Source organism: Myotis myotis, unplaced genomic scaffold, assembly GCF_014108235.1.
Source record: "Myotis myotis isolate mMyoMyo1 unplaced genomic scaffold, mMyoMyo1.p scaffold_m19_p_2, whole genome shotgun sequence".
Classification (NCBI taxonomy): domain Eukaryota; kingdom Metazoa; phylum Chordata; class Mammalia; order Chiroptera; family Vespertilionidae; genus Myotis; species Myotis myotis.
The window spans coordinates 12,499,153-12,745,217 of NW_023416324.1; the positions used below are offsets into that span (position 1 = coordinate 12,499,153).

Sequence of the window (246,065 nt, forward strand, 5' to 3'; positions counted from 1 at the left end):
CAGACATTCGTGCATTTATTTCTCCCCCGCCACACACACACACACACACACACACACACACACACGCATCGTCGCCCCGTTCAGAGGCGGGAGACTGAGGATGCAATAGAGAACTGAGGCCCAGAACCTGCAGACGCCCCTAGCGTGCAGGTCTGCATGACACATATTTTCTTGGCAGCCTCCTTCCTCACTTCCTGCCTCCCCACCTCGTTTCCTGTTGCCTCTCACAGATTCTTCTCTGTACCGTTTTGTCGTTTATTTGTCCCTATGAGCTCTTACCGCATCGGGGAGCAGGGAGAATGTAAACAAGCCAACAGCAGAAAGAGGGCAAAAGAAGCAACGTATGGTACACAGAACACCTACTGTGTGTCAGGCCCGGTGCCCGGTGCTGGGTGCACGATCCCTCATTGGCTTCTCACAAGAGCCCTCACCAGGTTCTTACCAGGTTCAAATCCAGCTTTGCCACGTTCTAGCTGGGTGACATTGACAGTGGAGTCACCTCCACTCGGAGCTGTTGTTTCCTCGGCTGTGAAATGAAGCGAAATTGGCTACTATTGGTATGAGCACTAAATGAGTGATGTATGTAAAGCGCCTGTCTGGGGCATAGTAGGACCACAAGCAAGAGTGGTTATTGAAAAGAACCACATGCCATACCCGACGCCTAGGAAGTCCCCAGCAATGTTAGCCTCCTCACCTATGAAATGAAGCTATTGGTCGCTGTGAGGGTCGTTCCATGAGCTATCAGAGACAAAATAGCTGACAAGCCCTGTGCCCATCCTGGGACAAATGTCCCCTTCTCCCTCCATGGGTTCGCAGCGGCGCCACGTGAACCCGTCTATGGGCTCCAGTCTCAGGGCAGCTCTCCCTGAGGGCGCGGGTATCGCAGGGGAGGCGGCTGGGCCCTCATTAGAACGTGTCTGCAGACCTTGTTTGGAGCACGTCAGCGAATGTGATTAAAGACAGGACGTAAATGTCAGCCTCCCTGGGACCCTCCCCAGCTGGTTTCCGGGGAAGGAGACCTGAAAAATATGTCTTCATTCCTTCCATGTTATGGCTCAGGGCATGGACAGCTTCAACAGAGGGGGTTCACCGGCTGGGAGCCTGCACAGGCCTGTGAGCAGGGGCGAGGGGGACAGTCTGCCCTCGACCTCGCAGACCACTGTGTGACCTGGAGTCACCTATCCCCTGTGAGCCTGTTTCCGCGTCTAGAAAATAGGGACAATAATCTAGGTGCCGTGGCCATTAGGAAGATAAAGGTAAGGTCTGTAAGGTATCAAGGGCAGTATCCTGCTCGAAGCAGGCGCCCACTGCCACCGGGAAAACAACGCAGACCCCGTGGGGAATTGAGCCACATAGGTGCTCAGTGGATGCCCCTTTAATTGGAGGCAAGCTAGTAGGGACTTGGAGATCCTCAGTGCAGGGACATTAAAAACAGGTAATGGGCAGCGTAAGGAGCAAGAGCACTGGTCCCAGAGTCATTGACTCACGGTGTGGCCTCGGGTAAGTGACTCTACTCTCTGGGGCTCAGTTTCCTCATCTGTGAAATGGGCCTCTCATCCCTGGTCTGTCCAGGCTCTTCCTTCAGGAGCACTGTAATGAGGTCGAAGACTGACCCTGCTGGACATGGCACGGTGCTTGCTCAGATCCCGGTGCTCCCAGGCCCGGGTTTGAATCCTGGCCCCCTCCATGGGCTGTGGGGCTGTGGGCCAGTCCCCTCACATCTCCGGGCCTCCCTATGTTCATCTGTGGGACTGGCCATTAGTTATGGCCAGGCCGCCCGAGGCAGCCTGGTGTAGAGACAGAGCACTGGACTAGGAGCCAGAAGACCTGGGTTCAAGTTGGGACCTGAGCATCCTCTTGCTGTGTGGCGTTGGGAACCACCCTTCCCCTCTTGAGCCTCAGTTTCCCTATCTGTAACAGGAGAAGAGGACCAGACAGTCTCCGGGTCACCTCAGCTCAGGCACATGGAATTTCTTTCAGGAAGTGAAAAGATGGCTGGGCTTTGGACCAAAGCGGTGGTTTCATGATTAACAAAGGGACAGAACCACATGGCGGGAGAAGCCCCGGGGTGCTGCTGGAGTCCCCCAGCCAGGTCAAAAGACGCAGGTGTGAGCTCACCGTGCTACAACCCCAAGCCCCAGATAAAGTGTCATGGGGAGACCTGCTCCCAGACCCAGGAATGGAGGGGTGAGTGCAGGGGAGGGGAGTGAAGGGGAGGGGAGGTTCCTTTTCACAAATTGCTCCTGAACCTCAGAGGAGAATAGTAGCAGCTAACATTGACTGAGGTCCTCCTTGGTTCCAGGTTCTGTCCTAAACACTTCATAGCCCAGCCAGTGTGGCTCAGTGGTTGAGCATCAACCTATGAACCAGGAGCTCATGGTTGGATTCCTGGTCAGAGCACATGCCTGGGTTGTGGGCTCGATCCCCAGTTGGGGGCATGCAGGAGACAGTCGATCAATGAATGATTCTCTGTCATCATTGATGTTTCTATCTCTCTTTCCCTCTCCTTTCCTCTCTGAAATCAATACAAATATATTTTTTAAAAATACTTTATATGTGTTAACTTGTCTAATTCTAATGATGCATGTACTACTTATGATACCCATTTCACAGATATGGAAACTGAGGTACAGGGAGGTTGTAACTTGGTCAGCCTCTCACAGCTGGTACATGGCAGAGCTGGGACATGGACTAAGACTGCGTGGTCCCTCAACTGCTCTCTTGAAATATCCACGATAGAGAATCATTTAATGAGCACCTACTGTGTGCCAGGCTCCGTGCTAGCTTCTTTATGGTAAACTCTTCATTAATGACAACAGCATCCTTATGAGGAAGGAGTCTCATTGTTCATATTTTGCAGATGAGGAAATGAAGGCCCGGAGGGATGAACTGCTTCCCTGGGCCCCACGCCTAGAACTGGCTGAGTTGGGATTCTGACCCAGGTCTGTCTCAGGCCAAGGCTGGGCAGGATCCTCCCCAGGACCCTTGGGTACAGAAGCAGGTGTCAGGAAGAGGCAGGACCATGGCTGATACAGAATGTGGCAACAGCGCCTCACGCGCACTCCAGGGCTAGAGAGGAAGGGTCCAGGCCATCGCAAGGTGGTGGGGACACCCCCACAACCGATGTTTGGGGTTTTTGAAAAGCTGTTGTGAAGTCCACAGAAGGGCAGGTCGCTTTACTGAGCTGTGTCCCAGGCGATCACACTAAATTCCTTCTATTTATGGTCACTGGATTCTTACTTATGATGTAGGCGCCATTATTATCATCACCATTTCTTGGGTAAGGAAACTGAGGCTCAGACAGGTGAAGTCAGGGCCACACACTTAGCAGGAGCTAAATGCAGGTCTATGTGTCTCAAAGTCAGGGCCTTTTCCAAAGGGCCACACCTCTCCTCCCTAATTAGTGCTCATCCCTCTAACACGCACTGCCTGGTAGCTGGTGCACAGCAGGTACACCAGCCCTGTTCCCTCCTGGCCCCCGCCCAGGGCCCCGAAAGCGTTAACCTCCCCGTGGGCCCGCTCATTCCCATCCTGTCCCCGGCATTGTGAGGACCAGACCAGCTCCTTGCTCCGGGCAGCTGAGGGTTCTCCGCTCAGTGGTTCGTGCTCCAGATATTAAATTACTCATAAAATATTTGGCCTGTCCCCAAGGCGGCCACTTCCTCCTCCCTGCGCCCACTGCTCACCTCCCACTACAAGGTCAAGTTCTTCAGTGGAGGGAGAGCTCAGCATACGAACCGAACTTCATCTGGAATCAGCCTGCCTTGGGGGAGCAGGGAGCCCGGAAAAGAGGCGGCTCTGAGAGGGTTGGGGTTTCCAGTGGAGGGGATCCTGTCTGTGACCCCCATTCTGGGGTCCCCACGCCTGTCCTGAACTAAGGACTGCTCCCCAGGGCCTATACTGCAGGGTATGGAGAGCCCGGAACTCCTGACCACACCAAGCCTTTTAGGACAAGGCCAAGGGTGACCTGGAATAAGTCTCCATTGTCTGAGGGGCAAGTGGTCTCTCCTCTCCTCCTCCCTCTCCCCAGCTCGGTTGTCATGGCAACCACAGTGGGGGGTGGGAGACTGGACCCATCAGCTCCTGGCCAGGCTACCCAGCATGCTATGCGTTCACCCAGTTTCTCCCTCACTGCCCTTTGGGCAGGCGGGGCAGGGGGGAGGGGGGTGGAGGGAGGGTGTGGGGGGGTATCTGATCCTGCCCTGTCACTAGCTTGCAGAGGGTTCACCTCCAAGGGTCACCACCTCCAGTCTCCTGCCTTCAGCCAGAGATTTCCCTGCATAGGTCTCAGGAACGGGACTTTCATGAATGTGGTTTGACGGAGAACGATTTGGGGGGGGTCTCTCTTGAGCCCCCTGGAGTTAATGAAGTCAGTTAAGCCCTGGGATTAGAAGGTCGGGGTCATGGGTATAGCCCATGTTTGCAGAGTAACACCCCACCCCAACCCTAGCTCCACCAGCTGTTTCAAAAATGCCTAACGCTGGTCGTCTGGGGAACTGGGGAAGAAGTGAGGACGGGGCCCGGCAACTCCATCCCGCGTCCCCAGCACCATCAGGGGCCCCTCAGTGCACATACCCTTCAGCCTGGGCCTCCAGCACCTCGCCTCCTCACTCCTGTCCTTACAGCAGCCCACGGAGGGAGACACCTCTTAGCATCTCCATTTTGCAGAGAAATGTTCATAATAGTAGTGCCCGTATCCGCAAGCTCTCACCACCCTGGCATGGGGTTTCATAAGTGCAATGCCCCCCAAAATGGGGCTTGGCCTGTGTCATGGCTGCTCCACTCGGGGTACACTGCCGCGGGGTGGCGGTAGGCACTGCCGGGTAGGGTTTCCCTGAGTTCCAGAAGATGATTTTTCAGTTTACATCCTTCTGCCACCATCTAGAAAATATAATGCCATTACTTCTTTCCCTTTCTGTTATCCCAGGGCTTTATAAATAGATGATGTTAAGCAGGCTTTAAACAAACGGCCTGTTTTTGGCAGAAGAAAGCGCAGCCTCCGGAACCAGACTGTCTGAGTTCGAATCCAGGCCCAGCCGCTGGAAACGTACTTTTTCTCTCTGTGCTGCTGCTTCTCTCTCTGCAAAACGGAGATGGTAAAAGGTATCCCCCTCACGGGTTGTGGTGAGGACTTGATGAGTTAATGCACACGACGTGCTCAGGAGAGCGCCTGACACAACATTAAGCCCTTAAACATCATTGCGTATTAATATTTAAAGATGAGGCATGAAAGCAAAGTGGCAAAAATAATTTGTATTCTGAGGTCCACAGGCCCATCTCCCTCTATCCGGTCTTTTGTCTGGGGTTTCTGATTTGGTGGTTCGTTTCGGGGCTGCACTGGCTCCGCCACCATCTGCCCAGATGCCGCTTCCAGCTCCCTCAGCCCCGGGCTCTCACCTCCTCGGGACCCACCCTCCCGCTCCGGCTCACCGCCACCCTGGTCTGTCCCCTGAACCTCGGCAAATCTTTCTTGCCTCTTGCCCTGCTCTCCTGAGACCCATCTCTTCACTGTAGTCACAGCCATTTTTCTAAAATAAAAATACTCCCTGCTCAAGTGCCCCCCGTGGCTCCCAATACCCCCAGGACTAAGTCCAGGCTCTTTTGCTGGTCCCCTCCCCCACCCAGCACTGCAGCCTCCTCTCCCTCCCTCTGCTGTCAGAATGCTGTGCTCCTGACGCAGCAGCCTCTTCGCCTTCCTCCGAAGCCTCGGGCCCTCTCGTGCTCTGTGGCCTGAGCAGGGGCTGTTCCCTCTGCCCGCCTCTCCCCCTCCCACCCCTGCTACCCGGGCTTCTGCCTGCTCAGCCTCAAGATGTGACTCCTGTCGCCCCTTCCCTGAGAAGGCCTTCCTGACGCCTCTACAACCCCCAGAGGGTGGAGACCCTTCTTTGCCGGCCTCAAACCCTCCGTGTGCTGGCAGGGGCCTGCCTGAGTCCCTCTCTATCCCCAGAGAAGCCCCCTGCACGCAACAGACCTCTGAGGAACACATCCAGGATGGCCATTCGGCCCTGTTCAGCCTAGAATGTTCTCTGCCCCACGTCCTCTGTCCCAGTACCTCCTACTTACCCTCCCAGGCCTGCCTAAGTGTCACCTCCTCCAGGAGCCCTTTGGGAACCCGGGCCCCCACTTCCTCCCGACATGGAATAGTTCACTTTCTCCTCCAGGTGTGAACTCACCCAACAGGCATGAGCTCAGCACCTGGAACGCCACAGCTGCAGCCCGAGGCCCGAGAACAGAGCCCAGCAAACACTCAGAGCTCGAGAACATGTGTCGAATGCACGAGCAGACGAATGACCAGGAGTATAGACTAGATCAGTGGTTCTCAATCGAGGTGATTTTATCCTCCCTCTCCCTCCAGACACTTGGCAATGTCTGGAGACATTCTTTTTTTAAAAAAATTGATTTCAGAGAGGAAGAAAGGGAGAGAGAGATAAAAACATCAATGATGCCCTCGCCAGTTTTCTCAGTGGATAGAGCATCAGCCTGCAGACCGGAGGGTCCCAGGTTCGATTCCAGTCAAGGGCACATGCTCTGGTTGTGGGCTCGATCCCCAGTAGGGGGCGTGCAGGAGGCAGCCGATCAATGATTCTCTCTCATCATTGATGTTTCTGTCTCTCTCTCTCTCTCCCTTCCTCTCTGAAATCAATAAAAATATTTTTTTAAAAAAATAAATACTTTTAGAAAAAGGAAAAAGAAACATCAATGATGAGAACAAATCATTGATCAGCAGCCTCCTGCACGCTCCCTACTGGGGACTGAGCCCACAACCCAGGCATGTGGCCTGACCAGGAATCAAACCGTGACCTCCTGGTTCATAGGTTGACACTCAGTCACTGAGCCACGCAGGCCGGGCCTGCAGACATTCTTGTTTGTCACAGCTGGTTGGGGGGAGCGGGGGTCTGATACTGAGGTCGAGTGGGGAGAGGCCACGGATCTTATTAAACAGACATCCTGCAATGTACAGGGCCCCACAATGAGAATTAGCCCCAATGTCAAGCGTGCCGAGGCTGAGAAACCCTGGTCTAGAGCTCATTCCCTGCAAAGCTGTCCCCCCAGCGCACGCAGGACCCTCGGGGGTGGAACCTGATCTTCCATCTCTGTCTCCTTGGCACCCACTGGAGAGCGGGCACTCAATCAGCAGTTTTTTAAAATAAACTCACTGGTGAGATAATTCCTGTCCTTCCCTCTCCCCAGCTGCCTCCTCTCCTTGGAGCTCTGCCTCAGTGTTGTCAGACGCTCCTTCTGGGGCTACTCTTGGGTCTCGAGCCTTCAGCTTGCCAAGCCCCTCCAGTTAGTTCCTGCCGGCCCCAGCCTCCCTTTCCTCAGATCCGCCCCATCCCACAGTCATGAGGAACAAACTGAGAAAGATCTAGAGAGCTTTGCTGGGTGTGGGAGCCCCGGTACACAGGAGGGGTTGCGGATCCTCTCTGGACCTGTCCCTCTGATAGGCTACCCTGGGTATCTCTCCTCTGCACCAAGCGCCCATGCATGACAGTGCTTCCGGCCAACCCCCGGGGTGTCGCAGGGACTGCACACACAGGGGGTGCCCGTCTCCAAGGGCGCCACTGTTGGCTGTGACCCCCACGCCCCCAGAGGCAGCCAAACAAGCGGCCTTTGTGGTCTGGGCGCAGGCGGCCCGAGCGCAGCACAAAGGGTGGGAAGAAAGGCGCCAATCCTCTTAGGACCGGCCGCCTCTCCCACCGCGGCCCATCTGCTCGCAGGGCGCAGGGACCCGGCAGAGCAGCCGCCCGGCTTCAGGGAAAGCAAGCAAAGCGGCTCCGAATGAAAGGCAGCCGGGCCAGCCCAGATCCCCACGGCAAACACAGGCCAGGCCCAGGGCCTGGGAGGGGGCAGGGCTTATCTGCGGGAGAACACGGTTAAAAGCGCCGCCCCAGGAGGGGGACCCGGGGCTAATCCCCGCCTGCCCTGCGCCTTCCCTTCCCACACCCCTGGGCCCAGCTGGGGCAAGGGGGTAGGGGAAGAGGCTGGGATCCAAGGTCCTCCCGCTACCGTCTCAGCAGGCCCTTATACGCATCCCTATCTTTTCCTAGCAGCACCCTATGTTACAAATGGGCTTAGCAAGGCTAAGGTCACTGGCCTGAGGTCACCCAGGAGAACAGGTTCACTGAGCTGGGGCTCTACAACCATCTCTGTTTCTTCCTGCACTTTGCCAGATGGGGAAACTGAGGCCCAGGGCCAGCAGGGGATTTCCCCAAGGTCATAGACCTGGTAAAGTCCTGGCTCTACCCTGCGTTCTGGTCCCAGCCCCCATAACTCGGTGTGGAACCGTGGGCAGGTTAGCATCCAGGAGCCGCAGGAGCCTCCCCGGTACACATTACATGCATTCTGTCATGAGTTGCTGTCACTTACAATGGTGCCAGGTCACGTGCAAGTGCCCCGACATGTTAGCTATTATCAGTTGTGGAACTGTTCACAGCAGCTTGGGGGAGTGGACAGATAATATTATTTATTCCATTTTGGTGACCAAAAAAACACTGAGGTTCAGAGTGAGGAGGTGGCTTACTTAAGGACAGAAGCAGAACTCGCCTCTCTGGCTGCTTGCCCAGCGCCCCTGTAATCCCGGAGTTGGGGTGGGGCCCGGGAGGAGCTCTGGCGTTTACACTCAGCAGGACTCGGGTCCCAGGCCCAGCCCTCCATCTTCTGGTCTCATCCCCAGGCTGGCCTCTCTTTCCTCATCTGCACAATGGGCGTCTGTGAAGAGTGTAATTCTGAGAGTCTGATGAGATGATCTACCACGGGCTTTAGATCTGGGCCTGGCACACAGTAGGTGCCCCCAAAGGGCAGCCCCTGTTGGTAGTAAATGGCCCAGAGCAGGATGGATCCCAGAACAGGAAGAAAAGGAAAAAGGAAACCATGGCTTTCCGTCCTTTAACGGCTGGCCCCAAACACTCATTTTTTCCATGGTTGGGTTTTGCCTGGCTGAGTGAGAAAGGAGCCGGGATGGAGGGGGAGGGAGGCACTGGATGAGCAGGGAGAGGCAGAAACTGGGAGGGGGCAGGCTGAACCCCTTCCAGGAAGGGGACTGTGGCCCAGCTGCCACAACCCCCATCCTGGGTGAGGCCCAGAGCCCAGAAATGGTGGAATCCAGAATATCAGAGCCCAGATGCTGCCTCTTACCCGCCCCTCCCCCCGACACACACACACTCACGGGGGGGGGGGGGGGGGGGGGAGAGTGCTCAACTCCAACCATTTTACAGATGCCTAGACTGAAGCTCAGAAAAAGGGCTGTAACTCCCTGCAGATCGCCCAGCTCCTGAGCACAGCCCAGGCCTGCACTCACCCCCTCCTGTCTCTTCAGGGGACCTGGCCCTGAACCCCACCAGCCTTGCCCACCAAGGAGAGCCCAGCAAGGCCCGGCAGGGGGCAAGGTGGCCCGTGTTTTTATGCTCCTGTCAACTCTGGCTGAGGAAGCCATCTGCTCCCGAATCCTCGTGGACGGGCTCTGTGCAGAAAACGCAACTGAATCCATGATCCCCTCCCCGCTCTCCTGCCCCTCCCTCCCTCCTTTCTATCTTTTTTCTCTGCTCTCTCTGTTTCTCTATCTCTTCTCTTAATGCCTCTTTCTATCTCTCTCACACTGTCTCTCCTCTGTCTGTGACTCTCCCCATCCCACCCCAGCCCATGACACACTCCCCCCAGGGAACCGGGCTGTGTCTTTGTCCAGGTACCAGGGGCTCTCCTGGGAGCGTCCCCCACCAATCGAGTCCCTCTGGGGTATGGGTGTGCGGTCAGTGCAAGGTCATGGCTTGGGACCAGTTCCAGCCCTGTCACCAGCCCCAGACAACTCTTTTCTCCTGTCTGAGCCTCCCTCTTCCTCTGTGCACATGGCCAGGTTCCAGGCTCCAAGAACCAGGGCCATGAGTGATTTGAGGAATTATATAAGAGCTTATTCACCTTCGAAAGTGGTCCCTCCTCCAAACCCTGGTGTCTCTTCCACTCCTCCCCAGACAAACCTCCCACGCCCTGGGCCTCCAGGGACCCCATCTCCATCATCCAGTCTGACCTCACGCCCGAAGTTCTCAGACGGCCCCCTCCCAGAGCAGAGTGGGCCTGGGGGTCCTTTTCCTGCTTCACCCCAAGGAGTCACCAGCTGGCCAGAGCATTGCCAGTTAACCCTGGCCTTGAGGGTCACAAGAATAGCAAGACCGGGAGTCGGGCAACCAGGGTTCAAATCTGGACCCTGACATACCTTGGACAAGCAACTTCACATCTCCTGGCCTCATTGCTCCTCATCAGTGAGCTGGGGCTGATTGCTGATGGAGAGTTGGCATTTAAGAAGAGGACACCACAGAAGAAACTGGGTCTAAGGTGACATTTCACTGAATTCATGGATTGGATCATTTACATACCATACGATGCCTGCTCTGCCTGGGCCCTTTATACCGGAGGGGAAACTGAGGCTGAAGAAGGGAGACCACCTGCCAAGGGTCTGACAGGTTAGCAGCAGCCGGCCCAGACTTGAATCCTGGCCTGGCTCTCCCCAGTTACTCGGTGCGGACTATCAAAGACAGTCAATTCCAGAAGGGGGATCAAAGGCCTGCTTCTTTATTCACAAAGAGAAATCCTCATTAAAACATGGCCAACGGCCGAGGCAGCCGGGGAGATGGACCGCGTCGGCACAAAAAGAGAATTAATGATCCCAGGCAGACTGCCGAGCGGCAAGGGAGCCAGTCAGTGGGCCTGAGCCGGGGCCAGCGGGGCCAGGGCAGGGGTGGTCCGGGAGGGCTTCCTGCAGGAGGAAGGGATGCAGGCCAGCCTCATCGGGAAGATAGGACATCCACGGAGAGTGGACTACAGCCACCCTTTATTGGGCACCTGTTGTATTCCAGGCATTGAAAGGGTTATAGGAGAAAACTAAGAAATAAGGGCCTTGTCTGAGTGGTGCCATAGGACACACCCGGGCCAGAATTTAAACCAGGTCTGGGGTCACCACTCCTCTAAGTGTGTCACCACCTGGCTGCGCCGCCTCTGTAGGGATGATGTGTGTGTCTAAGGGTGAGAGGGGATTGGAAGGGCTGAGGAAGGCCTGGCTAGAGTCACAGCCTGGCACCAGTCTGAGAAAAGAATGCTAGGCTGAGGCCTGGCCAGCGTGGCTCAGTGGTTGAGTGTCAACCTATGAACCAGGAGGTCACAGTTCAATTCCTGGCTGGGGCATGTGCCCAGGTTGCAAGGTCTATCCCCAGTAGGGGGCGTGCAGGAGGCAGCCAATCAATGATTCTCTCATCATTGATGTTTCTAGCTCTCTCTCCCTCTCTATTCCTCTCTGAAATCAATATAAAAAAATATTTTTTTTTAAAAAAATAAGAATCCTGGAGTGAGAGGCTCATGCATTCGCCCATTCTTTAATGGATCAAATATTTCATGAGCATCTACTGTGCAACAGGCACTGGTCCAGACACTAGGGACACAGCAGCGACTGAAACAGATGGCACATGGCCTCATGGAGCTGATCCCTTGGGGAGAAGGAAGGAGAATAAACACATAAATCAATAAAACCATTTCAGATGGTATGTTTGTCTCCTAGGGCTGCAGCAGCAAAATACCACACATTGGCCGACCTAACTCAACCGAAATGCATCATCTCCCGGTTCTGGGGGCTGGCAGTCTGAGTCGGTGTGGAGCTCAGGGAAGAATCCTATCTTGTTTCTTCCGGTTTCCAGGGACTCCTGGCATTTCTCGGCTGGTGCAGCATTTCTCCATCTCCTCTGTATCCTCTCCTCTTCTTATCAAGACTCACTCCATTTTACAGAGGAGGAAACTGAGGCTCAGAGAGGCGACATGATTCACTCAGTCACGCAGCCAGAGGTGGGGAGCCAAGCCTGACTGCTGTATGGGGATGGGTCCCCTGGCTCCACACTACGTGGAAGGGATGGAGGGCTAGGCGCTCCTTACCTCCTTCCAGGCAGGAAGGCAGTCATCCCCGAGGGTATCAGCCTGGAGGGAAGGGCTCAGGACCAGCCCTTTCTCCTAGCGGCAGCCTCCTGCTTTTCCTGTAGGGCCCGCCCATCCTCACTTGCTGTCTATGCAGTTTGGGCTGGGGGGGAGGGGGGGAGGAGGGGGAGGTGGCAACCATCCCACTTCCAGCTTCAAGAGTGGGCACACGTCCCAGGCCTGGCCAATTGGCAAAGTCCATTCTCCTCTGGCCGTGGTGACTGGTTCCACAATGGGCATGTGACTCATGTCAGGCCAACAATAATCCACCCAGGAATTTTCTGGGCAAATATTGAGAAAAGGGAGCCCTCTTTTTCTCTGGGTTTGCTACGCAGAAAGCCTTTACGCCAGCACACGGGCAGAGAATGCTTGGGGACAGAGCCCTTGCAGAGGAAAATAGAGGCAAGAGTGGGTGAGCGATGACATCATTTGAAGGCCTGGGTCCAGCCGTGCTGGCGTGGGGCTAGAGCATGGGCAGAGCTCCCCCAATTGCCTGGGGGAGGCCCAAGGCAGCCTGGGATTGGCACGTGTACAGCCCAAATCAAGCATAAGAGACGTCACAGGACAGTGCGAGGACACAGGGCTGAGATCGGGGCCCTGGCTTGATGCTGGAAGGGCCCACCTTGGAGTCACCTGGCCCAGCACCTGGCAAGGTGTCAGAATTTTCAAAACAGCAGAGATTCAAAGATGAGGAGAATCCCCTCTAGTCCCTTCTTACTGAAGCCCCTGGCATGCTCCTCCCCTAAATTTCCCCCACCCCTAGCTGGGCACCTTCTGCCCTGACACCACCACCACCCCCCCACCAGAACCCTCACTCAGCTCCTGGGCCTCCAGCCCCAGTTCCTCCCAGGGCCCCGTTCCCCTCTGGGCTGAGCGCTTGCTAAGCTTTCTCCTAGGACAGTGATGGCGAACCTATGACACGCGTGTCAGAGGTGACACGCAAACTCATTTTTTTGGTTGATTTTTCTTGGTTAAATGGCATTTAGATATATAAAATAAATATCAAAAATATAAGTCTTTGTTTTACTATGTTCGCAAAGATCAAAAAATTTCTATATGTGACACGGCACCACAGTTAAGTTAGGGCTTTTCAAAATGCTGACACGCTGAGCTCAAACGGTTCACCATCGCTGCCCTAGGAGCTGGTCTGGATTATGGCAGTGTTTGCTCAGCAGGTCTGGGAGGAGGCCGACCCTCACTCCTCCCCATGCCCGGCTGGTATGCAGCAACCAGGCCACACCCCCTTGTCCGTCCTCCTGATGGTCTCACCACAATGGTGAATGCCCCCATCCCGGCAGCTCTGTCCTCAGCAACACTCTCCGTCCCACAGGAATTCATCCCCTCCACAGCCCAGGCGCCCGTCTCTGGGCGCTGCACATGGGGGTTCACAACACTTTAAACCCAACAAGTTCTAAACATATTTATCATCTCTTCCCTTGGACGAGACCCCTGGCTCGGCAGCCAGCAGCCCGGCCTCTAAGCTGGAGCCCTGGGCCTGCTTCCCAGTCCTACAGTCAAAGCCTACCCCAAGCTCCACCTCCCACCCCACCAACGTCTCTCACCCCTGCCCCTCCTGTCCAGGCCCTGCTCACCTTCACCAGGCTGCTGCCTCAGCTCCCAGGAGGGGAGGGGCTGCAACGCTGCCTCCTCCCGGCCTCTCTGCCTCCAGGATCCCCTCATCCAATCCACCCGCTTCAGAGGGGTCTGGAGGTCCTCCAGACCCTGCGAGGACAACGTTTTTTCATGATAATAAGCGGGCATAAAAGAGATCAGCGAAAAGTGCAAAACAATTCCACTCTGCCCACTTCAATACTTGTACTTTGAAAAACGCAGTTATAGTTCATAAAAAGATATTTATTTTAACATGTAGTGGGTTTATTGTTGTTATTTTGAAATGAACTCATAAGTACATATTTGTAAGCTTTCTTCATCTAACTGAATTGAGTCCAAGCCCCGTGGCCTCTTTTAAAGTGCTCTGAAGGTGCTGTTCCCTTTCTTGTCTATAGCCTATTTCCTCTGCCTCATCATATACCCTCTTTGTCCTTCTTCGCCTGGCTATCATTTAATCCCCTTTTCAAGGTGAGAGTTGGGCGCCGCTTCCTCCAGGAAGCCTGCCCTGATTCCTCTCATCTGGCCTGATGCCAGCACCCTTGCTCCCACCGCTTTCACACTGCCCTCTTTCCAAGTACCGGCCACCTTCTATTGGAATGATCTGTTTTGGTGTGTCTCCTCCACCAGATTGCAAGTTCCATGCTCATCCCCGCATCCCCCGCCCCGGGTACAGGGCCTGGCACAGAATAGGTGCTCAGTGAATTCTGTAGCTGAAAGAATAGCCTGTGCCAGGGGAATAGATATTAATGGGCCCAGAGTTTCCATGCAGGAGGACCTGCCAGGCAGGGGCCTTGTTAGAAGGTGTTTGAGAGGATGGTGGGGGGTCTGCCTGAGGTTGTAGTGGTGCATGCAGGTTAAGCCATGTAACTCGGAGCTTCCCTTCGCTTCTTTGTGAGACGGCATGAATCACGATGCCTCTCCTCTCCACGTCACTGAAATGTTTTATAAACCATACGGGGCTGCGCACACGCAAGATTTTCATTCTAACAAGAGGAGCTGGGAAGGAGCTGGGAAATGGCAGAATAGCCCTGAGAAAGATCCGAACAACTGACTCATCCCACCTCTTGGTTTCACAGGTGACAAAGGGAGGCTCGAGCGGGAGGGATTGCTTATCAATGTCACATTGTGACGTGGAGCGCACGGGGGGCACTTTCTGGTCTCGATTCATAACACTGTGTCTCTCTCTGTTCACTCGAGGGGCCCCAGAATCCTGGGAAAACCTCCTCTCCTGGCATCAGAAAACCTGGTTCCTGTTCTGGTCCGTCCCTACCTCGCTTGCGAAAGACGCTCCACGCCTCTGAGCCTATTGTCACAGCTGGATGGATAAGCTCCAAAGTCCGTCTCAAAAATTGGCAAGTGCACATAAGGAAGACATGTCCAACCGCCGGCAAAGAAGTACAAATGTAAAAGCAGTGAAATAAAAAGTGATAATAGATAAAAAGTGCTAATAGCCGGTGTTGGCAGGCATGAGCTGAAACGGGCACTCTCAGTGCGTTAGACGGCAGTGTTAGTCCGTGCTGTCAAACCCTGAAGTCAAGGCCCTTCACATATAGTATGTACGGCCTCTGGCCTAGAAACTCCGCTTCTGGGATTTTATTCTAAGGAAATCATGGAAAAAGTTGACTGCAGGAATGTTGTTTATTGTTTATAATCGTGAGGGAACAATTGCCAAACATACCCAATGGAATACTCTGCAACTGCCCAAACGGATGATGCAGTAGTGCGTTTATAGAAGCAGAGAAATTACTGAATGGAAAAAACAGGTTATGAGCAAGACGAATAGAACATTACTATTAATACTGTGGTTGTTGCTCTAAAATGTATAGAATATTTACACAGTATTAAAGGTGGTTATCACTGGATTCTGCAATTATGGGTGTTCTTTTTTTTAAAATCCTCACCTGAGGGTATGTTTTTATTAATTTTGAGAGAGAGAGAGAGAGAGAGAGAGAGAGAGAGAGAGAGAAACATCAATGTGAGAGAAACATCTGAGAGAAATATTGATCAGTTGTTTCCCATACCCGCCCTGACCAGAGATCAAACCCGAAACCTTTTTGGTGTATGGGATGACACTCCAACCAACTGAGCCAGCTGGCCGGGTGGGATTATGGGTGATTTTTTAAAATATGTAATAACAGTGGGGTCTTGACTTATGAGTGTCCCGACTAATGAGTTTTTTGAGATATGAGCCATCTCTCAGCCAATTTTTTGCTTTGAGTTGCGAGCTAAAATTCGGGTTATGAGCCAGCTTCAGATACCCCACCGGTAGTTGGCGCAGCGAACGTCACAGTGAACGCCACAACATCAGCCCAGCATCACGTGTCTCACACGTTCACTGTTGATTTGACATACGAGTCATTTGAGTTACGAGCTCCGTCACGGAAAGAATTAAACTCGTAAGTCAAGGCCCCACTGTATATTGCCTTTGGGGTTGTTTTGCAGTGATTGTGTATTACTTGTGAAGTGTGAGAAAAAAACAGACTCAAGTCCCTTTCAGCTCTGAAATTTTAAAATGTAAAAAAACAAAAAAGACCAAAATTAGTAAACAAAATTTAAAAATAAATAAATAAAACGTGGGGTCCCACCTTGGTTTTGTCCTCGTTAGCGTCAACCCACTCCTCCTGGCGGCTGTAGCGTGGACCACGAACACAGGAGGGGCCGTCCACGGAGCGGAGTGTGGGTCTGACAGGACACGCGCTGAGCCTTTGTCCAGGCGTGAGCAGCAGGAGCCGCCCGCGTGTGTCACCCAGGAGAAGGCCCTCTGTGACTGCAGGGGCAGGAAACCAGGTGTCGGTGGGGACAAAGGAGTCCTGGGCCGTGAAGTGGGACTTGGAGCAGGGCCCACTGGGAGGGGACAGAGGGTGGCTGCCCAGCCAGACTCGGGGAATTCCGAAGGCCAGAGCATCCCGCGTGACTTGCCGGCAAAGCTCTCAGAGCATTTCTGCTCCATCACCCTTTTTACACTTGGGGAAACAGGTCCAGCAAAGTGAATCAGAAACGCCTTGCAAGCCCTGGCCGGTTTGCTCAGTGGATAGAGCATCCACCCTTGGACTGAAGGGTCCTGGGTTCAATTCTGGTCAAGGGCATGTACCTCGGTTGCAAGCTCAATCTTGGCTCCATGAGGGCACGTGCGGGGGCCAACCAATTGGTGTGTCTCTCTCACATCGATGTTCCACTCTGTCTCTCCCCCTCCCTTCCACTCTCTCTAAACAAAATAACAATTTTAAAAAATAAAATAAATGCCTTTCAACCTTCCTAGGCAAGAGGGGCCCTGTCCTAGGCCCTGACTTTGTGAGCAAACTATCTCAAACTATCTGTTACAAAGGACCTTTTTGTTCTTTAAATTTCCAAGGTGTGGCAGGCGGACACATTTGTAAAAGACAATACTATGAATACTATGAATAAAATGAATTACTAGTCAGGTGTCTAAAGTGGTCAAATTCATAGAAACAGAAAGTGGAATGGTGGTTACCAGAGGCTGTAGAAGTGGGGGATGGGGAGTTGTTCAAAGGGTATATAGTGTACATTTTGCAAGATGAAGAAGTTCCAAAGATCTGTGTCACAACATTGTGACTATATTTACTGGTAATACCACTGAAGTTGACCTTGAAAAATAGGTAAGAAGGGTCATGGGTTTAATTCCCAGTCAAGGGGCATGCGTAGGAGGCAACCAATCAATTGTTTTTCTCACATCAATGTCTCTCCCCGCCCCTCCCCTCTCTCTCTGTCCCCCACCCTCCCTTCCACTCTCTCTAAAAATCAATGGAAAAAATATTCTCGGGCGAGGGTTAACAAAATAAAACAAAAAGGGTAAGATGGTAAATTTTATGTCATTTTTTTTCCCACTGCAACAAAACAAAGTTTTATAACTCACATTGAGACAGATGCCAATATACGAAATGCAATTTTGAAATGACAGTCAATGTTTCATAAAACAATGGCAGGAACACTGTGCAGGAAATGAAACATTACATTTGTCTTAGGATATTTTAGAAAATAATTATAAGAAAGATGAATTACTAGAGCAAGGAGCTTGGGTATAGCAGCACTGCGACTTTGCTAGGAAAGTTTTTAAACCCTCACTCTTGGTTTCTGCACAGCTCGGGCACCAGACCACACATGCGTGGCACAGAGACCCACAGGTCACCAACACAAACACGTTATTCAGGGACGTGTACAGCCTCGGTCACCTGGCTCAGCGCACGCCTCGCCATCATCCTCCGGACGCTGTGCAGACCGCCGGGAGGCGGAGGGAGGAGCTGCTACTCATCTCCCGCTCTGCGGCCCCCACACAAAGGCTGGCTGAATCCAAAGCCACCGCGGCCTGTGGGCTGTGCGGCTGCTGACACGGCAGATGGACGCTGGTTTGGAGCATAGAGAGGCTTTTAGCAGCGCAAGAAAAGCCTTTGCTTTTCCATAAGAGAAAAGACAAATTAATTAACTTGTTAAATCCTTCCCCTTACATAGCCCAGCGCAGGACATTCCCACTGGTGCCAGCATCCATTTCCTCGCTTCTCTTCATGTTCCAATTTGTGGTTCCAGAGGTACTTGAAAAAGGGCATGGTGCCCTAGCCGGTTTGGCTCGGTGGATAGAGCATCGAGCCTGTGGACTGAAGGGTCCCAGGTTCAATTCCGGTCAAGGGCACGGACCTCGGTTGCAGGCTCCCGGCCCTGGTTGGGGTGCATGCGGGATGCAACCAATCAATGTTTCTCTCCCACTCCCTCTCCCTTCCATTCTCTCTAAAAATCAATAGAAAAATACCCTCAGGTGAGGATTTAAATCAATAAAAATAACATGGTAAAATTATTTTTTTTTAAAAAAAAGAAAGGAAAGGAGCATGGTGTCTGTAAGAGCTGCACAGGGCATCTGAGGCACATTCTGCGATGTTAAATAATTCATAGCACGCTTACGTTTGTATACATGTAGGTCAAGGTGCAACTTGCTTCCAGCATGACACCAGTCAGACGAGGGCTAGATCTGGATATTGCTTTGAGAGACAGTAAGACCGAGGTATCCGTGATAGGATTTCTAAGAGGAATTAAATAGTTTGTAATATTTTTCACAGGAAGCATAATTTATCACCCACCACCCCATGACAACATTTAAGCTTGCTATATAAAATTCACAGCTCATTTCCCCACCTACATCGATTGCTTTCAGAATATTATTGACAATTTGTTGCTATAACCTCAACAAAGCAAGCATTTCCCAATGGAAATTAATTAAAAACTACCGAAGAAATACAATGATTTGAGAAAGGTTGTCTAATTTCACATTATTCTCAACAGAACAGAAATTATGGGGAAATCTTGATTATAACACCACAGTGACTGATTTTGCTGAAATAAAGGCAAGAAAAACAAAACTGATAGAATAAATATATAATTATGTATGAATCACAGACAAAATTAATTCTAATAACATATTTTATTTAACCCAGTATATCCCAAACATTATTTCAACATGTCACCAATGTTTGTGTGTGTGCTTTTTAACTTAAGTGTAGTTGGGATATAATTTATATTCATTATATTCGTTTCAGGTGTACGCACTGATTTTTCTTTTAAACTGTCAATGAGACACCTAACGTTTTTCTTACTAAGCCTTTGAAATCGGGTGTGTATTTTACATTTATTGTACATCTCAGTTCCCACTGGCCACATTTTGAGTGCTCAGTAGCACCCATGGCTGGCCAGTGGCTGCTGAATTGAACAGAGGATAGTAGGGCACAGGCCAGAGACCTGCAGAACGGGGGGTAATTCTCCCTCTTCACCTGCTGCAGTGCTGTGTGACCTTGGGAAGTTATTTAGTCTCTCTGAGCCACAATGCTCTTACCTGTAAAAGACTGTGATAGTCTGTGTGTGATATTATTATGTCGGTGACACTGTTATATTTGATAAGTGATATCATTATATTATTAATATTTCATTAACTTATATTATTTATTATTATAATTATTATTATTCTTACTACTACTAGAGGCCCAGTGCATGAATTTGTGCACCAGGGGGGTCCCTCAGCCTGGCCTGCGGGATCGGGCTGAAACTGGTCTCCAACATCCCCCAAGGGGTCCTGGATTGCGAGAGGGTGTAGGCCAGGCCGAGGGACCCCACTGGTATGCGATCGGGGCCGGGGAGAGACACAGGAGGTTGGCCAGCCGGAGAGAGACCACGGGAGGGCTCCAGGGTGTGTCCGGCCCATCTCGCTCAGTTCTGCTCGGCCGGACTCCAGCAGCAAGCTAACCTACCAGTCGACTGCCTGCCCCTGGTGGTCAGCGCACATCATAGTGAGTGGTTGAGCGGCCTTAGCATATCATTAGCATATTACGCTTTGATTGGTTGAATGGCCGACCGGACACTTTGCATATTAGGCTTTTATTATATAGGATTATTATTATGCCAGCTAGTGATTAATTAAGAGAATGAGTGTAAAGCTTGAAGCACATTGCACACTACATGGTAAGCTCTTGATAAATGGTGGTTGTTACCATCACAGGTTACCCACCAGACGGGGAGCTCCTGGAGGACAAGGACCAGGATCTGTTTATCTCTGCCCCCTCCCCCCTATCCTACCCCTCTGCCCCTGGCCCCTGACCCAGAGCTCCCCTCTCTGTCTGGGCCTTTCTCTGTGGTCAGACAGGTATGCAGGTGGCTCAGCTTTCACGCTTGTCCCCACACTGCTGTCTGGTTCCGAGCTCATGACTCAAGCTCAGCAAACATTTTCGGTGCATGAGGCAGTTGGTTTAGAAGTCAATTCCCCCAGCCCTGGCTGATGTAGCTCAGTTGGTTGAGCATCGTTCCATGCACTTCCCGTCAGGGCACATGCAGGGTGCATGTGGGAGACAACCGATGGGTATTTTCTCACTGTCTCTCTTACATTCTCTCTAAAATCAACAAGAATATATTTAGCCCGGCTGGCGTGGCTCAGTGGTTGAGCATCAACCTATGAATCAGGAGGTCATGATTTGATTTCCAGTCAGGGCACATGCCTGGGTTGTGGGCTCGATCCCTAGCGTGGGGAGTGCAGGAGGCAGCTGATTGGTGATACTCTCTCATCATTGATGTTTCTATCTCTCTCTCCCTCTCCCTTCCTCTCTGAAATCAATAAAAATATTTTCTAAAAAATAAAAATATATTTAAAAAAAAAGAAAGAAATCAATTCCCTTGTGGTGAGTGGGGGGCGGAAGGGAAGAAAGCTCTGGGTAGGGAGACAGGAGACCTGCTGATAACTCCATCGATTACCTTGGGTAGGTTACTTTCCCTCTCTGGGCCTCAGTTTCCCAATTGGAAATGGGCAGATCAAGCCTCATGAATGTCAAAACCCTTCTGCAGCATCTACACAGTTGGAAATGAGGCCCCTGACCAGCCAGGCTCTGCTCAGAGGAGGGAGCACAACAGGTGTGTCCCTCCTCACACACACAGTTCCTGGGATGACCTATTAGAACACCCAGTCCCTGTACTCTGAGGGAAAGCCAGGCCCAGACCTCTGAGCCCCAGATCTCCCGACCCCACAGTACCTGCCACCCCCCTCCCTGCACTGAGGAGGGTAAGAGAACCTGCTTATCATCCCGGCTCAGCCACTCACCAGCTGTGTGACCTTTAGCAAGTTTCTTAACTTACCTCAGTTTTCTCATCCATAAAATGGGTGTATTAGTCCTTACCTCTGTTTGCTGTTACATTACTTTTCACTGTTATATGTATGAGTGTGTGCATATAGCCTGTGTGTTATATTATTATGTAATATAATTTATACTACTAACGCTATTATATTACATGAATTGTTATATTTATTTCACATGAAACAGATGGAAAAGGAGGTAAAATTGGCACGATTGAAGCATCCCAGGAATGTACTGGACTTCATCTTGCTCAGGTCTCACATCTACTCTATGCAGGTGCTACCACTGCCCCCATTTCACAGATAAGAAGACTAAGACTTAGAGGGGTACAGCAACTCACACAGCCAGCAGGTAGCAGAGCAGCAATTCAAACACCACTCTGGCTCTCCAAAGGCTTCACCCTTTCTCCTATGTCTACATCTTCTTGGAGAAGAACTAAGCTCTGTGTTCTGTGGTTGAGTTTCCATAAAGATAACCAGTCCAAGTTCCTCCCTACTAGGAAAACCTAGCCTCCTGTTCCCTCCGCAGTGGTTCTCAACCTTCCTAATGCCGAGACCCTTTCATACAGTTCCTCATGTTGTGGGGACCCCCAATTTCATGGTTACAAATTAACATAATTAAAGCATAGTGATTAATCACAAAAACAATATGTAATTATATATGTGTTTTCCGATGGTCATAGGCGACCCCTGTGAACGGGTCGTTCGACCCCCAAAGGGGTCGCGACCCACAGGCTGAGAACCGCGGCTCCAGAGGTTCTGGCTCCAGGCTGGGCCCTTTAAGTCAGGGTCCCTACAACTACCTCCCCACAATGGTCCTAGTCCCGGCTGTGGCGTGGCCCTGTTGGGTGTTCCCTGGACAGGCCTTTACTGCAGCCAGAACAACCAGTAGCACAGAAATCTCCCTTCCCGTGGCCTCATTTGCATAATCCCCACAATCCAATGCAGACTCAGCGTCCTTTTGTGATATTAATTAAGCAGAGAGAAATGTCCTGGGGAAGAACAGGCTCCTGATTGTCAATCATTGTCCCCTCAAGCCACTCCTACTGCTGCCGGCCCCTCCCAATATGTGCCGGGTACGGTGCAGAGCTGGAATTCAGCAACCAGAGGGTTGAATTGGCCCCCATGAGTCCCCCATTCCTGTGTCCCCCTGGGGCTTCCTGGGCCCCCTGAACCACGGAGGAAGGAAGGTCTGGCCCCTGCTCAGAGATCAGCCATGGTGAAGATTAAGTGTTCACATGTGTGATAAAATGTACCGTTTGCTTTTAAAAATTAATCCCAGAGGAAAACAACAGACAGTTAGTTAATAGGTGGAATTGACAAGCTGGCTGCTTTCCAACGTCATCTCAGGCAGTAACAACACTGAACTCTGCCCAGCCTGCGAGATGGTTCTAGAAAGACAGAACCACCGCCTGGTCTCCTTGGACTCCCCTCCAGCTCCCCGCCCCGGCCCAGCAGGTGGAAATCTGAGGCCCGCGCCAAGCCCGCTTGAGAACCCGGAGGACGGCTCACCATTGTCACCCGCTAACTCTCTGTGTGACCTTGAGTGAGTTGCTTTCCTTTTCTGAGACTCAGGTTTTTTTTATTTCTAAATGAGAGGGTGGGGAGCTGATGGGAGGCTTTCCCAAATTTAAAAATCCTAGGCTTCTGTCATCATCAATATCAAGCACCTACAGGAGGCATAACGTGCTGGGCCCACTGCTAAGGAACAACATTGTCCAAGGGAAGTCAGGAAAGGCTGAGAGTGTGGGCCCACCGTCTCAAAGACCCTTCTCCTCCCCTCTTCTCAGGATCTCTCCTGAGTTCTAGTTCCGACCCTTTCCCATGAGACCCCGGGCAGCAGGACTTCGGACTGGCCAGGGCCCCATGTGGTGGTATGAATGCTCTGCCCAGGGTCAGACATCAAGGTGGGTGACGAGGGGAAAGGCCTGCCCAGAGAAGAAAGGACTCGGGAACCTGGAGCAAGCATCCTGAGAATGTTTGGAGAGGGAAAGAGATGACATCTGTAAACTAACTGCCCAGCACCGCCCCCGGCAGCTATTGTCGTCATGGTCCCAATGGTTAGAGACACCCTGGATTCTAAATAATCGCAAATCACGGTCAGGCCTCCCGGGGCTTTCGCTGGGTTTCATTAAGTCCTGACCAGAGAGTAGAGATTCCTATTTGATTGCCAGAGGTGTCCTTCCCAAAACTCCCCAGTCAATTTCTTGCAATCCAGAGAATCGCCACACTTCCATGCCACCCCTCCCGGAAGCTCTTCTCTCTGTCCACCCTCATCCATCCGTTCCCCCACTCACCCATCTGGTCGTTACTCCTAGAACACCTCCTGTGCCTCGTCCTGTTTAAATGTGACCCAGCTGTAATCTTGGCCTCCTGGAGCTCACTCTTATCCCAGGACCTTTCCGGAGAGCTCAGTTACACCTGATCTGATGACTTTTTCCTTTCACCAACAAGGGTCTTTAAAGAATGCCCTTAGCATAACCAATGGACATGGACCCTGGGGTGGTGGGGCTTGTCCTGGGGGTGGGAGTGGCCAGGGAGGGGTCAATCAGGGGAAAAAGGAAACATATGTAATACTTTAAATAATAATAATAATAATAATAATAATAAAGAATGCCCTGCTCCTCAGTGGGTTTCCCCACCCCAGTGCCCACCCCAGTCTGGGTCTTTCCTAATTGTGCCAGGAGGGGGACAGCTCTCCTGGCCTTCAGCACCTCCACACCCAGCTCCCCAGCCCAGCAGCCCCACCCTGTACCTCTGTTACCAGGCACCCATCAAAACAGCTCTTTCAAACTGCAGAAAAGAGGCAAACTGGGAAGCAGCCGGCCAGGTAAGGGGCCATAAAAACCCTGTGTGCGCCCATGTGACGCAAAGATCAAAGCCTCCCGTACCAGGCTCCGTGGCAGCAATAACAACCTTTTACCTGGATTTGGCGCGCCACAGTTTACAGAGGCGTTTCCCATCTCCCGGCTCCTTTCATCTCCCAGCAGGCTCCCTGCCACAAGGAAACCGAGGCTCACCCACAGCCACACACAAAGTAAATGGCGGCATTGGGATTTGAACTCAGGCCTCCTGATATTTAATCCAGGGCCCTTGCGACCACACCACAGCTACCAGCTTCCGAAAGGCTCTAACCTGGGGGGTCGGGCGACCTGGCTCCCGGCCCAGCGTTCATGAGCCTGTTGAGTGCCCTTAGCTAAGTCACTTCCTCTCCTGGCTGCTGTTTCCGCCGTCAAGTGGAGAGGGCTGCCTGGCTCATGAGATCGTTGTGAGGATCAAAGCAGGTGATCGGTGGGAACAGGCTGTGGAGGCAGGCTGCCCACTCCAAGCCAGACACCCACCCGCCCCTCTCAGGACCCTCGGATTCAAGCTGCACAATCCAGGCCCTTCTCGCTGCCAGAGGGAAGTGGTTCTTGGGCTCTACGTGGTGAGTCCCATGGCTCGCGGACACTGGGTAGCACTTTATTACCCGTTTCTAGTGCCAAGAAGGTTCTTTGTGATGCTGGGAGACAAGGTTTGACTCACTCTAGCAAGCAATTACGCAGCACCCACGTGCCAGGCCTCTGGGGTTCAGAGGTGAGCAAGATGCAGCCTGCCCTGCGGGGCTGAGGGGACCATGAACTTGCAGGGAAAGCAAACTAACTCATCACCTACTAGCGGCAGGTGTTTTGCGTGTGTCCTCGAATTCTGCACTCCTAACAAGCCTGTAAGCATCAGGCCCGTTTACAAATGAAGAAACGGAGGCTCAAGATCACACAGGACTTAAACACATACCTCCCTTTGCTGCAAAGCCCAGACTCCTCCACTCTGCGAGGCTGCTTTGCAGGAATACAGGTGAAGGAAATCGAGGTGTGTGGCATCGGCCTGCTGGGGAGTTCAGAGAGGGGCAGTTGGCCGACGGCAGGATTCTGAGAGGAGGAGCCATGTGACAAGGATGAGTCACACTCTGGAAGAGAGGATCGGGAGAATGTGGCCAGAGGGAGGCTGAGTACGAGAAGGGCTTGGAGGTGGGGACGGAGGGTGCTGCTGGAGCTCTGAGGACGAGAGTTTGGCCGGAGCAGGGGAGACCTGGAGGTGAAGAGTGGGGGACAAGACTGGGACGACGGGCTGGGCCCCGTTGCTGAGGGGCCTTAGCTGCCAACCCAGGCAGTTTGTGTGTATTGCAGGGAGCAAGGAGGATCCACTGAAGACTTTTGAGCAGGAAAGTGGCTCAATTGGAGACGTAGAGGGTCAGGGAAAGCCCGCCCGAGGCTGCAGAGTTAAGAGCGGAGAGTTAGAGAAAGAGGATGAGACTACATAAGATCCAACCCCTACCCTTTGCATTTAGTTTCCCTCCAACGTCAAATAATTAAAAACAGCAAGCACTGGCCGAAACCGGTTTGGCTCAGTGGATAGAGCGTCGGCCTGCGGACTGAGGGGTCCCAGGTTCGATTCCGGTCAAGGGCATGTACCTGGGCTGCGGGCACATCCCCAGTGGGAGATGTGCAGGAGGCGGCTGATCGATGTTTCTCTCCCATCGATGTTTCTAACTCTCTATCTCTCTCCCTTCCTCTCTGTAAAAAATCAATAAAATATATTTAAAAAAAAAAAAACAAAAAAAAAAACAGCAAGCACTAACCGTGGGCCAGGCTCAGTGCTAAGCATTCCACGTGTCATCTTATTTCAGCCTCACAACTCTAGGCGATAGACACTATGATTGGCCCATGTCACAGATGTGGAAACCGAGGCACAGAAATCTGGAGTGGCTGCCCCAAGGCCACCAGGCTCACGGGAGGAGGAGCTGGATTTGAATGCAGGCAAAGAAGCCCTTTTCCAGAATAAAAACTCAGTGACCTTCACCCCGGAATGCTAGTCCTGCAATGGGGTGGAGACCAGGGGACCAAAATGGAAACCCAGGACCCCAGCACCTCCTGCCTTGGGCAACCTCCACTCCACGGGCCTCTTGGAGGGCCCGTTCACTTGCAGAGCCGCCAGGTGGCAGTCGGGAGACTGGCTGCTCAGAGCTGCAGCCCAGCCCTGCCTCCTCCAGCTCCAAGTCACAAAGACCCAGGGCTGGCAGCCAGGACTGAGGCAGAGGGTGGCTCTCCGGGAACCCTCCCCTCTTGGTTGCTCCGTTCCACAATCCCTGCAGCCTCTGTGCTAAGAGGAGCATCCAGAGCAGAGCTGTGTTCCCAAGTACCTTCAGGTGAAGCAGGAAGACACGGGAGAGTTGCCCATAACAGTACTGTTACCTGAGAGTTTTTAACAACCCAGGGAAATGCTCACTCCACCTTGCTAGGTGTGTGTGTGGGGGGGGGAGGGAGGGGCAGAAAGAGGACACAGCACTGTGCATACAGCAAGAGTATAGCTATGTGCAAAGCACCTGTGCCTAGAAAAATGCCTGGAAGGAAGTGGATCAAAGCATTAACAGGGGTTCTCGGGACGGGGAAATTATGGGTGGTTTTTGTTTTCCTTCTTAACTGTTCTGTATCTTCTTTTTAACAATGAGTGTGTGCTGCTTTTATCATGAGGTAGAAAATGCTTTTCTTAAGAGAGGGAGGGAGGGTATTTGCTATTAAGAATTTTTTTCCCCCCCAACTCCTCCAGGAAACCTCCCCTCCTCCTTTGTGGGCCTGGAGGGTGTGGACAGCCTCTATTAAAGAGCAGTTTTTACTCCATGGGGTAATTATTGCTGCCAGTGTCTAAGTCTATGCTATTCAATATGGTAACCACTAGCTACTAGCCACACGTGGCAATTGAGCACTTGAGATGTGGCTAGTGGGAAGTTAGAGATGCGGAAATATAAAATACACACCAGATTTCAAAGACTTAGTGTGAAAAAAAGACTGTAAAATAGTTTATTAATTATGTGTTGAAACGATAATATTTTGGCTATATCGAGTTAAGTAAATATATTAAAGTTAACTTTACCTCTTTCCTTTTACCTTTTTTGTGTGGTATTGCATATGAGGCTTGTATTATGAGAAAATAAAAAAATTATATATGGGGCTTGTTTTTGGTGCTGGTCCTTGAGTTTCCTGAGATCTGTGACTCTGCCAACTCCGGCTCAGAGAGGGGAAGGGGCCTACGTGAGGACACACAGCAAACTAGTGGCAGGACTAGAACTTGAGCCAAGTGTCTACTCCTCCCAGCCTGGCTCCAGGCGTGATCTGACCCATCACTGGCCATGTGCCCCCATCAGTCTGCATCCGGGCAGGGAAAGGGCACTGGGATGGGAGTCAGAGACCCAGGTACCCTGAGAGGTGATCTCCATGTTCTCTCCAGGCTCTGCATAACACATTTCCCTTTCAGAAACCCCCTCCACCTTCCCCTTCAGGAAGAAGGCCTCAAGGAATGCAGAGGGATGGAGAGCTCGTTAGCATCTCCTGGGATGGCGAGGGAGGACACAGGTCCTACTGTCCCCAGCAAACTCACAACACTGCGAAAGTCAGGGTTGAAAGGGGCCTTGGATAACCCATCGTGGCCAATACCCTCATTTTGCATTTGTGTAAGTGGGGCCCAGAGAGGGTGAGTGCCCTGCCCCAGGCCACACAGCCAGTTAGGGAGGGCTGGGACATACCCTGGAATCTCAGTCTAGGGCTATGGAAGCCAGGCCAGTCCCATTGTCAAGGAGGAGCCTGGCATGGGTTGGTACCCAGGCTACTCCCAGGCCCTGCTAAACCAAACTCATGCTGCTTCCCCCTGGCTCAGATCCGTTCCTCCTCTACCTGTAATCCTCAATGGCTTCCCACTGTGCTGAAAATATGACCCATGTTCTTCCTCCATGACCCAATCTCCTCCACGCTCCAGCTGCTTGCCATGCTCCAGCTGCTTGCCATACTTCAGCTGCTAGTCCTAGAAGGTACCCAGCTAGTCCCACCTCAGGGCCTTTGCACTTGCGGTTCTTTCCACCTGGAGCTCTTTTCCCACACTTTCGCAAGGTGGACTCCTCACCTTCACGCTCCCTCTTCAAAGAAGCCTTTGAGGGTCCCCCATGGCTAGAGAAGCCTCTCCCCTCAGTCTCTCACTGGTGGTCCCATCACCCCATCACCCTGTTTTATTGTCTTGCTAGCACCCATTATCTTAATTATCTTATACATAAACAGGTCTTCCCGAAGCAGAAAGTAGGTTCCAGAAGAGCGGGGCCTTGTCAGGCACGTTCATGGCTGTGTCCCAGCATCCCCCAGTATCTGGCAACGGGCATGTAGGGAGTGCCCAATTCATGTTTATTCAATTAAATTTGATTGAAAGAAACACCGACAAATCAGATCACTGAAGCCTAATTCTACCTCCCAACTTCCATCCCCACCAAAATCTGCTGTATGTCCTTAGGCAAGTACTTTTTTCCCCTCTCTGGGCCCCAATTTCCCCTTCTGAGAAATGGAGCTCCCACTCCTGCCAGGCTGGCTGGCAGGGGAGGCTGGCTGAATTAGCATCAGCGTGGTTGATGGGTGTGAACACTGCTTTGTAAACTGTTAAAGCGTGATTGCAAATGTGAGTAGCTGTTGTCATTAGACAAATGAAGCTTAAGCCGCTTCTGATTGGGTCAGAGGCACAGGGGCGGGGGGCTCCCACCCTGGCCGTGTATAGTTCTGAGTTGGGCACTGCCTTCAGGTAGCTCGCAGTCTGTGGGGGTGGTAGAGATAACATGCAAATTGAAATAAGCTGGGACACCAGCAATGGACCATTCTTCAGGAAACAGATAATAAGTGCAAATAGTCGGAGAGGGGGGTGAGGCCAATGTCAATTAAAGCTCCTGGTAGGGGGTAGAGTAGGGCCCAATCCAAGCAGTTAGAGCGGAGAGGGCAACCGGGTGGAGTGCACAGGCAGTTGCCACAGAGACCAGGGAGGAGGGGTCTGGCCAGACTGCAAAACCCAGCCACCCTATAGGATCTCAAAGGGAATAACGTAACGTTTAGGGAGAAAAAGATGGGAGAGGAGAGGGCTTTATTTTACTGTTACCACCATTTTCCTTTTCAGTCCGTTAAAGGCCCTGGACAGATGCCTATTTAATTATATGATGCTGAGTGAGTGACTTCTGTCTTGAGGCTTCAGTTTTCTTACCTGTGAAGGGGAATGTGGGAAGTGCATGAAATGATTCCCCGAGTTCTATTCATTCATGGAAGGCACAAGGGCATCAGCACTGGGGGCGGACAGGCCTGGTGTCTGACTTCTCTGGTCCTCGGTTTCATCATCTGAAAAGGTCAGCACTTCTACTTCATAGAGTTGAAAGACTAAGGGGGACAATGTAAAAAAAATACACAACTTCATTTATTTTGTAGTATGTTTATTGATTTCAGAGAGGAAGGGAGAGGGAAAGAGAGAAACATCAACGATGAGAGAGAATCATTGATCAGCTGCCTCCTGCACTCCCCACAATAGGGATCGAGCCCGCAAACCAGGCATGTGCCCTGACCGGGAAATGAACCGTGACCTCCTGGTTCATAGGTCGATGCTCAACCACTGAGCATACCAGCTGGGCAAAAAATACACAACTTTATAGTGGAAAAAACTTTATAATAGAAAGGGGGGCAATGTATAAACAAAGCTTAGCCAAGTGCCACATATCAGATCCTTAATGAATGCCACAGCTGTTCCTGTTTTGAGTCAATGGAGGGTGGTACCACTTGGGTGGGTGGTTAACAAGGACCTGGGGGATAGAAACAGCGGAAGAGCTGAATCCACTAGCACATAATAGGTGCTCAAGAAAATATTTCTTGAACTGGGAAGAGGTTGGGCACCTGGATGTCGGCACTGGTGAGCGCAATAGCTTAGAGTCACTCTGCCTAGGAGAGTGGGTCAAGCTCAAGGTCTCAAACCTGGGTCTCCTGGAAAGTCTGAGAAGCAGGAACTGAAAATCAAGGCAGTCCACCCCAGTGGATCTTTTTGTTGTTGTTAATCCTCACTCAAGGATATTTTTTTCCCATTGATTTTTTTTTTTTTCTCCATTGATTTTTAGGGAGAGTGGAAGAGAGAGGGAAAGAGAGAGAGAAACATGGATGCTTGATTAGTTGCCCCGGCCTGCAAACAAGGTACGAACCCAGGACCCTTTGGTCCACAGGCTGATGCTCTATCCACTAAACCAAACCGGCAAGGGCCCCAGTGGACCTTCACACTGGTCAAGGAGGAATCTGTAGGCTTAAGGGGGGGAATCCCCCTCACACCCCTTTTCCCTTCTCTCTGTTCACTTCTGAGCAGTCTCCTTCCCAGACAGTCCGTCCCAGCTTTTGAGGTTCACTTCCTCCTGGAGGCCTTCCAGGAGGCACCCATTTCAGTTGGATTCTTGAAGCTTCAAAAGATGACCCAATTTTCCAAACCTTAGATGGAGTCTCAGAGTCCCATACCCCTTTTCTTGGTGAGGACTGTAGGGTAGGCCCTGAAGGGAGGGGATGGCAGGGAGATTTCCATAGTTTGTGGGACAAAGGGTCGGGCACAGACTGCATTTAAAGTGTCTGCACCTCCACTGGGCACCTACACCCACTCCACAGAGTGGGGAGCTCCTGGCTAAGGCTTGTTTGTCAGGAGTGAGGCTCCCAAAGGCCAGGGGCCCTGCCTAGATGATCCCCAAAGGCCTTCGCCGCCGCCCACCATCCGGCCTCAGCAAAGCCTGTTAATGATGATGGTGATGAAGGCTGTCAGGGCAGGGCCGGGCCCACAGGGATGGAACAAGGGGCTGTGTCCTCCCTGAAGGGACAGCCATGCACAAAACCATGGCTGCACAGACAGGTCCGTTCCGTATGTGGCGGGGAGGGGGCTCCCCCAGAAGCCCCCCCAGAAGCCTCATTTGCCCCCAAATTGCAGCGGAAAAAGATGAACAGAGGAGAAATCCAATCTACACATAGAAGGGTCTGCAGGGAGGGGCTCCTGCTCTGGCTCCGAACGAGGCGGGAGGGTGGGCCTGGGGTCTGCCTGCCAGGGCCCGGCCCCCGCTGCAAGAGTGACCCCTCGGGCCCCGCGTTAGCGCCAAGGCCGACTCTCCCAGGCGGAGGCCCCAGCCCGGTCCCAGCGCCTGGGAAAGCCGCCTGTTTTGTTCCCATCTCCACCCGCTCCCCCCACCCCCACCCCCCTTCTCTCTCCTTTTTTCTCATTCATTGCAGTTCGGTCCCTTTCTGAGCCGCAGGGACCTGGTGGCAGGGCGGAGGTGAGGGGTGGCACTCGCGGCCCTGACAGGTAGGGTCAGCGCCCGCTTTGGGCAGCCCCTTCTTCCGCTCTCCCCCCGGGTCCCCTCTCCCTGCCCCTGTCAGCCGCGCCAGACGCTCCTCGGCTTTGCAGCATTCAATAAAAATTCAGAAACATTTGGGCTGAAATCGCTGCTTTATCTGGAGGAGCCACAGCGCCGGGAGAGACCACTGCGGCGCGGGGGGAGCCCAGTGTCGCCGGCGCCCGAGCGCCAAAGGTCTCCGCGCCCCAGAGCCCGCGCTGCCGGCGGGGGACCCGGCAGGCGCGGGTCACCGGGGCCCGGGGGGCGCGCGCGGCCAGCTGGGGCCCAGGACGCGCGCGGGGGGCGGCGGCCCGGCCGGGCTCCCCCCGCGCCCGCGGCTCAGGTGGGCGGTGCCCAGCGCTGGCGGAGCCCGGGTCCCCGTTCTGCCCGGGCTGGATGGCTCATTCTGCTGGCTGCGCGGTGGCGGCGGCTGTGTGTGCGCCGCGCCTCGCCGCTCCCCCCGGCCCCCCGAGCCCGGGGCGCGCGCTCTCGCCCGGGCCGCCCGGGCCCCGCGGAGCCGCGGCCCGAGGCCCCGGGAAGCGCAGCCATGGCCCTGCGGAGGCTGGGGGCCGCGCTGCTGCTGCTGCCGCTGCTCGCCGCCGTGGAAGGTGAGCGGGCGGGCGGGCGGGCGGGCGGGCGATGGGGGTGGGGAGCGGCCGGGCACGGGCGGCCGCCGGCGCCCACCCTCGCCCCGCGGCCCGCAAAGTTTGCCCCGCGGCCGGCGCCGGGCGCAGGTGGCCGCGGGGAGGTGTGTCCGGCCGCGCGGGGAGGCGCGGGCCCCGCGGGCGCCCGGGGAGCGGCGGGCGCTGATTGACTGTGCCAGGAGGAGGCGAGGGACCATCTTGCCGAGGCTTTGTAGCCAGCCGGGCGAGCGCCGCCCAGGGCCCGGGGCTGCCCACGCGCGTCCGCCGCCCCGGCCCGGGCACCCCCTTCGCGCCGGCCTGGCCTGGCTCGGCACGGGCTGGAGGGGCGCCGGCGCGGGGGCCCGACGCCCAGTCGGGGCTGGAAAGTTTGGCAGGGAGCAGAAGGAGAGGGGCGCCGCGGCTGGCCGGGTGGGGGCTCCGGGGCCGCGCCCCGGGATGGGGTCGGCGCCCCGAAGAGCGGGGACGGGCGGAGTGGAAGTGAGCGCGCCAGCCCCTCGCGTCCGTGCCTGCCCATCGCCCGCGGCGTACAATGGGGTCCCCTCCCAGAGAGGACTACGGGGGGATGGGTCCGTGGGCATCTCTCCCTGCGCGGGGTCTCCGGGCACCCCTGCGGGCCACCGCCCCGCTGGCGGCCGAGCTCAGCGTGGCCACCGGAGCCCGGGAACTTTCCAGCTGCCGTCAGGGCCGGACCAGATGCTCTTGCCATGTGTTGGCCTTGGCCGGGGGCGCGGGCCATCTCCCCCTGGTGCCGCTGACCCCCCGAGGGACAGGGGGGCTGCCAGGTCCCCGGAGCCAGCCTCCCCCGGAGGGGAAGTTAGTGGGGTCTGGGTGTGCCCACCAGCAATGGCCGAGCTTGCAGGGCAAGGCATGAATGTGAATAATGGTTCTCGCGTGTGCAGCACTTTACAGTTCTCACGGCGCTTTACAGTTTATGAAGTACTTTTCACTCTGTGCAGCTCTCTGTGCTGCACACGGCTGCACGTTGACAAGGTACTTTCGATGTACAGAGGGCTTTCCCACCCACCGTTGCCTTACTTTTCCCCAAATCAGTTTCCCGGGCAGCCAGGTGAGTGCGATTCTGGCTCCCTTTGAATAGGTGGGGAAACCAAGGCTCAGAGTCCGCGGGTGATAAAAATGGAACCCAGGGCTGAGGTCTGCAGCCTGGGCTCTCTTCACTTTGCTGCATCTTCTTGTTGCTAAACCCTTTCCGGGACTCCGCCACCGTGGGCTGAGGGGTGAAGCGCAGGCACACTTACCTCCGTCCACTGTGGGCTACTGCCAAGCGCCCTTCCCCTCTAGCAACTCAAAACCAAAAACAAACGAACAAAAAATTCCAAACAAAAAAAGCCAAACCCCAGAACAGATCCGATAGGCCTGGAGGAATGGCTCCAATGGGGATCATGATAGAACTTGAGTTTCTCTCTCAGCCACGAGCGCTTTCGTGACCATAGTTCAAGGGGTGAAGGGGCGACCCTGGATGGTGGCCACCGTTGCTGGCACCGAAGCCGCTGTCCCCTGGCTCCTGGAGGTTTCGGAGCCTGCCCGCAGTTTTCCGGAGTTGGGCCGCTGGGGCTCCAAGGGTGCCCCGGGGTCCCGGGTGTGGAGGGCAGCCCTGGTCCCGGCTGCTGGCGGGAGCTCCCTGGAATATGGCTGAGGTACCACTTATTAACTCTGGCTTTGGGGAAATGACTCATGCGTTGGCCCACTGTACATTGGGATGTTTACAGTATTATGGGGAGCTTGGCATAAATATTGCTATGTAGGTTGCAGTCAGCGGTGCTGGAGGGGAAGAAAATTGGCCCCTTTTTCATTGGACGTGTTTTTAATTACCGTGGGGTAGATAAAGGGCCATGTCTGTCCAGCCATGGTTTGGCAGGGAGAAGGCTGCGGCCAGGCTGGACCCTGGGCCCTGGACCCAGGGCTGGTCGGCTGCTGACATACCAGGAGGGGATGGCTGCTCTGGCTGCCACTTGGGGGCAGGGTGGGAGGAGGGCTGCTGTGGGTACCCCACACCTCGTTTCAGTGCCCCCTGGTCACTAAGGAGTCTGGTCCATTAGGGGTTAACAAGGAGCTGACCAAATGGATTGGGAGATGGTATGAGGTGGAGGTCGGGGGCCCTGCTTCTAATTTCCCATAGGATCCTGGGCCATCTCCCTTCCCTATAGAGGCCTCCTGGGTGTAAGATGGTCTCCCTAGTCTCTTAGGATTCCATCATATGCACCCACTTCCCCTCGCTGAGCCTCAGTTTCCTCATCTGTCAAATGAGGGTGATCATGACGCCCATCCTGCCTGTCTCACGCGGGTGTTTGAGATTCAGAGCAGATACTGAGTGGGGAAAGTCCACCTCGAAGACCTTTGTGAGGCCTGTGGGGGTGGAAGATGCGGAGGGACAGCGCTGCTTGTGGCACATCCCCAAAGACACCAGGGTCCTCCTGGGAGCAGCACCGACTGTGGAAACAGACAGGACTAAAGCTTGGGGTGGTGGGAGGGTGGCCCCTGGGCCTCCCAGTAGCCAGAGACATGTGGCCACCACTTCTTCCCCTCCCTCACCTGTGCCCTGTAGTGACAAGGCTGTCCTGAGCCTAAGGTCCTAGGAAATCTGCAGCCTTTGGAATGTGAGAGGAGAGAGGGGGTGATGTGTTGGGGCGGGGGACTCCTGGGTTAGGATGTCGAACTTAGTATCTCCCCCAAACCATGAGACCCTCCCATGGGAAACACAAGTCCAGAGCATCTAAAGTGGGGGCTTTGAGAGGGATGGGAGTGCCCAGGGGACACAGCCAGCAAGAGAAGAGGCCAGTGACAGACCAGCCACTAGATGGAATCCAAAGGTTGAAGTTCAGAAAAATTGGGTCTCCTCTGTGCTTTTGATCTCTTAGTATTTCTGGAGCTTCCTCTCTGGCTGGTACGGTGCTGGACCCTGGAGCAGGTGGGGAGGTAGGGGAAACGCTGATAGGGAAAGCAGTTGGCAAGATCTAATGTGTAACTGTGTGCCAGGGTGCTGCCAGGAGGAAGTTGTGAACCACCTGGGGCAGCAGAGGCGGTTTGGGATGCAAGAGGGTTATTCCGCCTTTTATGGCTTTATCGCTTGCCTCATTTTCTCACTGCCCATTCTCCCTGCAATGAAACTTTCTCAGCCACCTGTCACACTAACGAACTGTGTTTTCCAAGTTAAGGAGGATGACTTTGGGACTTAGGGGAGGAGGAGAATTTTGCCTAGAAGAAGAAACTGTGTGAGGACGCGGAGGCATGGTGATGGGATACGTACCTGAGGGTAGCTGAGGAAGTCAGGGTTGAGGGCAGCAGTGGGAGACAAGGTGGAGAAGGGGGGAGGGGGGCAGGACAGGTCCTGAAGGGCTAGGATGGAAGGAGAAGGAAGTTTGGACTTGATGCCGAGGGTAGTGAGGAGCCATTGAAGGTTCTTGAGTCATTGAGGGACCTGGCCAGGTATGTGTTTGAAAAAAACCACTGACTTCCAGTGTGTGGGATGATCGGATGAGCCGGACCCGCTCCTGCACTATCAGGAAAAGGCCAGCTTGTCTGTTCCCTGCTAGACTGTGAGCTCTCTGAGGTCATCTGCCTCATTTTTGTGTCCATAGTTGTGGTAAAAAAGAGCTCAGCTCAGATGCCACCTCCCCAGAGGCCTTCCCTGATTACTTCCTGAAACAGACCCAGTTCTGCCACTTTCTATCCTACCTACTTTGGTTTGCTTCATCACACCCATCACCACCTGAAACGTATCGGGGATTTGTGAGTATCCTTGTTTTGTGTCTGCCTTGCCCACTAGACTGTACACGCCAGGAGGGAAGCGGTTCTTACCTGCCATGTTTGCTATGGCATTCCCAGTACCTAGAACTGTGCCCAGCCACGTGAGCACCCAGTAACTGAATGACTAGGGGAGGCATGTTGAGTGAATGAATGATGAGTGGATATATTATATTGTGCCCGGCAGTATCCGGAGAATGACCCACACACAGATGGAGGGTCCATCTGGCCGGGGAGATGAAGGAAATCTTCCTGGAGGGAGAAGCCGAGGGGATGGCTTGCAGGGAAGTGTTTGGGGATAATGGATAGACCAGTTCAGCCAGAGCTAAGGATTCAAGCAGGCCGGCAGCAGCGAGGTACTGGACCAAGTCCCTTCCTTATGGAGGTAGAGGGAGACTGCCTGTCCTCCCCCCGACTCCTCCTAACCCCCCATCCCAGCCCTCTGCTGGGCCCACCTCTATCTAAGGCCCAGCAACCTTCAGTGGGATTAATTTGGAATTGGTTTTCCTTTTATGTTTGTTTCTCCTGCTTCTCATTTTTTAAAGGAGGCTTGCTTTCATATATTCATCTTAACCAGGAAATCAGGGCTTAGATTTAAAACCCAAATGCTGTAGAATTTAAAGGCAAGTTGACTCATTCACTGATTCCTCCATCCAACCATATATTTTATAAAAGAGTCACTGGGTACCTCTTCCATGTCAGGCGCTGGATGGGAGAAAGGATGTTGGCTTTGGTGGGGAACGGGCCCAACTGACATCACGGACAGTGTTGGGTAGAAAAGACACAGCCTTCAGGGGCAATCAGACCTGGGTTCGAATCCCAGCACTGAGCGCTGTGTGCTCTGGACAAGGATCTCAGAGTCCCTGGACTTCCGTTTCCTCGGGGAGTCCTGTGGATACCACTTACAGTGTCAGGCACACGAGGCTGAACATTCCATGCTGTTCTCGGCCCCTTGGCGTCCCCTCCCCCGGAGCACCCGTGATGGCAATGTCCTAATTTGGCCTCCTTTTTGGCGTTTGGATTGTCCAGACAACACATCAGCCCTCAGTGTCTCCCCCAACCCATCCCGTCCTGTGAGGCTGTCCTTCCTGGCACATTTGGCCCCCTGCAGGGTTTTGCCTCAGCCTCAGAGCCAGGGTAGAAGCCGCTGTGCTGGACACTTCTGCCTGCCCAGAGCTCACCTACTAGTTTGAACCACAAGTCAGGTCCATGCTCACAGAAAGGCCCCTACAGGAAGCGGGGTGGATGGAGCGGGCTGGTGACAGAGAGGCCTGGGCTGGGCCAGGCAGGGGAGCTGTGCTCCCTCGGACAGTGGAGGGGTGAAATCAGGATGGCCTCCTGGCAGTGGTGAGCCTGGCCTGCACCTCTGACCAAGATCCTGTCCCATCTAGTGCCTGGCCTGGTTGCCTGACTTAGCTGGAGATTGGGTAGATCAGTAATGAGGCCAGGGTTGGGGGGGCGGTTAGGAGGTTGGGGGTCTGTATTTTTAACACACTCCCCAGGTTTTTCCATTGGGCAGGCCAATTTGCCCCCCTGGTGGCCCAAGATAAAATACTGGACTCCTGGGAAAGAGAAAGAGGAACCTCAGCAGGAAGCTGGAAAAGACTGAAATGAAGTGAACTCAGTCCGTTAGCGCCCACTGGCCCGGGCTGCCTGCCGGCTGGTGTACACAAAAAGGCTTAGCCGGGGGAGGGCAGGGCGGGAAGAATGTTTGCACAGGGGTGGGGCGGCCGTTGCTGGTGACAGCACCTGGGAGCTTCCTGATTGGGATCAGCTCAGGCTGATAAGGCTCCTTGAAAACGTTTTAGGGCCTTTCCTAGCAGCTGCCTTCTGAAGGGTGGAAAAGGGGGACCCCTGGCTCCCTGGAGCCCCCGTGTCACCTGAGGGGCTTGCCTCGCTCTCCTCACCCTCGGCCTTGCTCGGTGGGCTTCCTGGAGCCATCGGTTGCCCTGCTGCGGCCCCTTAAGCGTGGAGGTGTCCTCAGGGAGGAGACCTGGCCTGCTCAGTGGCCTTGGACAAGTCATGTGCTCTCTGAGCCTCAGTTTCCTCATCTGTAAACTGGGGATACTGCCTGTCAGGGGATTAAGGGAGATGCTGGATACAGTGACCAACAGAACAGCCTGAGCATGGCGGTGCCCCGCATTCATTAGCTGTCATTGCTATGAAAGGTCAGCACTCTCATTCCTTGACTCTGAAATCCCACGGTGCTGACCGCTTTCACTTTTTCAATAGGGAGAATAGCCTGGGGGGAGGGGCGGGTATAAAAAAGGGTGTTTGGAGTCTTACTGTTTTTTACTGTGTGTCCTCTGGCCAGTTTCTTAACCTCTCTGAGCCTTGGTTCCTAAGGCTCAGTCATGTTCCTTGCCCTTGAGGTGGTTGTGAGGAATGAATGTGTTAATCCGCTAAAGACTGAGCTGAGGGCGTGTCTCCAGTGTGATGAGCACGCGGTAAATATCAACTGTTGCTGCGTCTGCTGCTGGGTACCAACAGGAAACGGGATTCAGAGGAGGGGAACGCGGCTGCCGTTCCACTAGGGGGATTCTGTCTCCAGCTCTCCCCACCGCCTCTTCACTCAGCTGCAGGAAAACCAAAGATGCAGAGTGAAGTTCTGAGTCTATCTGCCTTGGGGGCGGTTGCGAGGCCCCTCTAGCCTGCCTCTGGGTTTCATCCGGGTTTTCCTCAAAGGCCCCATCCTCACCCCGGTTCACCCTCCCTGATCCTGGGATCCTCTATGGCTGTGCCTTCCTTCTTTCCATGTACCTGCCAGGGCCAACTTCCACTCCATGATAATGAGAACGGCCATCAATTCTTGCGCCAGACACTCCACTAAGGGCATTGTGGACGCCGTCTCATGCAGTTAATCACTCCATCATCTCCACCAGGTGGCTTTATTATGTCCATTTTACAGATTCGGAAACCAAAGCTGGGAGAGTGAGTGGTCCAGGGACACATAACCAGGGAGGGGGAGGCAGGGATGGGAACCCAGGCTCGAGTGACTCCAAAGCTCATTCTCTTTATTGCCATTTAAGCGGCTTCTGGAATGTGCTTGCCGGCTCAGAGGAAGGGCTTGGCTCTGGCGAGGGTCTCCAAGGCAGCCGTCCAGCCTCTGACTCCATCGACATCCTGAGATAATGCAAGCGGGAGGGTTCTGGAACTCACAAACCTGCCATAAAAAGGCAATCTCTGTCATAATGGTCAGAATAATGTTGTTCTAACTTAGACAAATCGGGTGTTAACTCATTTCGTTGTAAGGGGCGCCTCCACAGAGAACCGAGGAACAGTCGCAGGGCCATCCGTAGCCTGCACTTCCAAGTCCATTAGCTCATTGGGTTTTCACAGCCACTCCGTAAGTGGGCCGGAGCCAGGAGGCCCATTTCAGAGATGAGGAAACTGAGGCCTGAGGGATACCATGATTTGCCCAAAGTCAGTGGCCAGACCCGGCTTGAAGGCAAGCCAGTCTCAACCGCCCAGAGATCATCAATCCAATTTGAATCCTTCGCCAACATTTAAAAACCAAGAGCTTTGACAGAGGAATTCTGTTTCTGGCGTCTCTGAAAAGTCAGACAATCTGGCTTCCCTGGGCCCACATTCCCACATGGCCATCGTTGGCTGGAGCTGAATAGTGGCTGGCTCTTCAGGCAGAACGTGTGAGCGCTGGGGGTAATTCACCACCAACTTGAGCCACACATTTGTGTTACTGGTCTGGCCCCTGCAGGGTTGCCTTCTAGATCCATCCCTGTCTCTGTGTGTGATCTGGAGTAAATTGCTTCTCCTCCCTGGACCTCAACTGCCTCTGCTCTGCAATGAGGGGGTGGGACTTGGTGGTTTTGGACGCCTCTTCCAGCTCCAGGATTCAGAGCCCAGCGGGGAGGGGAGAGCTATAAAAAGTACAGGGTTCTGTCCCTGGAAAGTGTAGCGGTTACCCATTGCTGCATAACAAGCCAGCCCAAATCGTATTGGCTTCAAGCAGCAATGACTCAGCGGACTGGCTGGCTTCATGATTCTGCTGCTGCAAGGTGTCCACTGGGGCCACTCATGAGACTGCCCTCAGCGAGGTGGTGCTGCAAGGTCCAGCGTGGCCTCACATACAACTTTGAGGCCCTGGTAGGAACGGCTGAAAGGCTGATCGCCCCCTCTCACTCCGTAAGAGCCCTTTCCTGTCGGTAGTGTAGACTCAGCTGTCTTCCATGGCGGCTGGCTCCTAAGAGGGTAAAGCGGAAATGGCAAGACTTCTTGAGGCCTAGGCTGTAATGTGAAAACATCCCCCTGCCATCAGAGCCGGTCACAAAGCCGTCTTCTCAGATTCCCCCAGGCGTCCTCCTCAGGTGCAGGCGGAGGGAAATGTCCCAGGCTTGACCTTCTCCTCAGTCATTAGAGAAAGTCTCATTCCGTGCTCAGCGGTTTAACACATAAAATTCGACTATATGTTGCCCAGAATCTCAGGGTGACACCTAGAGCTCATCACCCCGACTCACCCGCTTCACCATTTGCACACATCTCCATGTGCTCTGGGCCAGCCTGTGGTCCAAACTGAGATTTAGACCCCGCCCACCTAGGTGGGAGGAGTGGCTTTGTGCTTAGCGATGGGAGGCATTGTTGGTGGCCATTATTTGGAGGCATTCTCATGGGGTGGGGGTAACAGGAAGCCAGAAACCTCATTCCCCACCTTCTGTTCCCTCCCACCCGACCCCAGCATCGGCCTCCAGTGTTATCTGCCTCCTCCCGGGGAGCAGGTGCCCTCCGTTTCACCTTATCCTTTGCCTGGCACAAGGCCTGGTTCATGATAGGCACTAACTAGATGTTTGTGCAGTAAAGGAACCTACACATTAATTAAAAACGGCAGCCCGGACTATAGATATTCAAGACCTGGCATGGGGCTTGAGGCCAGAGGAGGAGGCCCTGGGCTGGTAGGATTGAATTTGGAGGAGGGAGCCGGTCACATCATCCCTCTGGACCTCAGTTTTCTCATCAGTACCTTGGGGGGCTGGGTGTCATGATTTTAGCGACCTCAGAAGGAGCAGCTGTGTTCTTCACCCCACTACAAGAGTCTGTAATGGCCCTGGCCGGTTTTGCTCAGTGGATAGCGCGTTAGCCTGTGGACTGAAGGATTCTATTCCAGTCAAGGGCACATGCCCGGGTTGCGGGCTCGATCCCCAGTAGGGGGCGTGCAGGAGGCAGCCAATCGATGATTCTCTCTCATCATAGATGTTTCTTTCTCTCTCTCCCTCTCCCTTCCTCTCTGAAATGAATAAAAATATATATATTTTTAAAAAGAGCCTGTAATGGTGTGACTGGGGTTTGTCCCGCCCATCTTGGCCAGGAGCCACTGTAGGAGCAGGAAAACATCGGAGGGAATTTAAAGAGTCTAATGGCATTGGCCAATTGCTATCATATCTAACTTTGGACCACAGGTTGGTTCAGAGCACGTGGAAATTTGTGCAAATGGTGGAGGGGGCGGGCGGGGGACACTGAGCTCTGAGCATCACCTTCCAAGACATGGTGAAGACTAGGGGCGATGCAGAGTCCAACTAGATGTGTTAAACCACTGCGCTAGAAATGGGGCTCCTCTTTGCCACCCCCAGTACAGCTAAGGGAGTCACAAGAGTCCTGACTGGCACTCCCCGACTCCCAAGCTGGCCTGGACTGTGAGCTGGGTGTTGGGACGGCAGTGCCCCTGGGGGAGAGGGGACACATGTCCTGTCTGAAAAGGCAGGTGCCACCCACTCCTGACCAAGTTACCAGGCCAGGATCTGGGCTCAGTCTTGCCGGTTCTTCTCATCTGCAACGTCCTGATATTTATGGAAAAACGATTTTTTAAAATTTATTCAACTTATTCTAAAATAGTCTGGCCACACCAATCCGTGTTTGCCAGCTGGATTGGGCTCACTGGCTGGCAGCGCACAAGCTCGAGTGTCGGTGTGCGGGGGAGAGAGGTAGCCAAGGTGTCATCTTCATTTTACTGATGGAGAAGTTGCTGCTCAGAGAGCTGAAGTGACTTACCCAAGGTCACAGGGCTGGGAGGCAGTGAAGGTGTAAGAAACGCCTCCCCGCCTTCAACTGGGGAGTCTCTTTTTCTGTGACTTCCCTCCATGGGTTCCGTGTCCCACCTTCCAGAAGAGTCCAGGAACATAAGCCCCTCTCAGGCATCTGCCACGTTTGCAGGCAGCGAGCCTGTCTTCCTTCCGTTTCTCCTTCGAGGGCAGAGTCGGAAAGCACAGGGCCCTAGAGTAGAACCAGGCCAGGTTGGACCCCTGGCTCTGATGCTTACGCACAGCCTGACCTTGGCCCTTTTAACCCTTTGAGTGCCAACCAATATCCTAGGAACTATGCTAAAATTGCCAAGGCATTTTTGCCGATTGTACAGCAGTTTAGGAAAAAAATTCTTGAATCGCAAGTAAATGAAGTTACATATTCAAAAACTTAAGGAAACCTTTACTACATTTGTTTTCATCTTTGGCATATATTGTTTGCTGATTGTATTATAAAATACTAGTAGGAAAAAAACAAAAAACTGCAGGAGGAGCGCGATCGTGCTCCCCGGCACTCTAGGGGTTAACTTACCTCTTTGAGCCTCAGTTTCCTCCCCTGTAAAATGGGGTTAGGAAAGGCTTCCTGGAGGAGGCGACCTCTAAGATTAAAGTTAAGGAATAGCGAGGCGAAGAAGCCGCGAGGCCGGCATTCCGGGCAACGGACAGCATCTGCAGAGGCCCAAATAGGAGGCCTGCGAGTGTGCCATGTATCTGGGGAGCTGCAGAGAGCCCTGTGTGGCTGAGAACAGGGCACGCCAAGCACTGGGGCGGGGTGCAAGCTGCCTGGCCCCAGCAGGGAGAGAGTGTGGGGTCAACATTCCCATTATGGCGACGACATATGTCCGCAGCACCAACTTGTCACTTGGCCTGCGTCCATGGGAAGCCGGAAGGACAAAAAGCATCTGAAACGTGTAAGTAGGGAGAAAGCGGCTTAGCGCACAGTGGGATGCGTCCCGCCTGAATGGGGCTTCTCCGCCTCTCACGGGGAGGCAGAGCCTGGGAACAGCCTCGGCCAGAGCCCGTGGGGCCTTTCTGGAACCCACGAAAGGCTGTAGCCCAGGGAGTCTGCTCGCGAGTCAGGGCCCCGGCCTGTGCGTCCTCTTGCCTGTCGCCATCAGTGTCAGCTGTCACTCCCTGCGGCCTCGGATGGCAGCTCCTGCGGCTCGGCTCTCGGGAGAACCGTTGAAAGGGCTCCTGAGCTGCCAAGGGGGCCCCAGCGCTGGGTGTCCCGTCCGGAGCCGGCCCGGAAGCCCCGCCATGCCAGCGAAGCTCAGGACCCCTTCTGATTGGCCCCTTCTGGGGTTGAGAGGTTCCGATGTCCCCTGGGCCTGGGTCCAGGGATATAGCAAAGGCAGGAGACACTGGGGGAAGGTCCTGGACTTGGGAGGTAGGCAGACTCTTCAGATCTGACCTCTCCATTGGCTGCGCCACCTTGGGTAAGGCTCTTCACCCTCCTCAGCCTGGGTTTCTCATCTGGAAAAGGAGGATAATGTCTCCTAAGTTGTTGTTTGGGGAATGAAAAGAGGTCATGTGTGAAAAGCAGGTGTTTACCGACCCTCTCCTACCCTATTTCTCAGCTTTTCAATGAGAATCTAATCGTAGTAATAACAGTAGCCGCCACCAGCATTTATTGTGGGCTTGCTAGAGACCAGGCACTGCGTTTGGGGGTTATTATTACTCGCTTTCTTTAAATTAAAAAATTAAGGCTTCGAGAAGTGAAATAATGTGCCCGCCGTCACTCGGCCAATAATGATGGAGCCGGAACCCATACTCAGGCAGCCTGACTTCAAAATAGATCCACAAAGAGCTGCTGTCCTTTCTTTCCATTCTTTTTTAAAAAAAAACATTTTGAACACACAGAAAGTTGCAAGTATAGTAAGATAAGCTCCCATGTATCTTCCACCTGGATGCAACATTGTCGCCACATTTGCTCTCTCTTTGTATGCTGTGTGTGTGTATGTACTCGCATGTATTTTTTGGAACCATTTGCACATAAGTTATAGACTTGGACAAAGAATTGTTTACTGAGATTCATGTATGTCTGAGGTCCACTTTAAGCACTATTTTACATCACTCTGCCTGGCACACAGTAGGACTTGAATATTGGCGGCAATTAGGAAAAATAACAGGTATTGGCAGCAATTAGAAAGATAAACCCACCAAGCACTCCCCCCCCCCCCATTACCTCATTCAGTCCTCACTGTGAGTGGCGTCTTCATTTTCAGAAAAGGCAAGAGAGACTCAGAGGTTAAGTCACTTGTAGCAAAATGTGAGCTTGGGATGAACACCTGTGTCTGCTTGACAGCGAAGCTGTCCTACAGAACATCGGGGATCCGTTTCTGTGCCCTCCAGGTTTGCCCCTACGGTAGCCACCAGCGCACAACCCAGCACAGCAGATGGCAGCCTCCCTCCCAGCTGCAGTTGGATGTAGCCCTTTCCCTCTGTAAATCGAGGGGGAATTATAGAGGCTGGTGGACTTGGAAAAACTGGGAGCTGGCCCTGGGTCCTGCGTTAACCAAGTGGTTATGAGGATTCCTAGAATCCACCATGCTACTTCCTCCTGCCCTTCCTGGGTACCCTTCTCACCTTCTCTCTGTGGCCGATTCTTGCTGCTGTGAATTAAGACCAAACTTGAGCATCTCCTCCTGTTTGAGGCCTGCCCTCATGTTGCACCTTCTGTCCTTGGCGGCCTCCGTGTTCTTGGTGGCACCTTGCATTCATTCCTTTTATACTGTCCAGGTTAGGCCACTCTGTGCACTGTGTCAGCGTGTCTGATTCCCTCCAGTCACACTGCATGATCCTCTGCCACATCGATTGGATAGTGATGGTTGCATAGTGGTTAGCAGCTGATTACCTGGATGATTTGAGTGATTGATAGTTGGAGTGATGAGTGGATAGGTAGGTAGGTATATACATACACACATACACACATTCGTACATAGAATGGTTTCGTGGAGGTGCATGGGTTGGATGGCTGGGTGGATGGGTGGATGAGTAATGGCAGGATGGCTGCATGCGTTAGACACTTGGGTGGATAAATGGATGGAAGAGTGAACAACAACAAACATCGGAATGCATTTCTCTCCCTCCGATTCCTTTTGCTGTCTGCACTGTGGCCACCTCCTTATCCTCTGGACTTAGAAAGAGTTAGCAAACAGAATACTCCCTAGGTGGGGAGGACCTTTCTGAGCCACTGACCGGCTTTGCCAGAGTTTCCGCACGGGGCGTTCTGGAGAAGTTGGCCCGCAGAATGGATTTCTGTAAAGTAAATCCTATTTTCCATCGACTTGGCTCACACTCCTGGAGATATGTTCCTGCTGTCAGGGGCTGGTGCTCCTGGAGGCTGGTGACAGGTGGGGGAAGAGCTGAAACTCCCCTGGGCATCAGCTGCCCTGAGCTTCCACTCACTCAACCTTGAGAGCAGGCTGATGCTGGCCAAACATGGGAGCTTGGAGCCAAGGGGAACAGATCTGGCATCTGGTCCCAGAAGTCGCAGCTGCCAGTGGGACGCTCTGCTCCTCGGCTGCTGGGATAGCACACTCAGCCTCACCCAGACTTACCTGTTTCCATTCATTTGTCCATACACCCTCCCTTCCTTCCCATGATCCCACTCTCCTTCCATCCATCCACCCACCCGTCCATCCATTCACCTGTCCATCTATTCAGTAATAATTTATGAAAGCTTCCGGGATGCTGGGGACAGAGAGCAGAATTGAACAGGCTAGACATTCTGATGTGAAAATGTTATATGCCAGTAGAGCAGTGGTTCTCAACCTTCTGGCCCTTTAAATACAGTTCCTCATGTTGTGACCCAACCGTAAAATTATTTTTGTTGCTACTTCATAACTGTAATGTTGCTACTGTTATGAATTGTAATGTAAATATCTGATATGCAGGATGGTCTCAGGCGACCCCTGTGAAAGGGTTGTTCGACCGCCAAAGGGGTCGCGACCCACAGGTTGAGAACCGCTGCAGTAGAGGGACAGACAAGTTCTCCTTCCTCTTCTTCCTTTCCCATCCGCTCTTCCCCTTCTCCTTTTCTCTTTCTTGTCTTCCTCTTCTGTCATCAACATCACCATGCAGCCTCCCACCATTGAGTTCCTGTTAAGTGCGAGGCACCATGCTAGCTGCGTTCCTAGCATGTTCTCATTTATTCCCCTCGACAATCCTGCATAATAGTTATTAACACTTGTTTTGCAGATTTTAAAAAAGCAGGTTCAGAGATGTTTGGTGATGTGATGACTACATACTTGTGTGTAAGATGGAATCTGTTGGGTGCAAAGGGCTGGTGGGGAAGGCATATTGGCCAGGTAGGACACATAGTGGATGGGATGAAGGGCATTCTTAGCAGAGGGAACAGCCTGAGCCAAGAGCTGGAGGCTGGAAAGGGGCATTGGGGGATGGAGCAAGAACAGGGGGACGTAGGCTAGAGGTTGAGAGAGGCTGTAGGGGGGTAACCTTGATTAAGCCAGCTGGTTCTGCCCAGCTGGCTACTCTGGTCATGGGCGGGGGGGTCAGGGTGGTGGGGACCATGGCAGAGTGAGCATGACAGGGGAGGACCGATGTCTGGACCCCCTTCTACCCTGGCTGAAGCCCTCCAGCTCCCAGAAAACTCCTCAGTATCCTGCCCCCCCCCCTCAGTTCACCCCCTTGGTGTCGGGAAGGTTGTGGGGTTGTGAACCTCTGCTGCGGTTCAGCTCCTCCAAAGAGCCTGACAACCCAAGCGGTGCCCCAGGAGTCACCCCTGGATAGAAAATGCTGGAGCTGGACATGTAGAGAAACAGAGGCCCAGAAAGGGATGGAGGCCCAGTTGCAGGCCTGAAGCCTGGGGCAAGGTGCATAACCACTAAAACTCTTCCCAAGGGCCAGTGTGGCTCAATGGTTGAGCATCCATCCATGAACCAGGAGGTCAGGGTTCAATTCCAGGTCAGGGCACATGCCCAGGTTTCAAACTCAACCACCAATAGGGGGCATGCAAGAGGCAGCTGATCAATGAGTCTAATCATTGATGTTTCTCTCTCTCTCCCTTCCTCTCTCTGAAGTCAATAAAATATATATATATATATATATATATATATATATATATATATATTTTTTTTTTTAAATATATTTTATTGATTTTTTACAGAGAGGAAGGTAGAGAGATAGAGAGTTAGAAACATCGACGAGAGAGAAACATCGATCAGCTGCCTCCTGCACATCTCCCACTGGGGATATGCCCGCAACCCAGGTACATGCCCTTGACCGGAATCGAACCTGGGACCCTTCAGTCCGCAGGCCGACGCTCTATCCACTGAGCCAAACCGGTTTCGGCAATAAAAATATATTTTTAAAAAATAAAGTCAATGGCTATCTTTTCAAGCTGTAGAGACTTGGATGAAGTATTTAACATCTGCCTTTGGTCCTTTTGAGAATGAGGTGGGATAAAAATAAGTGTTGGGCTTTATTTTTTAATTTATTTATTTTTGTTAATCCTCACTGGAGGATATTTTTTCCATTGAGATATATATATATATATATTATTTATTTATTTATTATTATTTTTTCTTTAGGGGGAGTGGAAGGGAAGGGGTGGGGAGAGAAACATCTGTGTGAAAGAGAGACATCGATTGGTTGCCTTCTGAATGCACCCCTACCAGGGCGGGAACAAGCCCATCAGGGACTTGCCCTTGACCGGGAATCAAACCTGTGATCCTTTGGTGCACAGACTGAGGCTCTGTCACTAAGCTACACCGGCCAGGGCTAAATAATGGGCATCTTTAAAATGACTTAACCATTCTGAACTTGTTCACGCCTCTGTAAAATGGGAATAATACCGATAAAAATAAGACATCTAGTCAGTGTTTTCCTCACTGTAAGAATGGATGCTTCAAAAGGCAGGCATTTGTCTGTTGTTTACAAGTGTCCAGCATGGTGCCTGGGATATAGTAGTGCTCAGTAATCCGTCAATGAATGAATGAATGAAGAGCAGCCATCATTTAAGGGCTTCTTACAAGGTGCCAGGCGCTGCACAAAGCCCTTCACATCCTGCTTAATCCTCAAAACTGCCCTGAGGAATAGATATGATTGTCCCCACTTTCCAGATGGGGAAACTGAAGCTTAGAAAGGTTGCATATGACTTGCCCATGGTTATAGGGTTCCTGGGCAATGGAGTGGGGATTAGACCCTGCTCTGGGACTGCTAGTTGCCCTATTCTCCTCATTCCCCTTCCCTGGACCCTCGTTTTCCCATCTGGAAAGCTCCGGGGCGGGCCTCTGACCTTCTCAGGGTCCTTGCGCATGGACTTCCCGCAGCTCTAGGTTGTCCTGTCGATTATGACCAACTGCATTCCGAAGGGAAAAGGCCTGGAGGTTTCTTGACGCTCGCTTCCCCTCCTGGGATTGTAACACCTGCACCTCTGTGGCCTCCAGGCAGCGCTGCCTGGGTCCCGCGCCCTGTGACCATGGGGAGGAGCTTTCTCAGGGCCCTGACGGCGTCTGTGCCAAGGTGCGAGGCTCCAGCTGCACGCGGCGGGCCGGGCTGCTGCTCTGTCTGGAGCACTGTGCGGAGAAACAAACACAGCTGTGTTTATTCCAGAAATTACACATCCTGATAATCTGCTCACTCGGGGTAATGCCTCCCCGTTAGGATCACAGGGGGAGCCACACCGAGTTTCCTGAATTTCAGGGTGGATGTTAATTCTCTGCGACAACTGTGCTGTTGAGCAGACCTTGGCCAGCGAGTAGACCTCAGCCAGCGGGCACCTCGAGGCCTGTGGAGATGCCGAATTCTCCAAGTGGTGGGTGAGCTCACCTGGGCATGAGATGCTGGGAGGAGAGGACCTTTTGCCTTGAAACCTCCAAATTGGGGGATTCGAGGCTGACACTCCCCAACCCTGGCCACACTTGGGACACAGAGACAGGCACACCTATATTAGGAGAACTTGGCCTGGGGTTGGATTTTAAGTGCAATCATGTTTTTCTAAAACATTTCCATGATTCCTTATTGCTTTTGGAATAAAGACCCACCCTTCCCCTGGCCCCTGCTTGGTCTGGCTGCAGCCCATTCTGTGGCTCGTCTCCATCACATACTTACTGGGTCCTGCAGCTCCAGCCACTCTGGCCCTTCAGTCCCTCTTACTTCCTAGGCTTCCTCCCACCACAGGGACTTTGCACAGGCTGGTCCCTCCTCCCTCATCACCCAGTTAACTCTCACCCATTCTCCACTTTTCCAGGGACGCTTTCCCTGAGCTCCTCAGAGCTCCGCAGGCCAATCTTTTGCAGCACTTGTCAAAGTCATCATTTGAAAATAAGTAGTGTTTCCCCGAGTGTCTCTCTGTCTCTCCTCCCAAACTATAAACTCCACAAGAGCAGGGACCGTGACTGAATTGCTCCATCGCTAGATTCCCCGGGCCTAGCATAGTGTCTGGCCCATAGTAGGTGTTGGGTGAGTATGTGTTGGTTGGAAGAATAAATGACGGAATGACTACACGGTTCTTGGGATAAGCAGAAGGAAGATATGCTTCTGTTTGTTCTTTTGGGTGACAGTTGGCAGAGTGCTGTGACACCCGTCATCCCCCTTTAATTGAGCAGACTGGTATTGAAGTCTGCAGGGGCTTGGCACAGGGCCAGGCCCCCGGGTGGGGGTGGGGGATCTGAAGTGAGTCAGGCATCATGGACCTTGCCTTCGGAAGCTCACACACTCGCCTCCTGGGATTTTGCTTCTCCTAGATGGACGGGGGAGGATTCTGACAGTTAGGCAGGGAAGTAGCTTGGGGGGGCCGCATAGTGGCTGAATGTGGAGGGATGTATACCAAGATCTCTGGCACTCAGATGGGTGGTGCAGGGGGAGGAGGGGTCCCTGGCCTTTGGGCGTCTGCAGCCCTGGTGCCTTGATAGCCAAGCCTCTTATCCATGTGACTGTGGGCAAGTACAGCGGGCAACGTGGACTGTCCTGCCTTATGGAGCTTTCCTTCTAGTGGGCAAGACTGAAAGTACTACCCAGTGCGCTGGTTAGGTGGTGATGGTGCCAAGAAGCAAACGAGAGCAGAGAAAGGAGGATGAGGGGCCGGCTGGAGGAGAGCGCTCAGGACCGGCGTCTGAGCAGAGGTCCGAGTGAAGCGAGAGAGAAGGCGCTGGGGGAGGGTGTCCCAAACAGTCAGGGCAAAGGCCCTGGGGCAGGAGTGTGAAAGGAGGCCAGTGGGCTGGAGCAGGAGGTGGAAGAGGGGCTGGGGGAGGACCTCAGGGGGAGGGGACCATGGCCAGGACTTAGCGTCTACCTTGATTGAGATGGGAGTGGTGGAGGGTTTTGAGGAGGCTGCAGGATCTGTGTTTAGAAAGCGCCACTCTGACTGCTGTGGGGACACGGACGGATGAAGCAAGGGACAGGAAGGAGCCTTTTCAGAGTCCAGGTGAGAGATGCTGGTGGTGGGCCTGGCGTGGTAGCAGGAGGTAGGGGTGGGGAGGTGAGAGGTGGTGGGGGGACAGACCTGCTGATAGATGGCCCCATTTTTGCTCCCCGATGTCCTTCTTCATTCGGTTGGAGGGGGAGGGAAGGCAGCACTGTGTGTCTCTTCTCACCCTGACCTTTCACCCCTCCACTCGCCCCTGGAGGCTCTGCTGGGGTTTGTGATGTAGAAGCATTTATCTTTTTATTTCTAACATAAATCAATAATTAATTAACAACCTGATCTCCTAGCAGCTGCATTGGTGATGCCAGCATGTCCGAGACTGTTCTGGGGGCTGGAGGACAGAGGCGCAGGGAAGAGTCTGGTCCGGGTCCAGGTCCAGCTTGGGCAGGACTTGCCGGGTGACTGAATGCGTTTCTTCCCTCAGTGGGCCCTGGCCCATCTCTCTGTAGAATGAGAGGATGAGACTCGGCACCTTCTGGCCTGGCCTGCAGAACCTCACGGCCAGCATCCTTGGACCTGCGCACATTAAGCGCCTGCCGTGTGCTGGGACACAGCAGGCGCTTAATGTGTGATATGGAGGGGGCTAAGCCTTTTTGTAAGAAAACCGGGTTAAACAAAAGGCATGTGTTGGGCCCAAGATGATTAAGTAAAGCGGGGCTGGGGCCGCCGCGCAGGGCAACTGACCGAGCCGCTCTGCAGCCACACCAGCTGGGTTCGAGTCCTGGTGCCAGCTCTTGCTAGGTGAGACACGGACAAGTTTCCTTATCGGTAAAATGGGGATAGTAATAGGCCCTACCTGATTAGGTTGTGGCACATAGTAAGTGCTTAATACATGTCAGCATCATTGTGTAGCAAGCAGAGCACAGAAGCCAGAGCCGGGAACACTCGTCCAGCCTTTGCCCCTGGCCCATGTCCAGTTGGAATTTGCCTGATTCTTGGTTCAAGTAGTCAGCCCTAGGTTTCCCCTTTGGGTGTCAGGTAGAGCCCAGCAGCAATGGCCCCAGGAGACAGCGCCCTCTAGAGGGAAGGACTGTACTTCAGCACCAGGTAGAGCATTTTCAGGCTGTGTGACCTCAGACTGGGGAGCGGCCTCTCTGAGCCCTAGGGGTGATGAGTTTCCCTGCTTGTGCAGAGGGGATATAAGAAGCCCTGCCTCCCAGGGTTGCTGTGAGGATGAAATAAGAACCCATTTGGAAAGGGCTCAGAGGGTGGGGCTCAGTGAATTCTGGCTCCCTTCTGCCCAGATGTGTGGGCCAGCCACCCCCCAGAAGCGGGAGCTAAGAGCCGCGGGGGCCTGGGAAAGGTGAGGGGGGCAGAGAGAAGGTGGTGGGCAGATATCCCGGAGGTGGAAGGTAGGATTCAGGGAGGTCTCGGAAGGGGGTTGGGGGCAGAGGGTGGCTCTCACAGTTCTTTCTAATTTTTGAGAAAACCTTTCCCCATATTCATATAATTAAGATTATTTTTTAAATGCCGTGTTGAAATGAAACTAGTCCATTTTCGTATGACCTCATTTCATCTGACACCCCCAACACTCACACACACACACGCACACGGCTAGATGTTAAAGCTGCCTTTTGTGCTTGTGCTAGAAGGTTCTTTTGCACAGCCGGTGAGTATTTAGGGAGCCCTCTTTATTTTCTGACTTGGAATGGAGGCCCTTTGGGGACCTTTAACAAACGCTGACACTATTGCTCCCTGTAGTTCACCAGGCGTGTTCACAGCACTGTCTCCGTGGCTCCTCCTGCCATTGGGGGGGACAGTGGGGGGCGGGGGGAACTCCCTATGATCTACCCCTGGAGGTAGGGCCACACCATTTTCCTGTTTTTACCAGCAGCATTACAGATCCAAACTCAGTGTCTATTGAATACAGATGAAGAATGGGGCCCATAATACAGATGAGGAAACTGAGGCTCAAAGAGGTGAAAGAATTTGCCCAAATGGGTCCCCCCGTACCCACCCGATTCAAACCCAGGACTCTAAATTCTCTGTGTGTCTCCTCGGCTGCCTGTCTAGTCAGCCCCTTCAGATGGAAGACCTAGAGGACAAAGGGCTTGTGCAAGGTCACACGGTGATGAGTAATGCTAGGATGACAAACGTTATTAGCACGGTGTGCACTTTACAAAGTGGGCTCACATTAGCATATACTGCGGCCTTCCGGGAGTCGTGTTGCCTTGTGGAATCTGTCACTGTGAGGCAGGACTATTAGCTCTGTTTTCCAGATATGAAGACTGAATCTCTGAGAGGTTCAGGAACTTGCCCAAGGCCACACAGCCAGTCAGCGGCAGAGCTGGGATTTGAACCCGTGATCCAACTCCAAAGCCCATGCTCATAGCTGTTATATCAGGCTGGCTGGAGTTGGTGGGGACGGAGCCAGGAGTTGAATCCAGGGCTCTGACTGTCCTCCCAGCTTCCAGAAACACAAGCACAGGCAAGAAGCTGCCCTTATCCGGAGCTCCTGATCGGGGAGGTGGGGCCCCCGGCTGTCCCTTCAGGCCCCGCTGTGGCCTGGCCTGTGGGCAGCTGGCCCTGCCGGCTCTTGAGGATAAAGTGCCCCTCACCCTCACACACACCTCGTACAGTTCACCCCCACAGTCTTCGACTGAGCCTTGAAACAAGCGGGGCAGGGGTCCCCAGTCTTCAGATGGGGAAACTGAGGCTTGAAAATGTGTATGCCCCCAAAGAGTGCTACAGGAATGTCAGCTTTCTTTGGCTGTGGCTGTGGTTCTTTTGAGTCATGAGAAGCTGACAAAAACGATGACCTCCCCACCTCTCAGCAAAAATAAACACAGGCACACATGCCTTTGTATACAAACTCAGGGCACGCACAAGTTAAACACTCAGGTTTTCTTGCTCTGCGGTGCCAGGATAATGGTGACAGCGTTGTTTATTTATTTTTTATCTTTAATTTCTTTATTGGTTAAGTTATTACAAGTGTGTCCTCATCCCCCCCAATTAACCCCCAACTCCCCCCCACCCCCCACCCCCCACTCATGCTCCCATCCCCCTGGTGTCCATGTCCATTGGTCTGGCTTATATGCACGCATACAAGTCCTTTGGTTGATCTCCTCCCCTTACCCCCGCCCTCCCCTACTTTCCCTCTGGAGATTGATAGTCTGATCGCTGTTTCTCTGTCTTTGGGTCTGTCCCTGTTCATCAGTCTATGTTGTTCTCTCTGTTCCACAAATGAGTGAGGTCATGTTTTATTGAGCGCCTGTTTTGTGGCAGGCAGGGCGTTTGTTGCTTCACGTACATTGTTATCCTCACTGCAGTGCTGCAAGGCGGAGACACGGAGGCTCAGGGAGGCAAGCGCTCACGGAGCTTGCAGAGCAGGGATTTGAACCAGCTCTGCAGACTCTGAAGGTTGTGCTCTCTGGCCCTGTCCTGGGAGGGGCACAGTGTTGCAGCATCCTGCAGAGGCTGTCCCGAAGAACCAGGGCCCCGAGGAAGCTCAAGGTCGTTGTTAGCTTCTGCGTTTGGGAGAGGAGAGCTATGCTGACTTCCCCTCGGCCTGAGCAGGGAGAGTGGCCGAGGACCAGGCTTGTCTAGCTCCCGGGGAAGCCCCCGTACGATGGCTCTTCTTCCGCTTCCTAGGAGTCTGATCGGAGGGCCCCTCTCTCCGAGGAATTTGCTTAGAAAGTTCTGTATGACTGGAAAATCTGCAATTTAAGCCACACTGTTTGGCTTAAATTATGGGAGTTTCCCTTCCCCAAAATTGCCTCCCACCCTGGACAGCTTCATAATTCTTATAGGACACTCAGAGCTCTTTGGAAATTCATCTGCCCGTAGGGCTGGGGCGGGGGAGAGGGGGTGATAGATGCAGAGCTGGGCTTTGGTCTGGGAGCATCAGTGGCGCCTGCAGGCCCCCGTCTGGTTCCCATGGGCCCCAGGAGGAGGCCTCTTCAGCTTCAGCACAAGGCCCAGAGCCGGCTTCTGCCTGTTCGTCCCTCATTAGTAGCCTCAGGAGTCTTGTGTGGTGGTCAAGAGGGTGGGCTCTGACGTCTGATGGGCCTGAGTTCAAATCCTGCCTCACCACTTACGTGCTCTGTGGCCTTAGATAGGCTGCTTTCCCTCCCTGAGCTTCAGTTCTCCATCAGCCAAATGACAGTGACCATATAAAACAGAGGCACACAGCCCCTTGCCTGGCACAGAGGAGGTGTGCAATGAAGATAATAGTAGTTAGTCATCGTTATTGTTGCCATAAGTGGGGGATGGAAGGGGACACATCGCCCAGCCTCTAAAAGTGTGCAGATGGGTTGTCTGCAGGAGGCTGGTCAGGGGTAGGCCTCCCTTTCCTCCTGGGCAAGACTGAACTGGGAGGGGGATTGGGTGAGGAGGGAGCTGGCAGGTCTGGGGGAAGGTTGGGGACAAGGAGGCCCCTCTTGCTTGGTTGCTACTGGGAATGAGGGCGGGGGGCTGGGCCCAGGGGCACAAAAGCCTCCACCCTTCAACTTTTCCTCCCAAATAGTTCTGGAGGCTGGACAGAGTTCCTCGGGCTCCCTTCCCAGCGCCTGAGCAGGGCCTTCGTTGAGCTGCCTCCCCACCCTGCAAACCCTCCTTGGTCGCCATGCTGGCCGGAGCATGGTCCTCAGGGGGTGGGAAGGGGTCTGGGAGCATCAATGGGGCCCGCAGGCCGCAGTCTGGTTCCCATCGGCCCCAGGAGGAGGCCCCTCACAGCTTCAGCCAAGGCCCTTTGAGGGTGGGGCAGCCCGACGCGTCTGTGCGGCTGACACGGTGGCAGGGTCACCGCGGATAAAGGCGCTGCCCGGACCCCGGGCCCAGCCTGGAATGGGGCTTTCTTGTCAGAGAGGAGCTTTTCTTCCCAGTGCACTGTGGGGTGGCAGCAGGGGGTCACCCGGTCTTGGAGGATAATGGAACTTCGCTGATGGAGACGCGGGAATGAGCCTGCCCCCCTCTTTGGAGCTGGGGGGAGCAGGGGGCTGAGGGCCGCTGACAGGCTCAGAGATGTCTGCTGCCACCTTGGCAATGGCTCTCGGAGTGGATTCTGAAGGGGAAGCACAACCAAGAACTTGGGGCTCCCCCCAGAGGCCTCTGGGAATCTGTGAGCCCAGCCCGTGGCCTGACTAGGAATCTTGGGCCGTGATGCAGTGCCTCATTGATGTTTCTTTCCTTCTTTTCTTTTTTCTTTTTAATTTTATTGATGTCAGAGAGGAAGGGAGAGGGAGAGAGATAGAAACATCAATGATGAGAGAGAATCATGGATCAGCTGCCTCCTACATAACCCCCACTGGGGACTGAGCCTGCAACCTGGGCATGTGCTCCGGCCGGGAATCGAACCGTGACCTCCTGGTTCATGGGTCAGTGCTCAACCACTGAGCTATGCCGACCGGGCTCATCATTGATGCTTCTATCTCTCTCCCCCCCGTCCCTTCCTCTCTGAAATCAATAAAAAATATATTTTAAAAAACCACAAAACTACAGCTCAGACCATACTTCTCCCTGCTCAGACCTTGGGCTCCTTGTTCTCTAAAAAGTCAAAGTCAAACCCCTTCTCTTAGTTTATTAACCCAGCTATCTGGTGACCAGCCCCTGCTGGCTGCCCTGCCTGTCCATGTCATTCTCATCCTTAAGTTCTAGGTTTCATAGCTATGTCACAAATTCCTGTTCCCCCTGACCTTTGCTTCGTTCAGGCCCTCGCTGCTGGCTGGAATGCTTGATTGCCCTCCTCTCACTTCTCTATCTAGTTAACTCCTGGTCATCCTTCCAGGCCCAATTCAAATGTTCCCTCAGTATATCCTGCTCTATGCCCACCCCAGCCCTTTGTCCACAACTCTTTTGAGGATGATCTTTTTTTTTTTTTTAATATATTTTATTGATTTTTTATAGAGAGGAAGGGAGAGAGATAGAGGGTTAGAAACATTGATGAGAGAGAAACATCGATCAGCTGCCTCCTGCACATCTCCTACTGGGGATATGCCCGCAACCCAGGCACATGCCCTTGGCCGGAATCGAACCTGGGACCTTTCAGTCCTCAGGCCGACGCTCTATCCACTGAGCCAAACCGGTTTCGGCTTGTAGATGATCTTATAACACTAAGGCTGCGGTTCTCAACCTGTGGGTCGAGACCCCTTTGGGGGTCGAATGACCCTTTCACGGGTCGCCTAAGACCACCGGAAAACACATATATAATTACATATTGTTTTTGTGATTAATCACTATGCTTTAATTATGTTCAATTTGTAACAATGAAATTGGGGGTCACCACAACATGAGGAACTGTATGAAAAGGTCTCGGCATTAGGAAGGTTGAGAACCACTGCACTAAGGTATGGCTGGTTTTGTGCACATTGGCCTCCCCCACTAGACAGAATATAGAGACTTTCTTACCTTTGTCACCACCAGTGCCTAGCACAGGGTCTGTTACCAGCATGCTGTCAAACCAATGCTTTATGAATGAAGGAAGGAATGAATGAAGGAATACATTGTCTGCCCATAAAAATAACTTCCTCTTCAATCCTAGAAGCTTTTACTACTCAGCGAGACGCCCCCACAAGACCTTGACAGTAGGAGGAAGTGATGATAACAGGCAAGCTCTCTGATGCTTTGAAAACTAGGTAGACCCTAGAATTAGAGTTTGGACCAGAACAAGGTGGCTCTTTTATCAGCTGGCCTTGAAGAGGTCTTTGAGTCAGGACCTAAGGAAACCATTTAAAGTGGAAAAAAACAACACCACCAACTCATCTCAGAGCTGAGAAATCCCCACTTTGGGACCGGAAGGATTCTCGGGACTCGGCCTGGCCCCGCCCCCGCTTGGGGAATGCTTTACAGAGAAGCACAGATGGCTTTATTCACTTGGGAGTCTGGTCTTAGCTTCCCTTCCTCTCTTCCTTTATCATTTTCTTGTTCCTAAATATGCCTCTCTCTTCGTGTCTGTGTTGATCTTTTCAAAGGCAGGAAACCTCAAAGGTTCTTGGTCCCAAGCCCTCGAGCATCGGTTGTAAATAATAATGGTAGTTCCCGCCTCTGAGCATGCCCAGATGCCAGGTGCCGTGTCCAGCTCTGTTGGTTTCTTATCCCATTGCATCTTCATAACAACTCCTGTGGTAGGTGCTACCATTATCCCCATTTGGCAGATGAGAAAACCAAGGCTCACAGGAGCGAAGTCATTTCCCTGAAGTCACCCAACTAGTAAGTGACAGAGTCAGGATTCAAATCGACGTGAGTTCCTTGTACTTTCCACACCCATCTATCCTATCTGTTCATTCATATCTTCCATCGCCATTTACAGAGTGCATATGGCATTACTGGTCATTTTGATCATTTATTCATTCTTTGCATTTAATAAAAGTCTACCGAGGACCTACTATGTGCCAGGGCTCTGTTGTAGAGGTTTCCAGGGGAGATGAGATGTGAGAGGGGCCTTGAGGTTGGCAGGGAGGAATAGAGGTGCTCCTGAGCCAAGATGGAGGAACCCCTAGGGCCCAAGTGCCCCCACCTTCATTAAAAGGTCAGACATTATGGCCCTGCAGCCTGGCAGGCTGTGGATGGCACCACTGGGGCATCAGCAGTGAGCCGCACACTCAGGAGTCTGGGTGGGCATACTGAGGCATGCTCAGGGTTTAGGCGTCAAACCCCTATAGCCTCTCTTAGTCCTTGCACTTTTTTTCTTTTCACCAGATCACCCCCTGCCTGAGCCTCATTTCTGAACTAGGCTAACCACACTTAGCTCACCTGGCTGTTCCAAGGCCTCAAGGAGCTCGTCTGTGCCGAGGGCCTGGTGTAGAGACGAGCCCGAACCCAGTCTGGGCATTTCTGGCATCACATGGAGATGACCCCTGGGGAGTCAGAGCTGGGAGGAACTGGTCCGAGCCTGAGCCCACAGGGCCCCGCAGCCCCTGAGCTGGGAGTGGAAGGCAGGCTCCCCTCCCCCAGGCACCCAGTCTGGCCCGGAATCAGACTCGGATTTGATGAGTGATTCATAACCTGACGCTGCAGAAAGTTGTGCTGGGCCGCAGAAGGGCTGCCCAGGGTTTGTGGTTTTGAAGGCAGAGAAGAATTCCCTCATCGGCTCAGGGTAGGATAACTTACTTGTTGAGAGAGACATTTTCACAAAATAAATCCTTAGAGAAACCGGGCGCTGAGGCAGGGAGGCCTGGGGAGGGATTATCTAAATAAACCCCTTTTTTGAAGCTTCAGGCCCAAACGATTTGCCTGAGCCTTTTGCTGCTTCCTTGTGCTCAGCTTGAGGTCCCCCGTGACCCCGAGATCGTATCAGTGGTACCAGGGCAGCCGAGCCCTTTCCATCTGGGTGATGCCCCATCACCTGGCCTTACTGAATTCTCTTCAGCAACAGGCGTTGGAGTGGTTTTCTTCTTTGGGGGAGCAGGCATCATGATTAGCCTAATATGCTTTTTTTTTAAAAACGAGGTTGGTGTCCATATTTTGGTCAGGACAGTTCCTCCTCTTGTGGGATTGTCCTGCCCATCGCAGGGTGTTTAATGCCACGCACTAGCCTGCGAAATGCCAGGAGTACCTCCCCTGGTCACGTCGCCCTGACAGTCCTCCACAGGTCATACCGTGGCCCTGGGGGCCTGCAGTCTAGCAGGTCGCAGGGCACTGCGTTTGCATCAGCATTGAGCAAGCATGGTCGTCAGCCCAGGTTGTTGTCATACTGACCTCAACTGCCTCCTGGCTTTTCCAAATGCCAGTGATGGGGGCACTGTGCCTAGTTGAGACCCTCTGATGTCACCACAGCCTTGTGTCCTGACACCCTCAGCATCTTGCCATTCCTTGCACTCACCCTGCCCTTTCATACCGTCCTGCCTTTGCTCCTGCTGTTCCCTTGGCCATGAATGCCCTTCCCCACACCTGCATTTTCTTCTGGAGCCCAGCCCCACCCTCTTTAGCCCAAGAAGCCCTCCAGTTAGAGCACACGGCGTTGTGCTGGCGCCCCCACGCCTCCTGCTCTGTGGCCTGGCCTCGGTCCTGCAGCTCTCTGAGCCTCCGTTTCCTCATCGGTAAGACGGGGAGCAGAAGAGAAACTCCCCCCCAGGTTGTGGGCCTTATGTGTAAATCTCTTAACCTGGTGCCCGTGGAGTCAATACCCTGTGACCAAGCCTTCTCTTTTTGGAGGCGGGGATTGGCACCCCAGCTGGTCCACACTGCTCCTCGCCATCCACCTCTGCTACCCATGCCCAGGGCCTCTCCTGCAGGGGTGGGAGGGGCAGTCCCTCCCACAGTGGGCTCCTCCTAGTCAGCAACAATGGCCTGGCTCTGTTGGCCAGGAGGGTGCCAAGTGGCTCAGTGGGTTCGAGCTAAAGGTGGGCAGTGGGGGTGGCGATGGCTTTGGAGACCCGCCCCTCCCCCACCCTCGATTGCCTCCTGAGGCTCTCCCTCCAGCAGCAGCCCTGGGAGACATCGCCTTTCTCACCCTGGGGCTGCTGGGACTTGTCTCCCTAAACTGACACCTCGAGAGTCCGTGCCCTCCACTTTATCCTCCTTCTAAGTAAAACTTCTTAAGGCCGCGTTCCTGGAGCCGTCTGTTTTCCCTCCCCTGCTGACACCTGGCCGCTCTCCCCCCAGCCCACCGCCCCCAGTCTCCCTCTTATCTAAATCCCAAGGCGTCTTGTCTCTCCCAGGGAGATAAGGGGATTCCCTGTCCAGATGCGTAGTTACACATTAGGCGCCCCTTGCCTGACACTTAGGATAACTCCCCGCACATAGTAGGCACTTAAATACCTGATGAGTGAGTGAGTGGACTGTGGCCCCTCTGTGCCTCCTGTTTGGAGATACGGAGTGAAAAGCCTCAGGAAAGGCAGGAGGCACTGGCTCCGGCAGCCTGGTTTTCTTCCCAGCAAGAAGCCTCCATCGGTTTCTCAAGAAAACTCCATCTGTTTCTCACGTTGGCTCTGGCTCAGTATAATAATAGTCACAAAAAAGCAGCGACAACAGTCAACCTGCATGGGAGCGTAAAACGGGCCGCGCCTTCCGTGCCACCTCTGCAGTGGGCCCTGCTTTCTCCCTGGGTTAGAGCTGAGAAAGCTGAAGCTCCGTGAGGATAAGGCACCCCCAGCGGGAAGTGGCAGAGTTGGGATTTGAACCTGGTCTGGGCCTCCAAGGCCATGCACATCCTCACCACACCACCCTACACCCCTGCACCATTTTATTTCCCTCGCACACTTGTCCTATTACAGGTGGAAAGCCAAGGCTGAGAGAAGGGCTTGCCCCAAGCCCCGGGGTGAGTAGTGGGAGGATTTGTCTCCCACAGTAGCTCTGGAGTGGACCTACAGCCCACCACCTGCCCATGATCACAGACATTCAGTTAACCTGTCCTCCTGACACTCAGTGGCAACCGTTCAGACCCTGGGCTTTGGAGACCCACATCCTGGCGAATGGATCTTGGCTTTGAGACAAGACACACCAGGGCCAGCCCCAGCCCCCTGCTCGTGGGGCTCGTGTACATCACCCTCCTGGTCCGTGTGAGCCGGGGACTCAAACGCCCTTGAAAACTTGGCTCAGGGTGTGGTCAAGCCACAGAGTCCTAACAGCAAGACTGCCCGGCGGATATAGGAGGATGCCCAGAACAAGACAGGCGGAGACAGACAGCACTTCCTGCGTGTGCCGTAGGCATAGGACTATCCAGGAGTAATGGAGGGAAGGTCAGTGGACAGGGTTGGGGGGAAAGCTGGGAGCCGAAGCTCCATACAATGTCCCCAGTTCCTCGGCCTCACCCACATCAGAGGAGAACAGGACCCATCAGCTCTATCCCGTGTGCTTTGATGTTGCCTTTCTGTGCAGAGAAATTCCACCCCCCAGATTTGCCCAGGGTTCCTGTTCCTTTTGCATTTGGACATTAGCTACACTCACTTGGTCATTCAGTTGCCAACAAGCCTTTATTGAGCAGGCTCTGTGCTAGGCATCGGACTCTTGAGGGTACTTTGGCTACTAATCGTCACATAAACCCAGGGCTCAACAGTGCCCAGGCCATCTCCAGTGTCCTGATAGGCTACTGACCTCCAATACCAGGAGGCACCCTTTCCATATACCTGTGAGACCCAGACCAACACCCTTCTCTCTGAGCCTCAGTTTCCCCCTCTGTATAATTGGATAGTGATTACAGATTCATAATGCATTTGGGAGGATGGAAGGAGATGAAGAAAAGCTCTGAGTATAGTGCCTGGCACATAGTAGGCCTCTTTCTATACTACCATAGATGGTAACTCCATCTGCTCCTGCACTGGAACCCCCATGCTCTGAGTCAGGAAGCCTGACCTGGTGTCCAGATCAGCCATTAGTGGAGCCACATTGATCCGAGCCCCAAATGGCACATAGGCGGTCTGACAAAGGGTTTCTCATTGATTTGTGAATTTGTTTCTAATGGAAATCACCCAATAGTATTAAAAAGATTCAAATCACATTTTATTATTAACACAATAAATCACTTTGATCCAAAATTATAAAATCACTCCACATCATAATTTTCCTAAGAAACAGATTGGGGCGATGATGCGAATAAAATCAATCACATAACCCCTTTGGAAAACAGTTTTGCCGTTTCTAATGAAGCTAAACGTATGTCTACCGCATGGCCCAGCAGTTCCACTCCCCGGTTGGTGTGCACTTAAGTGCAAGGAGTGCACATGTTCTCCAAGGCAGATACTAGACTAGAATAGAACGTTCATAGAAGCTCTACTCCTAATAGCCCCAAACTGGGGAAGACCCACATGCCCATAGATAAAGTAAACAAACTGTGGATTCCCACAGTGGAATACCACTCAGCAATAAAAAAGAATAAACTTCTGATAGCAAAGCATCATGGATAAATCTCAAAATCATTATGCTGAGTGCTAGATGCCAGGCACCAAAGATCACGGAATGATTCCATTCCTAAGAACTTCGAACTTCAGAAGCTGGCAAAACTAACCCATGGTGATGGAAGTCGGGGTGGTGAGTGCATGAGGAGGAAGGGGTGATAAGGAAGGACAGGAGGCACTTTCTGGGTAGTAGTTCCGTGGGGGTATATTTTTGGGAAATTCGTTGAGCTGAACCCTAAAGATCTGTGCCCTTCCTGTATATACATTATCCCCCAGTTAAAAATAAAGGACTCAGCTGGGCCGGTGTGGCTCAGTGGTTGAGCATCGACCTATGGACCAGGAGGTCACGGTTCGATTCCCGATCAGGGCACATGCCCTGGTTATGGGCTCAATCCCCAGTAGAGGGGAAGGAAGGAGGCAGCTGATTAATGATTCTCTCTCATCATTGATGTTTTCATCTCTCTCTTCCTCTCCCTCCCTCTCTCTGTCTCCTTTTTAATGTGTGATTTTGGGCCAGTGACTTCACCTCTCTGAGTCTGTTTCTTTCATCTGTAAAAGAGGGTGGCAAACCCGGCATCATGGGGTTGTGAGAATTTAATGAGATAATGAAAGTCGGTGCAGGAACCTGATTCTGTGGGTGCTTGGCTGTGGGGGCCTGTGTTGATGTTGTCCGGCAGGGCCCAGGCTGGGCCTCGGGCAGATCAGCAGCACGGGAGGCGTCTGTCATGGTTGTGACTGGGGTGTCTAGCTGGTGCTCATCTGGTTTCCGTGACAGTCTCCAGCTTATTTCTCAAAGCATGTCCCCATGTCATTCCACATCCCACAATCAGCCGGCAAAGTGGGGAAACAGCAGGGTAAGTTTAACTTCTCTCTTTTGCCACCAAGACCTGGCGAGAAAGACCCCTGACCACATAGTGATCACGTCTGCTCTGATCAATAAAGACTGAGTGTCTGCTGTGGCCAGGCCTGGGCCGGGGTGTGGCAGTGGGAAGACCACGCTAGATGCCTGCCCTCAAGGAACTTAGAGCCTGGTGGCAGGACAGACTGTCATCAAAGCACATCTCAGACATGGGACAAACACATCTTAGACAACTGCTTCAGAAGTTGTCAGGGAGAATCAGGTCTGGAAGGGAGGCCGGGGAAGGCTTCCTGGAGGAAGTGACACTCATAGGCAGTGGGAAAGGTGAGTTGGGAGTTGACCTGGCTCAGAGGGAAGGGAGTGCGCACCAACGAGGGGGAACAGTTTGGGGAAAGACCCAGCAAGAGTGTGGGTTCCTGGAGGCTGAAAGGGCCTAGAGTGGCTGGAACTGAAGCTGGGAGAGAGTGGGATGAGGCTGAGAGGCCTGTGGGCTTCTGGATGAGCTCTGCCCTGTGTGCCCTCATCCTGGGAGCAGGGAGAGATGCGATGCTGAAATTGGCCTTTTGTGAAGAATAACAAAGTCTCCTGATGGACCACGTGGGCCAGGCCAGGCCCTGGGGCCACCCTCCTCTTCCTGACCACGCCCTGCAAACGGCTCTCACTCCCACGCTTCCAGCTGGAAGAGTCAGGCCAGGAAGGTGTTAAGCGTTTTCTTCGTGACCTTCCAGCAAAGGAGTGGAGGAGGCGCTGGGATCCAAACCCAGCTCTGTCCGGGGCCACGTCCACACATGTCCGCCGTTCCACACGCCCCACAGCGCCCTTCTGATCTACGACAGCCTCGGGGGTAAAGCCTTCCCCTTCTCAGCATTGCTTTCCTCATTTCTGGAAATGGGTAAGGACTGGCCCCACCTCCCTCCTCGAGAGCGTTGCTGCGAAGGATGAAGTGACAGCCGGTCAGAGGAGTAAGCCCCTCAGTCCAAGCCTCTGAGTTTACAGAAGGGAAACTGAGGCCTAGCAAGGAGGATTGGCTGGCCCCAGATCACCCAGCCAGTTAGAGGCAGGGCTCAGATTGAAACTCACCAGCTGCTTCATACCAGAAACAGGTAGAACCGTGGACGGGGCAGAGCTAACTGCCTTTGCTCCGACCTTGCTCACTGAGCCGGGGCCCCAGCGAGGCAGGCACTCGTGTCTGTCCATCGTGGGTAGAGCGGCTGTGGACCACAGAGAGGCCCAGGCCAGGTTAACTGTATTGATAACAGCTAAAAATTGTTAAGTGCTTTCTATGAGCCAGACTGTGAATTAATTATATCATTTAGGCCCTGACATTGTATCCCCAGCAATGAAGTGACCTGCCTGAGGTCAGACTCCCACAGGGCCTGTGAGCTCTGCACCAACCAGGCTGTGCTGGGGGCTCTTTGTTGGCTGGTAGGGCAAAGCAAGCTCCTCCAAACCCCACCTGCAGGGGCCAGGCGCAGGGCTCTGAGATGACTCACCCACCCAGAGGCGCAAAGCAAACACCTTGGCATTGCCAGACCCCCAGTCATCGGGGACCTTTGTCAGCAGGGGCGGCCTGTGGGAGAGCCGTCCGGATTCCACTGCCACTCAGGTGTGACCTGTCTCGTCCCCTGGGTTGAACTTTGCGCCCTTTTGTTGGGCCATGAGCTCTAGAACCTTTGTGCTGTGGAGCTGAGCTAGTCTGCTGGAGGGGAAGGGCAGTGATGTTGGCAGGCCCCACTCCGCCACTGACGCGCTGTGTACCTTTGGGCAAGTCACTTCACCTCTCTGTGCCTCTGTTACATCGTTCCCCAAATGAAGATAATAACACCCGCCCGGTAGAGTTTTGCAAATCCAGTGACAAAGCACAGGTAAAGGGGCTGGCAGAATAGCACAGTGGCTAAGTGTTAAGGCGGCTTGCGAGCCACATTTCCCAGTTAAAATCTCGCTAGCCACGTGATCAAGTTACTTATTCTCTCTTGCCTCAGTTTCGCCATCTGTAAAAGGGGAAAGAGAAATCTGCTCTATTTCACTGGGTTACTGTGAACATCCAACATGTTTTTACATATGAAGCTCTTAATGCCTGGCACAGGGTCAGCACTCAGTAAGTTTTGACTGTTGTTCTTATTTCCATTTATCTTCCCCTCTCAACCTGCTTCCATTCTCACTTTGGCTACTAGGAAGCTCAGAGCGAACATTGTTTTCGATTACAGCCATTACCGCATCCCAGATTCACAGAATAATTCTCTTTTTCTTATTCCTAAGGGCTTTCTGGATGCTTCTAAAATGTAAATGTAATTTAAATATCATACATAAACTTCTCTCCAATTCTTTCTGGGAATAGCAGAGTACATAGTGTTTTATGAAACACGACAGGGTAGGCTACGCATGTCCCGGAGCCTATGTCGAAGTGCTCCTTGCCACCGGGGGCTGTCCTGTTCCTTTGTATTTGTGACTTTGGGTCCCAGCACATATTGGTGCCCTAGAGAAAGGAACAGAGGGCAGGGACTGGGATGCGCACGTGCTGTGGAGTCCTCTCCTCTCACACTGCCCAGCCCAGGGATGGCCGTCGCAGACATCCAGCAGAGACCTGGGAGTGAGCTGAGCGGTTAGTTCAGACCAAGGTGTTCAGTTCCACGGTGATGGCAGAGAGGTGGTGGTTGTCTGATGTCACCGATCTCAGCATGGCATCAGCTCCCACCAAGGAAAGTTGTCCCTCCCTGTGCCTCATGGAGGGAAGAGAAATAGAAGCTGAGGGTATGAGGCCTGGGACGGAGAGGGGAAGGGGACTGCTCCCTCTCATACCCCCAGCCCGGGTAGCTCAGGTTCACCTGAGCCATTCATTCATTCATTCATTCATTCGTTCATTCATTCATCCAACAAACTCAGCTGGGCTTCCATTGGGTTCCATCCCTACCCCAGAAGCCAAGGGTGCTGAGATGAGTGGGACACTCAGAAAGACAGACAGACAGACAGAAGGATGGGTCTGAGGAGAGAATGCATGAAGTGCTACAATTATTGTCATCAAGACACAGTAGGACAGAGGGATTTTTTCTCAAATTGAATTTATTTATAACAATCGTTGTGTATTGGGGACTAGCTATGTGCCCAGGGCTGTGCTAAGCCCTTAACATAACAGAGGCGCAGAGAGGTGGAGTGACTTGCCCGAAGGTGTTATTGTGTTGACACCCCAGCCACCCTCTGAGGTGGGGAGTTTTATCCTGCACTGGCAGACGAGGAAATGGAACAGAGCAAGGATGTGACTTGCCCAAGGCAGGTCAGAAATGGGACTTAACGTCCACCCCCCTATGAGAGGAATGGAGTGGGATAGTTTAGTTTGTTTGTTATTAGAGACAGGAAGACAGAGGGAGAGGGAGAGAAACGTTGATGTGAGAGCAAAACATCAATCCGCTGCCTCCTGCACTCCCCCCACCGAAGGTCAAGCCTGCAATCTGGGTATGTGCCTGACCAGGAATCGAACCTGCAACCTTTTTGTGCACAGGATGACACCCAACCAACTGAGCCACAGCCACGGCTGGAGTGGGACAGTTTAAATCAGGGCTGACCAAGAAAATCCAGGGCAGGGAGTGGCTGCCACCGTGCAGGGCTTTTAGCAGGCAAAGGGGCTGGAGAAGGAAGGGACATGGGGTGGGGGGGTGCCGTGGCATCCCAGGTTTGCTCTCCTCTCTTCCTGGAGTCCCAGGTCGTCAGAGCCAGACTATGTGCTTTAGTCCCGTGTTTGCGAGGGCTTCCAACAGAGCAGACTCTGGGAGGAACACGGAAATGGCATTAAATGACACTGAATCACACGGTGAGAAAGTTCCCCTTGCCTTCTCCTCCACCCCTGCTGATTACTCACGGAGAAAGTCTGTTTCCTGCCAACATGTCTCCAACACCTCGCTGACAGCCCCTAATCTCCCTTTTCAATAAGGAAAAGCAGGCCTCAAGCTCAGACCCTACTAAGGGGCTGGAATGCCAGGGCACCCTCTCGCTTTCACTGCGTGTAATTTATGTATCTTTATTTTTATTTAACAAACTTGCTAAGTGCCACCACTTTGCAAATATCAGCTCCTTTTATCCTCATCCCAACTTTATGATTTAGGCGGTGTTATTATTTTAAGCCTGCAGATGAGTAAGCTGAGGAGGCACAGAGAGGTTAAGTAACTTGCCTAAGGTCACACAGTGAGTGTCACAGCAAGGGTTATGAACCCAGGCAGCTGGCCCTACAGGCCATGTTTTATGTTTTTTTTTAATATATTTTTATTGATTTCTGAGAGGAACAGAGAGGGGAGAGAGAGGTAAAAACATCAATGATGAGAGAGAATCATTGACTGGCTGCCTCCTGCATGCCCCCTAATGGGGATCAAGCCCGCAACCCTGGCATGTGCCCTTGACTGGAATCAAACCTGGGAACCTTCAGTCCGCAGGCTGACGCTCTATCCACTGAGCCAAACCAGCAAGGGCCACAGGCCGTGTTCTTAAGCACCTCGCCAAACTACTTCTGGTTATAGGAATCAGTTCTGGCTTTCTTCTAGTTATAGTAGTAACCTGATTTTTTCCTTTACTGAATTTATTTCAGAAAAAAAATATAGGGGAGTCAATTTAAAAGTGTAGTTCAAATGGTTACATGGTTAAAGAGTTTAGGAATAACTAAAGTTTGAGGAACTCTGGTCTCGTCCAAGCCCTTCATTTGCTAGTGGAGAAGCTGAAGCTCAGAGAGGGGATGGAACCGGCCTAAGGTCACACAGCAAGGGTAGATGGGGCTGAGGTCTCACCTGCGGCCCACACCCTGTCTGATTCCCGCACTCGGGGCCGATGGGGCACCTGGGAGGAGGCGTGCTGAGGTGTGTTCACCTGCCTGGAAGTGTCCTGTGCTGTAAGGTGATCCCGTTATCTCTGCTGCTTCCTGCACAGGCAGGCCCTCACCTCAGGCCAACCCTGCGTCAGCATTTTGGCCACCAGCTGAGCTGACTTCCATCACATTCTCTACCTTCTCTGCCAGGGCTCGCTCGGTACAGCCTGAGCAGGGAGTGGTCCCCCGTCTGCCGTCAGTGCTTACCTTCCTCACTTTCATGCCTTTCTAGAAGGTTCCACACCTCTGCCTTGCAGAGAGACATGAGCCGGGCTTCAATCCTGATTCCACCACATCCCCATCTTCAGCAGGATGCTCGGGCCCCCTGAGCCTTGCTGTCCCCATGTGTCCAGTGAGGAGGAACAAGGTCGAGGACCGTTGGCGGGAGGGATGCACGAAGTGAGGGAGGAGCAGATGCCACTGCTGGGCTGCTTTCCGAGTCACTGATCTTTGTCCTGGAGAGACATGAGGCTCCGGTGAAGAGGGGAATACAGTGGAGTCAATGTCCCCATTATAGAGATGAGAAAATCAAGCCCAGCTTCTCCCCACATCAGGCACTGGCCTGGGCTTCCACTCACAGGATCCTGGCTGAGCACTAGCGCCATGGCCATGGGCGGGTCGTTTCTCCTCCCTTGGCCTCAGTTTCCTCATCTGTCAAATGAGACCTAGCATGCAGGATTACCGAGAGGCTTAAACCTGACGAAGGGTCTTCTTCATGTCTGAGGTGCTCTGCAGATGCTATTTATGACTGTCTGCGTGTCTTGTGTAGGCAGAAAAATCACTGCGGAGCACGCCTACCATGTAGACGGGACATACGAGGCCAGTAACACCCCTTTCCAGTCAGAGCCTCTGAAGAGGGCCGGGTGGAGTTGGATCTTGGCCGCTGTTTTGTTTCTCACTTGTTCTTCCAGTCAACCATCTTTTTTCACCCACCACTGGGTGAGGCATCGTGGTGTGGGAGAGAGGGTATTAGCTTCCAAATCTGGCCGCCCTGGCTTTGCATCCTGACTTCCCCACTTCCTGGCTGTGTGATTATGGGCAAGTCGCTACACCTCTCTGAGCTTCAGGTTTCTCGTCTCTAAGATGGGGAGGACCAGGCGACCTGCCTCACCAGGTTGTTGTGGGGATGGTGTCGGTGCACGTGAAATGCTTGGCACACATCCTGGTCGCTGCCTTTGTTGCCTAATTGCTACACCCTGGGCCCTGCGCTCGTCTCAGGTAGGTCCCACGCCGTGAAGGCCACGGTGCCACACCCGGCGTGGGTGGTCAGGGAAGGCTTCCCGGAGCCCGGTGAAAGGGGAAGGCGAGGGCATGCCACGCAGAGGAAGCAGCCCAGGCAAAAGCGTGGCGTCCGGAGAGGCAGCCGTCTCTGCCTCTGGCTTCACGTGGGCTGTGTGTGGGGGAGAGGCAGGAGATGAGGCTGCTGAGTCGACAGGCCCCCCGGGGACAGTTTGTCGGAGGAGCTTGACAAGGTTAAGGATCTTCCCCGAACATCCTTTCACTTCCCCTCAATAACCTGGTGCGGATCTATCATTCGTGTATTTATCTAAACCCTTGCTGGACCCATTTATATCCTTAGCCTCTCCAGCTTCTCGGCGTAATGAGCTCCAGATGTGGTGAGGGGTCCTTTCTGAAGCCTCTACCTCCAGCCCAGAGGGTGCCGGGGGGCGGGGGCGCTGAGGGGAAAGATTAGAGCCTGCTCCCCAACCTGGCTTCACCCTTACATGGGCCTAAGACAGATTAGGGTGGGTGCTGGGTCCCTGAGGGTTCCAGGCCCCTGCAAGACCCTGAGCCTGAGCGCTCTGCATGCCAGGACATCTGTGGGCTCATCCAGGGGTACCCCACAAATATTGAACCCACTGTGGCCACTCCCGGAGAGAGATGGGCTAGCCAGGAAGCTCTTTCAACCCACAGAGATAGCAGGCCTGTCCGTAAACCACACCAGAACGGTAGGGCTTCAAGGGGCTCAGAAATCTTTTGTCCTGTGGTTTCCAGTTGTCAGTTTCAATTCCTATTGTCTTGAGCTGTGTTCTCGCTATTGTTGTTGAAATGATTCACTTTTCTATTTGCCGGAGTACAGTCATTTCCCCCTTATCTGCAGGGGACATGTTCCAAGACCCACAGTGGATGCCTGAAACTGTAGTTCGTAACAAACCCTACCCACACTATGTCTTTTTCCTGTACATACATACGTCTGATAAAGTTTAACTTATAAATTAGGGACAGAAAGAGATTAACAACAAATCATAATAAAAAAGAACACTTATAACAACATGCTATAATAACAGTTATGTGAATGGCTTTGGAGCCATCAGTAAATGAAATAGGGGTGACTAGAACACACAAGCGCGGTGGTACCTCGACAGTCGATCTGATAACCGAGGTGGCTGCTGGGTGGCTGTCGGGCGGGTGGCATATGCAGCACGGACGCGCTGGACAAAGGGATGATGCCCGTCCTGGATGGGAAGGCGCTGAGATTTCATCACACTACTCAGAATGGGGTGCAATTTAAATCCTATTTACTGTTATTTCTGGAGTTTTTCATTTAATATCTCCAGACTGTGGTTGACCGCAGGTAACTGAAACCGTGGAAAGTGAAACCGTGGATAAAGGAGGACTAACTACTGTCGATGTATAGGGTGTCCCAAAATTCACGCAAGAAGTAATTTTGATAGAAAACACAGGTTTATAATTAAAAATTGTAAATTTTTTATTGATTCATAAAGTATACAGTATAAGGTTATGTATAGAATAGCACATAGGGTAAATGGCCTCCACGGTTTTGCTGGCACATATGCAAAGCCGTGGTCGTCATTGGTCTTCATTGTCCCTGCTCCTGGGCCATAATTGGTACTTGGTAATGCTTAGCAAATTGAAGGGATTGAAATCAAAGGGCAACAGATATTAGAATCTGATTCAATAAACCAAGTAAAATTAGGATTTTATTTATTTTTGTTGTTGTTGTTAATGCTCACGCAAAATTCAAATCTTGCGTGAATTTTGGGACACCCTATATTAAGGCAAATCCATATCGCCGCCACAAATGAGACCAGTATCTCTTGACACAAACAGAAGGTACTGTAAGTGCAGCAGCAACAGGACAGGGTGATAGCAGGGTGTAGGGACCAGAGGGCCGTGGGGAGGCAGGCAGAGGTGATACAAGGACAGGTTGCGGACAGGTCCCTGCTGTGGGCAACGGGCTCCATCTCCCCGGGACCTCGTGTGGGACCCTGGAGATTGATTGGTCGCTGTCCTCACTCGCCAAGGTTGCTGTTTCCCTCGCACTTCCCTGTGTTGCTGTATGTGACAGGGTGAGGCCCTGCAGGCACTGAGCTGGAGTGAGAGGCAGGTAAAGTGAGGAGCAGCCAGCGCCAGAGACCGCCCCACACAGGCCCCGGGCCTGAGGCTTGGCTGCTGGCCGGTTGCGTGCTGTCTCAGAGAGATGGTCAAGTCTCAGCAGCCCCAGGGCAGACTTTGTCTTTGAGGGGCCCGGGGATTGAGGAGACTTGAAAAGGGGGAACATTCTCTCTGTCTCTAGAATGCAGTATCTGCCCCGTGAGAAAACAGGTCCAGAGAGGGGAAGGGACTTGTCCGCGGCACATGGAAGCTACAGAGCTCGGGTCTCCTGGCACTGCCCTGACCTGCCTTCCCCAAACTCACTTTCACACGCTTTCCCAGCATTTTAGTATTTTTAGATGAATCCAGGAGAGGGGATCGGAGATTGAAGGGGCAGGAGGCTACCTTGGGCCAAGCTCCTGTCTGTGGGGAGAACCAGGCCTCAGGAGGGCCCACCTGTCCCAGTGGCCTCCCCCTTCCCCTCACCCCCAGCCGGTGCCCTCAGGGTGAATCTCCGAGTCCTTGTTATTAGAGGATCGGCTTCGAGAAGGCTTCCTGGGGGTGCTGGATGCCTTGAGTTCAAATCTTAGTTCTGCCCCAGCTGGTCACATGACCTTGGATAATGACTTCACTGCTCTGTGCCTCAGTTTCCTTCTCTATAAAATGGGGATAATACAGTGCCTATCTCATAGGAGTGTTCGGAAGATTAAATAAAGTAATACATGTAAATGCTTCCAACTGAGCCTGGCACAAGCACTCTGCGTGCTTGCTGCTATTATTATTATTATTATTATTATTATTACTATGCACAGGGAAGAAAGGAAGGAGACTGACATTATTTAGATCTTATGAAGAGCCAAGCGCTGTCCCTGCATTTTGCAGAGCCCATCTTATGCAATCCTCTGGCCAACTCTAGAAAGGTAGTTCTTTTTAAAAAAATATATTTTTATTGATTTCAGAGAGGAAGGGAGAGGGAGAGAGAGACACGCAGCAATCAGCTGCTTCCCGCAACCCAGGCATGTGCCCTGATCGGGACTCGGAAGAAAGGCAGTTCTTTTTCCGAGGAGAAGGTAGGCTTCAGGGGCATAAGTGATGTGCCCAGGGCCACACCGTGGGGAGGGGCAGCCCGCATGCTGGACACATGGGTGTCCACTGCATGGACTCAGGCACCGTGGGAAGGTGGGACATGCCGTTGAAGGAGCCAAACCAGCGCGACAGAGGGCTCGGGTGGGGGTGGGAGACACCAGGCTGGAAGGGGTGGCTGGGCCGGCTCAGGAATTCCGGGGGAAGGAGTTTGTGCTTTCTCCCACAGGCACTGGGGAGCCACCAGCAGGCCACAAGCAGGGAGTGACATGATAAAAGGGGTGTTCGAGAAGGGTCTGTGCGGCTGCGGTTTGGGGATGGATGGGCGAGGAGAGGTCTGTAGGAGAGGCGGGAAGCTCAGCTGGGCGGCTGGGCGGAAAAGGTCCCCTGGGGCAGGCACAGGGAGCTGTCGGTCAGACTGACCCCCCAGGGCCCCAGGACAGGGCCCAGCCAGGTCAGGGCCCAGGGCCTCAGGTGCTTCCAGACCCAAGCTCCTTCCCTTCGCCAGCTTTCAGCTTTGTCCGGGAGTCTCCGCGGGCGTCGGGCTGGCCGCCTGCAGATTTATGAGGTGTGGGGGATCGGCGCAGCGGGGGCGGCCTGTGAGACAGCCCGGAGGGAGAGGGAGAGGGAGGATGTTCTCCAGCCACGACCTGCTCTCACCTCACTTCCACCTGGGACCCAGCCGGCCCGCCCATGGCACCACCCCATGTCCCACCACTCAGCGCTTCTGAGAGCCTGCCCTGGGCCTGGCTGCGAACCCGCACCTGTTGCCTCAGTTTCTCCTCGCAGACTCCCCGAGGGGGGAGTAGAGAGGGGCCTACAGGAATCTGAGACGGGCGGAGGCTGCCGCCAGTAGGGAGAATGGGCCGGAACCTCCTGGACCAGGGTCAGAGGCGCCCGTGAGACGTCAAGAGCAGGTTGCAAACAGCCCGTCACGTGTGACTCCTTTTGTGACTTTCAGAGGAATAAATACGGAATTATGGCTCCCCGCCCACGCTTTCTGCACAAGCGAAACGTCTAAATGGTATCTAATTGTGACGACTTCTGGGGAAAGTGCTTCGGCTTTTCACTTCATCCTCTTCTATAATGTCTCATAATAAGCATGTATGTTTTCACTTAAAGACTATGTTTTTAGAATTCAGGGTAATGGCAGGGGGTGATGTCGGAGAGAGAAGGGCAGGCTTTCTCCAGGCCGGTGGCTGGAGGTGGGCTGCTGCTGGGGGACCTGCGGATGCACAGGGCATGGGTCTTTCTCTCTCCACCAGGAGCCCTACCCCCCCCCCCCCAGGAGACCCCAGCCTCGCTGGGGAGGCCCTGCTGAGCCACGTGCAGGCAGGCTGTAGACACGGAGGTGAGGGGGCCAGGCGGGGAGAGGCTCCGAAGGTGGCGGCCCGTGAAGGATGAAAGGATTTGACTGGAAGGGAAGTTGTGAGCAGACTTGAGTCAGGTGTGACTCCAGATCCTTGCTCTTTTTTTTACTTGTGGACATTTTAATGAACTTCCCTCCATGTAGCGTCAAGCTACCAGGACGCAGGCCCCACCCACACCCTTCGCCTTCTCCTGGGCTCTTCGGCTGAAGAACTTGGCCTTCACAATGACAGGCTGCCGTCGGGAGCCTTCCCTTCCCCAGGACTTTGTAGGAGCCGGTCGCCCCACATCAGTGAAGGAGCAGCTGCAGTCTGGCTCTGGGCAGCATTTGCCTGTGTCTGCTCTCCGACCAGGGTCCACAGTTTACCGAGGTTGACAGTGGGGCAGAAGCTCCGGTTCCTCTTTCGGTGGTGAGGCCTCACGCCAACTTCCCCGAAGTCGCCTGGGTGATATTTGTCAAAGTTGATCCCGTGCTGATGCAAGCTGCCGGCATTACCGCGGCCCCCGGGTGCTTCCTGCGCTTGCCGATGCGGCCGTGGCTGTGGCTCACGTGGCCCCGAAGTTTTCGGGTCTTCCTCAGCCTGGATGGCATGTCAGTGGCCGAGATGCAAGAGCCAGATCCTTGCCCTTTTATTTCCAGCTGTGGGCCCCTGAGCGAATGCCATTTCACTGAGTCTCAGTTTTCTCATCCGTGTAATGGGGATCCTAATGTTACTAGGAATCAGACTGTGGTCGCTATGTGTAGGCTGTTATTTTTTAGGTATGGGGATCCCAAAACTGGGGGATGGCCAGGAGAACTTGAAAGCAGCCTGCCGGAGGGGCACAGAGGCAGAGGGTCAGGGAAGTCTGATGGAGGGGAGGCAGTGCCTCCTAGGAGGGGGCTTCCCGGGAGGCTGAGCGAGGGCAGGAAGTCTGGCAGCACCCGGTAAGGGCACCAGGCGGTCCTCCCATCAAGGCCTAGGTCTCCAGTGGCCACTAGCTCTCATTCACATGGGTGCTGCCTCTTGAGGGGGCCCGGGACACCCACATTGCAGGGCTCCGTGGAGCCCGTCCCGTAGTTAGCTCATGAGCACACCAGGAAACAGAGTCCGATAAGGACCACTTCCTCCTCAGGCCCTTTGCACCTGCTCTTTCTTCTGCGTGGAACGGTTTTTCCCATTATTTTCTTGGTTCACTTCCTCATCTGCCGTGAGGTACCCTAAGGGTGTACACCACCGCCATCACCACCACAGGCTTTCGGCAAAACCCTCAGTCTCCCTGAGCCACAGATATGCCACCTGTACGATGAGGACCCGAGGCTTGCCTGTTTCCTCTATGCTCCTTGTGTGCCCCATGCACCCTGCTTGTGGGACCTATTACCCTTTTATTGCACTTTAATGGTGGTCTGTCTGCCCCAAGCCCTTCCTCCCCCATCCCCCCCCCCACCACCACCCCGTTATCTGCATGGCCCTGGGGCTGGCACTTATTCCTCCAGCCTGAGGCCGGCATAGACATGCTCAGGGAAGGTCTGATGAATGAATGAGTGTCCATGTGGTGGGACTATTGTAAGGAAAGCCTGAGATGGTAAAGGGGAAAGTGCCTCCCAAACCGTGAAGCACTGGGCCGTCCTCTTTAAGGAGTGCTGGCCCACGGCCACGCCCCTCACACCCTGTGCCCTGCCTCTAAGTGTCTCTGAGCCTTTGGGCAAGAATTCAAAGCAGTGTCCACCCCGCCCCTGTCGTGTCTTATGACACATGTTAGAGGAGATGCAGGCAGTGTTCGCACAGGGGCAGTACACTGTACCTTCCTGGACAATAATGGCACCTTTGGTAGAGGCCTGCTCTCCACAACCACATGTACCTTGCGGTTCCTGCAGCTCACAGCAAAGTCTGCAAAGCTAGCCTGCGGGCCCAGCTGACAGCAGGCCTGGGTGTTGGGGGACAGGATGGCCCTCAAGGGCTGGCCCCAGATCCCACCCATGTACCTAAGGCTTACGCACTTTACAGTTTTCAAAACACGACCACATCCTCTAATTCGTTATAGATGCCAAACCACTGAGGCAGGTGAGACAGGTAACACAACCCACCCATTTTACAGCTAGGAAAACTGAGATGTAGAGAAGTTCACGTTTGATTCTTTCAGATAGAGTATAATCTGACCTAGCTCTGCCCTCTTGGCCCCCACGGTTTGGGGGAGGTGGGATACTCAGGAACTACTATATCCCGGTGTGGGCGAAGGGATGGGGTCACCCAGAAAGGAATGAGCCAGGCACTGGGGGCTGAGCAGGATTTGGGCGGCTGGGGTGGGCTGGAGGAGATTTTTGGCTAAGATCAATTCCAGGCTTAGCAGTGGGGCACTGGCTTTTTTTAAGGACAGAAATGGCTGGCATATGGAGTAGGAGGGGCAGGCAGGAGAGGGGATGGGAATGGCAGGAGATTCATTCCGGAAGCCTGGCACATAGTAGGTTCTCAGTAATTATTGGTGGGAATGACCGCCAGTCTCATTTGGACCTCCACCTGTGGGTATTGGGGAGCCACCAACAATCCGTGAGTGACGGGGTCTGAGTTGTGATGTGGAAAGGGACACCTGGGAGGCAGAGGCAGGGTCTTCATCACCATCGATTATGCTTTTGCTTCGCACAACTCCTCCTGCCCTCCCTGGGCCCCTTTCTCTGGCTCCAGATGGCTCCACCCCCCTCCTCAGGTCACAGCTTCCCACCTTTCCCAAGGCCTGAGCTCCCAAAAGTCTGCCTCCTGTCTCCGTGGCCACAGGTGCACCACACGTGCCTGTGGTTCACGCCTGTCCCCATGTCCGAGAGGGCTGGCATAACCGGGGAGATGAGACGGATGGAGACCAGGCCAGCTGAGCACCCCCAGGGCCCACGGTGGTTGCTTCTCCGTTACATTCCACGTTTCTCTCCTCCTGGGCCTTCCCACCATACCAGCCACACGCTGGGAAAGGGCCCTTAAGAAGTGGCTTTGGGACAGTTAGGATGACAGCCTTGGCAGGGGGGCAGTATGTTGGGTGGGTGTAAGATCTTTTCCTCTCACCTTCTTCACAACCCTGCACAGGCAGGTCCCAGTTTTCCAGAGTAGGAAACTGCAGCTCAGAGAGGTGCATTCACTCACCCAAGGCACACAGCTCAGACCACAGGCAAGCCGGTGGCTTCAGCTGTCTCTGGAGCCCGTGGTCTTGCCCAGTGCAGGCTGTGAGCTGATCCAGGCTGTGGCTGCCTGAGCATCACCTGGGAAATACAGATTCCGAACGGCAATCGCCGGCTTGCTCCGAAGTCTTTCCATCTTCTGGGGGAAGGGACAGCCAGGACTGGTGTTCTTACTTTTTGTTGCTCATCCTCACCTGAGGATATTTTTTTTCCCCATTGATTTTTAGGGAGAAAGGGAAAGAGAGAGAGAAACACCGATGTGAGAGCAATACATCAATTGGTTGCCTCCTGCACGAGACCCAACCAGGGCCCAGGCCAGGGAGGAGCCTGCAACCAAGGTACATGCCCTTGACGGGAATCGAACCCAGGACCCTTTGGTCTGCAGGCCGACGCTTTATCCATTGAGCCAAACTGGCTATGGCTGGACTGGTGTTTTTAAAAGGCACCCAAGTCCATTGTGTGCACAGCCAGATGCTATCTAGCACCACCACCAAACGATGTTAAAAGCATCGCACATTATGGGGGGGGGGGGGGGGATGGAGAGTGGAAAGAATACGCCAAGATGCTGGCAGTGGTCCTGTAGGGGTGGAGGGCCAACTGGGGGAGATGATTATTATTTTGTACTTTATATTTCCTTCTGACTTTTCTACATTTTCCAAATGGTCTTTAATGAGCATGTATGGCTCTTGTAATGAGAAAAATAAATAACAGAGGATCTGGCTGGGAGCGCTGCGGAGAGGGTGAGAATGAGAATGGGAGGTGTGCTCGCACAGCCCGGGGTCAGCGCCCAGCTCTGCCCTGCCCCAGCCACTGGGCTCTGGGAAGGGTGCTTGATCTCCTGAGCCTCAGTTTCCTCATTTGTAAAATGGGAAAGCCTCCAAGCGTGGCTGGAGGTGTCACGAAGATAATTCCCCATGGCCAGCATTGCCCTTCCCCTCCCGCGCACCTCTCTTTCCCTGGCAGTGGTGCCCTTTGTGGCCAGTGGCCGGTGGAGCCTCCTCCCCTGCTCTAGCCCAGACCCTCATAGACTGTGGAGCGGTGGGAGCTTGGGGGGCCACCTCAGCCAACTCCATTTCACAGCTGGGTAAACTGAGGCCCAGAGCAACCTCAAGACTGGGTGGCTGGCTACGGTTCCCCGGGCACGGGAGGGGCGGACATGTGTTTGCCGCACATCGCTCTCCCTGTCGGCGCCTTGCTCGGTGTGTGTGAGGGGCAGCAAGTCACCATCTGTGTTTTCCAATAAAAGAAAATGAAAATTGAAGCACATTAAAAATAGCTCAATTGGGATTCCGCGCAGGGCTCTGTAGCCTGCTGTGACAGAGACGCCCAGCCTGCCTCCTCCCTTCTCCCAGCCTGGCACCAACACCACCAGGGAAGTCATCTGAGGCAAACGTCTCCTGGGAGGGGCCAGGGTACAGGCAGTGTCCCCGATAACACCAATTGGGGGGCATTGGGGAGCCCTAATTCTGGCTTCCCAGCTCCCAGATGCTGGCATCCAGGGAATTGGGTCCATGAGAGGCACAAGAAGATGGACTTAGAGCCATATGCCACCCCATTGGGCAGACTCTAGACCAGGGGTGGGCAAACTTTTTGACTCGAGAGCCACAGTGGGTTCTTAAACTGGACCGGAGGGCCGGAACAAAAGCATGGATGGAGTGTTTGTGTGAACTAATATAAATTCAAAGTAAACATCATTACATAAAAGGGTACGGTCTTTTTTTTTTTTTTTTTTTTTTTTTTAGTTTTATTCATTTCAAACGGGCCGGATCCGGCCCGCGGGCTGTAGTTTGCCCACGGCTGCTCTAGACCCACCTGCCCATGGTCCTCAGGGCCTTCAGCTAGAGCTCCCACCTCCCAAGGACGTCCCACAAGCGATGCCCTGTGCCCAGAGGAAGGCAGGCTCCTCTGGGGGCCTGGAGACCTGGGTTCTCAGCCACCCCTGCTCTCGCTGGGCCTTGCGCAGGCCAGGACCCTCTCTGGGCCCATGTCCTCCTCTGGACAGCGAGGATCTTGACAGAGGCCGCAGGTGTGGCTCTGAGCCCCTGGGTGCTGGTTGGAAAGGAGGCCGAGTTAGGCATTTCCTCCTGGGGGATGTGTGAGACGGTAGAACGAGAGGACATCAGCAAGCTCTTAGCTCGCTGCCTGGCATAGATAGGGGCTCCACTGATGGCCATGATCGCAATTGTCCTCATTATGGTTATTTTCTGTGGAATGGGAATGTGATGGTGAGCTGGAGGAAGCCTGAGGGAGGTCAGGCTGGGGCCGGCTTTGCACAGGCTACAGCTGCTCACCATGAGGAAGGCTGGCATCGGTCCGTCTAGGGGTGCTGGTGCTGTGATTCTCAGAGCATCTCTCCCTCCCCCCGGGGTCCAGCCCTCTGCAGGGCCCTCCTGCACCTGCACCTGTGACTTCAGCTGCTATGCAGACCTCTGGGAGGCAGACAAGGGGACATGGTTCGTAGCCCCGAGGCCCAGAGAGTGCGGGGGCAGGGAGTGGTCCCAGGTCCCACTGCCTGGCCAACAGCAGCGGTCCCCTGCCCGATGGGCCTCAGATCTGAGTGGCCTGGGAGTGGACAGAGCACCCAGGGAAGGCAGGGGGGCCCCATGGTCGGGCCTGTCAAGTGGCAACCAGACCACATCCTGCTGGATGGCCTTGGGCAAGTTACGTTACTTCTCTGAGCCTCAGTTTCTTCATCCGTAAAATGGGGCTGGTAATAGTTCCCAGGCTTTGGGAAGATTGGGTCCTGGGCAGGGCTTGGCACATGATAAACACTAGATAGACAGTAGCCCCAGGAATAGCCCACCTCACCCTGCTCTCCCATCCGTCCAGAACAGAGACGGCTGCTGGTCCCACCAGTGCCCAGTTCCACGGGATCAGTAGCCGCCCTGCCACAGCCACTGCCTCTCAGGGACATACAAGGGCAAGCAGGACTGGGAATGCTGGGAGAACGCTCCTCAACCCGCAGCAGTGAGCCCCCAACCCCGTACCCCAACCACTGCCCTCCGGCAGCAGTGGGGGTGGCTTTTTCTCAGGGGCGGAAGTGAGTGTGTGGGGTTCTTGAGGATGGAGCAGTTGCTGGTGTACATTAAGAATGATATGTTAGTTTCTTATTGCCAACATAACAAATTACCACATCTTAGTGGCGTAAAACAACGCAAATGTATTCTCTTACAGTCCTGGGGGTCGGAAGTCTGAAATTCGTTTCACTGGGCTGAAATCAAGGCGTTGATGGGATCCATTTCCTTGCCTGTTCCAGCTTCTAAGGGCTGCCTACATACTTTGGCTTGTGGCCCCACCTCCATCATCAGCACCTCATTGCACTCTGATCCCATCCTCGATTCTCCTAAGTCCCCTCCTGCCTCTCTCTCATAAAGAACCTTGTGATTACACTGGATAAGCTCCCCATCTCTGAATCCTTAATTTAATCTCATTCACAAAGTCCCTTTTTGCCGTGTAGGGTAATCATCACAGGCTCTGCGGATTAGGATGTAGATATATGTGGGGGCGGAGGGCACTGTTCTGCCTTCCAAGACAGGCAAGAAAGCTAGAGTCTGCCTTCTCCTTGACCAGAGGGGCCTGGCTAATGTTGATGGTAATAACAATGCCATAACTTCCACTTACTGAGGGACTGCTTGGTGCCAAGCTGTGTAGAAACTCGAGTTACAGTAATGGCTGCCAATATCTTACCGAGCGCTTACTGTAGCCAGGCATGGGGCTCAGCGCTTTCCGTGCATGACCTCATTGTCACGCCCACCTGCAAGGCGGTACTGATGTTATTCCCATTCCACAGCTTAGGCGGGAAGGAAGCGGCTTACCTGAGGTCACCGGGCTAGGAAGTGGGGTTCAAATGTAGATCTGACTGCTGAGCCCACACTCCCAGCTCCCCGGGGTACACCACGGATCCACGGCTTCCCGTTTGGACCCGACACCTGGGTTCCACCGCCAGATTCCTGCTCTCCTGCCCCTCCGGTCCCACCGTCCAGCCTATGCCCCTCATTCTGACAGCAAGAACCAGAACTGCTTCTTCCGTGTTACGCTTGCCAGTCTCTGGGTTCCTCCAGGCAGGGGCTGAGGCCATGGTGGGCACACAGTAGGTGCTCAGGGAGGGGATGGGTTGAATCGGAGAAGAGGAGATGGGCAGGGTGTTGAGGGCTTTGTGGGGAGAGTGGAGGGAGGTATGCCTGAAGAATTCTCTGTCCCAGGGGCAAGTATGGGACTGGGAGCCAGACAATCTGGCCACTGAGTAGCCGACACACAGCCTTGGTCCAGACCTTCCTGTCTGAGGCTCCTGTTGCACTAGGTCCCCTCTCAAGGCCTCAGGAGGCACCAGCCAATTGAAAACCCCGAATTGATGCCTGCGGGCAGTCACTCCCTGCTCCATCTCCAGAGCCCTTCCCCAGTTCCATCTTCCCACCTCGGAGAGCTTCCTGGGGCCCTTCTCTAAGTGTGGGTCACTGAGTTTTAGGCTGCCTCACCATGGGATCTTGGACCAACCCCCAGGCTGCCTCAGTCTTCCCGTCTCTACATTGGCTGCCATTTGTATGCCTCAACTCCTGGTCTGACCCCTTCGCAGCTTCTGCAGGACTGACAAGGAGCCTGCCCACCCTGGGGAAGCCCCTCCCAGCCGCCGTGTCAGCTCCCTGGGGCAGGGCAGAGGGGTGAGAGGTCCAGGTACTGGATGAGAGCTCATGTCCTCCGTGCTCATTCATGACGGGCTCAGAGACGGTTCCTTAGAAACTCCCTGTTCCTGGCAGCCTCCGTCAGGGTCTTCCCGCCTCCCCAGAGAGCTCAGATGTAACCAGCGGGAAATGGGACAGATAATTGCAACTTTAAATAAGGCCAAGTTAATGCTCCCTGCCAGGCCCAGCCCCGGGGACTTTCTGAGCGTCAATTGGAGGCAGCGGGAGGCCCCACACGGTGCTCAGAATCCCAGTGCTGCCAACTCCCTGGTGACCCCAGGCAAGCCCTGCCCGTCTCTGAGCCTCAGTGTTCTGATTTGTTAAAAGGGGACCAAACGGCATCACCTGTGAAAAGTAGCTGGTACAGTTCCTGACACATAGTAGGTCCTCAGTAGCTGGAAGTCAGGATTATGACCTCATCCCTGTTCATATGCAGCTGCCCATCCCATCCCATCGCAGGGGCTTGCTCTGTTCTCAGTACCATTGCTCTCGGGTAATGAGGTTTGATAAAAATTGTGGTACTAAGCTCCCCTGAGCTGACTGTGCCAGGCCTTGAGCTGCGCTTTGCATCCATACCTGGGAGTAAGGCCTGTTTAGTGTTCCCATTTCCCAGGTGAGGTCACTGAGGTTGCAGCCCTGGGGTAGGTGTGGGAGAAGAGGGCCAGCAGGGAAGAGGTCAGGAGTACCAGTGTTAGCATGAGGGGACAGGACCACCCACTAAATACCTTAACCCCATCAGGGGAGCAGCCCATCCCAGCGGGGTGCACGCCAGCATGGTGAGATGCTTGAGGTTCCAGACCCAATCTCTCCATCAGAACAGGAATTCCTGAGCCTATTTCCAGCATCAGTGGGTCTGCTGGGGCCACCGCCGCCACTCCCACAGAATTCCTGGTAAGGAGGAGCTCCAATGTGGGCTGATCAGGGCCGGGAGCTGTGGCCAGTGGTCCTGTGGTCTCCTAGGTCTGTGGTCGGCAAACTGAGGCTCACGAGCCACATGCGGCTCTTTGGCCCCTTGAATGTGGCTCTTCCTAAGCCTTAGGAGTGCCCTAATTAAGTTAATAACAATGTACCTACCTATATAGTTTTTAAAATAATTTGGCTCTCAAAAGAAATTTCAGTTGTTGTACTGTTGATATTTGGCTCTGTTGACTAGTGAGTTTGCTGACCACTGTCCTAGGTGAACCAGCCTCGTGGCTCAGCCAGCCAGCAGCTTGGGAAGGCTGCTCTGGTCTCAGCTCTAAGGCAGGCCCGGCCCACAGAGTGTTTATGGGCTTGGCACAGGCCACTTGCTTATTGTCTGACATGGCCTCTCCTTGCGCTCGGGAAGCCAGCATTGCAGGACTCCTGCCCCTGTTCAAATACCAGTCCAGGAAAGGGCTTCGGACGTGCTCTGGAGAGGAGCGACCCAGGCAAGGGGCATCCAAAACAAGCTGGGAAGTGAGGGGTAGTCAGGGAAGGCTTCCTGGAAGAAGAGATGCCTGAGCTAGGTCTTAAAAGGTAAAGAGGAATTTTCTAGGTGATGAAGGTGGGCATCCTGAGCGGAGGAAGCGGCTTGGGTAGGCGATGGAGGCAATAGGAGAGTTTGGCACATTTAAGGAACTTCTCTTCCCTGCCCTGGGCCTAGCTCCTGCTGCTCTGCCTGCCCGCCATGCTCCAAGCAGGGGGGTGGCCAAGAGCAGAGGCACGGCAGTGGGGGATGAGAAAGTGTGGGCTGACAGTGAGCAGACTGGCCCCATGGGGTGGAGGGAGTGCAGTCCGGGTCGGAGAACAGGGCCAGCCCACGGCAGGCCTTGAACGTCAGACCGGTCTGACGGTGATGGAAGCATCCCCGCGTGGCCCATCCACACCTGCTCTTTCCCAGGGCAGCATGGCCTGGCCCTGTAAAGTCACAGGTGAGGCAGAGGGGTCCTGCCCCCCGAGCATGGTGGCTGACCTCCCCTCAAAAGTCTCCCAGGATTTCCTGGAACCGTCTCTTGCAAGATGTCTCCTCTGCTACCACCTCCCACTAAAGCCCAGGAAAGCCCATTGCAGGTGAAGCGACTGTCCTGGCTCACCTCCCGGAGCACAGTGTCCTCTTCCTGACACTTCTCAGTTGCAGGGGCACCACCCATTTGGTGGGAGAGCCAGACTGGGTGCCAGGTGGCCTTATTCCCTGCCCGTTTCCCCTCCCTGGCAACAGCCTCCCACCTCCGGATCAGGTCATGCCTACTCCCTGACTCCATGCTGCCACCCTCGGGCCTGGAAGCCCCTCCCCCACTCCTGGCCCCACCACCTGCTGCAGCCCTCACCTGAGACTGTAGACCAGTGATGGCGAACCTATGACATGCGTGTCAGAGGTGACACGTGAATTCATTTTTTTGGTTGATTTTTCTTTGTTAAATGGCATTTAAATATATAAAATAAATATCAAAAATATAAGTCTTTGTTTTACTATGGTTGCAAATATCAAATAATTGACACGCCGAGCTCAAAAGGTTCGCCATCACTGCTGTAGACTCCGAAAAAGCTTCTTGAGGTCATGAGGGGATTTGGTTACACAGCCCAGAAATCAAAGCCTGTCTTTCCCACCAACTTGCAGGGGATCTTGGCCCACTAACTTGTCCTCATTGAGCCTCAGATTACTTATCTGCAAAATGGGAACAGGTATCCTAGTACATCCCTTGAAGGGTTTGGGGAGGCTTAGATGAACTCAGATGTGATACTGGATGTCCATTGCTTGTCACAGGGCCTGGCATAGAGGAGGTGCCCACCATGATGATGGAGATGCCAGGGGTAGTGGGTGGTATTCCCTTACCTCCTGGCCAGTCTCCTCCCTGCATCTGGCTCCAGGGGCCCCTCCCCCAGTGTCTTCTCCTCCCTAAGGGCCCCCTCATTTGAGTCCTGTTCCTTCCTGCTATCACTAACCCTTCTGTACCCGAGCCCCAACAGCTCATGTCAGAAGCTCAGGCTCTTTGTCTGGGGTCGCCTCTCCAGGTACCAGGTGCGGTGGAGAGTGAACAGTCACGAATGATGACGACATGGAGACTCTGATCATAAAGGCAGTGATGGGAAGTTGCTGGGCCACTCTCCTGTGAAACATTCGCACACGAGAAAACCTCCCAGCAGAGCTGTGTGTGCGTAACCCCCTGAGATGCTAGGCGTGGTTGGCAAGTGAGTCCTCGGAGAGGAGGGCGCGGCGGAGGCACGCTGGGTAGAGATGTGCCCTGGTGGCTCTGTCACAGAGGCAGAGCTGGAGGGGGCATGCACATTGGAGGGATGCAGGCAATTTGAAAACGGCTCTATTCCTAGGCAGCGGCTGCTCTCAGAATGAGCGAGGGCTTTGGAGCCATCAGACCTGGGGTGGGATCTTCCCTCTGCTCCTGCCTGGCGGTGTGGCCTGGGGCAGCCCTCGGCACCTCTCTGATCCCTTGGCTGCAGTTTTCTCATCTGTAAAATGGGTCACTTACACACAAGAACACAAAGACGGCTGAATCAGGCCCCTTCGACGGCTCCTCTGCTGCCCTCGGGATGGTCTGAGCCCTTTGGCCTGACATTCAAGGTTCTTTGTGGAGCCTGGAGCTTGCTTTCTCCTAGACCAGCGGTTCTCAACCTGTGGGTCGCGACCCCTTTGGCGGTCGAACGACCCTTTCACAGGGGTCACCTAAGACCATCCTGCATATCAGATATTTACATTACAATTCATAACAGTAGCAACATTACAGTTATGAAGTAGCAACGAAAATAATTTTATGGGTGGGTCACAACATGAGGAACTGTATTTAAAGGGCCAGAAGATTGAGAACCACTGTCCTAGACCTCCCTTCTCCCTGGTGCAGCTCCCGCAGGGGCTGTATTCTCTCCTCTCAGCCTTTGCACAAGCTGTTCCTCCTGTCTGGAACACACTTTTGCTTTCTCAACATTCTGCCCCTTTCCCTCCTTCCATCCTGCCTGTCTCCTACTCAATCTTTGGGGTGCAGGTGAGGTGTCACTCATTTGGAAAGCCTCCTCTGACTCCCAGGCAGGGTTTGGGTCCCTCCTTGGCTGTGGAGTTGTGTCTGTTTATGCCTGGGACCCCTCGTCCAGGCTGTGCAACAGGGGACCACAGTGGCAGTGAGGCTGAATCTGGGCTCATGTTCTCACTCACTGGGTCCTATTTGGGGTGTAACAGGGCTCAGCCATATCCATGTCTGATATGATGCGGAAGCCAGGTGTACAGGCCAGAGGGACCCCGTGAAGCAAGTTATCTGGAGGCAGAGAGAAACCAGACCCAGAGACAGCAGGGAGCCCCAGGATGCCAGCCCGAGCAGGGGGCCAAATCCAAGGGGAGCATGTGAACCTGGAAAGTCCGTGGGAAGTGGGGGTGGGAACCATTAAGGGTTTAGAGTTTGACCCCAAAACAGCACTTTTTTTTTTTTTTAGGCCAGTGACAATGTCTATTTTTGATTCTCTGGTACCTAGCGTGGACCTGGCATATAGTAGGTGTTCAATAAACGCAGACTAACTAGATGGGAGGAGTGAAAAATAGGTAACACGTTTTTAGATGTATAAGTGAGTGACGTAAATGAATGGTCACATGGATGGAAAAATGAAAAGAAAGAAAGGAAGGAGAGGGAGGTTGTTTCCGTGGGTGAGTGGATGGATGGATGGGTACCCAAGTGGGATGCTAGATGTATAAGATGGCAAATGGGTGGTGCATTATTGGGTGAGTGGAATGACTGCTGGATTGGGTAAATGATAGGGTAGGTAGATAGATAGATGGGTGGGTGGGTGGGTGGGTGAGCAAATGGATGAGTGTATGACAAGAAGGCAGAACAATTTCTTGGGTTGGGTAGGTCAATGGATGAATGGGTAGATAGATAGATGGGTGGGTGGGTTGTTGGGTAAGTGAACAGATGGGTCGGTGGAAGAATAAGTGAGTAGATAGGTATCCAGATGGGTAAAGAGGTAGGTGGTTGCATGAGTAGATGGCAAGATAGTTTATGGATGATAGCAAGGATTGGATAATTAGAAAGATAGATGGATAAGTGGGTCTGTGGGTCAATGGTGAATGAATGAACAGTAAAGTCTCATGTGGCTAAATGCCTGACATCTTGCCCAGAAGCAGAGGGGTGGTCTGGATTCTGGGATTTGAGTTAATTGTCCTTCACTGGGAGAAACCAATGCCAATTAGGCAAATAATCCCATCCCAGCAGGTCCTGCAGCAGGCTGGCTAATTGACTCCAACCTGGCAGACCCTGGCTCGGACTTACAGTGGCCTGTGTCTCATTGGTGTGTAATTTACACCCACACACATCCAAGAGGATTTGAGGTGACTTAACATATTAAACCCGCATGCAACAGGACAGTTAAAAATAAAGGGAGAAAGCGAGAGGCTACATAGCAGAGTGGTTAAAAGCGTACCTTGCTCAACTGGGTCGGCTGCTTACTAGCTGTGTGACATGGGGCAGGTTGCTTCACCTCTCTGAAGTTCATTTCCCCCCATCTATAGAAAGAAAGGGAGGAAGAGATGAAGGAAGAGAGTTGGTTGACAGGGAAAATGTATGCGTGATGAATGGATACATGTTAGGTGTGGGGGTGGGTGGATGAATGGGTGGTGGGTTATTGGGCGAGTGGAATGATAGATGGATAAAGTAAGCGAGAGGGGGGTGGATGGATGATGGGTGGGTGGGTAAGTGTGGACAATAATCATCAGTCTAGCTCATAGGCTATTGTAAGCATCAGAGGAGACAATATGTGACAGCTCAGCACAGTTGGCACTAAGTAAGTGCTTCGAATTATATAGTGTACGGGGCCATCTCGATGTGACCGTATTTCCTGGAGGGAAAACCCAGACACTGAGACTGATGGTGTACGCGGGAAAGAGCATTTACTCTCTGGGTAAGCTGGGGGTGAGGGCACGGTGGGAAGTACGGTGGTTTTAACGGAGGCTGAAGGCTGCCACAGTGAACCAGACTCAGCCCCGCCGGCCAGGCGCTCACAGTCCAGGGGAGGGACTGAGGAATAAAAGGAAGTCACAGGGCAGGGTGACAAGGGTGATGATGGGAGGTACAATGGGACTGTGGGAGCTCCAGTGCCGGGGCCATCAGGAAAGGCTTCTCAGAGGAGGCGACATTTGAGCTGGGTCTTGAAGGATGTGTTTGAGGGGCTCAGGCAGGTCAGGCGGACAAGCAGCGTTGCAGGGGGAAGAAGCACCTCGAGTGTGGGCCTGCAGGGTGGGAGCTCCGTCCCCTGGGCCCAGGGGAGGTGTGCTCACTGTTTAGCAACCGTTCAGAAGGGGTGCTCGCTGTAAACAACCGGGGTGCCAGGCTCCCGCCTCCATTGGCCAGTCCGGGGCGGGTCCCGGCTTTGCCATGTCTTGCTAGTGACCGTCTCTCTGAGTTTCCTCTCATCTTCTGTAAAACGGCCGTGACCATTGTTCCCACCTCACTGAGCCACTATTAGGATCTCACAAGATGAAGTCGAAAAGTGCTCAGCACAGCGCCTGGCACACAGTAGGGGTTCAGTAATGCTGGCTGTCCTCATTATATTTTTATTACCTTCTCAATAGGTGGGAAGGGTCTGTGGATTCATTGAAGTAAAGGGACTTTAACGATTAAAAACTACCAGGCAAATGCAAGAGGCAGCCTGGGGTGTCAGGAAGGCTCAAGACCAATGGTCCTGGGTTCCGTTTCTGACGGGCTGTGTGACCTGGGCCAAGTCACCTGACCTCTCAGAGCTTCGGTTTCCTTCTGTAGAAAACAGGACCTGCAACAGGCATCCCTCAGGGTGGCCATGCGGACTGACGGAGATCTTGTGTGTAGAGGGCTGTTCCCGGCCCTGCCTCCTTCCTTTCCTTCCCCAGGAAGCCCTGGTGTTCATTTACCGCCCACCCCACCCCCAGCAACCCCTTCCCAGACCCCCATCCATCATCCTGTCCTTTGCGGAGGTTAAGTGGGTCCCCAAGCAGCGAATCCAAACTCTCCCGAAGCCCCGGCCTCACAATGCGGCCCGCTGTTAGCGAGCAGCCCGGCTGGCCCCGAGGATTGGGTTTCAGCCGGGCGGCTGGCGCTGGCGGATGCCCAGGCCAGCGGCGGGCAGGCGGGGGACCAAGTGGAGGAGCCGGCGTCACAGGGACTCCTCCGCCCCGGCCTGAGAAAACAGGAGCAGGCTCCAGGCAGGCAGCCGGGGCCGAAAAGGGCCTCCGAGCGGCAGGAGCACAAGGAGGGGCATGTGAGCGAGAAGCTGCGGGCAGAAGGATTTCACATTAGCTGGGTCCCCTCTCCCTGAGCCCGAGGACGGAGCAGGGGGCCGAGCCGGAGAAACAACGCGCTGCCTGTTGGCAGGTTTCACCGAGGAGGTTCGCAGCCTTCCCAGCGCGGCCCAGGGCGCGGCCCAGGGCTTCTCTGGCAGCGCCACACCCCCCTTGCGTGGGCCAGGGACCCTGAAACCCTGTCAGGCACCGATTCTCCTCTCTTTCAGACAGAGGCCTCCCTGAACCCAGTCAGACTGGGCGGGGTTCACATATCAGCTCTGCTTCTTCGTGGCTGTGGGACTTTGGGCCGCCCATTAGCCTTTCTGGTCTCAGTTTCCGCATCTGTACAATGGGGATAGCAGTGCCAGCCTCGCGGAGTGTATGGAGTGATTAGCCCAGGGCCTGGCACCGAGAGCATGGTACGTGAAAGCTGTGATGTGCCCCCTTTTGTTTTGTTTTGCTTTTGTTAATCTTCACCTGAGGATATTTTTTTCCATTGATTTTTTTTTTTTTTTTTTTTGAGAGAGAGAGAGTGGGAGGGAGGAAGAAGGGGAGATAGAAACATTGATGTGAGAGAGAGCCACATTGATTGGTTGACTCCCACACACACCATGACCAGGGCTCAGGAACTAACTCCCAACCTAGGTAAATGCCTTGACTGGGAATCGAACCCATGACCCTTTGGCCCACAGGCCAACGCTCTAACCACTGAGCCATGCCAGCCAGGGCTATTTCCCCCTTTTGTGAGGCAGCATAGCCTGGTGGCTTCTGAGGTCAGACCAAAGAGGTCAGATCCTGCCCTGCCCCTTGCTGGCCTTGCGGCCTTGGGGGAGACCTAGATCTCTCTGAGCCTTGGTTTCCCCATGAGGCTGTTCTGAGATGTAAAGAAGACAGTGTTGATGAAGCTTCTGCCCACCATTGGCCCCCACAAGTGTTAGCAATTTTCACTGTGATCTTCAGCCTTGGCCTGTTATAAAAACCCTTTATATCCAATGCCTCTGTGGATCCTCAAGCAACCCTGTGAGGTACATAGGGTTGTGATCCCCATTTTACAGATGAGGAAACTGAGGCTCAGAGAGGTGAAGTGACTTTTCCAAGTCACCCAGCTTGTTGATGGCCTTGAACTTTCCTGATTCCTGACTGTTGTCTCCTCTTAGAAGTTCTCATTTGAACCTTGGAAAGAATGCTCCAACTCCCAGCCATGCATAGCCTGGTCTGGCCTCCAGGCTGTGGCTGGCATCTCACCAGGCTATGGTACTGTAGACAGGCCTGTGTTTGAGTCACCTTGGCCCCTTTAGCCCCAGACAGGGAGCAACTGGAGCTGCTGGGAAGGGTCCAGAGTGGCATCTGTTACCTGGGTTACACGCCAGGCTGATTGCTGCCTGGGCTTGGGTTGCTGGCCAGTCTTGAGCAAAAACCCCTGGGAACATCTACCAGGTGTCTGTCCATCTTCGGGACAGACTATGTTGTCATGTCCACGTTCTCAGGAAAGACCACAGCACTACACTCTTCAGGAACCCTCCATAGCTCCCCATTGCCTTGGGACAAGGCCCGACTCTTGAGCCCCACATCCAGGGCCCTACATATTCTGGCTCCACCCTGAGCTACCACCTCCTTCCAGGAAGCGCTTCGCTCCCACCGCCTGGGACAGAAATTGCAGCGTGGTGCAGCGGGCATGAACACGGGCTTGGGGGCAAGGCCGGTGCGACTCCATCACTTTCTGGCCATGGAAACCTTAACAGCCTCTCCCAACCTCAGTTTTCCATCCGTACAGGGAGATCATAAAGTACCTCATTTACAAATAGTTTCAATGACTTGAGATAATGGCTGCTAAACCCTTGCCCAGAGCCCCCACTGGGCGCCAGTCACCAGGTGTTTACTGTTACCCACACTGCCCCTAAAGCTTCATCCCTCTGTGCCCCGGATGCTGCTGTTCCTCTGTGCGGTGTGCCCTTCCCCTCTTCTCCCAGCTCCAACGCCACCTCCTCTGAGTGCCTTTGCTAATTCCCTGGTCAAAGCCAATCCCTTCTCCCTCAAGGTTTCCCAGCTCCCGGACTGGGCCAGCCTCTGCACCCTGCCTCTCCCGGTAGGAAGTTCACACGTTGGGCACTAGTTTGGAAGCTCCTTGAGGGAGAGGCCTGCTGACCTGTTTCTATCTCCCCAGAGCCCAACACAGGACCTGGCACGCATTAGGTACAGTAGACATTCACTGAAGGACCATGATCTTGTTACTTCATCCAGTAGAATTCAGGGACAGCTGCCAGGGAGAAGGCGCCTGTGAGCTCAGTTTTGGAAGAGAAGTTAGCCAGGTTAACAAAGCTGGAAGGGCCAGGCATTCCAGGGAGAAAAGTCTGGAATGGTCAAGTCACCAAAGCCCAAGGAGACAGAGAGCTTTCTGCGAGCAGAAGGAAATTCAGGCTGCCTGGACCCTCGGGACGCAGGAAAGCGCAGCTGCAAGGTAATTAGCCGGCCAGGCAGCGGCAGCCTCGAATGCATTGTTGAGGTGCTAGGACTTTATCCTGATGACAGGGGAGCTCTAAAGGCATTGAGCTCATTTAAGACATGATCAGACATGGGCTTTAGAAACATCGCCAGCTGCTGTGCTGTGTGCCAGAGCCAGTCCTCAGTGTGGGGACAGATATAGTGGTGAACGAGTCCGACACAGAGCCCCCCCCCCCCCCGTACCCCTCAGCGAGGGCCCTGGGAGACATCACATCAGCAGAATGTCATTTAATTCTCACATGACCCATTTTACAGATGGCAAAACTGAGGCCCCGAGAGGAGCACAGATTTGCCTGCATTCACACACTAGAGAGTGTCAGAGCCAAGATTCTACACTAGGCAGTCTGTGCTCTACTCTCCACCTGTCCTTCCCTATTTCCCTTCCTGTCCTCACACAGGCAGAGAATAAACACATACAAAAGGCCCTGGTGATTGTGTATCTTGTGTTTGTTTTTCTAAGGCTATAGCTGTGGCATCTTAAAAATAACACAGATATGGAATGAGACAGATGTGGGTTCCAATCCTAGCCCTGCCTGTGTGCCCTTGTACAGGTTCTTCACCTCTCTGACCTCAGTTTCCTCATCTGTAAAGTGGGGTTAATAATATATACCTCCACCCACGTTGTCATAAACCTGAAATGATATTTAGAGTGCTCAGCTAAAAGCCGAGCACACACTAGGTGCTTAATGAAAGTTCTTACTTGCCTCTTTATAACTCTCACATACTGTCTTTAGTGCAGACAGAGAGTGTCTGCGGCCCTAGAGAAGTGTGTCCCAAGAGGGCGTCAGAGCTGATCAGGGGTGGACCAGGGAGCAGAGGGCAACCAACCACCCCAGCCTGAACGGGGTGGTGGTGGTGCTGCCCTCCAGGGCCCCGCACAGACACCCTCCTGTTGGGCCCAACGCTAACGACTTCAGTGTGTCTCCCCTTTTAGCTCAGATATTTCTGAAATGCACACTGCTCATTCACACATAGCCGGAGGGGCCGAGGGGCCTCCCCAGCTTGTGCAATCAGGGCCTCCTGATTGCTTTCTTCTGTGCAGTCTCCAGGAAGGAGAGGGGGTGCGGGTGCATTGTACTCGGGCCGAAGCTGCTCCCATGGCCCGAACCCTGCTTCCCACTGGGGAAAGCATTCTGGGCTGGTGGCTGCAGGCTTTGGCTTGGATGCTAAGCATCTGCGCACACAGCCTCCGTTTTCTCATGTATCCATTAGAGCAGCCAGGGCTTGGAAACTGGGCATTTCCCTCGGGTTAGCCAAGGCGGGCGTGTCCGGAGGCAAGTGAAAGGGCAGTGTGTGGGGGAAGGGGGAGTGGGGAGCGGGGGGTGGGGGGACTAGAGAGGCTGGCCAGGATGTGGGCCAGAGGACTTATTCCCACAGGAGGCCTTGGAGAGCTGCTGGCCTTCACTGGGCAGCCCAGCTCCACCTCTCCAGGCTTCTGCCTCAGCTCTCACCAGGCTCTGCCCCGCCTTCCCACAAACCAGGCTACTGCTCACCTTACCTTTCCCACTCAGCCTTTCCTGACTTCTTTTTTTTTAATCCTCACCTGAGGATATGCTTTTATTGAATTTTAGAGAGAGAGGAAGGGAGAGAGGGAGAGAAACATTGATTGGTCGCCTCCCATATGCGCCCCAACCAGGGATCAAACCCACAGCCTAGGTATGAGCCCTGAGCCCTGACTGGGAATTGCACCTGCAGCCGTTGGTGTATGGATGGATACTGCAATCATCTGAGCTACCCTGCCAGGGCCTGACTTCCTTTTCACTCAATCTTCAAGCCTCCATTCCGTCACTTCCTCCCGGAAGCTGTCCCTAAACGGGGCATTTTCTTCCTCGCTTTCCACGCCCGGTTCCTGTCACCCACAGTGCACTGGGCACATCCACATTGTCCTCTTTGTCACATCGTGTGGCGATTCATCATCTGTGTACAGTGAAAGCAGCTTCCCTTGCATGAGGGGTTGTCATTGTCGCCGTGGGGATGGGTTGGGGACATTTCCAGCACTTGAGAGGCAGTTTGGGAAGTGAAATGGCGTTAGGTAGTTTACAGGCATTTTTAATTATAATAATCTTGTGTTTACTTTCCTTTTTATGGCAAATGTTGCTGACTTTCCCTTTATAATAATGATTACTTTTTCCTCTTTAAAATGCATTTAAGAAAACAGTCAACTGGAAGGAAAATAGCAACTAAATAAATACAGGTTGTAGGTGGAAATGGCTGAAGTCATGAATGTTGTCCTGATGGAGCAGAACACTAGCATGTGTTCAGATCCTACAGTTTGGGAGGAGTGGGGAGGGGGGATTTCCTACATAATAGAGGAAGACCTACTGTGTGCTAGGCCCTGTGCTGGGGACCCCAGAACCAGAACCTTAGCACCCACCATTAGAAGAACCTGGCAAACAGGGGTGGTTCCCATTCCGGATACCTGCAAGTGCTGGGACAGAGATATGGGGTAGGGCGGATTCAGGAGGACTTCCCAGAGGAGGTTCCCTGAGGTGAGACTTCAGGGATGAGGAGAATTAGAGTGGGCACAGAAGGTATGGAGTGGGGAGAAGATCAGAAGAAACAGTATGTGTGAGGCGTGAGGTACCGGGGTGAGAGAGTGCACGACCCGTTCTGTGCAGCTGGAGCATAGCTCATGAATGGAATAGATGTGTGACTGTGGGTGAGTCCTGAGCCTTTGGAAGCCTCCGTTTTTCCATCTGTGAAATGGGACCATATCGACACTCTCTCGGCATGGTAGTGAGAATGTTGGTGAGGGCCTCTGGCTCCTCAAAATCTTCAGGCAGGAGTTGTCTCCCTTTGTAGATTTTTGGGATTAGAGGGGAGATGTTTGGGGGGAAAGGAAAGAAGTGCTGGCAATGAAAATAGGGCTTGGCTTCCTGAACCCGCCCAGGTTCCTGGGGCCAGAACGCCTAATTCCGTTCGCTGGGGAACTGAGTTTGACTTCTGTGCTTGGTTTGAGAGGAACAAAGGAAACTCCTGCCGTCCCAGGAAAGCAGCATCGGGCAGACCCAGGAGGGCTCCCCAGAGGCTGTGCCCATCAGCGAAAGGCTGATGTTTGTCAGATGTTGGCAAGCACAGTCTCAGGGGGTAGAGGAGGGTGGGTAGTCTAAGCTGGAGCCTTTTATACTCGCCTTTACTTTCAGGGGCCACCTAATGAGCCCCACAAAACGGTGTGTGTGCAGGCACAAGGTCACCCAGAAGCACCACACTCCACCTACGAAGGAGTAGCTGCCACTCGGAGGACCTGCTTTGTGCAGGGCTTCGAGCTGATACACTCCCCTTAGATTCAGTCCTCCTGTCCTCACCCAGAGAACATCATGGCTGTTCTCCAGGTGAGGAGACCGAGGCTTAAAAAGGGTACGGGTCCAAGGTTACAAAGCAAGTAGGTGGCAGAGCGGGTTAATTATGATCGAAGTCTCGACCTCCCATCCCCTTTTTTCAGAGGGTGGAGGGACGTGTCAACATTGAAAAGCAAAAGGCCAAGCGAAGTCGGGGTGGGGGGGGTCTCACCCATGCCCCTCCTGCCACAGCCCCGAGGGGAGCACCTTTCACAGAGATGGGCTGCCAGGCCAAGCCCAGAACCGGCCTGGGGAGAAGGGAGAACAGCAGGCACCTGCCTTTCGCATCTTCTGAGGGGATCTGCGAACTTCCCACTCCCTCTTAGGCCATTCCTGACTATGACCTGGGCGGCCCTTGATTTCCAGTCCTTCTGAGCTCTTCCCCAAGCTGGTCCAGATGTGGGAGGCAGAGGGGGTAGTGGGAGTCCAGGGGCTGAGCACCAGCCTTTAGTGTATGACTTTGGTAAGTCATTTGCCCTCCCTGGGCCTGAGTTTCCACAGTGAGGATGTCGTACAGTGAGGGTATCGGTCCACAGTCCCTCCTCTGGGCTGTGGAATCTTCTAGGGCTTGGCCTCCGGGCCAGCCCAGGAATGCAGCCAAGGGGTGGGGCCACCTGCTGGGCGGGCTTGCACCCCGACCCCTTTCTCATCCCAAGCAGCCTCTCCTCTCCCTTGTTTGACACGGCTCCTAGCAGCTGTTCCTCGGGCCCAGGCGGGGAGCCCAGCTTGGCGCGTCCCTGGCTGAGGCCGACGAGAGAAAACAGGTTAAAAGTTCAGCCCTTGTTCTCTCCAGGAAGAAAAATCTGTAGCATTCGGAGTGTGAAAAGGAACCCCCTTTTCAGCTCCAAAGCAGCACAATAGAACTTCCCTCTAATTTGCCATCAAAAGGCACCCTTGGCATTGGATTCCACTGTCCCTGGCACCCCCCCTTACCCCCCATCGCCAGCCCCCAGTGCAAAGGGACACAATGACCAAAAACACAAGCCACTGGTGGTCACAGGACACTGCTGCACCCTCCCTTGTCAGTTTGCTGGTCTGACTGGGGTCACCTCTGGCTAAATGCTTCCCCCGTTTCCCACCTTCCATCCTCAGTGTCCCAGCCCTAGTTCAAGACCTTGTCACTCCCATTTCGACCTTCAGAGCAGCCTGGACACTGGGCACCCTGCCCCGACTCTCCTCACTCTAAATCCCCCAGACTCTCAAACCGGGGAGGAGGCAGGTCCCTGTGTGATCCTTACGAAGTCTCCCCGCTTCTTTGTGCCTCAGTTGCCCTATGCATAAAACAAGGTGGTTGGGCTGCACCAGGGATAGGATCTGAAATGGTAGGTGTGAGTTTCCTGGTGGCGCTGTGGTGAGACGCATCGTGCAGGCACGGCGCGTGGGGATTGATTGGTGATGTCTGCCTTGGGCACCTCGGGGAGCATGGCCGCTAGCAGGCCTCTCACCCACTCGCACTGAGCACGGTGGCATGAAAGATCCAGCTGTGACTCTCGGTCTCTCCAGCTGCTCCCTCATAGCTAGTTGTATTCATGCCTCGTTTCCACGACCAGACTGTGACCTGTTCCACAGTAGGGTCTTCCTGTTCATTGTTTTCTCTTCGGGGCACCAGCACAGGGCCTGGTGCAGAATAGGCATCAGGATGTCTCTGTTGAGTGGATGCTTGAAAGGGGCCAATGTAAGTCTGTTCGGTGCATTGGATGGTGACTCCTCGCTCTCCCCACAGAAACGCTGATGGATTCAACCACAGCGACGGCGGAGCTCGGCTGGATCGTGCATCCTCCATCAGGGGTGAGTCAGTGGTCCCCAAACCCTGCCTGGTCCCCCAGGACACCTTGGGTTTTGCTGTAGGGCCTGGATGCCCCCTCACAGTCCAGCCCCTTTCCCCTCCTTCAGAACCCAGGGCCAAGCCTCTCATGGCCCCACCCACCGGGACCTCTACCATTGGTGGAGCCCCGGTTACCATGACAACATACTGGATGCATTAAGCTGTCCCATGGAATCCTCAGAAGTAGGGGCTTGCACTACCCCCTTTTGCAGATGAGGAGAGTGAACTGTCATTACGTCAGCACCCAGTGTGTGTCAGGCACTGTGTCAAGCACCTTTTCACACATCTTCTCCACTCCCAAGGGAAGGAACCACCTCCATTTTACACGTGAGGAAACCGAGGCTCAGAGAGGTGTAGCCACTTGACAGGGGCCCTACAGCTAGAAGGGGCGGGGTCAGGTTTATATCGGATCCTCTGGGCCCCCTTTCTGGGTCCCTATAACACAAGGCCCCCCCTCCCTAAGCGCTTCACACCTTGCATTCGGTGATCTGAGCCCATGTAGTCTGCAGGCTCCCCAGGGGCAAGGCCAGGCACAAGCTCAGATTCCTCTTTCTCCCCGCACCAGCCAGCCTAGCCCTCGCATACAGGCTGTGGGGTGAGACTCCTGCAGTTCTCTCCCAGCTCTGCCGCTCGCACGGGGCGATGTGGGGCCAGTGCCGCAACCTCTCTGAACTTACGCTTCCGCATCTCTAACGTGGGGATAACAATGCCTTCCTCACAGGACTCTGAGCTTTCCCTGCAGAGTCGCTGGCACAGGGCTTGGCCCAGAGTGGGCTCCCGATAGCGAGGAGCTAGAATAAATGTCACCATCGTCACTGCCACCGTCATCAGTTCTAATACCGTTCCCTCTCATCCCTCTGGTCTCTGGGGAAGGTTCTGGGCTCCCACAGCCCATCCCTTCCCTCCCCCCACCCCAGCTTCTATGCTGGGGCTCAGCTGCTGCCCATGGAGCTGCAGATCCCATCCCTGCCCGCCCCACCCCCCGAAAGGCCTGCGCTCTCAATAGGCAGGGCCCCGGGTCAGGCTTCTTTCTGTGGCTCTTTCTTGTCACCAGTTTTCCATCTGCGAAAGCGGAGGGGCCCACAGCCCCACCCTGCCAGTAATGAGGCCAGGCTGGGCTGCAGGGCCCCCGGACGCAATTATTTGGGGTGTTTAGGCTGCAGGGCCTCCGCATGTTAATTAGAGAGAGGGGAGAAAGGCAGAGTGCTCTAATTAAGTGCTCTAATTAAGTTCTGAAGAAGAGCAGTGGTTGTAACAAGGGGCTGACTTTGTCACATGGTGCCACCGAAAAGGGAAGAAAAAAAAATTTAAACACAATATAAGGAGCTTCAGAGCCGCCACTGAAGTAGAGGCTGGGCCAGCAGGCTTCAGCTCGGCCTTCCCCACACACGCGCGCCCTGCATGGCATCGTCCCTCCCCAGGCCAGCTGCTACCGCTCCGCCCTGTGCAGACCTGGCCCAGACAATCACAGGGAGACCGGACAAAGGACGCCCACTGGAATGCGACCATTCTCCCACGCCCGTCGTAGTCATATTTGGCAGTTGGGGAAACAGGCCCAGAGAGGGGAAGTGACTTGCCCAAGGCCACCCATCAAGTTAGCAGAGCTGGGACAAAACCCAGGGCACTGTCGGGTCCTCGTGTCTCGAGGCAGTCTGGGCAAGCAGGTGAATGGGTCTGGGTCCGTGTGACCTGGGTCAGGGACCTCACTGCTCTGGTCTCTACTCCCTCATCTGTAAAATGGGATGAACACACGCACCACGGGTAAGAAACATGACAAAGAAACGAAACCCTATCAGCTCCCAGCTCCTGGGCCGACAGGGTGGGTGAGGGTATTCTGCGTGTGGGGTTCCTTGGGGTTTACCCTTGTGGGCCTATGCCAGGTAAAGCCAGCCCACCACCAAGGGGACACAAGAGAAGGGGGGGAACAGTAGCTACCCTCAGCAAGCTCTCAGTTCCACGGGGTAGGGAGACCAGACCAAGAGGGCTGAGGGTGCCCAGCCCTTGCCAGGCAGGTGGTCCCCCGTGAACGCAGACACTGCAGCCATACGGAGAGCCTGCTGCGAGAGGTTCCGGAAGGATGGAGAGGAGACGAGAGGGTGCGTGAGGAGGGCAAAACGTGAGCGCCCAGGCTCAGCCATGCCAGGGGCTTGGCCTTTGAGGGTCTGTCAGGAGAGAGTACGGGTCCCGTGCCCTCCCAGTTCCAACTCTCCATGGCCCAACTCGGCCCCTCCAGTAGGAGGCCTGGGAACGCTCCGCTGGCTGGGGGAGCCCAGGCCTGGCCCAGTGAGGATGGGGAAGCACCTGCCCCAGGCAGCACGGGTGGGAGGTCTCCCTCCAGGCACCATCTGACCCTCTTATGGACCCTGAACAGGGTAGGGTCCTGTCTTCCCAGTCACAGAGGTAAGGGCTCTTCTTCCATCGGACGGGGAGCCCCCAGGGGCACAGGCTGTGTCTCCCTGGTCAGGCAGGGAATTTCCAACGGGCAGAATTGTCTCCCCATCAGACTGGTAGCTCCCCAAGCACAAAGCTCTGTCTGCTCTCAGTGAACCCCTGGGGAATACCAAGAGCAGAGTATGTGCCCTTCCCATCAGAGAGGCATGCCTCCCTCACAGACTGAAGAACTCCTAAGGCCAAGGCCATGTCTCCCCCTCAGTTAGGGAGTTCTGTGATGGGAGGGATCAGCTCTCCATCACCAAAGTAGAAGATCCCTAAGGTAGAGTCTGTGCCTCCCCCATCAGACTAGGAGACCCCATATACTAGGGGTCGTGTCTATCCCCCTTCAGACTGGGGGATTCCCTCAGGTGGGGTCTGTGTCTTGCCTCTTTGGGTGCTCCCTTGGGCTCAGCCCCTACCTCCCCCACCTGACTAGCATTTCCCCCACAGTGGGAAGAGGTGAGTGGCTACGATGAGAACATGAACACGATCCGCACCTACCAGGTATGCAATGTATTTGAATCGAGCCAGAACAACTGGCTACGGACCAAGTTCATCCGGCGCCGTGGCGCCCACCGCATCCACGTGGAGATGAAGTTCTCGGTGCGGGACTGCAGCAGCATCCCCAGTGTGCCCGGCTCCTGCAAGGAGACCTTCAACCTCTACTACTATGAGGCCGACTTTGACTCGGCCACCAAGACCTTCCCCAACTGGATGGAGAATCCGTGGGTGAAGGTGGACACCATCGCGGCCGACGAGAGCTTCTCCCAGGTGGACCTGGGTGGCCGCGTCATGAAGATCAACACCGAGGTGAGGAGCTTCGGGCCCGTGTCCCGCAGCGGCTTCTACCTGGCCTTCCAGGACTATGGCGGCTGCATGTCCCTCATCGCTGTGCGCGTCTTCTACCGCAAGTGCCCCCGCATCATCCAGAACGGCGCCATCTTCCAGGAGACGCTGTCAGGGGCCGAGAGCACTTCGCTGGTGGCCGCCCGGGGCAGCTGCATCGCCAATGCTGAGGAGGTGGACGTGCCCATCAAACTCTACTGTAACGGGGACGGCGAGTGGCTGGTGCCCATCGGGCGCTGCATGTGCAAAGCGGGCTTCGAGGCCGTGGAGAATGGCACCGTCTGCCGAGGTAAGGGCCGCAGCGGGACAGGTGCCCCTGCAAACGCGCGGAGTGGGTACCGGGCCTGGCAGCTGGAGAGTCAGGCTGGCAAGGGCGGGGACCTGGAGCCGACCGGGAGGCACTCTGGCGAGGCTTTCCCAATCTATATCCATGGTGTAGCTTCTTAGAGGAATTTGAACAGCATTTTTTAAATATATTTTTATTGTTTTCAGAGAGGAGAGAGGGAAAGAGAGATAGATACATCAATGATGAGAGAGAATCATTGATCGGCTGCCTCCTGCATGCTGCACACTGGGGATTGAGCCTGCGACCTGGGCATGCGCCCTGACCAAGAATCAAACCATGACCTCCTGGTTCATAGGTTGGTGCCCAACCACTGAGCCACGCTGACGGGGCTAAACAGCATTTCTTGATGGTGGTACTTGTAGGTACTACGGAGGGTTCGGGCGGGAGGAGGTGTTGCAAGATGATTTTAGTCGCATGAGGATGTTTCTCGTTTTAATAATTATACAGATCTTATCTGATGCTAAGCGGTGCTCTATTTCTTCATATACAAAAGTGATATAGTTTCCTTCTTAAGAAAATGTGTAGGTCATCACATTTATAAGTGAACATTTATTGAGCTTCTTTTGTATCAGCCAGTATAGGCCAGGCGATGCTGACGTGACAAAACAATAGAAGTTTATTTCTCACTCACGTTCCATGTCCATCGGGGTTCAGCTTGGGATTCCTCCCTCTGGGAGCCAACCAGATGGAGGAGCCTCTGTTTGGGGTGTCACGATCACCAGGGCAAGAGGAGCAAGTGTGGCAAATGGTAGACTGGTTCACCGGCTTCAGCCCAAAGTGACCCCCGCATCACTCCGTGCACTCCAGCCACAATGCAAGTCACGTGGTTACTTCCAGTGCAGAGAGATGGGAAGTACAGTCCCACTGTGGACCCGGCTTCCTGGTCACCACTTTGACTGTGTGCTGGCCACCGGACATGTCTAACTCACTTAATCCTTTTAAGAACCCTGTGAGGGGAAGTGCCTTTTTATTTTAAGAAATTGAGGCAGAGAGCCTTACTCTCACATAGAGAGTGGAGGAGCCAGGAGTCTGACACCCAGGTAGTGGGATTCCAAACTGCCCCTCCAACCAGATCTGGTGTCCATACTCTGAGTGTCTATACTATTCCGCTTAAGTTAATTTAAGGGAAAACACTGACAAACAGTAGTACAGGTGGTGTTCGCCTGTGGCACAGTGTACAACCTTCCTGGGCTGTAAACACAGGAAGTGTGCGAGAGTCCCGCATGGTGGTAAGAGGCTGTGAAGGTGGACGGACTTGGGTTCAAAGCTATTAGCTGTTTGTCCTGGGCCGAGTGTGAAACCCTCTTTCATATGGGGGGTGTGAGGATTCAACCACGTAAGACCTATAAAGCATTTATTACGGCTTCTAGTACACAGTCAGAGCTTAATAAATGCTAACTAACTGAGATGATGTATACAAAGCCCAGCCTTCACCGAACCTTCCTTGCACCCGCTCTGTGTCGGACCTTGTGCTAAGCATCAGGTGAGACAGAGAAGAATCTGGTGCAGGTACTCGGCCAGGTGAGCTGTGATGGTGATGGTGCGGGTATCGGAGATGTGAAGTCTATTTGTGCCTTGTCCTCTTGACTTCCCATTGGAATCGGACCCTGCGGTGCTCCAAATGCCAGACTAAGAGTTTGGACCCTATTCCAGAGGCCACGGAGAGCCAGTGAATGTTTAGCCTGGGGTGGTTGCCATGATTTTTACCTCCATAAAATGCTGTCACATCCACCATCTCCACAGTCCCGCCACTCCCGCCTTCTGGGCATTTTAAAGGTCCCTGGGAGGGTAAATGGAGGTACAGGAGACAGGAACAGCGGCCTGAGAGGAAGCTGTTGCCGCAAAGGCGTCCACGGTGCTGGAAAGAGGAGCAGTGGAGTCAGGAGATGTTTGACAGTGAATTGGATGAGATGCAGACACAGGCAGGAAAGGGAGGAGGGAGAGGAATCAAAGGGAGCAGGGAATTCCAGCTTGCAGGGAGGTGATGGTCCTGGAACAGAAATGGGGAAGTTGGGAGAAAGGCCAGTTTCTTGGGGGCAGATAACAGACCTGGGTGTCTATTCCTGAATGTGAAATTGTGCAGCCTTAGGAGATGGCAGGACCTGGGGGGATAGAATCAGTCACACATTGCTTGTTGTTTATTCACTCACCAAACCTTCCTTGCACCTGCTCTGTGTCAGGGCTTGTGCTAAGCATCAGGTAAGACAGAAGAATCCGCCGAAACCGGTTTGGCTCAGTGGATAGAGCGTCAGCCTGCGGACTGAAAGGTCCCAGGTTCGATTCCGGTCAAGGGCATGTACCTGGGTTGCGGGCACATCCCCAGTAGGAGATGTGCAGGAGGCAGCTGATCGATGTTTCTCTCTCATCGATGTTTCTAACTCTCTATCTCTCTCCCTTCCTCTCTGTAAAAAATCAATAAAATATATTAAAAAAAAAAATTAAAAAAAAAAAAAAAAGTACAGAAGAATCCGGCTGGGCCCTGTCCTCCAGGAGCTCACAAGTGAGACAGACTATCTATATATATAAAAAGCCTAAGCAACCAGCCGACCGGCCGACCGGCCAGTAGCTATGACACGCACTTACCACCAGGTGGCAGACACTTAGGGCAGGAGCGGAAACCACAGGCATGGAAACATGGAACAGACTGATGAATCTCAGAGGGAAGAGGGGAGGAGGGAGGACAGGAAGAGATTAACCAAAGATCTTATATGCATATGAGAGGATTCGTGCATTGGCAGGGTCCCTCGGCCTGGCCTGTGGGGATCGGGCCAAAACCGGCTCTCCGACATCCCCCGAGGGGTCCCAAGTTGTGAGAAGGTGCAGGCCAGGCTGAGGGACCCCCCCACCGGTGCGCAAATCCATGCACCGGGCCTCTAGTAAGTGAATAAGGGAGGCAGTGCATTAGACTTGCTTTAATAGGAACTGCTCAGGCTGCGATGGGCATAAAATAATGAGGGAAGGCTTCACAGGGGAGGTGACATTGACACTGGGAATCTTGGGAGAGAGATATGCTGACTGGGTAGCCCAGGCCATCTAGAGGATGGATTTGCATGACAAAAGGCCTGGGGACATGAATCAGCATGGCCCATTAGGGGGACAAGTAAAATGTTTGCTGTGGCTGAGGCTAAGGACTCCAGGAAGGATGTAGGAAGAACTGTCACTAGAAGGGTGCCTAGAGAGGAGGTGTACTAGTTATCTATTGCTGCATAACAAGTTAGCCCCAAATTTAGCAGCTTAAAACAGTAAATATTTACTACCTCACAGTTTCTAAAGGTCAGGAATCCAGTTGTGACTTAGTTGGGGGCCTGTGGCTCAGTTGCTCCTGAGGTTGCAATCAGGCTGTGGGCTTGGGGCTGCAGGTTTATCTGAAAGCTGGACTGGGGAGGGGTCTGCTTCCATTTCACTCACGTGATTGTTTGTCAGCTTCAGTTCGTCACCACATGGTCCTTGCACGTGTCATGGCTTACCCCAGAACGAGGGATCCAAGAGAGTCTGAGAGAGTACCTAGGAGAGAAGCCACCGTCTTTTCATAAACCTCATCTTAAAAGTGACACTACTTCTGCCATAGTCACTTCATTAGAAGCGAGTCACCAAATTCAGCTCACACTCCAGGGGACTGAGTTCACTGGATGTGAATGCCAGGAGGTGGGGTTATTGGGGGCCATCATAGAGGTTGCCTGTCACAGGCAGCTCCTCTGAATCTGGACTTCTTGCAAGTAGTGAGGATTCAAGGTAATGCTGGGGGCTGGGTGTGCACCCAGACCTGGCTCCTTCCTACTCCCCGCTTCCTCCTGGACCTACAGCCCGCCCAAGGCCCAGGCCCAGCCAGCCTCCGGGTGTGAGCAGAGGCCAGTCAGGGTGTGATTAATGAGCTCAGGGATCCAGAAGGACACCAGCTGCTGCGGTGGCCTCTGCTGCAGCCACCCAGATGTGGGGCTGCTCCCACCCGAGTCCCGCAGGCACGGGCCCCGCTGGCCCGGGATGGGTAGGAATGGTGATTACAGCTCACATCTGAGATGTTGGCGAAGTGCTTTCTCATCCTCTGGCTTAGGGATTCTCAGCCTTTGCTATGCCTCAGAATTCATTAGGAAGTTTGTTAAAATGCACATTCCTGGGTCTGGTATAGACCTCTCCCCCAGGTCTGGTTCTGTGGCTCTGAGGTGGGGCCAGGAATCAGAATTTTAAAACAAGCAGCTCTGATGCTTCTGTAACAGGACCATGAGCTCAGACACTCGATGTGATAATGCATCTTTGCCAGGTGGTATGACCACAGTCCCAGTCCCCCACCACCACCCCAGGGAGCGTCCACCCTAAGGGATGAGAGGGGACATTAGCCGAATCTCTGGGAGGGTGATTTAATGTTTAATATTGAAGCATAATTTGATGGGAAAAATCCATTTAATATTGAAACGTAATTTATAGGAAAAATCCATTGCTTTGTTAGTACGAGTTAGAGGAATTAAGGCTGGATAAAGTCTTATTGGCAGATGGGGATAGGAGTCCTTGTGGGGAGGGGCCAGAGGTAGGCATTGGTGTCTGGTGAAGGTGGCTGGTAGGATTGGTGGGAGGTCCCAGTGGACGGAGTGGTTTACAGAACTAATTGAGTCAATCGGCCCAGCGTCCTGGGTGCCTACTGTGTGCAGGGCACAATGAGAAGGAGAGGGGCCTGGAGAAGCCAATCACCATTCAACAAGCATGCAGTGTGTACCCTCTGAGTACCATTTAGCCCTCTAACAGATACTTACCGAGCACCTCCCAGGAGCTAGGCCCATGCCCGTGCTGCGAAATACAGATGTGGACAAGACCCAGACATTCGTTGCCCTCCCAGAATTTTTAGGCTGGGTGGGCAAAAAAGGGAAGATGGTGAGGGGAAACGTTAATGAACAAACTGAGTAAAGACTGTAATGCGTGAACGGGAGAAAAAATAGGGTGCAACAGTAGAGATCAAAAGGAAGATCCGCTTCAGTCAGGTGACTCAGGAAGACTCCTTGGAGGCCGTGTCATTTGAGCTGACGGGGCACCTGGGAAAGCTGGAGGAGAGTGCCTGGGACTCAGGGTTTGGCCTCAAGGGACTGCTGGACGAGCAGAGGACCCAGACACAGGGGGAAAGGGCAGAGCACAACCCTCCCAGAAATGAGCTCCATCCAGGCAAAGTGCTTTGAGGACGTGAGGAAGAAGGCATCTTTTCTGATGGGGGGATCCAAGGAGGAGGTGGTATTTGGATTGGGCCTTGAAGAATAAGTAGGAGTTGGATGGGTGAAAGGAGAATTGTTGGTCGAGGAACCGAATGGATAAAGGCCCTGAGGTGTGACAAGATAGAGCATGTTTGGTGGGTGCTGTGTGACTTCCTGGGTGCAGGGGCTAGGCCACCACTTTCCCCTATTCATCCATCTATTCACTGTCTATTGAGTGTTCAGCCTGGGCCTGCACTGGGCATACAGCTGCCGGGGAGGGGTTCCTGGGCCTTCCTTCAAAAGAACTCTGCCCCTTCCCCTGCTCCAGTCCCCGACCTCCTCAGGATCACAGTCCCCAAAGGGCCTTGCCACCAGCAGTTCTGCCAGGGTGGCAGGAGGGTGGCCCTGGAGTTCCTTCTCGCAGCAGCTGTTCCCACCCAAACCTGTTTTCCTACCTCTTTCCAGATATTTACGGGTTTGATTGTGAATGTGTCCCTGCCTCAGTTTCTCCAAGTTTGTCTTCGCATCCTTATATCCCTTGGTCTCTCCTTTCCTCCCTGCGCCCCTACTTGCCCCTGCCCATCGGGAGCCCCGGCCTGGCCACTCTGTTGGGGGCCCTGCCTCCTCCCTCCCACTGGCAGCCCCGCATCTATAATAAACTAGAGGCAGTTCCACTGTGAGCATGATTCACGGCTGTGATACCATGGGCCGTAATGGGGTTTTTAATAGTTTGGCCTGGGAGGGGGCACTGAGCCAGTGGAGGGGGGTGGGCAGGGGTGAGGGAAGGTGCACACACATATTGATCTTCTGGCTTCAGCTCAGACTTCCCAGCTCCCAGCTGCTGGCTTCTCCCAGCCTCTCCCTCTCCTCCTCCCTGCCCTGCTTGGCAGCCCCAGCCTTACTCTCTCCCCTACCCACGGCCTCTCCTTGACCTGGGCCTTTCGAACCTGGTTTCAACCCCCCCCCCCCCCCCAGCTCTGCCTTTGGCTAGCTGTGTGACCTTGGGCAAGCACTGGCACTCCTGCAGCCTTTGTTTTCTCATCTGTGAAACAGGATAGACAGAAGGGCTGCGGTGCAGAGTAAATGAGAAAATACCTAGAGAAGTGTTGTAAAAACAAGAAAAAGGACCTTGATCAACATTGTCTTTTGCCTGCAAATGTTTCTTTTCCCCCCGAAGAGCTTTTCGTTTTGAGGAAAAAATAACTTTCCCTTATCACAATGCGGGCTATTGGTAGAATCTTTAGAAATTACTGATCACCAAAAAGGAGAAAGTCTAAATCACATTAAAGTCTGATAAAAACCACTGTTAACAGACTGGGATAGACCCTTCTAGGCGCATTTATGTGCATTTATACATATTGACCTTTTTGTAAGAGGAAAAATGGATTCCTGCTAAAAATACATAAGGATTTTTCGACTTATTAATATTTTAGGGACATTGTTCATGTCATGTTAGATCTACAGTATCGTTTGGGGAGGCTCTTAGAATTCCACAGTGTAGTGCGCCGTAACTTACCAGGCCTCTCTGGTCGACATGAACCTCGCTTGCAGTTTTTTCCATCTTAACTATCTGGGATGGCTAGCTGGTCTGGGCGTCCTTGTCCCGCTGTCTTTTTGCAGTGCTGCTGGTATTTGCGTAGGATGTGTCTCCGGGTGTGGAATTGTGGGGTTGAAGGACACGTACTCTTTTAGCGCTCTTGACACACATTGCCAGCTTAGCTGCAGAAAGCCTGGGCTGCATCACCCTCCTGGCAGCGGGCTTCCAGCGGGCCTGTTCCCCTGCCTGCTCACCAGCAAGGGACAGTATGCCTGTGGCTTTATTTTCTCGTTTTCTCCCAGAATCCTGTGCTTCCTCAGCCAAGGGATGGGGGGACCAGGGGTCCTCTCTGGGCCCTCAGGGCAGCCTCCTTCCCACCCTGTTCTCAGCTTCAGCCCTTCCCACCTAGAGGCTGGACCGGTGGCCCAGATGTGTCTGGCGAGTCTGTGGGGGTGGGGTGCGGCCAGCCTCGGGGTGAGGAGGAGGGAGCCGCCAGCTGGCAGGGCCTGCACTGGCTGGGGAAAGGGTGTGAAGGGTGGAATGCTGGGTGGGAGGAGAGGCCCAGACCCCTCCCACAGAAAGTTCTGCAGCTTGTCTTCTAGGGCAGGGTGGAGAGGCCCAGCTGGGGGAGGAGAAGGGGTGATGACGCTCCCTCCAGGCCCCCAGGCTCGGGCCAGGGCTGAGACCACACAGGCTAGCCTTTGGGGAAGGGGATTGGGTGGGGACCCTGGCCAGTGCACTCAACTATTGCTCTTAAAAATTGGAAGTACCCCCCCCTCCTATCCCCTTTCCTAGATTCTCTCAAAGAATCTGTTCTTGTTCATAATTATCCATCCATCTGTCCATCCATTGGTCCTCCTGTCTGTCCACCCGGCCAGCCGACATTCACTGAGCAGCAGCTTCTGGCTTTTTGCTCCTTGGAGTGGCTGGTGATGGCTCGTAGAGGACCAGGAAGCTAACACACATTGAGTGCCTGTCCTGTGCCAGGCGCTGTGCCAGGGAATGGGGTCCTTGGAGAGATCAGTCATGGCCTCTGCCCTGAAGGACCACCAGTCTAGAGATGTTGACAGATGTTGACAGTGAAGGTGGACAAAGGCACCCAACCCATCCAGGGGCGTGTCAGCCAGGACCGCAGTGGTCACTTGTAGGCTCCGGGAAAGGGGGCTGTTCAAGTGGAAGCTGAGTGAGAAGCGGGAGTTAGGCAGGAGAGGAGGAGGTGCAAAGGCCCTGGGGCAGCCAGGGTGGGTGCTCCTGGGAAGGATGGAAGGGTAACTGCAGCCCTCTCTCTTGGAGTCAGCTAATTGAGGGCTCTGAAGACACGGGGTGATTCTTCCTCTCTGGTCTTCATATTCCCTCAGGAGTCTCAGCAGGAGATAATTTTGGCTCTAGATCCTCATCATAGCTCCTTCATTTTTCACTCAAACAACACTCCCAGGCATCTACTGTGCACCACCCGTCCCTGGGCCCGATGTGGGAGCTGCAGAGATGAGGGAAAGCCTTCTTGCCTTCGTGGAGCTCCCAGTCTGGGGTGGGAGAGACAGCTCTATCCATAGCCTTGGGCCCTTAGGAGGGAGATGAGGGAGAGCTGGGACTTCTGGAGGAGGAGCCATTTCCCCAGGGCGTTGGAGGATGGGAGAAACTGAAAGCAGGAATTGGTTCAGAAAAAAAGACGGTCACAAATGAAACAGATTTTTAAAAAATATTTTCATTGATTTTTAGAGAGAGAGGCAGGGAGAGGGAGACAGAGAGAGAAACATGGATGTGAGAGAGAATCATTGATTGGCTGCCTCCTGCACGCCCCCTACCCAGAGCCCACAACTGGGCATGTGCCCTAACCGGCAGTCAAACCCACAACCTTTCAGGGTACAGGACGACACCCAATCAACTGGGCCGTACAGGCTAGGGCAAAACTGATTTCCTTTAAACCCTGGCCTGTGGCTGACCCCCAGACAAAATACAGCCACCTGGGGGCAGGGGTGGAGGAGACATGTTCTTGGCGGAGGCAGGAGAGTGGAGGGACCACAGGGCTCTACTTCCAGGCTGTCGAAGGGCCGAGTGAGGCAGAGGCTGAAAGGAAGTCTAGAGGCTTGCGGAGGGCCAGGGCTGGGGCAACAGGGACCTCCTGTGCCCAGCCCCGTGTTAGGTGTTCTGCTCCATGACCTCATTGAACCTTCTGCTGTTATGATTAGCTGCATTTCACAAACGATGAGAGTAAGGTCCAGAGAGGGTCAGCAAGCTGCCCAAAGCCACACAGCCGGTAAGCAGCAGAGGCAGAAGGTGCCCCTGGCTTCCTCCAACTCGCTGGGACAGCTGACTGACCAGGAGCGGGCCGGACCTGAGTGGACTCTGCCCTGCCCGCCGCCTGGATTACCGAGGCGCCCCTGAGAGGGTGGACAGGAAGAGTCTGGCAGATAACCAGCGAGGGGCTCACCAGCAGGACGGTGGGACTTCAGAGGAAGGGGGGCCACCCAGGGGGCAACCACAGGGATGGCCTAGGAGAGAAGAGAGGCCTGCGGCTGAGCCTTGAAGGATGAATTGCTTTCATATCGGGGGATGTTTGGCAGGATGGCGAGGGTCCCAGAGCAAAGGCTCAGCAGTGGGAAAGTCCCTCCTTGTGCTCAGGGGACACAGGCCCCCGGGAAGGAGGCCCACCCGTCCCTGGCTGACCTCTGGCCAGAGAGAAGGGCCCCCCCCACACACAGCATTTACCTGTGCTCAGCTCGTGCTCCCTTTGCAGTAACCTTGTCAGATTAGGAAACAGACTGGGGGCCATGGCGACACCCCTCGTAGGTGTCCCAGGCAGCTGTGTGCTCTCACGCCCCACTTCTGATTTCTTCTGCTCCCTGGAGGGGTCGGAAAGGCTCTGTGGCAGGAACTCAGTACTCATGGACTCAGTACTCCAGGTCTCAGTGGCTCTCAGTCACCCCCGGGGTTAGGTATCATCACTCCCATTTTATAAAAGAGGAAGCCGAAGCTCAGAGAGGGTAAGCAGCTTGTCCCACGTGACACAGGAAGGGGTGGGATTTGAACTCAGGCCCGCTGACTTTGCAGCCCCTGCACTGTCCTCTCTCAGCCCCAGCCTGGCCTCAGACCTCGAGCGCAGCAGGCCGAGGGCCGCAGGTTGGCTCCGGAGCCCTCTGGCAGGACTATAAACAGCTGGGGAGGTTCCCCCTCCCTCCAGCCGCTGCCTTTTCATCTGGCTGGGCCTCGGGATCTGGCAGAGAGGCCCGTTTAATGAGGAAGTTTATGCATTTAACAGTTTAAGCCTTTCTAAGCCCGTGGTACAACAGGATTTGGGAGCCGTTAACAATTCTGTGTGGTTAAGAGATTTTCATTGCTCTGCGGCAGCTGGCTCAGTCCCCACAGGCCCCACTCTGGGCTCCACCCACCCTGCTGGGGCACCCCCTTCCTGGGGCCCTTTGTCTTCAGCCCCCATCCCGCTGCTTCTCTCCGTTCCCCTCCTCCAGCCTCCAGGTATGAACTTTCACCTCAGAGGAGGAACTGAGGCCCAGAGAGGGAGAGGGAGCTGCCCATGGCCACACAGCAGGCAAGAGGATTGTACCGAGACCTGCCTAGCACAGCCTGAGTTCCCCCCACACACACTGCCTTCCTTTAGAGGAGGGAGGAAGGACGTTCTATGGTTAATTCTTCACTGGCAGAATTGACAAAGCCCCTCTAAAACCAACCCCTGATCCCTGCTTTGGGGCAGGGAAGGGCGGGGTGACTTCCCCGGGTTCATTCACCTTGTCAGGTACAGAGCTGACATCAGACCTCGGGCCTCCTGAAGCCCTAATGAGAATTCTGCACGTTACATATACCATACTGTTTTTGTTTTGTTTGCATAGCTCGGGGTGGAAATGCCATTTGTAATGATAATGTCTTACATATGTACAGTGTTTATTTACTCACACCCTGCCTCGTTCCAGAAACGCTCAGGGGCTGCGTGTGTATAGCTTTGGGCTCACCCTGTGAGGTACTTTGATCTGAAGGATGCCCACACAAGCGAAGATTGTTATCGACATTTCAGAGACAAGGAGAGTGACGCTGAGAGAGGACCTGATTTCCCAGGGCCCCCGTGGACGTCAGGGCAGAGCCGGGACTGGAACCCGGTGCCCCGGCCTCTGAGGCCTGGGCTCTCGCTGGGGCCCCTGGTCATCTCTGAGATGACCGCTCTCCCCCCTCTGCCTCCACCTCCACAGGGATGAAGCTCGGCGTCCCCTTGAGAGTCCATCCTGGGTGGGAAGGGATGGGCTGCCCCGGGACGGAGGTCCTCACAGCAGAGAGTGCAGGGTTTGTGTGCAGAGGAGTGGTGTGTGGGTGGGTTTGGCGGGATGTGAACCAGCCCCTGACAACCATATAGATGAAGTGGCTGGGGGAGGAGGGGGAGGGCAGGGGTCCCCCTGAGGAGTGAGCTGGCTTTGGGACCCCACCCTGTTTGGTATCTTGGGCCTTTTGCTCTTTCTCCGGGCCTTCCCAGTCTCTCCACAGAGCTCCGTGGAGGTTGGATGACTGTTGTTTTAATCACAGGGATTTGTTTCCTGGTCATGGCAACCCAACCAACCCACAGGCCAAAGTGAGAGCCCGAGTGCACAGTCACTCCTATTTCACTGGCTCCCAGACATAGCACGTGAGTTTAGTCTCTTATCCTCTCTGTACCTGCTACCCCACATTCCCAGCAACAGGGCCTGAGGCTGCTGATCGCCAACGTCACAGTTAGGGAAACTGAGGCCCAAAGGCGATAGATGAAGTGGCTTATCTGGGGACCCAGCCCTGGGTCAGGGTCCTGCCCCACCCCCCTGCATCTTCCTCTGGACTTCACTTGTGAATAGTAGAGCCAGCCAGGGAGGAAGGGGCAGATGGGCTGCGTGCTCACTGGGCACCTGGTTTTATGCCCTAGACTTGGTGTGTAATAGTTTCCTGAATCCTTACAATCCCCAGAAGTTGGTTACGGCTATTATTCTCATGTTATAAAAGGGAAAGTAGAGGCTCAGAGAGGTTAAGTAACCAGCCCAAGATCACACAGCTAAGAAATGGTGGAGCCAGAAATGAAAGCCCAAATCTGCCCTCTTCCCTCTGGAATATTTGTGCAGTGTTTCATCGTTAGTAAAACTTTTTTTCAGCCCAGCTGAAGTAGCTCAGTTGATTAAGCATAGTCCCATGCAACAAAAGGTCACTGGTTCGATTCCAGTCAGGGCACATGCCGGGTTGCAGGCTTGATCCTCAGTAGGGAGTGTGCAGGAGGCAGCCAATCGCAGTTTCTCTCTCTCCCTCTCCTTTCCTCTCTCTCTAAAATCAATAAAAACATATTTTTTAAAATGTGTCTTTCACAATTCTTGTCTCACTCCTCAACAACCTAGGACAGTGGTCGGCAAACTGCGACTCGCGAGCCACATGCAGCTCTTTGGCCCCTTGAGTGTGGCTCTTCCTAAGCCTTTGGAGTACCCTAATTAAGTTAATAACAATGTACCTACCTATATAGTTTAAGTTTAAAAATTTGGCTCTCAAAAGAAATTTCAGTCGTTGTACTGTTGATATTTGGCTCTGTTGACTAATGAGTTTGCCGACCACTGACCTAGGACATACCTGGAGTATTACCCCCATTCCTCAGATGTGGAAGTTGAGGCTCAGCGAGATGAAGTGAGCTCCTCCAGGCTCATCACCAGGAGGTCAGAGCTGGGATTAGAACTGGGTCACTAGGTTGGTTTGATCCTGACACCCCAGCCCTGACCCTCCTGGTCCCCTTGCTGCTGATTCCTATTCCAGGATTTCTTAAATCATTCCTAACAGGCCTCTGCCCATCACTCCACTAAAACTGCTTATAATCAAGGCCACCAGTGATGGCACGTCGCCAACCCACTGGTCACTTCCCAGGCATCTGACAGAGTGACCACTGCATCTTCCGGATAGTACTCCCTGGTGTTCCTGCTCATCTCCCTCTTCTCCACCTCGGCAGACCCGGTGCTGAGTCCTTGGCCTCCTCTCTCTCTCTGGACAGTTCGGTGCAGGCCCATGGCTTCACGCGCCCACTCTGGGCTTATCTCCAGACCAGGCCTCTTCTCTGAAGTCCAGACTCACATAACCCGCCTCCTACTGGACATGTCTGCCCTGCTTCCCTCCTGCCCCCTACAGTCTGGTCTCTACCCTGCAGCCAGCGGTCCCTCTAAAACAGTGGTTCTCAACCTTCACGCGACCCTTTAATACATTTCCTCATGTTGTGGTGACCCCCAATTTCATTGTTACAAATTGAACATAATTAAAGCACAGTGATTCATCACAAAAACAATATGTAATTATATACGTGTTTTCCGATGGTCTTAGGCGACCCCTGTGAAAGGGCCATTTGACCCCAAAGGGGTCGCGACCCAAAGGTTGAGAACCGCTGGCATAGAAGGAGGGTCCTTATTGTTGATACTCAGTGTCTCCTGGAAGATCTCAAATCCTCCTTGGAGCTGGGGCTCAGAAAGCATCTTTCAGTCTTACCCATGTTTTACCAAACGTAGTTTCAGCCCCGGCTCCCTTGCCTGTGCTGGCCTGACAGTGTGTGCCCTCCCTGCACAGTGGTCTAGGCCAGTGGTCGGCAAACTGCGGCTCACGAGCCACATGCGGCTCTTTGGCCCCTTGAGTGTGGCTCTTCCACAAAATACCACGTGCGGGCGCGCATGTACAGTGCGATTGAAACTTCGTGGCCCATGCGCAGAAGTCGGTATTTTGTGGAAGAGCCACATGTGGCTCGCGAGCCGCAGCCTAGGCCATTTCTCTCCCCAGGAGCTTGTGGGAGCCCGCTGTGTGCCCGGGTCTGTGCAGAGCTGGAGGAGAGGGAAGGAGGCAGCCGCGTGCTGAGTCTCCTGGTTTCGGGTTCAGAGCCCGGCTCGCTGCCTGACTTACTCTGTTGGGTCCTTTCTCTGAGCCTCCGTTTCCTCATTGTTAAATGGGGCCGGCAGTCCCAGCTTCAGAGGGTTTGGGGAGGCTCAGGGGAGTTCAGAGAGCTCAGAAGCAGGAGGAGACGATGGGAGGGGAGGGGTGCTCCTGATCCAGGAAGGACTGTTTCTCCAGGATGGGGGCACCAGCCCAGTGCCCTGCAGAGCTGGAGAGCTGGCCCGTGTGGCCTGGGCACACAGCAGGTACCTAATATGTGCTTGTGGAATGGCACTGTTTTAACCAGACAAGGTGCTTTTATTGAGCAGCACAGGAGCCACTCAGAGTCAGGGTGCCTGGGTCCAAATTTGGGCTCTGCACCCCTTTGCCCTGGGACCCTGGCAGAGGACCTCCCCGCCACTCCCACAGCTGGAACTCAGTGTCACTACCTTTATTGACCGTTATGCACTAACATCCTCTATTGCTATTCTGACTCGTCCTCACAGGCCCTCTTGTGAGGCCAGTAGGCAGGTATGACCATCTGGCATGAGAGTAAGGACCCCATGTTGCCTGCCACACCCCATTCGCCCCAAGGCAGGAAGGTTTAGTGAGATAAGTAAGAACCGGCCGCTTACGTTCAAATATTGGTTCTGACCTTTACTACCTACATGACGCTGAATAGGTGACTCACTTCCCGAAGCCTTGATCTTCCTCATCTGTAAAATGGGTGTAAATGGAATGTGAGGACTCAATGAGATAATGAAAGTAAAGAGTTGGCACCGCACCCAGCACGTGGTGTGTGTCAGTGCTATTTGTAGCCTGGAAATTGCTACCTAAATATTCAGTGTAGTTACCCTCCCCTTTTGCAGATGAAGAAAAAGTTCAGAGAGAGCAAGTGGCTTGCTCCAGGCCCCATAACCCCCATTGTCTGGTAGAATCTGAACAGAGGGCTGGATGGGGTTTGGGGCCAGTCAGAGCTATTTCCCACTTCTGACTCTGTGTCCCCAGCAAAATCTGGGCCCAGGGCTTCATGTTAGCCTGGCTTCTTCCAGGAAATCAGACTCGAGTTTCCTCTCTTAAAGACGTCACCATCTGATTAACAACATTTTAAAGACCTAAGAGTGGTCGCTGGCCTTTTTGCACTGCCTGGGCAGGCTGCGCAGCTTTGGGAGCCCCACATCCGTATCCCTGGCAACCCGGGCCCTGGGCTGCCCTCCCCCCACACCCTGCTGTCAGAGCTGTCTGTCTGTGGGAGCTCCCTGGAGGCCCGGAGGGATGTGCATGCACACGTGTGCTCGGTCAGTGCAGAGCATCCCCCGCACGCATGCGTGTGTATGTGCGCTGGCCCCATTAGGACTGAGAGTGCAAGCTGGGCCTGCTGGGAGCGTGTTTGTGTGCCTGTATGTGCACAGGTGTGCCCACTGACCCAGCATCGTGAGTGCGGTTGAGGTATCTCTGGATATATGAACCTGCTCATACATTTTAGGGTAGGGCGTGCACTTGCCCTCGCCCATGCAGGTCACCCTGGAGCCTGCTGCTAGTCATTACTGTCCCTGTATTTGTGTGCTCCTATGTTTGTCTGACGTGTCCCAGCACACATGTGTGCAGGGAGAAGCATACTCATGCATGTAGTGGATCAGTTGGACCAGTACCTATAAAGGAGCACATGTTTCGCAACAAACAAGTACATCCATCCTTGGGGAGGGGGGGGGGTCAGTCTATGTCCTTGGGTACACGTGTCCTGGGTCACATAGGGGTGTGTGTGCCTGTGTGTGTATTCCGCCCCACAAGGAGATCAGCCAGAGTGTATATATTCGTGGTATGCATGTATATTGTATCGAGCCATATGGACATGCACTTGCAAATGGGTATTTATGAGCATGCGTGTGTGCGCACGCGTGCACTGGATCAACTAGTGGAGTGTGTGTTTGTGTGTGTGATACACACGTACGCACACACACACTCTCTGGGGGGCAGGATGTCAGGCCATTGATTTTCTGTTTCTTAGAAATTCCCTTTGAGCTCCTCTCTACGTCTCTTTCATGAACCAAAGTCAGCGATTCCAACGTTCTTCGGGCAAACCGGTCCGGTTTACAGCGAGGCCCCGCCCCGCCCGCCTCCCCTGCCGGCTGTGTGCACAGCACGCACACACAAGTCTGCTCATTATTCACCAGAAAGTACAGGGGGCCCTGGAGGGGTGCGTGGGGGCATTGGACTGTGGTCGGGTTGCTCCGCTGTTTTCTATTCCTGTGGCCTTGGGCATTGCCCTTCACTCCTCAAGCCTGTGGTTTCTGGTCTGCCCAAGAGGACAGGGTGGTGAAGATGTGATGGCGAAGCCCCGCCCAGGCCGGGGATTGGCATTCCTCGCACATCTGTCCGGGTGTTACATTTATGCAGCGCTTTCGCCTCCTTCCTGGGGAGAGAGGCTTCTGTCTACTCAGAATCCCAGAGCACGGTCGGCCGTGGACAGGCCCGCAGAGCACTGTGATGCTTCTAGAAGGAAGGAGCTGTGGGCAGTGTGGGCCTGCAGATCACACACATACACACACACACACACACACACACACACACACACACGAGCTGTGCATCCCTATTGTGCACTGGACCTGTGCTCTAAGCACTTGGCCAACCTCACCTCATTTTGTCCCGGTCACTGCTCTCTGTGGCAGCTGGTATTATCCTCGTCCCCCAGAGGAGGAAATTGAGGCCGGGTACCGCAGGGACTTGTCTGAATCTCACAGGGGCAGCAGGTGGCAAGCCAGGAGCAGGATCCTGGGCCGACTGACTCCTGAGCCTTCCCGCCGTGTTTCAGGAATGCCTCCCAGAGCAGGGGGGAGTCAGAGGCCAGGCCCTGCAGGATGCCCAGGCCCCACAGGGGGCAGGATGGCATGTAAGCAGAGGTGGGGAAGCACCAGGCTGGAGGAAGCAGGCCCGTCAGCCTCTGCCGCCTGCTCGGGCTCTCCCTGCCCCTTCCCCCTCCCGATGGGCAGCCCTTCACCAGGGTCCCCTCCCACCCCTCACGCTGCAGGCTTTGTGGCCGGGAAAGAATGCCTCCCTTTATCTGTGGATGCCCCTTCCCTTTGATTCTCCTCTCCCCAGCGTTTCTGCTGACCTCTGCGTGTTGGGAATCCAATTAGAGGAGCGGACCGAGAGAATGACAGCCGCTCCGAATCCCGCCTCAGCCCCTCCGAGCACGCCTGGTGGAGTGTGGGCCGCGCGGGCCTGCTTGTCATGCCGGGCCCTGCGCTGGGCTTTGTGGGGATTAGCTGACTGGGTTGGGGGGCGGGGAGGCACGCTGCAGATGGGACCAGAAGTGATGCTGGTGAATGTCACATCCCAGGGGAGAGTAGAGCCCTCCATCCCCCAGAATCCAGCTTGGGGGAAAGGGAAGGGGGGTGGGGGGCCTTGCTGGCCTTAGCAAGAACTGGGCCACCCCGGCCTATAGGGGTGCCTGGGACATGATGGCCCGGTGGTGGTATTTTGTTCCCCATTTGAGGCTTGGAGTGTCAAGGCCCAAAGCTAGCCTGCAGCAGAGGTGGCAGCCAGACTCTTGTCTGCCTGCCGCGGGGGAGTACCAGCATTTCCACCGAGGACGGGCTCGGGCTATTGTCTTGAAACTTCATTTGCCAAATGGCTTATGTAGGATGGACTGGGGCCTCTAAGGAATGGGGAGGGGGCCTGGCCCTAAGAGAGAGTGTCTAAAGAACCACCCACCACTAGCCACACCTTGGAATTGGCGTCAGGCTAAGGCGAAGACCATGCCCTTCCCCACCCACCACCACAAAGTCACCCTCCTGGCTTACAGCTGAGGAAACGGAGGCTCTCAAACATGTCAGGCCAGTTCTCCGCACAGCTGGGGTGCTCATTCCCTTTCCCTGCCTCCCAGATCCCCCTGACCCCACTCCCTACCTCCTGAGTGAGGAGAGTCCCCGAAGCTCCCGCAGGCGGGGGTAGGATCTGAGGAAGTGGGTTTGGGGCCCTTGGGAATAGCAGCAGCCTCTTCCCATCCCCAGGAGCACCAGGCAGAAGAGGGTCTGACTCTCGGCCCCTGGACCAGCCCCTCCGGAGACAGCTGGAGCCCCCTGCCAGCCAGGCCTGTCGCTGGGCCTGAGCAGAGGGGTACCTGAAGCGGCCTCTGCCGCCAGGAGCTCACGCTGGAGAGAGACAAGGAGACCCTGCTGTGCAGAGGGTGTGGGTGTGAAGGGGGCAGCTGAGGACTGGCTGTGAGGACCACAAGGGGACTGGGAGATGGGGCTAGGACCACATCCCAGGCCGAGCTGACCGCCTTCGGACGCTCAGCATCTTTTATAAGAATCTGTGGGATGAGTTGCAAGGTGGTCCGTGGCCAATACTGGTGGTTAGAGGCCACCGTGCCTGAGAATGCGCATTAGAGACCCAGCACTTCTCTGGCCCAGACCCAGACAGGATATCCTCGAATCCCACACCAAGCCCGGGGAGCAGGAACCGCCACCCAGTTGACCAGTGAGAAATGGTTCAGAGAGGCAAAGGGGCTTGCCCAGGCCACAGAGCATGTTCGTTTATGGAACCAGCATTGAGACTCAGGACCCTGTAGATCCCTGCCACCTCTCCGACTGCCACCGCCAGGGCCCAATAGTTTATTATGTTTGTGGTTTGGGTACACCTGTCCCAGCATGGTACCTGGCACATAGTAGGTGCTCAATGGATGAGTGGTGGGTGGGTGGGTGGGTGGATGGACGGATGGATGGAGAAAACCTTACCTGGTGCCTTTAAAAAATAATAATAATAACAAAGTGGCACCAACCCCCAGCCTGCCAGTGAAGGCCATATTAAGTAGGAATTAATCTTTCAACTCACTTCTCGAGCATACAAATGGGAAGGGAGAAAAAAAAAAAAGATACCCCAGTTTGCTTCCCATACCTGCCTGGGCCTGAAAACACACACTCACACCCTCACACACACACACACACACACACACACACACACACACACACACTCTCACACCCTCCCTCACAGCTGGTGCCTGAGGCTGGGACAGCTCACATGACAGCCCTCTCTAGGGACCCCTCATCACCCCAGCCCACCCCCCTCCCCCCTCCCCACCCAGCTCCCCCTCCTCCGAGCTGGGGCCCTGGTAGGTAGAGGCCTCTCTGGGATCCGCCTGGCCCTCTGCTCTTCCCACCACTGCCTGACACCCTTCCTGCCGCTACTGCTTCTGAACTTGACTCCTCCTCGCCTTCCCGCCTCCTTCCCTCCTCCTTTCCGGTGTCCCTCCCTCCCTCCCCTCCTCCTTCTATGCTCTCTTTCTCTTCACAACTCTTGGTGTCTCATCCTCCATCCACTGCCCTTTGTGCGCCACCGCTGGCTGTCTCTGTGTTTCTCTCCCCGCCCCCGCCCCTTGCCTTCTCCCTTCCCCACCACCTTCTTCCCTCGGCCCCTAAGGGGCCACTTTCTGGTGCCTGGACCCAATAGGGGACCTGGGTGAGCTGTGGTTCCTCAACTTAGACACTCGGGGTCAAGCTGGAATCCGATACCAGCCCCCACTGCTCCCTCAGGGTGGGGCATGGGTGCACACACACGGGGCGGCTGCCTCAGTCTCCTCACCGTCCAGTCCACCCGGGGAATCATCAGCCAGGCTGAGGCACGCTCCTTAGTCCCCGTTTATTTGCTATACACACATTCACTGAGCAGCCCCGTCTCCACGTCCAGCCCAGGTGAGCCCGGCCCCACACAGCCCTGGTTCTGATTCCCTCTGTGCCCTGAGCAGGTGCCTCCCCCTCTGAGTCTCTGTTTTCTCATCTGTAAAATGGGGACAGGAGAGTTGGCCTGGAAGGACTGAGTGAGGCTCACAGGGTTCTGGCGGACGCAGGAGGTGCTCAGGGGTGTCTGTGGAAGTCAGAAGATATGGGCTCTGCCCTCAGAGGACCCCAGACCATTGCCACACAGATCAGTGGGGGCATTCACCACCTTGGGCTCTGGGGAGCTGGTAGAGTCATGATCAGAGCCCATTTGCCACTGAGGTCAGTGTGTGAGGGCAGACTAAGGGCTGGGGTCAGGGGTCATGGGGAAGAGGTCAGCCTAGGGCAGTGATGGCGAACCTTTTGAGCTCAGCGTGTCAGCATTTTGAAAAACCCTATCTTAACTCTGGTGCCGTGTCACATATAGAAATTTTTTGATACTTGCAACCATAGTAAAACAAAGACTTATATTTTTTGATATTTATTATATATATTTAAATGCCATTTAACAAAGAAAAATCAACCAAAAAAATGAGTTCGCATGTCACCTCTGACACGCGTGTCATAGGTTCACCATCACTGGCCTAGGGGGTCCATGGAGGCCCTCGGTCTTTCCGTGATGCTGGGGCTGGGCCTCATTGGTACCCACGTCTGGGGATTCGGCCTAAGGCCTGGTCAGTTTAGAGTCTAGACCAGCCGTGGCAAACTACGGCCCGCGGGCCGGATCCAGCCCGTTTGAAATGAATAAAACTATTGGAAAAAAAAAGACCATACCCTTTCATGTAATGATGTTTACTTTGAATTTATATTAGTTCACACAAACACTCCATCCATGCTTTTGTTCCGGCCCTCCGGTCCAGTTTAAGAACCCATTGTGGCCCTCGAGTCAAAAAGTTTGCCCACCCCTGGTCTAGACGCAGGTTTGGATTGGCACCCCCTGCAGGTATAGGATGAGCCACCCAGCTTCCAGAATCCACATCACCCACCTGTCATCTCTGTCCCATGCTGGCCACAGGGGGCCTGGTCTGTTCATTCTGAAGGAACTTCAGAATATGGTTTCTGAAGGGCCAGAGTGGTACCCTGGTTTGGCATCACCCCCTTTCTGTGTCCTTGAGCCACACCCACCCTCTCTGAGCCTCAGTTCCCTCATCAGGGCCTTTGAATGGATTAAACGAGGAGCTGCAGCCCAGAGTGGGCCTCGAGTAAACATCTCCCAACCTCCGGCAGTGCTGCCCACCGTGGAAATTCCAGACCTGCCCCTCCCCTCGCGTCCCGACTTGGGCCCTCCCTCTCAGGAGCTGACCTCCCTTCCCACTGCCTGAGAAGTCTGGCCCCAGGATGCTTTCACCCGCTGCCTCCTCCCTCCCCCGCCCTGCGACCACCCAGCCCAGCCAGCTGTGAGCAGCAACCTCCCTCCCGCCCACCCTGGACCCAGGGGTCAGCAAGCCTTCAAGCGTGGGAGGGGGGCAGAGACTGAGTTTCTATGGGGTGGGGGTGGGGTGGGGGTGAGAACCAGGCAGGTGTGTGTGTGTGTGTGTGTGTGTGAGAGAGAGAGAGAGAGAGAGAGAGAGAGAGAGAGAGAGAGAGAGAGAGATCGTCAGTGCATATGTCCCTGCGAGGGGGCTGCACATGTGTCTGAGGATCCGGGAGGGCGAGCCTGGTGAGAGAGACAAAAGAGTGGAGTGAGCTGAGAAGCTGCCGGGTGGGAGGCTGAGCCATTTGTATGCAGCAGGAGCAGGAGCCCAGCAAGCAGTTCTTCAGAGGAGTCTCCATTCCCAGGGCGCTGCAGGGAGCACGTCCATGTCCATGCCTCCCTCACACCACCCTGCCCAGCCCTAATTATACACGTGGGGAAACTGAGGCTGTGGAGCCACCCAGCCAGTCCCATACACCAGGGTTCTTCCCGTCACTTGGGTGCCTCTGGGGACTCGACCAGGTGCAGAGTCGGGTGAATGAAGGAGTGAATAATGACCGATGATGTTTGTAAAGTGTACTAGGCAGGCATTTTGTGATAGCTCCGTAATCCTCATGCCTCCTACGGAGCCTGTGCCATTTTTATCAAGCCCCTATTATAGGCGGGAAAAGTGAGGCACAGAGAGATGAGGAAACTTGCTCAAGTTCATGGTCGTAAGAGACAGAGCCCAGGGTTTGATCCGAGGCCAGCTGGTGCTGGTCTGTGCTCACAGCCACCTTACCAGGCAGCCGCTTAGAATGCAAAGTCCTTCAAACCCAAGGACTGTTACCTCTCTGTCCCCTGGTTCTGTGCTCAGCGATGCTTGCTGAGCGTGTGAATGAATGAGCGAGAGAGGGGCTTCGCCAGGACATCTTCCCAGGCTCCGGAGTCCAGCTCTCTCAGCGCGGTCCTCCTGCTTGCGCTTGGCCCCCGTCCCCACCCCCACCAGGCAGGTGTTGGCCGTGCCCTCCACGGAGCCGGCCCCACGGGGACAAAGCCAGGGCTGCGCCTGGGCAGCCCGGCCCCAGCGCAGGCTGAAGCTGCTAACAGGCTGGAAATCTCTTTTGTCAAAGCCTGTGCTGCCTCCAACCTCCTTTAATTAAAGACAATTAGTGCTTTCAGCCCCTCTGCACAGCTCAGCTCCCCTGTTTGCAAACACACAGCTGTGGGAGCTTTGTGGGGCCCCCCCTCCCCGCCGCCCCCAACCCCGCTTCCCCAGAGACACACAGAGGTGCCTTTATTGTCAGAACTCAGGCTGTAGCACCAAGAGGCGGTGCCTCGGCTCAAGGAAAGGATGGAGCGCTTCCCGGCGAGGCAGGGGAGTGGCAGGAGCTGGGGACCCTGGGTGGCCTGACACACGTGAGCCGTGGGTCCCCCTCTTCACTGAACAGCCTGTGGGCACCAAGTCCAGCTGGGGCAGCTTGGAGAGACCTGCCCCCTTCCTTTCTTCCCCTCAGGCTTGGGCCTGTATTTAGAATTCAGGCTGCCCGTGTTTTCTACCTGACCCGGGCAGTGCAGGGCACAGGTGCTGGCCCTGAGTGCCTCCCTAAGCAGGAAGGAATGGGGAGGAAGGGCTTTTGTCCTGCTGTGTGCTAGGACCCTGGCTCTGCACAGCCCCGCTCTGACGTATCCCCATTTTATAGACAGATGCCGAGGCTCAGCGTGGCTCGGCAGCTTGGCCAAGCATGACGAGGAGGCAGCAGAACCAGCCTGCAAGGCCAGGCCTTCTGACCTGAGCACACCAGTTGGATCTGAGCATCCGTGGAGCCCAAGCTCTCAGAAGTGAAAAGGTCACCTGCTCCAGCGCACTGCCTGCCCCAGCCCCCGTGGACTGAGGCTGTGACACCGGCCAGGCAATCTCTGGCACGGACCCATGCACAGGGGCGGTGCCCTGTATCAGCGGAGGGCTCTGCAGAATGCGCTGGCAGCACAGAGGCACGAGTGATGTTTGCAGGGACAGGCGGGCACATTTGAGCTGGTGCTTAGTGATGACAGTGGGCCAGGAGCATTCTAGGCAAAGGCCAGGGGCATGAAAGGAAGGCAGATTCCAAGAAAAATGAGGAGTTCGGGCAGAAAAGGTGTCACTGTGCCCAGTGCGGATGAGGGGACCCAGCTGACTATCTAAGGTCGCACAGCAAGCGGTCCTGGCAGGGGCACCTGGCCGCCCTCCGACTGCAGTACTGCACCCACTCCCCTCCTCAGCACGGTTCTAAGTGACATCACTTGCAATCAGTTCACGGGGGTCTTTCCCACGGGGCCCTTGACGCCTGTGGGAAACCATGTCTGGTTTTGCTCACCTTTGTATCCCAGGGCCTCGCCCCGCCCTGGCCTGGAGCAGGAGCTGAAAAAGGCTTTGCTGAGGGAATGAGAGGTCCCAGTGAAGGCATGTGACAGGCCTGCCAGCTGCCACTCTCCCTTCCTGGACCCAGACAGACATCACAAATCCATCACCACACTCCTCCACCCGGTCCATGAGGGCCGCAGACAGACTGCTTGGAGCTGGCGTGTGTGGCAAAATGTATGTCCCTGCAGAGTCATGGCCAGGCTCACAGTTTGCAGATGAGAACGTCCAAGTAGGCTGCTTCCAAATGGGGAGGAAGGGATAGTGATATTAATAACATTTATGGAGTGATTTCCATGTACCAGGCACACTTCTAAGTACATTTAATTCCTCCATCACCTCTATGACATGGATAGTCTCGTTTCATGGAAGGGGAACCTGAAGCACACACGTCACTAACTGGCAGCGTCAGGGTTCGGGTTCAAACCCAAGGAGCTTTGCTCTCAACCGCTATGCCACAGCGTCTCTCCTCCATTGGCGTGGGACCCCCTGGTCCCCGGAGCCGGCCACCCTAAGGGCTGGTGTGCGTCCAGCCTTGCTGGAGGCCGTAGCTTTTCCCCACCAGCGGAGACCTGAAAGCTGAGTTAGAGCCGCGGGGCCAGGCTGGGCCTGGGATCCATCTGCCTTTCGGCAGCTCCGAGCCCACTTCCTTCAGCCTGGACAGCTTCCCGGTGGTGCCTCTGCAGGCCCTTTCAAGTCCCCTGGCACTCCCAGCCCCACTTCCTGCGACCCCTGGCCCGGGTCTGACCCACTCCACTCCATTTCCCAAGATGAGTTGCAGAAGCTTCGGGGTCTGTGTGCAGAGACGGGAAAATTAACGAGCTGCTCCCTGGCAATTGGCGGTTTCCAGGCACCAGCTGGCCTGGACTATTTACCCGGCACCCTCAGAGCGAGACAATTAAGTGGAGCTTAGGCTAGGGTGCAGAGATGTCTACAGATCAGACGAAACCCTCCTAAGATGTTTTTCCAAGGGATCAGTGCCTGAGAACAAGTTTCCAGGGAGCTGTGGTCTTTATTCATTCTGATTAGTATATGACATCCTAATAATACAACACTTTACATATATTTGTTCATTTATTTCGCATTTACTAGGTGCCAGGCTCCTTACCTGGGTTACCTCATTGAATCCTCAGCTTTTCCATAAAGGTAGGCATAGTTATTTCCATTTTATAAATGAGGAGACTAAGGCCCAGCAAGGTTAGGAGACATCTCTCAGGAGAGCCGGGATTTGAATCCAGGTCTGTATGACTCCAAGCTTTTGCTTCTTGCCATAGAACAGGTTTCCTTCCTGGTCTTTGAGAGTATAGAGCACTGTGCTAGGCACCAAAGATGAGCCAGTAGCAAGAGAAGACCCAGTGTGTGCTATGCACCAGGCGGAGAAGAATAAGAGTATGAGACCCCTTTCCTGCCCTGGGAAGCGCTGCGTTAGAGGTATGTGCTGTGCAGTCCATTTATCCCAGGAAGATCTGGCCAGCTCGAATCAGTTCTGAAGGTGGGACAATATTTCACTGAGGAAACAAGCCTTGTTTGGGGCTTTGAAGGCTGAATAGGAGTCTGCCAGGTGAAGATGGGCCAAAGGGCAGTCCAGGGGGGAAATTCAGCGTGGAGACTACAGTGCTTTATGTGCTAGGGAACAGGCCAACATTATGTGATGTTTGGTGAGATCGTCGGGGTTGGATAGGAGGAGCAGAGAGAACAGCAGACAGTTGGGACAGACGGAAAAGGGCCTTGAAGGTCTGGCTAAGCAGGTTGGACTGGGCGGCTCTTGTGCTAGAGCTCTGGGCACTAGCCAAACAGAAGAGGCACAGGAGATGGGAGAAAGAGCCGGATGCCACCAATGCCATCCTTCAGCAGGAAGCCACCGGCTCAGGGTCACACAGCAGGGGTTCCCTAGCCTCTGGCTCTTTCTCCTGTTCCCTGGGCCTCATGGTAAGAAGGAAGGAAGGGAGGGGGACAAGCTGGTTGCTTGGCCATTGAGTCGCTTGCTCCTTGCTGTCTTCCAGTAGCTTCAGATCCACTTGTCTTCTCCCACCTCCACCCCCCAAATTGGGCCATTACTAACTTACTCCGTGACCTGGGACAAGTCACTTCTCCCCTCAGTCTCCCCAAAAGTCAAAGAAGGAACTAAACCAGAGGTCTCCACCGACCCCTCACCTGTGCCTCCCAGGGTTCTCGGAGAAGATGAGTGAGGAAGCTCTGCCTCTTGGGCGTTTCCCAGTGTAGAGGTGGGAGCAGGGAGTTTGGGGCCTTCCCATAGCAACCAACTCCAGCAGAGCTGTCAAGGCAGGAAGTTTATTTTTCGACCTCTCTGCCTCCTCGTCCCTCCGCCATCCAGGCTCCATCTTATTCCTTGTCACCTAACCCCCCTTGGGGTGTCACATAGTCCCTGCCACCACACCCCAAGGCTGGGAAAGCTCAAGTGGGGGGCTTTCAGACATCCTGAAACACCAAAGAGGGTATGTATTTGTGCAGGCTAGGGTGCAGAGGTGTCTGTACCCCAAGTCCCCTTCCCCAGTCCCATCCAGCCCACTGGTAGCCTCAGCGTGGCCTCTTACTAAAATGCCCTATTCCCTGCCTTTGGGGTGAGGTGACAAGGGCCTAAACTGGGTTGTCAGAAAAAATAGGGTCTGGTCTCAACTTGACAGCCAACTTGCTGTGTGACTCTGGATGAGTTCCTTACCCTCTCTGAGCCTCCATTTTCTCATCTGTACAATGAAGGGGGCTGAACAGGTGAATGTCTGAGGATCTTTGGGCCCTCCCATAGTGTTGGTCTGAGTAAGAGCTCAGCCATCCTGTGCTTTGAGCACTTGATCCCCGAGGACCAAGTTCAGCTCCAACACTTGTAAGCCCTGCTTCTCCTGTGACCCAGGTTTGACCCCTCACGCCCCGGTGAGCGGGGACACAGAGCATCAGCCTCATCAGGTCTGCCACACTTGGGATGTCCAGGCCAGAATGTCATCTTTTCCCTTCACTTTCACTCTCAGTATGGCTTTCCCTGAGCCTGTCTGTCCTCGTGGGTGGTCTGGGTGAGATGAGGACTAAAAATAACCCTGGCTGGGCACTGGGAGTAGAAGGCAAAACCGTGTACAGGAGGCCAAGGGGAATGAGCCTGCGCAGTAGGCTGGATCTAAAACCTCAGCCTCAACCTGCTTCACTGTGTGGGCCCGGGCAAGTCAGTTCACTTCTCTGTGCCCCTGGACATTTGTTGTAAAATGTAGGCAGGGCACCCATCTCTCCACACAGTGGAGGAGTGTGAAAGCGAATTTAGGCACCACCAATCATTGCCACCTTGCCCAGATGTCCTGCCTGGCTAGAGAGATTGATTTTGAAGCCATAGTCCTGCTGGGGGGGGGGGGGGGGGGCAGGCGGGGGAGGTGCCCAGTCTCGGGGGGCCCTCGACCCACCTGGGGATTTTCCGCTAGGTTTCCACTCATAGTGGGCAGCAGTGATGTCAGTGAAATCATGGAACACATTTTGTAAGAAAATTAATAAGGAACGGATTGAGGTGGAAATTATGAGCCCTTGGAAAGCAGAGGGGGAGGGGGTGTGGGGTTGGTACTCAGAGGTGCCAGACCCACCTGATTGAGTGGGGGAGGGATCTTTCACAACGAAGGCCGTTGGGAGTGGGACTGTGGAGAGTGAGATGCCTTTGCCAAGGCGAGGGGAGACTCCAGGGCCTGCCAGCAGGGGAGAGGGATGTGGCACCGGGTAAAGAAGGGGCTTCCAAGTCTCTGGATCCTGGCCTGAGCCTCCCTGAGCCTTAGTGTCCTATCTGTGAAATGGGCGTGCTAACAGTGTGAGGATTAAAGGAGGCCTGGGACCAAGCCTGGCATTGCTGGGCTCGCACCAACAGTAGCCTCTTCATCAGGGTCGGAGTGAAGGGTTGCTGCTCACCCTCTGAGACTCTGCCAGCACCCTGCACCCAGCACCCTGCACCCTGCACCCAGCAGGAGTTTGGTGAAAATAACCAGATTAATGGATTGTTGGATGGGTGCACCGATGGATGGACAGACTGGACTGACGATGGGGTGAATGAGTGCAGACCACACTGCCTGGGCACAGGAGCTTAAATCTGCATTGTATGTTTTACTTATATTACCCACAAGCCAGCAGCTGACATCTAGAACCCTTATTTGTTTTTTTGTTAATCCTCGCCCATTGATTTTTAGAGGGAATGGGAAGGAAGGGGAGATACACAGAGAGAAACATCGATGTGAGAGAAACACATCTATTGGTTGCCTCCCGCAAGTACCCCAACCAGGGCCGGAGATGGAGCCCGGGACCCTTCAGTCTGTGGCCTGATGCTCTATCCACTGAGCAAACCGGCTAGAGCTCCAGTACCCTTTTAATTGATTATTTGTAATTCATTATAATTAGGCATATTGTGTTATGTACTTAAGTTATGGCCTGATATTGTATTTGGTATAGTTCTTTATTGTTTCAAAGTACATCCACACCCACCAGCTTGCCTCATCCTGACAACAACCTGTCAAGCAGGTCCTCTTATCCTCTGATTTTCCAGGTGAGGAAATCCAGGCTCAGGGAGGTTCAGTAACTTGTCAGGGGTCACACAGCTCATAAGTGGCAGGGCCAGAATTCAGACTCTGGGTCTTTTGTCTTTGTGGGACACTGCCTCACGGAGTGGGTCATTCTGGGCAGAACATTTCAGGCAATTAGGAATCTGACATGAAGGTGTAAAGGGACAGAGGGAGACGTTGGGCATAGGATCAAGAGAAATGGGCATCAGAGATCAGAGGCTGAGGATGGGGACAGCTCAACGCCCATTCAAGGGTGTGGTCTAGCTCCTGTGGGAGCATGCGGAGCCTGTGCCCCAGGAGGTTGGCCTTAAAATTGACCTTGGAGGTGGGTGCTGGTGGTGGGTGGGCTGGCTGGAAAGTAGGGTCAGCAGTAGGCACCACAGGACTTGGGAGATGCGTGGGCATGCCCAGATTTTCCTGGAGGAAGTACATGGGTGCTGGCATCACTGTCCACCAGCCATGTGACCACTGCAAATGACTTCACTTCTCTGAAACTTGGTTTCCTCCTCTGCAAAATGGAGGCAGCAATGGGACAAGTCAGGGAGCCTTCCCCTCCAGAGCCCTTTGCACGGAAGCACTCGGGGCACGTGGCTGGGCTTCTTGTCAGTTACCAGAACTCTATTCCCTGGCACTGCCTCCACCCTCCACCTTGAAATTCGCCCGGTGGCACTTCCCAGACCATACTCCCAAATCTGAGGCTCAAAAACAATCGTCACCGTGTTTATTTGTTTGCTCATGTTTATTTACTGAGGACCTATTGAGTGCTGACCTCGAGCGTGGCTTAGTGAACATAGTAGGGTCTGGGGTCAATTACTCAAGCTTATCGGGGAAACCAGTAAGTAGACTATTGCAGTTCAATGTGCTGAGTGCTCTGATGCAGGTAGACATCCAGGGCACAGTGGGAGCAGGAGGAAAGGGCCCCTGATGCTGCCAGGAGGAGGTGGCTCCAGCACCTCTCCAGGGGTGATGCCAAAAAGCAGGGATTAAAGAGGTGGGGGTAACCAGTCCCTACTTTTGTACCTGGTATCCTTTCTCTCCATTTTTCAGTCAGGCAGTTGTTCTTGCAATGGTAGCCTCACGCCCACTTTGTAGATGTGGACGCTGAGGCTCAGAGAGGTGAATGAACTTGCTCAGCATCACACAGCCAAGAAGCCAAGTCCACCAGGAGGTGCATCTACTTCCAAAGCTACCAAGGTGGGGCGGGTGGGCTGAGGTAGAGCCAGGGAGAGTGGGAGGAAGCAGAGGCTCCAAGCCTAGCAGCCCAGAAACCGCGTCCTCGCCGGCCAGCCAAGGCCGCTGGCAGCTGTGGTCGACAAGGCTCGGGGCTGGCCTGAGATGTTTTGCCTCACAAATGCACGCTGGCTCATCTGGGGTGAGTTTGCGCCTTTATGAGTGTTCTTCAAAAGCCTAGCTCGGCTCCGTGCCCGTCACCATGGAGACGGCTCTGGGTGGCTGAAACCGCCGCCCTCTGTGGCCACGCGTGAAGGCTGCCAGGTGCTGGGGCCAGCGCCACGCTGGGTGGGGCACCCACAGAGGCCCTTCCTGAGACACTTGTTGAGGGCAAGGAGGTGAGGGATTAGATCCAGCTTCCATGGAAAGGGAAAAGGTGGGGTCCTCGTCATTGGAGCAGAACCCGGGGGCTGAGGGTTTCTCTCTCAGCCCCCCTCACGTGCCTGCTCTCCACCCCCCACCCCCCCACGTGCCTGCTCTCCACCCCCTCAACCCCCCCACCCCTGCCGCCCACCCACCTGAAGTGGTGTCTTTCCCCAGCCCACCGCCCTTGCATTTGGACAGGCTAAAGCCAGGCGGTCAGGGGACTGGATTTGAATCCCGGACATTGGCTGCACACCCACACCCCCTAAAACTCATGCCCAGAAATCCCATTTTATAAATGGGAAAACCGAGGCGCAGAGAGAAGTGATTGGCTGAAGGTCACCCATCAAGGTGGAGGCCAGATGTGGCCTGTTGCCTCTGAGTCCAGTGCTTGTTCCGTTCACAGTGAAGCCGCGCAGTCAGACCCGAGGTGTGGCTGGCCGGCTCCAGGCCATGGCCGGGTGCGGGCAGCCCACGTTGGAGGAGGGCTGGTTGGCTGGGACGACGGCCTGAGCCCCGCGTTGGCCCCCGGCCCTCCTTGGCTCTCAATTTTGGTCCAAGTCTCAGGGGCTGTTCAGAGATTCCAAAGGCATTGGAACATTTTGGAAGCAATTTGTCAGTCCTGGAAGCCGTTTGGAGGCTCCAAAAACGATTTAAATGTTCCAGAATCTGTTGCATTTTCAAAGGCTGTTGTTCATGCTTTCCAGAGTGGCTTGAGGTCCCGGGCGAAGATCCCTGAGGAGGTGTGGGGGTCTGGGCCAGAGCCTGCTGACAGCCCTGGGCAGCCCTGGAGGCGGAGCTCCTGGCAGTGTGAGCTCCCCGCTTTCTCCCCCAGGACCCAGCCTGTGAAGCTGCCGGGCACCTGCTGTTCAGAGGAGCAGAAGGTGTGTGGGTGTTGGCAGAAAGAGGACAGACTCTAAACCTCAGCGTTACCACTCACAGGCTGTGCGGCGACCTGAGGCCAACTACTTAACCTCCCTGGGTCCCCTCCGCCCCCATCTGTAAAATGGGGGTGACACCGCCTTCTCTGCAGGCCTGACTGTCCCCCTCCCACCTCATCTCAGGCATCTGTGGGACTCATCAGAGAACAGAGGACACCCCCTGCAGGGCTGGTTATCACATTCCTGACTGCTCCTGGGTGTGAATTTGGGGGTCTCTATCCAGGGTGGAAGCCGACCTGCAGTATTTAGCCTGCCAGCCCTCCTCAAACTAGACCTCCCTGACCCTGAGGCCCAGCCCTGCCTTTGGCCCTCTGCATACCCCACTGCTATCCCCAGTATTCCTCCCTCCAACTCTATCATTGGCCCAACTACCCTGTGCACACCCACCAGTGCCTTATGCCTCGAATTTGCCATTCTCTCTGCCTGGAATGGCTGCTCCCACTCTGACACTTGCACACGTATACACATGTATGTGTACACACACACACACACACACGTACACCATGGCCCTCCTGGACCCTCTCAGTCTCTGGAACTCACACCTCAATCGCTGACTGAATGGTACAGTCCACTCTCCAGGTCTCCTAGGGTAAAAACCTTGCTACCCAGTGACTCTGGGGTGGAGTCAGACAGACCCAAGGCCTGGCTAGGCCTCTTACCAGCACTGTGATCTCGGGCAGGCTGGCGGCTAAGCCCTCCTTGGCCTCAGCTTCCTCCTCTATAAAGTGGGAATGATGTGGTGCTCTGCCCAATTCCCAGGATTGTTGTGAGGGTCAAATGAGATGATGGATAAGAACAAGGCATATAAATTCCAAAGTGATGAGGCTGATGGTGGCTGAGTGATTTGCCTAAGGTTACCCGGGACCTCAGTCCAAGGCTTCCCCCAGGGCATCGAGAAGGGCTGCTGCCCATCGAGCCCCAGCTCCTCCTGGAGCTTCTGAGAAGTTTTACTTTTCTGCAACTCCCTGACCCACTTGCGGGGCTGCGAGCGGGCAGGCAGGCTCCCAGCTGGGGCAACCCACCAGCAGCTGACTGATGCGCTAAATGCATCACGCCTTCCCCGGGAGACAGGAAGATCGATACGGTGGAGGACGGGCAGCTTCGCTCGATGCCACAGCCAGCCCCCAAGGGTGAGAATGGGCCAAGAATAAATACAAGCAGGCCTGCTCTCTCCACAGGGTCAGTCCAGGCCAGACTGGAATGATGTGGATTTGCTGTGACCACCTGTGGCGCCATCACCGCCATCATCATCGTACCCAGCAATGTTACTGTGCCACACACTGTTCTGAGTTGGTTGTTCATTTGTTTTCAATGTAGGTTAACTCATTGGATCCTCACAACCACCCTTTGAGACAGATATTGATATGTTATCCCCCGTTGTACAGATGAAACGTGACATGGATAGGTTTAGTGACTCACCCAGGGTAACACAGAAAGTGTCCCAGCTAGGATCAGAACCTCCACCTGCCCGGCTCAAAGCCCATGCTGTGGCTAGAATATTCTGCTACTTTTTTAGTTGCACAGAAGACTGTGGCCACCCACCCCCATACATCCACGGGCTCCTTCCTGCCCAGAATGCCCACTCAGGCCTCATCCCCGGCCCTCTCTGTGGTTTGGCCCCTGAACTGCATTTCCAGGGCATAGAATGTGCTTTGGCCAGGCGCTGCTTACACAGGTGCCCCTGCTCATCCTCACGCTGCTAGGGCTCAGAGCGGGCAGGTTAGAGGTGGGCCTGACCCTCACCGTCACTCGAGGCATGGGAGGCCTGCCCCCACCTCCTGGCTGGCATGAATTCAGGGGCCTAAACCCTGGACTGGAATGGTCTCAGGCTCACTGCCCATCTGCCAAAGCCGCGGCATAACCATAGCCACAGATGGGCCGGCCTGAGGTTTTGCCACCCCACACCTCACAGGCGAAGCAGGAGAAACCTAGCCTCAAGCCTCCTGGGGTTGGGCTGGGAGGTGGGGTAGGTGGTCAGGGCACAAGATGTGGCGCTGCTGACTGGCCAGGGCCCCGCCCTTTGATCCCCTCCTAAAGGGCTGTTCAGGTGTTAGGAAATGTGTGGGCTTTGTTGTTCGGCTCAGCTGGTGTTCAGCCCGTCCCAGCTGTGTGACCTTGGATAAGACACCCAACCTCTCTGAGCCTCAGCCTATCACCTCCCTTTCACCTTTCCCTGAATCAGGTCATCTGTTTGCATTCAGGGTCGCTATGCCCGTTCCTTCTATCCCTTGAGTCAATGCACCTGGCCAGCCCCCCATTACCTCCTCCTTCAGTCCCACCCCCAGGTTATCCTCCAGCCCTCCCTCACCTTTGCAGCTGTTAGAGACCAAATTCTGTCCATTTTCCCCCTAAGGATCTGAGCAGTCGCCTCCCGCTCAGGCCCCACTTCCTCCCTGCCCTGGCCCAGGCCTTGTCATCTTTTTTCTGGATTTGTGCAGCAGCCTCCTAACTGCTCCCCCTGCCCCCTTCCCCATCAATCCATTCTCCTCTGGCAATTCCAGAACCACCTTTTTAAAATGGAAATCTGGCCATGTTATGTGTCTACCTAAGACATATCCTGATTGCACACAGAATAACCTCCACCTCGATCCCATTCTGCAAGGCAGGCCTGCCACCATCTGGCCCCAGCCACCTCTTCCCACCACTCTGCCTCCAGACACACTGTACAGCTCGGATGTGCTGGTCCTACCTCTGAGCCTTTGCACATGCTGATCTCTTGGCCTGGAATTCCCTTCTTTTTGCCCCCTCCCTCACCATTCATCTAACACCCATTTATCCTTCAGGTCACAGCGTTGACATCACCTCCTTCCGGAATCCTTCCTTAACCCCTATCCCCCAAGACTGGGATAGTGGGTCCTCCTGACCTCCCCCACCCCTGTCACAGCAGCTTTCCCTCTGAATTGTCATTCTGTACATATCTCCCTGCCCACTATAATGGGTCCCCATCCCCAGGCTCAGAGATGGCCCCAGTAAGTGAGTGAATGTACATTCCCCGACCCCACCCCATCTGGGCCCTCTGGCCCAGGGTAAACCTCTCTTTCCAGCTCACTGGACAGCTTGCTAGTCAAGTTCTAGTCCCACCCCAGGGCTGCGCTGTGAGACTTCAGGCCAGTGCCTTCCCCCCTCTGTGCCTTAGCTGCCCAAGATCTATAAAAAGATGAGGCTGAATTGGAGGATTTCTCAGGGCCCTGCTGGCTCTCCAGTTCCACAGGTTGGTCTCCCAGTGGATGCCCCGCTCTCTGCTGGTCTTGGTGCCTTTTCATTCTGTCTCAAAAATTCATCTCCAACCGCTGCCTCTCACAAGCTCTGTTTGGGCCTCTCTGGCAACACTTTCTCTGCCTTTCTGCCCTGAGACTTCCTGTGGGGACTGAGGCCTCTTTTATGCATCTCCAGGTCCAGGTCGAAGGGCAGGCCTGCAAGCCTCCCCGGTCCCCCTACCCACCCTCCCCTCATGGGACCCGCCATCTGCACAGCCCCGGTGGGCCATTAACTCACCATGAGTCAAACGAAGCTATAAATAAGTAAAGGGGTGAGGGCTCCAAGGGGGCTCGACCCCAGCTGGCTGCCAGTCTCAGGCCAGATCTGGGGTCTCGACTGCCCCAGGACGAACCCAGCCTGACAGATCTTGACGTGTCATCACTGTCCCCAGGGAGTGATGGGTAAATCACCAGGCCTCTCTGGTCCCCATTAGTGTCAGTAATTGCCAATCAATTTCCTGGGATCCTGGTGGGGAGGAGGCCCCTGGGTGTCTCCAGCGAGGAAGCCACATCTAATGGCTTTTATTTGGATGGCTGCAAATTGATTGGGGTTTTTTTAAAATGGAGTTTTGGTTTTCCTCCTTGCATCCTAACTACCCCCTCAGGGACGGTTAGGCCTGAAGATGAGTGATAGCATGACTTTACTCTCCGGAAGCTCTGAGACCAGCGCTGGTCACACCCATACCCTTCATGTGCCTTCCGTTCAGCAGACACTTCCTGAAACCACAGCTCCCTTTTCTCTGGCAGTAACCCCATCCCAGGCCCTTCTCGAGGTTACCAGGTTGAAACCTTACAATATCCCACTGTGATTTGTTTCGCCATCTCTAGGAAAAGATGAGAAACCACGAGACAAGCTCAAAAGGGCGGCAAGGCTTGGCTAAAATCCCACAGCCAATAAATGGTAAAGTTGAGATTTGAACTCAGCCTGTTCTGGCATCAAAGCCTTGGTCTTCCCATTCTTACATGGACCTCCCCAAAGTGCCATGTATAAAGCGATGATGATTCCTCTGAAAGCCAGAGAGCGTTCAGTGGGGGAGATTAGCAGATGGTAATAATAATGGCAACAATAGCAGCTATTATTTACTGAGACTATGCCCATAGTTTTTCATCTATATTTTATTTCCTCCTTAGAACTGTGCTGGGTGGTGTGCATTATTTTAACTATTCCATAGACCGGGAAACGGAGACTCAGAGGTTAGGTGGCTGGCATAAGATCATTCACATTGTTAGTGGTACATCTAGGATTTAAACTATGTTTGAATCCACGGCGTGTGTTTTTACCAGTTTCCACTGGAATTGTGAGTGACAGAAAACCAAATAATAGTGACTTAAGATAGACGTCTGTTCCTCTCTCAACTAAATGAAGTCCAGAGGCAAGGAGTTCAAGGCTGACGTGGGTGCTTCATGATCTTGAAGGTCCCAGGCTTCCTCTTTCCAGGTCTCATGATCTCAGTTGGCTGCTAGAGCTCCAGCGTCACATCCACATTCCAGCCAGCAAGGAAGAGGAAAGAATGAAGACAGACATGCTTATTTTAAGCACACTTCCCAGAAATTACACCTACCATCTTGGCTAACATCTCATTGGCCAAATCTAAACGACATGATGATATCCATCTGCAAGACAGGCATGAAATGTAGACTTGATTCTAGGAGGCCATATGCCCAGATGAAAATCAGGGGCTATTATTAAGGAACTGGAGGCCCAGTGCACAAAATTCGTGTATGGAGAGGGAGGGGTCCCCTCAGCCCAGCCTGCGCCCTCTCCAATCTGGGACCCCTCGGGGGATGTTCAACTGCTGGTTTAGGGCCTAAACCAGCAGTCGGACATCCCTCTCACAATCCTGGACCACTGGCTCCTAATTGCTCACCTGCCTGCTGGCCTGGTCGCCCCTAACTGCCCCCGCTGCTGGCCAGGTAGCCCCCAACTGCCCCCCTCTGTTGGCCAGGTCGCCCCAAACTGCACCCCCCTGCTGGCCTGGTTGCCCCTCACTGCCCCCCCCCACCAACCTAATCACCCCTCACTGCACCCCCCTGCCAGCCTGGTTGTCCCCAACTGCCCCCCTCCCCCCCCGCCGCCGCTGGCCTGGTTGCCCCCAACTGCCCCCTCCCACTGGCCTAGCCACTCCCAACTGTTCCCCCTGCTGGCCTGGTCGCCCCACGCAGCCTGCTTATTCAGTTGTTTGGTCGACCCTCGCTAACCCCGCTGCCGGCCTGGTCGTAGGCAGCCATCTTGTGAGGGCATGGGGGCTAATTTGCATATTACCTCTTTATTATATAGGATGAGAGGAGTCCAGATATTGGGACAGTCATCTGTGACTTCCGTTAGCATCACTCTAAACTGCCCCTTAGAGGTTTAGACTGAATTTTACAGAAGTTGGTCCTCCTTGTTTTCTAGGAAGAACTGGGCAGGGGACCTGGGTCCAAGTCCTAACTCTGCCACATCCTCTGCACAAAGTAGGATCCAGTCACACCCCAGCCAGACAGATCCTCCCCTGGCCCCCCAAAACACCTTCCCTCCACTCACACATGCACACAATTCCCGGAAAGCACCCTCAGCTGCCTCATTCCTTTAAGCTTTGTGCAAACAACAGAACATGCAAACAGAGTTAACTACATTAGCTAACCTTTGTTTGCTAATCTGGTCCATCCTTCACAACTCAACTTGGGTAATCACCTCCTCCCAGAAGCCTTCACTGACCCTTCCTACTTCGGTATTATAATGTGTAGAGTGCTGGGTTTGGTGTTCTACTTACTTGTGTATCTCCCCAACTAGAACCATGGACCTGAGGAGCGTGGATGGGCTTTAAGGAGGTTTGTAAACTCACTAAAATTATCCACAAAATGTTTTCTGTGTGTGCATGTTTGCACTGGGGGGAGGAACTGTATCTATCACTGTGCCCTCAAGTGATATGTAATAGGCAGGCGATACAATAAATATTAATTAAATGAATGTTGGGTGAATATTTGATGGATGACCTTAGGCAAGTAACTTAACCCCTTTCGATCTTGCTGTTCTCATTTGTAAAGTGGAGTGAGCGTAGGGACCCCACTGTCTACGCTTTTCAGCATTTCTGTATTTCTCCTCTACTCTAGCACCTGCAGAGAGCCTGACACATAGTACATATCCAGTAGATGTTTATTAGAGGGATGGGTGGATGGGTGATTTGGTAGGTAAGTGGAAGGAAGAATCAGTGATGGTGGGTATATGAATGAGTGGCTGCTGTATGTGAATATTCAGTAGACATATTGATAGGTTCATTGGATAAATAGATGAATTAGTAGATAAGAATACTAGTTGATGGATGGGTTAATAGAGTAGATAGATGGATAAGTGTCTGGATGAATGACTAGCTGAATGGGCCAGCAAAGGAAAGGATAGATATTTGGGAGGGGGTGAATAAGTAGGTTGGTGGTGGTGTTCTTTTTTATAAAAGATTCAGTAGACGGGTAAGAAGGATGAATGTATGACTAGATGGATTTGTGAATGATGGGTAAATGGATAGATGGTTAGGTGGATGGGTGGATGGATGGAAGGATGGATGGATGGAAGAAGGGTGGGTGTGTGGATAGATGGGTGGATGGAAATTGTACACCAAATTTTTATGTGTGCATATAGGGGATTATGAGATGTTTGGATGGATGAACTAATGGACAGGTGGATGGATGGATGGATGGATGGATGGATGGATATGATGGATCCATAGATCTGTCATCTGATAGATCAATAGAAGGAAGGGAGGGAAGAAAAATGGCCTCCATCTAACCCAGGCCAGAGAGCGGCGACGCAGGAACGGGCTCCCTGTGTGCAAAGCTGGTTTGCAGAGCAGATAAGCCACCTTTCTTTCCAAGTCTCCATGTGTTGGGCCCCAGCTGAGCCCTTCCTTCCCGAATCCAGGGTGTCTCTGGCAGTGCCCATACTCAGAAACTGATGTAGGAGGAAGACAAAGGGAGTGGGCAGATCCTAGGGCCAGAGGGAGAGAGGGAAGGTGGGGGAGGAGGGGCTGGGACTGCCACTGGGCATCCACCCCTGTGTACTCAGCTCCGGAATGAAGCCCCGGAGAAGGGCCGTTCATATTTCTCTCTTGAACAGGGAGCTGACATTAATGAACAGCTAATTAACATCTTGGAGTGCGATGGTTCCAGTGTCAGTGTCCCTAATTAGTCTCGCACTAATCTGCTTTAATTAACTGTCCCTGTCGTGGTTTTAATTTAATTTTCAGCTCCAGCCCAGGATGGCAGCCCTCTGAGCATTCTGTCCCAGGAGCCTGTGGCCAGGGCAGGGTGGGCTGGCCATAGCCTGATTCCTGGGGGGCATTGCCAGGCATCCCAGGGTTGGGCAGAGCTGGTCACAGAGAGCCTGGCTCCTCCCTGGCCCTGGGGGCAGAAAACCCTGGACACTTTCCTCCGTCTCAAGGGAATGTTCTCAGGTCACCCGTTGCTCCCAGAACATTCATAAGTCGGGAGTACAGCCTATGACCGCACCTTGGTCTCAAGCAGGCCCTATAAACTGACCACACTTCCTGGACATGAGCTCTGGGTTCAGAAAGACCTGGATTCATGTCTTAGTTCTGGTACTTTCTAGCTATGTGTCCTTAGGAAAAGCACTTGACTTCTCTGAGCCCCTGTGAAATGGGGCTGACAATCTAGGTGTGGTACCCTGCTCTCACCAAGGATGCAGTTTTTCAGGAGTGATCTGCATGCCCAGCTCCCTCAAGGTCCAGGCAGAGCAAACCCTGTGACAGTCACCGCTCAGTCAGGAATGGCGAGGACTGGGAGGGAGCCTATAGCAAAGTGGAAAGAGCACTTGACTAGGAGTCAGGATGCCCAGATCCCGGTCCCAGCTCTGCTACTGTCCCCAAGTCTCAACCTCTGTGGTTTCTGCGCACTCCCATCCATAAGTTGGAAGAGGCAAGGGAGGATGCTCTCCAAGCCCCTTCATGCTCCAGGGGAGTTAGAGAATGAGTGTGTCGCTGGCTCAGAGAACCCCAAATCTAGAACAGAAGGTCTAAGTGGGAAGTGGGCCCATCCTGGGGATCAGGTGAGGCCTCTGCATTTTGCAAGGCAAAGCAGGCAACACCCGGGAGGATGTAACTGCCTCAGTGACAAGGTCCTGCTGCAGGTAGCAAGCAAATGTACATGCTTGCCTCGTGACAGGAGCCAGAGAAGCATCTGCCTAGAGAGTTAGACAAATGAGGATTGCCTGAGGGGAAGCTGGCTGGTGACAGGAGAAGGGGAGAAGTAGGGAGAGCCCAGAAGCTGAGTCAGGTTGTCCACCTTGTCTTACCTGGGAGATCGAAGGGAAGAGCAGGGGATGAGGTCTGAGGTTCCGGACAGAGGAGGCCCTCTCTGTAACCTGAGGGCACTGGGGAGCCATGGCAGCATTCAGAGCGGGAGCATGGCATGATCAGGTGATTGGCCACTGGCAGGGGGGGAGTGAAGCGGGGTGAGGAGACAGGAGGCAGGCATGGCTGTCATGGGGCTCTGTCTTACTCAAGGCAGCGAAGTCTTGCAGAGCCGGAGCAGCTCAGGGAGACTTCGAGAAGCAGCGGAAAGGGGAGGCACCCTGGCCTGAAGGAGTATGTTTGGAACTTTTTTGTGGCAACCGCTCTGAGGCTCTGAGCCACTTTTCCCAACTGGCTCTGCAGATGTATTTTCAAGGGCTCAGGAATTCGAAGAGAATGTAATGTTTCTGTGTTTAGATTTAATGCTGATCCAAAACAAACAAACAAACAAAAAAATTGGTTTGACCGCTTCTAAAGCAACACTAATTTCGCAGCGATCTCTCACAACGGGAAGGCCTTCTGGTTCCCCAGCCTGCCCCCTGAGGTCTAGGGAGACTGTCTCCCAGGGACCTTTCTCTTTCCAAAGGGCCCACGCGTGTCCAGCTCTGAGAAACGCTCTCAGACCTGCCTTCCCCCCGGACGGCGAGCTCTTTCCACACTGAGTCCATTTCTGGCCCATCTCTAGGTGACCCCACAGCCTGACACAGGTCTGAACCCAGGGAGGGTTTATGAACTGAGGTGGATTCTCTCTCTCTGGATGGCCCACAGGCCCCCTCCCCCTGCCTTTGACCTCCAGGTGATCTTTGTTTTCAGTCCAGCAGAGACAAACCAGTTTTTCCTGAAATTCGCAGTAAATTAGTGTGGAATTCAGAGTTCCTGCCTCCCCCACTGGCGCACACAAAACTGGTATGAAAAAAACACACCACACCTTTCTTACTCTTCCTGTCCCCCACCCCATGGCAATCTGTTCAGACGATGCCACCTCCAGAGAGCCCTCCCTGGTTTCTCCACGTGAATGTGTCAGTCGGATCTTGGAACCCTGGGATCCCCTCCCTGGGCTCGGAGGCTCAGTTGACTTGTGTTGTCTGTGTTCACGACAAGGAACTGGATTGCTGGCATCTCACTGTCCCCACCTGGCCCCCCAAACTCTGGCTCACATCAGGGGCTGCAAAAGCAGGTGGAAGTGTCTTACCCCATCCCCAGGCTGGTGGATGGACATGCTCCCTGAGCAGAAGGGCCAGTGGCTGCCAGCCTGGCCTATAGTCATGGCAGTGTCCTTGCTGTCCATCAAGCCTGGGTTTTCATTGTAGCTTCATCCCAGTCAGCTGGCAAGTTTGGGCTGCATCGCTTGAAGTCTGATTTCTCATCTGGAAAGCGGGTAATGATAGCACTTACCTGGTGGGGTCTCTGTGAGGACTTACTTGAAGGAATTCAGGTAAAGTGTCTGGGACATAGTAAGTGCTCAATAAAATGAGCTGATGACAGTGATGGTGGTGATGAGGTGCTAGAGCCCCAAGCCAGAGCCCTAGCAGGATGGTTCATGCAAACCCAGCATGGAGTTAAAAGAGGCCTCGTTCTCAGTTTAGGAACCGGCCCTGTGTGAGACCTACTAACCCTCCTCTTCCCTTCTCACGCACACCAGGAAATAGCTGGGCTCGGGCAATGGCAAGATAACCTGCCAAAGGTGACCAGACCTTGGCCCTGTCCCATAGAGCTTTAGCAGGAGACCTGCACACCCGGGACATGACCAGAGATGCCCTCAGAGACAGAACAGAGCTGCAGACACAGCACCCGCTGTCATACTTGTGCAAGTACGTGTGCCTGTCGCACGAGCACACACACGCACACACACACATAGAATAAGGAGAGGAGGCTGCTCTTGGTGACTCTCAGGTAGAGGCAGACTTTTCTGAGCAGGAGAGGGTAGGACAGAGAACTCCAGTCTGCTGCCTGCCCAGCCCAGCTCCCCGCTCAGTTCCGTCTAGGCCGCGCCGGGTCTCTGGGGTTATGGCTGCTGTAGGTCTGTGTAACACCTGGCACAGAGATGCCGCCTGAGCCTCAGCCCCACAGATCGAGCGACTGCATGGAGTCGGCTGTTTCTGATGGGGGATCATGAGGGCGTGCACGTCTCTCTCTGTGGACCTGGTGGGACTTAGCAGCTGCCTGCCTGGACCCTGGTGGGACCTAGCAGCTGCACGGCCTGGGCTGCCCACCATCCTCCTAGCAATAGGGGCAGGGGGCAGTGAGGTGTCCAGGCCGCCTCCAGAACTCCCTCGCCCCTCCCCCACCCCCACCCCGGGAGCTCCTGGGGCCTCTCCTCCATCTGCACTGATGACATTTAGTTGACCCCATCCTTATTCTGGCAGGAAGAGACGAGAGGGCCCAGACCCCGGAAGGAAGCAGGAGAGCTTTCTGAGGGAGCTGTGAGTCCCTCTCTCCAACCACCAGCAGCCAGGGGCTGGCAGTAGGAATGTCGTGAGGTCAGGCGACGCAAGATACCACTGTCATCGCCTGTTACAGCCTCGGGACTGGGCAGTGTTAAAGTCGCAGCCAAGCACGAATTGCAGAATGCTACAGGCCCGGAAAGGTTATAATCATGGAATTAGAGAATGTTGCAATCGTGTAATCATAGACGCACTAAGAAGACGAAGCGCACGGAAGACTAAGAAACAGGAGTTCTCAAAGGTCGCAGGCATGAAAAGGTCATAATCATGGGATTATAGACTTTTACAGCCATGGAATAGTATTATAATGTGTAGCTTTTCAAGCAGGCGTTTTTGAATGTTCCGGCATGGAACCGTGGGCCTGTAACAGGAGACACACACGAGCACGTAGAATATTCACTGGTGGGCTCAGGCAGGAATTCTAGAATGCTTCAGCAGTAGAATGTCACCGTCAAGAGTTGTAGGCTATTGCAATCCTCAGGTGTTATGTCACCTTCAAGTATTAGAGCGCGTGAGAGTTGGAAGAACATTGTGCCAGATCCTATGTCCTCGACTAACTCATCACATAAGCCCCACACAAAAGCCCCCCAGGCCTTGGAGTCCTGGCAAGGAAAGTGGAAGCAGTTGTCTGGGCCTGTACTTGGCTCCTCCCCTCCACCACCCCCACCACCACCCCCCCCCCCTACACTCTCCCAGAGGGGAGAAGCACTGGCCAGTGTTTCTCCTTTTGTTAACTTGTGCCTTGGGGGCTGCTGAATCTGCTTCCAATGTGTGGGCTGGAAACCTATAGCCTCATGGGGTCGGCCCTGCAGGCCCCGCCCAGATTCCAGATTCCTAGCCAGGGTGTGAGGAGTCCTGGGTGTGTGATTCCCAAAGGCCTTCCCCCACCCTGCCCTGACCCTCACCTGCCTGTCTGGTGCACAGATGACTACACTGGTTTTCCCCCATCGGTCAGTCATCCGTCCCATCGGTCTTCATTTTCAGATCACCTCCTGAGGGTCAGGCCCTTATTGTGGGCACACTGGGGAGATGGATATGAAGCCAGATAGCCACCTATCCTCAATAACACAATGAGGCCATTTGGGGATTTAGAGGAAGTGCTATGGGGTCGGAGGGGGCAGAAATGCCCAGGGCATCATGGAAGCCTTCCTGGAAAAGGGCATGGGTCTTAGAAGTAGGCAGAGTTTGGATATATTATACAGGGGTGATGGTGAGGGCATTCCAGGCAAAGGAAGCAGAAGGAGCGAAAGCCCGGAGACAGCCGTGCGTGGGATGTGTTCAGCAGTCACCAGGGAGCTTCTGCTTGGGCCGCGTGCAAGGTGCCAAGTGATGGAAATGGGGCAGGAGAAGTAGGTTGGCGTGCCAGGCTAAGGAGGTTGGGTTTGTAAATGGCAAATGGTTATGTGCAAGTGCCTGACAATGCTCGAGTTCGACTGGTGGGAAGGGGGGACTAGAGCTTACGATTTGCTTCTCCTTCCTTTAGAAACGAGAAACTGCAAATTCCTTCCCAGGGCTGGTGGGCCAACCGTGGGCTGGGCTCCAAAAACACAGAGAAAGGGCTTTAGCGGGAATTCCAGGGCTGGGCTCAGGGGTGCTGGCTGCTTAGCCTTTGTCCCAGAGGCTGGCAGCAGCTCAGAGGGGAGGGGCGAGTGTGGGGCTCAGGCTCTGAGTGGGGCCCACAGGGGACCGCATGATTCCTTCCAGTTCTGTGCAGCCGTGCACTCAGAGCAGGAGGCCACGCACGCCGGAAAAAAGAGCCAGGCGGGCCTGCGCTCAAACCCTAGACTGGCCTCGTATTGCTGAGTTAGTTTGAGCAAGTGACATTACCTCCCCAAGCCCCAGTTTCCCCGTCCGTAACATGGGACTAATGGCAGAACCTCCCTTTCAAGGCTTTCTATGGGGGTGTGGATGCCTGGACCCAAGAGGCTTGCAAGTCATGTTTGTTCCCTTTATGCCAACAGTCCTAGAAAGAACAGGAGACACTCCGCCTAACCACCCATTTCAGAGCTGGGCAAACAGGCCTGAACACAACAGCAGGCATCTCAGAGAGGTAATGGCCCATCAGCTGGTTGTCTGCAGGTGGGGAGCTGGATGAGGGAAGAGGGGTAGAGCTCTGTGCTGACTCTGGAGTGCGAAGCCCCAAGTCTGATCCTGGGGTGACCAGACAGGCCATAAACCCGAGGGCTCCCACAGAAGGTCAGCAGGTACTGACCGGCAGGTCCACTTCGGCAGCCTCTCCCCTTTGTCGAGGGGCAGAGAAACAGTTGCACTGAGGGTGAGGAGTGGCTGCAGGGCTGAGAGTGAGTATTAAGAGAAATGATTTCTGTAAAGCATCTTGCACATAGTAGGTATTCAGGCCCTGAGAGGGATTATGGTCAGGGTATGTGAGCCCTGGATACAAACCCCATGGGAATGGCCTCCCCGCTGACCCACCCCGCAAAGTGACGGCATTGTGCCAGGTAACCTGTTAGGCCCTTTTATGAATCATCTCCCTTAAACCCACAACCTTGCCGAGTGAGTCCACTATTATTTCTATTTTACAGATGAAAAAACTGAGGCTCAGGGAGTATTTTGCCTAAGGTCAGATAGAGCAGGTCAGGAAGCCAGAGCTTTCCGAATCCAGAACCTAAACCCACCGCCACACCACGCTGGCATAGATATGGAGACTTGCTCACTGAGATCTTTAAAAGGGAAAGTCCAAAATGAATGCTGAAATCAAATCCCGGTAGGGAGATGCTGACCTGGGCTCCCTCAGGAAGGTGTGAAATGTTGACACTCCATCCCCTCCCCTCCCACCCACCCCAACCCCCCACCCCACCCCTGCCTCCGCAGGCACAAGAAGGGCTGTGTTAGGCTGGGCTGGGGACAGAGAGCTGACCATAGTGGATTCCAGAGGGGGCTTCCACCCCCCTAGCCAGAGGCAGCCAGGATTCCATTAACCTGATTATCTGCCCCACATAAACCTGCAGAGGGAGCCCCGGGAGAGAGGGGGACTGGGGAGGGAAGAATTGGGCTTCCCCAGGCCCCGAGTGGAGCAGTCAGTGGTTTCCGTTTCCTTTCGAGGCCCCTGGCTCTTTAAGCAGGGAGTGGGAAGAGGGATGGAGAGCCAGAAAGTGGGGACAAGAGAATCTAGGCCAGGGGCAGCAGCGGGAGCCATCAGAACACAGAGCCTGTGCCTGACCCACCCTTGGGTGACCTTGGATAAGTCACATCACCTCTGATCTTTAGGGTCTTCCTCTGTAGGAAGGGCATACCAGGTAGCTTCTTCATGCTGCTGGGCAGGTTAGCAGTCTGTGCCAGATACACAGTAGGTGCTCAAGACCTGGCGGCTGTTACCATCGCCATGATTGTAAAATCTGGACCCCATGTCAGCTTGCTAGGTACATTCACATCCACTTTCTAGCAATACTTCCTTCAGGCATGTGAGATTCTGATCAGAGAGGTTAAGGGACTTACTCAGAATCACACAGCTTCTACTCTGGCTGGGATGTCGGCCCAATGTTTATTACAGTGGGCCACCCCAGCAGGCCACTCCTCTTCGGTCTGTTTCTCCGTCAGGGTTCAGGTCAGGTGCCCTTCCTCCGGGAAGCCTTCCTTGACCACACAGTCTGGTGAAGTATTCCTTCTCTGTTCTCCCACAGCCTTCTGAGCTGCTTCTGTCAGAGCACTAATGAGATGTTGTCACACTTATTGGGGATCCCCACCCAAGACTCTGAGGGCCCAGCCCGTGCTTTCTAGAGAAAGGGAAGGGCACAATAAGTGGGGTTTCTTGTGCCCCAACTCTTAGAATGGCTCCCACACAGCGTGGCAGGCAAGTGTGCACAGACTCACATCCGAGTCCACAGTCAGGTATACACACAGTTATGCACATGTGGATTGGTGAGTGTGCACATACTCAGAGAAGAGGGTGTAGTTTCTGGAACATGGTAGATTGAGCTGACATAGACGCCCCATCTCCCCACACCTGTACAGATACACAAGAATACTAGAGCTTGGGAGAAAGGAACATCTTTGGGTGACTTCTTTTTGTAAAATTGTGACATATTTGACACACATTGTATTCGCTTCAGGTGTACGACATAGTGATTTGATATCTGTATGCATTGTGACATGATCACCACAACAAGTCTGGTTAACGTCCATCACCATACCTAGTTACCAAAACATTTTTTGTCTTGTGGTGAGAACTTTTAAGGTCTACTGTCTTCGCAACTTTAAAAAATGCAGTGTTATTAACTGTAGTCACCATGCTGTATTTATATCCTTATGGCTTAGTTGTTTCATAAATGAAAGTTTGTACTCTTTGATCCCCCTTCATCCATTTCTCCAGCCCCCACCCCCTGCCTCTGGCAACCACCAGTCTGTTCTCTGTATCATGAGCTTGGTTTTTCTTTTCTTTTTTCTTTTTTTGGGGGCCTTTTTTTTTTTAGATTCCACATATAAGTGAGATCATACAGGATTTGTCTTTCTTAGTCTGACTTATCTTACTTAGCATAATGCCCTTGAAGTCTATCCATGCTGTCACAAATGGCAAGATTCCATTTTTTTAAAATGATTGGATAATATTCCAGTGTGTGTGTGTGTGTGTGTGTGTGTGTGTAACATTTTCTTTATTCATTGAACATAGGGGTACATATATCTTTTCAAGTTGCTGTTTTCACTTTTTTTGGATGAATAACCAGAAGTTAGAATTGCTGGATTGTGTGGTGGTTTAGTTTTTCTGTACTGTGTTCCATAATGGCGGCCCCAATTCACAGTCCTGTCCACAGCACATAAGGGCTCCCCTTTCTTCACATTCTCATCAACGGTTGTTATTTCTTGGCTTTTTGAAGAGCCATTCTAACAGGTGTGAGGCGATCTCTCCTTGTGGTTTTGATTTGCATTTCTTTAATGATGAGTGACGTTGAGCATCTTTTTATGTACCTTTTGGGCATCTTCTGCCCATTGTTAAAATTAGATTGTTTGGGGTTGTTTTGCTATTGAATCGTATGGGTTTTTGTATATATTGGATATTAAGCCCTGATCAAGTCTATGGTTTGCAAATATTTCCTCACATTCAGTAAGTGTCCCTTACATGTTGATGGTTCCCTTTGCTGCGCAGAAGCTTTTTAGCCTGATCTAGTCCTGCTTGTTTATTTTTGCTTTGGATGTCAAATCCAAAAAAACCATTGCCAAGATCAATGTCAAGGACCTTACTGGTAATGTTTTCTTCTAAGAGCTTTAAAGTTCAGGTCTTTGTGTAAGACGGTGTCTTATAAAAACAGGTGGCAGGCTAAATTTGGCCCATTGTGAGTGAATTTTTATGTATGGTGTAAGGTAGCCATCTGATTTCATTCTTTTGCATGTGAGTTTTTTTAATTTAGGGGATTTTTTAAAGAAATAGGTGGAACAAAATTATAGCCATAAAATGGAAGACAGGAGGAATACATTGGAATTAGAACATGCGAAGATTTTAGGGGAGGAAGATGGGGATATCAATTAGTTAACTAAAAGCCCCTGGTTCATGACCTTGGACAGTTACCTACCCTGAGTCTTAGTTTCCACATGTGAAAAATGTGGATTAGCAGTCAGCAAACTGTAGAGATCCAGAGGATTAATATACAACTCAGATCTGTCTTGTAGCATAAAAGTATCCACAGACAATACAAAAACAAACAGGCATGGCTGTGTTCCAATAAAACTTTATTTTCAAAAACAAGTGCTGGGCTGAATTTGGCCCGTTGACCCTAGTTTGCTGACCCTGATGTGGGCAATACTGTTTGCCTTGCCAGAGTTAGTGATAACATAAAGAATAGTAACATAAATACAGCACGTTACAGAGAATTAGCTTGAAAAACGGTTCCTGTTGTGAATAAGAACATAGCATGAGGGCATGTGCACACATATGTGTACATGTATGTACAAAGGCATAGGCATGTAGATCTTTTTGCCATGTGTCTATAGCAGTGGTTCTCAACCTTCCTAATGCCGCGACCCTTTATACAGTTCCTCATGTTGTGGTGACCCCCAACCATAAAATTATTTTCGTGGCTACTTCATAACTGTAATTTTGCTACTGTTATGAGTCGTCATGTAAATATCTGATATGCAGGATGTATTTTCATTGTTACAAATTGAACATAATTAAAGCATAGTGATTAATCACAAAAACAATATGTAATTATATATGTGTTTTCCGACGGTCTTAGGCAACCCCTGTGAAAGGGTCGTTCGACCGCCAAAGGGGCCGCGACCCACAGGTTGAGAACCGCTGGTCTATCGAGAAAGACTGAGGTACACAAATGAGGAAATGTGGTGCATACAAGGAGATGGGCACATGTATGAGCATGTGTTTATACATGTAGACAAATCACCTAGAAAATGGGATAATAAGAACATGGACCTCATGGGGTTAGGAAGATCAAGTGAGATGATGCTTCACTGCCTGGCACATAGTAGGCACTCAGAAGTTAGCTTTGATTACTTGTGGGAGCGGGGTCTGGAGGCACAGCGAGGGGGGATATGACAGCACACGCGTTCACACATGTACCCACAATGCCATTTTTTTTGCAAGCTTGTTTCCAAAGAAAGCCGGGCTAATGAGGAGGTCATCTTCGCAGCCAGCAGGTGCCCGGAATAGCCCTGACGGGGATGCAATTTCGCTTTCTCCCGAGATGCTGGGCAAATGAGGAGAAAAGGCGTTTTAATCCCTTGTCACGTCTCCTAGGGCTGGAGGACATGTGTTGAGTTGGAATTTTTCAACTTCAGCCTTTTTTTTTTCCTTGACACATCCATCCCAGAAACATCTGTGAGATAAAACAGAGAAGGTCTTATGAATTCAGCTCATACGCGGCCTGCGCTCCCACCCCGAGCAAGCGAGACATGAATCACCGGCCGGGGGCCCAGCAGCCCCGCAGAGCCGTCTCTGCAGCAGGGCCCCGGCCTTTCCTGAGTAGTTGCTTTTGATTTCCCCGAAGCCTTCTGATCGTCTACACACCACAGAGCTTGTGTGTCTGAGGGGAGGTGTGCAGAGAGCTCAGCTAGTGCACCCTGGCGGGGGGCGGGGGGCGGAGGGTGGGGCGCAGGGGGCAGGGGGCAGCCGCTCATTCCCCAGGCTCGGCTGAGTCCCGCTCTGCACCAGGCACTCGGGGTGCAAAGACAACCCAGACAAGGGGACCTTGCTTGTCCCCTTATTTGAAAACCCCATGGAGGAAGCCCGCTATTGTGGTTTCACGAGAGATGCCTCCATGGTACATTGATCCATAGAATATTCTGCACTGGAAGTTTTTATCCTTGCAAATAGGAAGGAATGCATTCGGGCTGCTGCTGGGTCAGGAGTCAACCAGCCAAGGTCTTAGAGCCAGCTGCTCATTCAACTTGGCCTTCTAGGGGCCCTCGTGCACCCTGCAGCGTCGGATCTGCCGGGTAGTTGTAAATCTGAGCCCTCTCTGCCTGGGCTCACATTTTGTCAGACCTTTTCTGTGTCAAGAAAAGGAGTGGGTTTCAGAGTTGTAGAGCTCCTTGGCCTTGTGCAGCCTGCACCCAGGGCGGGGGGCCGGTGGGGAGTGGGAGTTGTGACTGGCTCTCTTGCTCATGTCTTCTGTCCAAGGGACAATTCCGTATTAGGGACCTGCTGTGCTCGAGGCCTATGCCAGGCACCCAGGAGACTGAGAAGGACAAGCCAGGGTCCTGCCTTTAAGAACCAACAGTCCCAGGAGGTGGACAACCGGGGCGCTGATAGGAAAGGCGGAAAGATGCAAAGTCCTGTGGGGGCGCAGGAGGTAGGGGGAGGGGCCTTGTAGTTCTGGAGGGCTGGGGCAAGACCAGGGGAAGGATGGCAAGTAGGGGCCTCGGAACTGGACTTGAACATTCGGAGGACACTGGGTAAGCAAAGGCACAGAGTCATTCACAAGCGCCCCAGCCAGAAGGGGTGACGTTCCTCGACTCACAGGTGTTACAAAGAAAGCAACCGAGGCCTGAAGAGAGGATGTGGGTTTCCCAGGCACGGGGGCTCCGAGGGGCCCCGAATCCCTGTCCAGGACCATTTCCACAGTCAGGGGTGAGACACTCACTGGTGTGATTCCCGACACACACACCTGCTTTCCCTCCTGCAGTGCGCGGTGGGGACCATGTGACGTTTACAGAGTCACGCGTTCTTAGGAGCTGCTCCGGTGGAGGGTCAAGGTCTCTGGAAGAGGGTGCGGAGGGGAGAAGAGAGTTTCTTTGGTCCTGAAGTATCTGTCCCTATGCTCATCTTATAGGTGATAAAGTTGAGACATTCAAGTGGGACCATTATTCGATTAACGTAAGAGGAAGTATCTGTGTAGATAAGTACGTGCAACTCCCTATGTATAGTGCTGGGGAGAGGGGGGCAGGTGGATGCCAGACCGGGTCCAGCCATTTCTCATCTGTTTCCGGTCATCCCTGAATTCCCAAGGACAGTCCCAGACCAGTCCTCCTGTCGCTGCTCAGGTCCGCGTCTCACCTTGGCTGTCCCCACCTCCTTCCCAGAATCCTTAGCAACAGACAGGCAGTCAGAGAGGGGCAGGAATGCCCCCCGCTGCCCTTGGATGGGGCTGGCTTCTATTTACCCAGCTGCTGTGAGCCGAGGCCGGGGTCGCAGGGAAGACCTGAGAAGCCTGCCGTCCAGCTGGCGCCCCACTGCTCAGGTCCTGTGACCCCTTCTCTCTGCTTTGAGGCCCCTCCTGAAAGAGGTGGCTCAAGGTGGGGCATGACCTCTTGGGAGGAGGGAGGTTGGCTCCTATTACATCCCCTTTATGTCTCCGGGTCTTTCATCTTTCCTGAAGAAAGCAGAGGCGGCCGGGAGGACAGAGGAAGGGCCCTGGGACTAGGAGCCACGGTTCGTAAGGGCAGGTGGGTGGAACATGGTGTTTGGAGCCAGAAGTCCCAGCTCTGTGGGACCCCAAATCACATGCCTCTCTGAGCATCAGTGTCCCCGTCTGCTGGCTGAGGGCAGTGGTCACTCCCCTCTTGCCTTTGTGAAGCTCAAGTGCAACCAGGAATGTAAAAATGCTTTGTGAAGTCAAATACAAGCGGCTGGTGATTGGGACCGTTATTTGATTGACATAAGAGGAGGTATCTGTTTAGATAGGTACATGCAGCTGACCAGGGGCAGGAGCACTGGCTGAGGAGTCCAAAGACCCAGGGACTGGCGTGGGCTCTGTGTGCCTCTGAGCATGAATCTTCATTTCTCTTCGCCCCACTTTCCTCATATTAAAGTGGGATGATAAACCCTGTTTTCTACAGAGTCTCACAATGACCAAGGAAGATCATTCATCCAATCAGCACTCACTGAACATCTGCTGTGCACCAGGCCCTCGGCTAGGCTGGCATGTGGCTCTTGTCCCCAAAGAAAAATCATATCAGAGGAGGGTGTGGGGCTCAGAATCCTAGAGTATCCGATATATCGAGTTCAGTCTCCTCGTTTTGCAGATGGGAAAAGCAAAGAGGACAGTGACTTTTCCCAGGATATCAGAAATGAGGAGCACCCATTGCTACCCCTCCTGAATCCAAGGCAGACATTATTAATCGACCACACCACTCTTCCCACTAAACCCACTGGTACTTCAGGATCCTTCTCAACACAACAAATTGGTTAAAATTGGAGGGTAAAATGAAGCTATTTGCATACCAACCCAAAATCCTAACCTTAGACTTGTTCAAGATCATTTGGCCAGAATTATCCATGATGGGTCTCAAATCCTGGTTTTCTCACCCATTCTGTCTCTCCTCTTACTCCTGAAACCAACTTTTATTGAGTACCCACCATGGGTCCAGCTTGGTACTAGGTTCAAAGTTGAATCAGACCTGCTTACAGGCTCACATCTGGTGGGGAAGAAAGTCGAAGGGGAACTAATTGTGACGTGGAAGTTGGTTGGAGATATACACAAGTTCCTGTGGGAACTCGGAGAAGAGGGGAACCTGACTGTTCACAGACAGGGTTGGGGGGCAGTTAAGGAAGACTTCCCAAGGTGGGGGGACATGGCAGTCAGCACACAGTAACAAGCAAATGCCAAGCATGAGATCCAGTATAGGGTCCCGGTGCACTGGGCTTCTCTGGGGATGAATGACATCGATAGCCTGTGAGATGACGAGAGATGCCATAGGAGGGCCACCGACCCTGGTGAACAGAAGTTTGCTGTTTTGACAAGGAGCAAAGATGGGATTTGAGGGGAGTGGGTTGGGGGCAGAAGGGAAAGTTTCTAGGCTGGCTTTCCCAGTTGGGCTGGAGCCCGTGACATACACTGCCAGGCCCCTAATGAACTCACCCCTCATCCCCTGCTCCTCTTCACCCCGCTTGTTGTTAAATGTGGGCCCGTCTTCCTGGCTAGACTGGAGGTCCTGTCTTCCTGGCTAGACTGGAGGTCCTGATAGGGCAGCCACTGGATCTCTTTGTTACCAGCTGGGACTTGAACCTGGTCCTGGCACAGTGCCTTCTGGCTCGTAATAGGCACTTGGTAAATCCTGGATACATGATGGATGGATGGATGGATGGATGGATGGATGGATGGGTGGGTGGTCATGCAGCCTTTTTAAGCCTGCATGCTCTTCTGCAGAATAGGGGAGATAGTGCCAACCTCCCAGGCGTTGTAAGGGTTAAGTAAGGTGATGTGGCTAAAGCCCCTAGAATAGTGCCAGTCATTCAAAAAAATATTTATTGTGGGGATAACAACTGCTTATGCAAAAGTATAAAGACATCTTGATAGATAGCTTCTGACAAATGAATTCTGCATACTCTCTGCTAGGGTGCTTAAAAGAGAAGAGAGCCTGAGACACAATTGTTAGAAATAAAGCCCAGTAGTAACCATAAGGCCTTGGTTGGGAAGTCCTATTAGTCCTTAGAACATGCTTTGTGCAGACATACTGTTCTAAGCACTTTACATATGGTAACTCATTTAACCCCCACAATGACCTTACATGGTCTGCATTGCTGTTATCCCCATTTCTCACATGGGGAGACTGAGGCACAGAAAGGTGAAGTAAGTTGCCCCTGGTCTTACAGCCAGGATGTGGTCCCCTCCCAAGGCCACCACTTGAGAAGCGCTCACAGACAGAGCCGTGCTACTGAGTAGCAATTACCAAGGGCAAGGATTCCACCTGATGTCTTTCTGTCCCCAGCAAGGCACCTGCCACACAGCAGGTTCTCAATCAATGTCTGTGGAATGAATGAATGAACGAATGAACAAATGAATGAGTGAATCTGCACACCACCCACCCTTACAGCAGTGTGACAGGCTCTGATGATGCTCTTAATAGACAAAGGGCAGGGGATAGTACCTGAGTCCTCTAAGATGACTATGGCATAGCTAAGTGATTGTCATGGTCCGTTTAGCTCTCTTAGGGCACATGCTTTGCTGTCCATTCCTGTCTGTCACTAGCCGTAAGTGGCCTTGTGGGTCATCCCCACCCCCGATCTTCACCGGAGCCTCCTGCCACCATCTCAGTCCTTGTAGAGCAGGAGGGAACCTGGGCAGCAAGAGGGCGTGGTGCCAAGGAGACCCCGTTCAACCCAAAGCTGGAGGTGGAGACCTTGGCCCACTCCTGCCACCAACATACGTGTGTCCCCTCCCTGAGCCTCGGTTTCCTCATTGGCACAAGGGAATAATATCATCATCTTTGTGAGGTGCGCCCGTGGCCAGGAAACTTACTGCTCGGGAAACCGAAGCAAGAGGTGTGCTTGTTCTTACAGGCTGGTTTCGGGAGCAGGTACACCCGTCACAAAGGTGGGAACAGTAGGAGGCCATAGACATAGGAGTGGCATCCCTGTGCCTGTGAGCCCCAAAGTCACTTCTCCCCTACCTGTCACAAAGCCTGAAGTGTCCACTGTTTGATTAATTAACTCCTGGCATGAAGGCCTGGTGTCTCGGGAAGGATCCTGTTTTAATGCACGCAGGGTACAGACAGTGTGACATTTGATTCCCTGGCAAAGACGTGTCCTCGGCCCCTCCCAGCACCAGCTTGGTGCACGGCTCAGGGCAGAGGGCAGATGTCAGGAGCTGGGCAAGAACAGACCTCGAGCAGCATCCCGTAGGGCCTCGGGCAGCTGGGCAGCCACATGCCTGGGTTTGGGTGAGGAGCAACAGGAGGACCCTAAAAATGGAGCGGGGAGCTGCCTGGAGCAGCTTTCCTCCCTTTGAACTTTCTGCCAAGGAGCAGCGTGGCCACAGGCTCCTCGCGGCCCAGAGGGGAGACTGCCAGCCCCTCGGGCACCTGTCCCAGAAGCCTAATTACCGGCTCTCCGTGGGCAGGCAGAGTGCTGATGGAGAGTCCTTGGGGAGAAGGCACCGCTGAAATCGGGAAATACTCGGAAGGAAACACTTTTATTCCTTCACTTGGCACCTCACCTCTCACCCCTCATGCTCGAGTGGGTGTTACTGTGGGCAGAAGAAGCTGCTCGTGGGTCCTCATTAAATCCGACCACCTCTCTCCACCCTCGCTGTCACCACCCGGTCCGTCCACTGTCATCTCTGCCTAGACCGTTCAGCAGGCAGGGGGACCTGTTCAAGTCACAGGTCGCTTCCCAGTCCTGCCTCAAACCCTCCAGTGCTTCCACTGACTGAGAGTCGATCTGCACCTCCTCGCTGAGCCCTCGCTGGGGCCTGGCTTGGGCTCCGTCCTCCTGCTCTGCCCACCTCCCACTCTCCTGCCCGTGTCACTCCTTTCCAGCTACTCGGGCCTCCCCTTCGCTGCTCCTCAAACACCCGGGGCCCATTTATTTCCTGCTGAGGAAGGGCCTTTGCGTAAGCTCTTCCCTATGCCTGGAATGCTCTTCCCCAAGCTCTCTGCACAACTGCTCCTTCTTGTCCTCAGGTCTCAGTTCATGTGTCACCTCCTCAGAGAAGCCCTCCCTAACCACACCGGTTAGAGTAGTTCCCACCCCCGACCCTCAGCCCCTCTAGCACATCACTGTTTTTATTTGATATGCTTATTCTTCATCTTCCTCACTTGATTAAAAGCTCTACAATTAGGAAACTTGCTTGCTTTATTTGCTGCTGTGTGCCCAGCAGCTAGAACAATGCCTGGCACATAGTAGGGCTTCATGTCTGCTGAATGAATGATCTCTATTAGGAGAAATGGGGAATTCTAACAGCCCCTGCAGGGCAGGACATGGCATCGTTGAGCTCTAACTTCATTTTGTCCTCACAATATAAAACCCTACAAGGGGGTGTCCCCATTGTACAGCTGAGGAAACCGAGGCCCCAGGGGTTCAAGCAATGGTCCCAAGGTCATGCAGAGAGCAAGAAGCAGAGACCAGGTCTGTCTGACCCCAAGTCCCGACTCTTACTACTGTGTTATTAAAACAGGCGCTGTCATCCTTGTTTTAGAGACAAGAGAACAGAAACTCGAAGAGGTGTGTTCATGGGCCTGAAGGCCTCAGCCAGGAGGAGCTGGGTCTGGCTGGGGTTTGTACTCAAAGTGCCGCTTTCTGGATAAGATGGCCGGCGGCCCAGGCAGCCGTCTGTGATGTGAGGGGCTTGAGAGCTGGTAAGGAGGCTGCCCGGTTTGGCAGTGGGCCCAGGGTGCAGGGCAGGCCCCCAAGGAGAGGAGACCACAGTAATAACAACATCTCACATTTATTGCCGCACCCTTGGCAGTGTTGTAGGTATCAGCTCCACAACCTTGGGCAGAGAAGCAATGTCATCCCCATTTCACACATGGCAAAACAAAGGCACAGTGTATGTGATTTATGCAAGGTCGCCAGCCAGGAAGTGGTGAAGCTGGATTAAGCCCGAGCACGAACCCAGTGGTTCCCAGCCTTTTTTTGGCCACACCCCACCTGAGCCTCTCTAAAATCCTGATTTCTCCCCCCACACCCCGTGACATACAATTCTTATTATTCAAAAAGTGGACTCCTATTCACGTGGAGGAAGCCTAACAGGCCATTCACTTGGTCTAAACAAGCTTCCAAAGAGCATGGCATCCATGAAAGAGACAGATAAAAGCACGGAAGGACAGTTGAAGTACTGAGGAAGAAATCACTAAGAAATTCTTTTAAAAAATAATAATAATATGAAGTGATATGAAAAAAAAACAGCAAATAACATTTCAAAACATATAACAGAGAACTAAAATGCTTAAATATGTCACAATACATATTTACATACTGTATATGAGGCCCCTAGAACTATAAGGAATGCAAAAAATTCACTGTTAATAACTTATTCTCGAACTGCCCCCCTTACAAATCAAACTGCCCCCCTGTGGGGCCTGTGCCCCACGCTGGGAACCACTGCACTAACCACTACACTTCACCGCCTCCCTGAGGAGACACAGCCAGGAAGGGCTCCAGAGCGCTCAGGTTCAGAAAAGGACCCTGAGTCCAGCAGAGTAGACAAAGCCGGCCGCCCAGGGCCACCGGATTCTCATCCTTGGGGCCCTAACTGATCCCCCTCGGGGGGTCTCAGGATGGTCAGATCTGGAGGCTGGGTGCTGCCAGGCCCTGGAGCCAGGCAGCTGGGGTGGATCCCAGCTGTGCCACCCCCTCACTGTGTGCTCTCGGCCAGGCCACTCGACCTCTCTGAGCCTCAGTTTCCTCAGCTGTAAAGCAGGGCCAGGAGTGCATCAGGATGTTGTAACAAGAGGAGGGGAATGATGAAGCTGAGGACGCCCCCACCCAGCCTGGAGCCCACCCCTTGCATGATGAGTGAGCGGTGAGTGACAGAAAGCACATGGCTTCCGTCTCTGCCTAAATCCCTGCCCCTGCCACTCACTGACGGGGTGATGTTGGGCAGTGACGTACCTCTCCGTGCCTGTATCCCCTGTAAACAGGATAATTATGGTATAATTTGAGATTACAGTAATTAATCCACATAAGGCACTTAAAACAATACCTGGCCCAGAGTAAGCTCTAAGTGTGAGCTGTTATTTATCAGGAGAGATTACAAATGTTACAATATTAGTTTTGGCCTCTCTCGTAACCAGGGAGGCTCTCTCAAGCAGGGTTGCCAGGAGGTCAGAGAAAGTCAGCTAGGAAGCTGTGTTCTCCAGCCCTCACCTGCTGACAGCGTGGGCTCGCCCGGCAGGCAGCCCTTCACCAGAAGTGGCCTCCCCTCTTTATCTTCATTTTTCTCAAGGATTAGAGTCCTTCCCCGTGGGTGCTGGAGCTAAGTGCTTGTCAGGTTTATGAGCGTTCAGAGCCACTTTCAGCGACAACCAGGCCTCCCCATTTTTATAAGGACTGAGATAAGAGAAGTTTACGAGATTAGAGGTTTGTCATCGTCTTCTGTTTTGATGTCTGTCTCTCTCTCTCACTCACTTTCCTCCTGTTTTATAAAATCAAAGCACAAGCTGGGAACAGCAGTCTAGGCCCCATAAACAGGCTATTCAAATAAAGGAGACATTTAGGGGCAGGTTGAAGCACCATTTAAAGGTGATCGCTCTAAAAGGACCATGTCTGGCCAATTTGTCATGAAGTATCCCAGCTGTTGGCCAAAGATCGCTTGTTCGGCAAATCTTGCCGTTAGCTCATAGTTTTCAACTTTTGGCCCTTTACAACTGAGAAGCTGTGGGATTTTTGTAAGATTTGGGGACCCAGGTGTTTTTAAAGTAATTTTTGAAGAGGCCGTCTATCCCTGGGAAAGTTTGGGATCAGTTGGACTCAAAGGGGCCCTGCAGAGGAGGGTAGAGTCCCCTGGTCCCTGCTCTGCCGTGGGGGACCGTATGACCCAAGAATCCCAATCCTCTGTGGATTCACAGACCGTCATGCCATAGGCACGGCTACCTGATCTGCAGGCAGCAGGCACAGAGGCATCAACACATCGTCCAGGGCTGGGCGGGAGGCTCGTGGCTGTCCGCCCTACCCCCTGTCTGCCTGTCCAGCCTCATGTCCTGCACCTCCACACGCACAGACTCGGGGCTGCAGTTGCAGGTCCTCAGCCTTGCTGTGCACCCTCAAATCTCCACACCTTCACCCAGGCTGTTCCTCTGCTCAGCGTGCCCCTCCTCTCATGCCTTTGTCTTGTCCTCTGATGTCTTTCAAGTCGGCTCAAGTGTTATCATCTCTAGAAAGAGCAATGTTCAGGCCCCCTTCTCTGGGCTCCCAGACCCTGCACCTTCTCTCTCTCCCCACACCCCCCCCCAACCCCCCCACTGCCACCCCCATGCAGCCCTTGCCACTGATCACACTGTTTGGAAACTGCTGGGTTTCCTGGGCATCTTCCCCCCGCCCCCCAGGTTGGAAGCTCATTGAACTTGGGGTCCTTAGGCACAGCCTAGATACCAGCTTGGAAGAGGGGAGGTCATAGATACTTTATACCAAACCCCTCTTTGGACTCAGGTGTAGTGCTCCACTGCTCCCCTCCCAGCTCTGATACTGCCTGTGGCTGGGTTACTTACCCTCACAAAACCTTAGCTGTCTGCTGCTCTCGGAATGGGATTATCAATAGTACCCACCTTAAAGGGTTGCTGTAAGAATTGCTGATAAAGGCTAACGCACACTATGGTTTTAATTCTGAATCTTCACTAGAAAGTAAGTCCTATCGACCCATTTTCCAGGTGAGGAAACTGAGGCACAACGAGATGTTAAGTAACTTGCCCGAGATTAGTGGCAGAGCCAGGGTTCAAGGCTAGAGAGACCCTGACTCCAGAGGCTGTGCTCCTAACCACTCCTGTGCTGCATGGCTCTCTGATAACTTGCGTGAAGCCCTCAGCTGGTACACAGTAGGTGCACAATGGATGGTGGCTGTTGTTGCTGATAGCTCAGTTTATTTTTAATGGTAGAAGCGGCAGTACTGGTGACAAGAGAGGAGGAAGGGCTTGAGAGCTAGAGGAGGAAGATATCTGGGGAAAACAGAGAGGAGACGGACAAAGAGTTGAGACTGGGAGTGAGCCAGCAGAAGCCAGAGCGGGAGGACTGCAGGGAGAGGAGGCCAGGTCCTGGGCAGGCAGCTTGGAAGAAAGGGCTGAGGGTACCGGGGCGGCCATTGGAGCCCCAGCAGAGGGCCAGCACTAGTTTCCCTCCTATTAGAGAATAAAACCCTAACCCCATCACTGAGCACACAAAGCCCATTGTGACATAACCTCAGACCTCCTTTCATTATTTGTGCCCTACCCTTTCCCCCACATATCCCATGCTCCAGCCACCCTGCCATGCCCTCCACTCCTCCTTTGCACATACTGTCCATCTGCCTGAAATGTCCAGCATCTCTTCTGGCCTTAACAGACTCCTACTTACCCTTCAATACCCAGTTCGAATGGCCCCTCCTTCTAGCAGTGAACCTCAAGGCCAAGGATTGTATCCTAATCCACTCTTTGCCTAGTGCCCAACATAGAGTTGGGCATAAAGATATTACTTAGAAAAGGCTTTTTTTTTTTTTTTTTAGTAAGTCTGTTCTCAAATCAAGGGCAGGCCCACACACGTGATCTCACATGATCTCAAATCCCCAGTGTCCAGAAGGGCTAGGATGTGGAGGCAGAAGCTGAGCTCCATTTAGGAGAGAACTCATACTTCCCAGGGATCCGGACAAGAGAATGCTCCAGGGTTAGAGGGGCTCCAGAACTGTGCTGTGTGCCTAGAAAGTGCCGCCCGGAAAAGCTAGTACCTGAGACCCCGCTCCCAGCCCCCACCCCCCAGCACCATCCAGAGATGGTTACAGATGGAAAGCAAGCTGGGGGCCTGAGCTGTGCTGCCTACTCTCACTCGTTGGACCTCCTTTCAATGTGGAGTTCAAAACTGACCTTGCCTGAGCAGCAGGGAGGATGCCGGGCTGTCACTCCACTTCCACTCTGACAGCCTAAGACCACATTGGCTTTTTCAGCCGCTTTTGGCTTGTGGTCAACTCAAACCCCCAGATCTTTTTCGCTGGGATGGCTGCCAAAGCCACATCTTGTGCGTTTGATTTATGGCCTGGGTTAGCTGAGGCCTATGCCTGATCCCCAGAAGCCAACAGGAGGAGGGCAACGGGTTCTGTACCCCTAGGAGGAAGAGTGATTGCAGGCCCCCCAGGCCTCAGTGTGAATGTGGGCAAGCTCCCCTGCTCTCTGTCTGTGTGTCCTAGTCCTTCTCCTTGAGGCTCCAAATGCCAGGACCTCTTGAGTGGGGTTTTCATTAGCATTCGAGTCGCAGGCTACCAGGGCTCAAGCAGGCCAGCCTTTCTGGTTCCTGGGGGAGGCAGGGCTTCGGGAAAGCGCCCAGGAGGGCAAGGAGAGACAGGCAGGCACCGGAGGCCTGGGTTCCTGAGCGTGCTGTCCGTGTGCCCGCGGGGAAGGCACGTCACTGCTGTCAGCCTCAGTTTCTCATCTGCATGGTATTGTTAGGACAAAGGGGCCCAGACAGAAAGTGCCTTCCTGGGCATAGCGGTGTCTGTCCCAGAGCCAAGCAAGCTGGTAGCAGGCGCCTGGTAATGACCCCATCACACTGAGGAGGAACGAAGGTTGTACCACCTTTGCAAATATTATTCCCACTCAGCCAAACATTCTTCTCTCCAGGGATTGCGTTTTAAATGCCACCTTTTCGGAAAGGCCTGTCCTGACCACACTCCCTGAAGCAGCGGCCACCAACCTTGCGGTCCTCGCGGACAAACAGTGGTCCATGGACCACCGGTCGGCAACCGCTGCCCTAAAGGCAATCACAAATTGCGTTTAGTGTTTGCGTTTGTCCATTGCTTCTTTCCCTCTGGCTCTCTCACATGAGGGCAGGGACCACGTCCTCGCCAGCCATTGTCCCTCCGGCGCCAGCACAGATTCGGCTCAGTAGTGTGTGCGAACGACCGCCAGGGACTGTGAAACATTCCTTCGGATTTTGGCTACAAATTCTAATTGTGTTAGGGACCCATGGAGAAGCATATTTAGCTCCCTCTGCCACCAACAAGGCCACGTGCCCACCCTGGCCCTCAGTGTCCCCGGCTGCAAAATGAGGTGTAAAGTGAGACATTGAACCATCTCGTCTCTAAAGTCCTTCTCGCTCTGAAAGACTCTGAGTCGGCACAGGAAGGGGGAGAAAATTGTATTGAATGTGTATTGCCTGTTGGGTTGAAAAAAACAACTTCTGCCAGGAAATCTCTCTTACTCTGTCACTTTCTCCACTGGCCTGGAAAAAACTGCCCCGCGCAGGCCCGGGCCTGCGGAACCCACCCTGAAAAAGTCACAGGGGCCCCCTCCTGCCCTGGCGTAGGGGCCCTGGAAGGTGTGTGGCAGCTGCTTCCCCGGGGGGTCCGGGGGTTTGTTGCCTTAACCGAGCTCACGGGCAGGTAAAAAATTCCAGACATGTTCGCTGCTGACAGCTAATTGTGTCCTTTATTAATGACCATGGCTTTCTTGGGGCAGGTGGGCGGAGGGAGGAGGCCAGTCTCAGCACGGGGCCTCCCTCAGGTGGAGCTGATGACCACATTTCTGGATCCCATAGAAGGGGAAGTGCTACATGAGGTGACCCCGAAAATGCACCCCCCAGCTGGAGAGGGGAGGGACTTTCCCAGGCTCCCTAAGCCCCAGCAGGGGTGGCTGGCGCTGACAAAAGAAGGCAGGGATTTGGAAATCTGGCAGCCCAGGTTCTGGGTCCTAAGTGGGCCCCTCAGAACACAGCCAACCAAAGTACAGTGGATGGCTTGCAGCAGCGACCCACAGTGGGGACCCACAGCGGGGTAATGGCCCATGGCAGCTTGGGAGATGTTCCCCAGCTCCATCCGGCCATCACCCCCTTGTAGCACCAGGACTGGGCCCTCCAGGCCCTTCCTCAGTGACCCACTGCACCACCTGTCAATACAGCAGCCAGATGTGCTGGGGGACTCGGACCTGGCCCTGCCAGATGTGTCAAGCTTTCCCAACACATCCGGCTTCCCCTCGGGCACATTGTGATTATTATTTAACACTCGCTTTTCCAGCATCTGGGAGGCCCGAGGATTACAAGCTGGGAGGAGGCCCTGGCGTGTCGATCCAGCTTAAGGTCTGGGGGCCTGTTTTCTCAAGGACCCAGTGAGGACCTTTATAAGCCCTGTGCGGTGATAACCTCAAACTGGAGAGAGAGATTTTGTGAGGCTCTATTTGTCCCCCACTTTCTCACTAGGACCTCATGTTAACCTAGAGAGGAAGGTAGAGTCTGCAGCATTAACCTCAATTATAGAAGAAAGATGTGAGGCTCAGTGAGGGACATAGTGAAGAAGTAGCTGAGCGAGGACCTGTACCAGGCAAAGGAAATGACATGTGCAAAGGCCCTGGGGCTAGAAGTGGCTGATGTGTTCCAGGACAGCCAGGGGGCCAGTGTGGCTGGAGTGGAGTGGACAAAAAGGAGAGTAAGGGACATTTCCAAGGTAAGTTCAGAGAGGTAAAGGGATACAATTATAATAAAAATACAATACCTACCCATAAATTTAACCAGCGAGGTGAAGTGAGCTTTGAGGACTATTTGTACTCCAAGTGAGATGGGAACTATTGAAGGGTTTTGAGCAGAGGAGCAACCCACCTCCGACTCCTGTTCTGTAGGATCCCTCTGGCTGATATGTTGAGAGCAGACCACAGCCAGAGGGGAGGCGGGAGGGCTGGGGCAAAAGCCAGGACACCAGGCGGGAGGCTACCGCAGTGATCTGACAGCTGCCGCTCCTCTTTCCCTCTGCCTTCCCTGCCCATCTGGGCATCAGCGCTCTTGGGTGACAGCTCTGGCTCCATCAGCCACGAACTTGCTGTGTGACCTTAGGCAAGTCACTGTCCACGTCTGACTCATGTCGTCTGTAGTCATAAAATGAGAAGCTTGAACCAGAAGATCATGAATATTCTCCTGACTTCCAATGACCCGACCCCACCTGCCTCTCCAGCCTCCTCTCTCACCTCTTTCAGCCTCGAACTGCATGCTTCGGCGATCCTGAGCTATGTAGCTCCCCAGGCACACACCGTGCCGTTCACGCCTCTGTGCCTTCGCACGGGCTGTCCCCACTGCCTGCACCGCCCTCTCCCGTCGCCAGCCCTGCAGGTGGAGAGCCTGCGTTCTTCATCAGGTCTGCGTGGCATCTCCTCCAGAGGCTCCCCCTGACCCACCCCTTTCCTCGGTGCTCCTGGGCACATGGGCAGGCCCTGCCGATCTTTAAGAGACAATAGAATGAGGTGGATGTGGACCCAGAGCTGGCTGCAAATCCCAGCTGCACCTCTGGAGTTGCCTAATGGTTCTGAGCCTCTGTTTCCTTATCTGTAAAATAGAGATAATTCTATTTCCTGCTCTGAGGGTCAAGGTGGGGATGCAGTGAGATTGTAAAGCACCTAACCAGTGCCTGGGTGAAGCCAGAGTCTAGCTGCAGAGAAAGGGCCGTTGAGTGAACACTGGGGGTCGCCCTGGACAATCTTGCCCCAGATGTCTTGAGTGGCCCTGGCCAGGCCCCCAGGACAGCCTCCCAGCAGCCCCATGGCCCAGGGGGATTCCTGTCCACCCCTCCTGTCACCAGCCCCTCCCTCCGCTCACCTCCTCCATCAAGGCCTGGTCGGCAGCGGCACAGCACTTGGAAATGTCCTTAATTGCTTCACCAGAGTGGGGAGTCACCCTGCAGGCAGATAATTAAAAAGTTCAGAGCTTGATTAATTGGGAGGAAATTGGAGGAATGGGGCTGCCTGCTGGGTGGGAGCTCCCAGCCCCTACGTGGGGATAGCATGAAGGGAGACAGGCCAGAGCCCAGACTCAGGGCCCAACAGAGGATCCAGGGGCTGGAAGGGCCGGGCGTGAAGCACCCTCACCTGCCTTTGCAGGTTGTGGGGTGCAGGTCTGACTTCCCCAGGAGACTGAGCTCTGCCACCCCCCTCACACCCACATGCAACAAGGGAGATGTCAAGAGACACAGTGGTCATGAAAGTTCTGGTTACTCCAGCCTTGGGGCCAAGGGATCTACAGGGCTGCTCTGTACCAGGCCCTGTACCAGGCAGTGGGCAGAGGCAGACGAGGTGGCTGTCCCCATGGAGCTCACAGTTGGGCATGTGGGAAGGTGGGACATGGGGAGACAGACGTTAACGAAATGCCAAGAAGGGTGATGAAGGTAGGATGCATTGACAGCCATTCCCTGGGGGCACAGGGAGGGGTTCTGGGGCTCTGACATGGTCTGGGGGGCTCCAGAGGCTAGAACAAAATCTCCAGTCCACACACAAGATGAGCGACCTTAAGCACAAGAATCCACCTTTCTGAGCCTCCGTTGGTCAGCAGACACTTCCAGAGACCTCCTGTCCATCACCTCTCGGCCCAACACCGGAGCAGAGCGGCACTGGACATTGTGGATTCCCACTTCAGCCCGGCTCAGAGCCTGGCGCAGAGGCAGAGAATTAGGATCGTATAATCGTGCAGGGCAGACGCAAAGTGGCCCCAAACCCCTGTCCTAGGAGAAGGACCCAGAGGTGATTTGGGCTGGAGCTGAGATTTGAAGGCTAAACAGGAGTTGGCCAGGCTGGAGCTGGGGCAGTGTTTCCAGCCAAGGGAACTGCCTGAGCAAAGGCCCAGAAGTGACCGAGCACAGCTTGCCGGGGAGCTGACGCTGCCTACTGTGACGAGGTCTCAGGGCGCAGCTGGGCGGTGCTGGGAGCTGAGTTGGATGCACCCCAGGCACAAGGGGGCACTGCAGGGTCTTGAGCAGAGGAGGGACTCGGCAGATGGCCGGTGTGGAGTCTGGCCTGGGGAGGCCCTGGGCTTCCCGCTCAGGCAAAGAGGAGGTGTGTTAACACAGTGCCTTCTGACTTCTGTAGTCCTGCCAGCTGCTGGTGGGGATCCACAGAGCCCAGGTCCCAGCAGGGGCAGGCAGGGGATCCTGGGTATGGAAGGATGGGGGGGGGGAGGGGCAAGATGACTGACATCCCCTGGGTGGTCCCAGTAGAAGCTACCACCACAGGGGAATGACCCTGAGGCGCTCTCTGGACATAATCTGGCCAGGCAGGGCCCCCCTTTTCAGGGGAGGGAAGAGGGGAAGAGGAACACTGAGGGCTTTGGAGGCAGGTGTGAGAGAGAACATGGACTGTGGGAGCACAGGCTCTGCCCCTAACTCCCTGAGTGACCTTGGACGAGGGTATGGGCAAGGGAAACTCCTGGCTTAGCACCGGGCAGGCGCACGTTAGCCACAGGGATAGAAATTCCTTCTATCCCCAGAGCTTGCTGCCTGCTTCCAGCGTGGCCTTGCCCATGGCACAGAGGACCGGGCACCCTGCCCAGCCAGCCCCAGGGACTGACTCCCCTTGGCTCAACCTCAGCAGCAAAAACAAGAAGCGTGCAAAACGCAAAAGCCACTTTGCATGAGGGAGACCCCAAACCCCACCCACTTAGCCACAAGAACAACACAGGCTCAGCCCTGGCATGTGCAGTGCACAAGCCCCAGAAAATATGCAAATCAGTTTTTCTGTGGTTCAGGAGAACGTAGGGCCCAGGTCTGGGTGCCTGAGCCTGTCCACAGCCAGAGTGCTGCAGCCGGAAGAGGCCGTAGAGCTGGTCCTACTCGAACCCAGAGCAAGGGCTGCAAGGGCAGCTGAGCCCGGGCCTCCCTGCTCTGGGCCAGGACTTTCCTCTGTGCAGTCAAATTTCTTTCCCCGACCCAGACCCAAGGCAGGAAAGTATGCCCTCTGCCTTCATACCACCTGGCACTGCTGAGCCCAGAACTCAGCCCCTGGCCCCTCTGCCCACAGTGGCCAGCACTCAGGCTGGTTAAAAGAGGGTGTTCTAGCCCCGCCTCTTATAAGCAGGGCCTGGGCCTTTTGTCTCAATGTCCCAGTGCCTGGCACAGAATAGGGGCTTAACAAATCTCCCCAACTGGACCCACTGTCCCCAGGGCAGGGGCTGTATCTTTGTCTCTGCTTCCCCAGAGCTGAGCACATAGCAGGTGGCGGGCCAAGAATAACTGAGGACAGCAACATCAAACACGTGTAGCCCTTCATGTGAGCCGGGCAGGCAGGCACGGTTGCCAGTGCTTTCTCTATATAGCTCATGTAATCTTTGCCACAAATACACCGTCGGTGTTATCCTTACCCCCATTATATAGACAAGGAAACTGAGGCACAGAATTAAGTAACTTGCCACCATCAGCAAGAGGCAGGTCCGGGACTTAGCCCTGGCAGCTGGCTCCACAGTCCATGCCCAGGTTCAATGTCATCCGACCTGCTCAGTTCTCAGTAGCAGGAGCTAAAGTGTGGTGAGCACGCCTCTGCCCAGCAGCGGTTCTCAACCTGTGGGTCGCGACCCCTGAAAATACATCCTGCATATCAGATATTTACATGACGATTCATAACAGCAACATTACCGTTATGAAGCAGCAACGAAAATAATTTTATGGTTGGGGGTCACCACAACATGAGGAACTGTATGAAAGGGTCGCGGCATGAGGAAGGTTGAGAACCACTGGTAGAGCCACCAGACACCCAGAAAACAGAGAGCTCCTCCCCGCCCCGGAGCCGACCACTCTGGGCCGCGAGCTTTTGACTTCATTGTAGCATCAGTCGTTTGGGGGAGTAAACTGGAGTCTCTGGGAGGAGAGGGGGGAGCAGAGCAGCAAGCCAACCAGGGAGGCTTCAAGGATCACCCAGTGCCAATTAGCGGCCCCACCGTGCCAGGCCCAGATGGAGCCCTGCCTTGGCCTGACTGAGGGCTCACTCGGTCAATTATCACCTATCCCCGGAGCCCAGGGGGCAGGCGGGAGAAAATCTGTTTCTTTGTAATCCTCCTCCCCGGCCGGCTGCCATCCCCGCCTGCAGTAGCCTGGCCAAGGGCTCTGGGCGTCAGCAGAAGGCGGGTGCTGGCTGGCTGCTTTGGCCCCAAGTCCTGTGTTTGGGGCCCAGGCTTTGCCTCTCCCTTGCTGAATGACTCCCTCAAGCCCCGTCCCAAGATGGTCTCCGGTCCTTATGAATATAAGGTGATTTCTGTGTCTGGTTGTACCTGGGCACAAGGTCTTTGGAATTACAAGCCTTGCAGTCAAACTTCAGCTCTGCCCTTTGGAAGCTGTGTGACTTTGGCGTGGTCACTCCCCTCCTCTGAGCCTCAGTTTTCTCATCTGTAAAAAGGGGGGTGTTCATGGTACTTCCATGGGTGCTCATGTGAATTTAGTGAGAAAACCCATGTAAATCACTTGCAGTAGGCCCCGCACCTGGGAAACACATGATAAACGGGAATGATTATTGTCCTTGCATGCTGGGTGAGGAAGCACAGCTAACATTTATATAGCACTTGCTGTGTGTTCTAAATGCTTGTGTATCTGAGCCTGTCAAACCCACAGTCCCTGCCCTCAAGTTGCTCACTGTCCAGTGGGGAGACAGACCTACCTTCATTAGGAAAACTGAATTAACTGAGCACCTTCTATGTGCCAAACCCTACATTAGGTGCTGGGCATGTGGAGATTAATCATTACCCCCATTAATGGTAATGGGGGTAATGATTAATTACCCAGCCCCTACCCCAACCAAGGTTCACCAACCAGTGGGCAAAACACAGAGAAGTCACCTATGGGTTAGGTCCAGTGGTGGGATGGAGGTGGTCTGTGCCAGCTTGGCTTACAAGAGCCAACGGTGGGCATTTCTTCCCGGCTCAGGTATCTCAAATTGACCTGGTGGGAGCGTTTACAGCACAGAAATCAGCAAATACAACAAATCTTGGCTCCCTCCGCCCCAGTCAGCCATTTACCAGCACATCACTGCCTACGGAGCATGTGTCGGGCGTGCTCAGTGGAGGTCTGTGTTATCTGGTGTGGAGCGGGGAGGGCAGGCCTCCCAGAGGTGCACAGGTCAGATTCACCAATCCCAGGGCACTGGATGATGGGGGCGGGAGGCATTCAGGCAAAGGGACAGGTGTGTGCAGCCAGGGCATGGAGGGAACTGCAAACAGATGAGAGGTGACAGATGGGGCTGGAGAAGTACACGGCACGGTTGCCTGCGACTAAGGGTGTTTGTTTCCAGGATACGGGGCTTGCCGTTAGGATGAGTGGGTCACCCCGTGGGCAGGCCCCTGGGAAGACCCTTGGGGAGAACAAATGAGCAGTGGAGGGGGATCTGGGCATCCATGCGGCCGGGGACACTGAGATGATAGTGGTGGCACCAGACCTGGTATTGACTCGACTAAGTATTTCCTCACCCACTTTCTTATCTGATCCTCACAATCTCCTGTGAGGGGCATGTGTGTTCATTCAACAAATATATATTGAGCACCTGCTGTGTTCCCACCACTCCGTCCCACCAGCGAGGGACCCAGTGAGACCAGACAAACCTGGTCCTCTCCAGGTCTTTCCAGTGCAGGGGGAAGATGGCGCACACGTTTATACGCGGTTTTCTAATATACAGTGGACCCTTGAAAATACGAGGGAGTTAGAGGCACCAACCCCTCCCCCGCTGCCCCGCCGTGTGGTTGAAAATCTGCCTATAACTTTTGACTCTACAGTCAGCCCTGGTTCAGGGGTCAGCTGTAATTACAAATTGTGATGAAGGAAACAGAGACAGACATCGTAGCGAGAGAATCACTTAGTCAGGACGGCCAGGGCAGGCCTCTCCAGACGGTGACACTGAAGCTGGGCCCCGAAGGATGAAAAGGATCAGGCATGGGAAAGAGCAGGGGGTACAGCATGGCCCAAGGCCCTGGGTGAGAACACTCTTGATGACCAGGGGCTGGAGCACAGTAAGTGAGGGGAGTGGCAGGGAGTGGCAGGGAGACAGCAGAGCCAACCTTTGCAGGTCTTATGGGCCAGGGCGAGGTGTGTAGGTTCATTCTAGTACCTGGTGGGGGGCAGGGTGTGGTGGGTCCGACTCATTCTCATCAGATCGTGGAGGATCGTGGGCAGGGAGAGCCTTTGAAAGACTCTCACTTCGTCTGTCCCGTGCAGGTATCGTCAGCTCCCTCTCTGGAGGAGAGTGAGTCTCAGAGACAGCAGGTGCCCCTGAGCCCACACTCCTGGCAGGGGTACTGCTCCCCGTCTGTGTCTTCAGGTCTCGTTGTTCTCTTCCCACTTCTGTACGAGACTCCGATGTTGGCGGGACAGGTGCCTTCTCAGCTGAGAAGCTACGAGCAGCATGGCCCCTAGGGCACCGGGCTCTGTGGATGGCAGCCACCCCAGGCCTCTTTCCGTGGGAGAGGAGGTGGCTGTGGGAGCTGAGGCCCCAGCACACCTCGGAGTCGCACAGTGTAGCTGAGATCAGAGAAGAGCCGTGTGAGTCTGCTCCCCCTCTCTGGGCCTCAGTTTCCTCAAATGTCAAGTAAGGTGGTTGAGCTGGATGGCTGCTCTTCCAGCCCCTCCCTTCATCCACCCATCGCCCACTGGGTACCCGGCATCGAATTGGAAGGTTACAGTCCAGCCAGGTACTTACAGGTTCACAAGTAAGTAATTAGAATGGTCACCTCAACCCGGCCTAGGATCTTAGGGAAGCCTTCCCTGCAGAGGTGATACCTGCGCTGAGTCTTAAAAGAATGTAGGACTTTCCCTTATGACAAAGGGCAGGCACTCCAGGTAACGAGGGCAGGATCCCCAAAGGCCAGAGGTGTGGAGGGGGGCCTCGGGGTGGCACCCTATGCAGTTGACTGTGTAGACCATCAGGCACAGGCTTGGGCTAGTGGGCACTGAGATGGGCATGTGCCAGCCCTGGGGGCACCGGGGACCTGAGGTGCTTGGGGGGCTACTGTGAATTTTTCTTAAATAGCCGTTTTATTGTGATAGAACTCATATACCATGCAGTTCCCCTATTTAAATTGTACAAGTCGGTGACTTTTAGTGTATTCGGAATTGTGCAACCATCGCCACAATCAATTTTAGAACGTTCTCATCACCTCAGAAAGAAACCCATTACCCATAGCGTCATTCCCCATTCTCTGCTCTCCCCAGCCCCTGGCAACCGCTAATCTACGTTCTCCCTCCATGGGTGTGCCTGTTCTGGACATTTCCATAGGCGTGGAAGCATGTACTGTGTGGCCTTCTGTGACTGGCTCCTTTCACTAAGCAGTGCTTTCGAGCTTCACCCGTGTTGTAGCATGAATCGGTCCTTCATTCATTTTTAGGGCCAAATAATATTCCATGATAAGCCATGGTGGGTTTTTACTAGTAAGTGGCACAGAAAGGCTTACACTTTGGAAAGCTGGTCCTGGAGGGTGGGCAGGAGGAGGCCAGATGGCCAGGAGAAGCTACAGAGTGGGTGGGAGGGCAGCGAAGAAGAGGCAGGGCCGGGCACTGCTGGGGAGGGAAGACGTGGTAATTGATTGGCTGCAGGGGGGAGCGGGAAGGAATGACAGGAGAAAGGGTTTCAGGCAGCACAGTGCCAAGAGATACAGAAACCACAGATGCCCGGTGGGAGGGCCAAGGGGTGGCTGGGCAGCACTCCTAATGAGAGAAGGCTCCTGGAGGAGGCAGCCTGGGGAGATTGAGAGGGACCAGGACCTGGTGATGGGAGAGGACAGCCGGGAAGGCGGTCCAGATGGAGGGGCTGGCACAGTACGGAGGGGAGAGTGGGCAGCCACTTCAGCCGGGCCCAGGGAATCGCCAGCAGATGGAAAAGGCACACTAAACATGGAGCCAGGAGGATCTTGGTCTTGGAGCCAAAACCCTTTGGCATCTATCAGAATGGTCCTAGAGACTCTCAGAGGAGCCCTGTGCCCCCATTCTACAGCAGAAAAAACTGAGGCTCAGAGAGGTCAACTGCTCAACTAGAGCCAGGGCTGCCCCTTTATAGAGTCGGCAGCGGAAGGTTGGTGCCTAAGAGGAAGACGAGAGGGAGGGAGGGATAGAGGGAGGGAGGGAGGGAGGGAAGAGGACGTGGGGGCCCCAGAGCCAGCACGGCAAAGTGGAGAGAGTCCTGGACAAGTGCCTGGAGCAGACGCTGCCAGCCCCTGCTCAGCACTCATGGACCGTTGACGCAATGCGAGTCACATCAAGGTGGTGTGGTGTGGTGGTTAGGGAAGCGGCCCCTGGAGTCAGACCACCTGGCATCGAATCCCAGCTCTGCCACTGTAAGCCCACGTCCTTGGGAAGTTACTTCACCTCCGTCATGGGCTGGTGAGGCTTGGATGAGTTATTACGAGTTAAGTCCTTAAAACAGCGCCAGCATCTCATCGGTACTCAATAAAAGCCGGCCGTGGCACGGTATGCTCCAGAGCCCTGTTTCCCCGTCTGTGCGATGGAAGCCTAACTACACACCCCCCCCCCCGCCCCAGAGACCCCATGGCCATCCCTGCTGGTGTCACGCTGCCTGGTCGGTGTGTCAGTCTGTTTTCCCCCTCGCCTGGCAGCTCCTTAAAGACTGGGCTGGAGCGGGTTCTTCTCCGAGACCCCCACAGGGCGTGGTCAGGGTAGCATCATCAGGGGGGTGTTGATTAGGGTGGTTGCAAAGTGGGGCTGGGGCGGGGGGGGGGGGGGGGCGCATTTTCTAGCGGCAAGCTCTGAGATTGCAGCTGCAAACCCCAACCCCTCCCAACCCTGGGCCAGTACTGCTTATCGATTGCAATACTCACAGCCACGTTAGGGAGTAGATGCTCTTACCAATGAGAAAACTGTAGCTCAGAGAGGTTGAACCACTTGTCTGAGGTCACCCAGCGGATTGGTATTTGAACCAGCTAGTTTAATAATGCCAGGAATTGTTCTAGGCATTGTTGCTAAATGAACCAAATGTCCTCCTCACCACGACTCTAGGAGGTAGATACTATTGTTCCCATTTTACAGGTGAGGGAGCAGCTTAGGTGACTTGCCCAAGGTCACACCGCTGGCATTTGCAGGCAGCCGGCATGCTGACCACCACTCTTCACTGCCTTTCTACGTGCATGGCCGCCAAAGCCCAAGCTCTTTCCTCGTAAGCAGGCAGTTTCTAGAAGTATTGCGATGGAGTGTCTGAGCGCCCGGTTCTATGCTAGGCACGGGGAGTAGCTGCGAACCAGACATCGCTCCGATCCTGGGGGAGCTCAGAGCAGGGCCAGGAGACCCCTTGATGAGTGATTTCCTAAGCCTTGGACTTGAAAGATACGCTTGGAGTCTGCGGCTGGAAAAACGATTTGGGAAATAAATGTATGTTCGCCGTTTATGTAGGAGGAAAGCGATGCTCAGAGAGGTGGGCTTGCTAACCAGAGGTCACATGGTACTCCAGCATGGAATGTGATCAGGTGAGAACGCAGGCTGTGGACAGTTTAGCTGCATTTCGTCCCAGGGAGGACCTGCCCCTTGCAAAGCTCTTCCCTGTCCACCTCTTCACGTACACCTGGCACGATCTCCCCCACGGCACCACAGCAGAGCGGGGATTATGAACCCCAGTGGGTGGAAGAAGAAACAGGCCAGGAATGGGGCAGGGCCTAGAGCCCAGGCCTCCTGATTCCCAAGCCAGGGCCAGAAGGAAGGGCACACAGGCCCACACAGGAGTGGTGACCTCTGGTAGGACCTGAGCCCTGAGCTGTCGGGCCTGAACCCAAATCCTGAGCATCCCCCAGAGCAGGGAAGAAGGCCAAAGACCCTGTGAGCTCCCACATGGCTCAGTGCCCACCAAGTGCAAGCACTGCCCTCCTCAGGCTCTCCCCAGTACTTCGGAGCCTTTTATCTAGTAAATTGATCAAACACCTATCATATCCGCTACTATTCATTGGGCACCTAGACGGTGCAAAGCCTCATGTCATGTGCTTTACACGCTTACGCCAAATGCCCACAATGGCCCGCAGAAATGGGCCTTAGAGTCATAATTTCACAGGTAAGGAAACTGAGTCTCAGAGTGGTTAAGCCACTTGTCTAGGGCCACACAGCTAGTACCAGGCCACGCTGGGACTCAGACCCAGGTCTGTCTGCGTCCAAAGCCAGTGGCCTTGCCTGCTCTACTGCATCGCCTCTCTCCATGCTCTGCACTGTGCTAGGGCCTGCCTACTGGAATGTAATCTCAATCATCTGGAACCCAGGACCAGCCATTGGTAAGCGAGACTGGGCCTCGGGCAGTGCCATAGGCCTCTTCAGAGTCTTCAGACTAAGAAGTCAGGGTTGCTCCTAGGAACTGGCACAGCCGACCTGGAGTAGGTAAGGAAGGCTTGCTGGGGGCCCACCTGAACGCATTGACAGCTTTAGAGACAAGAAAGCAGGTGCCTGGAACCTCCTGGGCACAGCTAGGGCCGCCTCGTGGGGGCGTGGAGACCCCCACGAACTTCAGGAGATGGTGTTTCTCAGCAGTGACGCTGCGTGGCCCCTTCCACAGGCTCCTGGCCCCTCATGATGCCGCGTGCCCCCTCCATGAGACTCGGGGTCCTCTCTGAGCCCACTGGTTTACTCGGCGACTCTCTCTGTCTTCTCTGCTAGGTTGCCCATCTGGAACCTTCAAGGCCAACCAAGGGGACGAGGCCTGCACCCACTGCCCCATCAACAGCCGGACCACTTCAGAAGGGGCCACCAACTGTGTCTGCCGCAACGGCTACTACCGAGCAGACCTGGACCCGCTGGACATGCCCTGCACAAGTACGTCGGGGGCCCCTTGAGGGGGACGCCGAGTCCACAGTCTCCTGCAGAAAAGCCCAGAGCGAAGGCTGGGCAGCTGTCTGGCTTCAGCCAACCTTTCCTGAGTGAGGAGGACCTGCAGGGGGGAGGGGGAGGGGGAGGGGGAACACTGGTTGGAAAAGGACCATCGGGGGCAGTCCCTGGGGTGGCCAGGCTGCCAACGTGCAGATGCCACAGAGCTGGCATCTGGCTCCTCACCCCCTTTCGTGAAGTCACAGGGAGGATAAAGTCAAGGTCTGGATTTACAAAAGGACAGACAATGGTGGGGTTGGCAGAGAAAGAACCAACACAGGTGGTGTCTGTGGCAGGAAAGGCTGCCCAGCGTGCTAACCTAGCAGCGGCTGCCCGAGTCGCAGGCCGAGGTTCTCTAAGGAAGGGTGACGTCGAGGGCAGTGTTACAGCCCCTACATCACACAGGAATGGCACTCAGCTTCGAGTAACAGAGCTGACCCCCGTGGCAGAAACCATAAGGGTTTATTCTCCTACCTCACAGAAGCCTGGGGATAGGCGGTCCCGGGAGAGCATGGTGAATCATGGGGCTCTCGGACCCTGGCTCTCCTGCTCTGCCATTCCTAGCCTGTGGTTTCCATCCCTCAGGTCTCTTCGTAGTCCAACATTGCTGCCAAAGTGCCAGCCATCACACACGTTCTGGGCAGCAGAAAGAAGGAAGGGGATAGAGGGATACTTTTCTTTTAAGGAAAGGTCCTAACCAACAACTTCCGCTACAGTCCGTAGCCAGCACTTCACCAGAGAAGGCTGGGAAATACAGTCTCTCGGCTGGACGTCTTGCCACCTGAATAAAATCGGGTTCTGTTATAAGGGAAAAGGGGAAGTAGATGTTGTGTGGGCCAAACCCCCAACACAAAAGGACTGTCCCTGGTGACACACACCGAGGAGGCTGGCGTCTAGGGCAGCCGTGGGCAAACTACGGCCCGCGGGCCAGATCCGGCCCGTTTGAAATGAATAAAACTAAAAAAAAAAAAGACCGTACCCTTTTATGTAATGATGTTTACTTTGAATTTATATTAGTTCACACAAACACTCCATCCATGCTTTTGTTCTGGCCCTCTGGTCCAGTTTAAGAACCCATTGTGGCCCTCGAGTCAAAAAGTTTGCCTACCCCTGGTCTAGGGAGAAGGGTGTGCAACAGGATGAGAGCTATATACTAGAAACATCTCTCTGGTGGGTGAAGAGGGGAAAGAACTTGGAGGAAGCCTTTTGGGAGGCGTGGGCTGGAGCCAGGGCAGAAACGTCCCCCCAGAGCCCCCATTGACCGGCACCCCTCCCCCTCCCCAGCCATCCCCTCTGCACCCCAGGCCGTGATCTCCAGCGTCAACGAGACCTCACTCATGCTGGAGTGGACCCCGCCCCGCGACTCCGGAGGCCGGGAGGATCTCGTCTATAACATCATCTGCAAGAGTTGTGGCTCCGGCCGGGGCGCCTGCACCCGCTGTGGGGACAACGTGCAGTACGCGCCCCGCCAGCTGGGCCTGACGGAGCCCCGCATCTACATCAGCGACCTGCTGGCCCACACCCAGTACACCTTTGAGATCCAGGCCGTGAACGGCGTCACCGACCAGAGCCCCTTCTCCCCTCAGTTCGCCTCCGTGAACATCACCACCAACCAAGCAGGTAAGCGCTTCCCAGGCAGGCTCCAGGGGCAGTGCTGGGCGCCACGCTGTGCCAACTGGGTATCCTGCCAGCCTCCGTGAAAGACGCCCTCACACCTGCGGTTTCCGCTCTTCAAAGGCTGTGTGTGTGAGCCTGCCACCTGGGAGAGCGTTACCATTGTCGTGGTGTTCATAATAATCGCTGTCACTTGTTGAACGTGTATTAGTGAAAGTGAAGCTGCTATGACAAAATGGCCCAGTGCTGGGTGGCTGTGGGGACAGCAATGCATTTCTCTCTCATGTAGGAGTCCAGGAGTGAGCAGTCAGGTTCGCAGGGCAAGCCCTGATCCCTGGAGATCCAGGGACATGGGCCCCTCCCGGCTTGTTGTCTCACTTGCCTCCATGGGCAACGCGGAGTCAGCATGTCTGTGCTCCAGCCTGCAGGAGGGGTGGGAGGGAGGAGACCCGGGCAGGGACAGGGCTGTAAGCAAGGGGGGCAGAGGTGCACCATCACTTCTGTGCACCGTCCACTGGAAGGAGCTTGGTCATGTGGGGTCACCAAGCCACGAAGGAGGCATGTTCTCTCCAGCCCAACTTCAGTCTCCGGCACAGAGGAAGGTGGCCCTCTAGCAGTTCCCATGGTGCTTTCTTTGAACCTGCAGCCCTTTCCAATCTCACTCCGCCCAAACCCTTCTCCCTACGCCCACCTTTAATAATCCTTCCTGTGACGCCATGCCACCCTCCATCTTCCACCCTGCCTTCCTTCACAGCAAAAAAGCGTTGCCAAGCGATGCAGTCTCCCCCCCAACCCCTACTTCCCCTTCAGTCCATTCCACGTAGGTGCCCGGTCCCATCTCTCCACCAAAACCACTGTCCTCAGGGTCATGGGGACCTCCATGTGGCCACGTCCGGGAGACACTTGCAGCCTCATCCCCCAGCCAAGGGCCACGTGAGATTTTCAAGGACCTTACGGTTCCTGTGGGTTGAAAACTTTGTGGTTGGCACTGTGACTGTGTCCCCCAGTTAGTCACTCAACAGTCCTTGCCAAGCCCCTGCTGTGAGTGTGATCTGGGCCCTGTCCAAGGAGGAACCAGGGGTGGCCAGGCTCCAGGAAAGAAAATGAGTGGGCTCTCCAGCTTCTTGTTCAGGGGATCCAGAGGTGGAGGCGTGGGGAGGCTTGCCACAGGAGGCAGGACTTGACCTGTCATTTAAAGGCCCGGTAGAAATTTGAAGGGTGCCATCGAAAGAAATGGAATTCAAGGGGTGGGGAGGGCATGCACAGGACATGGAAAGAGAGAGGGCAACCAGCTCCACCTGGTTGAGGGGTGCTTTCCAAGCTTGACCTCACTGCAGCCCCTGATCTCCTTGAGTAGGAGGCATCTGTGTCCCCATTTTACAGATGGTGCTCAGAAAAGTAGAGTCACAAAGCGGGAAGATACGAGATAGGAATTAACTAGATCTAACAGACTCCAGTGCTTGGACTAAGTCCAGGGTATATATGTCCAAGGAGCCTTGAGTGTGACTGTGGGTCTGAGTGTGCGTGTGAGGGAGTGTGTTCGGAGAAGGTGTGGGTATGTCCTGTTGTTTGGGTGACTGTGTGTATGTGTGATTGCCTGTGACCTTGGCATGCGACTTCTTACTGACACATGCATTCCTGAGCGTGGGTGTGTCTGGATCTGAGGGATGGAGGGGGTGTGTTTGAACATGAGTTTGTATGTCTGACCGTGGTTTGCCTGTCTGTGTGTTTGTGTCTGAGAAGGAGTGGTGTGGTTTTGTTTGTGAATGTTTGTGGTATCGCTGTGGCTGAGCGGGCATGTTTTTGAGCGTGTGCCTGCAGTTCTTGAAGGGCCATGGGTGCATTTAAGTCCCACTCAGATTGGGGTCCGGGTGGAGCTGACTCGAGGTGGGCAATCTGAGAGAACCTCAAAAGCCAGCAGCTGTTGGCAGAGACACCTAACAGGTTGTGAAACCTCCCCTGCGAGGTCTCCAGCTGACAAAGCCCCGAGGTAGGGAAGCCAGGCTCCCAGTGAGAGTGGAGGGGAGGGAACTCTTTTCAACTGGGAGAAGCTAGAATTCCCCAGAGCCCCTGGATTTCTTTCCCTGGTTGGAGGTGGGGTGGGGATGGAGGCTTTCCCTGAATCCATTTGGGAGCCCTGAGGGTGGGACTGCCTACTCAAGAAGCCTTGGCATATTAGCAGCAAGGATGGAATCTGGGCTACTGGAATGGAGCCCCCTTGCCTGGAGCTGGAAGCTCCCAGAGAACAGAGGTGGGGCAGAGTAGAAGTGAGGGGCTCCCAGAGAGGAAGGTGCCCAAGGAGCCCTCAGGATTGAGGGACAGAAGCAGTAAGACACTAGCACTGGTTAGGAGCAGGGAACCTGAGTCTGAATCCCAGCTTTGCCATTCATCTGCTGGGTGACCTGAGTGTATTAGTCAGTTCTTGCTGCCATAATGCTGCATAACAAAAACGCCCCACAACTCAGTTATTTACCACAATAAACATTTGTTTTCTCACTCACTAGTCTGTGGGTCAGCTAGGGTTTAGCTAATCTGCACAGGCTGGGCCGGGCAGGACTCCAGAACGTGGGCTGGATTCAGTCTGTTCCATATGTCTCCTCATTCTCGTTGGACCAGCAGCCACCCAAGCTTATTTCTCTCCTGGTGAATGGTGGGAGCACGCGTGGCGGGCCAAGCCACGCCACACAAACACATGTCTCTGCTTGCGGTGCAGTCGCCCACAGTAAATGCGTCCTGCCGAGTTACTTGGCAAAGCGTGTGGGTGCATAATCCTGTCACAGAGAGAAAGGGCTAAGGCAACTGGTCCAACCTGTCACACTCGTGAAGATCACCCCTCCCTCTGGGCCTCATTTTCCCCACCGAACTGAGAGCTTTTCAGAATGCGGGTTCTGGACTCAGCCCCAGACTTCCGTCCCAGAGCCCCAGGAGTAAGCGAGAATCTGCATTTCTGTCAAGCGGCTCAAATGTTTCTTGCTATCAGACAAATTTGGGAAACTCGGGTCTAAGGGAGTCTAAGCCCCTGTGAGCCCTCCATCCCTGAGGCTTTCTGGGTCATAACTCCCCCTCCCCCTCCCCCTCCCCCTCCTCTGCTCTAAGCCCCTTGGCACACCCCACTCTCGTGGATGCCCAGAGCCTAGCCGGGGACTGTGCCGCCACCCCACGCCCTCACCACAGTATCCCCCTTTGCCAGATGAGGAAATGGAAGCCCAGAGAAGCAGAGTCCTTTATGCTAAGTCCCACTCCTAAATGGCCTTCACTAGGATTTAAACCTGGGAGCATGTGACTCTAAGTCTACATTGGAGAAGTCAGTTCCTGCCCTTATGGCTTTATGTCCTGGTTGGGGAGATGAGACCTGGGCAGCGTCTATATACAAGATGGCATGAGTGAGGGCCCATGGAGGGGTCAGGGAGGTGAGGGAGATCATAGGCAGGAGAGACAGTTGCTTCCTGGGGAGTGGAAGAAAGGCACAGCATGGAAGGCTTCCGGGAAGAGGAGGCATTTGAGCTTGATTTTGAAGAATGGAGAGGCTTCTCACACCTCTATGGAGCCATGCAGAGAAGGAGGTGTCCCAGGGGAGGGAAGTACAGGAGGCAGGCTGGAGGAAGAGTTCTCCCGTTTCTCCTAAGCATCAGACTCCTCTGCCACAGGGTCTTTGCACGGGCTGTTCCCTCTGCCTGAATGCTTCTCGCCTCCCACCTTCCTTCAGACCTTAATTCATCCTCACTGACCTTCCTGACTTGGTCACATGCCCCAGCACCATGGCCCTCAAGTTCCTGCGGTCGAGTTGTTGCTTTATGTCTTCGATCATTTCCTTCCTGTCTCCCCCCTCACCACCACCACCCGCCCCCGCCCCCCCCCCCACACACACACACACACCATCACCTCTGGGTCTGCTTTTCCTCACTGTGGTTCTCCCGGCACCTAGACAGGGGTGCGCCACAGTGAACGCTCAGTGAGCGTTTGCAGCAGGGCTCCGAGAAGCATGGAGCGAGGTTGGGGTGTGGAGAAGTCTGATAAGGCTGGAAAGCAAGGCTGGGGACTTGATTTCCAGACAAACGCATTCAGTGGCCGGTTTTCATCAGACCCTAAAATTCTGTATATGAATATCTAGCTCACTGCCTTAAAAGGAGAAAGTATTTCTTCGGGGCAAGGGACTGGGCCTGGCATTCGCCGGAGCCAGAGCTGTCTTCTGACTTCATGAAGCTGGCGTGCCCTCTGTGGACCACGCCCCGCCGTTCCAGCAAGCCTTCCTGCCCCCCACGCATGAGTCTTCGCAGGGACACCCTGAGGGAGGAGGCTGGGCTGGGAGTCCCCACTCGAAGGACAAGGAAACGGGGCTTGGGAGAGGCTAAGCAGGTCACCCAGCTGGGAAGAGGCAGACCCAGGTTTCAGCCAGGCTGTCCAGGGTCTGTGGCCTTTGACACAAACAAATAAGACCAGAAAGGACGGGAAGGAGGACGAGCCTCAGACAACGCTGAGGAGGTGGCATTGAAGCTGAGCTCTGACGGAGGAGCCAGAGGCAGCCTTGCAGACCTGGGTGTGTACAGCACGCCAGTCACGTGGGGCTCGTCCTCAGGGCTGCATCCAGTCCTTGGCCGCCCGCCAGGGGCACACGGGACAGGATCTCACCCTCGCCAGCCCCGAGCAGCCGTATCTCTGCCCGGCTCCAGAGCCGGTAGGAAGGGGTGGGAAGAGTCTGGGCTTTGGCATCAGGCCAACCAATCTGGCTTTGGATCAAGCCTGGCTGCTCCCCAGCACGTAGCCGTGGACAAGTTACTCAGCCCACGTCTTCCTCGTGGGTTTCGCCACCCCTCCTTGCGGGACCGCTGTGAGGCTTCGAGCTCATGTTCTCAAGGTGCCTCAAAGGCTTCTGGGCACAGGCAGGCTCTCAAAAAGCAGAGGTCATTCTCCAGTCCCTCTCATCATCATAATAGCTCACATCTACCAAGCGCTTACTATGCACCAGACGTCACCCCAAGTCCTTAACGATGACTTCACAGCAGCGCTAGGAGGCACGTCCTCTCATTATCCTGTCGTTTAGGTAAGGAAAGCAAGGCATGGGGCGTTAAGGGACTTGCCCGTGCTCACCGGGCAGCCAGCGGCAGAACCTAAATAATGATGTCGCTGCGCTCTTAGGCTCAGTATCGGCGGGACCAAGCTCTCTGCAGAAGTCAGGCGGGCTGTGCGGATGGGCCTGGCGGGGTGAATGCAGCCTTTGGGGCAACGCGTGCTGAACAGTAGATTGACTGGTTAGGAAGCTCCCTCGTCATCATGTGCCTCTAGGTCAGCGGTTCTCAACCTGTGGGTCGTGACCCCTTTGGCGGTCGAACGACCCTTTCACAGGGGTCGCCTAAGACCATCCTGCATATCAGATATTTACATTATGATTCATAACAGTAGCAACATTGCAGTTATGAAGTAGCAACGACAGTAATTTTATGGTTGGGTCACAACATGAGGAATTGTATTTAAAGGGCCAGAAGGTTGAGAACCACTGCTCTAGGTTATATGGGAGAAGAGGCAGCAGTTCTGGGCTTGGCAGAACCGGCCCTCATCCAGCATGACCCTTTCCAAGCTGTGCGGCCAGACGCTAATAGGAGCCCTCACATCTCCGAGCCTCAGTGTCCACACTTTCAAAATGGGCACTTGTCGATCATTTAACAATAAGGCAGACAAAGCCCCTAGGACATAGTAGGTGAACAATACATGACAGGCTTCACATGAAATCAGAAGGTGTGTTCATTTCCCATTGCTGCTATAACAAAATGCTGAAAACTTAGCAACTTAGAATGACACCCATTTCTCATCTTGCAGTTCCGTAGGCCGAGTCCAGTCCGGATCTCGTGGGGCTAAAATCAAGGTGTCGGAGGCTGTGTTCCTTTCCGAGGCTCTAAGCAGTGGTTCTCAACCTTCCTAATGCCGCGACCCTTTAATACAGTTCCTCATGTTGTGGTGACCCCCAACCATAAAATTATTTTCATTGCTACTTCATAACTGTAATTTTGCTACTGTTATGAATCGTCATGTAAATATCTGATATGCAGGATGTATTTTCAGGGGTCGCGACCCACAGGTTGAGAACCGCTGCTAAGGGATGACCCGTCTCCTGGCTCACTTGGGTGGCAGCAGAATTCGGTGCCGTGTGGTTGTAGGAGGGAGGTCTCCATTTCCTGGCTGACTGTCACCGGGAGCTGACCTCTCTCCGGTCCTGGCACGTGGCCCCCTGCCCCAGGACCAGCGACAGGGCACCGAGTGACACTCCAGCTCTCCGGTCTCTGACCCTCCGCTGGGAAAGGTCCCCTTGTTTTCAGGACTCAGGTGATTAGATTGGGTCCACCTGGGTAATCAGGACACTCTCCCCATCCCAGGAGCCACAGCCTTAATCACGTCTGCAGAGTCCCCTGTGCCATGTCAGGGAACGTGCCCACAGGTTCCAGGACCAGGACGTGGCCATCTTTGGGAGCCATTATTCTGCCTATCCCGAAAGGGGACACAAGTCAAATGCAAGCCCGTCGGCATTGGCAGAGGCCTTGGAGTTCAGCCAGTGCCAACTCCTCCTTTTAAAGAGGAGAAAACTAACGCCCAGAGAGGTTCCTAAATGGTGGCCCAGCAGCTCCTTGGCAGAGCCCGTCTCCAGGTTCGCCCGGCCAGGTAACCCCACTCCCCATGGCTTTCCCGTGAAAAGACTTTCAACTTGCTCAGGCCCTTTCCGCCACTGTGTTCTCCTCTGATCCTCCTGCCCTCCTGGGGGGTGGGCACACAGTGGCTCCGTCTCTAGAACTGGCATGAGCATGTACTCACTGACTTCGCTCCCTGGGGGCGGAGAGGATCAGAGAGAACCAGGCCAAGAGAGCCCCTGGCGAGGCCCGTGCCTGGGGAAAGGAAGAGAGAGGGAGAGGGCACTTCCCTCCCTGGGCTGAGCCCTCTGAATGCATGGTCCTCTTTGATCCTCCCAGGCATCTGCAGGGAAGGCATTGCCGGCCTCGGGTATCAGTTAAGATTGGGTTTGGCTACACGTAACAGGAAGAAAAATAACAGATCGCCGCTGCCACAGGCATGCTGTGGAACAACCCACCGTAAAACCCATGGCGTAAAAACAAGAAGCACTTATTTTAGCTCAAGAGTCTCCAGGGGTGCTGGATAGGTCTTGGCGGGGAGCATTCACATGTTTGCATTCTGTCTTCTCAGACTCACTCAGCAGCTCTTTGGGTGTTGTAGGGCTTTGTTGCACGTTTGGGGGTGACTGCTGTCAGCTGGTTAGGAGTGGCCCTGGCTGAGACAACTGGACAACGGCTCTGCTCCCGGTCTCAGCCTCCCCCAGGTCAGCCTGGGCATGCTCTTTCTTGGGCAATCACAAGGAACCAAGACAGCATCAGGCACGTGCAAAGGGCTCTCCCAAGCCTCTGCTTATATCATGTTTGCTTATATCCCACTGGCCAAAGCGAGTCAATGGCCAAGCTCAGAGTCAGAGAGAGTGGGGACTAATAAGTTACAAGGCAAAGGGTGTAGATATAGGAAGGCAGTTAACACAACCTGTGTATCCTAGTGGCTTAGACAGAATGAAGGTTTGTTTGTTTTCTTATCTGTAAAGGATGTCACAAGACAGGAGTTAGAACAGCTCCATGGAGTCATCAGGGATCCAGGCTTCTCTGCACACAGCTTCTTGTCCTTGTGGGCCAAAGTGGCTGCAAGAGCCCCAGCTATCACTTCCATGTCCCGGGCAGCATGGAAGGAGGAGAATGATAAGAGTGGGGCTCCTCCCTTTGAGGGAGACCTCCTAGAAGTCCCACCTTTCGCTTATATCCCAGGCAAGCATATTGTCTTGTGGTCACTTCTAGCTGCCAGAGTTTTGGGGAAAAGTAGTCTTTCATTTGGGCACAAGGTAGCTAGCTAAGAACCAGGGTTTTGTTAATTTGAGAAAGAAAGGATGGGTATTGGATAGGCACATCCCAATTTATAGCTGAGGAGCGTGGGCTCAGAGAGAAAAGTAACTTGCCTGTGGTCACACGATCACCTGCCATAGAGAGCTGGGATCTGAACCCTGGGTGCCGCCTCTTCTCCCCTGCACCACCATCCAAGAGCCTTTGCTGGACATTCAGCTACTCAAACTGCTGTTTGAGAGCCTGGCATCCCCTGACCCCTGACTCTGGGCCAGGTTCTTTATATTCAGGTCTTCATTTAACCTCCCAACATCCCTGCCATTGTCTCCATTCTACAGAGGAGAAACTGAGGCACGGAGGGGTGAAGTAGGCTGTTTGGGCTACCTGATCTGAGGCCCAGGCTCTTACCATTTTGCTAATCCAGGTGCTGGGTAGGACTGGGTTCCACCAGGCAGCAACAGGTGGGATCGAGGCAGGTCAGCAGCCCCCTGGAAGGTGGGGGATTAGATGTTCCCACAGCACCACGCCCGGGGCCTGGCCTCTGCCTGCTCATAGCCCACTTGTAGACAAGGCTGGGTAGTCAGGGGGAGGAAAAACCAACCTGGTCCCAACCTGGTCCTGCTCCCAGCCCTGAGCCGAGGCACTTGATCTGACTCACTTTCCTCATCTGTAAAGTGAGGTGTTTAACTCCTACTCCATCTGCTTGTGTGGCAGCCAGTAGGTGCTGCTAAATCTATGCTGAGCCAAGAGAAGAATGAATGACCAGATGGACAGACAATCGCCACCCTTTTCTCAGGTTCAAGGAAAAATATATAGCATGTCCTGGACCCACTTTTTGTTTTTTGGGTTTTTTTGTCTAAAATATGTTCCACAGCCCAGCCAACATGGCTCAGTGGTTGAGTGTTGATCTACAAACCAGGAGGTCACGGTTCAATTCCTGGTCAAGAGCACATGTGGGCTCGATCCCCGGTGTGGGGTGTGCAGGATTCTCTCTCATCATTGATGTTTCTATCTTCTCTCCCTCTCCCTTCCTCTCTGAAATCAATAAAAACATATGTATATGTATATACATATGTATGTACATATATGTATATACTAGAGGTCTGGTGCATGAAATCCATGCACTCAAGGTGGGGGGGCAGGCGTCCCTCAACCCGACCTGTGCTCTCTCTCGCAGTCCGGGAGCCCTCGAGGGGATGTCCAACTGACAGCCAGCAGTCGGACATTCTTAGCACTGCCACGGAGGCGGGAGAGGCTCCCACCCCTGCCGCTGCACTTGCCAGCTGTGAGCCCAGCTTCTGGCTGAGTGGCGCTACCCCTATGGGAGCGCACTGACCACCAGGGGGCAGCTCCTGCATTGAGCATCTGCCCCCTGGTGGTCAGTGCGCATCATAGTGACCGGTTGTTTCCGCCATTCGGTCGATTTACATATAAGCCTTTTATTGTATAGGAGAGGCTTAGACTTGCAGGCTAAACCAGGTTAACTAAGTGTCTCCCCAGCAGGACTTCTCGGAGGCTTGAATAAAGGAGTGTGCCGTGTGAGTCTCACAGGCCGGGGTCTAGAACTCTGTGTATCTCAAACCTTCTCGGCCGTGGAACACCTTTTCTTCATAGAAAAGCGCCACCCTGTCACCAGTTGTCAGCTTTTCCTTTGTTCTGTCCCACACAACCTAAGCACTCCGGTCCCGTCGGAAAGAAACACAGGCCCAGCCAAGACCGGTTTGGCTCAGTGGATAGAGCGTCGGCCTGCGGACTGAAGGGTCCCGGGTTCGATTCCGGTCGGGGGCATATACCTGGGTTGTGGGCATATCCCCAGTGGAGGATGTGCAGGAGGCAGCTGGTCGATGTTTCTCTCTCATCGATGTTTCTAACTATCTCTCTCTCCCTTCCTCTCTGTAAAAAATCAATAAAATATATTTAAAAAAAAAAAAAAGAAACACAGGCCCAATCTCCGGGGGAGTTTTGTTCTGTTGTGTGAATTATGACCCGGTCACCCAGAATTCGTTGGATCTTTGGGAGTTAACTGCATTGCTACAGGTTTAAGAGACAAACACTCAAAACAGCCATCCTATTATCAACCAGAAATGCTAGGGGTCCTGTCTCAGGTGAGGTATTCCTGCTTCGGACCCTGGTGAGCGCAAGCACAGCAATAAACAATTGATGCGGTATTGCAGGCTGGCTGGTCGGCAAGAAGCCCCATGTCATGACAGCAGGTCAAATCGCAGGGGGCACCAGGGTCTGAGGGAGAGAGAATTGTCGGTCACTGTCAGACAAGCCACATTGTCTCCCCCTGGAGCCCTAGCTCCGGCCCCGGGGTCCGTGGACTCAGTCAGGTTCCTCAAGGAGCTAGAAAAGACGAGAGCCGGCTTTTCCTTCCTTCCTTCCTCCAGTAAATATCAACCAAGCACCTACTCTGAGCCACACACTGTTCCAGGCACTAGGCATAAAGGATTGAATAAAAGAGACAAGGTCCCTGCCCTCAGCTCACGTTAGCTCTGTACAGGAAAGAGTGTGTGAGATGGTGAGTGACCGGGGCAGTCAGGTGGAGGGGAAGTCAGGGAGGGCCTCTCTGAGGAGGCAGCGGTTTAGCTGAGACTGGAATGAAGAGGAGGAGCCGGCCATGGAAGATGTGGGGGAAGAGGCGACCAGGCAAGAACCTGAGGCCAAGACCCTGAGAAAGGAATGACCTTGGTCTGACTGGGAACAGAAAGGCAGCCGGTGTGGCTGGCGCCTGGGAGCGAGGCGGTGAGTGGCAGGAGGTGGCAGGTGCCAGGCAGGTGGGCCTTGCAGGGCCTGTGGCGCACCTGTGTTCCATTCCAGGTGCAGTGGAAGCCACTGTCAACAGGAGTGGAGATGTCAGAGAGGCAGCGGGATCCGAGAGCCGGGCTGGCGTCTCGGGCTGCCCGATGCCCAGCGACTCCCCGTGCCCTCTAAGCTCATGGGGTCCTCTGACGGGTGAAGAGTAAAGGCCAAGGGTAGGGCTCTCCTTCATTCCTCAGAGCTCAGGGCTATGGAGGCAACGCTGAGCAGGCAGGTCATAGGCCCCCAGACTTCCTTCCTATCAAAGGGTCCTCGTCCCAGAACGCCCTCGGAGAACACCTCGGTCAACCCCTTCATGCCCTGCGGGGGGCACGGAGGCACACACAGAAGCCGCTCCCCCAGGTCTCAGCTAATGAAGGGACGGATCCTCCCCCAGGGCTTGCCGGAGGCAGCAGGGCCCCTGACCACCTGCTCCAGCCACGCAGGCCCCGCCTGGCTGGCCTCCCCGCTTCCCCTCTCGGTCACAAGCCTCTTTTGTGCTTGCTCCCTGGGGCTCCATCTCCTTGCAGGGGTCACAGGACATCGCTGACCCCATCGCCCTGCCAGCGTGCCCGGCTGGTAATTGAAAATACCAGAATTCCCTGAAGACCAGCTTACAGAGAAACCTGACACCCCAGGGTGGGCAGCGGGCGGCAGGAGGGATGAGAGCACATCCAGCTGTTCCCTGTTCTCCGCTGTTAATCCCCCCGGATTCCGGCAGAAAGGCCAGCCCTGCTTGGCCCCCCTTGGCCTGCCTTGATCATCTTCCCAGCAATGCCGCCTCCTTGCCACACCCAGGGATACGGGGCTTACAGGATCAGAGCCGGGTTAGCTGCCTGTAACCCAAATCTGCCAGCTAAGCCTACCAGGCCCAGACCCCCACGGCCGTGTGAGACCTGCCTCCACCAACAGCTGAGCTCCCGGAGCCGGGGCGGGCCGGGTGGGTGGTAGTGAGGTGAGTCAACAGAAGCCGAGTAAAGTGCGCTTCGCAGCAACAGCGTGGGATCTGGACCAGGGTGTTGTGAGGGTCACTGCTTTCCAGACCTCCCTGGTCAGCGTGCATCAGCCACGGCCACTGGAGGGGAAAGGCTCTGTGGGACCCAGGTGGGCCTGGATTCAAAGATCAGCTCCACTACCTGCTAACTGGGTGATTTGGGACAAGTTACTTCCTACCTCAGTGCCTCCATTTTCTCATCCATAAAATGGGTATACTCATTAATGATAACAGCCTCATGGGGTTGATAGAGCAGTTAAGTGAGTTAACTGACATAAAGCATTTGGAAAAGTGCCAGGAATGAACTGGGAAGTGTTAGGTGATAGCTGTGGGGGCCTTTTTTCTTCTCTGGTCATCATTGGACATACAGGGTTGTCAAAATGACAAGCGTGATGGCAGCTTGTGTTTTAGTGGAGGAGCAGGTTCCCTCCCCACTGCAGTCCTCCGTGGCTCCCCAGTGCCTCAGGGTAGGACCAGCACCCAAGCCTGGAGGCCTGGCCCCCAGCTGCTCGGCAGCCTCGGCCTGCGCCTCTTGGAACTACTTGTACTTCTGCTTGGAGACTACCTGGGCCCTAAGGCCCCAGGAACAGGTTAGGCTGGGCAGTGAGAGGGGCAATCGTGGGCAGAAGCCAGGCTGTGAGAAGCAGCGTGATGGGTAGAAAAGATACTAGATCAGCTGGTCTGGGCTCTGGCCCTGGCCCCACCTCTGCCTGCTAGGTGACCTGGGACAGGTTACCACCCTTCCCAGTGGTCAGCAACACCTGCGCTGCTTAGAACTGCAGGTTCTCAGGCCCTGCCCAGACCTGTGGCATCAGAATCTGGGCGGTGGTGCCCAGCAATGTGAGTTTCCACAAATCTGATGCCCCTCAAGTTTGAAAAGTGCAGTCGTTTTATAGGGACACATTCTGCCACTTTTCGTCACTGCTAGGAGGTGAATCACAGGGAGGGAGGTGAAGGGAGGAGCAGTGTCCCTCCTGGGGCTGGATGACCTTGGCCGAGTGGGGGCACCTGTGACTCTGCCTGAGTCCCTCGGCTCCCTGCCGGCTCCCCAGGGTGTGGCCTCAGCGAGACGCTTCCCCTCTTCTGAGCACCTCTGCGGTTGGGCCAGACGCTGCACCCTCTCAGGCCCACCCCCGCCCCTGAACCTCTGACCTCTCTTCCAGCTCCGTCGGCTGTGTCCATCATGCACCAGGTGAGCCGTACCGTGGACAGCATCACCCTGTCGTGGTCCCAGCCTGACCAGCCCAACGGCGTCATCCTGGACTATGAGCTGCAGTACTACGAGAAGGTACCTAGGCTCCCCACCCCCACCTCCCTGATGGCCCCCCACTCAGGCTGGGCCTGGGGTTCCACTGTCCTGCAAGACAAGATACCACCTTGAAGCAGAAAGAGCACTGGCCTCAGGCTCGAATGGTGGCTTCGCTCCTGCCTGGCTGTGAGACCTCAGGGGGGTGCCTCGACCTCTCTGAGCCTTACTTTTCTGGTCTGGGGACCTGGCCGGCAACCTCAGTAACATGCGGTGGTCACAGGCCTTTCCCCACCAAGATCCCTTCTTGGTGACTTCAGCTGTCCTGAAGCTCTGAAGAGCTGGGTTTCCCAAAAGCTGCGTTTATTAAGCAAGGATGGGTCATTCACCTGCTCCGAAGCCAAGACACTGCTCGAGAGCGTCCGCCCAGAATGGAGATTTCTCCTGTGCTGCTGGGCTTCCAGCGAAAACACTGGTTTTCATTCGCCTGCGTGCCCTTCGTCTGGGGGGAGCGTGCTCTCTCTTTGAGCTTTTAACGCAGACCCTTGTCACTCCCTTCGGGGACCTCTAGGAGCCAGGGGCCCGGGGTTGGAAGCCACTGTGCAGTAGAAGGAGCACTGGACTAGGAGTGAGAAGACGTGGGTTCAAATCCCAGCTCCACCAGCAGCCAGTGTGTGAATGTGGGCAGCCACCGTTCTCTCTCTGAGCCTGTTTCCTCCGGGGTCAAGGGCGAATGAGACCACCTCCCTCACCTGGGGGCTGTGCGGATATAGTGCCCAGCAGGTGCCTGGCCCTCAGCAGAGTGGAGTATGCTTTCCCTGCCTCCCTCCCCCCTGCCCTGCCCGCCGCACGGTGGGCCAGGGTCGCGCGGTGTAAGGCCAGGGAGCTGAGCACGTGTGCATGTGAGGCCTGCCCAGGCGGCTGAGCATCAGAGGCCTAGGGAATGCTGTGTGGCTGGTGACTTTTCTTACCGGCTCCCGGAGGCACAGGCAGCCTCAGAGGTTGCAGGGGCCCCTGGAAAAGGTTCCACTGGACTCCCTTTCGGACTAAGGCGTGAATGACTATGGGACGTGCTTTAGTTGAGGCCGAGCCCACTGGAAACGGAAATGATGGAAAGGCTTTCCCTAAGGGCTGAGAGGAAGTGAGGTGGAGACAGTTCCAATCAGCCCTGCGGAGGCCCAACCTTCTCACTCTGTCAGCTGCTGGTTCCCCCAAACCCTGGTGGGTCCCAGGGGTTCACCACCCGGCTGGTTTCTGATTGTTTCCTTGCCCATCCCTCCTCTTGGCAGTGCGTTCCTAGAGGCCAGGGACCACATCTGTCCCCTTCACCACACGCTCCCCAGCAGCCTGGGCCTAGCTGGCACCAAGGACACTTGATAAGTGGTGGCTGGATGAAGAAGTGATGAATCCCTTCCCAAGGCCTGTTCTTCAAGGGTGGAGACCTGGCCTCTCCTCTGCTGTGCCCCAGGGGATGATGGGAGGGACGCAGCTCCACCCCTTGGGGGGGCCTGCTGGAGCCCGGCCTCCCAGGCAGTGGGACCAGCTGCTGCCGGGCTCAGGAAGCCTGGGCCCTGCAGGAGCAATCATGTCCACTTCCTCTGGTGGGGACAGCTTAGCAACTCGGAATTCAAAAAGGAAAAAAACTAATTAAGAAGCTTGATGATTAAATGAAACGGAAAGTGTTTGTCCCCAAAGACGGGATCGGAAATGAGGAATCCCGGCACAGGTCCTGCCCACGACCCATTTCCTACCCACGCAGGAGGGGCTGGGGAGGCAGTGGAGGTGTGAACCAGGAGGCAGCTCTGCCCTACTTTCTGCTGCTGCCTGGGCATCCCCAGGCCCATGCCAGAGGTGGCCGGGCCAGCAGGCCTTGCAGCAGCCACCGCTATCACCTGCTCACGTTTCATGAGGGCTCACTGTGTGCTAAGCACAGCATATCTGTTGTCTCATTCCTTCTCGCAGCGTTGCTATCCACCCTGTTGGGCAGGAGGGGAAACTGAGGCACGGAGAAATTGTGTAACGTGTCCAAGAGCACCCGGCTGCTAAGTGGCAGAGCAGGGGTGTGGACCTGTGCTCTCACTCTTCACCTGGCTCTGCTGTCTCCCAGTTTCTCCCAGGGATGCTTCTGGGATAACCTTTACGAGGTGGACAGAACCGGGCTCTGATGAAGGACTTTCAGCATAAATGGCGGGAGACGAACAGCCTGAGGTGTGGCCGTGATAAGACGTGGCCCTGCTTCCATCAGCCCATCTTCCCAGGGCCTGGGTACAGAGGGAGGCAGCTTGGCCTCTGCCAGTGGGGAGATGGGACACTGGTTCATTCAACACTCACTGTCACCAACTTCGGACTGGGTGCTGGGAACACCAAGAGTAACTAGACATGCCTGGGGGCCTTCCCTTTACAGTCCAGAGAAAAAGACGGGTTCGGGTACAAACAGCCATTAGACAAGATGAGATACAAACCACAGAAGGGCCAGCAAAGGTTCCCGGGGGTCACTAAGGAGGACCCCATAATCCTGGTATATGTGAGAGGAAGTCTTCATTCAGATGACATTTGAGCTGAACCTTGAAAGATGCTAGGACGAGTGACGAGAGCAGGATCATTCCAGGAGGCAAGATCAGTATGTGCAAAGGCCCTGGGGCAGGAAGGCGCTGGCTGCACTCAGAGAATAGAGCAGGTGAGTGTGGCAGGAGTAACATGAACAAAGGAGAGGTGTGTAGGGGTGGTGTTTGGAGAGGGAGGCAGGGCAGACTGTGGTGGGCCTGCCAGGCTTTTGGAGCCTGGATTCAATTTAAAGTACAATGGGAAGCCTTCAGGAGGTTTTGGAATGATGTGATCTGGCTCATTACTTTAAAAGGTTCCTGTAGCTTGCTATGTGGAGAATACAGGTAGACTCTGTACAGGGATCTCATGGGACAGCAAGTGAGAAATGACGGTGGCGTGGAGTTGGCGAGTTGGCAGCAGAGATGGTGAGAAACTGCCAGGTTCAGACAATATTTTGAAACTCAGGGGACTAGGGAAGGGTGACAGTCAACTCCCAGTAGATGGTGGTGCCTTTTCCTGGGGCAGATGTGGGTTTGGGATTTGCAGATGCAGATGTGGAGTTTGCTGGGAGTGGGGAGGTGTAGCCCAGAACAGACAGGCGTGTGCAGAGGAAGAACAGAGTGGAAGGACAGATTGAGGAAAATGGCAAGATTTAAGGATGGAAAGAAAATGCAGTTGGTGAAAGTGTCAGAGACACCTTCTTCCTCTCCACGGGGAGGGACAGCCAGGCTGCAAGTAGTGAGATGTATTTCTAACAGGTCCACAGCCTGCTCTTTCCTAATACGTCAGACTCCTCCTGGTATCTGCAATGGATTTCTTTAATGAATGCTAGATCTTCCCAGGTAGGGAAGTTAGGTACCGAGCCCTGCGGCCCCCACCCCTATCTCCTTTCCTACTTTTCCTTTCCTTCTTTCGAAAGGGCTCCTTTGGAGCAGGCTCTTCATTTGGCCTCTCCCCAACTTCAGTGGGATTTCCCATTCTGCCCGGAGCCCGGAGCCCAGAGCTGACAACCACTTTGCTGGAAGTCTGCTAGAGGCCGCTGACAAATAGTGTCAGTCAGATGAGGGCTGGCCTTGTCCATCGGTTCCAGCATCCCAGGGGAGGTGGCCTCCATTGGCAGCTGCCCCAAAGCACATGGGTTCAAGCTCCCTTGGGGTCCTCGAGAGCTCAAGGAGAAGAGTCATTTGTGAGGCCGGCTATGGCGGATGGGCCTTTGTAGGCCACATCGATTTCTGTATCAATTCAACAGAAATTTCTACTTGGCAGAAGTGAAGGGAAAGGACATTCCAGGCAGAGGGAGCAAAGATTGAGGGCGGCGTGGGGGGGGGGGGGGCGGGTGTATGTGTGAATGAAAGTCCAGATTGTATTCTAGGTGTTGCCTAGTGTATGTGGAGCAGTATCTACAGGGGGAGGTTTGCTCATTCATTCACTTGCACATTCATTCATCCACCTAATGAACGTTGGTGATGATAACAACAATGGTGATAGATGACACTTAAGTCCTTATGTGTGTTAGAGACTCTCTGAAAATCTGTACCCATTATTTCCTATTGCATCTCAACAACCACTGTGTGTGGCATATAGTGGTATTATCCCATTTTAAAGATGAGAAAACTGAGGCTCATAGGACTTAAGCAATGCACCCTCTGCCTCATTGGCCCTTAGTCTCTGGATAAGGACTCAAACAAAGGACTAGTGGATTTCATACTAAATTTATTCCCCTAACCCAAATAATCCTTATTTAGATAAGGGTACTCTTGGGGTTGGGGGCAGGGGGAGGGGGAGAGAAGGAGAGGGAAGGAAATTGATGGCTCTAGATCAGCAACTTTGTGCCAGGGACTAACTGATCAGACCTTATCTTCACAACAACCCTGAGCGGTTGGAATGCATTGTTCCATTTTCTGGAGTGGAAAACAGGGCTCAGGGAAATGGTCTTTCCCAAGGTCACAATGCAAGCAAGTGGAAGAACTCGCATTGGAAATGACTTCCGATCCCCTGCGGGGTCCTGTGCCCCACGTTAGAGAAGGGATCCACTCAGGTTGTTCTCCATTCTCCCGAGGCACCGAGACCAGTTACCTCCCATCTCCCTCATATGACCGGGAACATAAAACTTCCAGCCTACGTGGGCACCCACCCAGTCTGCACAGCCGATCCCTTGGCTTGGGCTAGCCCGAGCAGATCCCATGTTAGACGGCGGCACCTAGTGGCCAGGCCTGGTAGTGCATCCTGCGTTCATAGATTGTGAATAGTCTATATATTCATTCCTGTCGGGGGTTAGTGAGCACCTACCATGTGTGGGGCCTGGGCGTTCCCAGGGATGAATGAGATAAGATCCCTGCCCTCAGAGTACCACACTCTCCTTAGAGAAGACACGTGTATCAATAAAAATATATTGTTTAAATATTTTTAAAAGAAAGACATGTATATCAGAACAACGGGTGGGAGACAATGGACCCGCGCCATCTGGCTGGGGTATCTGGGAAGTCTCCCCAGCAGAGGCAGTCCTGGTGCTGGGTCTTGAATAAGGAGAAGGGAACTGCAGGCAGATGAGGAAAGGGTATTTCCGATGGGGCAGCAGGACTTGCAAAGGCTCAGGGAGAGAGGGGCTGCCAAATAAAATATCGGACATCAGAGTTACATTTGCATTTTTAAAAATAGTAACATTGTAGTTACAGTTATTATCTGTAATAACATTGCTCGCACTCATTTAATTGTTTCAGGAGAGTGTTCAGGGGCTCTGTGCCTCCCTGACATGTGCATGATTGGCATGTGCGTGGTTTTCTGCATAAGGGGTCATAGCTTTTCATCAGCTTCTCAAAAGGGTTCCAGATCCTCAAAGGGTTAAGTTTCCACCCTGTTTGCTTTTCTGAACTGGGCTTTCCAGGACCAGAGCCTGTGCTTTCACCTCTGTGGGTGCCCAGTGCCCAGCCCGGTGCCTAATGCAAAGAGGGTATTTGGAGAAGGTTATCTGGGCAGCTGACAGGTGCCTGAATGAACATCAACTAGGCAGGTAAACATTTGCATCCAATTCAAACACATCGCCACCCCTACTGTAGCAGCTGGCTCTTTGTCCTGTCCAGGCTCTTCTGGTCACCCTGGGCAGTACTTAGGAGGTGAGAATTGGTGTTCTGCATCTCGCAAAGGTACCCAAAGACATGAACATTAGAGGTGGCTCCTGCATGGTTTTGAGTCCCAAAGCAGCCATCAACTGATGCATGTGACCTTGAGCATAATTTTCCCTTTCTGGGTCTTAATTCTTGTCCGACTCAAGTGTGATAAGGCTGAACAGGGGTCCTTCCACTTAATCCATCAAGGCATGAGGCAGAGAGAGGGACACAGAAGTGAGCAATGTGGGCCTTCTCCCTGCTGTCCACAAGAATTCACAGTCTAGACCCCAGGATCTGCACACAGTGACCACTCAGTATATGTGTATTAGTCAGCTGTTGTTGAGATGGTGCTGCAGAACAAACAGCCCCAAATCCAGTGACCTACCACAAGTAGCTATTTTTCTTACTCATAGGTTTGTATCTGTCGGTCAGCTGAGGTGGCTCCGTTTCACTCTAGAAGTTAGGTCAAGATCTTTTCCCCCTTTCTCTCTTTCTGGAACTAGTTGTTACCCAGACTAAGCCCCCCTCATGGCAGATTGCAGAATCACAAGAGGCCAAGCCAAATCAACAAGTATATGTAAAGCCCGTGCTTGCATCATGTCCTCTAGAATATTCCAGTGGCCAAAGCAGGTCATGTAGACAAACTCAGCATCCATGAGGAGGAGAAATACACTCTGCCTTCTCTTGGGTTGCAAAATCACTTGCAAAGGCTGCAGGTGTGTGATTCTGTTACTGGGAGGGAGTGAAGAATTGAGGACCACAGATGTTTATCTGGTGGCCAGAACTCTTCTCCCCCCGCCCCGCCCCACAAGTGGCAGGAGTGGTCAGTGGGCTGTGGGCCCACTGTGCGCAACAACCTCGCTAACTGTCTTCTCTGTTCCTCGGCAGGAGCTCAGTGAGTACAACGCCACGGCCATAAAGAGCCCCACCAACACAGTCACTGTGCAGGGCCTCAAAGCCGGCGCCATCTATGTCTTCCAGGTGCGGGCACGCACCGTGGCGGGCTATGGGCGCTACAGTGGCAAGATGTACTTCCAGACCATGACAGAAGGTAAGAGGCGCCAGAGGGCGGGGCGGGGGGAGGGGGCACTGACTCCACAAACAGAACAAACCCGAGAGCCACCTTCCCGCACAGTGCCTTTGTGCCCGCCCATTAGAAACGGCACCCCCTTGCTCCTGGATGTCAATCAGCCCCCCTTCCCTCCTGGCTGGGAGCCTCTGTGCACTGTACAGACTGCGCAGCCCTATATAAAGGCACTGCCCTGTGGCCGGGAAAGGCTTGTGATATCCGTTACCATCACGCCAGCCAGGCCACTTCCTTTCCCACGACTCCTGGGAGCTCAGCCCCGACGTACAGTCACTCTGAGCAAATCACACCCATTCTGGGGTCCAGATTTTCCGCATCTATAAAATGAAAGCAATCATATTCAATCTGAAAAGGCAAAACTACTTCGTCCCTGCACTAGTTCAGCAGGGAGACGCACTGAGATGGATTAGTAATATCTACCCTGGGCCAGAGAAAGGGAGGTTGCAGCCCGTGTGTTTTGTGGCTCCCAGTCTGGGACAACGTGGTCTCTACGTACCCTTCCTGCTCTAATGATCCTTGAAGGGCAGCATCGTTAAAGAGTGTGGACTCTGGTGCCTGACAGATGGAAATGACAATGGAGATTCAGCCCTCGGTGTATGGCCCGAAGCAACGTACCTTACCCCTCTGAGCCTCAGTTTTTCTCTTCTGTAAAGGGGAATGATAACAACTATCTCATTAGCATCCTAGTATAAGGATGGGGACAGATGTACAGGCCCTAGCACAGGGTTGGTGCCAGGCCTCACAGAGTTAGCGCTCACCAAATAGGACGTGAGGTTATAGTTGTAGTTCCTGTGAGCCTGGGGGCCCTTGCACCAACCCGCCAAGCTCCGGGCCAGCTTTATGGGTGACGAGGCTACAGCATTTTCCCTCACAGCGCCCCCATCTCTTCCAGCATTAGTTCCTCTCCCCAGGCCCCCTTCCTCACAGCCAACGTTTTCACCTTTCTCAGCCCTCGTGAATGCTGGGTGAGCATCACTGACATGGGTACTGGAGGGCTGTCCCAGATCCTTTCTTTATTATTCAACAAATGTGTGCTGGCGCTAAGACCCAGGACTGACCTTGTCCCTGACTTTGACAAGCCCGTCTGGTCATGAAAGCAAATGGGAATAATAATAGAATTTAAAACGGTGATGATGTTGGTGACATTGAGAACGTCGTACTGAGTGGTTTGCAAGAGCGAGGCCAATGCTGAGATCATTTTAGCATTATCTCAGTTAAGCCCACAGCCTCGGGTCAAACAGATCTGGGTTCAAGTGTTGGCTTTGGCCACTTCCTGTGTGACCTCCCTAAGCCTCAATTGCCTCATCTGTAAAATGGATCAACATAGCCAGTGCATCACTGGGCTGTTCCGAGAATCAAACAAGATACATCGCATTCTTAGCACAGGGACCAACCCTTAAAACACTCAGTAACATTAACAGTTGATATTTACTGAGTGTTTACTATGTGCTTTCCACAACAGTCCTATGAAGTGGGAAGTATGATTCTCCCCACTTTACAGAGGAGGAAACTGAGCCACAGAGAGGTAAGTTGCTTTTTGAGAGTTCACACAGATAGTAAGTGGCACCACTGGGACTCAAACCCGGGGAGTCTGGCCTCAGAGCCTGTGCTTACCACTGTCTCTCCTTATGTGGCAGCTTATTGTTGTTGATTTTCATAGCAACATTGAGATGTGGCTATTATGCCCATGTTATTGTTGAGAAATTGAGAGTCGGAGCAGTTCATGGACGTGTCCAAGGTAACTTGTGAGCCAGTGACAGCCAGTTCTCCACCTGAGCATGTGACAGGGACTCCGTGAGGAGCAGGAACAGAGCCTGGGATCCCGGGAGACCCCGCAGGGCGCTGGGCTGTTGGGGCTCCCGGCGCCAGGCTGAGAACACTGCGTGCGCTTTCTCCCCAGCCGAGTACCAGACCAGCATCCAGGAGAAGCTGCCACTCATCGTCGGCTCCTCGGCGGCTGCCCTGGTCTTCCTCATCGCCGTGGTTGTCATCGCCATCGTGTGTAACAGGTGGGTGGGTATCCCCCGGCCCCTCCAGGCCTGGCATGCATCCATTCAGCCATTCCTGAACAGTGTTTGTGAACGGAGGAGGCATTTCCATCAGTACCAGGGACCGAGAGAGGCTCAGGTCGGCCTGGGTACCCCCAAGTGGCCTCTCCCACCTCCTCCTAAACAGCCACCATCAGCAGCCCATCCCATTGCCCTTGACAAGCCCACTGTTCAGGGTGGCACACTGAGACACCAATACTTCAGCATGAGGCGCGTCTCAGAGCAGTGGGCAGGAGGACCACAGGGTGCTGGGAGCGAAGGGGGTGGTGGAGGGAATACAGATCGCCCTACCTTTGCACTAGTTGAGGCCCCTTCATGATCAGGGCCGTAAGCAGTGTCAGATGGGAGGTTGTGGAGCTCAGGGAAGGCCTCCTGGCTGAGGTGGCTGGGAAGAGGGAGAGGACACAGGTAGGAGGAGGTGCGGGAAGAGCACCCCCACTGGCTGGGATGGCATGTGCAGGAAGGGGGCGTGGTTCCCTGACTTCTGGGGAAAGGCGAAGAGAAACTCTTCTTCCTTAAAGAGTTCCCCACTTTATTTTTTTTATATATTTTTAATGATTTCAGAGAGGAAGGGAAAGGGAGGAAGAGACAGAAATATCAGTGATGAGAGAGAATCATTGATTGGCTGCCTCCTGCATGCCCCACACTGGGGATCAAGCCCACAAGCTGGGCACCTGCCCTGACCAGGAATCAAACCGTGTCCTCCTGGTTCAAAGGTTGAAGCTCAACCCCTGAGCCACGCCGGCTGGGCAAGAGTTCCCCACTTTAGAGGACACGGGGTCATAAGGTCAGATGGACAGAAGCCCCCAGGGTTTCTGGGGCCAGGGGCCAGGGGCCATGACCAGAGGCGATGACTTTGCTCTTTGAAAGGGGCTTGGCCGGAGAGGGGGCAGGGGAAACAGCGAGCCTAGACTTGAAGTGGGAGAGCGGGAAGGGTAGGTGAGGGGCAGGCAGGGAGGCCTCTGACAGGGATGTGCTTCCAAAGGCCTGCCCACCCTCTCCCTATCACCTACTGTGGCTCCCAGCTCCCCGGGCGCCTCCAGGTGGCTCCAGCCCTTTGCTCTTGTTCCAGAAGACGGGGGTTTGAGCGTGCTGACTCGGAGTACACGGACAAGCTGCAGCACTACACCAGTGGCCACAGTATGTATGCCCCAGCGGGGCTGGCACCCTTGGGCCCTGCACTGTCAGTTCCCCGGCAACTTCCCCAGCCTTCTTTCTGCTGCAGTCAGACTGAATGACAAGCTGTCCCCTGAACGTGCCGTGCTCACTGTCACCTCGGCCTCTGCACATGCTGTTCCCTCTGCCTGATCACTCTCCTGTCCTCTTTCCCTGAGCATCTCTTACTCTCCCTCAGGCCTCATGCAGACCCCTCTGAGAAGGCTTCCCTGACCCCAACCCAGCCGGGTTTAGGGCTGTGGTCCGTGTTTGCACAGCACCCCTTACCTGGCTGCACTGTGATGGCCGCTCCCTTCTCTCTCCAACATTATCACGGGCGCGCATGGAGACCTGGAACCGTGTCTGATCCTCACCGCTGCCTCCCGGCCCCAGCACGCTTCCCACACATAGTAGTCACTACTCACGTATTTATAGAATAAACACATGAGCTGAGTGAGGTGATGAGGACCCTAGGCTCCGGCCTGGGAGACCAGAGAGAAGGGAGGAGGGAGGCCTTGTGTCATTCCTTCTACGTGACTCCTCGGGTGACCATTCACTCCCACCAGTGCCTCCATTCCCCCCACTGCCCCCTCCCGCCTTAGGCCAGGGCTGGGAGCACATGTGCCACACACACCAGAGCGCTGTCCCCTCCTAAGGGGTCCAGCGGAGAGAAGAGCAGAGTGTAGCTTCCTCTCCCTTGGGCCCTGGCAGAACTGACTCTCTGTGCGGCGGGAGCATGGGGGTGGGGAGAAGGTGTGTCGGAGACCTCACTCAGGGAACAGGAATTCCCAGTGGGTCTAACATAGGTTCTCAAACTGTACTCAGTGGGGTATCCTAGGGCTCCTCAGATGGCCACTGGATAAAGGGGGGCCATCAGCATGTCCAGTCACTTGTCACTTATTTGCTGTAGCCTCCTATGTATGCCAGGCCCTGTTATAGGTGCTGGGACATACAAGTCAACAAACCAAATATCCCTGCCCCCGTGAACTTATATTCTAGCATCAGGGACAGAGAATAAAAAATATATATATACATGTCATAAATGAGTAAAGCATATGATATATTAAAGGATGAAAATGCTGTGGGGAAAAAGGCAAGAGAGAAGCAGAGTCATGGATTGAGGTGGTGGTTCAGGGTTGTTTTTAGCTAGGGGATTTGGGGTTGGCCTTGCTGAGAGGACTTCATCTGAACAAAGATACTAAGGCGCTGGGGGAGTGAGCTGTGCAGCGAGACCTCAGGGAAGAGCATCCCAGGTGACGGAGCAGCCAGGGCCAAGGCCCTGAGCCTGCGCTGTGTCTGGGAGGTTTCGGGAACAGCCAAGGGGCCGCCAGTGGGACTGGAGCAGAGTAATGGGCGGGGGGGGGGGGGAGTATGAGGGGCCACAACATGCAGATTCTTGTCAATCATCGCAGGCTCTTGGTTTTTATTCTGAGTGAAATGGGGAGCTTCTAGAAGGATCTGAGCAAAGGACTGACGGGCTCTGAGTTACAGTTCTGACAGGACTTCCCTGGCTGCCATGTAGAAAATGCACGGAAGGGTGAGGTGTGGCCAGGCAAGGACAGAAGGAGGGAGACCCGTGAGGGGGCTGTTAGGATAATCCAGGGATGGTATGATGATGGCCAGACCAGGGGGCAGTGATGGAGATGGTGGGAAGTGGTTGGATTCTGACACATTTTGAAGGTAGAACCACTAAATTTGTTGCAGGACTGGATGTGGGGTCGGCAACAAGGGCAGAGTTGGGAATTCTAGATTACGCCTCTGGGTAAAACTCAGTTTGAAGTAAAAGTTCCTGGGCTTAGCAATCACTGTGGACATAAATGTAAAAATGGTTAAGCCATTCAAATTTCCAGAAGACAATTTAGGTCACCATTTAACTGTGCTGTGAATAGAACAGGACTTTTTCAAAAGTGTAAAAGCAAAGAAAAGGGCAGACAAATTTAACTACACAGAAATAAAAATCACCTGTGCATCAAAGTAAAAGTCACAAATCACATCACGCCCTCCTAGTCCCCAAGTTATAAAATCATGATCGTAGAGGTAGCTAAACAAATTGACTGTGTTCTATGTGCCAAGAATTGTTTTCGTGCTGTTCGTGTACGCATCCATTTAATCCTTATAATTTCCCACTGTGAGTCCGAGTCAACAGCTGCTCGGGCAGGGGCTGGGGTGCGAACCGAGGGTGTCTGGCTGCAGCGTGCAGGCTCTTAGCCACACTGTGCTGTCTCCACCCGGCTGAGCTCACACATGCTGTCACCTAGAGCCATTTCGGAGCATCACTATTTAGAGGATGAGTGAGTAACAAGGAGACAGGTGACCGCAGGGAGCTATTTTAAAAATAGGCCCCTGGATTGATTCATAGATCAACGCAATCGGAAGCTCAGGCTCACTCCCTGTGTCCGAGCAGGACTGTTAGTTTCGAAGCACTGCCAGCCCTGGGATCCCTTGTCCACCAGCAGCCCTGTGTGGTCAGAACCCTAGAGGAAGCTGAGAGGCGTGTGACTGGCTGAAGTCCCCTTTTCGGGCTCATGTGTTCCGTAGCCCAATACCAAGGGCTATCGTGCCTGGATGTGGATCCAGAGGGATTGACCTGATTTCTCATTCTTACTCCACCACCGGCCAGCTAGGTTGCCTTGGGGAAGTCATCAAACCTCTCTGAGTCTTGGCATCTTTATTTTATTTATTTTATTTATTTTTTTTTTTTTATTTCGGAGAGGAAGGGAGAGGGAGAGCAAGATAGAAACATCCATGATGAGACAGAATCATTGATTGGCTGCCTCCTGCATGTCCCACACGGGGGATCGAGCCCACAACCCGGACCTATGCCCTGACCGGGAATCGAACCATGGCCTCCTGGTTCACTGAGCTACGCCGGCCGGGCTGGCATCTTTATATGGGAAGTAGCAGGAATGATACTTCTTTCACAAAGCTGTGAGAAGTAAATAAATGAATGGATATTGAAGTGCTCTGTAATAATAATATTTAACAATGGCCATTATAACAGTTCATTATAACTCTTCATAATAGTTAACCATCAATCAGTGCCTTCTATTTGCCAACCACTCTACTAAGCCCTTTAAAAAGATTCTCATTTAATCCCTGCAAGCCCCTTGTGAGGTGGGTCCTGTTTCTTTGTGACCATCATTTCTGGCAGATCCAGAATTCAAGCCCAGGTCTCTGAGCGCCTGGTCCCTCCTTGCTTGTCCTAAATCCCCACGTAGGTTCAGGATGAGAGGTGATGGCCCTGACAGTCATGCCTCATCTAAATACCAGCCCAGTCTTTTCTGAAGAGTCTGCCTGCAGAGGTCCTCATGCAACTTCAGTTCAGCAAATGCCCCTCCTGGGAGCCAGCTCCTGTGCAAGGCTGTGGCCACGGGGAGCTCCCCTTCGGTTCCAGGAGACAAGCCGGGAAGCAGCAGAAAACGCTGGCAGCATAGCCTCAGCCAGACTACCTGGATTCAAACCCCACTCCTGCCACTTACTGTCTGTTCCATGCCCCCTCGGGCAGGTCACTTCATATTTCTTATGCCATCGTTTCTTCACCCAAGAAAAAGGAGGTACAACATTAGGTTGGACCAAATGAAATTGCCGTTTTTGTAGGTCCAAAGCAGTCAAATAGTGACAATTTCATAAGGCTCGGCCTAATAAATAGCATTGACCTGGTAGGGTTGTTAGGAGGAGTTACTGGGTCAATACCTTTCAAGTGCCTAGAACAGGGCCTCCTGCCTGGGAATCCACACTGAACTGCGAGCCAATGGTGCTCTTAATGGTGAGGTGAAACCAAAGGGTCACAGAAGCAGGATGGCTTCACTCCGAGTCCTGCGTTCAATACGTGTTTATTGAGCATCTACTGCGTACCACCTTCACATGTGTGCTCCGGAGAAAATATTCTAGGCCTCGTGACTTGGGGCTCAGAGACCCCTAGAGCTTCAGGGCCTATAATTCCAAAACGATATTCTGAATATGGGGGTGTACACACATGTGGATGTTTTTCATAGTTTTTGCCAAATTCTCAAAGGCATTCATGACCTCAAAGAGGTGGAGAGGGAAAAAGAGGGCACATCAACGAGTGATGCAATTCTTCCATCAATAAGCATTTAGTTAGCACCCTCCTTGCCAGGTCCTGGGTGTAGCATGAACAACAGACACAGCCTCTGTGCCCTGGAGGAGCAAGGGTAACGCAAGCCCTCCCAGGCGTCAGAGTGTTCCAGAAAGGAGGGGGCGTGGCTTTGAGCACGCATGTCTGGGAGCCCTGAAACAAGGTAAAAAAGCTGTATAGACATCAGGGCCAGAGGAGTGGGTGTGGAGACTGGGCTGTGGGAGCCAGAGGAGAAGGAATGGGTCTCCACAGGAAGGATCCAGGCAGGCTTCACAGAGGAGGTGGCATTTTGATCTGGACAAAAGAGGAAGAGAAGGGTGATCCAGGTGGAGGGAGCCACATGAATAGAAGCACAGAGACAAGAACTTGTGAGGTGTTTCTGGGACCTCTGGGTAAATCATTCCTTTTTGCTGGCATGTAGAGGACATGGGGGCTATCCATGGGGCCCATCACTGAGGGCATGGGATGCCAGGTGAAGGCACTTGCCTCTGTCCTCCTGATCATCACTCTGGCCAAGACTTGGGGATGGCACCTGATCGGCTAGCAGCACCAAAGTAGGCTTTGAGTTCCTTCTGTGCTTCTCCTTAGCACCCTGAACTGACCCATTCCTGTCCTCCCTCCCAGCTGACCCAGCAGAAAGGGCTTCCCCAGTTCTATTAGGAGGGAGGCTAAAAGCCAGCCCCCAAGACCCACTGGCCAATCAGAGTTCGAACAACAAAGGGAGCATCTCCAGGGAGCTTGTGTCCCTGCTCTTGGGGAAGGAGTCCTGGCTGAATACTCCAGGAGGAGGATGCAGGGGCCAGATCTGGCTGGACTTCATCCAGGAGGCAGTGAGCATGGTAATTAAGAGGACTGGCCCTTGGCTCAAGCCTGACAGACTTGGGTTCAAATCCTGGCGGTGCCATTGGCTAGCTGTGTGGCCTTGGGCAGATGACTTGCCTCTCTGAGCTGCGGTTTCCACATGTGTGCAATGAGAATAATGATCCCTTCCTCAAGTTGTCGGGCAGAGGAGAGAGAAAATGCAAATCAAGACCCTGGCACAGTGTCAGGCACAGACAAAGGCCTCAGTAAATAGCAACTGCTAGTATTCTATCTCCGTCATCTGGATTCTGCTCAGCTCTGACACTGAGTGTCTGTTGTGTGCAGAGCTGTGTGCAGTGCGCCAGGGAAGGGCGGCGTGAGAAAAGAGCACACGCCCTCGCCCTCCTCCCAGGCTCCCACAGGCTAGCATGGTGGTTCTTAACCTCTTTGGTGGGGAGGGTCTTAGGCTGAAAGTTTTGGATCCTATGGCCAGAGAAACAGAAGTTTGCATACATGTGTATATAAAATTACCAGATAGGAAAACCCAGAAACGTCTACACTCATTGATGGATTTTGGAGAACTTTTACTTTCAACAATATTTACTTCCAGAGTTTTCAGACTATAAGGAACATGCATTACTTTTCTAATTCAAAAAGGCAATAATAAATGCATTTTAAGAGGTTACTAGACTCCACCCCCTGTCCCACCCCAAAAGCCACCCTGGAACTGCCAAGTGGTTCACAGACTCAGATTAAGGAACCCTGACCTAAAGGGCTGGACAAATAATCCAAAATACACTGAGTGGCCAGATTATTATGACCACCTGACGTTTATAGGCAAATTATCTATAATTTCCCACTGAAGTTGCTAGAGGGCCAGATCATTATAAACGTCTGAATAGCACCACATACCTAAGTATCGTTGCTGATCAAGTTCATCCTATCATGTTGATGGCATATCCCAATGGAGATGGCTTCTTCCAACAAGACAATGCGCCATGCCACGGTGCTCATATTGTGCAGGAGTGGTTTCAAGAACATGAGGGAGCCAAACCGGTTTGGCTCAGTGGATAGAGCGTCGGCCTGCAGACTGAAAGGTCCCAGGTTCGATTCCGGTCAAGGGCATGTACCTTGGTTGTGGGCACATCCCCAGCAGGAGGAATGCAGGAGGCAGCTGGTCGATGTTTCTCTCTCATCGATGTTTCTAACTCTCTATCTCTCTCCCTTCCTCTCTGTAAAAAATCAATAAAATATATTTTAAAAAAAAAATGAGGGAGACTTTACCTTGCTTAGGTAGCCCCACAATCACCAGATCTCAATCCGATTGAGCATTTGTGGGACAAAGTTAAAAGAGCCATCAGGCAGCTGGTTCCACAACCATCAAATCTCAAAGAACTTGACAGTGCTATTCGTCAGGCATGGTGTCAGATTCCTCGCATCACCTTTCCACATCTCGTGAAGTCAATGCCAAGAAGAATCGCCACAGTACTGAAGGCAAAAGGTGGCCCAACTTAGTATTGATGGGGTGGTCATAACAATCTGGCCGGTCATAATAATCTGGCCACTCAGTGTAAAGCTCATGTGTTAGAGCAGCGGTTATCAAACTTTTCTGTAAAGGGCCAGATAGTAAATACTTTAGGCTTTCGAGCCATATAGTCTCTATTTTAGCTACTCAACTCAACCACTGTGGCGTAAAAGCAACTACAGGCAAAAGGAATGTGTGTGGCTGTGTTCCAATAAAACTTAATTTATAAAACCTTATTACAAAACAGGTAGTGGGCCAGTTTTCCTATCCCTATTTAGAGGTCTCACCTCCTGGATTCCTGGAATGTCTGAAACAGAGGCTGGGAGTGGTCAACTAACATGTCCAAGGTCACACTAGCTGAGCAGGGTTGATGACCCCACTCATCAACCAACCAAGTCTTACTTATGACCCAGGGACTCCAGCTCCCAACTCCTAAGCTGCTACCAGAAAGTCACAGCTCCCAGAGCAGTGGGAGGATGTGGGCAGGGAGCTGGGGAAGCTAGAGGGAAGCCTGGGCTGAGCGAGGGCCAGGTGGTCAGAGAAGCGGAAGACCAGTTATCTGGGAGGGGCAATGTGCGATGGATCATCTTTCCTTTTTTTTCAAAGCTTTTGTGGACTCAGGGCTGGGGTCAGAATTAGGTCTTTGACATCCAAGTCACCTCCTTCCTTCCTCTGCATAAAAAAATAAAAATTCACATCAGATCAGGAATTTTGTCCATATCCTGCCTCATGCTGATCCACAGGGAATTTGAGATCCAGAAAGTTTTTAGACTTGGCCAGTGGGGGACCCCGAAGGTGGTCCCAGGAGCCATGGTGAGGCAGCCTCCAGGCTCTGGCGCTGCTTGGGAGGGCTGAGGCAGCCAGGGTCTCCTGAGGGGAGAGGAGGCTTGAATTGACCCTTGAAAAATAGGGAGACCTCCTCAGCAGAAGCCCAAGAACACAGTCTATGGCCTGCTCTTTCTGTTTTTTTGTTACAATTCTCCCCTTTCCTTTGTGACTTCCTTCCTCCTGATTCTCTATCACAGGAGTGACAACCCTTTCTATCCTTTCTTCCTTTTCTACCCACACGCATAACAGACATTGCTAATCAATCCTGACAGTTTTCAGCGGCTCCAGGAAGTCAATTAGAGTTGGAACAAGAGCTAGAACCTATTTGCTATCCCTGCTGAGCAATCTGCTCCCCTCACCCTCTGCTCAGTGCCCATCTGCTCACTGAGGCCCAGAGAGGTCAAGTGACCTGCAGGGGGTGGCCAGGTTCTTAGGGGGAACCACATGGGAGTATATGTCCATCCATGGCTGGACTGGCTCTCCCCTTTCCATTTGTCCACATCCTGAATCTGTGCATTTGACCAAGCCTAGTCTTCTCCCTCAGTGACCCCAGGCATGAAGATCTACATCGACCCATTCACCTACGAGGACCCCAATGAGGCAGTGCGGGAGTTTGCCAAGGAAATCGACATCTCCTGTGTCAAAATTGAGCAGGTGATCGGAGCAGGTAGGTGGCTGGTGCCCTCCCTGTGACTTCAACCATGTGAAACCAGCCCAATGTGTACTCCTGAGACAGAGGGTAGGATGGGGGGCAGATCCCTCAGAGAACCTTCCGAGCCCTGAAGGCTCAGAATGGCCAATGGAAAAGTCCCTCAGAGGTCATCCAGTAAAACTCCCTCATCAACAGATAAGGACACTGCGGCCCGGGGCCGGGAAGGAATTTGTACATCACATCAGAGATTGAGCTAAGTCTGGAACCCAGTTCTCTGGACTCAGCCCAGTGCTTTGTCCTTCCCACCACTCATCCCATGTCCCACCCTCCATCTCCCCAGGTTCCCCTACATCCTCACACCATGCCATCCAAACACCATGGGACAGCCATGAAGAGTTTACTCTTACTCTCAAAGGTGGGCCCCCATATTCTACAAAGGGATTCTGTGTCCAAGAGGATGAGTAGAACATTGAGGAGGCCCCAGGAGTGGCGGGGGGGGGGGGGGTTACAGGGAGCAGGGAGGTGACACTTCCCCCTGGCATGTGACATCTTGCCCCTCTTGGTGTGTCTGTCCAGGGGAGTTTGGTGAGGTGTGCAGTGGCCACCTGAAACTGCCAGGCAAGAGAGAGATCTTTGTAGCCATCAAGACGCTCAAGTCGGGCTATACTGAGAAGCAGCGCCGGGACTTCCTGAGCGAGGCCTCCATCATGGGCCAGTTTGACCACCCCAACGTCATTCACCTGGAGGGTGTTGTCACCAAGAGCACGCCCGTGATGATCATCACTGAGTTCATGGAGAATGGCTCCCTGGACTCCTTCCTCCGGGTAGGGGACCATGGGCGGGGCAGGAAAAGGAGTGACATAGTTTCATACCGTCAGAGCCTCAAAGGGTTTTGGAAAAGATCTAGATCAGGAATGGCCTGTACGTTTGCCACTTTCCATTCCCTTACCCACGGCCGACAGACATCACTAATCAATCCCAGAAATCTCTCCAGCCACCCTCAAAAGCAAATCTCAGACTCAATCCAGGAAACCACAACCAGTTGATCAGAGTTAGCAAACAACCTGAAATCGGTTGCCATCCATGCTCACAGACAGCCTTCTCATTATGCACAAGGGAAAACTGAGGCTCAAGAGGTAGAGTTTGCCCAGGGTCATCCAGAGGGTCCAGGTGAAAGCCAGGACTGGAACCAGGTCTTTAGACCCCTAGTCCAGAATTTTCACTGAATTTTGAATTCCTCCAGAGCACTACAGGCCAGGGGAGGAGTTCAGAGCACAGAGGGAAACTCCAGACCCCCTAGGAGGGTGCAGTCAACCAGACAGACAGACAGCCCTGACGAGGAGTCGGAAGTATGCCATTGGCATAGCTGCCATTTAGCAGATGTTTTTCAAGCACCTCGTATGTGCCAGGCCCCTTCCATGTACCCTCTTGTTTAACTCAGACAGCACTGGAAGGTGGCTGTCACTCATCCCCACTTAACACACACATGAGGAAACTGGGGCTCGGAGAGGTTAGGTCATTTGTCCGAGGTTGCACAGACAGCAAGGGGTAGAGCCAGATTCAAACCAACCGTGTCTGCTGCACAGTCTGTTCTCTCCACCACCCTGAAAGTGGCCTCTCCTGGGCCTACGGTCCCCGAGCACCTGAAACAGAGCCTAGGCCGGGGGGTGGGGCCCTGCCTTCCCATTGTGAACACGATCCAGAGTCTGATTCAGACCCTTCCATTGACTTTGCGTTTTCTCCACGTCTCCTGCAGCAAAACGATGGGCAGTTCACAGTCATCCAGCTGGTGGGCATGCTGCGGGGCATCGCGGCCGGCATGAAGTACCTGGCGGACATGAACTACGTCCACCGCGACCTGGCCGCCCGCAACATCCTTGTCAACAGCAACCTGGTCTGCAAGGTGTCCGACTTCGGCCTCTCACGCTTTCTGGAGGATGATACCTCAGACCCCACCTACACCAGCGCCCTGGTGAGATGCACAGGGAACAATGGGGTCAGGGTGCCAGGAAAGAGGGCATACACATCCAGCTCTCCCTGCAGTACGTTTTCACCTGCTCATGCCAAGCACTGTGCTGTGCTGGGCCCTGGAGATGCAGAGACATAAACATGGTTCCTGCCCTCCTGAAGCTCACGGGCTGGTGAGGGACACATATGTACAGAGCAACATGGAGTGACGGGACTGTGAGCCAGGACACCAGCTTGGGGAGGCAGAGGAAGGCTTGCTAGAGGGGGTGCTATCGGAGCTGAAGGCTGAAGGGCCAGTAAAAGTGAGTCAAATGTCATGTTCTCACGGTAAGATGATACTAGAATGCAGGCTGCGAGGTTCAAGTGGTGAGCAAGAGTCTGGGAAGTTAGGCAGGGCCAGATCTTGGAGATCCTGGATGCCCATGCTCACGACTCTCTCCTGAACGCAGTTTGGGTTGGTGAAGGGTTTTAACAGAAAGGCACAGGACTCAGTCCCTGCCCTCAGAGAGCTCAGAGACAGTACAGTCGGAGCCAGGCAAGGAGCAAATGATCGGAGTACTGCTCTGTATGGGAAGTGCCTCTTTGATGGAGAGATACAGGCACAGTTGTGGGATTCAACAGAGTGAGCAACAATTGGGACTTAAGGAAAGACTTTCAGAGGGACTTAAAGGACGAGAAGGAGGTTTCCAGAGGGGAGAGTGGGGAAAGCTCCTGCCTGCAGAGGAATAGCATGTGCAAATGCCCCGAGCTCTGAAGCAGTATGGTAAGTTTGAACAGTAAAATGCTTCCTATGACTGGTACGGCACAGGGCATATGGCGGGGCATGTTGAGAGCAGAGGTCAGCTTCCCACCCACCCACCTCCTCACTGTGCTCCACAGGGTGGGAAGATCCCCATCCGCTGGACAGCCCCAGAAGCCATCCAGTACCGGAAGTTCACCTCAGCCAGCGACGTGTGGAGCTATGGCATCGTCATGTGGGAGGTGATGTCGTACGGGGAGCGGCCCTACTGGGACATGACCAACCAGGATGTAAGTCTCCAGGAGAGAGCGTCTCTGTCCAGCCAGATGGGGAAGGGGAAGATCCACATTCCTGGCCTTTTGCTGACCTCCCAGAGAGTGGGAGCACCGCCTCTGAGATCCTGGGCAAGGGCAGCTCCCAGCCTGTAATGGCTGATTCACATGTCTGCACAGGACCCCGGACTCTCCAGGGGCTCAGGAGTAGGAAGGTCCATCATCTACAAATCAGCAAATCTCGAGGATGTATTCACCTTGTGGCCAGCCCTGAATGAGACTATGTCTGCCCCTCAAGTGTTTAATTTGGGGACAACACAATTACTCTGGGAACCAGATGCAGTAATCGGGAACTCTTAGGATCAGGTGCTAAACTGGAGAAGGCAAATGTTGAGACAAGAGCAGTATGGGCAAGACCAGCCAGGAAGTCTTCACGGGACAGGGGACTCACACAGCAGTGGGACTTGCAGACGTGAGGGATTCCAGTGGAAAGAACAGCCTGTGCCAAGGCCCAGAGGTGGGGTGGTGAGGGGTTGTGTTGGGAGCAGCGGAGAGGAAAGCTGGTTGGAAAGGCTGATGAGGTTCAATAATGGGGTGCTTGAAAGCCAACTCAAGGAATTCCTATTTGCAACAATGTGGACAGGGAGGACTTGAAGGAGCTGCCTGCGCAGGGAGGGTGACCCCGTCGAGCTGGGGAAGATGAGTCTGGCCCCAGTGGCAGGACAGATTGGAGGCAGGTGTTTGAGTTCCATTCCCTGACAGAGGAGCCAGGTGGGAGCCATGGGAAGGGGTACAGGTCTGTGCTGTGAGGCCTGACAAGGAAGGTATCACTCACCTGGAGCTGTAAATGGCACTGAAGTCAAGCGTGTGGTCCGAGCCAGAAGGAGGAATCCTCAGGCCATCAAAGCCAGGAGGGGCTCCGAGATGGGAGAGAGGGTGGGTCCTGAGACAGAGGCTATCTCAGGGTTCTGGATTTCCTAAGATTGGGGCGGGGGAGGCAAGCACCCAGCTGCCAGGTTAGGCTGGGGCTATACCTGGTGGGAGCCCAGGTGAGGTCCATCCCTGGGTTGGACCTGGAAGGTTGCCTGGAAGAGGTGGAGGGCAACCAAATAGGTGTGTTCTGAAGTGCACTGGAGGAAAGGTAGGCCAGGCCAGAGGGCAGATGCTCTTACCCACCCACCCAACCCACTCAGCCCCTCTGTTGTCCCCAGGTAATCAATGCTATAGAGCAGGACTACCGGCTGCCACCGCCCATGGACTGCCCAAGTGCCCTGCACCAGCTCATGCTGGACTGCTGGCAGAAGGACCGCAACCACCGGCCCAAGTTCGGTCAGATCGTCAACACGCTGGACAAGATGATCCGCAACCCCAACAGCCTCAAAGCCATGGCTCCCCTCTCTTCTGGGTATGGCCCTGCCCCTCTCTATGGCTCCGCCCCAGCTGGCCCTTACCCTCTCCAAATACCCTCCCACCCTGGCTACCCTGCCTCAAGCAGATACTCTGCCTGAATTGGGATGGAGAAGGATAGTTTGTTGGGTATCTGCACTGCTTTGGGGTGCAAAGGAGTGCAGGACATAGTGCACGCTGGGTGGGAGAGGAAGCACTTTTTAAAGAATGGTCAGATAGGACGGTGTTTAAGAAAAATTAGCAGAATCTTGGTTAGTAAATGGATCTACTCATCACTAAGTTTCCTCCCTAACTACCCTCACGCTCAAACCTGTACTCTCTAACTTATGTTTGCATCCTCCTTGACACAGCCACACACACACATACACACACAAACATGTGCACGCATGCACAAGAACATAGTCCTACACATATGTATGAACATAGGCACAAATGCTCATGCTCTCACACACACAGTCTCATACATGAATATACCCATTCTCACACTCACACTTACATACATCCATAGGCGCCTGAGCACACACACGTGCCCCTACAGTGGGCTCATCACACCTGTGGCCACCACAGCCTTGCCTGGGTGCTGACACAGGCCCCACTCATGACCCTGCCCTCTCTGGGACTCTCAATCACACAGGGATTCTGAGAGGCAGGGGTCCAGTCAGTGTCCTTGGGGTCCAGGGCTAGCTGTGTCAGAGACTCACACACCAAGTTCGTGTGGCCAACAGATCTTCATGTTGGCCTCTACCTGTCGCTTCTCACCTTGACCTTGAGTCAACAGCTCCTGACTTTCTGGATACAAATACTGTGAGCTTTTAGCCTAATGAGCCAGCCAGGAAGTCATTCCCATTAGTGCACCAGCTTTGTCTGGACTTTGGAGAGTCGGTCCACAATTCAGCTTCTTACAGCACAACCAGGGTGGACAAGGATGGAGAATGGCACTGGGGGAGGAGGCAGGGGTCATCAGCAGTGAGTCCCTCTGAACTCCCTCCTGCTGAAGTGAGAAGTGTGTCCCGCCTCACACATGGTCCAGCCTCTCAGCAGTCCCTGCAGAGGCTTCCCCAGACTTTCCAGGTAGCCCCAGCTGCGAATCCTGCACACTTGCTTTCTCATATTCACACATATATGTGTGCACATGTATGCGGGTTCAAATTCACAACTACCCACAGGGAGAGACACACATACATGCACACTCACCTGTGTTCATGCTGACGGATACACACATGCAGGTACACCTGCAGCCCATCCGTACCCTGTCCCCTCTGCTAGCATGTGCCCTGACCGTCTCTGTTGCCCACCCCACCCCTAGCATCAACCTGCCACTGCTGGACCGCACGATCCCTGACTACACCAGCTTTAACACAGTGGACGAGTGGCTAGAGGCCATCAAGATGGGACAGTATAAGGAGAGCTTCGCCAGCGCTGGCTTCACCTCCTTCGATGTCGTGTCACAGATGATGATGGAGTAAGTGCCCAGCTGCCTCCACCCACCCTCCCAAGCGGGGGGCTCGGGAGGGTGGAAGATAGGCAGTGTGCCAGCAGGAATGTGGGGGCCAAAGGGTGAGTTGGCCAACTCTGGAGTCGCATTCTGATCGCCACCCACTGGCCATGTGACCTTGGGCAAATCACAGAAGCTCCTTCAGCCCCAGTTTTTCCTTCTGTGAACTGGGGGTTTGTAGGAGGAGCAACAGAGACATAGAGGGGGTGCCTAGTAAATGCAGGTTCCTTTCCCAGAAGCAGAGGCGATGGCACACCTAGATCCCCTGACTCCCAGCCACGTGCTCCTGCCACCTCATGTAGTCACTCACTTCAGCTCTAGATGCCCACCCCTCCTCCACACCCCTCATCCCTTCCTTTGCTCTCTCTCTCTTTTTTCTTTTTTTTAATAATTATATTGACTTCAGAGAGAGGAAGGGAGAGGGAGAGAGAGAAAAAAACATTAATGATGAGAGAGAATAAGTGACTGGCCGCCTCCTGTACATCCCCCACTGGGGATCAAGCCTGCATCCCGGACATGTGCTCTGACTGGGAATCGAACCATGACCTCGGGGCTCATAGGTCGACGCTCAACCACGGAGCCACGCCTGCTGGGCCCCCTGCTCTCTTTAGCAGGAAACCCTGGAGAAGCCCAGGCAGCTCTCTGCCTGACCCAAAGTCCCCTCCACCCCCACATTTCCCTAACACACGTGCTTTTCTCCCCAAGGGACATTCTCCGGGTTGGGGTCACCTTGGCCGGCCACCAGAAAAAAATCCTGAACAGTATCCAGGTGATGCGGGCACAGATGAACCAGATCCAGTCTGTGGAGGTTTGACGTTCACCTGCCTCGGCTCACCTCTTCCTCCAGGCCCTGCCCCCTCCACCCCACATGCCGGCCGCCCTGGCTCTCTGTCTACCGAAGGGTCAGCCACCTGCCAGGAGGCCACGGCAACAGGAAGAACCAAGCAGCCCGCCAGCCATGAGACGTCACCAAGAGCACGTGCAACTCAGATGATGGGAAAAAAGGGAAAGGGAACAAAAGAAAACAGATCCTGGGAGGGGGCGGGAAATACAAGGAATATTTTTTAAAGAGGATTCTCATAAGGAAAGCGATCATTGTTCTTGGGGGAAAAGAAAAAGGGCTTGGGAGATTCATGCGACGGTCCAATTGGAGCTCAAAAGCAGTTTCTCTCCAACTCCCTCTGGGAAGGCGACCTGGCCGGAGCCAAGAAACACTTTCAGGAAAACAAATGTGAAAGGGAGAGACCAGGGTCACTCTCTTCTCTCCCGCCCCCAGGCTGCTCTTCCAGGCCTTGCTCCACAGCCACGTGCCAGGCGGACAGACGGGCAGCCACCTGGGAGCCACTCCGGGAATATCCATTCCTACTGCCACGGGGCAAACAAGAATCCTTCTGTCTTTGGAGAATATTTTAGAAACTCCAGTGAAAAAGACGAATTTCTCCGATTGGCTTATGGGGCTGAAAAGGGACTCTTGTCTTCCTGGGTCAGGGAGAACGCAGGGACCTGGGAAGGTCAGCCGCCCTGAGGCTGCCACCCCCCAGGTCTGCAGCTCCACGTCCATTATCACGTGCACAGACGGCCGCCCGGCCCACTGGGCGCCCACTCCCGACAGCCCCCACATGGAGGACTGGTGCTGCAGTGACCACCATCAGCTACACTGCCACTGAGGATGGTTGTGCCTGCGTCTGGGTTTGTTTACAGCGATTCGTGGACTGGGGGGCATATTTTGGTCAGGGGTGAATTTGGTTTAGGGGTTTGTTTGTTGGTTGTTGTTTTGTTTTTTTTTAATGACAATGAAGTGACACTTTGACATTTCCTACCTTTTGAGGACTTTGATCCTTCTCCAGGAAGAAGGTGCTTTCAGCTTAATGACTTAGGCAATACACCAAGGGCGAGATTTTATATGCACATATCTGGATTTTTATATGGTTTTCACTGATACCCTTCCCTCCTCCGCCTGAATAGAGCTCCCACCTGCCGCCAGGCCTCACCAAAGCCAACTGCCACGGGGTCATCTGGGCCCCTCACAGACTGAGTGAGATTTGGGCAGAGCTGGGGGGCCAAGGAGAAGGAGCATCCCCTCTCCCAGGACTGTTCTTGAAAGCAACAGATCGAGCAGGAAGTAGGCCCGAGGCTGCAGTGCCAGAATTCTCTGCCCACTTGTCCACTCTCCTTCTGCCCCAATATATTCAGTGCTTTCCAGGCAAATAGGCCCCTTGGAGGTTCCTGAGTTGCCCTCACATGGCCAGTTCCCAGTTTCGCCTCTGGGAGCCCAAACCAAGCTGCATCAGGCCGGGACCCGGATCATTCACTGTGATATCCCAGCTCCCAGAGCATCACCCTCAGAGACGTGTGCAGGCATGCTCCTTTCCTCCCTGGGAGAAAGCGTGTTGCTCTCCTCCCCCCTTCCCTCCTCCAGACCTCTGCCCAGATCTGAAGGGTCTTGGCCATGGGAAAACCCATCGGCCAAGGGGTCTGGCCAGCCTCCCTCCTGTGAGCAAAGGCAGGCACCTGAGCGGACCAACCGGTTAGTGAATTAAATGGAAATAAACACTTTAGTTATAAAAAGACCTCTGTTCTCTGTAAGTTCCGAGAGAGAGAGAGAGACCCTGGCACCCCTGGAACTTGTCTAGTGACTCATGATGCTCTTCCTCGCTCAGGGTTACAGAAGGCCCAGGGCTGAGAGAACACATGAAGGACGCCAAAGTCCATGTGGCCTTTCTGGCTCAGGCTTGTCAAAAGCACAGGCAAGGGAAGAAGTGACTTGGAAGGAACGCTTGCTGCCTCTGCAGGATGCATCAGGAGCAGGGGGTTGGCGGTGCACTCAGCTCACCCGGGCCAGGGGGCGGGGGTCTAGGTATTAGGTGAGCTGTGAGGTGGGACTGTGAGGGTCCCGGCGTACTCATGGGCCCTTCCCCGCGCCCCCCCACCCCCCAGTCAAAGCCACAGGAATGATCACCTTTTCCTGGTCAACTAATCTCTGCGCAATTGGGCTCCTACTCACATAAACTCAGAATTCTTTGTGGAGGAGGAGGCAGGGACTCTAAAGGGGGAGGTCAGGGGTGCCTCAACTCAGGACCTTTCCCTTTGTCCATGGGAGACTGACCAGTGGCAAAGTTTCAGGTCACAGGTGGCCAGCTAAAGGCCTCTCGGTGGTCTGACAGAGAATCCTGCATGGCCCAGCCTGTCGTCTGTCACTCACCTGTTCTCCGGAGCCTGAGATGCAAAGGGAAGGAAGGGATTAGAGGGGAGCTTTCTCCCCGCCCCCTGCCCCGGAGGAGGGAACAGCAGAGTAAGCCACAGGGAAGGCCTTGGCTGGTTTCCCTAAAACTGGCCAGTCTTGGCGAGTCGGCCACCCTTGTGCCCCAAAGATGCCCAGCACGGGTGGCAGCTGTCCCGGCACACAAGGTCACCTTCTGGAGAGAGCTGCCCTGATGCTCTTCAGATTAACTCTGAGTCCCCAGCCTGCCCCCCTCCCTCCCACTGCTCTGGAGCCACCACAGGGGGCTGGCACTCAGTGCTTCCTGTCAGATGGCTTCCTGCGTTAAGCCGATAGGCTGGTGTCTGCTCGCCAGCATGTCTGCCCATCCACCCTCCAGGGCCCTGCGTCCTCAGTGGTCCTGGGCCCCCTCGTGCCTGCTTCTCAAGAGTAAGGGTGCTCCCCTGACCCTCTGTGTCTCCATTGCAGGATGACAGACAGACGTCACTGTGACCATCCAGGGGGCCTGCCTCTTGCTGCCGGAGCAGCTCCCCCACCACCTCTTGCTTCTCAGCAGGAAGTGGCCGGCCGAGCTGCTGGCCCGGGCACACGGCTCTGAGCCGCCTGCCCGCTGCCTGGTTACTAATCCTTTCCTGGCTCCGTCGCCCCAAGTGCCAGCCCCACCTGCCCAGCAGTGTGAGAGGCGTTTCCGGCTGCTCTGCACGCAGTTGGTACTTGAGGAAAGAAAAGCTGCCTTGTGAACAGGGGCCAGGGCACCGTGGAAATGGGACCAGCTGCTCTGAGAGTGACAAGCAGATCTTCACAGGCCAGACTGGGTAATAGCGGGGCCATCGCCTCCGCTCCTACTGCTCCAGAAGCCCCCAAAATGAGTTGTTGTTGATAATCAGCAGGCTTCTTCTTGGGGGATGATATTGATCAACCAGTAAGACGTTGATGGAAGTGCAGCAGATACTTAAGGGACTCCGGGCAGTGGCTGTTTACTAGCCAGTGGTGCCTCCAGCCCATATGGCATCAGCTGGGTTTTCACCATCTTTTCTAGTTGGTCCCCACGCTGCCTGCGCTCAGGGAGCTCTCTGCCACCCCCTTGTGTGCAGTCATTAGCCTTGCACCCCTCTGCAATCGGGCTCATCTCCAGAAGACTGGGAGCTCCCGGGCCCTGCCCCTGCCTAGCTCTTCCTCACACCTGGCTGAAGCACAGGAAGGACCCAGGCCTCTGGTCCCCGCCTCCCCCCAGTGCTGAGCCCCTGGCCACTCCTGGCTCTCTCCTGGGCCCCTGTAGTTCCAAGACTGGTACCAAAGGATGGAAGACTCTTGCCAGGGAAAGCAGTGTAAATACATTCAAAGGACAGGAGGCAGCGGGTTGCTAGGGAAAATGCATCCTGGCAGCCTTGCTCTTGTCACTAACTTAAGGTGTGGATCTGGGCAAGTCACTTCCCCTCACTGAGCCTCAGTCTCCCACATGTAAAATGAGAGGATTGGACTGGGTGAACCAGGTGAGAAGGCACCATTTTCTCCCCTAGGTAGGGGGGAAACTGAGGCTCAGACAGGGGAAGTGGCTTGCTCAGCATTACCCAACCAGGAATGGGCAGAGCAAGGCTGTGTTCATCTGCTTCCATTGCCCACGCCACACACTCCATCAGAGGACATCAAGTACTTGGTGTCTGATGCTGGCTGGTAAGAGAAGGGAAAGCTCAAATGGGCTGGGGTTGTCAGGGAGGGCTTCATGGAGGAGGCTGTCTTGCAAATGACAGAGTTTGAGAGAATGATCATTCCAGGTGGGCATTCCAGGTGGGCGGTAGAGTGTAACCAAAAATTCAGAGGCTGGAATGCTCCAACAATGAGGAGTTGTGTCTGCCTGGGCCAGAGGGAGTGGTGGGAAGTGGAGGATGATGTACTCAGAGGGTGAGGCAGTTTGCACATGATACACAGTCCAGCCACAGCAGGTTCTTGAGCAGAAGAATAGCAGAGTGAGCGTCGGGTTGCAGGAGGAGTGAGTTCAGCCATCAGGTGGGGGCAGGATGCCTCACAGCTTCCCCCTACCCCGGGAAGAAGAGCCCCCTGGAGAAGCCCTCATTTATTCCAGGAGAATCCAGGCCCTGCTGCTTCATTACCCATCCTCACTGACTGACGTATTTAATCCACAGATCACTCCAGCTGCTGGGAGCAGCAGGGTTGGATTTCGTGCTACCTGATTCTTAATTCAGCTTCGTTTGATGATACCCACCCCATTCCCTCCAGGCCTCTGTGAGAGCTACCAGGCCCTGACCAGAGCTGAGCAGATGTGGGTGGCAGTGGCGGCCTGGGCAGGCAGGAAGGCGGGCATGGCAGAGCCCTGAGGGGACAGAGCGGAGCCCTGGTGTGCGCTGGAGGTGGCATGGTGGCATACTCACTGCTTAGGGTGCCCATCTCTGCCCTGGTGGCCCTGGCCCTGGGATCACCCAGGAAGGGGCTGGGGTCCTGCCCTTTACAACGGTGTGTTACGCTGGGGAAACTCAGAGGGAAGTTAGGGAGCCACTCTGTGCATGCACACACCAGCTGCCGGCCTTGACCCAGCTTCCCAGGAAATAGGTCCTGCCACAGAACATCTGGGAGAACGCCTCGAAGCTGGCCAGTGTCCCTTCAGGGACACCAAGGTCAGAGGGTTGGTCCCAGAGGGTGACTTGGCCTTCGTTCTGACACAGGAAAGCTCAGGGACACCCCACGGGAGGCGGGTCGCAGGAGGTTGAGGCCACAGGGATTGCATTAGTCACCGAACACTTACCATACATTCGGGACCTTATAGGTGTTACCATCCCCCCTCTCCCGGTTAGGAAACCGATGCCCACAGGTGCTGCCAGAGGGTTCCCTCCAGGCCCTCTGCCTTCGGGGCTCCCCCTTTCTCACCTCCCAGGATTTCTCCGAATGTTTGCCATCGCCCACCCGTGTCAGAATCACCTGGGCTCTTGGTCAGCTGGCAGACCCACAGGCTCCTCCCCGACCCCCTGAGTCAGAATCCCCCAGGTCAGCCCAGGGGCCTCTGTTTTTAACAAGCTCTCCTGGGAGACTCCTCCAGACTAAAATCCTCTCTTCACTTTCCCCTCGACGCCCTGTGCCCTGATGTCTGCCGAGAGAGGGGCTGGTGTAGACAGGGATTAGGACAAAGCAGGACATCGTCAGATAAGATGCCCAAACTCAGACATGGATTAGGACCCATGAAGTGGGGGCAGGGCTGACCCTCAGGCATGTGTTCAGACTGTGCTAAGTTTTCAGGGAAATTAGACCCCCCAGACCCTGAGTCTGTCTGAGTTTAGCTTCCCAGCGTGGAGGCTGCCTCGGGAAAGCTGATAGAGCAAGATTAAGCAAGAACTTAATACTGCAGAGGGGCCCGGCAGCTCCCCCAGGGCCACCCTGTGGGCACCCCACGAACCCCAAGGCTACAATCCAGAGCTGTTCACTCCACACCTGGCCAGGTGGGCCAGCCAAAGGCAGAACGCGGCTTCCAGCTGGACCTGGAGCTTCATATGCCCCCTCTTCCCACCAGCACCAACCCCCTGCTTCCCAGACTAAGACACAAGGCTTTCCCTGGAGGAGGGTGAGGGAGGGAAGGCCCTTGTCTCTACTCAGGTCTAACAGCCATGTTGGAGGAGGGGAAAGGGAGAGGGGAGGAGGAGGTCAGAGCCAGGACCACATACATTCTGGGTTCCTGCAGAGAGTGCAATTCTAACATTCCATGGGTCAAAGATCCCGAGATTCTAAGATGGCAAAAGCCCCCAATTCTAAGATTCCAGGGGGAGGATTCCATGTTTTAAACATTCCATCGCATATGATCCTATGCTGCTCATTCTTGAGCCTTCAAGTCCCATTTGTTCATCACTGGTCCCCAAACCTGAGGACCGTGGCAAGGACAAAGCACAAAGAAAGAGTGAGAATGAGAAGAGAGAGAGGGATGGTGAGGGCGGGTGGGGCAGGTACACACACACACTAACAACAGCTCCCTCCTTTGAGTCTGAATCAGAGGCGCACCTGCACCAGGGCCAAGACCCCTCCTGTGAGGCTGGGTTTCTCTCGCTGGGAGAGCAGAACTGCCCACATCTGGCTGCCCCCGCTGAGCAACGCCCCATGCAGACCACCGTGCCCACTGGCTGGTGGGCTGGACAGCTCAGCTCAGGAGCCAAGCGGGGGCCCCACTAGCTAGGTTTGGGAAGGGACTCATCTGGGGTGGAACTCCCCCCCCTCCCCCAAAGAGGAGCTGCAGGGCCAGGGATTTGCTGGACCATCTTCCCCAGGTACACCACCTTCCTTGTGCAGAGCCAGTGTGTGTGTGTGTGTGTTTATGTTGTGTTTTGTTTCAGCGCTGGGAAACCATAGGGTCGTGCTGCAAACCCCAGAGCCACCCGGGTTACAGCCTCGTGGCCGTGCAGTCCCTGCCCCATTCCAAGGGCCCTTTGACCCTTTCTAGGGGAGGCTCTTGCCCGTGGGATCTGGGAGGCCAGCCCGTGGAGGTGCCTCTGGACTGCTCAGAGCTCAGTCTGCCTGCTTTCCCTTCCATGGACAGGGCCTCCGGTGGGCAGGAGACACGAGGTGGAGCCCCTGAGGGTAGGCCTGGCAGGAACCTCACTCATAGGCAGCCTCTTTGGAGCACAGAGAAGAGCAATTACTGGTTGGTCAGGCTCAGCCCCAAATCCGAACCACAGCTGCTATTTCTTGAGTGCCAACAATGTGCCAGAGGCCACGCTTACCTTTTTACACACAGCGTCTCGCTCAATCCTCACTCAGCTCTGCGAGCAGGTACAGTTATTATTCCTGCTCCACAGACCAGGGAATTCAGAGACCGGCACGGGGCTTTCCCAGGTCACGAAGTCGGCCAGTGGTCTCTGACCCTAGCATCTGCCCTCCCAATCACTATGCTCTGCTGCTACCGGGATGCCCACTCAGCCCCTCTCCACTGTGAGGCCCTTGCCAGTCAAACCCCACACCTCCAGGGGCACTCTGCTTGGGGGCACTGGGACATCCTAACCTCCTAGAGCCACTGTCTGAGCCACTGTCCTGGACTCCCCGTGCCCTGCCCCACCCCCACCCCCGCCCCTACCGCCCAAGGTGTTAGTTCCAGCCTGGGCCATCAGGCCAGAACTCTCAACTGGGCGGGGTGGGGGGGAGGAGGGGGTTCTGGCAGGTTTTCACAGAACCCTGTTTCTTCTGATCATAAACACGATGTTCCTGATAATGTTGGGGGGTCGGGAAGTGATGCGGTCGGGGGTTCTGATGGCCGTGGGTCAGACCTGGATCCCCACTGCTGTGACCAAGGAAACCTCACCAGCTGTGTCCATGGGCCCCTGACCCTGTTGCTCCAATGCCTTTGTAGGAGTATTTTTAGCAGAACCTTTTTTTTTTTTTCCAAAATAAATGTGAACTGTAAAAACTATCCCTTGGACTCACAAGGTTTTTCTTGTTCATTTGTTTTGGTTTGGTGTTTTTGCTGAGGTTCCCCAGGCAACAAGTGGGGGCTCCTAGAGTTCCTCAGCAGGGTTGTGAAGCATGGCTAGGCGTTTTTTAGGACTAAGGATGAAGCCAGTGCTAGGGGGCTGAGGTTGGGGTTGAGGTTGGGGTTGGGTTGGGTTTGAGGTTGGGGTTGGGGTTGGGGTCGAGGTTGGGGTTGGGGTTGAGGTTGGGGTTGGGTTGGGGTTGAGGTTGGGGTTGGGTTGGGTTTGAGGTTGGGGTTGGGGTTGGGGTTGGGGTCGAGGTTGGGGTTGGGGTTGAGGTTGGGGTTGGGTTGGGGTTGGGTGGGTTGAGGTTGGGGTTGAGGTTGGGGTTGAGGTTGGGGCTGGGTTGGGTTTGAGGTTGGGGTTGGGGTTGGGGTCGAGGTTGGGGTTGGGGTTGGGTTGGGGTTGAGGTTGGGGTTGGGTTGGGTTTGAGGTTGGGGTTGGGGTTGGGGTTGGGGTCGAGGTTGGGGTTGGGGTTGAGGTTGGGGTTGGGTTGGGGTTGGGGTTGGGGTTGAGGTTGGGGTTGAGGTTGGGGTTGAGGTTGGGGCTGGGTTGGGTTTGGGTTGGGGTTGAGGTTGGGGTTGGGTTGGGGTTGGGGTTGAGGTTGGGGCTGGGTTGGGGTTGAGGTTGGGGTTGGGTTGGGGTTGGGTTGGGGTTGAGGTTGGGGTTGAGGTTGGGTTTGGGTTGGGGTTGGGTTTGGGTTGGGGTTGAGGTTGGGGTTGAGGTTGGGGTTGGGTTTGGGTTGGGGTTGAGGTTGGGGTTGAGGTTGGGGTTGAGGTTGGGTTTGGGGTTGGGGTTGGGTTTGGGTTGGGGTTGAGGTTGGGGTTGAGGTTGGGTTTGGGTTGGGGTTGAGGTTGGGGTTGAGGTTGGGGTTAGGGCTGGGGTGGGGATTTGGCCGTGGCTGGGGAGGGGCATTGAATTGGAGCAGTAACTCCCAAGTGCTCTAAGAACACGTATTCATGTTTAAGAGTTTGAGCTCGGCTGTCAGGGGTCCTAGGGTTTGAATACCAACCCTGTCATTTAGCTCTGTTAGCTCGGTTTCTGTGGAGATGTCACATAATTGCTGCACGCCTCATTTTCATGTCTGTGAAATGGGGCAATGACATCTAAGTCCTAGAGCACAGGTGAGGATTAAATGGCATGAAGCATGACAAGGGCTTAGCGCGCACAAACATGAACTCTCTGGATTTTGCTGGGAAAGGTCAGGGCCCATGTCTGCCATACACTCAGCTGTGTTCTCCATAATCAGGACAATGCCTGACCTACGATAGGATCTCAGTAACTGTTTGTCCAATAAATGTCAGTTCAAGTTCTGCTAAAGAAAAAAAAAAAGAAGGGGTCATTCAAGGACAGTTCATGGCAAAATACATTAGGCAAATTTTGGACTTGGGCAAGTTGATTAGGTTTCTTTACTTCAGGATAGTACAGAGCCCTAAATATGTTTAAAAATATGTATAGCCCTAACCAGTTTGGCTCAATGGATAGAGCGTCGCCCTGCAGACTGAAGGGTCCCAGGTTCGATTCCGGTCAAGGGCATGTACCTTGGTTACGGGCACATCCCCAAGTAGGGGGTGTGCAAGAGGCAGCTGATTGATGTTTCTCCCTCATCGATATTTCTAACTCTCTATCCCTCTCCCTGCCTCCCTGTAAAAAATCAATAAAATATATTTTTAAAAAATAAAAGGAACAAACTACTGATGTACACAAAGACATGCACAAACCTCCAAACATCATGCTGAGCAAAAGGAAACAGACACAAAGGACGACACTGTACGATCCCATTCATATAAATTCTGGAACAGGCAAAACTAGCCTGTGGGGACAGAAAGATCAGTGGCTGCCTGGAGCTGGGGACAGGAGAGAGGACTGGCTGCGGTAGGAAGGACGTTTGGGGGCGATGGGAATGTTCTATACCTTGATAGGGGTGGTGGGTATACATACTCACCACCAAAAATCACCAAACTATTCCCTGATAATGTGTGCATTTCCCTTTATGTAAATTATAACGCAGGTTGATTTTTTAAAAAAGACAAAACACAAGCCCCTATTTTGTCTTAGATTCAACAAACACAAAAGTACTTTGTCAGCCCGCTGTTCAAAGTATGTAAATGTTTTATTCTAAGTTTCTGTACTTAGCTCGTCCTCCCCCGTGGATAAGGAATCGTTCGCAGCCCGGCTGTGGTCCGGGGTCCACACTCCGAGTAGCGGGGGCCCTACCCCGCTTCGTCAACTACCTGGGTTCGCGGGAAGGCGAGGCGGGAGGCTCCGGCCAGAGCCCGGGTCCCTGGGTCTGGAAGACGGGCTTGCGCAGCAGCCGCAGCACCCGGTACGTGTCGAGCCCGGGAACGTCGAAGCCCGGGGACAGCCCGCGGCGGTCCAGGGGGTAGAAGCGGACGAGCTGCCCGTGCTGGGCCTCGAGGGACAGCCAGGCGTCGCCGAGCGGCAGCGCGCACGGGAACGCGCGGGCCACGTGCAGCTGGAAGACGCGGCCGCGCAGGTGGCGCAGCGCCAGCGTCCGGAACGCGGGCGGCACCAGCGCCTCCGCGCGGGGCCCGAACTGGCGCAGGCGCAGGCGCAGGCGCAGGCGCAGCTCGCCCGCCGGCCCGGCGCGCACCTCGCAGAAGGTGCGGTTGGCGCAGGTGAAGCAGCCGGCGAACGGGCGCGCGCTCGGGGGCGGGACGGGCCGGCGGTCGGCCTCCCGCAGGGCCCGCTCCAGGGCCGGCAGGAGTGCGTCGTAGGCCCGCGCCACCAGGTCGGACCCGGACGGCTGCGGCCCGGCCAGCAGCAGCACGAGGCCCAGCTGCAGCGGCGGCACCAGGGAGAAGGTGGCGGCGTAGCCGTCCTTGCGCGCCACGCGGTAGCCCCTCTGCGCGTGGAACTCCCAGGGGGGGCCGGTCTCGTTGGCGAAGTAGGCGCCGGGGCAGGCCAGCAGCGGTGCCAGCAGCGTCTTGGCCGCGTCGGGCCGCAGGAGCCGCCGGGGCCCGCTGCCCAGGAGCGCCATGGCCAGCTTGGCCAGGTCGGCGGGGGTGGAGTTCATCTGGCCGGACGGGCGGTACCAGCCCAGGTCGTAGAGCGGGGCCGGCCGGCCGCTGCCCTAGAAGCCCGCCGCCAAGCGGGCGCGCACCGGAGGGGTGAGGTCGAAGCCGGTGTCTGCCAGCCCCAGCGGCTCCAGCACGTTCTCGGAGACCCAGCGCTGGTAGTCACCCTGGGCCGTGTGGGCTGCCAGGACGTGCGCCAGAAGCGAGAAGGCCAGCGTGCTGTAATGGCACCTGGAACGGGAGGTGTGGAAACTGGGGTGCGGCCCGTGATGAACATTTCCAGGCCCGAAGTAGCCCCTTCCGACCTGCTCAGATGGTCTGAAGCGCCACCAGAGTTTCCTAGGACTGGATCGGTCCGGGAAGGCACCTGCTTCACTGCATCCCAGATGGTCAGACCCATCAGGGACTTCAGCGATCACTAATTCTACATCTGGGAAGAGGAGGGCCCAGAGAGGGTCAGGGACTTGTCCAGGGTCACACAGCAGGAAGGAGGAGAGCTGGGCTGGGCAAGCGGTAAAGCAAATCTTATTGGTCCTTTACCCTTTAGTATGATTTACTTAAGCAAACAGAAAACTAGAGTCTTAAGACTGTTGGGGGTGGGGTGGAATTATAGCGATCATGTGGTTCAAGGATGATAAATGGGGGGCAGGATTTCCCCTCCCTTCTCCCCAGCTATGGCAGACACCAGTAGTCAGTGAGAGGTCTCTCTTCTTTCCCAGAGGAGGTGCAGTTTCAAAAAGGCACAGACAGATGAAAACCCACAAATCCCTTTAGACATTCCTGAACTCTAGCCCAACCTCCCTTAATTTTTTATGTGTTTTTTTTTTTTATTTTAGAGAAAGAAGGGGGAGAGTGAGAAAAAGAGAAACATCAATGTGAGTGAGAAACATCGATCGGTTGCCTTCCAGATGCATCCTGACGGGGACTGAACCACCTGGGTATGTGCCCTGACCGGGGATCGAACCGGCCACCTCTTGGTGTACAGGACAACACTCCAGCTGAGCTACACGGGCTGGGGCCTGACTCTCCTTTTCTACAGATGTGGAAGGTGGGTTCCAAGAGGCTGAGTGCCTCCTCCGAGGCCTCATGGCAAGTTAGTGGCACAGCTGAAAGGAGGACTCCAGCATGCAGATGCCTGAGCATCTCCTGGGTCCTTTCTTCCTCGGGGAGGTGGGGCCTGAGTTCAGCATTCGGAGAAGCAGACAGGGCATCTTTTTCCAAAAAAGGCCAACAGGCCCGGAAGGGTGCCTCTGAGGCCGGGGAGTGCCAGCTGTGCTCTGTCCAGCCCCTCGCTCCCAGAGCTGGGCTTCTCTGTTCAGTGGCCACCCCAGCTATCCACTCCCATCACCATCCCAAAATCTCTATTTATCTTGTTTATCTGTTCACTGATAAGAATGCTCACGGCTGACTCACAAGAATGCAAACTCCATGAGGAGGGACCTACCTGGTTACTAGTAAACTTGTTTGCTTCTGTATCTCAGTTTAGCACATTCCGGGCACAGAGTAGGTGCTCAATAAATGTTGAGTTGATGAGTGGAAAGAACTCAAGGTTCAAACAGCACCTGCCTTGCTGTGGCACCCCTCTCTGGGCCTCAGGCTTTCCAGCTGTGGAATAGGGGTTGTATTTAGGGACCCCGACGTCTCTTCAGGCTCTGATCACCCAGGACGAGAGGATGCAGTCTCTCTCCGGGAGGAGGAGGGGGTGGGTATCCTGAGGAGGTTCCTAACTTTGGCAGAGCATCAAGGTGCGTCCTCACCTGGTTCCCGGGTCCGCCACCAGCACATCATCCTTGAGCAGGCTCAGGGCCTTCTGGGTGCTGCCCTTCCACAGCAGCGAAGTGGATCGCAGCCTTCGGGGCAACCCTGGGGAGGAGCAGTGGTCAGACCTGCTGGGCTAGCTGAGGGTGGATGGGGGGTCATTCGGTGCACTGCCCCCCTCCCCACCTTCCAACAAAATCGCCTGAAAAACAAAAATAGTCCAGCATGGACTCTAATCCTGCTTGTGTTTTAGTGGGAAAGCCACTTAACCTCTCAAGCCCCAGTCCCCTCACCTGTAATGTGAGGGAAATAATTCCTCTATCAGGGATGATGTGAGGATTAGGTAAAATAAAATGCTTAGCATGGTGCCTGGTCATAGTAACTGCTCAAAAAATAATTATCGTCAACTATAGCAGTTTGATTCCATACAATTCTTGAGATCAGTGGCCAAACAGCTTTGGCCACTTTTCTGTTTATTAGCTGTGACAACTGTTGGAAGAACCGCAGGTTTTGGGTTCTCTTCATCCATCCATTCAATAATGGATTTGCAGCTTCTGTTTTGTGCCAACAACTGTTCTGGGTACTGGGGATTCAGTAAATGAACAAAGTCCCTGCCTTGTGGAGTTTGTGGAGGGGCCAGACAACAAGCAAATACATATTCATGCTACGGAGAAAAGTAATTTGGTTGGACGAAGGCCTTGCAGAGGTGATTCTGGAGCAGGTGAGACCTGGAGAAGGTAAGAGAGAGAGAGCCGTTCTTTTCCGTAAGAATGTCTCGGGCAGAGGGAACAGCAAGTGCAAAGGCCCTGTGGCAGGAATGTCTTGGCACGTTTGAGGAATAGCATGGCACAGCCAGTGTGGCTGGAGAGGAGTGAGAATGGGGAGACTTTGGCCAGTTCAGGAAACAGCAGAGAGTGGGCTCGGCCTGACTGGATGAGAATCCGCTCCTCAGTTCCCCCCACCTGAATTATTTGGGGCTAAGCCAGGTAAGTTCAAAACCGTTCACCTGAGAGCTGGCTGGCCATCCTTCGGAGGATGACGGATGAAGGCCTTGGGGCTGGGCCCACCTCCTCCAGCCCATCCATCAGGCTCTGCTGTTTGGGGGCTGGTGCCATGCCCAGCGGGTTGTTAATAGTGAAGGAGCTGGCATACCATCCAGAAGGTCATCTAGGGAGACTACGATACCCTCCTCCCACAGGTGGGACAGCATGAGACTGGAAAGATCTTGGAGACACTGGCGATCCTAGACAATGTTGGGGACACAAAGGTGCAGAGAGCATACTATTGGCCTCACAACCCATCTCTACCCTGCACCCCAGCCTCCAACTTTCTAGTATTCTAGGAAAGAACTGAATCCACTTTATTTAATGTCTCAGATGGAAATCCGCCAGCCTCTGTAGAACTGGCTTTGGGATGCTTGAGAATATACCAGAGGCTGTGGGGCTGGGCTGGATGGACGGACATTCCTGAGTATCTTCCCCCAGGCCCTTCCCACTGTGGACAGACCTGGTTGGGTCATACCTCTGCCTCTCACTGGCTACGTGGTCTTGGGCAAGTACTAGATTTTCTGAGATTCGGCTTCCTTGTCCGTTTCACAGGTTGTAGAGAGGATTGAACAAGAACATGCTGGTAAAGTGTTTGGCAAGATACCCGGCAGGTAGTAAGTGCTCAATAAGTGACAAAAAGTGTAATTGTTGTCCCCATACTTGGCCCATAGCAGGTGCAGTGCGAATGGAACTCCTCCAGTCCTCAGTATCTGGGAGCAGATGTGTTCACTTTGCATTGTAAGCTTGAAGGGTCCTGCAGGCAGCGCCATGGAGGGGACGGGTGCAGCAGAATGGCCCCAGGGACTTCCATCTGGGCCACTGCTGCCGATTGACAGGGACCTGGGCCACGAGCCCAGGGCCTGGTTATGGTTCCATTGTGGCACATGGACGTGAGGGAGGGGTGGGACACAAGGGAGCCTCTTGGAGTTAGGGAGTTTGGGGCTAAGCCAGTGGTTCTCAACCTTCCTAACCCCGCGGCCCTTTAATACAGTTCCTCATGTGATGGTGACCCCCAACCATAAAATTATTTTCATTACTACTTCATCACTGTAATTTTGCTACTGTTATGAACTGTAATGTAAATATCTGATATGCAGGATGTATTTAGGCGGCCCCTGTGAAAGGGTCATTCAACCGCCAAAGGGGTCGCGACCCACAGGTTGAGAACCGCTGGGCTAAGGGCTCTCCAGAAGCGATTCCTTCCTGACCTGTTACCTCTGTGGTGTGAAGTTGGGCACTCACTGGTCCTCCCTGGACCTCAGCCTCCTCATCTATAAAACTGTCAAGACTTAATAAAGGGCTTGGAAATCCCAGGCATGAATCTCTTGAGTTCCCCTACCTCCTAGGTCCCCCCTGTTCTCCCATCCCTCATCCCTCCACAGGACCCTGCAGGTCACCCGGCTGACCGGTACATGGTGTACTCATTGGGGGGGCCAGAAGCTGGGTCTGAGCCATTCTTCTTCCCGAAGTTCCCAGTCCAGAGCATGGTGTCATTGTGGATGACAACTGCAGACATGGCCGCCAGCCCTGGGGCAGACAGTGCCTGGTGCAGGATCTTCTCCACCTTGCAGGTGAAGAGCAGGAGGCTCAGAATGTGGGTGCAGAGACACACCCCACTTGTCATCTGCACACCCTGCCCATGCCCACCCCACACCCTGCACACAGGTCACCTTTCCTGGCTCCCCTTCACTCTCTGCTCCCTCCCCCATCCCCAGTTGCTAGAAGGGAGCCCAGTGAGCCTCCAGACTTTGGGCTCTCATACCATGGGCCCCCACTCTGGCTGCAATCGGAGCAGCTCCCCTAGAATCTGTTTTATATGTGGGGTTCCTCATGAGATTTTTGTGATAAGAAACGTTTCTTTGGCAAAACATAAAAGGAGGGAGGGTACAAAACTACTGATCTAGTCAAACCCTTGTCTTATGCCCTCAAACAGTGATTTTTCAGCCAGTGCGCCACAAGAACTTTAAAAATATGCAATATCTCCAAAAAATAAAATATGCAGTATCTGACTCTTTAGTCAGGGACGCTGACCTCTTTTAGATTGTCAAATAAAAAAATGACAATAGCCAATACAACAATAGTCATGTGGTATGAATGAATCAAAATTATACCTATTTTTTTGTGAGGCAAAAAAAAAAAAAATGTTTTTGGTATGCCACAGAATTTTAGTGATTATGTGTGCCATGAGATAAAAAAGGTTGAAACTCACTACCCTAGAAAACCTCCAGTAGGCCTAGTCTGACCCCCTAGTGTTAGAGAATTCACTATTTCTAGAAGGCCCCTAAGTTCTCTCTTGAACATTTATTGACAACGCCTCATTCTTTGCAATGATGAAGTGTAATGATGACAGCAACAGCTAACGTATACTGGACATTTAGAATGTGCCAGGCACAGTATAAAGTGATTTCCATACATTGTCTCATTTAATCATCATAATAAGTCAGTGCTAATTTCTCCCCATTTAACAGATGAGAAAAATGAGGCTATGAGATATGAAAGTGACTTGCTCAAGTGACTGATGGTTAGTGGAATCAGAGTTAGAATCCCATGCTAAATGCAGCCTCTGTTCTTAATTAACCGCCTTGCGGAGTGAGTTTACGTATCCTGAGTTGAGCTCTGTCTACCTGTAGCTTCCACCCCTGCCCTAGCTTTGCGTCTCTAAATCTGTCTCCTCCCGTATTGATAGCGATTCACAAGGAGTTCTGATAAAGAGGTTAGCACATGCTAAGTGCTCGCTACAAGGCAGCCGTGGTGTTCATTGTTGCTTTTCCATTAATTACTATGACCCCCCACCCCGAGAGCCACATGGCACCCTTCTGTTCCCTCTCCTTCACAAAAGCCTTCCATGTATTTGCAGACCGTGAGTGTGCCCCTGCACCAGCCTGCATCTTCTCTCACGTGGAATCCTCTGCCTCCTTCCCTTCAGCTGTTCCTCGGATGGCAGTTTCAAGTCCCCCCACCACGCTGCTGCTCTTACCTCTCTGATGGTGTTTCATTTGTCTGTATGCCTCCTAAGGTGAGTGACCCAAGTGGGTGGGGTCTGACTGGCACAGATTAGAGCCAGCTGACAACCCCCTCTACTGTGAGGCCATCCTCAGTGGTAAAAGTTATATTGTGGGGGGTGTTTTGTTTTAATTATTTTGCAGTGGCCTCTGTGATACAGGCTCTGTCATCCTCTCCAATCTCATCTTTCTCCCCCCTCCACCTATGGCCCCACCAGACTGAATTGCCTCATGGCTCTTTGTCTGTGCCTTGTACTTACTCTGCTGACCCTGGGTCTTGGCACATGCTGTTCCCTCTACCTGGAGCACACCTTCCACGTGCCCCCTCCCCCCCAAAGCTCCTTTATTATTCACATGTCCATCAGCTGGGTGTCTCCTATTGTTCACATCTCAGCTTAGACACCACTTCCTCCAGAAGCCTTCCCTGACCCCAGAGTCAGTCCCTTTGTGCCCCCCACCACAGTCCCCTGAACTTCCCCTGTCCTCACTCTCACCCCTGTGTTATCAGTGTTTATCATCTTGACTGTTCGTTCCTTCATTCCCAGACTAGTAACTTCCTAGGAACAGGACCGTATCATCTTTCTGCCATGCCCCTAGTGTCTAGCACAGAGTCAGTGCTCAAAAATTACATGGTGAATGAGTGCCACTTCCAGTGCAGAGAGCGACCCTCCCCTTCATCACTCAGGCCTGGCACCCTCCTGGGTCATCACTGACCTTTTCCAGGGCCTCCTTCAACACGGGGACAGGGTGTGCCAGGGGCACAAGCTCGGGGTGCTGGGGACACATCCTACAGAGGCAGAGGGTGCTTCTGGTCCCAAGGAGCCTGCGGGAATATCACATGGTGAGAAGGAAGTAGCGATCAGGATAGGAGTCTAGAGGTCACCCTAGAAGAGAGGGAAGGTGGCAGCAGAGGCCAGAGCCATACGTTGGGGCCAACCCCCTCCCCCCAAGCTGGTGACAGCCTCACCAGGAGCATCAGGGTGCAGAGACCAGCCATGGTAGCAAGGAGCAAAGGGCAGAGTGTGCCTGGAGGAGCGGGGACAGTTCCACATGCTCCGCCGGCATCTTGGCCTTCAAGATACCAATTAGGCCCCAGTTCCCGGTGGCAGCCCTTCTCTCCTCACGCCCACCTTCCTCCCTCCGTGTGATCCGCAGACTTAGACAAGTTCCAGCTCCTCGGGGCAGGCCCAGCCATGTGCTGTCTGTCTCTCTTTCCCCAGTTCTGGTTATACGTTTGGGTGGGGAAGTGGACTTGGGGCTCCACTTCGGCTTCAGGCCTAAACCACAGGGAGAACTCAGTCTCTCGCCGGAGCTGTGCGTCCGGGCACGGGGACTCGTGTCTCATTCTGCTTTGGTCTGGCTGTATGGCTTCCTTGGAACCTCGGGAAGAGGGTGTGGGCCTTGGCAGGGCAGGACTCCGTCTGGGAGAGCATCCCAGCGGCCCCCAGACCTCCCCTCGTCCTCTGCAGACGGTGTGGAGCGGTGAGGGTGCCAGCACCTTGAGGGGCTGCACCCTTTCCAAGTCCTTCCTGAGACTGCCCGGAACCGAGGCTAGACTGGAGGCTCACTGTGGCCATACATTCTTTTAGCTCCTCCTGGCTTTGTGACTTGCTTTGGCCAAAAGAATGAGGTGGAATTGATCATTGATCCTGGGCCTTCCCAAAATTAGGCCTTAATGCACCTTTGCTCCCTGGGAATACTGCCCCCTCCTGGACAAGCCTGGGATAGCAGTCTGGAGAGAGAGAATCCACATGGAGGGAGAGATCCAGCTCTCCCATTGCATTGGAGAGAGAGCTCAGATGAGACCAGCAGCAGAATTGCCAGCCAGCCCACAGACTAATAGAAAGAATGAATCACTTTGTGCGAAGCCCGCAAGTTTGGGGTTGGCATTAGGATCCTCATTTCATACACAAAGGCAAGTAGGCACGGAGAGGTCATATGACCGGCCCAAAGATGCACAGTGAGAGGCCAGAGCTTCTGAGTCTAAATCTTATGATACCCTCGGGTCAGCAGTGGCAGCTCGGAGCCCACAAGGACCCACGGGGTCGGGAGAAACTCGAGGATGCCTCTGCACTCACCGGTCTTCAGCTTGGGGAGGTAGTACTGCCACAGGAAGCAGCCGGTCATGAGCACAGAGAGCAGAAAGAAGAAGCTGCAGGAAGCTGGGAAAAGCCACTTCTTTTTTACTTTCAGCTGGCCGAGCCGCCAGCCAGCCTGGGATGGGGAAGACACAGGGCATAGTTCCCATGGGAGTCAGCCAGAGGGAAGAAAGAGAGGGACCCCTACCCTGGCCCCTTCTATACCTTAAGTTCATCCAGACATAATGGAAATCAACACAGAAGTCCATAGGGAAGTTCCAATATAAATGTACATTTCACACCTTGCCGGGGTCCAACCCCAGCGGGTCCAGGGGTCCCCAAAGGTGTAGACGGAGTCGGCAAAGAAGGAATGACACGGAGACAGTATTCAGTTCATCAGCAGCCCATCCAGGATCTCCAGCCAGGATCTCCAGCCAAGTTCTGGTCTGGATCTCCAGAGAGGTTCTGCTTAGGATCTCCAGCCAGGTTCTGTGTCCATGTTCTCTTGCTAGGTTCTCCAGGTTCTCCAGCCAGGTTCTGTAGCCATGTTTCCTCGCTAGGTTCTCCAGCCAGGTTCTGTCCAGGTTCTCCAGCCAGGTTCAGTCACCAGGTTCTAGTCAGGTTCTCTTGCCAATTTCTGTAGTCAGGTTCAGTCCAGGATCTTTTGCCATGTTCTCTCGCTAGGTTCTGTCTCTAGGTTCTGAGGCCAGTTTCTGTCCAGGATCTTTTGCCATGTTCTCTCCAGCGAAGTTCTTCTGTCTCTAGAGAACGTTCTTTGTAGGTTCTGTCTCTCTTAGTTCTGTGTTCTAAGCTCTGTATTCTAAGTTCTGGCTCTTGCTGTCTTGTTGCATCTGTATTTATACCAGTTGATTCAATCCTATCAATCTCTATTACAAAGGTTAGGGCGTTTCCTATCTCCATTCCAGGGAGTAAAGATTAGGTAGCTTAAGCATGATTGTTCGTAGTTAAAATGATTAATTACCCGCCTGGCACTTAGTTAAGAGGTTTTATTCCCTCCCTAACTTCAGGGGAAAATCCCTACCTGGGGATTCAACCTTTCTCGGAGAGGTGACCTTGGTTAAAACACATAGTGCCAAGAAGGTGAGCAAACATATTAAGAACAGTATGCCATATATGCCAGGTCCCTTGAAACAGCAAGCATGGACTGGCTCCCGGCAACACCTGGGAAACCAAGGTTCTTCCCAGTATGAACGGTTCAAAAGCTCCTCCATGCATGGACCTCTGCACCTCTGCGCCTTTGCATAGCCTGTTCCTTCTGCTGGGCATGCTGTCTCTCTCCTGTATATTTAGTGATATATCTCCGTGAAACCTCCTGCAACTCCCTTCATCCAGGTCCCCTCCAAGGCACTTGGAACAAGTCTGTTATGGTGCAAATCCAAGTCTCTCTCTAGTACTGTAGTTGTTCGACCACTACTAGCCGATTTACCTAATGGAGGTTGAATTCTCCCAAGATTTAATCTCCTCCCCTTCCCCCAAATGAAACACCCGTTCTGATCTTGGTGTTTGTCATCATGCATGGGTTTATTCTTTGTGTTTATGCGTCCATCAAGAGCACGTAGTATTGTTTTGCACATTTTTAAACTTACGTGAATGATATCCTACTGTATGATCCTCTTGCAACTTGATTTTTTTCCACTTTGATACATATAGTTCTGGGTTATTCATTTCAACTTCTGTAGAGTATGCTGCTGTGAATATGCTTCATAGTGGAATAGAGCATGGAGATGGGCCAGGCTTCTTTAAAACGTGACAGTTTTATACGTTCGAGGTGGGAGCACTATGGTAGGAGTGAAATTTCTGGGTGGTAACATACGGTCATCTTCAACTTAACCATATTGTCTCCTGCACTCTCCAGAGTTGTTCCAGTTTACACCCCACCGCCAGTGATTCTCATTGCTACCTTTAATTTGCATTTTCTCTATTACTAATAAGGTTGAATGCCTTTTCATGTAGGATTTGCCTTTATGTGAACGGATTGTTTTTATCCTTTGCCTATTTTTTTTTTCTATTCAGTTTTCTTCACTTAAGCTCTTTGTAAGTTCTAGATACTTATGCTTATAGCATATCTTTTCATGTTATGTTTATGGTAACTTTTGTTGAGAGGCAGGATAATATAGTGGTGAATCTGTGGCCAGATGGCCTGATTTTGAATCTCAGTTTAACCACTTCCTGGCTGTGTGACCTTAAGGAAGTCACTCAACCTCTCTGTGCTTCTGGTTCCTTACCTGTAAAATAGAGATGATAATAGCCCTTACCTCATAAATTTGTAAGGATTAAATGAGTTAATATATATAAAGTACGTCTTGTCTGACACATTGTAAGACCTATTAACTGTTATTCGTGAAGAGAGGGCTTTTGTAATGGTTTTGGTTGTTGCCAATCAAATTTATCAACACTGTCTTTTTTGTTTGCTCTGTGTGTGTGTGTGTATGTGTTTGCTTAAGTAATCCTTTTCACAGAACTCTTAAATATAGATTTCTATACTTTCACACAAAAATATGTTTGGATATAGCCTGGGGTGGGAATGGCTGAGGGGGAGGTCAGTTGGGGAAAAAGGAGACATATGTAAAACTTTAGACAATAAAAAAATAAATAAATAAATATGTTTGGTTATAGTGTAAGGAAAGGATTTCATTTTATTTGTTTTTCATGTGAATGATCAGTCATCTCAGCACCAACCTATCCCTCACTGGCTTATATACGGTCTCTGAAACGTACAAGTGTCTTCACACACTGGCCCCTGTTTTCTAGGCTGTTTCATTTAGATTCTCACTGAGTTTCTAGTCCATCCCTCCCTGCTAACCCTCCCCTCGCTTCCATAACAAGGCTTGTTCCCTTACTGTGTGCCAGGGGCTGCCCTACAGGAAACAGCCTGACCAGAGAGGTTTCCTCTCATCTGACCCTGGTCAACTCCGTGGGCCCATTCCCGCCTCTCTCCCCTGTGCACCTTTGTGCTCCCACAGCTTGCATCGCTCCCCTCCGTGCCTTTGCACCTGCCCTTCCCTCTGGCTGCCCTTTTCCACTGGACAAATGGGGAGAGCCCATGGCAGCCGTGCAGCCTTCGCACTCTGCCCCAGGGTCCTCTCCTCTCTGTGCACACTCGTCACTGCTTTGCAGCAGGAACCTGCACGGGTTACTCCTGCTTCCTTGTCTGGCCCCCACCAGGTGGCTAGTGTCTCCTGCACCAAGATCATTCCTTCAGGGCTTTCATGCCTACAACACCCGGCACTCCGCCCGGCACTGGCAGGTTCTCAGGGAATGTGTTTGGAACTTTACATTGTCCTGCAAGTTGAAAGGCTTAGTTCAAGTCTTAGCCCCACTTCCTGAGTCAGTTGTAATTCTGGACACATCCCTTCCCCTCTTGGGGCCTGCATTTCTTCAACTGCGGGAGAGGGCTGGGCTATTTGTGAAGAGGATACTTGTACGTCTAGAAATCTCATTTGATTTCAGAAGTACCTCCCAGCTCTAGAATGTGGTGTGCATACTGAAGCCATTCTTTATTCATAATCTCCAAAGATTGGAAACAACCTAAATGTCTTTCAACTGGTGAATGAATAGACAAAACTGTGGTACATCCACGCAGTGGGATGCTACTCAGGTAAGTGCAGGAACGCACTGCTGATGAACGCAGTGATGTGGATGAAGCTCAGATGCAGTGTGCTAAGTGGAATAAGCCAGACTCAAAAGGCTACAGATGAGATCACCCCACTTTCACAACATCCTGAGAAAGGCAAAACTATGGGGACAGAAGACAACTCAGTGGCTGCCTGGGGTAGGGATGGGGACCACAAAGGGCAGAAAGGCATTTGGGAAGTGATGGAACTCATTCTATATCTTGATGTGGTGGTGGTTATAGGACTGTATGTATTTGTCAAAATTCAGAGAGCTGCATACAAAAAAAAAAGTGGATTTTAGTGCATGTAAATTATACCTCAGTGTTTTTAAAAATAAAGCCCTTAAAGATCCCAGGTAGGATGTCTCTAACTGGGTGTCACAGGTTTCTGTGGGAGGGAAGTTTGAAAGTGCTCCCCTTTGAGCATGAGCCAAGGGCCATAGGGGGGACGGGGGCGGAGGGGGGTGCAAGGCCAGTGAGGGCGCCCCGGCGGGAGGGCTGCCAATCCCCTTGACAGGCACTGACGGCGCCACATGTTCAGGTGAAGAATGAAGTGCAGAGACTTTACATGACTTGCTCAGGTCATGAGCAGCAGATGATGGAGCTTGGAGTGTCGCTCTGGACTGTGCACCACCCCACCCTCTGCACCCCCAACTTGTAGCCCTCCTCTGGGACCCAGCTGCATCTCACGTCTGTCTCCTATCTCAGGATTTATTCCCATAGACCCAAAGGTGCAGCCAGTATCTAACCTCTAAGCTGCTCACCTGCTGCTCACATTTGGACTTGCAACAGCCACTAGGAATCTCTCCCCTCTCTTCGTTGTGGGGGTGGAGGGGGGGAGGGGAGAGCTCAGGAACAGCCAAGGCTCTCCCAGCCCCCACCCATAACACAGCAACCCCAGCTCCTTCCCAGGTGGTCTCCAGCCCACAGACCCCCACCTCCTCCTTCCCACTGCCCGCTTTGGGCAGCCCTTCCTGTCCAGTCAAACATTCAGAAACAATCCCCAAGGGCAAGCTGTGTGCTGGGCGCAGTGCTGCCTCCTGAGGCTCAGTGCCTTTGGCCAGCATCTGTCCCCTGTGGAGCGAGCAGGACGTGGAGCGGCCAGACACAGGGCTCTGGGCCCAGGCGAAGACGATGTGATTCGGGTTCCGCCCTTACTACCTTTGGACAAATGACTTCACCTCTTTGAGACACAGTTTTCTCGTTGGCGTAATGGGAATGGCCTTTGTCCTACACCCCACGGAATCTAGGTGAGTAAAGGAGCCGATGCTGCAAGCCGCTCACCGGGGGTAGCTGGTGTTATGATAATTTCTCCGGGAGACAGATGTACACAGATCATGGGCACAGAGCTCTGGGGGCTCCAAGGTGCCCGTGGGCTGAGCCTTGGGGCGGGGATGGGGACGGGACAACGGGAAGGAAAGCTCCCCTGAGCAGGGAGTGGGGATGAGTTGAGGGCACTCCGATCAGAGGCCTGGAGATGTGAAAAGGAAGAGGAGCCGTTTCTGGTTTTGAGGACTCGATGAGCTAATACACGCAAAGCACTCGGAGCTTCCTGGCCAGGGGTGCGCGCCCTAGGAATGTGGGTGATGGCCATGACAGTGCTGGGGGCGATCTAGGCTCATATTTGAAGCAAACCGCGTGGGGCCATGCCTCACCTGGGTCTTCATTCTCTCCAAGGCGTGGGAGGTCCCAGCTGGCTGAGGATTCAGGTCCACAGCCCAGGAGACACTGTGAGTGGGAGGTTCAGTCACAGGATGAAGGCAGAGAGAGAGATGGCGGGGCCGGGGGGCTGGAAAGAGAGGAAGGGGACAGAGAAATGCTAGGAGGAGAGAGGGCAAAGCAAGCCCTCCCCTTCGTGAAGCCCCGCCTCAAAGGCAAGGGGAGGCCAGCTCAGAAACCCCGCGAGGGTGACCAGCTATCTGGTCTGCCCAGGTCTGTCCTGACTTCAGCATTGAAAATCCCAAGTTCCTCAGTCCCAACCGGAAGAGTTGGTCACCTCCACCACCACCCACACACCCACCCCCATCCCCCCACCCCCCCCCACCCCCGTCAGACCCCTGGGTACCTCACCCTAACTCACCCTCTGGAAGGCTCAGGAGGGGCAGGGCAGTTCAGGCCCCGCCATGGCTGGCCAATGCCTCTCAGGGTCTCAGTGCTGCAGGGACAGGACGGCTTCCTAGGCTCTGAGCCGCAGGCTTCACCCAGGCTCCCCAGGGGCTGGCACACGTGGTGCCCGATTTCCCCAGCACTAAGCCCTCTGTGCCTTCCGCCATGGGGATTAGTTCCTGGGCCCCCCCCCCCCCCAACAGCCAGTGGGGAGCAGGGAACATCTGTCAGGGAGGCTGGCAGCACCATGTAACCCACGATGCTCCGGGCTGGCCAGCAAAGAAACAGTCTCCCCAGAAAGTCTTTGTCAAACCCAGGACACAGCCCACCTACCGGCCTCCCAGCCGCAGCCACCACCACCACCCCCCACCACCCCCACCCCGCACCAGCTCCTCCGCTGCCTCTGAGGAACTGGGTCTCCAAGGAACACAGTTTGAAGACCACTGGGGTCTGCCTAATAGTTTTGTTTCATTTATGTTTTTATTAATTGATTTTTAGAGAGAGAGTGAGGGGGGGGGCGGGGAAGGAGAAACACTGCTTGTTGTCCCACTGATTTATGCGTTCATTGTGTGCTCTTTGTATGTGCCCTAACCAGGGATCAAACTCAAAACCTTGGCGTATCAAGACAACACGCTAACCAACCGAGCTACCGGGCCAAGCAAGCCTAGTTGTTAAACATTCAAATGACTCGGTTCAAATCCCAGTTCTGCCCCTGCCTGTGTGGCCTTGGGTGAGTCATGCCTTCTTTGTGTCTTCATCTATAAAATGGAGATAAGCCCAGACAGTTTTCCTCAGTGCAACCTGAAGGGTCACAGGTTCAATTCTGGTCAAGGGAGCTTGCGGGAATTGATGTCTCTCTGTGTCTTTCCCCCTTCCTTTCACTCTCTTAAAAAAAAAAAAAAAATCAATGGTACCCGGCCATGGTGGCTCAGTGGCTGAGCATCGACCTAGGAACCAGGAGGTCACAGTTCGAGTCCCAGTCAGGGCACACGCCTGGGTGGCAGGCTTGATCCCCAATCATGCAGGAGGCTGCCAATCAATGATTCTCTCTCATCATTGATGTTTCTCTCTCTCTCCTTCTCCCTTCCTCTCTGAAATCAATAAACATAATTTTTTTAAAAAGGGCAAAGGCAATGGGTATTTATGAGAAAAGGAAGGGGGAAATCGCATCAGTAGAATGAAGACCTTTCTGTTGGCGCAGATGATAGAACACGGCGATGTTAATTCTAAACAATGGTTTTCATTTCCAGGCCACTGATCATCTAGTCGTCATAACTGCCGTCTTATCATCATTGCACATGTCCTTCTGCAAGGCACAAGGTCGCTTAGGTCCCACCCCAAGGTTATTGTGCCGTTTTTAACATTCCAAGGTCCGAGGTGTGAGGCAGTTCCTCTGCGATGTAAGGCAGCTCTGGCATTTTAAAGTGGCTCCATTTGTGATACTGTTTACACTGGAGAGCTTTTCAGACCTCCGCGGCCTGGTCCCAACCCCAGAGACCCCCTGGAGTGCCACCTGGGCCTCACAATTTTTGAAGACCCCTCGGTAATTCTACTGTGTGGTCAAGGTTGAGAGCCACTGCTGCAGACCAGTGTGTGTCCAGCTCATTTTCAATGTGTGTAGGAATCGCCTAGGCCAGTGGTCGGCAAACTCATTCGTCAACAGAGCCAGATATCAACAGTACAACGATTGAAATTTCTTTTGAGAGCCACATTTTTTAAACTTAAACTATATAGGTAGGTACATTGTTATTAACTTAATCAGGGTACTCCTAAGGCTTAGGAAGAGCCACACTCAAGGGGCCAAAGAGCCGCATGTGGCTCGCGAGCCGCAGTTTGCCGACCACAGGCCTAGGGATTGAGTTCAACTGCAGGTTCTGAGTCAGTGGGTCAGATGGTACAGGAGAGTCTACATTTCTCACAACAACCCAAGTGATGTCGATACTTGGGTCCGTGGACCACCCTGGGAGGAGCACGGCTCTGCAGTTCGCGGATTGCACCAGCTCCCACATCATCACTGTAGTTGCCTCCCAGGCACCTTGTGGTTGGATGGAGCTTGAATTCTTATCTCTGTTTTGCTGATGCTCAGGGTGGGTATGTGAATGGGTAGAGGCAAGCTTTCTGGATCTTCTATAACCCCCTGTGGCTGTCCTGGAAAGAGGATGGATCAATTAGAGTGAGAAGAGAGCGGAGTGGTTTTATCCAAACTTTGCCTTGTATGGCTGCTCTGAGAGGGGAGGTGACAGCGATGGAGCTGGGATCCAGGTTTTTTCCATTGCACCTGGCTGCTTGGCTCCTCTTTCCTGAGGCTCAGAGCAGCCTGGGCAGCCTGCCTGTGGGCCACATACTGAGTGGTGACAATGTCCCAACAATCCCCAGGGGCAGGTCTATTCTGTGCCCATTTCACATCTGAGGAAACTGATGCTCTGAGAAGTGAGGTCCCAGGAAGTGACAGGACTGGGATTTGGACCCAGGAGTCCTCGCTGATTCCGGGACACAAATGCATCTCCCATGATGTCTCCCCATTGGACGAGGAGGTCCTCTAGGGCAGCGGTCGCCAACCGGTGGTCGGCGGACCACTGGTGGTCCGTGAGGTCTGAAAGGTTGGCGACCGCTGCTCTACGGCAAGGACTGCTTCTCGTTTTGGTTTGTGTCACCAAACCAGGGCTGAATGTCTGGACCCGCCAATCCCCTTCAGGGTTCTGCACCTCTTCAGATCAAACCTCACCCCCAGGACACCGCTCCTCTGTGGGAGCTTGCCCATTGCCCCTGGCCCCAGCCCCAATGAAACCATTTCTCACTGCCCAGACCCGATTTTAGCTAAAATCCATAGCATGTCATATAGGAAAGTGGCCACACGGTGGCAGTAGATACCCATGTGTAGCTACTGGAGCCACCTCCTCTGAAGAATTTATTCCTTGAGTGCTCTTCCTCCAGGCATTTGTCCAAGGACTTTTTCCCTCCATGAACCAAGATAATCTCCACAACTGCCCCTCAGGAGAGGAAGGAGTTACTCATCTTCCCTAGAGCTGAGAGGTCATATGAGTCCTTTGCTTAAAGAACCTTCAGTGGCTGCTTACTGCTCTTTGGAAAAATCATATCTGCTACAATCCTTATCTGCTACACTGATTGTTACACAGACTGTTAGAAGGTTTCCAAGTTCAAGTGGACTAGACTTCAGAGACTAAACCACAAGGGGTGGACCCTTGAGTCAGACTGCCAGAGTTCAGATCCCAGCTCCACCACTTATTACTTACTTGAGGCCCTGTGCACGGATTCGTGCACCGGAGGGTCCCTCAGTCTGGCCTGTGCCCTCTCGCAATCCGGGACCCCTCGGGGGATGTTGGACTGCTGGTTTTGGCCTGATCCCTGAAGGCTGGCTCATCCCGGTTCCACTGCACCTGCCGCTACCACCACTCAGTAGCACTGCCTTGGAGGCGGGAGAGGCTCACGCCGCCACCAGCTGCAAGCCAGCTGCGAGCCAGGCGTCTGGTGCCTGCCGGTCAGCTGAGTGGCACTCCTGCTGTGGGAGCACACTGGCCACCAGGGGGCAGCTCCTGTGTTGAGTGTCTGCTCCCTGGTGGTCAGTGTGTGTCATAGCAACTGGTTGTTCAGTTGGGTTGTTCCGTTACTTAGGCTTTTAGAGATAGAGATAGAGATAGAGATAGAGATAGAGATAGAGATAGAGATAGAGATAGAGAGATAATACAGATATAGATGTGACTTGGGTCGGATTTCTTGCCTTCACTTGGACCTCAATGTGCTCATCTGTAAATGAGGGTAATGAAACAGAACTTGCACCCATGGGTGGGAGCCAGGATGATATGAGCTGAGACACGTAAAGCACATGGTGCCAGGCTGGCTCACAGCATGTGCTCCATAAACAGTAGCCACTATTGTTACCGGCGGTGTGTTTCCCTCTCCTCTCAGGCTCCCGAGGATCTCTTCGTCTCTCGTGCCCTCTCTCCCTCTCTCCTTCTCTCCTGCTTTTTCTCCCTTTCCTCTCCCCACCTTTCCCATTCTCTTCTTGCCTGCTCTTCTCACTCCCACGCTGTTTCCTTCTCTCCACCTCCTCTTCCGGTTTCAGAGCTCATGCCAATGGTCCCATCCTTCTTTGTGGTGTTTTCTGATTTCTCTTATCTGGGGAAGATGTCCAGGTTTCAGAACTAGGAGCAGAACTGCTACACTGACTGTAACACAGAAGGTTAGAAGGTTCCCAAGTTCAAGTGGACGCGACTTCCGAGACTCCTGTTTGGTTCCCCTCTTTGCCCCTCACCTGAGCTCTTTCTTCTAAGCTCTACCTCTCGATGTGGCTGCTTCCCAGACTATTTCAAGGTCACTCTTTTGTCCCCAGTTCACTCCAGAACATTCCCAGAGAGAGAAAATGACTGTCCCCGCCCTCAGCATCAGGACTGTTCAGAAAGAAGAATGTGGCTGAAAAGATATCAAGGACAAATTAAACTTTAAAAAGGAAAACGTCTCTCCTAAAGAATCTATGAAGCTACTTAGCATTTTCCCCAGTCGGGCTCTGATTGGGTCACTAATTGATCTTTTTGCTCATAAACCCGTTGACTCAATCACCATGTGGCCACTTTTCTATATGACTTTTTGAGGGCCTTCCATATGCCAGGGGTTACACTTGGGTCTGAGGGAGGACATGATGGCAAAGCAGACATAACAACATATATCCATTGGCAACTCGTACGTACGGAGCACCTACTAAGTGCTAAGCACTGTTCTAGGTGCTTGAGATATCTGAGTGAACAACACTGACAGAGATCCCTGACCTCACAGAGCTTATATTCTAGTAGGAGCAGCATAATAAATGTGAGAATAAACAAGTAATCTTTTCTGTCAAAGAAGGGAGTTTAGGCACATGCCATTTTGGCTCAAGTGACTTGCAGCTCCCCTGGGGGCTGCCATTTTGAAATGGCAAAGGTCAACCCCTTCCTTTAAATTAGCCAATTGCACAAGAGTGTGGCCTAAGCTCTGTGACCAATCACAAGTGAGGGACAGATCATGTGAGTCAGCCCGAGCGGACCGCCCTCTCAGTGTGCACATGCTCCCAGACCATGTGGGTGCACACCCTCCTAAAGGAGTAAAGATATTCACTTGCTGTCTGGCTCCTGAGTATGCTTTGTGTTCTACCAGGACCCATGATTTTGGGGGCTCGCCTTAGTTCTAACAATTTGGGGGCTCGTCCGGGATTCCATTTGTCTCTACGGAGGACAATTGGAGCCCTCAATTGAGGAGGTGCACCCTGCTGCCTAGTTGCAGCAGCCTCATTGAGGAGGGACAGCCATTACCACCCCTCCTCCCAGGCCAACTATGAGCTCAGGATCCAGAGTCAGCCAGCAACATGGGAAGGGCCCAAACAAGCAAGAACCATGGGAATCAGGTAACCTCATGCATAAGCCAAGGTGGGGAATTAGATTGAGTACTACTTTGGTGATTGTACTACTCAGAGGTCGGGCATATGTGACTGGGATGTATCTTGGACATAAAGCGAGTGCAGAGTTCTGATCTACAGATCTATTCTCCCACAAGGGAAGCAACCAGAGAGGGATGAAGCAGATCTTGGAGAGTATGAGACATCTCCAATATGGAGGATTGAGCACAGTGCGAGAAAACTCCAGTATGGGAGGTGGAGCACATAGTCACAAGGGACTTTCTGAGGATGGGAAACAAATTCATGAACCTTGGTTGAGGGCACATCCCCAGTAGGGAGTGTGCAGGAGGCAACTGATCTATGTTTCTCTCTCATCGATGTTTCTAACTCTCTATCCCTCTCCCTTCCTCTCTGTAAAAAAATAAATAAAAATAAAAATAAACGTTGACTCGCACATGCGCAATACATATAAAGCCCTTGCTGGCACCAATCTAGACAGAGTAGGAATATTCCTACCTGAACCCGTTTTTGGACATGGTCAGTTATATGTTTCTTTCTCTTGAGTTCGAAGAGCATGTGATGTTAAAGTTGTAAATGCTTCATCACAAGGGAAATTAGTCAAGCACTCTGAAAGTGTTTTTACTCTTAATGTGGTGTACAGGGAGATATTAGAATAAGTTTAATCAATTTGTCAGTCATTGTTTTTATCAATGTTGTTTTTATGTCATGTCTTTGATGTTGTTATATCATGTTGTTATTTTTTCTAATTAATTTGCTTTCAATGTGCACAAATCCATGCACCGGGCCACTAGTATTTACTATAACCAGCAAAGGATTGCTAACTATACTCAAGACTCAGTTAAAGGTATACCTGAACAACTATATGCCACCTGCAGGATGACGTGGGAAAATAGATTGGCCTTGGATATGATTCTGGCAGAAAAGGAGGAGTATGTGTAATGTTGGGTGGGGGGAGTGTTTTACATTCATCCCTGACAACACAGCTCCAGACAGGACCATCCCTAAGGCCCTACAGGGATTAACAACTCTAGGTAACAAGTTAGCTGAGAATCCTGGGATTGAGGATCCTTTCTCTGATTTAGCCATGGTTGGGAGAATGGAAAGGAATGACAGTAGTGGATGTTATATCATCCCATGTTTGAGAGGTCTTATCTAAAGTTAATTGAAACCACATTGACCCAACAGCAAAATAATCTTCTCCTAGACCAGTGATGGCGAACCTGTGACACGCGTGCCAGAGGTGACATGCGAACTCATTTTTTTGGTTGATTTTTCTTTGTTAAATGGCATTTAAATATATAAAATAAATATAAAAAATATAAGTGTTTTACTATGGTTTCAAATATCAAAAAAATTTCTATATGTGACACGGCACCAGTGTTAAGTTAGGGTTTTTCAAAACACTGGCACGCTGAGCTCAAAAGGTTCACCATCATTGTCCTAGACACTGCAGAGCAGGAGAGTCAACGAATGTTAGCCAAGTTTGAAGAAAAGAGTTAAATTTAAAAAAGGGGGGAATTGTGAGAATAAACAAGTACGTTTTCTGTCAAAGAAGGAAGTTTAAAAAAAAAAAGAAGAAGTTTAGGCAGCCGTCATTTTGGGTCAAGTGACTTGCAGCTCCCCTGAGGGCTGCCATTTTGAAATGGCAAAGGTCAACCCCTTCTTTTAAATTAGCCAATCGCACAAGAGTGTGAGCCTAAGCTCTGTGACCAATCAAGAGTGAGGGACAGATCACATACATCAGGCATAAAAGCCTGAGCAGACCACCCGCTCAGTGTGTGCATCATACTCCCAGACCCTGTGCCTGCACAACCCCCTGCAGGAGTAAAGACATTTGCCTTGCTGGCTGGCTCCCAAGTATGCTTTGTGTTCTACCAGGACCCCTGGTATTGGGGGCTCGCTGTATTTCTAACAATAAATAAGCTAAGTGGTATGTTAGAAAGTGACACCTGCTATGGAAAAATAAGTAGAGCCAGATAAGAGGGGCAGGTTATAAATATTAAACTGGGCAGTCAGGGTGGCCTCATCGAGAAAGAAATATTTAACAGATCAGCTCAAGGAAGAAAGGGAGTGAGATATTCAGACAGCAGAGGAAGAGCATCCATGGTGGGGGGAACATCCAATGCAGAGGCCTTAGGATGAGACTGTGCCTAGCTTAGAGATCTGTATCAAAGATACACCTTAGAACATCACTGGCATGTAACAGTCGATGACATTTAAAGCCATCACCATGCATGGGTGTGAGATGGAGTAAAGGAGGGATCCGAGGACTGAGCCCCGAGGTCCAGAGGTGTGAGTCCTGAGTGAGGGCAAGGGCCACAAAGGCTCAAAGAGAAATCAGAAAACACCAGCAAGGGCTTCCCTGGGGAAACTTAGAAGCAGAGGGAGGCAGTGAATGAGACGTTGGGTTCTCTGTCCAACCTCCCAATCATCGTATGGAAAGAGGTGTGGGGTCAGGGCGTGGCTGGAAACACCCTGGGGCGTGCTCCAGGAGAGGAACTCCCATCACACGCACTCTCATGAGTCTGCTTCTTTATAGCAAGTGGGAAGTCGGTCTTGCAAGTCAAGAAAAACTGGTCTGAGCTCAGGCACCAGGGGAATTGCTTGCAGTGCTTAGGGCACCTGGAGACCCTGGGAAGTGGAGACCATGTGGAATCATTTCTGCTTTGGGGGGAGGGAGCCCCCTCTGGTGCTTACCCGTTGTCTCATTGCTAGAACATGGAGTGAGCCCTCAGGCTCTTCCAAGATCCATTCCCTGACCTAGGGGCTCATCAAACACACCCTGCCCAGTACAGGTAGAAATCAACAGGGATAGAATTAAAAAAAAAAAAAAAAAAAAAAAAAAAGGAATGAATCACCTGGGCTTACATTGGGACTTCCACTGGTTGTGGGCATTGGTGGGGAGACAGTGAAGAGGGAAGCCCATGGTGGAGGCCAGGGCCATCAGGCCATGGAGTCCCTGCCAAGCCTGGGAAAGAGCCCCAAGTTCAGAGAGAGGAGAAGCCTGAAGACATTGGACTTGCTCCTGCAGTAGCTGCCTGGGCTTCTTGACTTGGCTGATGCTGTTAATCCAGAAGCACCATGGGATATTGGCCAATGTGGCTGTTTCCCTGACTGGCCAGCCAATAGTCCAAAGCTGTGTGGTTATCCAGAATAACCTAAGTTGAGTCACAATAACATTCATAGCAGTGAGAACCCTGGCTATCCCCATAGCAATTTCCTTCAAGAAAGCTGAGCAGGTACGGATCATGGTTCTACCTATCTATGGAAGGAAAATATTCATTAATTGGTGAGATCCAGGTACTTAATATGAAAGAATGTCTTGTCAGTGGCACCAGAAGCTGGGTGCCTTTGCCTTGCCTACAGGTTTTGGGTTATCATGAAGGCCCATATATGCAGGTGGCATTGTGTCCAAAGGAGAAAGCAAGGAAGACCTTGTATCTAGAGTACAAAACAGTTCTGGGCATGCAAAGGGCACTTCTCAATATTCTGCCAGTGGGCCTCAACACCATCAAGGTGTGACACAATGACCTGTGGGTCAGATACCTTGAATCCAATTCCATGTTCACCCACAGCTGGGAGGCAGTGCTGTAAAGGTAGTTCCATCATCATATTGTATCATATCAGGAAATTCCAGCACATGAGAATTGTGTGCTGGAATTATACAAGCCATTGCTCATCAGAGCCTTAAAAGTCTAGATGGTACCTGTTTGGTGGAAGAGACTAGAGGCCCAGTGCACCAAAATTTGTGCACTCGGTGGGGAGGGGGGTCCCTCAGCCCGGCCTGTGCCCTCTCACAGTCTGGGACCCCTCAGGAGATAACAACCTGCTGGCTTAGGCCCACTCCCGGGTGGCAGAGGGCAGGCCCAATCCCTAGGTGCAGCCCCTGGTCGGGCTCAGAGCAGGGCCGATTGGGGAGTTGGGGCGCCGCCCCCTGTCACACTCAAGGCAGGGTCGATGGGGAGGTTGTAGTGCCACCCCCTGTCATGTACAGAGCAGGGCCGATAAGGGAGTTAGGGCACCGCCCCCTGTCACACACAGAGCAGGGCGGATCAGGGGGTTGGGGCGCCGCCCCCTGTCACCCACAGAGCAGGGCAATCAGGGGGTTGGGGAGCTCCCCCCTATCAGGCACAGAGCAGGGCCGATCAGGGGGTTGGGGTGCCTTCCCCTGTCACGGAAAGAGCAGGACGGATAGGGAGGTTGTGGCCCCGCCCCCTGTCACACACAGAGCCGCAGGGCGATCAGGGGGTTTGGGCGCTGCCCCCTGTCACACTGCTCCAGGAGCCAGGAGGCCTCGCTGCTCAGCTGATCCCAGTGCTAGGACGCCTCGCTGCTCCGCTGATCCTGGTGCTGGGAGGCCTCACGGCTCCGCTTGACACCGGGGCAGTGAGGCCTCAGTGCTCTGCTGATCCCGGTGCTGGGAGGCCTCACTGCTCCACTGATCCCTGTGCTGAGAGGCATATTACCCTTTTACTATATAGGATAGAGGCCTGGTGCATGGGTGGGGGCCGGCTGGTTTGCCCTGAAGGGTGTCCTGGATCAGGGTGGGGGTCCCACTTGGGTGCCTGGCCAGCCTGGATGAGGGGATGATGGCTGTTTGCAGCTGGTCACACCCCCTTCAGGGTGGGAGTCCCCACTGGGGTGCCTGGCCAGTCTGGGTGAGGGGCTAAGGGCCATTTTCAGGCTGGCAGGTGACTGAAGCTCCCAACCTCTCCTTTTTTTCTTTTTTTTCTTTTTATTCTGGGATTTATTTACCTTCTATGGCTGTCACTGGAACTGAGAGCCGGCT

At 53.7% G+C, this 246,065-nt stretch overlaps 2 protein-coding genes across 3 annotated transcripts; one reads left to right on the top strand and one right to left on the bottom strand.

The window, feature by feature from the left end:
• The first annotated feature begins 31,789 nt into the window (after positions 1–31,789).
• Positions 31,790–213,098, top strand: EPHB2 (EPH receptor B2). 2 transcript variants are annotated; one of them, XM_036351701.1, is made up of 17 exons: positions 31,790–31,966; positions 96,040–96,104; positions 99,025–99,709; positions 172,065–172,220; positions 173,556–173,891; positions 186,722–186,846; positions 193,344–193,506; positions 195,443–195,551; positions 196,666–196,730; positions 204,540–204,662; positions 204,988–205,062; positions 205,224–205,471; positions 206,404–206,619; positions 207,495–207,644; positions 208,838–209,031; positions 210,340–210,495; positions 211,234–213,098. In XM_036351701.1, exons 1-17 carry the CDS (start codon positions 31,906–31,908, stop codon positions 211,340–211,342), a joined length of 3,036 nt encoding a protein of 1,011 aa, XP_036207594.1. In that variant the 5' UTR covers positions 31,790–31,905; the 3' UTR covers positions 211,343–213,098. The 2 variants fall into 2 exon arrangements, with proteins under 2 accessions (XP_036207594.1, XP_036207595.1); XM_036351702.1 differs by lacking the exon at positions 204,988–205,062 and having other exon boundaries at positions 31,793–31,966.
• Positions 213,099–221,437: 8,339 nt separating this feature from the next.
• On the bottom strand, positions 221,438–230,295 carry LACTBL1 (lactamase beta like 1; the record flags this gene model as incomplete). Its single annotated transcript, XM_036347085.1, is given in 9 exon segments — positions 221,438–222,476; positions 224,003–224,108; positions 225,010–225,156; positions 225,159–225,218; positions 225,221–225,246; positions 226,456–226,613; positions 228,766–228,845; positions 228,848–228,874; positions 230,130–230,295. Coding segments are annotated over 9 exon segments (1,809 nt in total), but the record flags the coding sequence as incomplete, so codon positions are not given.
• Positions 230,296–246,065: the final 15,770 nt, after the last annotated feature.

Bases quoted from the DNA above. Each gene is read 5' to 3' on its own strand.
- EPHB2 (XM_036351701.1), top strand. From the start codon at position 31,906: ATGGCCCTGCGGAGGCTGGGGGCCGCGCTGCTGCTGCTGCCGCTGCTC. The intron at 173,892-186,721 runs GTAAGCGCTTCC...CCTCTCTTCCAG, and splicing joins CATCACCACCAACCAAGCAG to CTCCGTCGGCTGTGTCCATC. The intron at 205,472-206,403 runs GTAGGGGACCAT...CGTCTCCTGCAG, and splicing joins CCCTGGACTCCTTCCTCCGG to CAAAACGATGGGCAGTTCAC.